At 48.5% G+C, this 285,177-nt stretch overlaps 7 protein-coding genes across 14 annotated transcripts; 2 read left to right on the top strand and 5 right to left on the bottom strand.

The window, feature by feature from the left end:
• Positions 1 to 612: 612 nt before the first annotated feature.
• On the bottom strand, positions 613 to 31,913 carry BCL7A (BAF chromatin remodeling complex subunit BCL7A). Of its 4 annotated transcripts, XM_058531360.1 has the most exons (8): positions 31,394 to 31,913; positions 30,886 to 30,981; positions 24,549 to 24,641; positions 23,931 to 24,012; positions 19,972 to 20,068; positions 14,115 to 14,282; positions 7,361 to 7,482; positions 613 to 3,505 (listed from the first exon to the last, which is right to left on the bottom strand). In XM_058531360.1, the coding sequence occupies exons 2-8, from the start codon at positions 30,975 to 30,977 to the stop codon at positions 3,434 to 3,436; spliced, it is 726 nt and encodes a 241-aa protein (XP_058387343.1). In that variant the 5' UTR covers positions 30,978 to 30,981; positions 31,394 to 31,913; the 3' UTR covers positions 613 to 3,433. The 4 variants fall into 4 exon arrangements, with proteins under 4 accessions (XP_058387343.1, XP_058387344.1, XP_058387347.1 ...); XM_058531363.1 differs by lacking the exons at positions 613 to 3,505; positions 31,394 to 31,913 and adding an exon at positions 6,119 to 7,056 and having other exon boundaries at positions 30,886 to 31,140; XM_058531361.1 differs by lacking the exons at positions 24,549 to 24,641; positions 31,394 to 31,913 and having other exon boundaries at positions 7,298 to 7,482; positions 30,886 to 31,136.
• An 11,495-nt stretch (positions 31,914 to 43,408) lies between these two features.
• On the bottom strand, positions 43,409 to 108,529 carry CFAP251 (cilia and flagella associated protein 251). The gene is made up of 21 exons (XM_058531367.1): positions 106,778 to 108,529; positions 105,455 to 105,865; positions 100,179 to 100,319; positions 98,066 to 98,175; positions 92,500 to 92,611; positions 92,162 to 92,242; positions 85,657 to 85,734; positions 84,336 to 84,386; positions 82,033 to 82,247; positions 79,864 to 80,058; positions 78,876 to 79,126; positions 78,391 to 78,542; positions 77,068 to 77,241; positions 75,766 to 75,950; positions 69,935 to 70,049; positions 69,135 to 69,298; positions 64,888 to 64,978; positions 64,536 to 64,679; positions 45,633 to 45,861; positions 44,826 to 44,927; positions 43,409 to 43,676 (listed from the first exon to the last, which is right to left on the bottom strand). The coding sequence occupies exons 1-21, from the start codon at positions 107,408 to 107,410 to the stop codon at positions 43,540 to 43,542; spliced, it is 3,771 nt and encodes a 1,256-aa protein (XP_058387350.1). The 5' UTR covers positions 107,411 to 108,529; the 3' UTR covers positions 43,409 to 43,539.
• A 1,733-nt stretch (positions 108,530 to 110,262) lies between these two features.
• On the bottom strand, positions 110,263 to 130,190 carry PSMD9 (proteasome 26S subunit, non-ATPase 9). 2 transcript variants are annotated; one of them, XM_058531366.1, is made up of 6 exons: positions 129,978 to 130,190; positions 125,783 to 125,885; positions 121,900 to 122,111; positions 119,499 to 119,600; positions 110,971 to 111,056; positions 110,263 to 110,643 (listed from the first exon to the last, which is right to left on the bottom strand). In XM_058531366.1, the coding sequence occupies exons 1-6, from the start codon at positions 130,116 to 130,118 to the stop codon at positions 110,616 to 110,618; spliced, it is 672 nt and encodes a 223-aa protein (XP_058387349.1). In that variant the 5' UTR covers positions 130,119 to 130,190; the 3' UTR covers positions 110,263 to 110,615. The 2 variants fall into 2 exon arrangements, with proteins under 2 accessions (XP_058387349.1, XP_058387348.1); XM_058531365.1 differs by having other exon boundaries at positions 110,971 to 111,059; positions 129,978 to 130,188.
• Positions 130,191 to 162,051: 31,861 nt separating this feature from the next.
• HPD (4-hydroxyphenylpyruvate dioxygenase) lies at positions 162,052 to 171,384 on the top strand. The gene is made up of 14 exons (XM_058532269.1): positions 162,052 to 162,111; positions 162,230 to 162,256; positions 162,782 to 162,844; positions 163,195 to 163,299; positions 163,917 to 163,959; positions 164,133 to 164,215; positions 165,186 to 165,275; positions 166,258 to 166,361; positions 166,753 to 166,830; positions 167,386 to 167,548; positions 167,680 to 167,751; positions 169,183 to 169,305; positions 170,853 to 170,969; positions 171,051 to 171,384. Exons 1-14 carry the CDS (start codon positions 162,109 to 162,111, stop codon positions 171,159 to 171,161), a joined length of 1,182 nt encoding a protein of 393 aa, XP_058388252.1. The 5' UTR covers positions 162,052 to 162,108; the 3' UTR covers positions 171,162 to 171,384.
• Positions 171,385 to 174,967: 3,583 nt separating this feature from the next.
• Positions 174,968 to 198,480, bottom strand: SETD1B (SET domain containing 1B, histone lysine methyltransferase). 2 transcript variants are annotated; one of them, XM_058531368.1, is made up of 17 exons: positions 198,272 to 198,480; positions 197,599 to 197,786; positions 197,297 to 197,395; positions 196,406 to 196,676; positions 194,273 to 194,385; positions 192,076 to 193,314; positions 187,534 to 188,361; positions 186,804 to 187,065; positions 186,384 to 186,724; positions 186,194 to 186,296; positions 185,156 to 185,641; positions 182,579 to 183,838; positions 181,506 to 181,672; positions 179,580 to 179,711; positions 179,377 to 179,496; positions 179,164 to 179,301; positions 174,968 to 177,607 (listed from the first exon to the last, which is right to left on the bottom strand). In XM_058531368.1, the coding sequence occupies exons 2-17, from the start codon at positions 197,770 to 197,772 to the stop codon at positions 177,434 to 177,436; spliced, it is 5,907 nt and encodes a 1,968-aa protein (XP_058387351.1). In that variant the 5' UTR covers positions 197,773 to 197,786; positions 198,272 to 198,480; the 3' UTR covers positions 174,968 to 177,433. The 2 variants fall into 2 exon arrangements, with proteins under 2 accessions (XP_058387351.1, XP_058387352.1); XM_058531369.1 differs by lacking the exon at positions 198,272 to 198,480 and adding an exon at positions 197,891 to 198,039.
• A 9,756-nt stretch (positions 198,481 to 208,236) lies between these two features.
• On the top strand, positions 208,237 to 222,208 carry RHOF (ras homolog family member F, filopodia associated). 2 transcript variants are annotated; one of them, XM_058531370.1, is made up of 5 exons: positions 208,237 to 209,227; positions 209,519 to 209,606; positions 218,426 to 218,535; positions 218,624 to 218,758; positions 220,208 to 222,208. In XM_058531370.1, the coding sequence occupies exons 1-5, from the start codon at positions 209,084 to 209,086 to the stop codon at positions 220,370 to 220,372; spliced, it is 642 nt and encodes a 213-aa protein (XP_058387353.1). In that variant the 5' UTR covers positions 208,237 to 209,083; the 3' UTR covers positions 220,373 to 222,208. The 2 variants fall into 2 exon arrangements, with proteins under 2 accessions (XP_058387353.1, XP_058387354.1); XM_058531371.1 differs by lacking the exon at positions 208,237 to 209,227 and adding an exon at positions 215,036 to 215,538 and having other exon boundaries at positions 209,523 to 209,606.
• A 743-nt stretch (positions 222,209 to 222,951) lies between these two features.
• TMEM120B (transmembrane protein 120B) lies at positions 222,952 to 262,464 on the bottom strand. Of its 2 annotated transcripts, XM_058531372.1 has the most exons (12): positions 262,334 to 262,462; positions 245,981 to 246,099; positions 243,795 to 243,911; positions 240,159 to 240,218; positions 239,403 to 239,498; positions 235,428 to 235,517; positions 227,500 to 227,565; positions 226,901 to 226,962; positions 225,377 to 225,469; positions 224,425 to 224,489; positions 223,997 to 224,065; positions 222,952 to 223,493 (listed from the first exon to the last, which is right to left on the bottom strand). In XM_058531372.1, the coding sequence occupies exons 1-12, from the start codon at positions 262,400 to 262,402 to the stop codon at positions 223,380 to 223,382; spliced, it is 1,020 nt and encodes a 339-aa protein (XP_058387355.1). In that variant the 5' UTR covers positions 262,403 to 262,462; the 3' UTR covers positions 222,952 to 223,379. The 2 variants fall into 2 exon arrangements, with proteins under 2 accessions (XP_058387355.1, XP_058387356.1); XM_058531373.1 differs by lacking the exon at positions 235,428 to 235,517 and having other exon boundaries at positions 262,334 to 262,464.
• Between the last annotated feature and the right edge of the window lie 22,713 nt (positions 262,465 to 285,177).

Here is a 285,177-nt window from a genome sequence, read left to right on the forward strand (position 1 = left end):
AAAACAATAATCCCACCCCGTTCCCCACTGTAGGCGGCTCAGCCAGGGCCGGGCTTCAGGTAGAAGTGGAGGAAGTGAGATGGCACAGAGAGAAGAGCAAGTCCACTCGGGGGAGGGAGTCTGAGCTGAGAGGGAGAGTAGTGTCTGAGTTGCTGGGAGGGGAGGGGCCCAGGGCAAGTTCTGGTCCGGCCTGACCACAAATCACTAGATGTCAAGACAGAGTTGCAATCCACCTGTGGGCTGACCCCGTAGAGTCCCTGCCACAGGCCAGAGCCACCCAAAGTTGGGGACACAGCAAACCAGTGTTCATAGCTAGGAATCCAGGCTGAGGGGCCAGATGTGGCTTTTACACTGGGGCTCTGACAGGCTATGCGACTCAGGCAAGGGACAGCCCTGCTTCTGCCTCACCGGCCCAAGGTGGGCGACAACACTGCCCGCAGCATTCAGCTGGTGCTTAATGATGGCAGCTAGCATCACCGTGGGAATCTCTGTGTGCAAGGAGCTTACGGTGTCCTGTACAAAGCCAGGGCCACACGGCTGTGCAGGAGAGGCCAGAGCCTCCCCAGCAATCAGATTTTACTCTTTGTCATAATGGTACAAAATCACATGGTGTTCATGATTTGATTTTTTTTATTTTCTGAAATGGAACCATTGTACATTGTACAAACCATATCTACTGATGGAATAAATAAGTGAAAAATTATACTGCTGTACAACACACCAAAAAAAAAAAAAAATCATAAGAGGAAAAAAAATCAGGTAACAGTGAAAAAAGGTCTTTATACCTCTAACCAGCTCCTTGGCCATAATGAACATTCCAAACCATGAAGTCGTTTGTAATGGGAGGTCACCACCCTATGAGGTGGTCAATTGCCTTCTGGCTTTTGGGTTAAGTGCCAGCACTTTGTGGAATGTGTAGCCGCAGCCTCCCCAGTGTCAAGTTTTGCGGGGAGTGAGTTTGCCCTGGGAGCACTTTCGGCCACGGGGCCTGGTGTCCATGGAAGGTGTTCACTTAGGCCCCCCACCCCTGGCTCGCCGGCTGCAAGGTCTGAGGTTCTGGGGTGGGAGGGGTGCAGGGTGGTGGGGAACAGCGGCTCCGAGGAGCGGGCTGCGGCGGGGAAGGAAGCACGTGTGGATTTCTGCAGTCTCATCACTCCGTGTGGAAGGCCTTCCCGGCCAGCACTGAGTGCAGGGCCGCTGGCGCTCTGCCTGGCGTGGCCGTGGTGGGGCCCACTTGGTCCCAACCACCGGCCCATTCCTACCTTCAGGCACTTCAGAGAAAAACTAATGACAGCCTCGGTCTCGTGGATGTTGTCTTCATCCTCGACCGTGTCGACTCCCCTTGCCTGTCCAGAGGCCACTGCAAACAGAAGGGGCGTAGGGGACCCCGGCCACTTGCTGTTCCCGTGGACGCGTGTGTGTGGTTTTCCTTTAGCTGTCTGGTTGTAACCTCTCGTTTCCCAAAAAGAAAAGGAAATAAATATCCAAATTCATCTTTCATCAACATGGAGTTTTGCTGCAAAGAAAAAAGTTACTCTAACCCTAGAGGATCTGGAGGTAAAGCCGCCTTGAGATACACTGAGAGGTAACGCAGAACACAGTTCTCCACAGAACTGACTGCCTGAGGGGCAAAATGGAAAAGGATTTTTTTTTAAGACAGAAACCTTTCGGCATCGCTAACTTCAACATTAAGATTTTCAAAGTTTTTTTTTTTTTTCCCTTATTTCAGGAGACATTTTTGCATGAGGTATTTGAAATTCAGGAACATTTTGAATTCTTCTTGAAGTGCAGGAAATAGATTGGCTCCCTTAAAAAAAATAAGAGCCTCACCCTCAGAAACTCTTAGAAAATGGAATCTGGCAGACACTTCCCATGGTGGTCAGGAGAGAGATCCACACGTCAAAGGTGGTACCTGAATATGCACCAATTAGCCAAACAAAACAAAATGAAACAAACAAAACAAAACCAACCAAGAAAACCCACAACCCTCCCCCCCACCCCACAACTCAAAGGGAGTTGGAACTCCAGTGCAGTAAAGAGAGCTCAGGAAAAAGGTTAAGGTCTGAGGAGTCCAGATAGGAATTAAGAGCAAACCAGGCCTCAGAACCAAACAATCAGGCAGTTCATACAAGGGGGCATCTCCATTTTAGTGAGAAGAAGCTGTCCCATCACAGGCGGGAGATGGGCACGGGGAGGGACTCAATTACCCCTTTCTGGAGGAGTGCAAAGCTTTCCAATTTCTTGGTGCCTTGTTTCTGGCCTTCGAGGCCCAATCATCAAGGCCCCGATCCCCTATGGGGACTGTTGGCGCATCCTGGGAATGAGACACGATCTAACTGTTGGCTCTGAGGGTCAGGAACAGGACGCCGTAGCAAGCCGATTTCAGCTGACTGCAATCTCACCTCCCTGGGGTGGGGCCGGGGGGAGCTGGGGAGGCAGAGGACAGCAGGTTACTGTGGATTTGCAATCCAAGCAACGTCCTATGAGAGAAGTTCAGCACCAGCTATTCCTGCCATCTGCTCCCAGCCTCCTCAGCCCTTTTATCGTCTTAAGGAGACAATCCTGCAGTCAGCCACAGAAGCCATTTCATGTTCGGAGGTGTGAGAGAAAGCGGTATGGTGGAGGCAGAGGGTGGAGGTGCCAGAACCATCTAAGGGCTCTGTGTGTCCGTCTGGGCCGCCGTGGGCTTGGAAACGCCAGCCTCAGATGCCCCGAGGAAGCGAGAGCATATCAAGTGGCCAGCCCTTGGGGACAGTGCCCTGACATCTGAGACTCCTCAGACCCCAGAGGCTGGTGCTGCCCCCACCCAGGGCTCAGGGTACCTGGAAATCAGGTGGCCTCGGGCTCTCCTCCTCCCTGGCCTGCTCCGCTCCGAATGAAGTCCTGGGGCAGGGAGGTTGGAGGACGGTGGCAGCAGCTGCCTGAACAAAACCAAGAGGGCACTTCACAAAGGGAGATGCAAAACAACCAGGAAAACATGCCAGAGGTCACCTCAAGGGCACAAGGCACAAAAAAAGAAAGCAGAAAGAATCGGGTGAACGGTGAAAAAGCCGTGACGAACAGCGAATTCCTGATCGGTACCACCCTCAAATAGCTTATCTCGTTAAATAGAGAAGTGGGAAAAAAAACAATACAGCAGCAACACAAATGAAATCTTGGCTTCAGAGACAGTGTGCAGACACTCCTGAGCTGTCAGCCCCGCCTTTCCAAGGACAGTCACTTCAAGACTTGAGTGTTTCACTTCACAGCAGAAAGTTCTTCAGTGTCTGAGAAGTTACGCCGTTCTAGATTTTCTTGGATTTGCACTTGGTAAACTTGAAAAGTTAGTAGTTCTGTCCGCGCCCGAGAGGAGTCACTCGGGTGAAGTTGTTCTAGAATTAAGCCTGCTGATGGATCTCCCGTGAAACGTGGATCGGAGGACTGACCTTAGCGTCTACATCTCCTCGGAGTTTTGTTGGGAAGCCTCCAGTTTCATCTTTTTAGAGGGTGGCACTCCTTCCAAATCCTGGGGGAAGACGAAGAAAAGAGAAACACAGGTTAACATGTCAGGAGAGCGGTGGAGGCCAGCTGTGAGGTAGTCAGCCCAGGAAGGAGCTGAGGGAAGGACCCTGTGGCCCAAGCGTGGGCTTCGGGAGGGTCACAGAGCCACGGGGAACCTTGAACCCAAACTCCTCCTGTGTCTACCAAGCCCCGTCACCCGGGCCCCACCTGTCCCTGCCACAGTGGCTTCCTTCTGGGTTTTCCAAGCTCCTTGTTACGCCAGGACTGTTACCACACTGCCCTCTGTGCCTCTAAGCCCTCCCTCCCTTCACCCCGCCCAGCCTGGAGCAGATGACCCCATTATCAATCTTCCAATCTGTAATTAATTGCGAGGGTAACCATTAGGGCACAAGTTTCCAGTTTTCCTCTCCAAGTTCTAAGGCCATCTCCCAAAGGCCCAAACCAACTTAGTCAACACGCAAATGCTCCTCCGGGGCTCTGCACTGGTGCCCGGTCTGGGCAGATGCTCAGCATTTGTTGAATGTACAATATGCATGTTATTCTGGGGAAAGGGTTCACAGTTGTCACCAAATTCCCAAGAAGTCCCATGACTCAAAAAAGAGGTTCAACATTCACTCAGCCACCTCTCCCTCGACCTTCCCAGCCAATCATCTCAGGTATCTCCAATCTAACCCATTACTTGAGGCCAGCTTGTGACCCTACCCCTCCTGACTGGGGCTCCCGCCTCTGTCAATGGCACCGCCACCTGCCCGGGATAAAGCTGGACGGGACCTGGAGTCCTCCCTTTCTCTTCAGCTCCCACACCCAACCTAACAGCAAGTCCATCCACTCCATCTCCGAACACCCTTGAGCCCACTCACCTCCCCCTCGGCCCACCACCCCGGCCGCACCTGAGCCTCCTCCACGGCCTCCCACACAGCCTTCAACAGAGCCCAAGCAATCTTCCCCAAAGAGAAATCATACACAGAATGCAAAACCCGCTGATGCTTTCCCACCAACTTCAGAACAAGACCCGAACTCCTTACCAGGCGAGAGGCCCCGACACCCATCCCACTCTATCGCTCCGCCCTGACTCGCTGTTCTCTTCCCCAGCCACCCCGGCCTCCCCTTCTGCTCCTCAGGCTTGCTCCTGTCTCCAGGCCTGGGCACATCTGGTTCCCTCTGCCTAGAAAACCTGCCATCCCAAACCTAACATCTCATCCTTCAAATTCCCGCTCACAGTCCATTCCTCTCCGTGGACGGGGTCCAGAAGAGTGCTCTGCTCCTGTAGGCTTCTTCACGTCACCTGTTCTGGTTCTCCTGTGGCACACGTTGTGACTTTGTAATCCACTGTGTCTGCTGTACCCTGGCTGTGTCTCTGCCTCCCCAACTCCATCATGAGCCCATGAGGGCAGGGGGGACCTCGTCTGCTGGTTCACCCTGGGTCCCTAGAATCTGGCATAGCATCTGGTACACAGTGAGTGCCCAATAAATGTTCAAGAGAGACCCCGGGCCTTGATGTCGGATGTGTATGAGTTTCTTTTTTTTTTTTTTTGAGGAAGATCAGCCCTGAGCTAACATCCATGCCAATCCTCCTCTTCTTGCTGAGGAAGACTGGCCCTGGGCTAACATCCATGCCCATCTTCCTCTACTTTATATGGGACGCTTCCACAGCATGGCCTGACAAGCAGTGCCTCGGTGCGTGCCCGGGATCTGAACCCGGGCCGCCAGCAGCGGAGCGCGCGCACTTAACCACACTTAATGCCATGGGGCCAGCCCCGTGTATGAGTTTCTTGCGGCAGATCCTGAGAGCAGGTATTGCAGGGAGGCCGGGAGAGCTGCCTCTGTCTTTCCTCTCCCCCTTTTATTCCCCCAATTACTTTATTGAGGTCAGAATGGTTTATAACATTGTATAATTTCAGGTGTACATTATTTATGTTTCTGTATAGACTGCATTGTGTTCATCACCAATATCCTCTCCCTTGTTTAATAAAGCAAGCGATACAAGCTCAATACAGATGTGACAAGAGAAAGTGGGCCGCTGCCTGCCGAGGAAGGGGGATCCTGTTAAGAAGGAGGTCCTTGGTTTGCAGAGCGCTTGGACGGGGAGAGGGTGGGGGAACAATACACGGACCTGGGAGTGGAAGCTGGAGGGAGGTGGACTCTCTGCTTAAGGGACGGATGAGGAGGGAGGGACGTGGGGATGAAGGAGAGAAGGCACATGAGCTCAGGACAGACGAGCAGGGAGAAGAGCCACAGGAAACCTCTTGATACTGGGGGTGGGGGGACCACACCTCTTTTTCTTTGTTAAACAGGAATGGCCGAACTTCAATGTCAAATTGTTTGCTTTACTGCAATGCATCCTCCCCCTCGCTCACGAATCCAGCAGCTCTGTAGACGAGCGTGTGTGTCTCTGTGTGCATGAAAATGATGAGAGGCCCGATTTCAGGTCTGGGTCCCCTGGGACAGGGAGTGGAGTGGGGGGAATGTGAGGACGAACACTTCAGATGACAAGGGGGGAGCATCAGACGCACCCAGGCTGTGAATCAAAGGTTCTGGCTGACCTTTCCTCCACTGAGTTCAGGAGGCCAGGAGACCCCAGCTGACATCTCGGTTTTACCAACTATAGACGAGGCTTTGATTTTTATTTGTAATCAAATGGGCTCATGCTCTGCCTGAGGCTCTGCGACTTGCTTTCCTCATTTCACATTGCGAGAATATTTCTTTACTCTCTGTCTGAACCTGCGTCAACCACACTCTTCAACAGCTGCATACTAGTCTGTTTTATACACAACCCCAGATTCAGTTAACCAGTCCCCTTCTCACAAACAGGCTGTGGCCAATTTCTTGCCACTGCAAACATTCTTCCTCAATACTCCCTCTGTGTCTTGGGGCATTTGGAGGAGTGTTCTGTAGGGTGAGGGGAGCTGCTGATCTCAGGGTAGACAGATGTTACAGTCTGAGAGATACTTCCATTGGGAAGGCCTGGCTCAAGGCTCCACAAAGTGGAGACCAAGTCCTGTTGTGTCCTGCCCTTTCTCTTCTTTCTGCTACTTACTGTCAGTTTCTCCCAAAAATTCTCAGCAAAGTGGAAACAGTTTTATCAGTTGAAGTTTTGATACCTTTGAGTCCCCACTCCTCTTAGATGAGCACAGGGGGCTGACGGTGAAAAACCAGAGGTGGCTGAGGCAACAATGGGGCATCTTGTGTGTCCAGCTCCACGCTAAGTGTGTTACCCACATTCTCTCATCTCATCTGCACCCGGCCCCAAGACAGTTCTGTGGTCCCATTTTGGCAGCTGGAGACACTGAGGCTCAGTGCATGCTAAGTGAAGGAGCTGGGATTTGAACCCAGGACGTTTGGTCCTATCCACTGGGTCATTTGCTTCTGCACTAATTCAGACCAGATTCTGACAAACAGTGATGACCCAGAAAGGGGTATGAGTAGGGGGAGTGTAGTCAGTTGCAAAATTCCAAAGGATGATTCACCCGGCAGTTAGGTTTCTGAAGACCTGTCTTCCCAGCTCTACGGGGAGCTGACTTTGGGTCACTGAGACCAGGCAATGCTTTTGTGGACCTGAATAAACAAAGTGATGAAGCGGAGGCTGGGATCAAGGACCCTTCCTCTTCCTACACCCTCCCCGGGTATAGGAGGGTGTAGGAGGGCTGGGCCCATGTGTCTCCTCTTCACTATAACCCCAGCACCCAGGACAGGACTCAGAAGGATGCTCATCAATCTTGCTCAATGAATACACGAAAGTGCCAATCGTCCAACAAGAAAAAAACAAAACAAAATAACAAAACGCCTTTCAACGTACCCCCGACACCCCAACGGGCTCCCGGCCGATCTGGCTGCCCCTCTGAGACCTCGATCGAGGTACCTGAGAGATTGTGGTCGTCTCTGCAGCTAGACCTGCGTCTCCAGATGGCTGCCGTTCAACTTTCTCTGAACTGTTCATCGAGTTTTCCATTGAAGACTGTGAATTTTGCTCATCAGAAGCATCTGAGGGAAAAGCAAGACGGCAGAAGCTGTTTTCAGACACATGAGATGCGCAGCCAGATGGACCAATTACTAAAAATACCTGGAACAGGGTAGTTTTGTGGCCACATGGTCTGTTAGGGCTGCAATGAGCTGGGGGGTTTGGGAAGCCTCTTGCTTATTTTTCAGTGATGTTGTTTTAAGCAACCAGGCCACACACCAGCCCTGGGGCCTCCAACCCTTTCCCTGCACACCCATTACCTGCCAAGCGCCCTGAGAGGACATCTACAGGATGCTACGGGCTTTGTGCTGCGAGCACCCAGCGCCCTCTGGTGGAAACAACGCGCTCCGACCATCATGGCTGCTGACTCCTCCCTCTTCCACTACAGAGCCTGCATTCCCCACCTGGCAAACTGCAGAGGCTAACGCCCCTCTGTAAACATTTCTCTTAATAATATGGGTATTTTTCTGATCATCAGAGCAATGACTGATCATTGCCAGAAACAGACAAAAATAAAGTTAAAATCGCCAATTATCTCACACCACCCCCAGCCACCTCCCCACTAACATTTTAGAGGATTTATTCCCATCTTTCCAGATGTTTTCCCCTTACATGGATACAATTCTCCACTCTCCCCAAATAGGGATCACACAGTATTTTAGAAGAATTTTTCATGTCTTTAAAAATTCTCTAAATACAAGAGCATACAAGATGGTTGCACAGCATTCTATCAAGGAATCACTTAGTTTATGAACCTGTTTCGCCAGGTATTTGGGCTCCTTCTTACGCCTCAGTCTCCCTGTTTCACTCGCCAAGCTCCTGGAGCAGAAGGAAGGTGCAGGCCGTAGCAGGCTGCATGAGGAGGTGCAGCTTTGGAAGAAGACAGGCAATGGCTGTACCGGGAGCTTCTTGTGGGCACAGAGCCGGCGAGCTCACAGAGAGAGCAGCAACATCCTCCCCGGGGCCCCGCTCTGCTTGCACTCAAGGCCCCAGCAACATACGTCACCCTGATTTTTAAAAAGCACACTAAAATACTCAAGAATGCCTTACTTTCTGGGGTTTCTGAGGCAGTGGAGTAACAAAGGGAAAAAAAAAAATCCAGGCTTAAGTTGTAAAGTGAGCAAGCAATATGGGGAAATGGGAAAAGTTGGCCACCCTCCAGGGCCTGAGGCACGAGGGGAGGAGAGGGCTGGGTAGCAGGGCAGGAAGGAGGTGCAGCACCCTCCTCCCAAGGAGGCTGATTTCCCAGCCCGTCCATCTCAGGTGAGCAGCCCTGCTCTCTCGTAGGCAGTGCCAGGAGACCCAACACCCGCCTGGGTCTGAACTGGGTTTTCCTGCTGCCATGCAGAGGGTCAGGGGTCCGCCCTCACCAGGGCTGGTGTCTGGGAAGACACAGGGTTTAGAGACAGATCTGAGTTCCAATCGTGCCCCTGCCTCTTGTTTCCTGTGGGACTGGGGCTCTCAGTCTCAGGTTCCCCGCCCTCCACAAAATCAAGGCTGACTATAGCCACCCTGTCAAGTCGCTGTGAAGAATAAACGAAATGACAGGAAAAGTACCCAAGCAGCAAAATAACCCAGGTGAGAGTAACTGAGGGGTTATCCGCGGCATAGAACCCACCTCCCCATAAACCTGACATCTTTCATATTTTTAGTTTTACCTTTAAAATCCATGTTAATGGCAGTTCCTCAAAAAGTCAAATACAGAATTACTGCATGACCCAGCAATTCCACTCCAAGGTAGAGACCCACAAGAACTGAAAATAGGTCCTCAAACTAATACTTGTACACAAATGTTCACAGCAGCACTCTCTGCAATGGTCAGAAGATGGAGACGGCCCAAATGCAAATGAACAGATGAATGCGTAACAAAATGTGGTACATCCAGTCAATAAAGTACTACTCAGCTAGGAAAAGGAATGAAGCACTGACCCATGCTACAACATGGATGAACTTGGACAGTACTGTGCTGAGTGAAAGAAGCCCAACACAAAAGGCCACCTATTGTATGATCCCATTTATATGAAATATCCAGAAAAGGCAAATCCACAGACACAGAAAGCAGATTGGTGGTTGCCAGGGGCTGGAGGGAGGGAATGGAGAGTGAGTGCTAAATGGTACAGGGTTTCCTTTTAGGATGATGAGAATGTTCTGGAACTAGACAGAGGTGGTAGTTGTACAATGTTGTGAATGGACTAAATGCCACTGAAGTGTCACTTTAAAATGGTTACATTTATATTAGGTGAATTTCATCTCAATTAAAAAATCCATGTTAGTGTTATAGTCTATTTCATAAGATATGTTTGCTTTAGCAAACACTTTCAACTGTTACTGTCTTTCTTCTCTCTGACCAGTTCCCCTTCTGCCTCACACTGTGGGCTCTGCAGAGTGGAGAGGGAGGTGGGGGCCCCGGGTGGAGGCTCAGAAATCACGACAGTGGCTGGTCACCCAGAGTCATGCTGACCCCTTGCCCAGCTGGAGAGCTCAGCGCAGTAGCCCGATTCTCCCAGAGCAACGGTACTGGAACTTAACCAGGGGAAACTATTTTCCTGGGGCCTAAATTTAGTCCAGGGAGTTTGGACATTACGTCATTCCTGAACTCACTCAGCAGTAAACAAGTTCAAAGCAAGGTCAACAGCTGGCGACCAACCGCCTTGTCCCAGCAGGCAGCGTGCGCCCACCTGGGCAGGCCGAGGGGGTGTGCCCACACGCCCTTCCCACAGGAGCTCGGGCAGCCCCCAGCAATAGGCAGGGGGGCCTGGCCACTGTGGGGGTCCCACCTGAGCAATGCTGGGCAACTGTGCAGACCCCGTGGCCTGGGGTGGCCAGAAGAGGACCCTGGTGTGGTTTCCACCCAGATGTGTAAAGCTTGCGGTGGTGGTGGTGGCGGTGGCAGTTACCAAAAGGGGGCAGGCATGGGAGCACTAATCCAAGACAGTTCCTGTAGCTGAGCTTTAAACGGCCCTTTAGGGCAAAGGAGACACAGACCCCAAAAGTGGGAGAAATGAGGCCATGGCCAGAAAGAAAGCAGGACGGGAAAGAAGCCAGGATGTGCCCACACCTGGTCCTGCATGACCCCTACGCCCGGTCTCCTCACACCTCCCCCTACAGGAGGGCAGAGAAGGCGGTTCCCACGCTTACCAGGCCCTTCCTGCCCGCCAGTCTCGGCCCAAGCATTTCACTTCCTTTCCCGCCTCATTCACTCCTTGCAATGACCTGACAAGAGGTGACTCTTATTTGTCTCATTTTATAAACAAGGAAACAGGAAGGTGTGCAGGAGGTGACACTGCCAGCTCAAGGCCACACAGCTAGCAAGTGTCGGCCCAGCTCCCTGTCCTGCGTCCACAGCCCCCTGGCTTCACTGCCTTCTGTCTGCAAAGCCACCTTACCAGGACGGTGCTGGGGGCCACTGTGGGGGGACGAGGGGCGATGCCCACATGCTGTACACGGTGGAAGGCTATGTCAAAGCCATTAGGATAGGGGGCGATTTTGCCCCCTCCCCCAATGTGGCACCGTCTGGAAACTTTTTGGTGTCATAGGTGGGGGTGGGGGTGTGCTACTGGCACCTCGTGAGAAGAAGCCAGGGATGCTTCTCCACGCCCAACCATGCACGGGACAGCCCCCATAGCCAAGAATCACTTGCAAATGATTCTGGTAATGCCGAGGTTGAAAGCCCCTGCTCGGGGGAAAGCCATTCTACCGACCACCTCTCTGGAGAAAACACTGCAGGGCCTACCGACTCCTTAAATGCCCGCAACCTCTGACTAAACAGTTCCACTTCCAGGGCTGTGTCCTCCAGACCCACTCACACCTGAGCAAGGATGCAAAGAGACGTGTGCGCAAGAGTCCCTGCAGCACCGGGTGTGTGAAAAAAAGACAGAAACAACCTAATGACCATCAATGCAGGGACTATTTATGTAAATTATGACACATTCATATCACTGAAAGATAAGCTGGTAAAGAGAATAAAACAAATCTGTGTCCTAACGTGGATCAATCTCCATGGTGATTAAGAGAGTGTTCTAAAAAGGGAGGGTATAGCTTCATACAGATGCTTCTAGGCGCACAGACTACCTCTGGAGGGCTGCAAAATAGACTCAGCAGTGGTCCCCACCCCGAGGATGGGGAGGACTCTTTGGGGGGCTCGCTTCAGTCTGCATCCTGATGTCTGAATTGCTCCCGTGTGTAGGGTTACCTGCGTCCCACTCCCATCTGCCCAGGGGCCTACCCGGGACCCAGACACCTTCTTCACCGGGCTCAGAAAGGGTGCCACACTGAGAATATGAGCCTCTTCCACGTGGCTGCCTCACCCCTTCCCCTGCACTTCCCCAGGCACTGCCCCTTGGACCCTTCAGCCTGGATTTCCTGTCCCCCTTCTAATCCCTGCTCATTTGTCAAGCTCAAGTCAGACAGCACCCCCTCCAGGAAGCCTTCCTGGAGGCCCCCAGGCTCCCTTTCCTTTCTGTGTCTATCACAGCACTGACCATGAACTTAAAAGCCCCTCAGGGGCCAGGTAGTGCCATGAATGAGTCACGTGGGCTGTTTAATTCAGACACAAATAAGCTTTGCAAAGAAAATCTAAAGGAATAGTCTCCGCTTCCTCAAAGAAATGTGTATTCCCCCAGTCTCTCTGCCTTTTACTTTCCCACTCTTGGTAGAGAAAGAGGTTTAAGAAACATCTTAATTTTCCTTTTAAATCTACAATAAGAAAAACAACAGTGATCACGGGGTAATACACAGCAATTGCCTTTGGCCTCAGCGTCGGGGAGGCAATAGGGAGAGGTGGGGAGTGTGGTAACTGGTGAATGCAGGTTGTCTGGCCCTCCCTGGAGGGGCAACAACGTCTCTGCTCTAGCTGATTGCTGCTCCATGGAAACGCAGGTCCAGTACTGCCAGATCTTCTTTTTCAAGAGAAGCTGGAAATCAATCTTATTTTAAGTGAAATTGCTCAATTTTTAAATTTTGACATCCAATTCCAATTAAAAATAAAAATACCACTGGGTTCCGTGGTCACACCTGCACACCACACACTGGATCTAGTCTGGCTGCACCTTCTCTATAGGCTGTAATTCTCAGTTTTGATGTTTTTCTTGCCTATGAGTTCTTGGCGGCAGGAGGCAGGACTCAGTTGTGACTGAGGCCCAGGACCAGCACAGAACCTTGCACAGGGCCAATGTGGGTAAAGTGTGTCGAAGGGAATGGAATGGGATGTGAACGAACTCCACGGCATAGGACGGCCTTTCTCCGGAGGAGACGCACGCCCTCCCCCAGCACCGAAGCCCCGACTCCAGGCCAGCTGCCTCCCTGCACAGTGTAAGCAGCACACCAGTCGGACCTCTCCCCAGAACTCCAGACTGGGCCTGCCCTGCCCTTCTGGAGGGCAGGACCTCTCCCCAGAACTCCAGACGGGGCCTGCCCTTCCTGTAACTGATGACGGCAAGGCTGTCCCTCCAGGTGCTGGGAGTCATCCATGAGTCCCCTCTCACTCAGCCCACGTACCACCCATCAACACATCACCCCGACCTTCGAGATATACCTCGATATTAGACAATCGGGAACTACTGTTCATTTTCTTAGGTGCGATGATGGTATTTGTGATTATGTAAGAGAATGTCTTTCTCATTAAAAGATGCATGCTGAAGTGTTTAGGAACGCAATGTCCTAAGGTCTACAAGTTACTTTCAAATGGCCCCAGAAAATACTTACAGACAAAGAAAGAAAAAATAACAACTGCTGAATTCGGCTGGTGGGTATATAGGAGAGTATTACACTATTCTTTCAATTTTTCTAGGGCCAAACGACCTGCATTCACCAGTTACCACACTCCCCACCACTCCCTATTGCCTTCATTTAAAGAGAATCAGGAGACCTCAAAATACACAAACATACGTACACACATGTGTCAACACACACACACGCACACACACACGTCCTCCACAATCAGACCACTTCTTACCTCCTCTTCTGCCCACCCCAATACAGCTGCCATCCTCTCCCACCTGGACGACTGCAGTAACCCCTTCACTGGTCTCCCTGCTTCTATCCTGGCCCCCCTATTATCTAGTCTCAGTCACAGCAACCAAAGTGGTCCTTCAGATCACAGCACTCAAACTCCCAATGGCTCCTGTCTCACTCAGGATAAAAGCCGGGGTCTGTGAGGTGGCCTTATGAGCCCCCAACAATAGACATCCCACCTCCTCTCTGACTTCATCTCACTTTTTGAGCCCCTCACCTGCTCTTCTCCAGCCACACTGAGTTCACCCCAGGGCCTTTGCACTGCCCATTTGCTCTGCCCACAATACTCTTCTCCCAGTTATTCACATGGCTTGCTCCCTCACCTAATCTGATCTAATGTCACCTTCTCGATGAGGCCTTCCCTGACCACCCTATTTAAAATCACAACACCCCCCGTAATTTGTAAGACTCCTCATTCCTCTTTCTTACTTTATAGTTCTCCACAGCACTGATTTTCCAAATACTAGATTGCAGGATGTTTAAACCGCCCCACCAGAACATGAGCTCCAGGCATTACCTTTCCTCTACTGTCACCTTCTGGGGGCTGGCACTTGGCAGGGCCTCCTTAAATACCTGTCAACTGTCTGAACCGAGGGCTGGATGGACAGCGGCCTCTCTGAGCCCCGCTCTGGAGGGCACGTACCTTCAGCCCCCGGGAGCTCCTTCCCGTCGGCCTGGGCCTCGTCCACCTTGGCGTCGGCGCCATCGCCGGGCACGGCCACGCTGGACTCCGGAGCAGGGCTGGAGTTGCTGCTGTTCTCCTGCTTGATGGGGGAGGCATCTGCTATGGAGCTCTGGTTGCTGTTGTCATCTGCACGGGGGAGGCAGAACCCCAGGGTGAGATCCCGCAGCTAGGGAGGAGAGGCGGGCCGGGGGCTTCAGCTTCCCCACGTCTCACTGCCTGCAGCCCCACAGGATGCTCCCCCAGGAAGGGAGACGCCCCCTCCTCCTGAGCCCCTGAGCCGGCCCACCCAGGGCCGTCCACCCGTCCTGCCAGGCAAAAGACTCTGGGAGCTGGGCCTGACCTTCCCCACTGGCTCACTGAGGAGGCCGCCAGCTGCAGACGTGGCCTAGCACATTTTAAATCTCTGGGGGACATCTGAGACCTCATTCTGGGTGAAGAAACCAGACATCCAGGGCACCTCGCTCTGAGGCTATACAAAGGCCAGAGCACGGTCCGCCAGGCGGCACTGCCAAAATGCTTCCTCTGATCTCATCAAGCCCCAAGACCAGCCGCCACTTGACACAAAATAAAGGGGAGAGAAGAACAAGCGAACTACACGAAGCGGGATGCTTCACAGGACCATCGGCCCAGGCTCCTCAACAAGTCAATACCATGAACACCAATACCACTGAAAAAACAGAAGAAGCAGGGAAGATTACTGTAGATGAAAGAAACTTAAGAGACTTAGGTACTGAACAATGTGAGAAAACTATCTGGATCCTCTTTTGAACGTGCCAGCTGCAAGAGACGTTTTGGGGACAATTGGGGAATTTGAAATAGTCTGGAGTTTAAAAGATATTAGGGAATTATTGTTAATTTTGTTAAGAGTGATAACATTTCTATATACAGTGGGTATACAGAAATGCCATTTATTAGTGACACATGCTGAAGTGTTAAGGTTCAGACTAAAATATAATGCGAGGAAATTTACCTTAAAATGCTTTGGCACAGGTTGTGTATAATTGCCAGAATTCCCCAAACTTTACACTCAAGAGCTGTGCATTTTTTTTTTTTTTTTTTTGTGAGGAAGATCAGCCCTGAGCTAACATCTGCCAATCCTCCTCTTTTTGCTGAGGAAGACTGGCCCTGGGCTAACATCCGTGCCCATCTCCCTCTACTTTATATGGGATGCCGCCACAGCATGGCTTGACAAGCAGTGCGTAGCTGCGAGCCCCAGATACGAACCGGCGAACCCTGGGCCGCCACAGCGGAGCACGCGTACTTAACCGCTTGCTAGAGCTGTGCATTTTTTAAATATGTGAATTGCATTTTGATTAAAAAACACATTTTAAAAAATAGATGAGGCAAATATGGCATCGTGTTACTAGAAACCTAGGCGGTCGGTATATGGGGTTCATTTTACTATTCTCTATATTGTTCTGTTACAAAATTTTTCATAATAAAAAGAGAAAAGGGAAGAAAGTTAATCAGGCAATGACGTTAGTGGTTGAGCTGGTGACAGAGCTGGGGGCTGCAGGGCACATACCTCCCTGCTCCGGACTCCCTTTTTTGGGTACAGAGAGATATTTTACTGCAGGTACCCACATGGTAATTTCAAAAATACTCCTACAATCTCCTGCTTTTCTGGGCCATGCTGCGCACCTGGGACCACAGCCATTTTTGTAAAAGAGATCGAGAGAGGGAGAGACACGGAGGGATAGGGAGGGAGGGAGAGGGAAGGAGAGGGAGGGAGAGAGAGAAGGAGGGAGAGGGAGGGAGAGGGAGGCAGGGAGAGGGAGGGAGGGAGAGAGAGAAGGAGAGAGAAGGAGGGAGAGGGAGGGAGAGGAAGGGAGAGGGAGGGAGGGAGAGAGAGGGAGGGAGAGGGAAGGACAGGGAGGGAGGGAGAGGGAGGGAGGGAGACGGAGGGAGAGAGAGGAGGGAGAGACAGGGATAGAGAGGGAGGGAGAGACAGGGAGAGAGAGGGAGGGAGAGACAGGGAGAGACAGGGATAGAGAGGGAGGGAGAGACAGGGAGAGAGAGGGAAGGAGAGGGAGAGACAGGGAGGGAGAGGGAGAGACAGGGAGGGAGAGGGAAGGACAGGGAGGGAGAGACAGGGAGAGAGAGGGAGGGAGAGACAGGGAGGGAGAGGGAGGGAGAGACAGGGATAGAGAGGGAGGGAGGGGGAGGGGCAGGGAGGGAGAGGGAGGGAGGGAGGGAGGGAGAGGGAGGGAGAGACAGGGAGGAAGAGGGAGGGAGAGACAGGGAGGGAGAGGGAGGGAGAGACAGGGAGGGAGAGACAGGGATAGAGAGACAGGGAGGGAGAGGGAGCGACAGGGAGGGAGAGGGAGGGACAGGGAAGGACATGAGGGAGGCAGGAACACATCAACACGTCCTGGGCATCCACTGCATGCCGGGCACCAGGCAAGAGCATTTACAGTCAACCTCGTTTAACTCTCCTAACAAGCTACCAGGTAGATGCTGTCACCACCTTCACTTTACAGAGAGGGAAGCTGGGGCCCAGGCACCTTGCTCAGGCTGGTCTGCCCCACTCTGAACCCCGAGTCTTTCTTCTACCTCACCCTGCCGAGGAAGCACCAGGCAGTCACGCAGCCCCAGCCGGGTAAAATGCGTCCTCTTTTAAGTGTACTCTGGGGCACGCGTTACACAAAAACATCCTCTCGTGAATTCTGGGACTTGAAAAAAAAAAAGCACACTCTCCTGATTTACCTTTCGAGAAAATCTAAACTTCCTTCCTATGCCAAGATACGTGTGTACATGTGCAAGCAGCACACAAGGCAGGAGGCCCGACCCCTGGGATCCAGCACGAGGTTTTGTTAATCAATGACAATAAGCACTAATGTTTAGCAAGAGAGCTGCCTGAGCCTAGCCTGGTAATGTGGTAACAGCGTGACCCGGACACTTGGGCTAACCTTTGCTGAATCTTGGAGACTAAGGCCCTGGATGCAGATGCCCTCTCCCTTCATCTCCTCCTACGGCCGTCCTCCCCCGCCGAAGCCTTCCAGACAACCCCAGCCGGGCCCACATCTTCCCCTGTGCTTTCACACTTACAGCCCCGTGGTCAGACTTGGTCTTGGCTGCACATGTACTCAAATAGAAATGATACGGAGAAGGTGAGTGTAGTTCCTGCCTTGGGGACCTGGTTTTGTCCAGTATTCTAGATTTTTCTGAAGTGTTAGTCTGGGCTAGTGGTCATACACTTGGATTCTGCCTCCAAAGGACCTCAAATGCCAGCACTGACATTTATGAACTTCCTAACTCCGGTGGTCTAGTGGTAAAGATCTGGCACTCTCACTGCTGTGGCCTGGGTTCGGGTCCCGGTCAGGGAAGCATACCCCTGTCTGTCGGTTGTCATACTGTGGTGACGGCGTGTTGCTGTGATGCTGAAAGCTATGCCACTGGTATTTCAAATACCAGCAGGGTCACCCATGGTGGACAGGTTTCAGCAGAGCTTCCAGACTAAGATATACTAGGAAGAAAGACCTGGCCACCCACTTCTGAAAAAACTGGCCATGAAAACCCTGTGAATTGCAGTGGAGCATTGTCTGATATGGCACCGGAAGGTGAGAGGATGGCACAAAAAGACTGGGCAGGGTTCCGCTATGCTGTGCACAGGGAGTTGCTGGGAGTCGGAATCAACTCAATGGCACTAAAAAAAAAACAACCAGGGCTGGCCCCATGGCTTAGCGGTTAAGCGCGCGCGCTCTGCTACTGGCAGCCAGCAGAGCCCGGGTTCGGATCCCAGGCGCGCACCGACGCACCGCTTCTCCGGCCATGCTGAGGCCGCGTCCCACATACAGCAACTAGAAGGATGTGCAGCTATGACATACAACTATCTACTGGGGCTTTGGGGGAAAAAAAGGAGGACTGGCAATAGATGTTAGCTCAGAGCCGGTCTTCCTCAGCAAAAAGAGGGGGATTAGCATGGATGTTAGCTCAGGGGTGATCTTCCTCAAAAACAACAACAACAACAACAACCAAAAAACAAAACCTCCAGGCAAGTGACTTCACCTCTCCCAACCTTAGCTTCTTTCTCCACACAATGGGGCTCGTTATGAGGGTTAAAGGATGTAAGGCACGAAATGGGTTTAGCAAGATGCTTGGCACATCGTGACAGTTTCTTAAATGTTAGCTGCTAACACGCCAAGGCTATTAAGGGATTATCTTATTTAATACCCACAATAACCTTATGAAGTAGGCATTACTATCCCCACTCAACAGATTAAAAACAAATAGACAAACCTGATGGCTACATGTTAAATAACTAGCCCAGGAGCACAGAGCTGGGGGAGATCCTAGGAGAATCAGATGAGAACCCAGGTGGGATCTTGCCCTCTGCTCTAAAAGGCTCTCAGCAATAATTCTATGATTCACCCGAAACTAAGCCAGGCCAGGGGTCTCCTCGATCTCTAGAGATGGTGGGGATGCTAACCAATGCCAGGGAGACAGGTTATGCCCCTGCTCAAATACCTATTTCTGAAAATGAAATGCATCCCAATTATGTCTGTAAGGCCAGCTGGGGGCCTTTCTTGACACATTAACCGTCAGCAGGACCCTCCTGGGCTTTTCTGAAGCCAGTTCAGGAACAAGCAGGACCCCCTGCCCTTGGAGCTGGACTGTGTTTTCCAGACCAGTCCATTTGGGCAAATGGAGAACTCTGCTGGCCTTTGTTCCCCAGAACAAGACAGCCCTGGGTCCAGAGGGTTAGGAACTAGATCAAACCAATACTCCTTGATTTACTTATTGATTTATCTAATACGACCTTGTTGGGCAAAAGGCTCGGGGTGGCCAAAAGTAAAAAGACATTAAAATTGGGATCAAGAGATGGAAAAAGGCAAGTGTTGCAAGCTCTTATGCCAGTGGGCCAGGCAGGTGACAAAACGAGGAGGTGAGCCAGGTGGGGCTAGAGAGGCCATGCCCTCCCTAAGGGACTGCGCTGGCTTCAGCAGGCCGCCGCCTCCAGGGAGCACCACACAGGGTTGCCGGATCTGATTTCTCGAAGGATGGCAGAGATGCAGATTTCCTGATTTATAAATACGAGAAACTCAATTTTTTAGAAACCAGGTTTGAATCTCTGAGATCAGAAGTCAGGCGGTGGCTTTCCTTGGAGGGGTGGGGACGACCAGGAAGGGACACCGGGGGGAATGCTGGCTACATGGGTGTGGGCAGTTGGTGAACATTTCATGGAGCCATGTACTTATGATCTGTGCCTTGCCTCTCGGATAAAAAGGTAAAAAGAGAAATAAACACCAGCATGTTAAAATAGCTACAGACTGGCTGTAGCACATCTCCAGCCTGGATTTCCTCTATGGGACACTGGTTACAACTTCTGAGATACGAGAGCAAAGGAAATCAGGCTGTCAATGTGGAAGTCAGGTCCCAGAGTGATTAACATGATGTCAAAACCCAGTTTGGAGCTTCCCAACAGCCAAAGCAAAATAGGAAATGGAAAATATAGTCATTTATATGGTACGTCAGGCCTAGAAGGGAAAAAAATAAACGTATACCCAAAAAAAACCTTCCTGGGCACACAAGGCTGACAGAACATCTTCTGTGAGGTTTGTGTTACTGAGTGAGAAGAAGGTCTTATTTTATGTTGCTGGCTTATTTTGTTTCTTGGCTTGCTGAGCTGAAAAAGAAGTTTCTTCTCCTCCGCTGAGCCTTCTCCTTGGCACAGAGGCCTCCTGGTCCTGCCCAGCCCTCCTACCCTTTGCCTGGAATGTGAACAAACCTGCTGGTGAAAGAGAAACACAACTAAGTGCTCTGCGATGGCCAGAGGCCTGGCAGAAGAGGCCCCCGGCAGCAAGGGGGAACTCACCGTGCATGTCCATCATCCCCGGGGAGGAGCTATTCTCCGGAGTGGTCACCTCCGAGCCACACTTCTCCTCTTTGCCCTTTTTCTTATTCTTGTTTTTCTGGAGGAGAAAATGGAGCAGAAACCGAGTCACCAAATCGTGTGTGTGCACATGAGCGAGAACCTGGGGAGGGGTATGAATATTTTATTCCGCCAATTCATCTCGGAGCCCCCAAGTCCCTGGAGGGCTCTCCTTAGCCTGCATTTGAACACATCCCATTAGAGGCCTCACCTGCTGCAGAATCAAAGAGCTCTGCAGAAGAGAGGATGCTGGGGCTGCACTAGGGGGCTGGGAACCTGCCTTCTTTGTGGGGCCAGCACCAGCAGGCATGCAAACACCCTGGCTGGTGGGAATTTCCTTCTCCTTTAGGGAGCACACCTAGGGGCAAGACCAGGGCCACCCCGCCCAGAGCAGGGACTGTGATGCCAGGTAAGGGGTGGAAAAGCCAGAGTTCACACATTCCCACTATCTGCAGGCCCCAGGGGCTGCACTTCTCAAAGTGCCATGAGCTGACTTCAGGCACCACCTGGGATGACTAAGTGAGGAGAGAATCTCAAGGTGAAGGGATTGAAGGGGATGCTTTCTGTGGGTGGTTCCATTTTTTACAAATGGAATAGAATCGTGTTGCAAACAACCTAACTGTGTCCATCAGTAAGAGACTTGTCAAATAAATTATGGTACGTTCATTCAAGGTAATACGATGCAACAATCACAGAGAATAAGGCAGCTCTGCATGTACGAATGTGGAATGTTCTACAAAAATATCAACATATTATAATATTTCAATATCTTCAAGATGCATTAAAGAAAGGTGCAGACCATGTGAATGGAAGGCCACCATTAATGGTAAAGAACAGGATAAACAAATGTGTATTTGCATGTGTGTCTGCGGCACCCACTCTCTGGAAGGATAAACACTGGTTGCCTCCAAGGAAAGGAGCTGGGTTGGCAGGGGGTGAGGCATGAGCAGGGATGGGAAGCAGATTTATAAAAAGATATACAGTAAAAAAAAAAGTAATATTTGAAGAATATGCAAACCTACAGAGACGGAAAGTAGATTGGTGGTATCCACGATCTTGAGGGGTAGAGGAGTGACTGCTAATGGGTATGAGTTTTCTTTTTGGGGTAATGAAAATGTTCTGGAATTATAGTGGTGACAGTTATACACTGTGAATATACTAATACTGCCGTGTACACTTTAAAAGAGTAAATTTTATGGCATGTGAATTATCTTAGTTTAAAAAACAGTTTTAAAGTAACCGTTGAGGGCAGGCCCCGTGGCTTAGTGGTTAAGTGCGCGCGCTCCGCTGCTGGCGGCCCAGGTTCGGATCCTGGGCGCGCACCGACGCACTGCTTCTCCAGCCATGCTGAGGCCGCGTCCCACATACAGCAACTAGAAGGAAGTGCAGCTATGACATACAACTATCTACTGGGGCTTTGGGGGAAAAAATAAATAAAATCATATAAAAATAAATAAATAAAGTAACTGTTGAAAGTTGAAACATGTTTTACATATTTATTTATTTATTTTTTTTTTTTTTTTTTTTTTTTTTTTTTTTTGTGAGGAGATCAGCCCTGAGCTAACATCCGCCAATCCTCCTCTTTTTTTGCTGAGGAAGACGGCCCTGGGCTAACATCTGTGCCCATCTTCCTCCACTTTATATGGGACGCCGCCACAGCATGGCTTACCAAGCAGTGCGTCGGTGCGCGCCCGGGATCCGAACCAGCGAACCCCGGGCCGCCGCAGCGGAGCGCGCGCACTTAACCGCTTGCGCCACCGGGCCGGCCCCCACATATTTATTTATTTTAATAATTTTATTTATTTATTTTTCTTCCCCAAAGCCCCAGTAGATAGTTGTATGTCACAGCTGCACATCCTTCCAGTTGCTGTATGTGGGACGCGGCCCCAGCGTGGCCGGAGAAGCAGTCTGTCGGTGCGCACCTGGGATGCGAACCCAGGCCGCCAGCAGCGGAGCACGCGCACTTAACTGCCAAGCCACGGGGCCGGCCCTGCTTTACGTATTTAAAAGAAGAAAATTTTCAAGAGTTCTGAAGGAAACAAAAATGGAGTAACCATGTCGTCACTGGGTGTTTAAAAAAAATGAAAAGCTCTCCCTCCACAATGCAGATTCCTGGCTACAACCACCAGAGATATGGATTCAGCTGTCCAGGGCGGGGCCCAGGAAGCTACATTTCTTCAAGACTCCCAGGGGATCAGATGCTCAGCCAGGCGTGGGACCCATCGCCCTACAGGGAAAGGGGGTGGGGGAGACAGCGTACTGTACATCATAGTTCAGAGATGACAGCAAATTAATATTTCGTGAGCACTGTCTGCAGAGCCGTGCCGGGCTGAGTTCTCTCTGTGTGATATGTTGCCTTTGCTCTGTTGCAGCAAAGCCCAGGAGCTGGATATTACTGCTCCACGGCACAAGGGGGAACGAAGGCCCAGCCAGTGGGGTCACCTGTCCCATATCATGGGTTAATCAAGGGTGATCTGTCCGACTCCAAATCCAGTGCTCTTTGCCCAGCCGGGAGCTGCCCTGTCCTTCCCGACAGCCCGTGTATTACGTTTTCTCCTTGATCACAATCCATTTGGCACTTCCCTGATGTCTGTTTCATGCTATTCTATAATTATCTTCCCCCAACGAGATTATAAATTCCTTGAGAGCAGGGACCACGTCTTCTCAAATGCAACCGGCGTTTATACAACACCTAATGATGTGCAAGGCACAGACATGGGCAAGAGCCAGGAGCTGCCTTCGAGGAGGCTGGCCCCGCTCCGCTCTCTCTCCGGAATGGCCGGCACCAAATGCTGTGATCGTCTGTGTCTCGGTGCCTCTGGGGAAAGCAGCCCTGGTGGCTCCATGAGCCAGGCCAGAACCGGAAGGGACGACAAATGCCCACGTTCTGTTCTCAGCCCAGCGCCGACTCACCCAGGGGGGAGCATGTGATCACAGGGTCAAGAATGGAGCCTCAGCCCTGCCTGGAGACCCCAGACAGGGAACTGAAGACAGTGGAAGGAGGCTTAGCCCTGCCTTTAAGGCCCCCTAGAAACCTACTCATCATGACCATGTCAGGACCAGAGCCATGTGGGTTAGTTTGAGCCATATTCCCGGAGGAGAGGACTGTTTGCATGAATAGAGAATGTACTCCAGGCAGGAGGAACAGGCCACGCAAAGGCCTGTAGGTGGGACCATTCTGGATTTTGGCTGGAAATGAGAGTAGCTGACCTGGGATCTTTGGGGGTAACTGGCCTCGGAGCCATGAAGCTGAAAAACCCCTGTGATGTGGGGCAGCTGCCTATCATCAATCGGCCATAAGATCAAGCACGGCCACTGGAGCTCCCTCTAGTGGTCATCGTCAAGACCCCCTCCTGGAGCTTCCCGCAGAGGCCCATGCTTCCCTGCACCAAATTCTCAGGGTGGGCTCACCAGTCCTACCAGCAGCTCCAACCACCAGAAGGCTGCTCTCTCCAAGAGCAGAGAGAGCGTGTGCTTTGGAGTGAGACAGACCTGACACTGGCTGAGTGACTCTGGGGAAATGGCTTCACCTCTCTGAGCCTGTGTCCTCACTTGTACAGAAAGGATAAAGAGATCAACTCCACAGACTCAGTGTGAGAAATAAATGAGGTACTGCCTAGCAGGTGGTCAGCGGCTCAGGAACAGTGCTACAATGAGGGCGCGTCTACCCGTCTGTGGGTACCACCACATCCGCCCCAAACCACGGTGCCCAGGGCCCCTGGCAGGGGGCGCCTTTGCACTAAGGCACGTCCCCACTGGCCTAAGCTGGGCTCTTCTGCTTCCAGTGGCCTTGGCCCCAGGGTCCCGCCATGGTGGGCGGCAGCAGACAGCCCCCTGTCCCTGTGATGGGAGGGAGCACAGACGGACAGCCCCACCCCAGGGGGCCAGCCTCACATACTCACATCATCAACCTTTGGCTCAGTCACAGGGACCCACTTGTAGATTCGCAGGGATGTGTCACCCACAGTCACCCACTTCTTCTCCCTGTGGAGGACGAGGAAGAGCCCGTTACCAGAGGGCTTCTGGGGCAGGACCCTGCTCACCCCTCGTGGGGGGCACAGGCCATACCCCCTCGCAGCAGCTGTGACACGTGGCTGCTCAGCTTGGGGTTAAGAGAACGAGCTCCGGGTCACGGAGATGAGGGTCTGAATCCCAGCTGTCGCTCACTAGCTGGGGGCCCCCAGGGCCAGTCACCTCACCAGTCTAAGCCTCAGTTTCCCCATCTGTTAGACCACATAGGGTCATCAATCTCTCCGGGCTGCCGTGAGGATCCCAAGCATGGTAAAAGCTTCCCCGTGCCTGGAAGGAACGGCTTGGTAAGACTGGAGGGAGAGAGGGGCTGCCATTAGGACGATTCCTCTGGATGAAGGGAATTGGGCCCCACATTCCTCCAGCTTTTGCCCCACAGAGCCGGTGGACTGGACCCCCCAAGCCCTTGTGGGCAGCAGAGAGCTTCAGGCCAGCGGGGCATTTCCTCCTGTGGGGGCGGGGGTCTTCACCAAGGGCACCCAGGGGCTCACCTTGCCCTCCTGGCAACGCCTCTCAGGTCGGGGGAAGGGAAGCAGGACCAGACGGCATGGTAACCACCCCGTGCTCTTCCCAGCAAACGCCACCTGGAGCAGCCAGGGAGAGCGGGAGGGCAGGGGCCTCAGCCCTGAGGGCGGTCCCCAGGCGTCGAGACCGAGGGACTGTGACAGGCAAGCACAGCCCGGCCGAGAGGATGCTCTGAGACCCTACACCTCAGTTCTGAGACAGGCGCGCATTTCAGGGTCTCAGCTCCTGATACCCACATCTGCACGGCTGCCCCCGCCCCACCCCCAGCCACACCCTAAACTCCTGGGGGACAGCATCCAGGGCCCCCCGGCTGCTAGAGGCAGGTATACGGGTGAGGAGAAATCACACCCCATGAGAAGGAAAAGGGGTGACTGGTTCTCATTAAGGATAATAATTACCACCCTCTCCTCCCCACCACTCTGCTCCGAGCCATGTTCACCCTCTCGATCACTGCTGCAGCCTCCAGACTCCAGGCCCTGAGCCCCCTCAGTCTACAAGTCAGGTCATGTCACCTCCTGCCCCTACCACTGAGAGTGACAGCCAGAGGCCACGCCCCTGAGGACACTGGGGCTCAGGGAGAACACCCCAGAAGGAAAGCTGGGATTCCAACCCAGGCAGTTCGGGCTCTGGAGGCCACTGTCCCTGCCCCAGGCTCTGCCATCTTAGAAGTGGGAGGTCATGAAGGATCTGCCCGATGAGGAAATAGGCTGAATCAAGGGACCCACAATGGGATGTCAGGGAGGGACACATATCTGGTACAGGTGGCACAGCTGCCAGCAGCCCTCAGCAACTTTAATGACAAGGGTTCCACCAGAACCGAGAATTATATGTGGCAGGAACACCTGTTTGTGAACTGCTGGGCACCTTGTCAAGCCTCCCCGCCCAGACCTCACCTTGGGTCCTCCCCTCTGTGGGTGGGTGGCCCTCACGTGCTCGTGGGACATGTGACCGCCACCCACACCCCTTCGCCACAGGGCATTCTGGGCACCCGAGCACACTCAAAACCAGCTAACCAAAACCACGGACACCCCCACTCCCCAAACTGTGCCTGCTCTGGTCCCACACCTTCACTGCTGGAGGAAGCTAGGGCCTGGCTTTTCATTATTCTACTGTGACCATTTCTAGTGCCTTCTATGCGCTAAGCACTGCACACACTTGCTCTAATCTTCCCATAACTGCGTGGCAGGAACTGTCACCTCCCTCATTTGACAGATAGAGAAACTGAGGCATGGGGAGGTGACGTCATTCTCCCCAGAGCCAGTAGTCAAACGTTCCACACCACACTGCTCTTTGGAGTAGCCTCTCCTGCACCCAGCCCTGCTCCTTTTAGCCCAGAAAGAATTCAGTAAAGGCAAGTATCTAAGTCACTGCCCACCTATCTCCTACCTCCTGGAAGCAAGATGGACCATCTACAATCCCAGTCTATCCACACCTCCGTTCGGAATAATCCGAAGGTACCTGGAAGGGACAGGGGCTTTCCAAGGCACAACCTCGGTGACAAAGCAACAATCGTAATGGCCACTGTGTGCTGAGGACTTCCTTCAGGCCAAGCGCTTTATTTGCATGCCCTCTCTCCCGAAGACTGCCAACAGGCCTATGAGAGCAGGACTATCGCCACCCCACTTTATAGTTGGGGAAATGGGAGGCCCAGAGAGGTTATACCACTAGTTCATGGTCACACAGCTAGTCAACGGCAGAACCGGGATTGGACACAGGCTCTGACCCCAGGAGCCCACCTTCTGCTATTCTGTCTTCTGTGAAAAGCTAAGGAATCACTCCACAGAGCACATTGGTAACAAGCTGGACAAAGAAGCACAAATTGCTAAATCCCACACAGATGGCCAAAGGCACTCACTGCTCACAAGGCCTCAAATGGCCTCCTCGGCCTGAGCCCCAGTAGGTCAGCAATCCAAGGTTCGACTGTGTTAAAAAAAAAAAAAAAAAAAGTAATTGAATTGCAATACACAGGACACCTCTCAGGGCAGAAAGTGTGCCAGATCTGGGCTTTGCAGGCACATGAGCCAACACAAATGTGTGAAGTTGCAGGTGTTTCCCAGAGGTTACAGGCACCGCAGGCTGTGAGCTGAACGCAGCAGTTTCTCTGCCTCCCCTTGCCCAGCTGGTGATCCCAGGGCTCAGGTCCCCAGTCCTCCCCAGAGATTAGCAACTGTTCTTCAGCTGTATTTCTAGGTGTGGACATCGAGGGACTATAAGACAGAGGGAAGAACGTTAAGAACTTGACCTCAGGAATGGACCTCGGGACTGCCGTTCGGTCGGCAGCCACCCAGGGAGAGACAAGGCCCCAGAGCTCAGGTCTGTCACTGAGCTCGCTCCAGGGAGGACGGGACGGGATTTCATAGACATGTTGCGTGAGCTCCGGGTGTCTCATCAAGCCAGCAGCTTGGCAGCACCTTGGGAAATGAGACACGGGCTCAGGGGAGCAGCTGAGAGTTCCCACTACTGCCCCCAAACCCATCACCCCAGAACACACTGCCCCCCCACCCTCAATGAGGGTATTAACCTGAACTTATTACCTATATCTGGGGCAGCAAACAAGCAGCCAACAGGCGTGTTTTGTCTGGCCTGCATGGCACTTTTAAAAATTTCAATCAATTGCCAAACTTTAAGAAAAAAGAAAAAAAGTCAGACTGTGCATAAAAATCCAGATTCCTGGATACTCTCAAAAACAAGATCTGGCCACAAGGGGCCTGCGTGCCCCGAGGAGCAATGGCTCTCTCCAGATGGGGCTCTGTGGCTCCCTCAGATCCCCCAGTTCTCACCACCTGTAGGCACTGGGCCCGGATTCACTGTGACCACCAGGCTGCACCCCAACCTTGCCATGAAGCTGCCCCTGGGCGTGCCCTGAGCCCTCCTGCCTTGCTGGCCCCTGGTAACCAGCCAGGCTTAAGTACCCCTCTCTCCCCCATCAGGGTCTCCTCGCCAAGGAGACCATCTGGGGGTGACCCACCACCCAAGGGGACCCTGCTGACTCCCTCAAAGAGGGCTCTGAATCCTTCACTTGGTATTCACTTCCCAGGGCTAGTCCTTGACCCCTTAGGAGGACTGGCTATGGCTGGCCTTATCCTAACCAGGCCCACTGGCCCTACTGTGTGCCCCTACCCCTGGAGGCACCGAGGCGAGGCCCCAGGCACAAACCTCCCTCTCCCCCAGGGACAGGTGGGAAGTCCTCGGGGAACAGGCCTCTCTCTATCTTTACAAGACACTGAGGGACCCTTCAGACCAAGGTCCAGGGGTCCCCAGCCTAAGTCTACTTCACAGCTCAAGCCTTTGCCTCCCCCCAAGGACTCCCCCTCCCCTGCTCTCTTCCACCCACCCTGGGTCTCCTCACCCTGGCCCAGTTTCCCAAAAGTGGCCGACCATTTTGTTCTTCCTTCGGCCATCTTCTGGCTGCCTCACACCCTACCAGCCTGCCTTACTGCGACACCAGACAGCAAGGAGAGGCGAGACGGCTGGCAGCTACCGATGGGGTGGCCACAGCTGGCTGCTGGCTTTTTCCAGGGGCAGGGGAAGGGTAGGGCTGGCAGGGGATTTTTAGGGGTCACTGGGGCTGAGGTGAAACACCACCCCAGGCTTACATGCTGAACGGTATGCCAGACACTTCCGTTCTCCTCTGGATAAAACACAGGATGTCAAATTAAATTTGAATTTCAGATAAACAACGAATAATCTTTTAGTATAAGTATGTCCCAAATATGGCATGGGACATACTTATACCCATCCCCCAAAAAATTTTTTTAAAGTTATTTCATTGTTTATCTGAAATTCAAATTTAACTGGGTGTCCTGTAATTTTATTTGCTAATCTGGCAACCGAGCGTCCCAGACAGTGGTGAAATGCATGGTTGGTGGCCACGCAGTTAATAAACAACCCAGAGCCTCCAGGACCGACTGGAAGACCCGTTCTAAAGGCACAGCAAAGGTGAGATTTGGCTTCTCCGGGCTGCAGAAACCCAGGAAATAAGGTGAAGTCTTTTTTGCTTACAAGGGGCAGAAAAAAAAGAAAAAAATCAGCAAAATGCAAGTTTCCACAGAGCCCACTTTACAATAAGGAGTGCATTTAATGACGCCTCCTGTGTGCAGAGATAAGTGCTCTGGGGACACAATCTTACCCCAGGAGGGGAGACAGTGCAGGACCCCCCTCGCTGCCATGGTTAGAGAAGTTACATGCTTTGCCCAAGGTCACAGGAAGGGGGTGAACTGGAAACCCAGCCATGAGATCCCAAAGCCTGAGGTCCTTAGAGGACGTGACATGTTGTTTCCCAAAACAGGAGGAGGAAGGGAGACATGCTCTCCTCCCCTCCCCACAAACACATGCTTGGCCCACAGTGGGTTCAGCAGCACTGAAGGCCTCCAGGCGGGCTGCTCTGGGGCCCAGCAGGGTGCAAAACCCCATAGCTCCATCTGCCCTCCCTGCAGAGCAGCTGGTGGGCGGGCCCTACAGGAGCAGCTGTCAGGGTGCAGGGGCCTCTGCCCGGCTGGGAACCTGGGGCAGAAGGCCCCACCATGCCTCCTGGAACAGAGAAAGGCAGCTTGTCCCCAGCCCCTTTCTCACCTACAGGCCCAGACACCAGTTCTTTCTTTGCACAGGCGCTAAGGCAGGGGACAACTCCAGCCTTCCCTCTGGGGATCCGGTAGGAGAGGGGGTTGTGGGCTTGTTTTCCTGTGTGTGTTTTGGCCTGCAGCTGTTTCTGCCATTTTTAAATGGCTTCAGTCGGGCACTGGGCGCCCTGCACGCCGGGGGAGCTCCCACAGTACCGAAGACTTGGATCTCAACTTTGGAAGGCCTCCCCTTCTCACGGTTCTGAAAATTCTTTGTCCCATTGGAGCCAAACCCAGCCCTCGGCCGGGCATCCGGCCATCTGCAGACAGCCCTTTCCATAGGAGGCCGGGGAGCACGTGGACTTTATTGATTTTCCTCTTGCCTTTTTTGTTGGGTTTGACTCAGAAAGGACAGCTAACTTGTGACACGGTTAGACCGGAGGCTCGCCCCCAGCGGTTTTTAGAGACCAAGGCGTTACTCAAAAAATGACACCCCTACCCATAAACATACCCGCCACGGGGCCGGCCCAGTTTTTAGGCTCTAAATAAAGGGTCAGGACGAGCCCGCGGGCGCTGACACCCGAGCACGTCGCGGCTGCTCCTCTCCCTCCCCGACCCTGGAGAAGCCGTGGGAAAAAAATAATAAAGTTGAAATCAGGGAACTGGGAGTTTTCAACAAGTCTGCCCCAACCTGGCGATGTGCTCGCGCCTCCGGCCTGCCTCTCGGGCCGACCCCGAGTCAGACCCGCGGAGGCCGCGCATCGTTCGCTCGTGTTAATTACAACGAGGCCACGCCGGGCAGAACCCAACGCGAGCCTGAGGAACACGCATGGCCACCCCCGAAGCCCCCTTCCCCCCGGGCCGAGAACAAAAACAACGGCTCTCTCCGCAAAACAAACACGAGCCGCGGGTTTGGGAAAGGCAGACGCGGCCCACGACCGGTTTCTGGCCAAAAATACTCGCTCGCCCGAGCCCCCGAGTCCCCGCGCGCGGTGCCCGGCTGAGCGGGGTGGAGGGTGCCCAGCGCCCGGGGCCCGCGGCCGCCGCCGGCGTTTCCTCCCCGCGCTCGCCCCCATCTTTCTTCCTCGCCGAGAGCCCTCGCTCCAGGCAGCCCAAAGCGCTAAATTTAAACGGCTCGCGCTCTGCAAACTCCGCAGACTCGAGGGCGCCGGGCCTGGGAGGCGGGGAGCGAGCGGGCGAGCCAGCGCGCAGGGAGGGAGGGAGCGAGGGAGGCCGGCGCGGGCAAGGGCGCGGGGGCCGGCGCTGCGCCGCCCGGGGCGCGCGGGGAGGAGACGGAGACGGCGGCGGCCCGCTCGGTGCCTGCACAATGGAGCTCGCGCTCTCCCCTCCGCCGCCGGCATCACGGCCCCGGCGCGCGGGAAGCCGCTTTCATGTGACTTGCACAAAACGAAATGGCTTCTGGGGCCGGCCCCGAGCCCCCCTCCCGGGAGCCGAGCGCCGCGGCGAGGACTGCCCGCCGTCCACCGCCCGGCCCCGGGCGCCCGCCGTCTCCAGGCTCCGCCGCCGCCGCGCCAGGTGGGCGACAGGCGCGAGCGCACCTGGGCAGCGGCCGCGGCCCCCGCCTGGCGCAGGTGACCGGGCTCGCGCGCCGCCCGTCCTCTCCAACTCCTGGGCCCGCGGCGGCCCGGGGCGCTGCGCCCCGCCGGTTTTTTGTATGGGGGCTCGGGGTTCGGGGCGGCCGCGGCGCCGGCGAGGGAGCGAGCGAGGAGGCGCCTCCGCTTACCATTTGCGCACTTTCTCGATAGCCGCCATGACCCTCTTGATATCATCTTTGGCCCGGCTCCTGGTCTCGGCTCGAACCGACCTGCCCGACATGGTTCTGGCGGGGAGAGAGAGGCTGGGGAGCGCGCCCGCCGGGTCCTGCTCGCGCTCCGCGGCGGCCACACTCGCGCCCGCCCGCCCGCTCACTCACTCACACACACAGACACACACACACACTCACACACACATACACACACACAAAGCCTGGTGCCGCCGCGCGCCCGGGGCCCAGTGCGCAAGCGCCGGGCGGCAGCTGCACCGAGCAGGGGGAGCAGCGCCGCCGCGGCCGCCAGCAGTGCGGCCTCCGGGCGCCGCCGCCGCCGGGCAGCCCCACGAGCCCCCTCACCCACGCGGGGAGGCGCCCGCGACCCCCCTCCCCGGGGAGGCGGCGAGGGCTCCCGGCGACCCCCGGCTCCGGGCCCGCGGAGGGGGAGGCGGGCGGGCGGGCGGACGTGCGCGCAGACACTTACTCGGAGGCCGCAGGTGCCGAGGGGTCCCCCGGGGAGGGCGGGCCCGCGGGGCGGCCGGCCGTGGAGGGGGCGCACTCCGTGGGAGCCAGCTCGCCTGCCCGTCCGCTGGCCCGGGTTTGTGGCGGCGGGTGCAATAATGCAAGTTTCCTGTGGGGCTCCTGACTTCTCCGAGTTGAAGGCGGCGACTCGGGACGCGAGGTGCTCTTGGAAAGAGTTGAGAAACACGGATCTCTGCTGGCCCGGTGCCCCCTTTAAATACGCGAGTAGGACGTCGCTTCCCTTTCCTTCGTCCTTTCGGAAAACTCGGGTCGGAGGAAAGGTGCCTGGGGTGAGGCAGACCACGAGGGACATTCGACTTTGCTTATTAAATAGTTTTCGGCGCAGGAAAGGCTCAATGATTATCAGCATTTCAACAGGGGCGCTTCTTTTCCCCCTGGAGATAAGTTGCCTTCAACATAAGTGAGGTGAGGGGCCCGCGCTGGGGTTTCCGTAAGGGAACCACCACTTAAATTTAAGCGACTCCTCTGACTTCAGTCCCAGGCTCAGACCAGAAGCTGCTACCGCACAAATGACCCAAGCAGGGAAAATGGACCGGCCCGCCTACAAGGAGGACTTCTGAGGTGGTTTCTTCCCCATCCTGCCTCAGGACAGCTCTGGGAGGAATCTACAATTACTATCAGGATAACGCAGGTGCCGCATCTCCGCATCTTCGTGTTGGTGTTCGCAGCAGCTAAACCGACTTGACCAGAACTTATTCATGCCCTAGTTTCCCCAGATGGAGGCCGGGGAAAGCCCAGTGCCTTGGAGATAAACTAGCCCAACACCAGTCATTTTACACGCGGGGAAACTGAGTCTCAGGGAAGTTCAAGGTCACAGCCATAAGCTAGGTCTCTGAATCCCACTTATTCTAGAATCAAGCAGTTTCCCCTGAGGTTTTGGGTTTGGGGAGAAGAGCTACTAGGGAAATGGAGTACCTAATGTGAAAAATGAAGATAAGAACACTTACCTCAGGGACGGCCCAGTGGCTTAGCGGTTAAGTGTGCGCGTTCCGCTGCTGGCGGCCCGGATTCGGATCCCGGGCGCGCACCGATGCACTGCTTCTCCAGCCATGCTGAGGCGGCGTCCCACATACAGCAACTAGAAGGATGTGCAACTATGACATACAACTATCTACTGGGGCTTTGGGGGAAAAAGTACATAAATACAATTATTAAAAAAAAAACACCTCAGAGGATCATTCTGAGAGTTATATGGGAAAATATGTAACAGCAGGTTGTAAAACAGAGGTCTCATACTGTTGGCCCTCTGACTATATCTGGCCAGCAGATATATGCTTAGGGCCACACAGAACTTTTTAAAATATATATTTGAATTTACAATAGGAAGGTATATCAAAAATCCAAATATCAACTGATCAATGTCTACACAATGGAATATTATTCAGCCATTAAAAAGGAATGAAGTATGGACACATGCCACAACATGGATGAACTTTGCAAACATGCTAAGTGAAAGAAACCGATCACAAAAGAACAGATATTGCATGATTCCACTTATGTGAGATATCTAGACTAGGCAAACCCATAGAGACAGAAAACAGATTGGTGGTCGCCCAGGGGCAGGGGAGAGGGAGAAGGGGAGTGACTGCTAATGCATATGGGGTTTCCTTTTGGGGTGATGAAAAAGTTCTGGAAGTAGATAATGGTGATGGTTGTACAACATGGCGAATATACTTAATGCCACTGAATTATACACTTTAAAATGGTTACAATGGTCAATTTTATGTTATGTGTATTTTGCCACAAGAAAAAGAAATCAGAATATCTAGCTTCTCTAGAAATAGAAGATCTGCAAACTGGGCCCCCAGTGCCACATGGCAACAATCAGCTGGAGGGGAGGAGCCCAGTGCCACTCAGACAGAGCTCTCCAGGTCACTGTGTGTCACTCAGTCACTTTACTCATTTGTGTTACCAGATGGCCCCTGAAGGTATTTGTGGTTTTGATCTCTGATTAAACTGTAAAACTTGCTACAAATGTTCTTTATAAATCTAGTGTGTCCCTTTTTATAGTTTCCTGTCCCCTGTAGATATTTTTAAACTTCTTTCTTTCATCAAAGCACAGTGGTTTTAAAGTCTGTGTCTGATAATTCTAGTATCTGAGGTTTTGGAGGGTCTGTCTCTGCTGGTTCTTGCTGCTGGTGTCCTATTTCCTTGTGATCTGCCTGGTTCTCTTGGACCATGCTGGACACTGTGTCTTAAAATTTATTTGTACGGATAATTGGAGACCTGGGATGAAGTTACCTTCCTGTAGAGATGCTTTACATTTGCTTCTGCCAGCTCTTGAGGGCACTGCTGGTCCAGGACCACCCACATCCAAGTTCAGGGCTTGTGGTTCCTGGGACCACCCAGGTGATGCAAATATAAGCTGCTCAATTGAGCAAGACTGGTTTGCTTATTGTACCCTGAGTTGGGGTCAGTGTTGTGGGGCAGCTGGCTGACAGGCCTGCGCTTCCCAACTCTGTGTTCAGTGACTACATGCTGACAGTCTGAAATCAGCCATGGCAGGAGTATTGACACTATGGAAATGGGCAAATGCTATCTATACATCAGGACCCTTTCCCCAACCCCACCCGGCGCCAGTTGGTAAATATTTACCAGCATACCACTGGCGGAGGCTGACGGGGTCCTAAATTATCGTGGGCAAGGTCTTGTCTCCCACCTAGTGTGGCCCCTGGACTCTGATTTCTGGGCTGTTCCCTCAAAAAAGCCATTCACACTTAAGTTTGAATATTTTAGGCTTGGCAATTATCTGCAGGATTAAAGTGGCATCCTTGCCGATTATCTTTCAGTGTTCTCTTTTTCCTTCAATTTCGGCTACTCCTTACTATCTTGTCAGCATGTAGTAGCTTTTAGGATGTTTTTAAATACTTTTTCTCGCATTTTTAGTTGCTTTCAGCTTGAGAGTTCATCTGAATAACTAATTACCAGAAACTGGAAGTCCAGCTCTCTCTGAGTGTTAGTTGTTATTCTAGACATGTTAAAAGAGTGATCCGAGGGTTACAAGAAGGCGGTTATTGAGTTACGTTTGTGTCTGAACCTCTCTGTGCCTCATCTGTAAAATGGGGATGAACACAACACCTGCCTCGCAGAGTTGTTATGAGAATTAAAGACAATATCTGTGAAGCTCTTAGAACAGTGCCTGCCACACAGTGAGTTCTAGATACTGGAAAAGATTTGTTAAGTAAAGTACCTGTGTGATCCCTTTCATCATTATGCCCCACCCTAGGGACTGAAGTGAACTGCTCCTCTTTCCTGGGTTGCTAAATTCAATCCTTAATCCACTCCTCCTGTTACAGCTCCTCCAGGGCGAAGGCTCCTTCACCACTGGCCGGGTTGGGGTGGGGGTGGGGGTGGAGGAGGTTTCCATCTCTGGAATGGAGATGCGCAATTGTGAGGAAAGCGCAGGCCCAGCTCTGGCGTTTCTCGGCAGCCTTGGTCCTCCCCCAGCAACTTGCAGCAGCAGCAGCAGCACGTTGTTTTCATAAACAGAGGTGCTTTGGTGTTTGGGGAACAGGCCATTAGCAAGGCCTCGCGAAGGGGGAAAGCTTTGAAGACAGTGCTCCAACCACAGAAAGAACTACAGCCCCTTCCTCGGGGACAGGAACAGAAAGGGTGTGCTGCGGAGGATGACACCTCCCTCCTTTCACAGAGAAGGACGCTACAATCCAATAGCCACACAGCCAGTTAGCAGACTTCTGGCCAGAACCCCGCTCTCCTGAGGGCAGTCTCTGGGCTTCCTCGCTCCACATGCATCATAATATCGATAGTTGGACATCAGCCACGGCGGGAATACTGACACTATGGAAATTGGCAAGTGCTTTCTATACATCAGGAGCCTCCTGCCCCTCCCCCACCCGGAGCTGGTTGGTAAACATTTACTAGCATCCCACTGGTGGAGCCCAATGGGGTCCCAAATTATTGTGGGGAACGCCTTCCCCACAGTGTGGGCCTTCTGATGAGTTTCAGATAGACTGGGGAGACCTTGAAAAAAAATTTTTTTGGATAAACCAAACACTGCAACCTACCTCTCTGCATACTTTTTCTTGCCTATAACCACAACTATAAAATTTGTCACCAGCTCAGATACTACTGGATTGGCAATTTTGCAAATCTGCCCATGCAGCCATTGGCTTGCCTAAAAGTTGGGCCACTTGAGGCCAGATGAAAATAAAGAGATAGTAGATATAAAGTGCTTTGAAAGACTAATGTGTTCAAAGGTGAGACAATGTAATCTAGACGCCTTTCTAACAATGAATGATGAAATGCAGAATGTCTGGTCACGACCCAGTGCCTTGGAGCAAAGTTGGAATCCATCCACACACAGGCTTGGTGGATTCTTAGGTCAGGAATCTAGACAGCTGCCAGGATGTCTTCTCTCTCACTCCCACTGTGCAGTCCTTTTGGCTGCCCAGCGTCTGAATACCCTTCCTAGTTCTGGGTGAGCCTTGGGGGTGGAGGCTGCCCCCTGACTACAGAAGCTGATGGGGGCCTGTCTCTCTCCTCACCCAAGGAGTTAGGTCTCGGGCATGGGTCCCAACCTTAGCCAGTCAGTGGATGGTCTAGCCAGTTGATTTTTTAAAATAATAGCTTTACTGAAATATAATCAACATACCATAAAATTCACCCTTTTCAAGTGGTTTTTAGTATATTCACAGAGTTGTGAAACCATCACCACAATCAATTTTAGAACATTTTTGTCATCTGAAAAAGAAAGCTTTTACCCATTAGCAGTCACTCTCCTTCTCCCCTCCTCCCAGCCCCTGGCAACCACAATTCTACGTCCTGTCTCTATGGATTTGCCTATTCTGGACATTTCACATAAATGGAATCATATGATATGTGGCCTTTTGTGTCTGCTTCTTTCACTTTGCATATTTCATATTTCACAAAGCATATTTTCATCCATGTTGTAGCATGTATAAATGTAGCATGTAGCAGGTACTTCATTCCTTTTTATGGCTGAATAATATGTTCCCTTGCATGAATTTACCATATTTTGTTTATCCGTTCATGCATTGATGGACATTGGGTTGTTTCCACTTTTTGGCTATGATGAATAATATTGCTATGAACATTAGTATACAGGTTTTTGTACAGATGTGTATTTTAATTTTTCTTGCTTATATATCTAGGAGTAGAATTGCTGGGTCATATGGTAACTCCACACTTAACACTTTGAGGAACTGCCAGACTGTTTTCCAAAGCAGCTGCCCCATTTTACAGTCCCACCAGCAGTGTGTGAGGGTTCCGACTTCTCCACACCCTTTCCAACACTTGTTATTGTCTGTCTTTTTGATTTTCGCCATCCTAGTGGAGGTGAAGAGGTATCTCATTTTGGTTTTGATTTTGACTTTGATTTCTGAGGCAGTGGAGGGGCAGTGGAGAAACGACTTACGGCAGAAGTGGCCCCTGGCGAGCCTAAGAGACGGGAGGCACCGAGCTCCCAGGGGTGGCAGTGCCGTTGGCAGCCTGGCCTTCTTGGTTCCTGCTCATTTTCAGAACTTGCTTCTCCAGTCTCTCCATTGATTCTGTAAGTTACCTGATAGTCTTCAAATAAAGCCTCTTTCCAGAAAAGCTAACCAGAGCCAATTTCTATTGCTGCGAACCAAACATCATGATGGATACCATATTTAAGCTGCCTCTTAGTCTTTATACTTATTTATACTTCCTTAATGCCTCTTCTCTTATTGCAATCCTTCACTTCTCCCCAAACTACTGTAATAATGTTGTCACTGTTGTCCCTTTCCCCAGCCAACCCCTCCTGCCCATCACCCAGTCCTATGCCTCTAAGGTGCAAATTTGATCCACTTTCCCTTCATTTTAATCAAGTTTAACCTCCTTGATTTAGCACACAAGGCCATCCATAATGTGACCACTGCCTTCTCTGGGTTGCTCTCCTGCCACTGCCCCTAGGCACTCCTCAGATTGGCTTGGAGTGCCTCATTTATGTAATTTCTCCTCCACCTTCCCTGGTCTCCTCCTCCTTCCCACCCCATCTGCTCTGGATGCCCCTATATCATATCACAGGATACTGTAATTATATTTTCTGTTTCCCTCACTACAACATAACCTTCTGAAGGGCAAGAACCACGCTTCGTGCCACATTGTATCTCAGGGTTTAGCACTCTCAGTTGACTCTGAGGTCACTATTTGTTAGAGGATTTGTAGGCCACAAGTTACTGCCATTCTGTCACTTATCCTAGAAAAGTGGAAAAGGCAGAGATGACCAACGGGACACTGCGGGAAGGGTAAGTGGCAAGCATTTGTTGAAGCTTCATTGTCTTCTGGCGATCACCAGCTACTCAGAGGAATGTATATTTAAACACAGTTGTGCACGAAGGGACAACCAGATCACTGAGAAAATCATGGTTACATTTTTTAAAATGCTGAAATCCCCGGAAACCTAAGAATGATGAAGAGATGCTGACTCAGGACTTAAGGTTTAAGGGGCTGAAACCCACTGGGAGCTTTTTCACCTTTGGCAAGTGTCATGTGATAGAACACACCAACTTCAGGGCTGGCTCCTGGGATCCTCTGAGTGACAGCCTAACCCACATCAAGACTCTTTGGAAATAAAGAAATGAGAACGGCCAGATCTTCCACTTGGAAGACTTGGCCGGCCTCCATTCCTCCTGCTGATTTCCCACATGAAAACATTCCTATTCAGACTCTTGAGGAAGAACCATACAATGGTAGTGCTGAAGGAACGCTAGAGATCCTTCTGGACCCCTGCAGACCTCGTCTTTATGGTCTGACCGCATGAACCTTTGGTGCACACTGTCCCCTCTGTCTGGAACGTTCTCCCCTTCTGTTTCAATGACTGGCTCTCAACTCCAATGTCTCAGAGAGCCTCTCCCTGACCACCTTAACTAGAACACATTCCCCTCCTGGTATGCTCTCTCACACGGCCCGGGCTTTTCCTCCATGACTCTGAGCACAATTTGCAACGACATATTTATGTGTTTGGTTAACATGAGCTCCCTCAAGACAAGGGCCGTGCCTGTCTTGTTCACCGCTGCATACCCAGCCCTAACACAGTCTAGCACGCAGTAAATATTTGCTGAACTCGTGAATGGATAAATGAACAAAGCCCATCTATGAAGAAATCAGACACGCGCAGAGGAGAAGCCGGGCGGCGGCCAGCCCCTTGCACCGGACTCTGTGCTCTGGGTTTGCCACAGCCCCACATCTCCATCTTCCTCATGCTCAGAGCCTGCTGTTGATGCGCTCTCTCCTTCAGGTCCCAGATCCCGCCCCCTGCTCCATTCCCCGGGGTGGACACACTGGCAGCGGGCTGGGGGACTCCCGCTTACAGCACACTCTTCTGTACTGTCTGAAGTGCTGTCAAGGAGCATGTACTAGTTATTGTGACTAAACTCATCCCCCTCCCAAAGAAAACAGCCCCACTTGCTTTGAAGAGTAAGATATACAAAAAATGAATACCATGTTTACATTGATGCGGTTGGTGACTTCCAATCGACAAGAGAATGTGAAGGGTGCGGGCGGAACACAATGCTTCAGCCCCTTTCTGTGGGGGCAACTTTGGTGCTGAACTGCCCTGTCATGTCGCCAGTGATTTCCAACTATCAATGAGGCAGCGGTGCCAACAGTGGATGGTGATCTTCCCGGGCCCAATGCCTCTCACCTGGGCACTGATAGATACCCACTGCCACCTAGAAAGGCAAGAGGCCTGCCTTACACATCAGCAGCTCAGGAAAACACCAGCGAAGGGGCACAGGAACCCCGCTATGAACTGTCCCCTGAGGTTGGTCCTGCACTCAGTATTGCACTGACAGCGAAGAATGTTGCATCAGCCTGGATTCTTTTTTTTTTTTTAAATATTCCTTTAAGCTAAGCTAGCAGAGGGTAGTTATGTGCTACATGAGAGGATGGCAACTTGCTGTCGATTCCCAGTGCCCTGCATCCATTTATTACAGGCAATGTTGAAGCCGGGGCCTGTAGGGGAAATGCTGGCCAAATCCCTCAAGAACATGCTCACCAACACCACCAGTGTCCAGGGAAGCTGTGGCTCAAGGACACACATCTTTAAAAAAAAGACCCTTTTTGTCTGCATTGCCTGGAAGCACAGCTGAGGGTCGTGTTCGCAGAGGACAGACAGCAAGTGAGGTGACCCAGGAGCAGCAGGCCCTGACCAGCTTCAGGAGTGTTTGCTTGAAAACTAAGAGCACAGGGCAGATCATGAAAACAATTCAGGGGTGGCTGAGTCAGAAAGGTGGTATGGATTTCATTTTTTAAAAAGTTTTAATTTTGGGGGCCGGCCCGGTGGCACAAGCGGTTAAGTGCACGCGCTCCGCTGCGGCGGCCCGGGGTTCGCTGGTTCGGATCCCGGGCGCGCACCGACGCACTGCCTGGTAACCCATGCTGTGGCGGCGTCCCATATAAAGTGGAGGAAGATGGGCACCGATGTTAGCCCAGGGCCGTCTTCCTCAGCAAAAAAAAAGAGGAGGATTGGCGGATGTTAGCTCAGGGCTGATCTCCTCACAAAAAAAAAAAAAAAAAAAAGTTTTAATTTTGAAATAATTTTAGATTTACCGGAGAACTGCAAAGGTAGAACTGAGAGTTTCCACGGACGCTTCACCCAGCTTCCCTAGTGCACACAGCTTATAGAACCATGATGCATTGATCATTGATATCATTGATCGTTGATTATCATGACACATTGATAAGAAATCAACATTGGTGCAATGCTATTAACTGAACTACAGACTTTAACTGGGTTTCACCAATTTTTCCTAACGTCCCTTTTCTGTTCCAGAAATCCAGGATCCCACTTTGCATTTAGTCATTGTGTCTCCTTAGTCTCCTCCGGTCTGTAACGGTTTCTCAGTCTTTTGCTGTTTGTCATGACCTTGACATTTTTGAAGAGTACTAGTCAGGTATTTTGTACAGATTCATTCTATTCGTAAAAATCTGTTGGAATGAGTAATCCTGGCCTGAGGTAGAGCAAACTCCAGCCTGCAGGACAAATCTGGGGGCTGTTTTTGTGTGGTCCACAAGCTAAGAATAGTTTTCACATTTTTAAATGGTTGAAAAAAATCAAAAGAAGAAGATTTCACGATATGTGGAAACTATCACGAAATCCAAATTTCAACGTCCATAAATAAATGTGATTGGAATGCAGCCACATCATTCTTTTCTGGATTGTCTGTGGCTGCTTTTGCACTCGAGCGGCCGAGCTGAGGAGTTGCGACGGAGGCCACTTGGCCGGCAGAGCCTCGATATTCATTCTCTGGCCCTTTCCAGAGAAAGTTTGCCGACCGATGTAGAGGGCCTGTGAGGACTGGCAGTCACTTTTACTCAAAAGCTAAGTCAGCTATTCAAAGCACTGACGCTCCAAGTTCATTCATTTGATCTTCCACAAATATTTTTTGAGTGCCCAGTGTCAGAACTAGCAGAGACCCCTATCTGAGCAAGTGTTACTGGTGCTAAAACTCTGGAGTTGGGAGGTTAATTCTCATCAAATGTCTTTCCGAGTCCCAGGCACAGTTTCTGCCTGTAATAATAATAGCTGCTGTCCTATTTTGAGCGCTACCTTCTGCCAGTAACCCTTTACTTGCACTGTCTCTTTTAATCCTCACAACTACCCCGGGGGTTGTTCCAGGAGGAAACTGAGGTTTAAGAGATTAGCCACACCCAAGGGCACATGGAGCCACTCAATGGCAGAAGCAGAAGTGAGCCCAGCCCAGCCCATGGCTTCCAGAGCTGGCGCTGTGCAAACAAGACGCTCACCATGCTCAGCAGGGGTCTGGGCGTCTGGAGTAGGCAGTGGGGGTTTGGGGGAGGCTTTGGTGGCTCCTGGAATACCACTGCTATTCTACATGTTCCTGAACTCTAGAGGCAACACACCAGGACGTCAAGGCCAGTAGCCAGAGGCCCCGTCTGAAATGGTATTCTTTTCTCAAAGGAACATCACAATGTGCCTTTTCTGTCCCCAAGTCTTGATGTGCAAGCCCAGCGATACTATCTTCGTTCTCGCCTTCCTCCTTTTCTGTTGTTGCTGCTCAGCCACCCACACTGCTGGAGAGTCTGAGTTCTCTGCTCACTTGGCAGGAAGGCCGCCGTCCGCCTCCTCCCCGGGATGGGGCACTGGCGCCCTGCCTCTCCACTACCTGTGTGGCCAGCAGGTGGGCCTGCCTGGGACGGGAGGCAAAGGTGATGGAAGCACCTGGAAGGTACACAGGTGCTGCTCTCTGCCTTGGGCAAACAGGTTGAGAGAGACCCAAACAAAAGCGCCTGCAGAAAGGGGTCCCGGAGGTGAGAAGGGGCCAGGCCAGGCTGGGGCTGGGGTGGGAACGCCACTGACACAGACCCTGCTGTCCTTGCTGTTTTGGCTGTCCTGGACGAATGTCATAACCAGGCTCCCCCACCCCCCGCCCCCATCGTGCCTTAAAGAGAGACGCAGGAAGCCGGCTCAGCGCAGAGGGGGCACCTCGGCCTGGGTCTGACGGTGGTTCCAGCTCACTGGTCCAGCCATAGTGGGTCTAACTGGTCGCTAGCCAGTTCTGCTCAAGACAATTATCCCAATATATGTAGTCAATAAGAACAAAATCAGAGTGTGCCAGATTTAATGAGAGAAGGCTCTGGTCGGTGTCCAGACTGCATCCTATTCTGAGGGGTTTTTTTGGAGAAAACAAGTCATTTGAGAGTTTCCTCTTCCCTAAAATGTCCCCAGGAACTTTTTAACTGGCTTGGTAATATATTTCCTGGGCCCTTAGCAGCTGCAAAATTGATTCATAAAGCTTGTTTTTCCTTTCGTGTTTTTTAAGAAGAACAAAGTGTAAACCAGGTTGCAAAGCCCTGGCGACACACTGTGACGAGCAGGCTTCTGCGGGAACTTGGCCCGCGCTGTCCATCCCCAGGTCACAGTGACACAGCCTGGTTTGAGACACACGGTTCCGTTCTGTGTTCTGGGGTGTTCCCAAGACTCACTATGCCAGATTTCCAAGTGGACGCCATGAGGTGGGAGGGCTCTGTGCACGGAGGGTGCTGCTGCCTTTCTAATTCTCTCACACAGATCTCTGCTCCTACAGAGAACATACCTTTATGGGGATCATAAACATTATCTCAAATGCTAGTTTCTCTGGGGAAGGACCTGGTTTGGGTGAGAGGGTGTGCTGGACTGAGTATGCGCGAAGAATAACATGTGGCACGTTTGCCTGAATGAGACTCCATAACCGATGACCAAACTCTAAAATTAGACCCTAACTTTCATCTGTTTACATGATGATGGTACTCCTTTTTCAAGGTCAAACACTGCTGAAAACTTAGTGATGTTCCCTAAATAGCCCCTGAGCTGGTGAACTGGCCATTTTTGCCTACTACGTGTTTTGAAGCCCAGCGGAGTGTGAGGTGGTGGATCAACCACGTAGATCTGTGTGGTGTGTGCATGGGAAGGGGGCTCACAGACTCTAGTTGGTGAGTTCTGCCCCACGGGGCTGGCCGTGTGGTTTCTGGTCCAGGTGCAGCACACACAGACTCTGGGGCTGCTTTTTGCATTCTCTCTGGCAGTTGCCACTGGGGTTAAGCATGGCCAGTGATGCTCTTCATAACGGCCGCACACAACTGCTTGGGTATTTTGCTGATAAAAAGGCACAAGCATGGCCTCTCAGGAGCCCAGAGCACCCAGCATCCCTACCCCAGCCCAACAGCAGGCTGGGTGACCCACATTAGGTCACATTAGGCCAAGGGTCCAGGTGGCACTTGAGGGGAAGGGAATAAGGCCATATATGTCACAGGGAAGGCCTGCTGCTGGCTGAGGCCCTCTCTGCCCCCAGGGACCACACCACCTCCGTGTCCTGTTCAACCCCCCAGATAGTAATGCCTGAGACCAGGGGTGAAGACAGGCCAGGGTACCCAGCCACTACTGACGTCCAGCTGCCAGTGTTTTTCTTGCCTCCACCCATTTTTCTATTTCAGAAACAGTGGAATAGCCAACTTTGTGAACTCCATAGCTTAACAGAAATTTGCTTTTAATGTCTAAATGTTCTCAAGATTAGAGTAGCGGGTGGCAGATGCGGGAAAGGCAGTGGCTCTTGGAAGAAAACCACACACCAAGTCCTGTGTGCTTCAAACATTCCTTACAACTGCCCCAACCACGGGATCTTCTCTGAAATCTTGTGAAATGGTTAAGCCAAGAATTTCAGTCGTGAATATTTCTGCAGTGATTTCGTCTGGAAGTTCTTCTTCAAAGCAGATTTCTGAACCTAGCCAAACAAGAAAAGAAAACAAATGCCTTCATAATGATTAGGTTTCTAACTCAGAAGCACTTTCCAAAAATACACGGAAACAATACTAAAGAGTGAGAGGTGCTTTGTGCTGTGGTTTGGCTTTGATTCCCTGAAAACCCCTGGGTGGAAATGGGTTAAATCGCTCTCTTATAGTCTGGAGCCCTGTTACCCAGATCTCTGCAAACTTCACTGGAAAGCCGTAACTACACAGTATCGTTGATTTTACTGTTTCAAGACACCTAGGCACACACATAAAAACGTAACAATTCAGAAAGTTACGTTCTGAGATCCCAAGTACACAAGGAACGGGGTATGAGGAGCTTGCAGCTTGGAACAGACCCATCAGATACCGGAGTCTAGAACTGTCTGAGTTTAGGAACTCTGTTTAATTTGAAATTGAGAACGGACAATGAAAGGAGAGGGAGAAGGAAGCCCGGTGAGGAATCTCTGCTCCAGACTCCAGTCTCTGTAACCGTGACGGCTGAACCACCACGGGGTCAGCGGGGCAGCGTCCTGGGCTGGTCAGGGGAGACATTCCCGCACAAGCAGGCCCAGGAGAGCTGTTTGGATTCGTTCCTCCTGAGCTTAAATTCACAACCCTAACTTCAGGTCCATTTTCCTCCCTCCAGTGGACTAAAAGAAGGAGGTGGGAACTCCTCAGGCAGGAAAGGGGAGGAACTTTCAACTTCAACAACTCGAAAGTTCGGCAGCTTGAAGTCAGGCTTGTGCAGCCTACCAAATCGCTGCCCTCTCCTTATTCAAATCTCTCTCAATAATACCTCTTCTTCTGCAACAGCTTCTGAACTGTATCCTCTGCTTGGGGCCAATATTCACCCAGCCAAGTCGGGAAGATGAAGACCGAGTCAGTAGAATAAAGGGAAAAACAAGGCCAGAAGACACCAAGGGCGGACAGAGCAGGGGAACAAAAGCTTTCATTTCTCAGACATAACCACCGCTCACTGGTCTTTTCATAACTTAGTCATGTTGGGTTCCCCACAGACTCGCTTTGCTGTGTGCACGGTATTACGGAGAGTGGCTTGCACAGTCAGGAGAAATAAATGCACTTAAGTCTGCAACAAATTGGCGAGCCACGGCTACATGCCCAGACAGAGCCGGCTATGGTACCTTTCACAGAGGAGGCCGCAGGCTCGGATTTCCAGCCCTCAGGATTCAGTCCGAACAGCGTAGCAAAGCAGTCAGACATCTCCTCTTCTGTCATGTGCTCACCTAGGCAACAGGAAGGAAACAGGTGGCCGTTCAGCTCTTGGCACTAAGCAAAACGTCAGGGCTTAGTGTCATCGTTCCGAGGTCTTAAAGAGAATTATTCCATTATTTCCTTTTCTTGAGACACAAAAACAATCTAGAGAATCCCACATTACTGTCACATACAGTTCCTTATATGATGTTAAAAATGGTACTCCAAACAGGGGAATACATTGGGGCTCATATAGAGAAATAAGACAACTTTCTGATAAAGACAGTGCTTGGCTTCATTTCAAACTCCCTGACATTAGAACCACCAGTTTGACTAAGATGAAACGATCACCCAGAGAGAAAGGCTACTTGACTTCCTCACACAAAATAATGAGGCAAACAGTAGGTAAAAATGAAAAATTTTACTTTGGTGTGGTGTTATTTCACAGACGCCTCCCAAGCCCGTGACAGCCCTGTGAGATGGATGCCTGGCACTTTTATTCCCATTTTACAAGTGAAGACACTGAATCTTGCAGTTTCAGGAAGCTGGGAAATCAATCGCATTCTTCTGGTTCCCGGGTCAGCACCCTTCCCATTACTCCACGTTTGCCGGCTGGGGCTCAGGAAGCAACATCCCTGTCGACTTAAGGATGTCAGGGGCTCTGTCTCCCCAAACTCAGGTCTCTCCAATGGGAATGGCCCCAGGGTGGTACACGATATCCCCATTTATGTATTTACCTTTCGTTAGAAGCAATTTCAGGAAATCCTCTCTTCGAATGACCTTTTCTCCTTTTGAATTGGTAAAACCCAGAATGTCAAAGCTCCGCTGGATGCCACTCATGGTGTTACCAAAAGGTGGCCTGTGATTAACGTAGACTTTGAGGAAATCTGGTAAGTTGATTTTGTCAATTAGCTTTCCGGTGTCCACATATTCACTAAATCTGATTTCATTAAACATATCTTCAATCTAGGGAAGAGGTTAAAAAAAAAAAAGGCATGGTAAGCAGAAAAGACACCTTGATATACCTTCTAAAAATTGGAGAGACACATGTTCACAGTTCGTTTAGAGCATGGCTGTTATGGGTCAATTGTATCCCCCAAGAAAGATATGTTGAAGCCCTAACCCCTAGCACCTCAGAATAGGGTCATGGCAGATGTAATTAGTTAAGATGAGGTCATACTGGAATGGGGCGGGCCTTTCATCCAATATGACTGGCGTCCCTATAAAGAGGAGAGAGATGCTCAGGGAGAAGATGGCTGTGTGATGTTGGAGGCAGAGATTGGAGTGACACAGCCTAAGCCAAGGAATGCCAAGGATGGCTGCTAACTACCACAAGCTAGAAGAGGGAAGGAAGGATTCTCCCCTACAGATTTCACAGAGAGGATGGCCCTGCTGACACCTTGATTTCGGACTTCTGTGAGAATAAATTTCTGCTGTTTTAAGCCACCCAGTTTGTGGTACTTTTTACGGCCGCTCTCATACAGTGTCCAACTGTCAAAACTGCAGCACTAGCATAAACGCTGCTTCATTTCACGACTTTTCTAGCATAAACGCTGCTTCATTTCACGACTTTTCTCGTAAGTATCACACAGTGTATCAACTACTTCCTTGCCTTCTGAAGCAGATACTAGTTTCATTTAAAAGACAGAATTCTCAAGAATTTAGAAATTAGTTTATACGAATAAGCAAATAATTCAGTGTGAAACTCAAATATAGGATCTGCGGCCCTAGTAAGTTTCCTAAGACAATGGACTGCGCCGTGATTCTTCTTTCCTGTCTTTCTTTGCCATTTTTATTCTGTGATTTTTTTTGTGATATTTTATATATACAAAAGATTATATGTAACATCTATATAACTTATGTGGTATAATTTAAAAAATGAACACCTAAGAAGCCAGCATTCACTGAAAAGATCAACAAAATTGACAAATCTTTAGCTAGACTAACCAAGAGAAAATGAGAAAAGATTCAAATTACTAAAATCAGGAATGAAGAGGGGACACCAGGACAGACCTTACAGAAATAAAAAAGAGTATGAACAACTGTGTGCCAACACATCAGATAACTTAGATGAAATGGACAAATTCCTGGAAAGATGCAAACGACCAAAACTGACTCAAGAAGAAATAGAAAATCTAAACAGACCTATGACAAGAAAAGAGATTGAATTAGTAATTTTAAAACTTCCACAAAGAAAAGCCAAGGACCAGATGGCTTCACTGGTGAATTCTACCAAATATTTAAAGAAGAATACCAATTCTCCACAAACTCTCCCAAAAACAGAAGGAAAACGAACAAGTCCCAATTCGTTCTATGAAACTGCTTCCTGATTTGGCAAGTCATTCTTTGTATATTTTCCAAATTTTCTAGAATGAGCAAAGGGTGCTGACATATCTATGGATTCAAATGTTAAAGCAGTGCCAGTTAAAGCAGGTCTCCACACAAGGCTTCTTATGTTACTGGCAAAACGTAAGGAAGAGAGAAATATAACATAAAAACAAATAAAACCACTCCTCAATGCCATCAGCCTGTCTCTGTGCAGTATTTTGTACCATGCATGTTGCAGTCGGTTGAGATTCAGAAATCTGAATTATGCCCAGCAAAGGGATAGAAATGAGTAGTTTATTTTAGTATCTACATTTTTTTTTGGTGAGGAAGATTAGCCCTCAGCTAACATCTGTGCCCATCTCCCTCTATTTTATATGTGGAACGCTGCTACAGCATGGCTTGATGAGCGGTGCGTAGGTCCGTGCCTGGGATCCAAACCTGTGAACCCCAGGCCACCAAAGCAGAGCCCGCAAACTTGAGCGCTATGCCACTGGGCCGGCCCCTAGTATCTACATTTTAAACTAATATGTCTCTCAATAAATTGTGGGGTTTGGAATTTTACAAATAGAATAAGAGCCACAGAAAAGTGGGAAATAATTTTTTTTTCCAGAACGTGAACTCTACTTTGGTCTGTAGGACTGAATCAGGAAGTGAATCTATATTTGGACACAATATTTATCAGTAGGTAACCAATTTCTCCCTGTCCACCAAATAAATGCAGAACAAAAATTGAAAGAGCATCAGTTTGAAGCAACGCCAAATATCAGCCTATTTGGGCCACCCTAGTGTCTTGGTCTGGCCCTGAGTATCAAGAAGAAAATAAAAACCTCTTGCAGTCCAAGCATAATTTCTGTGAAAGATTTGGGGCACTTTCTTTCCATTTCCCACGTATAGAAAATATGTGTATTTTTTTTTTGCAAAATTGGTATCATATATAAATATATATTTATATACACACTTTTGTATCCTGCTTTTTTCCTTTAACACTGTATCTTAGTAATCACCTAGTATTTTCAAAGAAGCCATATATTCTCAACATTTATATCCTGTAACATTCCAGGAATGGTCTTTAAATACAACATTATCAGTGACAGATACAAATGAGCTATAATTGATACTATATAACTACCTTTAAATGGTAACGTTTTCATATTGCATTTATTGAGTTTATATTATGTACAACTGCATGTTATGCACAGTTTTATGTATAAATAAAACGCTATCCAGCAGCATTTATTTACATGTTGTACTATATAATTTTAATAATATTATACGCATGCAATACTACTCACTATGAGCCAGTAAAGATTGGGGCTAAAAGTATGATCTTTGATGACAGACCTAGCTGTCTGGCTCTGCTATTTTCTGTGACCTTGGGTAACTTAACATTCCTTATCATCAGTTTCCTCATCTTGAAAAAGGGGGTAATATGGTAAAACACGCAACGAACTGTTTTGAAGCTTATTGTGACAAGGTATGTAAAGTGCTCAACAGAATGCCTAACACACAGAAAGCACTCAACAGGCAGTAACTATTCTTGTGATTATTAGATTGTCTATGCCCTTGGTAATTACAATATATATAATTATAATATAAATTATGATTGATAATTACATAAATTATAATGTAAATGATATATGTAAATGATAAATGTAATATCTAATTTAACTCAATTCAGAAATAGAAGACTAACTCAAAGACGACAAAAAGGAATCCATAAGTGCCTGGAGTTACTCACACCCAGAGTGTTCCAAGGATCTCAGCGAACACTCTCAGCACAAACCACTCCGTAGGTGACTCACCTCTTCTCTTTTCCCGTATGACTGATCAAGAATGACTGCTCAACAAGCATAGATTTGGCAGCTTCAGCATCACTGACACTTCTTTCCTGAGCCTACTTTGCATGTGTTCGCTAAAAAGGCAGGTTCTGTTACATGTCTAAACAAAGTTCATGCTTGGGAGAGGAACCTCGGAGATGGAGATGCTGAGAGCATTCCCAGTGCCCCATGGGAAGCTGACTCGGGGGCCGTGGGAGGCCCCGCTGTCCTGCCCAGAGCACGCTGGTTGTCTTCGGCGGGGCCTTTTATTGGCATCCTCACACGGGCCTGTCGTCCGCCAAGGCAACGGTTCATTTGATTCACCCAGGGAGCTTTAAACATTCTGAGGCCCAGGCCCCATTCCCGGAGATGCTGATTTAATTGCTTTGGGGTGGAGTATGAGCAGTCATATTTTTTAAAAGCTCCCCAGGGGATCTGAATGTGTGGCCAAGGTTGATAAGCATGGCTTTAAGGCAGGAGTTCTCAAACTTTGTCATGCATCAAAATGACCGGGAGGGCTTGTTAAAACACAGACTGATGTTTTTGATTCAGTGAGTCTGGGATGGGGGCTGGGAATCTGCATTTCTTACAAGTCCCCAGGTGGGGCCAATGCTGCTAGTCTGGGGGCCACATCTTTGAGAACCACTGCTCTTAGACCAGAGTGGTTCACGAAGGTGATACTCGTGCCCAAGGAATCAGCACCAGGCTTGGGACTCGCACTAGAGAGTAATGGTGGCTGGCAGCCGTGGTGCATGCACTAATTCTTTGGGCCCACATCTGTCTCCTGCATTAAGCTGCAGCAATAGCTTTCATCTCTATTTCCTCACAGCTTTGTTCAGAGCCTGACACATTGTAGGTGCCTACAGAAATGTTTACTGAATGAATGAGTGAATGAATGAATGAAACAAACAATGCAGGGACAAGTGAGGCCATGGAAGAACTTCTCTTAACACTCATAGAAGGCTTCTTTAGAAGAACCACTTACTGCCCTAGGCAATTTAGTTCAATGTACTGGTAGTTACTGAGCATTTGGCTTAGTGCTAAGTGAATGAAAGGCAAGTCACTTAATCATTACTAGAACAGCTCTGCACTCTAGGAGTTCACAGTCTGTCAGTCAGTCAGCAAACGTTTATTAAATACCTACTAAATGCCAGGCACTGGTCTGGGCTCTGCAAAGAGACACTCAAAAGACAACATACACACACGGAGAGAGTGAGAGAATACGAAGGCTCCATCACTGAGGTTCTCAGCTCCGACTGCCCGTGAGAAACACCTGGGGGCTTTTAAAGCCTATCCATGCCCCGACACCACCCTTAGGTTCAACTGGTGGGGGTGGGCCAGGTATCAGTATTTTTTAAGTGGTCTCAAAGTGATTTTAAGTGGGTGGATACCACGGCTCTAAGAGATTCAGTGTCCAAGTGCAGGAGATCAACACCAAGGGCTGCAGGAGTGCTCCACGCACGAGGTGGGCTTGGGAAGGCTTTATGGAAGAGGTGGGCCTGGAGGACAGCCACCAAGGATCCAGCCAGAAGCAGGTGAGAGGAAGGCACTGTGGGCTAGGAAACAAGTGTGAGGAGGGGGGCACAAAGGAGGGTGCCTGTGAAACTCTCCCCAGGCACCTTCTGTATTAGTCTCCCATCACCGCTGTAACAATGATGACACACTTAGTAGCTTAAAGCACACAAACTACCTTACAGTTCTCAAGGTCAGAGGTCTGAAATTGGTTTTGAGGGCCAAAATCAGGGTGTCAGTAGGGCTGTGTTCCTCCTGGGAGCTCTAGTGGGGAATCCACATCCTTCCCTCTTCCCGCTTCTAGAGGCTGCCGTCATTCCTTGGCTCGTGTCCCCTTCCATCTTCAAAGCCAGCCATCTCATCATTCTCTCTGACCTTTTCTTCCATTATCATATCTCTTCCTCTGACTCAACCCTCCTGCCTCCCTCTTATAAAGACTCTTGTGATTACATTGGGTCCACCAGATAATCCAGGAAAATCTCATCTCAAGATTCTTAATTTAATCATACTTGCAAAATCTCTTTTGTCATGTAAGGTAATGTATTCACCAATTGCAGGGATTAGGACAGAGACATCTTTGGGGACCATTATTCTGCATGCCAGCCAGCCCTGAGGGTCCAGCGGTTAAGATTCAGTGCTCTCACTGCCACAGCCCAGGTTCGTTTTCCTCTCAGGGAACCACACCACCCATCTGTCGGTTGTCGTACTGTGGTGGCTGCCTGTTAACAGTGATGCTGAAAACTATGCTACCAGTATTTCCAATACCAGCAGGATTACCCACGGCGGACAGCTTTCAGTGGAGCTTCCAGACTCAGACCGACTAGGAAGGACCTGGCCACCCACTTCCTAAAAAATTGGCCATGAAAACCCTATGATAGCAGCAGAGCACTATCTGATATAGTGACAGAAGGTGAGAGGATGGCGCAAAAAGACCCGGCAGGGTTCTGCTCTGCTGTACACAGGGGCACTAGGAGTCAGAATTGACTCAATAGCACTAACAACAAAAATTCTGCATATCACACCTTCCATTTGTGTTGAGAAGTCTTAAGAAGGAGAGCTGGAGGGTTAGGGTTTGATTAAGGCATCGAGGGCCTTGGTGCCATCTGCAGCTCAGAGAGTACAAACAGGTGGTCCCAGGTTAAATCTGCAGATGTGCTTTGTTTGGTTCATATGGTGCTTTAAATATTAGGAGATTTCACATAGAAACCTGGACTTAAAACCTCTCTTGAAAAATCAGAGAAATCTGGTGATGGTAGGCCTGCATTTCCAGAAGGTAAAAGCTGAGTAGAGCTGAAAAGAAACTGTCCCCTCAGAGAGATGTGCCCCCTCATTCTACACCATACTCTGGGTACCCTGAACTCCAAGATCCCCTCCCCCAAATAACCCAAGCCCACTTCTAGGGCCTGTGGGGGTCTCTTCCTGAAGTCGTCCTCGGAGAGTGAGCTGTGCGCCTAGTGTGCCCCCATAGGCCTGAAGGGCGGCCAAGGATGGAGCCAGGCAAGAAAACAAGCGGGCAGTCGCCGGCCTGGCTCTCGCCATGCCGCCCGGCCAAGTGCAAAACTCGGCGGAGTCCCAGAATTCCACGTTTGAACCAGCTTGTGTTAAAGTAGCACTGTCAGTTTACTCAACAGCTTGTCGCTTGATTTATAACTTTTAAACATTTAGACAGAGGACACCTGGGCCTCTGCTGGCACTGCTGCCCAGGCCCCATGACACGAGGGTGGCCTGTTCCTGGTGGGCTGAGTCCCCTCACTCAGGATTACTTGATTTCAGCCTCTGTCATTCACCCTTTGGGCTTGTGATCCGGCTGTCCGCCTCAGGATGCCATTGATGGCTACAGAATTATGTTTTATAATTAAGTTTTATAACCTCCCTGTTAGAGAGGAACATGATACATTTGAACTGAGGCCATACCTCGTTTTTATAAACAGGTTTCCGGTGTGGGTTGGTTTCTTTTGTGATAGTTTTACAGACTTGAAGACTGCAGGACTGTCCTTCCTTCTTATATCCCTCCTCCCAACACACAGCACTCTTTAGAACATCCTCAACAAACGCGGAGACAGTCTTTTGTCACAGCGCATCATCTTTGCCTCACATCTCTCCTTGTCGCCTACTCAGGCATTTGGGCACCGACTGGGGCAGGGAAGGAGGGGGCCGAGGAGCAGGTTTCACCGCTGGGCAGCTTCACCGCATGGCCACATCTGGAGACACCTCTGCTGTTTACTGCACCGCTCCGTGACTCACAACTGCCCCCTGCCCTCCTCCAGTAACTACACCTGGACAGCAGCTGCCTCTTTCTCCAGGAGTAGGACATGTATGGTCAGGTCCTGCCCACTGGACCAGTCACAGGGGAAGGCCAGTCCTTAGTGCTCGGCCACGGTGCTCTCTCCCTGCTGTCTGTGGTGAGGTGACTCAGAAACGATACCACCACCCATTCACAGGGCCCTTTATGGTGACCTTCAACACAGCCCCTCATCAGAGCCAAGGCCTCAAACACCTGCAGGGACTCTTCCCCACCAGGGTGAATGTTTTTAAAGGCTTTAAAATCTGAATGACAAGTCCTTCACCTTGTCCCAAACCCAGAACCAAGGGTTTGTTAGTTAAGTGCCCACAGCTCTCTGAAATCCTGATCCTGCCTTCTGGCTGCACCCAGAAGTATCAGATGTGTCCTGGTTCAAGTCAAGAAATAGTATGGATGATGTATGGTGACAGATAAAAACTAGACTATTGGTGGTGAACACGATGCAGTCTATACAGAAACTGATATATAATAATGTACACCTGAAATATACACAATGTTATAAGCCAATACGATCTCAATAAAATAATTAGATAAAAATATATTATTCAGACAAATCAGGGGGTAAAAAAAGAAATAGTATGGATGAAAAACAGTTTGGCAGTTCCTCAAACAGTTAAACATGGAGTTACCATTTGACACAGCAATTCTACCCCTAGGTATATATGCAAGAGAAATTAAAACACACCTCTACGCAAAAATGTGTACACAAATATTTATAGCAGTATTATTCATAATAGCCAAAATGTGGAAACAACCCAAGTGTTCATCAGTTGATGAAAGGAAAAATAAAATGTGGCATATCCATATGAATGAATAGAATATTATTCAGCTACAAAAAGGAATAAAGCACCGATTCATGCTACAACACGGATGCACCTTGAAAACAGAGAAAGAAGCCAGACACAAAAGACCACATATTGCATGATTCCATTTATATGAAATATCCAGAATAGGCAAATCCATAGAAACAGGAAGTAGATTAGTGGTTGCCAGGAGCTACAGGGAGGGGGAATGGGGAGTGACTGCTAATGTGTATGGGATTTCTTTTTACGGTGATGAACATGTTCTGGGATTAGGTAGTGGTGATGGTTGCACAACTCTGTGAATACACTAAAAGTCACTGAACTGTACACTTTAAATGGGTGAATTGTATGGTATGTGACATATCTCAATAAAGTTGTTAAAAAGAAAGAAAAATAATATGGAGGTGAAGCCATGGCAAAGGCAAGGAAGAAAGCAAATAACAGTAGTAGTTTTAAAAATATATTTTCCACTATCACCATGATCTATCCTTTTATATTCATAAAACCAGAAAAGATTAATACATTATAAAAATTCAAACAATGGAGATAAGAGAGAAGGGGAATAAAATGCCCTACAACTCCCCACCCTTCAGCAATACCCGCTGTTCAATGTCCCGCCTTTTAGAGATTCCTTCCTGGTTTGCACTAAGGCACACATGTAGAAACAGAACATGGGGTCTGGGGCCAGCCAGCTGGGGTGCAACCCCCAGCTCTGCCCTCGGCAGCTGAGAGACTGTGCAAGCTTCCTCACCTCCCTAAGCCTCCCTTTCTCCATCTGTACAATGGAGATGCTGAAAGCATCACCTTGTTGTGAGGATAAAGGACGAGGAGGGGCAGTTAGCATGGTACTTGGCAGCAGTGAGAGCTCAGGAGAGACGAGCTGTTTTGCGGTTGCTGTTGGTGGTGGTGGTGTTATAGTATTATCATCACCTCCATTCTTTTTTAGTGGCTCCGTGGCATTTCAGGACTTATTTCTTTAAATGTGTTAAGTGTGAAAAACAGAAATCGTTTGTGCCCTGATCTCTCTGCAGGGAGGCCCTGCCTGTGGGGTCTCAGGTGACCAGGAAGGCCTCCTAGAACAGTGGGCCGTTTCTCTTACCGTCAGGGTGGAAATACCTTCTGATATTTATGTTTCAGAGCAAATGCTATGTACTGAGGGCCTCTCTTCAAAGTGCAAATTTCCAAATTCCCATGGGGTCTTTATCAGAGCAGAAACTGTGCCCATGATCCTTGGCTCAAATTTCTCCTCCTCATATGGGGAGGCTGAACCACTTGGCCACGGTCCCTCCATCCCAGCTGGGACCATGGTTTAGCCACAGAGATTAGCACACAGGGCTTCGGGAGGATTTATTTGTTTATCTTTCTGGGTTTTGTTCTGAATACAAAAGCTGCACAAGCTACACGCTTGTAGTTAAGAAAAATTAAATACTACAGAAATGCATATATGAGGTCCCCCCCTCAATTTATAACCACAACCATCTTTTAGGGAGGGTGGATGCCACTAAATGGGAAGTTTCTTCATTAACAGACCCTGTGGATGGGCTTGTGTTGCAGGTTTGGGAATCAAAGCTACGAAGAGCTGTCTGGCTAGCAGACAGAGAAGAATGTGGCATTCCTGGGGTACTCCAGGAAAGAGAAGGGAGCAGAGTGCCAAGTGCTGTGTGGGGTGAAGGCCAGCAAGGAAGCCCCCTTGGGGGTATCATCAGGACTGGGAAGAAGGTCCAATAAGTAGTTTTAGGTAACCTGCTGTGAAATGCAGTTATGTGTGGCCCTTTCTAGTGATTCCCAAATTTGCAATTTGTCTTTCATGAAAGGGCTTTCTGTTTTTGTGGAAACTGAAGAGGGGGCTGAGTGTCAGGTTTAGGATGATGTGGGGTGGACAGAGCCTGCACACGCACACGTGGGAGTCCCCAGGCCAGGATGGCACAAGCCCGCAAGAGCTGCCCCAAAACTCCGACGGGTGGGGACCAGAGCCAGGTTCCAGCTGGTACCAGAGGCCCCAGCTGACATGGGGTTATGTGTAGAAAGTATAAGTTCTCCAAATTCCATCTCTCAGAAATCAATGTCATTAAGGGTTTAGAACATGTTCTTTCAGAGTTTAGCTAGGCATATACGAATTTATATATATTATTATTACAGAAATGAGACCATGCTTTACATGCTGTTTTGCATCTTGCCTTTTGTAATTTAGCAACAAATCCTACGCATTCTTCCTGAGTCAAAAAACATAGGTCAGGGCCGGCCCCGTGGCTTAGTGGTTAAGTGCACGCGCTCCGCTACTGGCGGCCCAGGTTCGGCTCCCGGCCGTGCACGGACACACCGCTTCTCCGGCCATGCTGAGGCCGCGTCCCACATACAGCAACTAGAGGGATGTGCAGCTATGGCATACAACTATCTACTGGGGCTTTGGGGGAAAAAAACTAAATAAATAAAATTATAAAAAAAAAAAAAACATAGGTCAATTTCACTTTTTAATGCCTACTAAGTACAGGTGTGCCTCATTTTATGGACCCCATCTCCTATCAATGGACATTAGGGCTGTTGTAATTTTTCACTATTATAAACTATGCTGTAGTAATTGTCCCTTCCATATGTACATCACTGTACACTTGTGTGAGTTTTTCTGTAGGATAGACTCCTAAGAGTAGATTTGCTGGCTCCAAAAATATGCACATTTAAATACTCTTAAACAATGCCAAAGCTCCTAAAATTACTAAACACTTTAGAGCCACTGTCAATTACTCTGAGATCAAATAATATCATCAGGGATTCTATTTTCCTCATTGTCTGTGAAGTCAAATATAACCAACGAGCATCATTCATTCATTCTCTCATTTGACCAACATTTGCTGAATGTTCACTATGTGGGCACTAGCCAGGCACATACTTCTCTGCCAAGATTAGCCTTACATTTATAGAACTAAGTGGTTGCACTACTGCTAATTCATGGCAAAAACCTGTCAAGATTATACAATGCTCTGCAAGCTAAATAGAAATGTAACCACCAGTGACCACGAAACACAAGTGACATGTGGGCCCCGCCCCAACATGATATTCCAAAGTCCCAGAGATAAAAATCATTTATAAAGATAGAAGACAATCAGCTATAGAAACCGTGACACCTAAATTTTGGTTCCTTCTATAACATCATAAACATTACAAATCTTTCACTTAAAAAAATGAAGATTTGTTAGAGCAGCCTACCCCAACCACACTTTGGCTGTGTTTTGCCTGACTGTAGCGCTCTGCACAAGATGGGAGGATGGGAACGGTTAGGAATTCTTTGGGGAGGGTTATAGTCTGTATAATTTGGCTTCAATTTACCACACTGAGTAGATTCAAATCCCCAAGGCAGTTAAAATGATGTAAGAAAAATACAAATAATGTATAGCCTTTGGACGGCTGGTTTGAATCTCTGTGTCTGAGTCTTGTAAGTAACCAAGTGTTAAAATACTCTATTAGCTAGGCATGCTTTTTCATACAACTTCTTGGGGGAGGGGGAACAGCTGCATCTTAATAGGAAATGTTTCATTAACCACGACAAAGCCTGGATTTAAAAGTTTCAAAGCCCTGAAAACATTTTTATTAAAATCACTATAAATCTGACATGAAAACAAGAGATCAAAAAGTTCTCTCTGTGCAGCTTCAGATATAAACGAACTCACCAACTAACAATGTTTGCACACTGATGTGGCCACATCTGGATCAGAGGCCTTCAGAAAACATCTCCAAAGAATAAATGTATTTTTTAAGTGGATTAAAAACCCTGGAGACCAAGGGATTTATGAAGACACTGAGTAGGCCACTGAAACCTCTTTTCTCAGCAGTGGGGGGAGATGGGTACAACAGCCAGTGAAAACCTTATAATGACCATTTTAATTTCTTTTTGTTTTTATGTTTGTAAATAATGCTCAATGTCACCTTATAACATTTGTCGCAGACTTAACATTTTTTTCTGTGTACCTTTTACTCATCTGATAGGTTGTTAAGCTTTATTATTTTTCGCCAGTGATAGGATAACTGAGTGGCCCTTAAGTGATTACACTTCCCTACCTCTTCAGGAAGCAGAACAAGACTGGTCCCTCCCTCTTTCTTTAGCACTTTGTATGGCAGGTGGGTGATGGTCGCAAAGGCTAAATCCCCAGAATTCCCTTATCAACAAAGCAGGACTGCAGAGAAGGACACAGGTATATGAGCCCAGGGTTTAACATCAAGAATCCTGAACGAGAAGAGTGCCATCAGTTTGATGACTTTCGGTCATTTATGTAAAGCACCTTTAACAGATGAATCAAGAAAATAAACTGATTTTAGAAAGCGTATTGTGAACAAAGAACCCTGAGATCAGAGAAACACTCATCTAAAGGCCTTTTATAATCACACAGCCAGAGATGAGGATATGATGATGGAGACAATAATATTGGATGATGTTTTTCAAACATTTAACATGTGCCACATACTGTACTAAATAGACACTCATTTAATCTTCACAATAATTCCAGGAGGTGGGTAATACTATTTTCCCCATTTTATAGATGAGGAAACTGAGACTTGGAGAGGGCCAGAAACTTGACCAAGTCTCACAGCTGGCAAGTGGTTACAGGATTCAAACCCGGAGCCACCTGACCCAGGAGCCTGTGCTCCTAGTCGCTACACGGCCCTGCCTCCCTAGCAGGACAGCTTGGATCTGCAGCCATCAGAGAGGCCCCTGAACACTCACAGGAAATGTGAGATGCATGGCCCATGATGGCATTTTGGTGACTTTCATATGAACATGAACCTCAGACACCTGCAGGCAGCAACTGAGTCTGTGTGGCATCGTGGAGGAGGGCCCTCTCCCCGGCTAGATTACTGAGGAAGGGGCACCTCAGTTCCAAGGGCCTCCCCATGAAGTGAGCGTGCCTGGGACTTGCTTCAGAATAACCCCTGGGGTGGGGAGAAAATTGGAGGGTCTGGACGTAACAGGAGTTGATCACTGTTGAACTGACTGATGGGCACACAGAGTTCATTTTTTCTACTTTTGTGTATGTTTGGAATTTTCCAAAATACAAAGTTAAAATGGGTAAAAGAAGGGCTACCCCACCAACCTCTTAAAAAGAACATACCATTTTGACAGGAAATACTGAAGTTAGAAGAAGCACTCCATTGAGTAAGTACCTACTCTGTGTGACAATGGCTGGGGCACTCAGACTGTTGTCCTTTAGTCCTCGTGACAATTCTATAAGTTTGGAGCTGTTTCCACCTTCATCTTACAGAGGAGGACACAGGAACTCAGACTATAGTTGAAACGACCTGCCAAGTGAGTGGCTAGGCATTGCACCCAGGTCAGCCAGATTCTGAGTCCCCACACTTCCCACCAACATATGCTTTCCTACCCGTCTTTGATCTGGAAGTGCTAGGCATTATGCTAGCTACCCAGAGAAGATGGGTATTAATTTAAGAAAAACGTTTGGCTAAAAAAGAGAGAGGAAGGGGCCAGCCCTGTGGCGTAGTGGTTAAGTTCAGCACACTCCATCAGCCTGGGTTCGTGGGTTCAGATCCCTGGCGCAGACCTACACCACTCAGACAAGCAAGTTTTTGACTTCAGCAACTCTATGGCCAGTTGTGCCAATCACTGAAGGAAGCAACACTAGAGGTGGACCAGGTTTAATTGGTGTGTGGGTAAGAAGAAAAGATGAGTTCAGTTTTTGATAGGTTGAGTTTGTTATTCCACTGGACAGCGAAGATATACTGAGGAACACCATGAGGAACAGAGATATGTATTTGAGAGTCATCGACATGGGAGTAGATAAGATCACCTGGGGAGGGTGTGTAGAATGAGGATGAGCTAGGTTCCTGAAGATACTACTGTTCAGGGGAGGAACAGAGAGAAGAACCTGTAGAGGAGACTGAGGAGGAGCCCCAGAAGTATAAAGAAGAACAGATATACGGGGGGGTGGGGACGACAGACAAGTGTCAGGTCATGGAGGCCAAGAAAAGGGTGTGTTTCAGGAAGTAGGGACCAAAGATCAAAACATACTATGAAAGTACAACGATTAAAATATTGTTGAACCAAGAAAATTTGAAGATCTAATTGGCTTTGTCGGCCACGCTGTGGCGGCAACCCACATACAAAATAGAAGAAGACTGGCACAGATGTCAGCTCAGGGTGAATCTTCCCCAAGCAAAAAAAGAGGAAGATTGGCAGTGGATGTTAGCTCAGGGCGAATCTTCCCCAGCAAAAAAAAAAAAAAAAAAAAAGGGAGAAGAAGACAATAATGAAGACAATATGCAGTGGAAGGGGAAACCCAGTAAGAGGTCTAAGGCAACGTTTCTAAATGAAATGAGAAAAAGATCCATACTCAATCCCGTTTGGGAATGCTATACTGCACGTCATATATCCCTCACTTTGAGATCCCTAATGTCCAGGAACATTTTAAAGCCTCTGAACAGTGGACCCATTTTTTTCCTACGCAGAATTTCATTTGGAGACCACTCCTCCTGGCTCCGAGTCCTCATGGTCAAGGTGGCTGATGTGCATCAGACTCCAGGTGGGGGAAGTGTCCAGCCCTGGCCGACTGGAGCAAGCATGCCCTGATGGCAGTGACAAGGAGGCTGGGGGCAGTGGCTGGGGCTCTGGGAAGAAGGCAGAACTCCTGCCTCTGGGGCTGTACCTGCTGACTCAGGCTGGGGACTCACTGGAGAAAGAAGGCAACACAGAGGAATGTGAGCCCAGGGAGAAGATCGCTTCCTGAAGACATAGTTTGAGGAACTAGATTAGGTTACAGAGGACATGACCTCTACCTCTGGACTTGGAATTCTGTGAACCAAAAACTGGTTGACTTAGGTTTCTGTAACTTGTAACCAAAGAAGAGTCTTGACTAATAATCCTATTTAACTTTGTTGAGTCCTCGTTCCTCGAACTTGTGGCCCTGGTAAACACCCTGCCGGGCCAGTGTTCTAAAAGCAGGGGTTCACCACCTGGCTGCACATCAGAATGACCCCGGGAGAGGGAAAAAGGCAGACTCCCAGGGTCGGTATTTGGAGATTCTAATTGGCTAGATTTGGGGCGGGGCCCAGGAATCTGATTTTTTGGTAAATGCTCCAGGTAATTCTGATACAGCTTGCCAATTTGGGAACCAATGTTCAAAGGAACACTTTTATGTGGGTTGTACAAACTTTCTTGGTAGTTGCTTCCATTTCTGGCCATGTACTTTGACAAAATGCACATTGGTCAGAAGACCTTTTGAGGAGCTTAAAAGAATCCCTGGTGTTTTTAAGAAACTCATTCAAGACTCAGCACGGGTTTATGGGCTCTGATAGCTCATTTCTCCAGATGCTATTTGGAGAATAAAAGTCACCTTCCAGTCATACCTGGAGACCACTAAAACAAGTGATTCTGGGTAGGCCACTGAAGCCAAGAGAAGTGACTGCGACCACAGCTTTTTTTTTTTTTTAATAATTTTATTTATTTATTTATTTATTTTTTTCCCCAAAGCCCCAGTAGATAGTTGTATGTCATAGCTGCACATCCTTCTAGTTGCTGTATGTGGGACGCAGCCTCAGCATGGCCGGAGAAGCGGTGCGTTGGTGCGCGCCCGGGATCCGAACCCGGGCCGCCAGCAGCAGAGCGTGCACTTAACCGCTAAGCCACGGGGCCGGCCCCACCACAGCTTATATCACTAAAATGTGCTCAGTCACCTAAAGTGAACATCAAGTCTTAGCTGGGTTTCAGAAGTTATGTATGCTTAATGGCAGGCTATAAATGCTACATTTTTGGAAAGCTGTTTGGCACAAGGTCTTAAAGTTCATATTCTTTGACCCAGTAATTCTATTTCTAGGACTCTGACCCAGGAAAATAATCAGAGAAGTATGCAAAAATCATACAGAGATCCTCATCATAGCCATGTCTCTGACGGCCAAAATAATTCAGACAACATATGTGTCCGTCAACTGGAGAATGGTTCAATTAAGTATACAGCCTATACAAAGCATGTTTTCTATATTAAACTAAAAAGCTTCTGCACAGCAAAAGAAATGATCAGCAAAACAAAAAAGCAACCTACGGAATGGGAGAAAATATTTGCAAACCCCATATCTAATATGGGATTAATATCCAAAACATATAAGGAACTCATATAACTCAACAGCAAAAAAAAAAATAACTCATTTAAAATATGGGCAAAAGACCTGAACAGACATTTTTCTAAAGAAGATATTCAAATGGCCAATGAGTACATGAAAAGGTGCTCAACATCACTAATCATCAGGGAAATGCAAATCAAAACCACAATGAGATATCACCTCACACCTATTAGAATGGCTATTATCAAAAAGATAAGAGAAAACAAGTGCTGGTGAGGATGTGGAGAAAAGGGAACACTTGTGCAGTGTTGGTGGGGATGCACAAAGAAAATGTGGGGTTTGGAATGGAATATTATTGGAATATTATTCAGCTATAAAAAGAAGGAAATCTTGCCATTTGTGACAACATAGATGAAACTAGACAACATTATGCTAAGTGAAATAAGTCACACAAAGAAAGACAAATACTGTATGATCTCACTTATATGTAGAATCTTAAAAAACCAAACTCATAGAAACTGAAAACAGATTGGTGGTTGCCAAGGGTGGGGGTGGGGAGTGGGAGAAATGGGTGAAAGTGGTAAAAGAATACAAACTTCCCATTATAAGATAAACAAGTCCTAGGGATGTAATGTACAGCATGGTGACTACAGTTAACAATACAGTACTGCGTATTTGAAAGTTGCTAACATAGTAGATTTTTCAAGTTCTCACCACAAACAAAAAAATTATAACTATGAGAGGTAATGGATATGTTAACTAACCTTATTGTGGTAACCATTTTGAAATATTTACATATATAAAATCACTACATTGTATACCTTAAACTTACACAATGTTATATGTCAATTATATCTCAATATAGCTGGGAGAAAAAAGCATATTGTCAAGGAATTTTCACCACATGCTCACAAAACAACAGTTACTGAGAATGTTGATATACATATATACATACATACAAACACACACACATATATACATATACACACATATATACACACATATATATATATATACACATACTCTGGAAAATGTTGATATATATACTGATATATACCTATACTGTATGCACCATATAATGTCAATTCTTTGTTTAAAAATATAGATATATCGGCTTAGCAGTTAAGTGCGCGTGTTCCACTACTGGCGGCCCGGGTTCGGATTCCGGGTGCGCACCGACACACCGCTTCTCCAGCCATGCTGAGGCCGCGTCCCATGTACAGCAACTAGAAGTATTTGCAACTATGACATACAACTATCTACTGGGGCTTTGGGGGTGGGGGGAAAGGAGGAGGATTGGCAATAGATGTTGGCTCAGAGCCGGTCTTCCTCAGCAAAAAGAGGAGGATTAGCACGGATGTTAGCTCAGGGCTGATCTTCCTCACACACACACACACACACACACACACAAAAATATATATATATATAGATATATCTATATCCATATATAAAACAATAGAAGGAAGTCCACCAAAATGTTAACAGTTATTATCTCTGAGTAATTTCTATTTTCTTCTTTAGAGTTCTATTTTCTAAATCAGAAAAAGTTACACAATTAAGATACATCTTTTAGAAATCATGTTTTCAGAGAATTGTTAATAAAATAGAAAATGCTTATGCTATAATATCAAGTGAAAATATAGGATAAAAACATATATTCAACATGGCACCAATTAGTTTTTAAAAATTATATATATATATCTCCACAAAATCCAGGAAGATTCTAGTAACTGTTAAGTCTGTGTAGTGAGATTATCTAAGTATTTTTCTTCATTCCACTTGTGTATCTTTTCCAAACTTTCTACAATGAGAATGTGTTAACATTTCAAGTCAGAAAGAAAACCCAGTCGATGCCATTTTAAACCACCGCATCTATGAGGAACAGTTTCCCTGGAGTGCCTCTGGCCCCTGCTCGGAGACCCGTTTTGTGAGGTCACAAGGAGTGACTACATCTTCTGAGCTCCACAGCCCAGGATGAGCACCCGCCTCCCAGAGGCACCATTCACGCAGGCCAGGTTAACAGCAGCCATACAGTAAAACAGTCATAACAGCAAGCAAGCACTGAGCTCTTCCTATGCATCTGGCGCTGTGCCAAGGACTTCACAGGCATCACCTCTGTGAATCCTATGAGGCTGGTCCTGACCCAGCGAGAGGCAGTCTGTCTAATTCCAAAACCCACCCTCTTACCAACACTAAACTTTGGTAAGGAATATGTCTTTCAGGAATATCTTTATGGTGAGTCTGTTTCTAGCCAGCCTTGGTGGTCTAGTGCTTAAGATTTGGCATTCCAACCACCACGACCCAAGTTCATTTCCGAGTCAGGGAACCACACCACCCATCTGTCGGTTTTCACACTGTGGCGTCTGCATGTTGCTGCGATGCTGAAAGCTGTGCCACTGGGATTTCAAATACCAGCAGGGTCGCCCATGGCAGACAGGTTTCAGAAGAGATTCCAGACTAAGACAGACTAGGAAGAAGGACCCAGCCACGCACTTCTGAAAAAATTGGCCATGAAAACCCTGAGAATAGCAGCGGAGCACCGTCTGAGAAAGTGCTGGAAAATGAGAGATGGCACAAAAAGATAAGGCAGGTTCCGCTCTGCTGTCTGCAGGGGCGCTAGGAGTCGGAATCTGCTCGACAGCACTAACAACAGAAGTCTGTCTCTCAGGAGTACATCTGCTATGCCCAAAACCTTCTTTCTGTTTCATTTATGTAAGAAGAATGTTAAATTTTTACTTTGACCTATAATTACTGTTCCCAGAGGTGGTTTTTACAAATAACACATCCCACTGCTGTTCTTGTTTTCCTTCTACGTACCTCTTCTTCCGATGGGTAAAAGCCAATTGCTCTCATGACAAAAGGAAGCTCCGACAAGTGAATGTGTTCCGACACCTTTCTGGTCTCCATTATATCGATACCTTGACTACGGAGCTGGGAATAGTAAAAATAGTCTTCCAGCTCCTATGTGGAAATAAAATGGAAACACAATATGCATTTTGGCTTAAGTCTGAAGCATCCATTAAGACTTCAAGGACATTTCCTAGAAAGTACATTTTGAGCTCAGTGGGGAAAGAGCTTTGGAAAAAACCAAGAGGCTTAACCCCGGGCACATTTGTTTTACAAACTTAACTAGATGTTACCAGGAAGTGTTTACTCGGAGGACAATTACCCTGTAGAATTTTCCTTCCCTGCCACCAGACACCAGACCATAGAACGGGGTCAAGTCTTCGCCCCCAAGAGAAACTGCTGCCTCCAGGGCACTAGAACAATAACAGAAACATGACTGTTAGAAAGCACTCGTGCGCAAACACGCTCAGCTGGGAGGGTGCCTGGCACTGCGGACATCTGAAGGGTGTTGTAGCACAGACGCAACTAGGGTCTCTGTAAGCTTGTTAAGAAAATTCCCTCCAAAATGAAGCTGAAGATGGAAATTTCAGTTTCAAGTGTGGAACCCGGTAGGACAGGGCACCCCCCTTAATGACGGTGGTATTCTCTCGTGGATGACGGGGCAGGTGCTTGGCAATCTGTCTGCAATCTTTGGGGAGCGTGTCTCTCCTGAGGGAGGGAGGGCAGGCAGGCTCCTGCATGCTGAAATCACAACCCTCCCCAGCAGAGGGGCTCTACCCGTCACTTTAGATCTGCACGTGACCAGAGCCAGAAGAATGGGATGTGGTACGGGGGACTGCCAACACTAATTGCTTCCATAAAAACTCCGGAGGCCACAAGGGACTCCTGCCAGTCAGATAAAAATAACCCTCTGCTCTCTAACACTGGGTCAGATTTTCCAAAAATAGCCCTTTAAATGGTAAGAAAATCTACTTTTTGTATGAGACTGACTTTGCCTCATACCAAATGCTAATAATATGAAATCATTATAATAATCCACTAACTGGATTTCTGCTAATCAGGCCATTAGCCTCTTTGTGGGATTATTAAAACACACTTCAATGTAGACCACAGCGGGGAAGTGGTTAAGTATCCAGAATCTGGAGTCAAAGGGACACGTGTGCGAGTCCCGGCTCTGTCACTTGCAAGAGCTGTGATCATGGACAAGTAACTTAACCTCCCTGGGCCTCAGTTTCCTCGTCTGTAAAATGGAAATAATTTCAGGGTCTGACTCACAGGGTTGTTGTGAGAATGAAATAAGTGAATGCACAGAAAGGATTTGACACAAAGGTGTTTATTTTCCTCCTGTGATGAATGTTTGTTGAGGTGTGGGGTTGAATCAGAAAGACCTGGATGTGAATCTCAGCCCCACCACTTACTCCATTGCTTGGGCGGGTCATTTAACCCCTCGGAGCTAGTTTCCAGATCTGTGCAATGGGGATACCAACAGTCCCTATCTCACAGGCTGGCTGTGAGGGAGAAATCAGACAACACAGGGAAGGCACTCGGTCAGGGCCTGGCGCAGAGAAGGCTCAGTCCAAGGCGGGTAGGGTTATTATTACTGTTGAACTGGGTATTGATATGCGCCTACACCTCTCTTAAAAGAGGCAGCCACAAAACTGTCCTTGGTCTTCTTGTCGGGGCCCTGCACAAGCAGGCTGCGTTAGGGTCTGTGGGAGCTGGAGTATTCTTCAGGTGGGCCTGGGGTCCAGGTGGACCTGAGGCCTGTCTCCAGCAGGCCCCAGTCTTCTCCCAGCTCTTGGCTACGATATTAGCCATTGAGGCAGGTGTTCAGCTGAGAGGGCTCCCTCTCTGTGGCCTCCAGGCCAGCCCAGGCCCAATGCTATCAGGCTCTGTGGGCAGTGAGGCCACTTTTAGCCATGTGGTTCTGGAGCAGGGCCAGGTAAAGGCCAGAAGTGACACGGAGGAGCCTGTCACCACCAGGAATGCCTGAGGGGACAGGTTTACAAGAGCTCCGGATTCTCCGGGAACAGCCCTCCAGTGGTCAGGACTATACTACATCCCCTCCTTCCTGGCCACTGTCAACTGACTCGACAGAGCCAGAGGGACAGGACTGGGGTTGTCCAACCAGAGCTGGGGAAAGAGACTCACTCTCTCTGTGGTGAGAGCTACAGTTTTTGCAATTTGGGGACTATCAGTGGCCACATTCCCATTGAGTGACAAAATCCAGTTGTGCAGAGAATGAAGCCAATAGCAGAGGCAAGCAGAGAGCAAGTGCCAAGGGCATCTGAGAGTGCACTGCCCCTGCTCTTCTGCAATGTGGTTACCCGAGATCTCGGTGACCTTCTCATAAATTCCCTTTTTGCCTAAGCTGGGTTTCTAACACTTGCAACAAAAAAAGAGGTCACTGGGGCACAAAAGGGAAGCACACTTATTGAAAACCTATTATGCGCCCAGAAATACATACAGTACTTCCAGGAAATGAGCTAAAGCTGGAGAAGAAGTGAGCACTGTAACTAGCACTAGTAAGTGCTCAGTAACTGCTCCCTAGGGGAAGAAGAGGAGGAGTAATAGTAATGGCAGAAATCATTACCCTCAAACAACTCTGAACTCAGCAATAATATTCCCATTTAACAGATGGAGAAACTGAGACTCAGAGAAGTTAAGGGACTTGCCTGAGGTCATCTAGCAAGTAGGTACAGAGGGTGGGATTCGAACCCAGGTCTTTCTGCTCTTGTCTGAGTAGGGCAGCAGGATTACAGGTGGGTGTAGACAAGGAGAAAAAAAGGGTGGCATACGAGCAAAGATGGGGAGAAGGGAGAATACGTGTGGAATGAGCTCCAGGGGAAAGAGGAAGGGATGGGGTCGCCCAGGGAAAAGTTCCATATGCTGCCACAATGGAATTTGGGCCTAGGAGTACATGGATTAAAATCATTGGAATATGTGAGGATTTATCGTCCTTATTTCACCCTACAACTCGCCATCAGTAGCTCTAGTAGGGAATTTTGTTTACTTGTTCAGGGTTTTTACATTTCTTCCCATTAGTGAAGCTACGAACATACTAAGACACCAGAAGCAGCAATGAAGTGCTAATTAGTTTATAATGATCCTTTGTCCCCACAACAGATTAAATCGAAATCTCAGAAGCCTGGACTCCGGCCAGGCACAGGAAAGCTATTGGAAAGCGAGTGCCTTTTTTTTTTTTTTTTTAATCTCTACCATTCCAGATCCCCAGCTGATGGAGAAGAGGACGAAAATAAAAAGGGAAGATTCTGTTCTCCCTCCAGGGTGTCGCTCGCCCCACCATTCCAGGCAACAGGCTAGATGTCAAGGAATCCAGGGGCTCATTCTGAGGACACGTTGGATTGGGAGGTGCTTTCAATGGGAGAGCTCACCTCCAGCTTCTAAACTCCCCAAATTCCCAAGATCTGCTCTCTCAGGTGAAGGCAGAGGTGAAGGTCAGAGTTGCAAACGCAATCTGAAACAACCATGGCTCCAAAGTGGGTTTACCTAGCTATTTTTGCTCCAATTCAGGTTCAGAGGAGAAACTTCTATGTCTGCTGTAAACGAAAGATGTGCACTCGGCAGATGGTAAGGGGTGTGCTTTCACTGGGAGCCATGAATCGAGTTTGCTCTTTAGGAAAGAAGGTGACTCTGAGCTGTTTCTACCAGCTACTCGATGTGACATTGCCAGGCAGAGGCCATCTGAGAGACGGGCTGGGAGAAGGCGGTCAGGGATGGGAACTGGCTGCCCTGCAGCAGCTCTCTGAATTTGGTTAGATAAGAGGATCGCTGGTGCTTGCCCCCTCTTCTAGTAAGAAAGATCCTGAACTCATAAGCAAATGCCTTTATAAGGAAGAAGAGAAGAACGGAAATCATTAATTTACTGAGCCCTTAGCTCTGTGCTGGGTGCTTTACATATATTAACCTACCGGATCCTTACAAAGATCCTATAAAGGTCCCTATTATTACCCCCATTTCACAGATGAGGAATCTAAAAATCAGAGACATTAAGAACCTTGCCCTAGGTCCCACAGCCAGCAGAGAGTAGGCTTCATATTCAAACCCATGTCTCTTTGACCCCAAAGTCCCTGTACTCTCTGATGCTTGACCATGGAATCCTCCAGCTGCGCCCTAGGTGGGGATTCTCTGCTCAAGGCCAGGGGTGAGAAGAGTAACCTGAAAATACATACTTCAAATAACACTCCTACTATTTCTGTAACTCACACTTCGGAGATTAGGGCTAGACCTTTCTAGCTGGTGTGGATTTGCGGACAACAGAGTGAGGAGTATTTAGGGGGCACAGGTGAACAGTGGAACCACACTGCCTCAACTGTGAACACCATCAGTCCCTGAGACGGAACAGTAACCTTCTGTCTGCACACTAATAAGAACAGATGTCATAGGGAGCAGCCTGAGGGCAAGGCCTGAGTCGTGGTCATCGCAGGCCTGGCACGGAGCCCGGTACGTGAAAAGGGTTGAACACCTGTCTGCTGCTGCTGAGTGAAAAGAAGGGGTCTGCACCTGATACCTTTCTCATGGGGCTAAGCTTCTCGCCCCATCATGTACCTTAAGTTGATTTCCCACTGCAGCACTGATCGGTCCTGTCCTCCTGCTGTGAAGGCATAGCGGCCGTCATAGGAAAGAGCCATTCCGGCTACCCCATTTGGGTGGCATATAATAGCAGATGTCTTATGTGGATTCCCATCAACCGGTAAGATCTGAAGTCCAACCTAGAAAGGAATATGTAATTGGATATTCAGACTCAGATAACTGGGCCCCAGGCTAGGCCTGGCACGTTCACATATTACCTCCAGATCTGTTTACTGGAAGGACGTGTGTCTGGAACCATTTCAGCGTGTGAGAGCGATGTTTCACAAGGCGGGGGGTTCACACACACTGACCCCTGCAGCGTGGTCCCATGGGAGAGAGAGACCAGGTTCCAGCAGGGACACAGAAAGGAAGCCTTTCTCCTGTTTTCATAGTCAGATGTCCAAGTTTTCCAGAATAATTCTGGCATCCTATGATTTTACGCTTTTCAATATAGATTATTTATTAAATGTACAACTAAGTGTAACTAATTTGTATGTCTTTATAAGATTTTTCCATGTAAATAAATCAGAAAGAAAAAATCCTTTGGTGGACCATATGTCTTCACTGAGGGTACAGAAAAGGCGTAACTCTGCTTGGAAATGCCTCCTGAGTCATTCTCACTCATTCATGGCAATTTTCAGTATCACTGTTGACCAGGATGGAAGTAGTTGGGCTTAGCTATGAAACCAAGCATGCTTGAGTCTTATAATACTTGGGACTGACTGCTGCTCAAAATACAGAGTCACCTTACAGAGGTAGACAGCAAAGGCTAATACCTTATCTCTGTTAATAAACACCAGGTAGCGTTTCTGCAGTTCCATAGTGGTTTTCACTGGGAGGATCTGCATCTGCTCAATGGGAGAACCATAAACTGGCCCAAGAAGTGTCTTTCTGCATGAGAAGAAAAGGAACTTTTTTTTAATTCCACTAATTGGAACGAAGGTTTTATCACTAGCACCTTTCATGATACCCTCTACATTTTAAATTCCGAACTTTCTGTCTTGTCACTCAGCGAAGCCCATCCGTAAGAACCTCTCACTCAACTGCTGCTAACAGCTGCCATAAATAAGGGGAAACAGCTCCAAACACAAATGCTCCAGGGAAGCTCTGTGAAGGATGCTTTGTGCAGTCGAGGCTCTGACTTTCCTCCTTGACAGCTGAGTGAAGGGAACACGATGCCTTGAGAACGTGTACATGAACAAGGGAGGAGAAAGACCCTGCGAGGAAGCGACATGCATTGGCAGGCTGCAAGAAGAGAACCCCTCCCCTCATGGAAGGCCAAGAGATTAGAATGAGATGCCGTCCGTTGTTGCAACATCTGACACACAGGTCTAGGTGCAACACACAGACTTCCAAAAAACTATCTGAATCAAACTGTAATGAACTGTATCCCCGCAATGGTCAGACTTCTTTAATTCAGACTCTATTACACTAATTAGGAATCTGATCTGAGATGAGGTTACCGTACGTTATGTTAAGCCCAGAGTTGGGTTTTCCCAGCTAGAAAAACTTGAGCTTCAGGACCCCTCACTCGCACAGGCCCTGGGAGGGGCCCTAGCCATTTTTTATTCTTAATTATATATCCTTTTTTTTTCTAAGAGGGCCTACAAAACCGAACACACTTCACACCCCACAAAACCTGCATCGGCCCCTGTGTAAGGCCGGTAGCTATTTCATTTTATTATGTCATAAGCCCCTCACTGTTTGGATGTGTTTTCTCCCTGTGTCCCCTGCACCCAGCCCGGGTCTGGCAGGGACAGTAGATACTCCATGTATGTGTGCTGAATAAATGAAGAGCAAATCCATTAAACAGCCTTACTTGAGCAAACTCTCTATGCCAGGCACTGTGTTAGGTGCTCGGGACACAGACACGAGTGAGATTTGGTTGCAGGCCCTGAGCTCACAGCCTAGCAGGGACAACAGACATGGGAGCCCTAGGAGGGGAGAGGTGTGACACAGAGACTGTGCTAAGAAAGGAGTTAGGAGTTCTCAGGAGACACCTGAGCTGAGTCTGGAATGGTGAATCGGGAAGGTAGAGAAGAATATGGAGGTAACGGAAAAAACAGGCAGTGAGAACAGGAGGATGTACAGCTATGGGATGTGGAATACTGGAATACTGTTTGAAAACTGCAGAAACAGAAAACGTAAGGGGGAAGGAGTGGGAGGAGGAGGGAGGTGAGACTGAGGAGGTGAGCAGGGGCAAGTTCTGCAGGCGCTTGATCACCAGGCTGCAGGATGCTGTAGGAGGGTGTCAGGCTGGCCTGATCCATGATCAGGTTTATATCCATGGAGAATTAGGTGAAATGTCAAAAAGACTAAAATGACCAACTGGTAGACAGTACACCAGCTAGTTATAAGTCACCATTATCTAATCATTCAAGTAGAAACGTTTAAGGACCTTCCCCAAATATCACTGAGTGGATAGAGGCAGGGTAGAGCACAGTTAAGAGCAGACTCTGGTTTGAATCCCAGATCTGATACTTAAAAATGAGGGGCAAGTTGTGGAGAAATCCGACCTTTATACACTGCTGGTGGGAATGCAAAATGGTGGGGCTACGTTGGAAAACAGTCTGGCAGTTCCTCAAACAGTTAAACATAGTTGCCATATGACCCAGCAGGTCCACTCCTAGGTCTATATCGAAGAGAAACAAAACATATGTCTACACAGAAACCTATACACGAATGTTCGTAATAGCCAAAAAGTAGAGACAACTCAAATGTCCAACAACTGATGAATGGGTAAACAAAATGTGGTCCATCCATACAAAGGAATATGATTCAGCCATAAAAAGGAAGGAAGCACTGACACCTGCTACAACCTGGATGTACCTTGAAAACATTATGCTAAGTGAAAGAAGCCAGACACAAAAAGCCACATATTATATGATTCCACTTATGTGAAATGTCCAGAATAGACAAATCTACAGAGACAGAGAGTAGACTGGTAGTTGCTAGGGGCGAGAGTAGGAGGTGGGGGAGAGAGTGAAGGGAATGGGGAGTGATTGCTAACGGGTATGGGCTTTCTTTTTGGGGTAATGAAAATGTTCTTGAATTAGGTAGTGGTGATGGTTGCACTTTGTGAATGTAGCAAAAACCACTGAAAAAGGGTAAATTTTATGGTATGTGAATTATATCTTGAATTGTAAATAAGTAGGGGCTGGCCCAGTGGTGCAGTGATTAAGTTCGCGTGCTCCACTTCAGCGGCCCAGAGTTTGCGGTTTGGATCCGGGGTGTGGACCTGCTCACTGCTCATCAGGCCATGCTGAGTCGGCATCCCACAAAGAAGAGCTACAACTCCACAACTACGATACACAACTATGTACTGGGGCTTTGGGGATAAAAAAGAAAAAAAAAAAAAAAAGAGGAAGATTGGCAACAGATGTTAGCGCAGGGCCAGTCTTCCTCAATAAATAAATAAATAAATAAATAAATAAATAAACCAAAAAAAAAAAAAAGGTCAAATTATGCAAGCTCTCTGTGCCTCAGTTTCCTCACTGGTGAAACAAGGATAACGACCGTACTTCCCCTGTAAGACTGTGGTGAGCATTAAACATGTTAACATGTATAAGGCGCTCAGAACAGTTCCTGGCACGTAGCAGGAGCGATGTAACTGTTACTCAGTATTGTTAAAATATCTAACAAGTTCATAAAATTAGTGTCTTTTTATTCTGACAGAAAAAGTATTATATATTCATTGTGAAAAATTTCAAACACTTAGACCTTCGTAAAGTAGAAAATCTACCCATAACTCAACATTGCCACACCTTTTTTCCCAAGATAATCATGGGGAATAGTTGGTGTTTTTGACTCAAGAATTTCTTTTATATATATTCTAACCCATATAATTATAATTTTATATGAAAATATGTAAGTTACATAAATATAATTTCATATGAAAATATATTCAGGCTTATTTGGCAAGTTGCTTTATCTCATATTATGTCTTGGAGATATTTCCATGTTACTATGCAGAGCGCTATCTTATCTTTTTCTTTTCTAAAAGCAGCATCGTGTTTCAGTATACTGACAAGCCATCATTTAACTAATCCCCTATTAATGGACATCTGGATTGTTTCCATTTTTAAAAATATTTTCGAGCAAGACATCCTTTTACTTATGTCTTGGCATACTATGAGTACTTCTGTGGGCTACATTCCTAGAAGTCAGAGATACGATAAAATTTAATAGAGGGTAACAAATAGCTCTCCCAAAAGGCCGTCCCGATTTACAACCCCCCAGCAGCCAGGGAGGGCGCCCGTTCCCGTGGACCCTTGCCAACACTAGACGCTATCGATCATTTTTATCTTTGCTAATCTGATTCGTGAGAAATGCTGTCTCATTTTCATGTGCATCTTTGATATACTAGTGAGCATCTGCTCATAGGCTTATTGCCCTTTTTCTGTGAACTACCTTTTCATGTTCTTTTAAATATTTTTAAGTGCATTTTTAAATGCTTTTAGATTTATCATGAAAAGGTCATTCCTTCCCAATTAAGCTGTGGTTACGAGGCTTTATTATTCCTACCACTTATGAGAGCTTTATGCAAGGGGTTTTACTTTGGGGTGATGGAAATATTTTGGAACTAGATAGAGGTGGTGGTGGCACAACATTGTGAAGGGACTAAACACCACTGTTCACTTTAAAATGGTTAGTTTTATGTTATGTGAATTTCACCTCAATAAACTATCTTTTTTAAAAGATGCTTTATGCTAATTTTTGACTGATCGTCAATGGCAGAAACTCCTAACTATGTGGCTAAGTCCCTGGTTACTAACTGTCAGCAGGAACCTCAAGTCTGGGTCGCTCCATCCCCAATCCACCTGCTCAGCAAATTCAGATTTTCTCAGGACTGGGCATATCTGTGGGAGATTCTTTGTCCAAAAAGTTTGTGTCCACTAAAGATGAAGCATGAAGATTCTGAAATCTTCCTAAAATTCCTTTTTATGTATTTCTTTTAAATGTCTCCTTCTCAGTGTTTTAATATAAAAAAAATTGTTCTGGATTTCTCTCCTGCTACATGACATGGCATTTCTCAGTCCATTTTACTTGTGCCCTTCAGGAAAGAATTGTTAAAAAAAAAAAAAAAAAGGATCCTGGGTGATCTCGGCCTTTTTGAGGACCTATCTTATCTGAGACACATTTCAAAAAAATGACCTTCCGGGGCCAGCCCGGTGGCGCAAGCGGTTAAGTGCGCACACTCTGCTGCGGCGGCCTGGGGTTCGCAGGTTCGGATCCCGGGCGCACACTGACGTACCGCTTGTCAAGCCATGCTGTGGCGGCGTCCCATATAAAGTGGAGGAAGATGGGCATGGATGATAGCCCAGGGCCGGTCTTCCTCAGCAAAAAGAGGAGGATTGACAGATGTTAGCTCAGGGCTGATCTTCTTCACAAAAAAAAAAAAAATGACCTTCCTCAAGCATGGGGCCAGCTGCCGTTGGTCAGTTTTCCAACGTCCTTCTCCCAGGTGGGGTCACCAAAGCATTCCCACTTCCTGTTTCTCCTGTCTCAGTGCCTCTGCTCCTTGCAGCCGTACCCACGAGGCAGCCAACCTGCAGGCGGAAAGAGGATGCCCTCGAAGGGCTGACTAGGTGGGATTGCAAAGCCAGGGCTGCATCAGGGCCCAGTAGTGACAAGTAGAGGACAGAGTCAGAGCTGGGTTCGGGTCAAGTCCTGCCCTGACCAGCTGTTTGACCTTGGGCAAGTTTCATCACCTCTCTGAGCCCCAGTGGGGTTGCTGAAGATGAAATGGGATGATGGGAGTGCAGGGCCCTGCTGCAGGGACGGTGCACCATAATTAGGATTTATCATGAGGAGCAAACCCTGAGACCCACAGGCCTCACAGCACAAGAGGTCAACCACACATGTGGACCTATTTCGGATGGGGGAGCTGCTGCTCTAAGATGCTAAGCTTTGGATGCCCTGGGCCTTTGACCTCTTCTCCATCTACCCTTCCCCTCTGGAATCTTCTCTTGTGTGGCCTTAAGCCACTGTGTGCTCTTGACCTCAAATGTGGATCTCGAGCCCAGCCTCCCCCATGAACTCCACTCCACCACTAAAATGCAAACTCACAATGACAGAAACATTGTTTTGTTTTTAATCCTTGCCTTCAGCACCTGGAACAGCACCTGGCTTGTACAGGAACTCAGCAAATACTTACTGACTGAACAAATGCATGCCATCAGGCGAACTTAAAAACTCCTTTAAGAACCAAGAGCAAGAAAAATCAAATAATTGGTAGTATTCAGGTGGAAATATCTGTTTTTATCCACGAGGGAGGAATAGGAGATTTTATAGAGCATCAGCGATTTTTCCAGTTCTTTCCCTGCGTCTCAGGTCCTGAGCTCTGGGTACCTTATCTCTGTGCAGTGTTGGGCTCAGAAGCGAGGGCTCTGGGTTTGAATCCTGCCTCTGGCTTTCCTAGCCACATGCCCTCGGGTGAGAATTACTTACCTTATCTGTGCCTCAGTTTCCTCCTCTGCAAAGTGAGGGAGATAGTAAAGGTAGCTATGCTGGTCCTTATGGGGGTCCTTAAGTTGGGACTTGAAATAAGCTGGGGGCTGAGAAACTGGTTTATGCACCACGTTAGTGGGAAGCTCCCGGTGCTTACCTGCACATTTTTGTGGTAGAATTAAAAAGTTTCACTTTGTAGCCACTGTTGCAAATGAGCAGGAAGAGTTCCTTGGTGAGTGGCGGGTACCAGACCATACAGGTGGGGTAGTTGCCCTGGTCAGTTCGGTGAATGTCCAGGACTTCCAGGTGGTCTTTGTAACTCTTGAGAAGATTATACTCGATCTGCAGAGGAGCCCAGATGGATACACACGAGGACTGAGCCAAATGAAATCAGCCAACAGTGCTTTTCTGGGGGGAGACAGTATCAGGCCTCCTAAAAGAATACATGCCTAGACTCTTATACCTCATAAGCTACCATTATGGAGAATTCATTATGAGCAAGATGATGAACTAAGTGCTCCAAAAACATCATGCCATTTAATACTCATGACTCCCCTGCAAAGTAGTACTATTTTGCCCACTTTACAAATGAGAAAACAGATGTTCACAGAGTTCTGTGGCTTGCCCAGGGTCACACAGCTAAGAAGTGGTAGGATGAGAATTCAAAGTTAGGTCCAACTGACTCCAAAACCTGAACTCTTACAGTTATGTTATACTGCTTCTCTTACCATTATCTTGGAACTCTTCCAGGGTAGGAATTAATTCATATCTAAATCTCAGCACCTGACAGTCATAAATTAGCAGCCTGCTGGATTTCACCCATAAGTAGGTTTTGGTGGCCAGACCAGCATGGATGGATGGATGGATGGATGCATGGATGGATGGAAGGGTGGGTGGATAGATGGATGGATGGGTGGGTGGATGGGTGGATGGATGGATGGAATAAAAGGAAGGGAAGAAAGGAAGTTAAGATGGATGGATGGATACATAGATTGATTGATTGACTTTGAATTCTTTTGGCTTGATCATGAACATCACATTTGCCAGGGTCCCTACCTTTCCCTCTTATCTCACATCCTCTATTAGTGTCACATTTAGGTAACAGCCTGGCCCCAAGCCCTGGACACAAAGAAAGCGTGAGTGAGTGTCGGCTTTCCAAATGTACACTGAGAGGTGAGGGTGGCTGAGTTCTTCGTGTTGTGGGGAACACCACCTCCCCGCCATCCAATGTGATGCTCCCCAGAAGCCTCCTCGCTCGGGAAATGAGTTCCCACGTGGCTTCACAGCCATGCTAAGGCAAAATGCCTCCTCAGAGAGGTTTATGCTACTTTGTTGTATATTTATCTTCTCCAACAAACACACAGACTGTGGGCCCAGTTCTATGCCAGACGCCAGGGATGTAGCAAGAATGAGACAAACACAGTCAGGTGACCAGGTAGACAAACCCTGAACAGCTCACCAGGACCCTATCTTTCCCGAGGCTCAGCAGTCGAGGCTCATTGATGTCCAGGTGAAGCCCGAACAGGAGACTCTGGATGCTTTTGTGATGAGAACGAAGTCTCGCCAAATATTCCCAGACCCTTTGTCCGTTTTTGACTACCACCATGTAAACGGCCACAGTAAAATTTACATCCTGGATAGAAGCAAAAGAGCAGAAGTTATTCCTTTTTAAATTTTGTAACTTAAGAATCATCATTATGTTTTTCATACTAATTTTGCTCTTAGAATATTTTATCCAAAAGAAATCTTAGTCTATCAGAGCAAGTAATAAAATAACGCCCATTTTACAGATGAAAAAATTTAGGTTAAAAGTAGGTAACTCACAAAGGTGATGAGGGAGACAGTATTTATCTGACACTACGGTCTTACTCTCCTTTCCAGCCCCCACCTCATTCTCTGCTGGAAACTGAAACCCTGACTCCTTCCGCCTTTGTTCTCTCTTCTCTTTATCCAGCTACTCAAAAGGTATGATTGAAAAAAAAAGTATGATGGCTGAGAGTGGAAGGGGTCAGAGAGTGGCTGAGACCAGCCTGAAGGGACCTGGGGCACCTGAGTCAGTGTGCGGACGGGAAGCACGAGGGACGGCTTTGGGCCTTTAAAAGTGTTGTGTACGCAGATCAGAACAGAGGCGACAAGAGAGCATTAGAAGGGACAATGGTTTAAGTGAAGACGGCTGTGTCCCCTGCCACCCAACATCAAGGCACGATGAGCACACTGCAGACCAGGAGAACTGGCAGGAAGAGGAGGTTAGAGGTCTAGGAAAATCTTCACTGAGATTAAGAGCCCTGTTCACAGAGGGAAGGAACAGAATCCGAAATACCAGTGGAAGACTTTGCTTTGAGATAAATGAGAATGTCATCTTGTCAAAATCAAAGGGAAAGATGAAAGACTGGATGCAGAGAAAGGGTTCCAAAAAACTAACAAACCAAAAATGAGCTGTCAGAGCAGCAGAATCCAAGTCTGGAAGTTCTGAGGCCCTGCTCTTGTTTTCAGGCAAAAGTCCTCCCACCTCCCTTACCCCTTTCTCTTTTTATGACAGCTTTATTGAGATATAATTCACACACCACACAATTCATCCGTTTAAAGTGTACAATTCAACGGGTTTTGGTATATTCAGAGAGTTGTGCATCCATCATCACAGTTTTAGAGTGGTACTTCATGACCCCAAAAGAAACCCCGTACCCACTAGCAGTCACTCTCCATTTGTCCCCCAGTCCCCTTTCTCTTTTGGTTTTAAATAAGGTTGCTAACCCACCAGACAGTGCTCAGTGAAAATACTTACAGCAGTTGCCATATACTGGGAGTTATGGGAGAAGCTGATATGAGTCACGCTGGTTCTGGAATATCTGAAAGGCTCTGGGATTTCGTTTTCTAAGGACATGGCATCGAGAATGTAAACTGTCCCCTCTGTGAAGCCAGCTCCAAGAAGGGCCCCTGAAATCACAAGCCAGAGAACCAGGATCAAAAAGGAGCTCGTTCCCTTAGGAAACATGGACTCCGTGCCAGGCCTTGTCCTGGGTGCCGAGGAGACAGCAATAAACAGACAGAGTCCCTAGAAGGAGAAATCAACTGAAAGGCCTGACACCCTGGGATGAGTGCTCAAAGAGTACTAAGCACAGAGGGCTGCGGACGCAGAGGAGAAGCTGTCTCTTCTAACCTGGTGGGGAGAGCGGGGTCGAAATTCCTGGAGGTGTTACAGCCAACCAGCATAGCCATTGGGTCCGTTTTCGATTTAGAACCTAAAATAGACTGATAAGATGAAAATACCTTCGGGGTTGTAGGTCAGACTTTGGACTCCAAGCCCCTTCTCAAAGACCCTGCTGAAAAGGTATTTTTTCTTTTCATAATCCCACACTTTGATCATCCCACAGAAACTCCCAATGGCGATGAGGGGTTGATACGGGTGGCAGGAGATGGCACAAATGGCATCCTTGGGCTCTACAAATAACTTCTCAAGTTTGGTCCCATCTGTCGTTAAGTGGTACACTGTTGCATCAGATGTTCCAATGATAAGATTCCTGTTTGCCAAGGAGAAACCAAACAGTATCAATGTTTGCAGGGAATGGGCACGCCAGCTATTCTCCTTCTAATTGCACATGAAATGCCTCTGTCGTCTGTAATTTAGTGACATGATTAACCCAACATCTCCAAAAATATACCACTACCACCCAGCAGCCTCCATTTGCAAGTGAAAAAGCCCACATTTCCACATGTAAATTGAGTCATTAAGTATGCAGATGGACAGTCAGTTGTACAATTAGCTAATCTGCACATGCAAATATTCATTTGTGTATGCAAATACGGAGTTTGGTGCACACATACAGATGTGCCTGCAAATACTGCAAGGGTAATTAAGCAGACTCACAGATAATTCAGTCTTGAAATGTTATGGCTATTAATTATCAAATGCCTTTAACTGCAGTGCTAGGACAAACTCAGCTTTGAGAAGGAGACTAACCTACAGCAAAGGACTCCAGACGCAACAGAGGTGAGAGCTCAGGGATAAGCCCTTTCCAGCTCCCTGTCACTAAAAATCCTTCACAGGAAAATAATGTTGCATTTTAAAAAATGATTAAATAGTGATTATAATCAGACAAGGAGATCCACCTGCAAGCCAGGGAAAGGCCTGAGCAGGAAGGCCAGTTCCCTCTTTTCTATACCCCAGGAACAAGAGGAACATTCCACTCCACATAAACCAAAAGAAGACATCAATCACTTTTAACCATTCAAACGACTAGACTCATTAACAACTTACCTCACAATAAAAAGGTCACCTTTTAAAGTGCAGTCTGGAGGATAGTTTGATTTTTTGGTAGGAGGAGTTGCCGGGGTCTTTGAAAAGGACAGAGTTCTTATGGAGCTCAAGTTGAAGTGGCTGTACCAGTTAACAATGGACAGGGTGTGATCATAGAATTTAATGTTCCCCTTAACGTCACCTGTGACAATATAGCTGCAATGGAGAATAACATCAGTTTGTTAAATAACAGTAATAACTACCATCTATTGAACACCTAATTATATATCAGGCTCTGGACTCTGGTTGTTGTAAAAATTTCACTTAATACTGCCCTATGAGGCTGATTTTACTGTTATCTCACTTTATATAGAGGAAACTAAGGCTCAGAGAAGTTAAGAAATTTGCTCGAGGCCTGGGGTTGCCAGATTTAGCAAATAAAAATTCAGGATACCCAGTTAAATTTGAATTTCAGATAAACAATGAGTAATCTTTTAGTATAAGTATGTCCCAAATATGGCATGGGACATACTTATACCTAGCAATTCCATCAGGGCCACGTGGCTAGACCGTGCAGGGATCCAGGTGTGTCTAACACAACGTCCCTGCTCTCTGCTCTCCTCTTCCCTGCCCACCAAGATCAGCCACATGCCGTGGCGGTGGGCAGTGATTTACATTCTCCGCCGCAAGACTACAGATGATAACAGGGTCTGTCTACCAGCCCTCTGAAATCACACAGGCTGGCAATGGGATATAAGCCGCTTTATAGGAAGGCGCTGCTGTTAGAGCTATCGTAAAACCCCGTCCAGTCATCACAGCCAAAGGCAGTGCCGCGTGACAAAATGGCTTTTATTTCCAGTCCTCAGATCCATCCCAAATGGGCTTGTTTTTTTTTTAAGCCTCTGACATAATTCTAATCATGAGGGGAGTAGAGGGATGAATTTCCTCTTTATATACACAAAGTGATTAAATGAGGTTTCTGATTAATAAGCAAGGCAGGTGGGCAGAGTAATTGGCTAGAACATCTTTCACTGCCCTCTGCTGGACAGAAATGGCAAAACAGGCCAAGTGTTTTCAGAGACCTTTTCCTTCAAGGACTCCCTGGTCCTGGCTGGGTTTTATTTAACATGGAGAGGAGAGGGTTTTATTTAACATGGAGAGGAGAATGGAGGCCTGGTCTTCACTGGGTCCTAACCCCCAACTAGTTAAAAGTTGATTGCATCAGCAATTGCAATTCCACTATTGTCTTTTCGCAACACGGAGTGAGGATGACAATTTGCATTTCTCTTTGTAAATCCATGCCGGGACCTCACTGTTGCCCTGTATTAAAAGAAAGGTAGAGGAAAGCAAATGGGCTTCTGGAAAGCAGATGGCACAGTGACTCCAATCATATGGGCAGGGTCCTCATCATTAGGCAATTTTCTCCACCACTTTTGGGAACTTCTCTAGCATGCTAATAATGACTGTTTTACCTAGAGCTCCCCTGTGCCAGACAGCGTGCTAAGAGTTTTACATGCCTTGTCTCACTAAATCCTCATAAAATCACTCTGAGATAGATAGTACTGTTACGCCCATTTTACAGATGGAAAAATGGAGGCTCAGCAAAGCTAAGTCCCTTGCCCAAGGTCACTCAGCAAGGAAGGGATGTATCTGGAATGTGAACCCTTTCTATCTGAGGCTGAAGCTTTTTTAATGATCATCTGTAAGCCCCTACAGCCTCTCAAAATCAAAGAGTTAGTGAACTTGATAAAGTTCTGTTGTATTTCATCTTTTCATAATGGGTAAATGTTATTTTGTAATCAGAAAGAACAATATAGCTATTCATATTATTTTCTTAAATTTAAAGTATGTAAAATTTAGGGTATAAAATAAGTCTAATTAGTGCAGAAGAAAAAAATCACTACTTTTTGTTTCACCAACACAAAGAGATTTTTTTAAAGTAATACATGCCCATGATTTAAAAAAAAAAAGTAAACCAATTAGTACAAATGAGACTAAAGAAGAAGTAAATCCACCCCCATCCTTGAACCTAGTTCTTAGTTTTTTTCCTTAGAGGCAACCAACATTCCCAGTTAATTGCGACTCTCTCCAGAAATATTCTGTGCATATACATAATATGTGTATACATCCAAAAGGGTTTTAGAATACTTTTATAATCATCCATAGCTACTTTCTAATTAAGGTAATTACCTATCAACTGTAGTAAGCACAGTGATACTCTCTCTCTGCAAATGAACCAATTTACAAGGTTTGATATAGGGTAAGTTCAAAGAGGTGGAGGCAGACGATGGTGGGCGGTAAATGTCCCAGACAACCAGCTTCCCCTCCATTGTTGCCGAGAGAATTTGTGTTAAATTCAGATGAAAGATGGACTGGCTATATTTTCCCACAAGCTTGTTGAATGTCTGCAATTCAAAAGACAGGTTATGAGTTACCATTGGTAATAAATATAAAACAAAGCATTTATCAACACAGCGTTTTATAATATTACACTGAAATATAGTAGAAAAAAGATAAAGTAAAAAAAAAAAAAATCACTAAAAAAACCTTCCCCCATGGATTGCCATGGTCCAGGCAGCTCTGAACCTCTCAAGGTTTGCTAAGAGCAAGTGAACGGTTATGTGCATACTGTCAATTACACTGTTTGCTTAAAGCAAATGAAAAAGTGGTCAATCACTGTTTATACCTGTTCAACTCTCTTATTGAGGTTTCAGAGGCTGATAAAGAAACTAATGCCTATAGTGAGCAAAAGTAGGCTCCAGCTATAAAATATCATAATTCTCCCAGTCTCCTTTTGATCATAAATTATTTTTCCATCAGTAGAAATTAAGTACTGTACATAGAAATGCCCTTAAGACTATTAAATTTGTGCTAGATAAAATAAGGCACAAGGCCATCTTTCTTAGAGAATGTCTTAGACATGAAGTATAGAAAGAACCCAGAGCAGTGAGTGAAGCCCCTCAGCGAACACTTAGCAAATAAATAAATGAAACTCAGCAATCTGTCATATGACACAGTAGTCTGCTGCCCATTCTCTAATTAGGCAGAGAAGATCCTAGGGTTTACTTCTTCTGACTTGAACACAAGAGGGTCAGTAAAGTGACAAGTGGTCAAGCAACAGCATCACGATCTTTCTAAGAGCAGCACTATTTCCATTTTTATCATTTCAAATCACAGTGGATCCTCGTTAATTGTGGATTCCGTATTTGTGAATTTAACTACTGGCTGAAGTTTATCTGTAACCCCAAATCATCCTCGTGGCACTTTCACAATCATTTGCAGATGTGTACACGTGCAGAGTGGTGAAAAATTTGATGTTCCCAGCCAAGGCCTAACAAGGCAACACTTTGCCTTCTTGTTTCAGCTCATACTAGAAACAACTGTCCTTTCCACGGTCTGTTTAGTTCCACGTTGTTTGCATTTTTTTTTTAACGTTTTTTGTTGGTAATTTTAGTATTTAAATTGGCCCCCAAACATTGTACTGAAATACTGTCTAGTGTTCCTAAGCACAAGAAGGTTGTGATGTGCCTTACAGAGAATATACCAGTATTAGATAAGTGTCATTCAGGCATGAGTTCTGATGCTGTTGGCTGTGAGTCCCATGTTAATGAATCAACATTATATATTAAATATGGTGTCTTTCAACAGAAACATACATAAAAAAAGATTATGTATCTGTCAGTTGATGAAAATGTTGTGACCATAGGCTGGCAGGCACCTATTCTTGTATTTCTCCTAGGAGCAATGATTCAGTATGCGCTAATTGTGGTCTGCAGAGATTTTATAGAACATAACTGCCACAAATAACGAGAATTGACTATATTTATTTTTTGATACTTTGATTTATGAAAAACAGAGTTTGCAGACAGAATAATCTTTCTTGTGTCCATCTGGCTTATCCTTTTTTTTTTCTCTTGGCATCCTCTCTTAAAAAATAAACTTCTATAAGTCATACCAAGAGCGAAGGAAGGAAGCAGAAAAATCACCATAATGTTCTCACTGCAGGAGACAGAACTTGAGTTCCATCTCAGATGAAACAGCTGGAGGCAAGCAGGCAAGATAAATGTTTCCTCCAATACCTGCCTCACCACCTTTCTATCGGCTCTTAAACATCTAAATATCCAGTATCATTTTCTATTACTGAAAACTCAGCAGCTTAAAAGAGACCCACTCATGTTCAACCACTATCCTCACACCACTCCAGTTAACTTTCCTTCTTCGTCACATGCACACATATATTACAAAAGCCATCACTTTTTTGAATATTTTTTCATGGTAGTAAACTTTCTTTTCCACAACATTTTATTTTTAATAACAGTTCCATTATTTCAACTGACAATTCAATATGGTAAAGGACCAAGTAAATTTTTCAAATTGTTTCCCAGTAGCTCAATATCAAGACATACAGAGAGTAGCCCAAAGTGACGAAGCTTACACATCCATATTTGTTCTCCACAAAATCAGACGCATAAAAACACAACAGGCATACTCACTTTTTCTGTTAAAAGTGGGGCACTGTGAACAAGTATATCTCCCTCTTCATACTGACAAACACAGAAAAAATAATCACTACTAAAAAAAAGACCTGGTTTCCAAAAGAAGAACTACATAATAACAAAATCAAAACAAATGCATCTAAACAGGGTGGGAGCTTTGCACCTTCTACAGGTAGGAGAACCCACTGCCTCCAGGAATATCTAAAAACATTCTGGAAGAAAAGCAAATACATAAAAAATGCCACAAATGATTGTGACTTTCAATGGTAGTTAAGGGAAATCTGAATTCTACATTTATAAGGCTTTAAAGCTATAATAAATATCTGAAGTAATGACTATCACTGAAAATCAGCGATTCAATGTGTTTTTGTTTTGCATTTCTTATTGAGGCAAAATTCATAACATAAAATTAACCATTTTAAAGTGTACAATTCAATGGCACGTTAACAATGTTGTGCAATCATCATTCTATCTAGTTCCATGCCACTTTCGTCACCCGAAAAGGAAGCCCCTTATCCATTAAGCAGTCACGCCCCATTCTCCCTCCTACAGCCCCTGAAAACCACCATTCTGCTTTCTGTCTCTATGTGTTTACCTATTCAGAACATTTCATATCAATGGAATCATACAGTATGTGGCTTTTGCATCTGGCTTCTTTCATTTAGCCTAATGTTTTCAAGATTCATCCATGTTGTAGTATATGTCAGTACTTCATTCCTTTTAATGGCTAAATAATATTTCATTGTATGGATAGACCACATTTTGTTTATCAATTCATCTGTTGATGGACATTTGGTTTGTTTCTACCTTCTGGTTACTGCAAATAATGCTGCTGTTATGAACATTTGTGTATAAGTATTTGTTTGAATGCCTGTTTTCAATTCTTTTGGGTATATATCTAGGAGTTGCTGAGTCACATAGTAATTTTATGTTTAACTTTCGATGTTTTGTTAATCTCATGATTTTGCCCTGTGTCAGAATACATATCGCTGATCTGTTTGCTAATTCCTTTCTAAAAGGGAATAAAGTTCAAGATCTTGAAAAACCCTATATTTTAGACCTGTTAACTACATTCAAATAAATATCTGCCTCATTACTTTAAAAAACTTAAATGAAATTTAAATTATCTGCTTATGATTTAATATGCTAATTTCCAATGGGACTAAAATAAATACTATAATTAAATCAAAACATTTTAATATACATTTATTGCTTCCTAAGTAGATACTATATTGTTACATTACCAAAATGTCTATACTCAAAGAATGAATATATACTTGTCCATACATTTAAAACAAATCAAAATATTTCTACTTACCCACAAATAATATATTGCCTGTGTTTTACTATTGCTCACCAATTCTTTATTATTTGTTGGATTAAAAGTAAGGTAGTTCTGAAATATAAAGTATAGAAATATATTACATTATAATAAATTTTCTGTTTCTCTCTGGTTAAGCTGAATTTTAAAATTAAATAATATTTTTTATTAAAATAAATAACTGAGTAGGAATATAAAACAGAAAAGACATGGCATTTTGTAAGCAATAGGAATATAATTTGAATACTGAGTGTTAAAATTAATGGTCTCAAATGTGATCCCTTTCTTATTTAGTCTTACTTGTTATAATTCATCACCTATAAATTAGAACAAACAAAAGTAAACCGGTATTCACCAATAACCTCTATTCTGTGTCCTTTCGGACAAAAACTGCTACATACACATTTCTAAATTTGACAGGGCCACAAGGTGACTTGGAATGAATGCAAAATATTGGAAAGAGATTCTGATTCCTGCCAAGATGGTGAATAAATAAATGGGTTGCCTGGCTCCCTTCCCAAAAATCAACCCTGCAGAAACCACAGGAGGGAGGGATACATGAATGCATGAAACGAAACAATAACAACAACAAAAAGTGAGAACTCTCTGGGAAGACTTAAGACATACGTCTTGAAATGGTATGTGTGTGGGGGAGAGTGGCTGCAGCTAAGATGAAGGGCTGCAGACAGCAACACTGAGAGAAACTGGTTAGAGAAAAGCTTTTTTAGGTTCCATTCCTGCCACTTCCACCCCATCTCCTATTCCTTGCCTCCTGCTCGCTGCTTCACTTCAGGAAGGTGAACTACTAAGGCCAATATCAGAGAATTACTATCAGAACAGCACAGAAGCCAGGTGGGGCCAAGAACTGATGAAAGCAAGTGCATGCAGGAGACCTCAGAGAGGCTGAAAATCAGCCTCAAATCACCTCAATCTCTGATTAGATCCAGGTGACCACTTTGCCAGATGCCTGTAAGAATCGAAAGTAAGTCTTCCTTGGAGGAAGTTATCCTGAGCCTCAAATTATTCCTATGCTTTTTAAAGCATAATGGGCACTCAATGACAAATAACTGGCATATGAACAAGACATATCCAAATAACTGAAAACTAAGGGGGAACAGCAATCAATAGAAAGAGACCCTGGAGATCCAGATTTTGGCATTATCACACACAGATTCGACAATAACTCTGATTAACATGTGCAAGAAAATAGAGGACAGGATGGATAATCTCAGCAGATAACTCTATGTAAAAAAAGAATCAAATGGAAATTCTAGACCTGAAAAAATGATTTTAAAAACTCAAAATGAGGTTTAAAAGAAAACTAGATATAGCCAAAGAAACGATTAGTCAATAGAAAAGGAAGATAAATTATAGGAGAAAATATCCAGACTGTAGCATAAGGAGACAAAAGAATATAAAATAAAGAGAAGAAAAAATGAAAAGGTCTAATTTAATGTAATTAGAGTCCCAGAAGGAGAGGAAAGAATGTGGCAGAAGTAATGTATAAGGAGACAATGGCTGAGAATTTTCCAAAGCTGAGGAAAAACATGACATCCTAGGTTCAAAAAACCCCAAGGGATAAGTTTTTGTTTTTGTTTTTTAAATCAACAACATACCCCAAAACACACAGACACATCATTGAACAAACTGCTGAAAACCAAGAGAATATCTTAAAAGCACCCAGAGGGGAAAAAAAAGACACAACTTTCTAAAGAAAGAACAATACGATTGATGGCTGACTTCTCAACAGAAATGATGTATGTCAGAAGGCAATGGAATAATATCATCAAGTTACTGAAAGAAGATGACTACCAACCTAGAATTCTATACTTACGGAAAATGTCCTTCAAAAATAAAGACAATTACCAAGAGAAAGGAAAGTATATATCCCTACAAAGACTTGTACATGAATGTTCACAAGCTTTATTTTCAATAGCCACAAACAGGAAACAACCCAAATGTCCATCAACAGCGAACAGATAAACAAATTGTGACATATCCATTCAACGCACTGCTATTCAGCAATAAACAAGAATAAACTATTGATACATGTAACAACATGGATGAATCTCAAAAATTAAGTTGGGTGAACAAAACCAGAGGCCTCCACAAAAACAGTCCATTTATATAAAATTCTAGAAAATTCAAACTAACAAACATTAATAAACAGGAGGGTAGATGTTGGGAGATGGAAAAAGGGATCAGATCATACCTCGGAGGCCATAATAAGGATTTCTGATTTTATTCTAAGGACAATGGAAACTCATTGAAGGATTTTAAGTAAGAGAGTGACAGAATCTGTTTTTCTTATTTTAGAAGTATCACCCTGACTGCTGTGGCAAGACTGGTAGGGGTGCAGCAGGAGTGACAGCAGAGAGATCGGCTGGAAGGACATCGCCACGCAGGGAGAGATGACTATAGTCTGGACTACGATGGTGGCAGTGGAGATGGAGAGGAGAAGAAGGATTTCAGGATATATCTTGGATGTAAATACTTCTTAAAGCCTTGGGAATGGATGAGAATACCCAAGAAGAGAGTGTAGCAAGGAGAGGAGGAAAAAGAAGGGCTCTCAGAAGGAAACCCTGAGGAACACCAACATTTAGAAGGTGTGCGAATGAAAGAGGGAGACCCCACAAAGGAGCCTCAGAAAGAATGGCCAGGGCCGGCCTCGTGGCTTAGCGGTTAAGTGCGCGCGCTCCGCTACTGGCGGCCCAATTCGGATCCCAGGCGTGCACCGATGCACCGCTTCTCCGCCCATGCTGAGGCCACGTCCCACATACAGCAACTAGAAGGATGTGCAGCTATGACATACAACTATCTACTGGGGCTTGGGGAAAAAAGGAGGAGGATTGGCAATAGATGTTAGCTCAGAGCCGGTCTTCCTCAGCAAAAAGAGGAGGATTAGCATGGATGTTAGCTCAGGGCTGATCTTCCTCACACACACACACAAAAAAAAAGAATGGCCAGTGAGACGCAGGCAAAGTGTCTCGTGAGCCCACTGTGAAGGGTGCAACTGAGGATTTAACAATGTTCATGTGATTTGGTAACACCAGTGACCATGATAAGCATAGTTTTGGTAGAGCCATGGGTGGGTAGAAGACAGATGAAAAGAACCAAAATGTCTATCAACAGTAGGATAGCTAAGTAAGTTGTGTTATACTCAAAGAGTGCAAAACTATACAGCAGTGAAAGTGAATGAATTATAGCTCAAGAATCAACATGGATCAATCTCAAAAACAACGCTGAGCAAATGAAGCAATACTAGTCTGACTCCAAATATATAAAGCTCAAAAACAGGTAAAGCGAAATAAGATAGTATTGAGGGATACATATATTGCTGGAGAAAAGTATAAAGAAAAGTAAGAGGAAGTATAGCTCAAAATTTGGGATAGTGGTTAACTTTAGGGAGCAAAGTTAGGGATGAGATTGAGGAAGGGGAACAAAGGGGGCTTCTAGGGCTTAGGGAACATTCCATTTCTTGATCAGTGGTAAGCACACAGGTACATTTTGTTTTCTTCCTTAAAATGTACACATTTTGCATATTTGCCTTATTTAACAATAAAAATACAAAGCGATCAAATATTTCTTGCAAGAAAAAAAAGTAAATGAGATGGAGAAGTAGAGAAAGCAAGTGTAGACAGCTCTTCTAAGAAGTTTTACTGTGAAGAGGAGGAAAGGGCCATAGCTGGAAGGAGATGTGGGGTCAAATGAGTTCTTGAAGGATGAGAGACACGGAAGCATGTTTATTTGCTGATGGGGATGACCACCTGGTAGAGGAAGAGCTGACAGCTGCAGGAGGGGCCTGGAGTAAGAGGGAAGGGATCAGGCCCCTCCTCTTAATTAGAGGGGTAAAGAGAAGACAGTGATGTTGCAGTAGGTTGCAGGCTTGGGAGTGAGACTAGGCTGGTGTTTGTATCTGATGGCTTCCATTTTCTCAATGAAATACGAGGGAGGCCATCAGCCGAGAGTGAGGGGAAGGCGTGGGAGGTGTGAGGAGAAGGTGTGAAACTGTTGTCTCTAGACAGCCTACTAGATCAGCCAGGCAGGGCTGAGAGCTCTCTCAAAATCTGTGACTGAATTCCAAGTAAAATGAATCAGCTCGGTGGGGTGGTTCTCCCCAGCCACATCCAGCCTGCTCAGTACAGGTACAGAGAAGGATGGTGGTGGAGTTCATCCAGAACTGGGGTGCCTCTGCAGTGCTGTCCAAAGTGCTTTCCGTGATGAGGGAGATGTTCTATAATCTGTGTTATCAAAAATGGTAGCCACTAGCCACACGTGGCTGATGAGTACTCGAAATGTGGCTAGTGAAACTGAGGAAATGAATTTGCAGTTTCATTGAATTTTAATCAATTTAAATTTAAATAGCCACATCTATTTAGCAAAGCTGATGCAAAGTCAGCACACAAAAATCAGTTTTACTTCTATAAACTAGCAACAAACAATCTGAGAAGGAAATTAAGAAAACAGCTCCACTTATAATAGCACCAAAAAAAAAAAACAGGAATAAATTTAACCAAGAAGGTAAAAGATTTGTACACTGAAAACTACAAAACACTGCTGAAGGAAATTAAAGAAGACATAAAGGGAAAGACATCCCATACTCATGGATGGGAAGACAATACTATTAAGATGACAATACTACCCAAAGTGATCTATACAGATTCAATACAATCTCTATCAAAATCCCAAAGGAATTTTTTGCAGCAATAGAAAAATCCATCCTAAATAGCCACGTATGGCTGGTGGCTACTGTATTAGGGCAGCTTTAAGAAGTAAGGATGGGGGGACCGGCCCAGTGGCGCAAAGCGGTTAAGTGTGCACGCTCCGCTGTGGCAGCCCAGGGTTCACCGGTTTGGATCCTGGGCGCGCACCGACGCACCGCTTGTTAAGCCATGCTGTGGCAGCATCCCATATAAAGTAGAGGAAGATGGGCATGGATGTTAGCTCAGGGCCAGTCTTCCTCAGCAAAAAAAAAAAAAAAAAAGAGGAGGATTGGCATTGGATGTTAGCTCAGGGCTGGACCTCCTCACAAAAAAAAAAAAAAAAAGAAAGGATGGGGCCAGCCCAGTGGCGTAGCAGTGAAGTGTGTGCGCTCCACTTCAGTGGCCCGAGAGTTCACAGGCCCAGATCCTGGGAGCGCCCCGACGCACCACTTGTCAAGCCATGCTGTGGCACCGTCCCATATAAAGTGGAGGAAGATGGGCACAGACGTTAGCCCAGGGCCAATCTTCCTCAGCAAAAAGAGGAGGATTGGCATGGATGTTAGCTCATTGCTGATCTTCCTCACAGAAAAAAAAAGTAAGGAAGTGTTTTTCGGGGAGCAGGGGGAATATTGGCAGAGGGGAGAGAAGTTGGGCATAATGCTGCATGATGACGTGCACCTTGCTGAGTCTAATCACCCAGATGCCCTGTTTGGACTCTAGTTTCCAAAAGCTGGGTAGGTACTTAACCACAGTGTCTGGCACATAGCAGGTACTCAATAAACGTCTGATGAACAAAGGATGCAAGGAGGAATGAGACAATGCAGAACAGCAGTAAACTTTCTGGGTGTCATTGGCAAGGTACCTCACGCAAACTGAGAATAATAATAACTTCCCTTGGGGCCGGCCCCGAGGCTTAGCGGTTAAGTGCGCGCGCTCCGCTGCCGGCGGCCCGGGTTCGGATCCCGGGCGCGCACCGACCAACCGCTTCTCCGGCCATGCTGAGGCCGCGTCCCACATACAGCAACTAGAAGGATGTGCAGCTATGACATACAACTATCTACTGTGGCTTTGGGAGGAAAAAATAAATAAATAAAATCTTTAAAAAAAAAATAATAACTTCCCTCTATTAAGAGCAGTTAAGTGCATGCTGCTAGAATAAGTAAGGCTGCTAGCTGGGTGACTTCAGACAAATTAGTTAATAATTAATAGTAGTATTCCACACATATTACTATATAGTAATATCTCCTCCCCAGCATGTTTGCATGGATTATGTGAGATACTGTATGTAAAGAACTTAGCAGAATCTGGCAAATAATAACTGTTCATGGGGCCGGCCCCGTGGCTTAGCGGTTAAGTGCACACGCTCCGCTGCTGGAGGCCCGGGTTCAGATCCCGGGTGCGCACCAACGCACCACTTCTCCGGCCGTGCTGAGGCCGCATCCCACATACAGCAACTAGAAGGATGTGCAGCTATGGCATACAACTATCTACTGGGGCTTTGGGGGGCAAAAAAAAGGAGGATTGGCAATAGATGTTAGCGCAGAGCCGGTCTTCCTCAGCAAAAAGAGGGGGATTAGCATGGATGTTAGCTCAGGGCTGATCTTCCTCACAAAAAAAAAAATAAATTACTGCTCAAAAAATTAGCTATTATTATCAAAAATAAAATGAGATCATGGATACGAATGTGTTTTTAAAAAGCTCTACTGCATCATAACAAAACTTTATTACAACAAAAAGTAGTTTTGACCTGGCTTCAGTATAAGTTTAGGTAGATCTTTACAGGCTCAGACTGAACTCACCTGAAAACCATACTCTTTGGGAAGATCAAGAGTACATGCTGGTGTTTCCACAGCCAAAGTCCACCTCCAGATGCAAACTTTCTGTAAGGGACAGCAGACAGAGGAGGATGAGAAAGCCGAAAGTTTCTGAAAGCTGCTGAAGTAACCTACACCTCCTATGGTAACCCTGTAACTTCGGTTAACTGAGCATAGCAGTGGGAGCTAAGCCAGAGGCAGGGAGCCCCTGACAACATGCTGTGGAGTCCAGTCATCCCCTGAGAGCATCACAGACGCTACGCAGCCTGAGCAGAGCTGCTCACGGGGACGCTCCTGACAGGCTGCCCCAAAGGGCCCTGTACCTGGATTTCAGCATCTGAGATGGTTGCCAGATACTTAGCATCACGGGTAATGGCCATGGTCCTGATGCCGTTACCTTCTGGGCAGCTGTCAAATATTGTGTGCACAGGAATACTGCAAAACAGGATGGGGAACAAGCATTTGCTGGGGTCTACCTTGCTTCTCAGAGGGACCCGCTTCAAAAACCAACTATGAATAAACAAATGTAGTCCATCCATACATGGAATATGATTCATCCATAAAGAGGAATGAAGCACTGACACCTGCCACAACATGGATGGACCTTCAAAAGATCATGCTAAGTGAAAGAAACCAGTCTCAAAAGGCCACATATTGCATGATTCCATTGATATGAAATATCCAGAACAGGTACATCCATAGAGACAGAAAGCAGATTAGTGTTTTCCAGAGGCTGGCGAGAGAGAATGGGGAGTGATTGCTAATGGAGACGGGGTTTCCTTTTGGGGTGATGGAAATGTTTTAGAACTAGATAGAGGTGGTGGTTGCACAACATTGTGAATGGACTAAATGCCACTGAATAGTACACTTTAAAATGGTTAATTTCATGTTATGTGAATTTTACCTCAATAATTAAAAAAAAAAACAACCTAACAGGGCAGCACATAAACGTGCTATTTGCTCTCCTCGTGAACTCTGTCTCTCATGTGTTACTGAGGGCTGATTCTGGGCAGGCACGAAGGAAGAAAATGTGAGAAAAGATGCCAAGGACAACATCCAAGCTTCAGGAAGACGGGCATTCTCCTCCATAATTGGCAATGTAGATGAGCACAAGTTTTCTAGACAGCAATTTAGCTGTTATCTATCAAAATTTTAATTGTGCATATCCTACGACCCAACAATTCCACTTCTTCAACATTTTCGCAGAGAAATAAAAGCAAAGGTAAACAGAGATAAATGTAAATTCACGTTCGTTGGGGCACTGCTTTAACAGCGAAAAATCTGGAAACAACACAAATATCCACTGATACAGCAATTGTGAAAAAATATTATGACATAACCATATAATGAAAAACTATGCCACTCTCAAAAAGAATCGGGTAGATTTGGGAAAGTGACCAAAATTTTGCGAAAAAAAGTAAATTGCAAAATGGTATACAAAGCATGATTCTGAGTGAGTAGGTGTGAGCGTGTATGTGTGTATTTATACGTATAGAAAGAAGTCTGGAGGAACAGACTCTAAACTAAACAATGGTGACTCTGGAGACAGGTTTGGGTGAGGGATTTCCATTTTTTTTTTTTTTTACTTATACACTGCTGTACTGTGTCACTGGCAAGTCTTGAGAACTATAAGAAGCAGACACAGCCTTGACACAGGCAGAATTTAATTAGATGATATTTAAATAACTAAGAGAGCCAAAGAAATGCAAGAAACAACGAAGCAGTGATGGAAGTAAATTGTAATGTTGGGTGGTCCCTGACTTCCACTGCAAGTCCAGAGTGGGTGGTAGGAAGACTTACCCCAGGAGCGGGGGCTATCAGCTCCCCACCTTTTGTTTCAGTGTGGAGCCCTTGTTACAACAAATACAAACAGGCTTCAGTATGTCATATCAGTGTCCCAACTGGCTGGAACCAAGTCTGCGCCCCAGCTGAAGGCCTGTCGGGTGCTCTGTCACTTGAGGAACTTCATCCCACTGAGAAGTAATCCCAAAAATTCACTTGGGAAGGCAGTCCTAAAATTGTTGGGAACGACATAATGATGTCCATAGTGGGAGAATGTGTCTCATCACTGGGGATCTTTAGAATTAAATATAGAGAAGATGGAGGCAGTTGGACCTGTACTATTAACATATTTGTGATGGGCCGGCCCCGTGGCTTGGCGGTTAAGTGCGCGTGCTCCGCTGCTGGCGGCCCGGGTTCAGATCCCAGGCGCGTACCGCCGCACCGCTTCTCTGGCCATGCTGAGGCCGCGTCCCACATACAGCAACTAGAAGGATGTGCAGCTATGACATACAACTATCTACTGGGGGAAAATAAATAAATAAATAAAAATTATAACATATTTGTGACAAGAGAATTTGTTCTTTTTTTTTAGGAATGGGTGATGATTAAGAGAATTTAACATATCAGAGTCTCTAACAGATTAGATTTGTGACTCTAATGTAGAGTCTGTAGTTGATTTAGACTTGTGATTTTAAATTCAAATCGTATTAGGTTTATAAATAATATTAGAACACTTAGGAGAACTTAAGATTTGCCATATTTATGTCTAACTTATTAGATTTACAAGAATTACTTAAGTACTGGCAAAGGATTTATTTGTTAATCAGACTACTAAAGGACTTAAAGATAAAACTGAATATATTCAATTTCTAAATCCAGCTTAAAATGTTTAAAAGGAGTTAATTATCAAATTTGTAAGTGGGGCCAAACAATAATCAAAACCTCCTTAAAGGCAATTGCAAAAATATGCTAGATTTATAAATAGAGTAAGATTTATAAGTTAAATGAAAAGCTTAAGGAAGAACTATGGTTTTAAGTTTATCACTTTAATAAAGTGAATATTAATTCTAAAACCAAATAATCTTTTCTGGGTCCCAAAGTTGTCATTTGTGATATCATAAAACTCATATTAACATGTTGTTTGAATTGTTAACCAGAGATATGCTTTACTTCGTAAATTACTTTGTAATAGAAAAAAAGAAAAAATCACTGCCAGAGTCACCCCCAGTCTAGTGGGGGAGACAGGTTTACAAACAAGAAAAAAGCAAAGAATAAACACTTTGTAAGGGAGCCAGCTCTGCCTGGGGAGGGGGAGCTGTCAGCAACAGCTTCAGAGAAGAGATACCTGAGGGACCCACACTTCCTGCCTTTGGACTTCCTGTTGCAGGAGACAGGAACTGTCCCTTGAGCATAAGTCGCATGTCCCATTACTTGCAGCTGAAAGCACGTAATGGCTACAGATGGACAGCTAGGCATGCAGATGGGGAATTTCCCTTTCTGGGGGAAGCGTTCACACAGCTACAACGCAAGGTGCGTATTCCCTGTAACACAGGCGGGGTCGGCAATAGGCAGCCTCTGAAGGTTTTTGTTTGTTTGTTTTTGTTTTTTGTGAGGAAGATCAGCCCTGAGCTAACATCCATGCCAATCCTCCTCTTTTTGCTGAGGAAGACTGGCCCTGAGCTAACATCTACTGCCAATCCTCCTCCTTTTTTTCCATTTTTCTCCCCAAAGCCCCAGTAGATAGTTGTATATCATAGTTGCACATCCTTCTAGTTGCTGTATGTGGGACGCGGCCTCAGCATAGCCAGACAAGGGGTGCATCGGTGCGCGCCCGGGATCCGAACCCGGGCCACCAGTAGCGGAGTGCGCGCACTTAACCGATAAGCCACGGGGCCGGCCACACCCTCTGAAGGGTTTTAAGCAGGGGAGCAACACAGACAGATTTTGCATTCGGGAAAAGGTCATGCTCAAAATGTTGTGCAGATAAATCAAATGATGATACATGATAATGTCCATATATGCGTATTTAAAACAACAGCAAATGTTCTGGAAGGAAACACACCAAACTGACTTCCTCTAGGAAGAGGACTAGGATTGGAGATGGTAGCCAAAGGAGACTTTAGCTTTCAATTAAAACGATGGTTTAAAAATCAACAAGATGAATGGATAAACAAAATTGGTATATCCATGCAATGGAATCTTAAACAGCTATAAAAAGGAAAGAAGTATTGATTCATGCTACAACATGGAAGAACTTTGTAAATATTGTGCTAAGCAAAAGAAACATTACGCAGACACAAGAAGCCACATATTGTATGATTCCATTGACACGAAACGTCCAGAATAGCCAAATTGACAGAGACAGAGAGATTAGAAGCTACCAGGGGCTGAGGGGAGGAGAATGGGGAGTTCATCGGTACAGAGTTTCTGTCTGGAGCAACGAAAATGTTCCGGAAATAGTGGTGATGGTTGTACAACATTGTGAATGTAATTAATGCCACTGAATTGTACATTTAAAAATGGTTCATTGTCATGGAGGCTGGGTTGAAGAGTGAAAGCGCAGGGAGAGAGATCAGTTAGGAGGCTGTTGCAACAGCCCAGGCATTAGAGGATGGACAGAGGCAGTGGGGATGGGTTCAGAAGTCAACTGGGACATAGATGCAACAGGACTTTTGGACATTTTAGCAGGAGATGCCTACAGGACATACAGGTGGAATGTCCTCCAGCAGCTTCCTCATCTACAAAAAGAGGAAACATTGAGACAGTTACTGAGATTAAGATGGTGTGGTTTCAAATCCTGGATCTGCTCCTTCCTAGCTGCAGAATAATACCAACAGCATCCTCATCCTCAGTTAAGGAATGGCCAGAGGAAGATGAGTCTGAGAAGGAACAGAGAGTAAGTAGGATGAGTACCAGGGGGACACAGTATCAGAGAAGACAAGGGAAACGAAGAGCGTCAAATGCCACTGAGAAGTCAAGTGAGATGAGGCCTAGGATTAGGTAACATGGCCCTCTCGATGTCACCAGTTACCTGGGGGAGAACAGTTCCTGTGTCCTAGATAAACATAACTATCTAGAACACTCAAGAACATTAAACATAACTTCTTCCTGATTTTCTTGTCCAACTAGACTCATCCACCCCCCACCTTACCCTACCCCTCCACACATACCCAACCAGGGCCTTACAATCTCGTCAACGAATCTAGCACTGCTCTCTGCCGCTAGGATCAGAAATTAAGAAAGAAAATTCATCTATGAGCATCTATCATAGGCCAGGTACTGTGCTCTGATCTTCTTAACAATCTTGTAAGGTAAGTGTAGTGGGTTGAATAGCGTCCCCTCAAAATTCATGTCCACCCAGAACTGCAGAATGACCTTATATGGAAATACGGTCTTTGTATCATATGTATTTAGTTAAGATGAGGTCATACTGGATTATTGTGGACCCTAACTCCAATGACCGGTATCCTTATAGAAGAGGAGACACATATGGAAAAGTGTGTCACGTGAAGATGGAAGCAGAGACTAGAATGATTAGTCTACTAGCTAGGGAACACCAAGGATGGCCAGCAACCCCCAGAAGCCAGGAGAGGAGCATGGAACAGATTGTCTCTCAGAGCCTCTAGAAGGAACCAACCCTGCAGACACTTCAATTTCAGACTTCTAGCCTCATGAACTGAGAGAATAAATTTGTTATTCTAAGCCACCCAGTTTGTGGTAATTCCTTAGGCAGCCCTAGGAAACTAAACAGTAGGTACGATTAGCCTCTTTTTTTCACAGATGGGGAAACTCACTTCACTTCTGTGGGTCTCCAAGCTGGGTTAGTGTGAGTTAGCCTCCCTCAGCCCAGTCTACTCTGGGACACTGACAAACCAAGTTTCTGGGCTTAAAGAGCCAAGAATCGTAAATGGGAAATTCACCAAGGTAATGTCAGGCCATCAGGCCTCGAGGCCTAACCAGGCAACCAGCCTTCCCTGACAACCTCACTCCTCACCTGCGTCCCATCACCGGCTTCTGCATCCCCGGACTGGCATTATCATTTTTGCTGGTCACAGTGGCAGATACGCTACAAATATTAGGCGAAAAAAGTGACGGCACCAAGCCTACCCTGTGAAGGAGTCCCATATGATTATCAGGCAGTCAGGCCCTTTGTCAGCCGTGGCGATCCACCGCCTGTCTTCGCTGATGCATAGGCAGGAGATCACATTAGGGTGGCCCTACAGAAACGGAGAGAAAATGCTCTGAAACACCAAGGATGTGGCCCAGCCTGGGCGCCAAAGGGAGACCTGAGCTCCCTTTCCAGGCGTATCTGGCTGGTCTCTCTGCTTTCACTCTTATTCTGCTACAATCCTTTTTCCACATAACAGAGGAATCTTTTGGAAACCCAAACAAGATATTATTACTCCTTAGAAATAGCCAAGAAGGGCCGGCCCCGTGGCTGAGCGGTTAAGTGCACACGCTCCGCTACTGGCAGCCCGGGTTCGCATCCTGGGCACGCACCGATGCACCACTTCTCCGGTCATGCTGAGGCCGCGTCCTACATACAGCAACTAGAAGGATGTGCAGCTATGACGTACAACTATCTACTGGGGCTTTGGGGGAAAAAAATAAATAAAATAAAAATTAAAAAAAAAAATTTTTCTAAAAAAAAAAAAATAGCGAGGAAATAGCCCGTTTCCCTCCTTCCTCGTCTCCCCTCGCTCACTCTGCACCAACACACTGGCTTCCTTTCTGGGCCTCACGAATGAAGCTGGGCACTTGGAGGTCTCTCTGTCTGGAAAGCTCCTCCCCAAACTGTCCCTGGTTGGCTCATTCTCATCCCTCAGGTCTCAGCATAAACAGCCCTTTTTTATTCCCTGCCCACTCCGTCTAAAGTAAGTCCCCTCTCATCCTATAAGAGAGTCTCATTCTCTCTTACAGCATTTTCACATTTCTTTTTGAGCAGTTGTTATAACTTGTAATTATATATTTATGTGTTCATTGGTTTAGTGTCTGTCTCTCCACTAGACTGCAAGCTCCATCAGGGGAAATGAGACCTGTTCTGTTCATGACTACAGACCCATAATCTGAAACACAGTCGTTATGATAAATGTTTGTGGAATGAATGAATGAACAGTCAAGGCCATTCCCAGCCCCCGGACTCTGGGAAGGCTGGACTCCTGCCTGGCAGGCTCCCTACTTCTCAGCCCACCTGCCCCCTCCTGCCCTCCCTGGCTCTTTGAGCTGCCTACACAACTCTGCCTTCTCCCTCTGCTGTTGCCCCTGTGGTCGGTGCTGCACATTCAACAAGCTCCAAGAGGGGTTGCTTGCTGATTGTATGTGTGTGTATTTCTGGACCTCTAGAAAGCAACTTCCTTAAGTTGCACCGCATGTCTTGGATCCCTGGCACAATGCTGAGTATTAACTGAGCTCTTGTAAAATACGTTGTGATGTTTTTGATCTAGGCATTGACTAAGGAAGATCCTTACTAAAATATACATCAATTGGAAAGGGTAACATGGAACTGCTTACCAGGTTAACTACTGGAAATGAAAGGGATCAAAAATGTCAGGAACAGAGGAAGCAGAGTGGTGTGGAGAGGGCAAGCATGCAGGATACTCGGGGAGGCGCAGAGCGGGGTGAAAATACAGAAAGGTGCTGAAGGGAGAGAGGGATAGGAGGACAAGTGACCTACTTAATACTTTCAAGTCAGGAGACCTAGATTTAAGACCTGGCTTCACCATGTACTAGTGCTGTCTTGGGCATGTCAATGAAGTTGCTCTGAGCCTCAGTTTCTTCTTCTGTAAAATGGGGATATTAACACCCACTTCTCAGCATGATTATGAGGATCAAAGCCCTTTGAAACCTGAGAAGGAGTCTGAGTGTGAATTAGGTCTGAATCCCTGCTGAATAGCTGCTCTCCGTGTTTCACCACAGTTTCGTGGAGACAACATGATCAATCCTGACCACATTTTTACAGAAATGTAAAAAATACAGATGTTTTAAATCCTTGTTACTATAAAATCAAAATCAACTGCTGTTTGTAAATTGATTCTGATTAGAATCAGAGAGACAATGAACAATAAAACATGTTTCTAAAGACGGGAATTGCTATAATTCAGAAAAGAGATAGGAAAACATGACAGTGATGGAATGGAGTCAGCCCTTGAAATAACAAACCAAATGCCATATTCAAGTCAGAGGCAGCCTCTTTTTACTTGGAGTAAGAAAAATCTCGTACCTGAAGATGGTGCTGGTCATTCTTGAAAACGTTGTAGATGACCGCAGTGTGAGCACAGGCATACAGAAGAACTCTCTGGTTTTCATCTTGAATATAGTAAACAGGAAGAGAACTATTCCATCCGAATGACCAAGTCATGGTCTAGAAGACAAAGGTAAAACCAGCAAGACGTGACAGTGTGCCGAGCCCAGAGCTGTGAGGCAAGGCACCAAGGGCACGAGTCCTTGAAGCAGAAGGATTTCACATCATCAGTCCAACAAAGAGAAATCATTTTAAGAAAGTCCTCAATAGCATACTACAATGTGGACAACCCTTGAAAACATGATGCTAAGCGAAAGGAGCCAGACACAAAGGACCACATACCGCATGATCCCATCTACATGAAATGTCCAGAATAGGCAAATCCATAGACACATAAAGCCGATTAGTGGTTGCCAGGGGCTGAGGGGAGGGGGAATGGGGAGTGACTGCTTTCTTTTTGGGGTGATGAAAATGTTGTGTAATTAGATAGTGGCAATGGTTGCACAACTATGTGAGTGTGCTAAAAACCAATGAATGGTACACTTTAAAAGGGTAAATTTTACAAGGATGTGGAGAAAATAGAACCCTTTTGCACTCTTGATAGGAATGTGAAATGGTGCAGCTGCTATGGAAAACAGTATGGAGGTTCCTAAAAAAACTGAAAATAGAATTACCATATAATCACTGCAATTGCACTTCTGGGTATATACCCAAAAGAACTGAAAGCAAGATCTCAAAGAGATATTTGTAAACCCATGTTCACAGCAGCATATTTCACAATAGCCAAAAGGTAGAAGCAACCCAAGTGTCTATCAACAGATGAATAAACAAAATGTGCACATTATTCAGCCTTCAAAAGGAAGGAGATTCTGACACATGCTACAACATCGACAAGCCTTGAGGACACTATGTAAGTGAAATACACCAGTCATAAAAAGATAAATACTGTATGATTCCACTTATATGAGGTACCTAGAGTAGTCAAATTCATACAGACAGAAAGTAGAATAGTGGTTGCCAGAGGGGCTGGGGTGGGTGAATGGGGATTTGTTGTTTAATGGTTACAGTTTCAGTTTTGCAAGATGATTTCTGGGGATTTCTTGCACAACGATGTGTAACACCACTGAACTATAAACTTAAAAATGGTTAAGATGGTAAATTTTATCTTATGTGTATTTTACCACAATTAAAAAAAAATTTTAAGAGGGTGAATTTTATGGTATGTGAATTCTCTTTCCACTAAAAAAGAAAAAAAAAGAGGCTGGCCCCATGGCATAGCAGTTAAGTGCACGTGCTCCGCTGCTGGTGGCCCAGGTTCGGATCCCGGGTGCGCACTGATGCACCACTGCTTGTCAGGCCATGCTGAGGTGGCATCCCATATAAAGTAGAGCAAGATGGGCAAGGATGTTAGCCCAGGGCCAGTCATCCTCAGCAAAAAGACGAAGACTGGCATGGATGTTAGCTCAGGGCTGATCTTCCTCACAAAAAAAAAAAAGAAAAGAAAAGAAAAGAAAAGAAAGTCTTCAACAGTAAATAGAAACAACCTCCTCCAGGAGCTAAACCTAGCTCAGTACATGAAATGTCCAGAATAGGCAAATCCATAGACACATAAAGCAGATTAGTGGTTGCCAGGGGCTGAGGGGAGGGGGAATGGGGAGTGACTGCTTTCTTTTTGGGGTGATGAAAATGTTGTGTAATTAGATAGTGGCAATGGTTGCACAACTATGTGAGTGTGCTAAAAACCAATGAATGGTACACTTTAAAAGGGTAAATTTTACAAGGACCATAGTGAGCACTTAATGTTGTGAAATTCAATTTACTTCACCAAATAAGTAGAATGGACAAATTATAATAAAGTCACTAAGTAACTTGATAAGAAAGGCAATTATTCAGCCTGGGTATTTGGTCCTTATACACCGTTTTCCCTGGAAGGATAAAGTATAAAGAGACAAAATTCCCTCGTTAAGATTAAAAATTCCATATCGCCAGGAATAAATCCAAAATTAAAATTTTATGAAATGGAAAATCATAGGTACTATAAATCTGACTAATGCTTTTAATTCAACAGTAGTTTATGTATATTTTTGTGTTCAAAATCTTTTACAAACATTAAGGATAAACAAACTGTGGTACATTCATATAGTGGAATATTATTCAGCAATAAAAAGAAATGAGCTAGCAAGCCTGGAAAATACATGGAGAAACCTTAAATGCATATTGCTAAGTGAAAGAAGCCAGCCTGAAAAGGCTACAGACTGTAGGATTCCAACTATTTGACATGCTGGAAAAGATCAAATTGGAGACAGTAAAAAGGTCAGTGGTTGCCAGGAGGTAGAGGGGCGGGAGGAATAGCGCAGCACAGGGGATTTTTAGGGCAGTGAAACCACTCTGTATGTTACTAGAATGGTGGGTACATGTCATTATACGGTTGTCAAAGCCCAGAGAATGCACACCACCGAGAGTAAACCTTAAGGTAAAAATGGACCTTAGTTAATAATAATGTATTAATATTGGCTCATCAGTTGTAACAAGTGCACCACACTAATGCAAGATATTAATAAAGGGAAATTAGGGGTGGAGGAGGCACAATGGGAACTCGCTGTACTTTCCCCTCAATTTTTCTATAAAGCTAAAACTGCTCAAAAAAATAGTCTATCTAAAAAATTAACTAAGGCCAATTAATCAAACATGGTAGAGTATTTGAAGTGATGGCTAAGTGATTAGTTACTAAAAATCAATGAATTATATTGGAGTATAGAAACGAAATCTGGTGAGTTTCCTTTCTTATCTTTGAACAATACTTAATAGGTTAAATTGAGGTAGCATATATTTCTCCCAAGACAGACACAGTGGGCAATGTGGCCAATTTCTCTCTCCCACATTCTTCATTCTCCATCCTCTCCTGTTTCCATCTGCTCATTCCCTGTAATTTATATATATTTAGGTCTTTATTGTGTGGGTGTGAGTGGTAGAATTACAGAATCATAATTGTCTCAAGTTGCAGCTTCTAGGAACACAACTTTTTAGTATTTGGCTGGTTCTTAAAAGCCAATTTCTTCAAATGAGATTGTTCTTTTGGAAACTTGCTAATCTTAAAAGGCATTTTATTCATCCTGGAAATTTATTTTGCCTTTTAACAAATTAGTTATAAAAAGAAAACATTCCTAACTAGACTCCTGTCTCCAGGTACAACAACTCTTCCAAGGGCAACATTAGGCTGACTTCACTCAGTAATAACAGAACTTCCTTACTCAAGCAGCACTCAATTAACTGAAATCACACAGAATTAATCTTTGCATTTTGCACCAGTTTTAACATTCACGGTAAATAATCATGCAAATAGCCAACTCTTACATCAGTCTTTTTCTAAAACATAGTGATCTGGAAAACAAAACTTTATTGTCAAAAACAAGATTTCACTATATTTGATCATCATAAGATTCCTTCTCATAAATGCAGGATACCTTATTTCTGGGCTGGAGATGGTACCCATGGTTATGCCCATTTACCATGAGCACTGTGAGTTATTGCAGGCCTTTGGGATAAGGAAGGGGACCCCAAAGGAAAAGGAGGACGCTGCAGGCACACAGAGGGATGGAGGAGCACGCTCACTGAAGCACATTTGGTGAGAGCAAGAAATGAGAAGCAACATAAATGGCCATCAGTTGGAACAGTTGAATTAAAAATGAGAAAGTGAATCTACATGCACTGACATAAAAAACCCTCCAAGACAAAAGTGGGAAAAACATTTTGCAGAAATGCAGAATATCTCGACGGTAAAAAAAAAAAAACTAAAACTAAATGTGCGTCGTGTATGTGTGTGGGGGCGCCCACACACATGAGCACACAGATAACATGTTTTTATGTGCACAGAAAAAGGTCTGGAAACATACACAGTTACACCAAACTGAAACAGCAGTCATGTCAGGGACATGGGACTGGGGTGGGAGTATGTGCAAGAAGAGGAATCTTTGTCTTTGTTTAATTTTCTTATAAAGAGCACCTATTAATTTTAACAAAAAGAAAAAACAATAAAGGCGAAAAGAAAGAAGGTGTACCCAAACAGCTCAACACCTCTCCAAAGGGAGATGGCCTAGGGCTTCTGCAGAGAGCCCAAGGCTACCAGGGGCCCCAAACCTGGGCAGGGGCTTTTGTCGAGTCCAGAGAGCCGGGGCCCTGACACAAAGACCACTTGCTCTCACCAGTGATGTTACCTGGTCTCTTGCTAGCTGGCTAAACAAGACAAAGGTCTTCCTGGACTCTAAAACTCAATTCCTCTTTCTTTCAGACTGAGCAATTGCAAGCTTGAACCTTTAACTCCACTGCTCAGAGTAAGCCACATCTACAGAAGGGAGGCTGTCAGTTGTCTGCCTTCCCTGCTGGGCATTTTTCCATCACCATCATCGTCATCATCATCTAGTTAACACTTGTCAAGTGCTCACTATGTGTTAGGAACTATATTAAATACTTTATATACACTCATTCACTTACAAATCTTCCAAAGGCCTGACTCTACAAGGAAAAAGAAAAAAAAAAAAAGGAGATGAATCTTAGGAAACAATTTTCAGAAAGTAGCAGATGGAGAAAGAAGGAAAAAAAAACGCTCCTCTTCCTTCTCTCGGTAAATGATAATATTTTTACTCCTCGCAGATGGAGCCTCCCCGGAACATCATGAGCAGCAGCAAAGGCAGATTCCTTTGGACTGCCTGGTGCTTTCCACAGTGGCTTTCACTTTTCCCTATCTTTCCCTTTCTGGTCCATCTTGGAATGGATAGTTTTAGGAGCAGGTAATGGTTGTAGGAGCTTGTAAGGGTACAATGCAGAAGAGGTGAGGAGACGAGGGAAAGGGGAGGAATTGGTGGGATGGAGGAGTATTACAATGAGAGAGAGAAAGGAGGGGGGGGAAGAAGAGTGGGGGAGGAAGAGGCAGACAGAGGAGAGGGGACAAGGAACAGGGAGAGGGAGAGATCGATTTGGAGTCTCCCACAAAAAACAGCACCCTACGCAGCAGACAAACTACGTCTGGAATTGCCTGCCTGCTGAGCAACCCTATTGAACCCAGATGCAGCATTCATGTCCATATTCCATCCCACACGCCCAGCCAGAGCTCTGAACTGAACTTGAAAAGACACAAGTCTATTATTAGTTTAAAAAGCATCTTTCTGGTGGTATTTTTTTTCCCATATGCATAAAATTCCCCTATTTCACAATACCCTCAAAGCACTGGGGGAAATTAAAAAGCACATTACACTTACCAAGGGATACACATTGGCACTGTCATCCTTTTGAAACAAAATGTCCTCGGTGGTGGTGGACACCAGTGAGTCCTCTGGGATCCCTTTGGGCTGGGATTCTTTTTCTTTTTCCTCATCTAAGTATGATACTCTTTTTTCTTGTCTCCTGCCTCCCTTTTCCGGCTCCAAGTCTCGCTCTTCTGGTTCCAAGTCTCCCTTTTCTTGTCCCCATTCGTCTTGGGGCATCTGGTCGGTTTTCTCCCCAAGCTTGCCTGAGGGCTGCCTTTCAGGGGAACTCATCTGTTGTTCCTCCAAACTGGTTTGATCCAAATCGAGAAATTGTAATTGTGAGCTCGGGACTCTTGAAAGCTCATTTGTTTCCAAACGCTCTGATTGTAACGAATGCTTTGACTCACTACCACTATGGGTTTTCTTAAAAAAGAAATAAAAAGAGATTGTGATTCTAAATACAGTCCGTGCTGCTACATTCTCTCATTTATCTTCCTTTTCTATTCCTAATCAGCCAGTCTTAGTATTAGCCTCACGGTGGAATTGCGAAGTGTTATAAGAAGGAGGCTGGGGGCCGGCCCCGTGGCTTAGTGGTTGAGTGCGTGCGCTCCGCTACTGGCGGCCTGGGTTCGGATCCCGGGCGCGCACCAACACACCGCTTCTCCGGCCATGCTGAGGCCGCGTCCCACATACAGCAACTAGAAGGATGTGCAGCTATGACATGCAACTATCTACTGGGGCTTTGAGGGAAAAATAAATAAATAAATAAATAAAAAGAGAAAAAAGCAAAAGAAGGAGGCTGGGACATTTTGTACTTAACATGAATCATGGGCGTGCTGGGTTAATTTTTGGCCTACTGGCAGACCCACAACAGCAAAATCATTCTTCTAAGTGGCACTGGTGGTCTCCAAAAGACTGTCACAAAGTCACTTCTCCCTGGACCAGAGCTGAGTTCTCCTACAGGGAGAGTTGGTGGGAAGCCTACATTAGTGTTATCACACTGACTCTAAGACAAGCACTCTCCAGCTATCCCCCACCAGCCCTTTAAGTCAGCTCTGGCACACACCTCCTCCAGGAAGCTTTCCCTGCCCATCTTACAAGCTGGGTTAAGGTGTCCTTTTTTTTTTCCTATGCATCTCTCAATTACTGCACTTAGCATACTGTTTTATAATGTTCTGTCATCAATCTGCCTCCGTACACACCCTAGAGCTCCTTAAGAGAATGGATTGTGTCTTGTTTGGTTTTGTATCCCCATAGCCTGGTATATAGTAAGCATCCAATTAATGGTTCTGAATGAATGAATGAAGAGATGAATGAACTACAATTACTACTTACTGGGAAAGCTCCTGACATGATCAACTGGGAATCAGTCAAGGCGAGTCTCTCCAAACTGATCATGGACTTGGTGATTTCTTGGGGCTTCACTGTGGTTTCTTCCTCTACTCCCGCAGCCACCTCCCCCTGTGTTGCTCCAGCCTCCTCCTCCTCCCCCTCCCCTTCTTCCTTCTCTTCTTCCTCCTCTTTCTCCACCACTTTTCTCTCCTCCTCCCTCTCTTCCTCCTCTTCTTTCTCCTCCTCCTCCCCTCCTTCCTCCTCCACTCCTTCCTCCTCCCGTTCCTCCATTCCTTCCTCCTCCTCCTCCTCCCCTTCCTCCTCTTCCACTCCTTCCTCCTCCCCTTCCTCCATTCCTTCCTCCTCCTCCTCCTCCCCTTCCTCCTCCTCCCCTTCCTCCACCTCCCCTCCTCCCTCCTCCCCTTCCTCCTCCTCCTCCTCCTGAGACTCTCTCCGTGCTAATGTGTCATCTTCTTTTGATTCCTGTTGCATATTTTCTACTTCTTTATAATTTGGATTTTCTTCCTCTTCTTCTTCCATGTCTGTTTCTCCATCTTCTTCTGTTTCTTCTAGGGGGTTTTCCTCTGCATCTGACATTCTTCTCTGTGGAGTTTCCTCTAGAGAAATTTTGACCATAATAATCAGTAGGGCCCTCTGTTTCCCATTATGATTTCCTGGTGCACTAATCTAGCAATGAAATGTGCAATATCAGCTCTGGTTCCTTTCCACGGGAATAAAAAGAATGTCATATTCCTGGGAAAACTGTCCCAAATCTTAAAAATGTTTATCACAGGGCCTCTCATCTTTCTAGGAATAACTTTAGAAACCTCTAACTCATTTTAAATGTATTCATATTCCCACAGGCAGCAAAACGATAACCCAGGCATTTGCTACAATTCTAATAATGTGAATAAGGGAAGAGGCAGTGCAGCTTAGTGGTTAAAAGCATGGGCTTTGCTGTCAGCCTCTCCTAGCATTCAATCCCAGTTCCACCACGAACTTGCTCTGTGACCTTGGGCAAGTCACTTACCCCTCAGAGTCTAAAGTTGCTCACAGGCAAAATAAAAACGATAACCTTAAATTCCCAGGTTGTTGTGAAGATTAGATGAGATGACCCATGTAAAATGCTCAACACAGTTGCAGCACAGAGGGCTTGAGAAATGGTAGCAATTGTTTAAAATGTTTAAACGCCTTCTAACATATTTTCTCATTTATTCCTTACAACAAACGTGAGAGTTTGAGGCTTTGAGAATTGAAGTGACTTATTCGAGATCACACAGCTAGTAAGAAGCAGACCTCTCGGAGGCTCAGTTCCTGCATCTGAAAAATGACTGCTATGATTTCAAGCCTAAGGCCTTAGCACAGAGCCTCTTCCGACCACCAGACCGTGCCAGTGAATCTTGATGCGGGCCCTTAGCGGGGGGGCCGCAGGCGTGCGCGTCTGTGGGGGGCACAAAGCCCGGGCGCAGCCCCTCCTCCAGCTCAGGTCTCCCTGGGGCCGCCCCAGGCCCGCCAGGGGGGAAGAGCGTCCCTGCGAGGCGCCAGGCCCCGCCATGCCGGGCCCCCACCCCTGACTCACAGAGCGCGCCCACCCCAGGCCTCAAAAGCAGGGTCGTCCCGCCGCCCAGACCCCTTGGCCACCTCCGGACATCCAGCGACCGCCGCTTTCTCTTCCACGGGCTCCCTAGTTACGGTTGCCACCCAAGCCCCATCCCCAAGGTAACGGCCGCCGCCGCGGGCGACGGGCCGTAAAGCGAGAGGGGTGCACGGTGGTCACGTGCCCAGAGCGCGGGTGAGAGCGGGAGAGGCGCGCCCCCTGCCGGTCCCGAGGGCGAAGCGCCGCCCAACTCGAGCTGCGAAATTGGCTTTCCTGTCTCACCTTCCTCTCTCTTCTCCCCAACTCTTTCCCATGGTGCCATACCCTGAGAAGCTGCGGCGGCCAATACCAGCGATTTTGACTTTCTGAAGGTTTGACAAGATTAAGTGAAGAAGTATGAACTGTTTGATAAAATTCTCTTTGCCAAAAGCAAACTATATTCCCCGGTCTCATAGATGCTGCACACATGTCTTCCCCACCTTCTCAGGGGGGCACTACATGTTGTGTAGAGAATTTTAGCTGGGATTAAATATTATATAGGTTACATTATCTTGCTGTTCTTATCACAAAACGTTTCTGCAAAACCAATTTGGTTAAATCTTTTAGGATCATTCTACTTCCAAGTGATTATCTGCTAGAAGCTCACAGAAGACGGCACACATGGACATTCTGAGGTTCCCTAAGGGAGACCTGCAGGAAACCAGTCAAAGGCGCTGATGCAGAAGACTCTTTGCTGCCATCATTTGAGGAGAATGTGAATGATTCTCCCTACCCCCTACCCCCGTGCCCCAATGCTGGTTGATTGATATGCATACATCTCAAAAAAAAAAGAAATGGGGGGGGATAAACTGGATGGGACAAGCTGTGTTTATTATAGTCTAGGGCTTATAAAAATAGATTGGAAAACACTTGGAATTAGTACACGCAATTCAAACAGCAAACATTGGAGAACACAGTATGTCTGTGGCTACAAGGGGGGAACACACGGATGTAGGGCTGGAGTACAGGTTTAGGGAAAGACGCTCAACAGGAAGGCTTTCCCATTGAACATGAGAACCCATGGCTGGAAGCACACCCCAATGCTGACTCCCATCAGGAAAGCTGCTATCTGTATCCAACCCAAGCAACTCCAGTCCCAAGGAACACAGGCACGCCCCAGCAGAATGAGCCCGACCTTCTCGGAAACAAAACGTGGTCTGCAAGAACTGTGGAAACAAACACTGCGATATGGTGCAGAGAGGGAGAGCATTAAGACACAGACACAGAGTCACTAGGAATCGCTGAAACTCATTTTGCCATGTTAAAGAGAAAATAAAAGGAAGGAAGAAGGAATCAGCCTTCTCAAGAGGTCCATCTGCACACACTGCTTGTTCCCATCAGCCGTGTCAAGCACACTTTAGCAGTTTACAAAATACTGCTGACCTGAAGGCATGGCCAGGAGGTTCAATTATAAAAAGTCAAATTAGAAGCTAATTTGCAGGCTTTTTTACTCCAGAAGTGAAGGGAGTGTGCTGCCCTCTAGTGGGTGGGTTATGGAAGAGGAAGCTGACACGGCACTGGGCTACCTAGGGAACCGAATGGCTTTCCCTATTCCTAAAGAGACCAATTGTGGCCTTGGCAGTTCCACTGCTGAGGATGCCCAGAACTATTTCACAATTTCTGTATCCAGTGCAGCAATGCCACACTGCAAATGCATACGGTGCAGGCTGAGTGTATGGAAACCCCATTCACTACAGGATGACGTTCCTGAGATGTTGTTGGTCAAATCTTGACTTCAGCACAATTGTTGGATTGTTTTGCCCAACTTTCTATGAGGATATTCTAACTCCCACCTGAGCTTTGATTGAAAGGTTCATAAGAAATTCAGTTGGGGTGATAACATGGTCATATCAGCACTTTAAAACTGTGTTTATTTGGGAAAAAAAAATTCCTAAAAGAATAAAGTCATATCAGCACCTGCCAGAATACCTCCAGCCCATGTGCCCGCATTTAGGCCCGAGGATTCCCATTTAGGGCTATGGTCTAATTTGCAAAAGATGTTAAGCGACAATCAAGTTTTTAACAATGCCTTAATCCCGAGAGATTACATTGGGAGGCCACAGGGTGTCCACCACCTAGAAGTTCAGGCTTCCACCCTCTTCCAGATCCTTAAGCTTCAGGGAGAGAAGGGAAGGAGGAAATCCCCACCAGACCCAAGTCTGGGGCAAGGGAAGATGCTTTTCGGTTACTGTTCCCCAGGGACAGTCATCTTTGCAAAGGAATAATGTTGCAGCTGGAAGAAAAAAAGGAATGGAATGGCGTAAGTGTGGTGGCTCCTTTCAGGAAGATCAGAGCTTTTCACCTACATTCTTTAATTCTTTTAAAGCAAATGCCCAGTTAACGAAAGAACCAGAGAGGTCAGGGCTCCACCCTCCTCGATCCCTGCAACCTCACTCCTGCCACAACCTGCCACAAGTACTTATCATGAGTTTCTATGGGCCATGTGGGGATTCCCATCATTTCCCAGTGATCCCCTCCTCCTCCTTCCCATGTTCCCCACAGCTTTATGACTAACAAACGCTCAATCACCACTGCAGTGTGAATGAAACAGATACTTTACCCAAGCAGCCCTTTTCCTGCCCAGCGTGTGGGGACAAGTCTAAGTTGGTGTTTCTCTCCTCTGCGCATCACTGTCACATTCAGGGGCTTCTGAAAGGAAAATAAGCTCATTTTATCTTCAATCTCCTTAGTACTCAAAGAGACTCAGGCTAAAGTGCTGAGCTACTGATTTTGCCCATCTGATTGGTAAAGATGCCTTTTTTTTTTTTTTTTTGGTGAGGAAGATCAGCCCTGAGCTAACATCCACGCCAGTCCTCCTCTTTTTGCTGAGGAAGACTGGCCCTGAGCTAACATCCATGCTGTTCTTCCTCAACTTTATGTGGGACGCCACCATAGCATGGCCTGATAAGCGGTGCATCAGTGCGCGCCCGGGATCCTAATCTGGGCCGCAACAGCGGAGCGCGAGCACTTAACCGCTACGCCACAGGGCTGGGCCCGTAAAGATGCTTATTTTAAGCATAATCCTGCAGTTGGTGAGAGTGTGGGGGACGTGGCACTCTTGCGGCAGCCGCTGGGGCTGCAAATGGGCACCCTATGTGGAGAAACACATCTCCCCCCACCCCAAGAAAAAAAATCTTTAAAAGGTGCATACAAGATACATTTTGCACAAGTACAAGATGATATACAAACAAAGTGTTCATTCTAGGACTGTTTATAAATTCAAAAACTGAAAAGACCTGAAATATCCCTCAATAAGGTATTGTTCAAATATAGTAATAGTGAATGGAGCAGTTTTAGTAAAAATAAAACAAAACCAGCAAAGTATGAATCTATTCAAATATATGTTCTTAAAGGACATATGTGTTGCTTGGTGCCTACAAAGTTTTCTGGAAGATATACAAAACATCTGTTAACGGTGGTTACTCCCAGGGAGGAGCACTAGTAGTGTGGAGTAAGAGAAGACGACGTTAACTTTTATATCTTTCTGTACTATTAATTTTTTTTACCATGTGTAAGTATTACTTTAATAGAAAAAATTAAAGTCGGCAGAATACATACCAAAGAAAATTAGAAATTAAAACAAGATGCATCAAAGTTTCAAACTTTGTGCATCAAAGGACACCATCAACAGAGTGAAAAAGCAACCCACAAAATGGGGGCAAATATTTGTAAATCATGTATCTGATAAGGGATTAATATCCAGAATATATAAAGAACTCCTACAACTCAACAACAACAAAAAAACCTGATTAAAAAATAAGCAAAGAACTTGAATAGACATTTCTCCAAAAAAGATATACAAATGGCCAATAAGCACATGAAAAGATGCTCCACACATCACTAATCATTAGAGAAATGCAAATCAAAACTACAATGAGATGTCACATCACACCCATTAGGATGGCTACTATCAAAAAACAAAAAGTAACAAGAGTTGGTGAGGATGTGGAGAATTTGTAACCCATGTGCACTGCTGGTGGCAATGTAAATGGTGCAGCTGCTATGGAAACAGTATGGCTATTCCTCGAAAAACTGAAAATAGAATTACCATATACACCTGCAATTAAACATCTCGGCGTATACTCGAAGAATTGAAAGCAGGGACTCAAACAGATACTTGCACACCCATGTTCATAGCGGCATTATTCCCAATAGCCAAAAGGTGGAAGCAACCCAAGTGGCCATCGATGGATTTATGGATAAACAAAACGTGGTGTATACATACAATGGAATATTATTCAGCCTTAAAAAGTAACGAAATTCTGACACAGGTAACAAATGGATGGACCGTGAAGACGTTATGGTAAGCGAAACACACCAGTCACAAAAACACATTGTATGATTCCACCGATAGAGGGTATCTAGAACAGTCAAATTCATAGAAACAGAAAGTCGATTATTGGTTGCCAGAGGCTTAAGGGAGATGGGAATGGGTAGTTAGTGTTTAGTGGGTAAAGAGTTTCAGTTTAGGAAGATGAAAAGTTTTGGAAAAGGATGGTGAGGATGGTTACAGATCAATGTGAATGTACTGAATGCCACAGAATTGTACACTTAAAAATGGTTAAAATGGTCGATTTTACGTTATGTCTATTTTACCACAATTTAAAAAAATTATAGCAGATCTATCAATGTAATCTCTGAATCTGAAAAAATAAAAACATAAAGAAAAAATTTAAAAGACGCCATTTTTCACCTAAATTGTCAAATAAGACTGACAATAACACAGTTGGGGAGGGGTCAAGAAATAAGCCCTCACATACACCACTTGAGAGAATGTGAACTAATGTAAGCCTTTGGGAGGACACTTTGATGACATCTATCAAATCTGTCAATGTGCAATGCCTTTGACCTAGTAATTCCACTTCTAGAAATCCCTCTGATAGAAACCATCACACAAGACAAAATACTCACTACACCATTGTTTGTGATGGCCAAACACTGGAAACAGCCTAGATGTCCAGCTGGTTAAATAAAAGATGGCAAACCAAGCATGGACATGGTGAAGACAGATGTGTCCTAACATGGAAATCTCTTCAAAGGGGGGAGAAATCTAGAACGGTAGAGTAGGTCTTGTTTGTCTTCTTTTTCAAAAAGCAATCACTACAGACATATACATCCACACTGAGAAAATGTATGAGGGACACAATGATGTGCTTCCAGTTCTGGAAATGACACCTCCAGGCAATCTAGAAACCCAGGTGTCATCCTTGACACGGTCTGTCATATTAAAGCGTGTCTATTTTATGTTCTAAAAGTCTCTCTGACTTGCCCATTCCTCAAAGCCACCATCATCTCTCAACTAGGCTGCTAACACTCTGTCAGGCCTCCCATTAGTTCTCTACCTAGCATCCGGAGAGACCTTTCAAGACACAAAGCTGCTTACATCTGTTACTCTCCAGCTTGGAAGTGTGCATGGCTCCCTACTGCTCCTCAGGAAAAAAGAACAAAATCCTCGCTGGGGACCACAAGGCCTGTGCGGGCTGGCCCCTGCTGACCTCTGGCCTTGCCTCCTCCCCTCTCCCCACTCTTCCTTGCTCTGGGCTCCCACCAGCCTTCTCTGCTCCTCCCATCTCAGGGCCTCGAGCCTGCTAGAAGGCTGCGCCCCTGCCAGTCTGCCTCCCTTGATAAACTTTTATACACTTACGGGTTGTGTCCTCAGGAACATTCTCCTTCAACCCCAAACTAAATCAGGACCCCATTATTTGCTCTCCTAGCTTCCTTGACTTTTCCTTCAGAACACTCATCAGAGTGTATAATTACATATCTCTGATTATTTGATTGTCTCCCCCACCAAGGTGCCCCCAAGGCAAGGACCTTCTGTTTATCTGTTTTGCTCCCCACTATAGTGCCAGCATCTAGCCCCACACTCAAACAGAGCAGGGAGGGTACTAAGTTAGGGAGAGACCCAGGACTTCTATTCTTACTTTAAATACATTTGCACTGTATGATTTTTTTTACACTAAATATGCATTATTTGCATTACTGAGATATAATTCACATACAATAAAATTCACCATTTTAAAGTATACAATTCAATGGGTTTTAGTACATTCAAAGATTTTTACAACAATCACCACTAATTCCAGAACATTTTCATCACCCAAATGGAAACTCCGTATCTATCAGTAGTCACTCCCCATTCCCTCCTCCCCCTAGGACCCAGCACCCACCAATCTACTTTCTATCTCTGTGGATTTGCCTATTCTGGACATCTCGTATAAATGGAATTCTAAAATATGTGGCCCTTTGTGTCTGACTTCTTTCACTCAGCACAAATCCTTTCAAGGTTTATCCATGTTACAGCATATCAGTACACCATTCCTTTTTATGGCTGAATAAAATATGCATTATTGTTATAATAAAGACAGTTTTTTAAAATTTAAGTTTTTTTCCTTTGAAAATATGTGCATTTGATCCAGAAATTCACCTTTAGAAAGTTATCTAAAAAAACAGATTTATCTATGAGTGTTACTCTTCAGGTTTCCATAAAATTGGAAACTACCTAAATGTCTAACAAAAGAACGCTGTGGGGATTTTTTTAATTCACAGAACAACAGAAACCTGGATCCTTAATTCTCAAGCTGGGCTCTGGTTCCAGAAGGACCCAGGGCCCTGAGGGGTGAGTCCTCCCACCCCCTCCAGCCCATCCCCAGAAGCTCAGCTTTTATCTGTTTGATATATGGGAATTCTCCATGAAATTTCATTTGAAGAAAAGGTTCTGTTGCTAAAAAATGCTGAACGACTATTTTTGTGAAGAAGGATTTATAGACCTATAAAGAGCCTACAAATATATTTAACTAGAAAAGGCAGATTAAAAACCAGTAGCTATTATCAGTAATCACCAAAAACTGGAAACAACCTAAATGTTCCTCCCTGGCAAATGGATAAAGCATCTGGGGTTGATCTACCCAGTGGAGCACTACTCAGCAATAAAAAAGAATGAACTACGGTACACGGAAGAATCACAGATATATGATGTGAAAGAAGTGAAAGAAGCCAGACTTAAAAGGCTATGTACTGGGCGGTTCCATTGGTACGACATTCTGGAAAAGGTAAAACTATAGGGATGGAGCACAGATCAGTGGCTGTCTGGGGTGGGGGTGGGGGTAGGGGTTAACCACAAAAGGATATGAGGCCATTTTGGGGGGATGATGGACCTGCTCTGCATTTTCATTACAGGGGCAGTTACCTGACTATTTACATTTGTCAAGATCCACAGTACTGTACACTGAAAAGGGTGAATTTCGCTGTGGGTAAATTACACCTTAATAAAAACAACCAGTAGCTATGTAGTATGCTGGTGTCTGAACAGACGGTCCCTGGAAGGACACACGAGTGGAAAGCGGCTGCCTCTGGAGGAGAGGAAATGGACTTGAAGGAGAGGAAGACTTCATCATATGTTCTCTGGTTCTGGCTTTACTGTGTGTATGTATTACCTCTCCCAGGAAAAAAAACACATATTTACAAAACAAACCACTAACAATGAGCCCAGACAACTAAAAGGTTAACAGTATGTACATCGAGGTACACAGAGACATGAGTAAACCATAACATGCTAGAAAGCTGGGGGGAAAAGCGTGAAAATAGAGAGACTTCGGGTAAACAGAACAGAATGAAGCTCCATCTGCACCAGCTCTCGAAACCTCACAAAAAGGATGTCAGGACAGTAAAGTGATAACAAAGGTACGATACCTAAGGACAAATAAATAGAATGGGAGAGGAGACTGCAAAGATGAGCAACGGCAACAAAACGAAAAGCTTAAAGAAACTGGAGCAAGCAGAGAAAACAGAAACCCTGTGTGGTGGTTTTAGAATATGTGCCTAAATTCTGTGACACCCCTTCATTCAAGAGGTATAGCCTAATTCCCCACCCTGTGAGTGTGGGCTGGACTTAGTGAGTCGCTTCTAACGCACAGAACAAAGTGGAAGTGACAGTATGTGTCTTCAGAGACTGGGTCAAAGAAGGCATTGCTGCCTCCTCTCCATTCTCTCTTGGACGGCTCAGTCTGGGGAAGGCCAGCCGCCATGTTGGGAGGGCACTCAAGCGGCACTACAGAGAGGCCCACGTGACGAGGAGCTGAAGCCTCCTGCCAACACACATGTGACTGAGGCATCTCGGAAGCAGATCTTGTAACCTTTGTCAAGCCCTTGGATGACTGCAGCCCCTGCCAACATCCCGAGTGCAACGGCATAAGAGACCCTAAGTCAGAACCACCTGGCCTGGAGGCCTGACCCTCAGAAACTTTGAGAGATAATAAATGTTTGTTGTTTTAAGCTGCTACGTTTTGGGGTATTTTACTCACCAACAGACAACTAATACACTCTTTATGGCAAGAGGTTAAAGAGAAGCTGAGAAAGAACAAGTGGATTTGTTCCAGGGAACCCCAGAAAGGCTCAGAACAAACAGACCAATGGAAGAGAATCCAGAATTCCACATATAAGAATTATACAACAGAGGGGGCAATATAAACGAGTGGGTACAGTGTTAACTTCACCAAATGGTATTGGGACAACCACTATCCAATTGGGGAAAAAAAATGTTTGGTGCCCTACCTCATACCATTCACAAAAATTAATTCCAGATGAGGTATATACTCAAGAGAAATGAAAACAAATGTCCACACAAAAACTTGCATATAAATGTTCATAGAAGTAGTATTCATAATAGCCAAAACATGTAAATAACCCAAATATTCATGAACAGATGAATGGATAAATAAAATGTGGCATATCCATACGCAGGGATATTATTTGGCCATAATAAAGGAATGAAGCACTGACACATGCTACAACATGGATGGACCTTGAAAACATTACGCTAAGTGACAGACGTCACAAAATATCACATATTTATGATCCCATTTACATGAAATGTCCAGAATAAGCAATTCCATAGAGACAGAAAGTAAGTTAGTGGTTGCCAAGGGTTGGTGGATATGGTGGAAATGGGGAGTGACTGCTAATGGGTACACGGTTTCTTTTTGAGGTGATGAAAATGTCTAAAATGGCCTGTGGTGGTGGATGCACAAGTCTATGCATATGCTAAAAATCACTGAATTATGTATGCACTTTAAATGGGTGAACTGCACGTTATGTGAATTATACCTCAATAAAACTGTTATTAAAAATAATAAAAGATAAATTCCTGGGGCCAGCCCAGTGGTGGTTAACTTTGCAAGCTCCGCTTCAGCAGCCTGGGGTTCACAGGTTCGGATCCTGGGTGCAGACCTATGCACCGCTCATCAAGCCATGCTGCGGCAGCATCCCACATACAAAATAGAGGATGATGGGCACAGATATTAGCTCAGGGCCAATCTTCCTCAGCAAAAAGAGGAAGATTGGCAATGATGTTAGCTTAGGGCCAATCTTCCTCACCAAAAAACAAAAAAAAGAAAGAAAGAAAGAAAAAAGAAGATAAATTCCAGATGGATTAAAGAAAAACTAAAAACAAAACAATAAAGCACTAGAAGAACTTCTTTAAGGAGACACAAAATAGAAAAGCCATAAGGCAAGAAACTGATGAATTTGACAAAATCTAAATTTTAAACCTCCACACAAGTACAGACTTGATGACGCCTCAGTGCAGAAACGAAGGCCTGGCTTCTAGCAGGAACACGGGCACGGGCCAACTGTTTTTTGGCCTGATGCCTGTCTTCTGATGAGTTACACATGGATGAGCAGCGCGGCCAAGCAGGAGTTGAGGGGACGTAAGACAAACCAAGAATTGATGGTTAAACTGAAGATTTCATTTGGGAACCAAAACTTTAGTAAATAATTTCTCTGGACTTTGAGCCCCATATTGCTCCTGCAAAGTATGGATTTTTGCCAAAAAAACACCTTTTGTTGGGGTTATATTACTGAGAAATGAGCTGAGATGATTAGGTGGAAATGTTATTTAATGACGTACTATGCCAGAAGCTGGAAGACTGCAGCCAATTTTGAATTCCAACTCTTATATTTTTAAGGACTGAAATTATCAAAATGCACAAGAATCAAGTTTTCATATACTACTGGCTGAATAGTACTACACTGCTGTGCATTGCACCATATTTCTTTATTTAAATTCTCCGTATGGTTTTGGCAGTGAAAAACCCTGTAACATTAATAAATTCAATAAAATGGATATCTAAGTGAATTTTTAAAAAACTTTCAAGTAATCAAAGTCACTACAAACAAAGTTAAAAGACAAGGAGCTAACTAGGAGAAACATATGCAACATGTAAACAGGCAAAGGTTTACTATCCAGAATATATAAAGAATTCCTACAAATCAATTTTTTAAAAGGACAAATAACCCAATAGAAAAAAATGGGAAAAAATATTAACAGACAACTCAGAGAAATGAAACTATGAACATCAATGAACATACAAAAAAAGATACTCAACCTCACTGGTAATCAAAAAAATAGAAATAAAAACAAAATGCCATTTTAGCAAAAATATGGGAAGATCAATAATACAGAGTACCACTAATGAAATGATATACTCACATACTGTTGGTTAGGGTATAAATTAGTAAAACTTTTTCAAATTACCTATTAAAATTTTAAGTGTACATACACTGAGAGCATGTAATTCTACCTTCTGGTATCTACCCCAAGGAGGGCCCACACGTGGGCACAGTTGTGAACAAGTCCACATGACTGTTCATACTGGCATAAAACTGGAAATAACCAAAATGTCTACTGATAAGGTGGTGGATGGACAAACTGCAGTCCATTCACGCACTGGAGTACTATGCAGCAGTGAAAAAGAGCGAGGTGTGTGCCAAAATGAAAAGATCTTGAAGAAACACTGTTAAATGAAAACAGGGGCAGGAAGTAGGAGCGGGTATTTTAAATAGGGTAGCTGGAAAGGCCTCCTTGAGAAGGTGTCGTTTGTACAAGATGAGGGGGCTAAGGAAGGACGATGAGGGAAAAAAGGAAGGAAAAGCATTCTAGGCAGAGGGAACAGCAAGCGCAAAGGCCCTGAGTGGGGACTGTGTCTGAGTAAGAGCACTCTGAAGGCAGCAGTCAAAGGCTCCAGCAATGTTTCCTGGCCCCAGTAATTGTAGGGGTACTGGCCAGACACCACATAACCTTCAACTCACCCCCTCACTGTGCTGCACCACACTGCCAATGTTCTGTAGTGACTGGAAGTTTTGGGTGTTTACAGAGCCAAACTCCACAATCTCATCATCCACTTGCAGACCCTGAAGAGAGAAAAGAAAATGGAAAACCAGGCTAGAGGTTCAATGTGCTTCTGGTGTTGTTTTTTTTTTTTAATACTTTTTTTTTTTTTTGCTGAGGAAGCTGTGCCCTGAGCTAACATCTGTGCCAATGTTCCTCTTTTTTTTTGCTTGAGGAAGATTCGCCCTGAGCTAACATCTGTTGCCAATATTCCTTTTTTTTTTTTGCTTGAGGAAGATTCGCCCTGAGCTAACATTGTGCGAATCTTCCTATATTTTGTATGTGGGTCGCCACCACAGCATGGCTGACAACTGGTGTAGGTCCATGTCCGGGATCCAAGCCCAGGATCCAAACCTGCAAACCCAGGCTGCCGAAGCGGAGCACGTGGAACTTTAACCACTACGCCACGGGGCCGTCCCCTGCTTCTGGTGTTCTTTACCCTTCCATACCCAATTTAATGTCAAGGCCAAGAGTTTGTTTTCTACAGGGGAGACTGGCAGGCACAAAGCAAAGGGGTCAGGATTTAGATAACTCATGCAGGAAGGGGCGGTGGATAATTGGGCCCCCTCCTCCTGGGGGTTCCTTCTAGGGCAGACCTTCTAGCGCAGAAGGTGGGCAAGTCTGCCCAATGTCTGATAAAAGCAGGTGGTCGTGGAGGCCTTGAGGAACGTGGGGAAAAGCCAAATGCCGCTCTTGGGGGTCCTGACCCAGGTTCAGGGGCAAGAAGAGGCATGCCAGTCTGGGCCTATTTTGTTCAGGGGTCAGAATTTAGACAAGTTTGCCTTAGAAGCCCCCAAACAAGCAGCCATAGGCATAAGGCTGACCCAGGACAAGTGTGATCTTTTCGTTCTAAGAACACAGATCATGATTCATTCATTCCTTCAACAAACACTGGTCATGGGCCAACTACAGAGCTGTGCTAGACGGTGTGGATACAGTGGTGAATACAACGGAGCTTATGTGTAACTTACAGCCTTGTGATCATTACCGACAACTGGCAGAACCTGGATTCAGGACCCAGTTCCATAGCTTAGGAGCCATGTATCCTACCTTCAGGTCTTTGAGGCTTTTCCTCATGGGTGAAATGAGGTTAAGATTAGTACCTACCCCAGAAGGTGGCAGTGGGATTAAATACTAAATACATGTCCACATAAAAACTTGTACATGATGTTCAGACTAGCATTATTCATAACAGCCAAAAAATAGAAACCAGATGTCCACTGACTGATGACGGAATAAACAAAATGTGGTACATCCATACAATGGAATACTACTCAGCCATAAAAAGGAATGGACTAGAGATACGTGCTCCAACATGGACATACCTTGAAAACACGGTGGTAAGTGGAAGAAGCCAGTCATAAAGGACCCCATATTGTATTATTCCATTTATATGAAATGTCCAAAATAGGCAAATTCATAGAGACAAAAAGCAGACTGGTGGTTGCAAGGTGCTGGGGGAAATGGGGGGGGTCAGGGGTAACAGCTAAGCCATATAGGGTTTCCTTTTAGGATAATTAAAAGATTCTACAATTGATTGTGGTGATGAATGCACAGCTCTGTGCATACACTAAAAGCCATGGAATTATACACTTTAAAAGGGTAAATTTTGGGGCTGGCCCAGTGGCGTACTGGTTAAGTTTGTGCACTCCGCTTCGGTGGCCCGGGATTTGCAGGTTCAGATCCTGGGCACAGATCGACACATCACTTGTCAAGCCATGCTGTGGCAGCATCCCATATAAAGTAGAGGAAGATGGGCATGGATGTTAGCCCAGGGCCAGTCTTCCTCAGCAAAAAGAGGGGGATTGGCAATGAATGTTAGCTCAGGGCTGATCTTCCTCACAAAAAAAAAAGGGTAAATTTTATGGTATGTGAGTTATATCTCAATAAAGCTGTTTAAAACTTTTTAAAACACAACAGGGAAGATACAAAACACATCCAGCAGGACACCTGGTGCAAAGCAGGGGTTCAGCAAGTGGCAGCTACTGTTGTCACTCTCATGTCTATTATTCAGAGCCCAGCTAAACGAGCCCCAACAAGTAATCCTCTTCTCCTCTCTAGGGACATTTATCACCTTCTACCACGTGTCCCAGGTCTCTCCCCAACCAGTGTAGAGGGCAGTGGGGGTTGATTCCTCTCCAGAGCCCTGGCCCCAGCACAGGGCTGGGCCCCCTGCAGGCTTCCATCAGTGTCTGAGGAATGAGTAAGTGAAATCAAGCTGCAGCATGGAGACAGAGACAGTCTGTCTTTCCACAGTCCCCTTCACCTACCCCTGCCCCAAATCCCCAGAGTGCGCATTTAGGTGGCCAGGCCCTGGCTTACTGCGATGCTGGCAGGGGAGCCGGGGCCGATGCTGTTCACTTTGGCAAAGGCCCGAAGGGGGCTGGGGCCCTCGCTTTGGCCCAGGCCACTGTTCACGGCCTCTTCTTGGGCCTCGGCCATGTCCCGGGCCTGCTTTTCCTTGTCGCGAGCGTGCAGCTGATGCAGGGCCTCCTCCACCTGCTTCATCACCGCCTTGTGATCATTCTGCAAGCCTGGGAAAAGAACACCGTATCAGGGGCCAAGGAAGAGAGCGGAGGACACAAGACTCCCATATTCCTTCACGCATATTTAATGAGCACTTATTACATTCCAGACATTGGGCTAGAGGCCGAGGACTAATCTGTGAACAAGACAGAAGAGCCACCCTCATGAAGCTGACTAGCAAGGAAAGCAGCTACGGAACAAGCAGGCCCAATAACATCTGACGACTGCAATGAAGGCCTGCCCAGCCAGGGGACCTGACCTCGCAAGTATAGGGGATCAGGGAAGGCTTCCCAAAGGCAGCACGGTTTCAGCTGAGACCTGAAAGGTGAGCAGAAATAAGGAATCGTCCAGCTGAATCCACAGCCACAAAGTCAAACGCACACAAGGAGCAAGCATGGCGGCCCTGCTAATCTGTGAGGTGGTCTGGGTGTGAGGAGGGTGTCGCTTTTCTCTTCACGCCTCCAGGAGAAAAAATGCTGCCCGAGTCTACTAATACATTGTGGGGGATGTTCAGTCTGGGAGAGGTAACAGGGAGAAAAGCTGGAAATTAGGAGTTCAGTGATGAAATCCTCTGATTTTTTCAGTACTGATGGCTAATTCAGAATGTTGTGAACCACTGTGCCAGTCAAATAAGTCACTTCTGCAGGCCAGTCCAGCATAGTGGTTGGCATTTTGATACTTCTTTTTTAACCTAAAAACCACTTCTGTACTGCTCTGGATTCCGCACCTTATTCAAACCAGGTCACTAACATACAACTCCCTTGGAGGAATAAGCAGACTTTCAGAGACCTGAGCAGACCAGCACTGCCAGCCAGTCCGCGTCTAGCATCTGCAGGTCACAGACTTTCAGACTTTCCAGGTGCCTTCGGCTGTGGGACTGTGGGCATGCTTGGCCATCTGGCTTGGCTCCTCTGCCGTGTGACTTCACAGCAAAGGTGAGGCCCTCAGGCATTATGGCATCCAGTACTCAACCCACAGGCACAGACGAGAAAAGAACCCAGATTTGAATCCCTGGAGACATACACCTGGGCAGGAAGACTCAAAATGACGTCAATGTATAATACAGGGTCACTCTCTGACTAGGCTCCCCACGGATCCCCAGAACCCTCCTCAACGCCTGACACCCAGGAAGTTCTTCACCTACAGCTGCTGGGTAAGGAAACAAATGACTTTTTTTTTACAATATATTGCATTTCTAATCAGAATTCAAAAAAATTTTTTTCCTGGACAAAACATTTCTGAAGCATATTTCAAAAAACAAACTTGCAGTTGTAACAAATGCACCATACTAACATAAGGTGTTACTAATAGGGGAAACTGGGTACAGAGTATGTGGGCCCTCCCATGTCAGTTTCCCAATTTTTCTTTAAATCTAAAACTGTTCTAAAAAATAAAGTCTGTTTTTTGTTTTTTTTTTTTTGTGAGGAAGATCAGCCCTGAGCTAACATCCATGCTAATCTTCCTCTTTCCTTGCTGAGGAAGACCGGCTCTGAGCTAACATCCACTGCCAATCCTCCTCCTTTTTTTCCCCAAAGCCCCAGTAGATAGTTGTATGTCATAGTTGCACATCCTTCTAGTTGCTGTATGTGGGACGTGGCCTCAGCATGGCCGGAGAAGTGGTGCGTCAGTGCGTGCCCAGGATCCGAACCCGGGCCGCCAGTAGCTGAGTGCGTGCACTTAACCGCTAAGCCATGGGGCCGGCCCCAAATAAAGTCTGTTTTTAAAAATAAAATAAACTTGTGAGAACAGTTTTTCAAAAGAACACCGATAAGAAGGAATTGCTCAACCAGATTCTTAAGTACATTAAAGTCATTAAGACAGTGTGATATTAGCACCCAAGGGATAGATTAACAGAACAGGGCAAAAAGCCCAGAAAGAGACATCAGCATGTCTACGTATTTAATATGTAATACTGCTAGCATTTTAAGTTAATGGAGGAAGAATATACTATTTAATAAATGGTATTTAGAAATAAGTTAGTGCCCTCCCTCACAGCACGGGCTTGAGCTTCTCAAATTTCCCCCAGAATTCTGCTAACTGGGGAAGCAAGTGGGCTGCATCCCTGGGGAGTCTAAGGGTTTAGCCAAAAGCCCCAAATTTCCCTCCAGTCTGATCATCTTAACGTGGTTTTTCCCTACTCTCTATCTCCTTATTTTAATATGAAAATGACATGCTTCTTTTCCCAAAATCTTCAAGGAAAAATGATGCTCTAAGAAATTCTAGGATCATACTGTGGCTCTGAGGAACCTCTGGCATCTTATTCTGTATCCCACCCGAGGGTTACTTGTACCTCCATTGAGAAACACGGCCTTATACCAGAACACGCTGCAGATGGACTCAAGATTCAAATAGGTAAAACAGAAGTCATTCAGTGTAAAATGTGGATGATAAATTCCCTTCTAATATGACTTTGTGGTAGAGACTGCTGGTAGCCCACCTGTGTCAGGGTGAATAATGGCCCCCAAAGATGTTTACGTCCTAATACCCAGAATCTGTGAATATGTGACTTTACATGGGAAAAGGGACTTTGTAGATGTGATTTAGTTAAGGACCCTGAGATGGGGAGATTAGCCTGGATTATCCAGGTGGTGGGCCCGATGTAATCACGAGGGTCTTTATAAGAGGGAGGCAGGAAAGAAAGAGGTATGATGACAGAATCGAGGTCGCAGAGATGTGATTGTTGGCTTTGAAGATGGAAGGGGCCATGAGCCAAGGAATGTGGGCAGCCTCTAGAAGCTGGAAGAGACAAGGAAATGGGTTCTTCCCTAGAGCCTGCAGAAGGAACACAGCCCTGCTGACACCTTGATTTTAGCCCAGTGAGACCCACTCAGATGTCTCACCTCCAGAACTGTAAAGTAATAAATCTGTGATTTTTTAAGCCACTAAGTCCGTGGTGATTTGTTACAGAAGAAACAGAAAACTAATACACTACACAACCTCTACTCTCTCTCTGTTCCTTGATAATTAATACATACATACATATATACACACATAAACAAATAAGAGATTTTAGTTAGGATAGTGACACGCCCATCGTGGAGGACATTCCCAAAGTTTCCTGCATGCGGAGGGGCCTACGAGGGGAAAGGAGAAATTGATGCAGGGGGTGGGGGTGGGACTTGCAGTACAGATCCTTAAAACGAGGGGTGCTAGGTGACATAAGACCTTTTGTCCTTCCTGTCTTCTTCTTTCCTTTTCTTCCTGCCTGGCACATGGACATGGGGACCCTGAAGATGGACGACATGTCCTAAGGTTGGCAGAGCCTGGGTCTCTGATGACCCGCCCTGATTGCCGCCCTCAAATGTCCTTACTCAAGGACTAAACTCTTTCATGTTTGAGTTTGCAGAGTCAGGTCACTATCACTAAAGCTAAACATATTTCCTAACACATAATTGACTTGATTAGGATTTAAGCAATATTTGATTTGGATTTCTGTCATTATTGCAATAAAGTTTCCACAGTGAAATAAAGTTCTTAAAAACAAAATGAAACCATAAATATAGAACCCTAGAGTCTAACCCATTCCCTTAGTCACCGTCCCTCGATGGGGACAATGAGACAATCCCGTCAAGGCAGCAGAGAGGGAGGCAGATAATATGGAATATTGGTGCTCTCATCTGTGTGCCTTTAGTATCCCCCGCTTCAAGGTTCGGGAACATGCCCCGCGAGGGTCACTCACAGATGATGTTGTGCCTTGCAGTTCGGACTTGGTACAGGTCCACGTCTGACCGGGGGTAGCCCTCGCAGTCCACCAGTGGCTCATTCATCCCAATGCCTTTTTGCTGGAGGGAAGAAAAGTGGTTAAAAAAAATTTCACAGGTGTGAAGTCCTCATACCTCTCTCCCCAGACTCCTTTCCTTCACAGTCCTAACAAAGGTAATAAAAGCTGCCATACATTCATCACTCAGCACAGACCAGGTACTTCACCCACATCTTCTCACAACCACCCTCTGAGGTGGGCACTATTTTTTAAATTAGTTTTTAATAGCACAAGTAATACATCAATCATTCTCCTCTTCTCAAGTTAGAACAGTGCGGACAAGACTGAAGACTCCTTTGACCGTCAACCCCAGGGCGAGTCTCTTCCTCGACTCCTCCAGGCCCTCCTTCCCACGACCAGCCGGCACCGGCGGTGGCCTTGGAAGCTGCGTGGGAGTGACAGCCCCAAAGAGCACCCAGCTGCGGCAGGACTTTGGATCTTCTGAAAATAAAGAGAGATCTCAAAGCGCTATCAGAAAGGCTTCTCCTCCCTGGCAGGGAGGAAACTGATACCACCAGGCGCCTCCAGGGAGAGGAGTTGGGTGGCTGGGGGACAGGGGAGGGAGACAGACTTTCCATTTTATATCCTCTGTAGACTTTGAATTTTGACCATGGGAATGTAGTCCCTATGCAAAACAGCACATTTGTTTCAACATTTTGAAGTCTTTTCCTACATAAGTCGGAGCATGGTGCACAAAAGCAATGAAACACGTCACACGATGTAGGGCAGGGATTCTGCAGTCAGTTAGACGTGGATCTGAATCAATTCTGCCACATACACTCTGGGTGCCTCTGATTAAGACCTTCACCTCTCTAAGCCTCAACTTCCTCACTTATAAAATGGGAATAATGGCATTCACCTCCCTTCCCACCTGTTTCGAGAACTAATGAGTTGACCCAGCTAGAGTGCTTAGCACAGTGCCAGGCACATTCATAGTGGGGTGAAGAATGGCCCGCAAAAGCTATGTCCAAGTCCTAACCCCCAGAACATGTGAATGTGACCTTATTTGAAAAAAGGATCTTTACAGATGTAATTAAGTTAAGGATCTCAAGATGAGATCATTCTGGATTTAGGGTGGGTCCTAAATCCAATGATGAGTATCCTTATAAAAGAAAGGAGTGGCAGATTTGGGACACAGAGACACAGAGAGAAGAAGGCCATGTGAAGACAGAGGCAGAGTCTGGAGTTATACAGCTACAAGCCAAGGATGGCCGGCAGCCACCAGAAACTAGGAGCAAGGCAGGGAAGAGACTGTCCTTCAGAGCCTCCAGAAGGAACCAATCCTGCCAACACCTTGATTTTGGACTTCTCACCTCCACAACTGTGAGAGAATAAATTTCTGTTGTTTTAAGTCACCCAGTTTGCAGCAATTTGTTATGGAGCCCTAGAAATTAATACACATAGAAAGTAATAAATGATGGCTGTAATTATAAGTCAGCACAGAGACAAGGTGCCCAGTGTACATAGGTACTGGGAGGAGAGAGTCCATTCACTTCTCTCCCTTTTTCTCTGGAAGCGTCTGCGTTATACCTACTGTTTTCTGTTGGGGGAAAGGGGTCCCATATACTCTCTTAACCCAGAACTCTCTGCATACACTGCATAAATATGCCAGGGGCTAAACACCTGGATCTGCCCCCTGCCTTCCCACAACGACTAAGAATTAACTGGCCTTTTCGAATCAATACCACATAAGACACTGCTTTCCAAAGTTGGGACCCACACTGGTGGCTCACACACCAGGCATTAAATAACACTGAATCTAAAATATTTCCTCCAGAGCTGGCCCCGTGGTGTAATGGTTAAGTGTGCGCACCCCGCTGCTGGCGGCCTGGGTTCGGATCCCGGGCGCGCACCGATGCACTGCTTGTCAAGCCATGCTGTGGTGGCATCCCATATAAAGTAGAGAAGGATGGGCACAGATGTTAGCCCAGGGCCAGTCTTCCTCAGCAAAAAGAGGAGGATTGGCATGGATGTTAGCTCAGGGCTGATCTTCCTCACAAAAAAAATAAATAAAATAAAATATTTCTTCCCTTTCCAATTATCTTCAATCCTTCAATAACCAAGGAGAAAGTCTCCATTTGGTGCTGGTCTTTATATCAACTCCAGATCACTTGCTATCTCTGGATTCTCCCATTTTGTTTTTAACAGATTTATCGAGATATAATTCACATACCATACAATCCATCCATTCAAAGTGTACAATTTAATGGTTTTTAGAATATTCACAGAGTTGTACAACCACCACCACAATGAATTTTAGAACATTTTCATCACCCTCCAAAAAGAAACCCGGGACCTATTAGCAGTCACTCCCATTCCCCACCCCCTCAGCCCCTAGCAACCACTAATCTACTTTCAGTTTATGGATTTGCCTGTTCTGGGCATTTTATATAAATGGAATCATAAAATATATGGTGTTTTGTGATGAACTTCTTTCACTTAGTATCATGTTTTCAAGGTTCAGGCACATTGTAGCACGTGTCAGTGCTTCATTCCTTTTCATTGAATAACATCCCACTGTATGGATATCTCATTTTATTTATCTGTTCATCAGTTGATGGATATTTGAATGGATCACTTTGATATGCATTTTTACCTTATATTTAAGGGAAGAGATGCTCGTTTTTTCATACACTGTAGAATAAAATTTCCTTTTAAAACAAATTTATTTAGGTAAAAAAGTAGGTCAACTTAAAGAAAAATATCAAGGGAATAACAGTAAAGGAGGTATATGGAGACAGCATCCTGACGTGGTAGAAAACAACTCAAAGTTTGATAAACTGCTGGCATAACGCTTGAAAGGACAGGTTCTGGATTCAACAGGCCTGAGATCTGAATTCCACTTTGTGACTTTGAGCAATTGACTTTTTTCTGAGCTTCAGGGTAACATACCAATTTCACAGGGTAGTTGTGAGGATGTCATGATATCACACATGTAAACCAGCACCCTTCAGGCACATAGTCAGTACCTAGGAAAATGGTACCCTGGCCTCTATATGATACTCACCTTACTCTCATCACCTAAAATGCATTCCATCCCCCCTACATAGAATGTACTTAATTTACTTTTCCTCTGCAAATTGATTTGTGGGTTTTTTTTTTAAAGATTTTATTTATTTATTTATTTTTCCCCCCAAAGCCCCAGTAGATAGTTGTATGTCATAGCTACACATCCTTCCAGTTGCTGTATGCAGGACGCAGCCTCAGCACGGCCGGAGAAGCGGTGCGTCAGTGCACGCCTTGATCCAGGCCGGGCTGCCAGCAGCAGAGCGCGCACACGTAACCGCTAAGCCACGGGGTCGCCCCGATTTGTGGTTTTTACACTAGGTAACTTAAGAAAAACTATATCAGTTTTGGAGCCAGACAGACCTGGGAACTAGCCTGACCACTGCCACTTCCCAGCTACAGTGCCCTAGGCAAGAGTTTGTGCCACTGTGGGCCTCAGTTTGCTCCCTATACAAGAATGAGCCATACTGGTCACTCAAAGCTCAGTCCTTAGACCAGTAGCATCAGCATCCCTGGGAATTTGCTAGAAATGCAGCATCTGCTCCCGGACGCCCCGCCCTCCAATCAGTCTAACAAGAGCCCCAGGTGATTCGCATACACATTAAAGTTAAAGAAGCTCTGGTGTAAAGTGGTTAGCAAAGCACAAGACATCTGATAAATGTTCCACAAGGACTGACGATGGTGGTGATTATCATCCTGCCACTGCAAACTTAGCTCTGTGATTTGAGGCAGGTTGAAGGGATGCCTATTTCCCCACCCCTAAAACGAGGGAAATATCAGAACTCATCTCCTAGGGTCGCTGTGAGGATTAAATGAGCTAACTAATGTAAAGCACTTAAAACAGCGCCAGCACACAGTAAGCGCTCCGTAAGCGCTTGCTATAATATCAACTCGAATTGTTCTTAATTATTAATGTTATTTGCCTCACTGCCGGCTGCCGACAGAGGCCGCAGTTGCGGCGCCTCGGGCCTCCCAGAGAGGGGGAGATCCAGAGCTGCGAGCTCAAGCCGAGGCCGCCCGGGCCTCCCAGTCCTCCCGGGTCCGGGGCCCCGGTCAGGAGGCCTCGGGGCGCCCCCGCGCCAGCCCGGAGCCCCGAGCCCACACTCACGCTCTCCAGCACGTCATAATTGGCCTTGATCTGCGCCTCGATCTCCTCCTTGCGCCGTATTAGCTCCTGGATGTCGCTGACCGTCGCCCCGCCGGCCTGCGGGGAGACTCCGCTCTGCCCAGCTGCCTTCTCCGACATCATGGACCGCGGCCCAGGATCCCGGACACCCGGGTTCCCGGCTGCGGACGCCCGAGGAGACTGTGGCTACGGCTCCGCCCGCGGGCCAAAACACCGCAGCCATCCGCGCGCGCGAGGAGAAGCGAGGGGCGTGGTTTGGTCGGTGGGGCGGGGTCACCGGAAGCCACGCCCTGCTGGAACACGTGGTCTTGTGGTGACTCCAAGGAGGGCAGTATGTGGAGAAATGGATTCCTAGTCCCTACCAAGCGCTGGAGCCGACCAGGGCAGGATGATCTCTCCCTAGCTGACTTATAGTCTTAACTCATTCATTAAACTAAAATTTATTGAGCGCCTACTGTATGTATGTGCGAGAGCACTGTGTGGAGCTCCAATTCAGCTCTTCACATCTACACAGCCCAGTGAGGGTTTACAAAACACATTCAGATTCCTTATCCTCGATTTTACAAACCCTACAAGCTTGGGTTGGAATCTGAGCTCTTGCCACTTACTGCAATGTAGTCACCTTAGGTAAATTACTTCACTTCTCTGAGCATCAGTTTCCTTGTCTGTAAATTGGTTCGATATTGATAGCAATCATAGAGCCAACATTTTGCCAAAAAATATTTATTGAATGCCTCCTAGGTGCTGCAGGGGTAGAGACTCAGTGCCTGCCACGTATTAAGGTCTCCATAAGTTTTGGTAAAAATAGTACTTATGATAACAGTAATAGTAATACTAACAATTTTTTGGAAACTTACAATGTGCCAGACACTGTTCTAAGTGCCTTACAGTATTAATTCCACAACTTCATGAAACCAGGATTATTGTTACCCCCATATGACAGCTGAGAAAACCATCTCAGTAACCAACTTGCCCAACTAGCAAAATAAGCGGCCCGGGTTTCAAGCCGGCTTAATGAAACGATGAAACTTAACATCCTAACATGTGTCGCCTAATATTTTGCTCTGAAAAGGATACACCGTCACCCACTAGTATTCAAACATGTTTGCCCTGACTCCAATCATGGACAACAAACAGACAAATCCAAATTGAGGGACATTCTTCAAAACAGCTGGCCTGAACTCTTCATAAAGGTCAGTGTTGTGAAATACACACACACACACACACACACACACACACACACGGAAGCTAGGCAATCACCTAGATTAAAGAACCCTAAAGAGGTGCAACAATTAAATGCAGTGTGCGCTCCTTGATTGGATCCTTGTCCCCTGCCCCCAAAAAAGCTATAAAGGACATTTTTGGGACAGTTGGGGAAATTTGAATATGGATCATATAGTATCAATGTTACATTTCCTGATTTTGATACTTACATAAGAGAAAAAGCACCCGGTAGTATTTAGGGGCAAGAGAGTCAACTTACTTTCAAATAATTCATAAAAAAATATGAATATATATTTGTAGACAAGAGAAGGATAAGGTAAATGTGGCAAAGTGTAAATAATTGGTGACTATGGGTGAAATGTGAACATTCTTTGTACTATCTTTGCAACTTTTCTGTAAGTTTGAAATTATTTCAAAATAAAAAGTTACGAAAATAATCTTTATAAGGAAAACATAAAATCGATTACATTAGGCTTCATATGTTTTATTCAATCATCTCTTTTAAATAAACTAACATTTCTAACGTTGTCCCAAAAAAAGGAAAAGAAAAAAGAGAGACATAATAACTAAAGGCAATGCACAATCCTTGATTGGATATTAGATGTTTTTTTAATAAAAAGCAGCAGCTTTGGGCCAGCCCTGTGGCCTAGTGGTTAGGTTTGGGGTGCTCCACTTTAGATCCCTGGGGCATGGACCTACACCACTCGTCTGTCAGTGGCCATGCTGTGGCAGTGGCTCACATACAAAAAGAGAAAGATTGGCAGTGGTTGTTACGGCGAATTTTCCTCAGCAACAACAACAAAAAAGCAACAGCTTTAAAAGACATTGTTAGGACAACTGGTGAAATTTGAATATGAACTTTATATTAGATTATAGTGTATTGATGTTAAATTTCATCAGTAAGATAATGGTATTGTGATTATATTAGAGAATCTCCTTATTCAAAGGAGATGAATGCTGAAGTATTTAGAGGTGTAGTGTCATGATTTCTGCAACGAATTTGCAGGTGGTTCAGGAAAAAAGCTACACACACACGTATATAAAGGGAGACCGGGGTGAGTGAGCAGGGAGGGAGGGAGAGAGAGAGAGAGGTAAAATGTAACAATAGGTAAATGTCGGTGAAGGGTGTATTGATGTTCATGGAAACTATCTTGCAACTCTTCGGAGGTTTGAAATTTTTCCAAATAAAAAGGGAGGGTAGAAGATTCTCACTTAGGCAATCTGAAAGCAGAGCTATTGTTTAAGTCACTATATTATGTTGTTATTGTCAATATTGTCAATTATTATAATAAACCTAGATCCTCTCCCTTCTACTGCCTTCATAGCTCTCAAAGCCATCCATCACCTCCTCCTCTACTCTCATCCCACCACTCCAATCTTTTTCCAGACCACAGGGCCTCTGAATTTGTCTCAGCTTGTAGGTTGCCCCTTTCATCCATTCTCCACTCAGCCTCCTGAATAACCTACCCAAAGAGTAACATTGTCACTCTGCTGCTTAAAAGCTTTCAATGGCTTTCCAGTGCCCTTCTCTTATTTTTCAAGACCCTTCTGATCCCTGCTTGCCTTTTGACTCTGCCCACATCCCCCCCACCAACACACACACACACACACACACACACACACACACACACACAGTTTATGTTCCAGCCACACTGAACTTCTAGCAGTTTCTGGAACATTTATTGCTCAATCTCTCTTTGCACTGGGTCTTAGCACCAGCTCATCCCTTCTCTAGAATGCCATCTCAGGCCAGGCTGGATTCAGCGCCTCCAAGATCCAACTCAAACATTACCTCGTCTGGGAAACATTCTCCCACTCACTCCAAAGCTGGTCTGTTTACTGCACTTTCCGCCTGGTATCGTAAATGCATGTTGACCTGTGTGTCCCACACACTGAGTACTAAGAGGATGTGGACTGAGGCTTGTTTATCTTGAAATGTTTGACTGAGTGTTTAATAGAGGCTAAGAGAACAATCTTTGCTCCCTCCCCATTCTGGTTGTTCTGGTTCATCTTACCTGCAGTGGCCACAGACAGCCAACAAAGCCTTTGTTTTAGAAAACTGCCAAGATCTAGGAGAACTTAAATTGTTTTGCCTCTTCCAAACATCCGGATCTTGCTCCTTTTCATTTCAGAACGAGAGGGAGGCCAAGAGATACAGAACTAGAAACTAGAGCTGGGAAGCTAGAGCTGCCCCAGCAAGACCTGGGTGGTGGTAAGTCATACTGCCTGCCTTCAGGACTCAGCAAACTTTCCATATTCACCCTCCACTCTGGCCAAGGACCCAGGCAAACTGGCAAGTCAATTATCCTCAGTTCCTGCATCTATAAACCAAGGAGCTCGACTCCAAGGTCCAAAATGATGGCAGGTTTGTGTGAGTTGGCTCACTAAGAGTTTTTAAGAATTTTAAATTAGTTGCTGAATCAGTTCAGGACCCCATCACGAAACACCTGGCACACTCAGAAGGATATTTAAGGGGCATTTAATGAAAGGGCTATTTACACAGTCACAGGCAAGCTTAAGGGAGAAAATAAGAGACGATAAAAGTGTCTGGGACTGGCGACCATGGGGGTCGGATACCACCCCCAGACCTGAAGGGCATGGGGAGGGAGTGGTTTCAGAACCTAGGGAGGGTATAGCCACCCAGCAGGAGTGTAGCCTTGAGTAGAGGAACACAGCTGCTGCTGAAAAAACATCTGGCAGAGAGGGGGCTGGGGAGTAAATACCTCTCCCTTCTCCCCTCTCATCACCTGCTGGAGCCTCTGGCTGGCTGAGAGCAAAGGGCCTGGGGCACGGAGTAGGGCAGGGAGGGAAGAGATTTTGGAAGGGCAAATAGAAGATCCAGCACGGTTGCCAATATTTAAATAGAGAAAGCAGACGCAGAGACCCACAAAGTACATGATCCTGATTTTATACAACCAAGTCAACTGCACCGTATAGGTGTCTATAACATGCTTGTATATGATGGCATGAGAACAGAGAAAGGTGAGGGATTACACATGTGAGATTGTTAATATTTAGTACCTGGGCAGAGTGTGGGGCAGGGAAGAAAACAATTGAAAAAATAGGATATTTATTAATTAATAAATTATGAATTCAGAGTAATTTAACAAAGAAAATAATTGTTAAAAAGCATGAAACTGTATATTCGAGTGAGATAGATCATTGTAGATGCTGTTTCTAATGGGAAGATTTTGTTTGGTTCTAGGGGTTGGTTAAAGTAATTATAATACAGCCATTCAATGAAACACAAACACATTTGATGAACGTAGGTGTTTATTACCATAAAAAGTGTTTGCAAAACATATGTAAAAAATTATGATATAGAAAAGTATCATATCTATATATGTTTATACATTTTAGAAGGTAGTCTGGGTGGATATGACCAAATCATCTATGGTGGTTGTCAACAGATGAAGGATTATGGGTGGATTTGTTTTCTGTATTTTCTTTTTCCTTTTCTTTTTCACTTTTACTTTTCTGTATTTTCTCTTTTTTTCCCCTAAATTAATTTGTATTAATTCTCTTATAAAGAATAAAATAAAACATATATCTGAGCTGGTTAAGCAGGTGTGTTCAGTTTGTGAAAATTCAGAGAATTGTATACTTTTTGCACTTTTCCATGTATATTAATCTTCAATAAAAATATATTTCCCAATATCAAAAATGCACAAAATCATAAAGAAAATTTTAGAACCAATACAGTTTTTTTTCATTGAGATGAGATTCACGTAACATAAAATTAACCATTTTAAACTGAAGGATTCAGTGGCATGTAGTACATTCACAATGTTGCGAACCACCACGTCTATCTAGTTCCAATACATTTTCATCACCCCAAAGGAAACCCTGTATCCATTAGGCACTCACTCCTCATTCCTCCCTCCTCTCAGCCTCTGGCACCAACCAATCTGCGTTCTGTCTCTGTGGATTTACCTATTCTGGATATTTCACATAAACGGAACTGAAATCAATCCAATTTTTAATCAATGGATTTCACATAAAAATTCAAATTCCCAGCTTATTTTTAATAAAATCTGGCCAAACTAGGCCCACATCTCCACAGGCAACAACTGGCTGAAGCTGAGACATCACTGCCCTTTTTGACAAAGCATGAGTATACAACCCCACAATCCCACCCAGCTCTTCTCTCTTCTGTGTGACTCTCCCGGCTCCTGGGCATTTGGGATTCAAGTCCCTGGACTAATGAGTTCTCCAACCCTTTTTATCTGTAAAAATCCTGAGAGTCTCCAGAGGCAGTGAAACACACCAGAAAAAATCAGAGACTTGGACTGGGAATAAGGGAGAATGAATCTCAACTTCACCACTTACTAGTATGAAACACTTAGCTTCTCTGAGCCTCAGTTTCCTAAACTGTAAAATGAGCATAATAATAATACCTACCTCACAGGGTTGTTATGTTAAATGCAAAGCATTGGACACACAGTCACTCCCATCCTTGTAGATAGCAGAGACTCATAACAGCTCTCCCTAATACTCAGAAATGGGAAAAGGAGGCTCCGAGAGGTTAAACAATGTCTTGAAGGCAACTCAGCAAGTTGGAAGCCAAAGCTCCCCTATTACCCTGTGAAGAATGAAAGTCAGTGTTCTCAACTGAAGGGTAGGAGATGTTCAAAAGCTTGGGGACTTTAGATGGTGAGGACACAGGTTCAGTCTGGAAGGGATCAATAGTTGACCTTGAGTAACTTCACCCTCAGCTTATGAAAGTGCTGGAGCCACTGATGTGATGGCAGTTTGGTCTGAGAGGAAAGAGAAAACCGCTTTGATGTGCCCACGGCCTCAATGCCACAGCAGCTGCTCAGCCTCCTTGGTCACTGTTCCCCTCTGTCCAATCATGAGAGCCTCCCATCCCCTTCAACCTCAGGCAACCAGAGCTGTGGAGCAGCTCCTAGCAGCTCAGAACATCCCATTGTTGAATCTTCAGGAGGTTTGTGAACTGGTTTATTTTTTTAAACACCAGTATTATTTAAAATTAAATTATTCTAAAAATAAAATTAAAAAGCAGCAAAAAATTAAATAATATAACCTCAACTAAATAAACTGTGTTAAAAACAAAGATAATGAATGCTCAAATCTCATCACTTCTTAATTATTTTACTACATTTTAGTATTACCCATGCTTTTGTCTCATATCTGTGTGATATGTTACTGCATATGCCATTCTCAACTCCAAGTTCAGTGACCTCATGTTGGTAGCCTGAAGTTGGCCATTCAGAGCATACTGTGGTATTCACCAGGTGCTACAAGTCAAGGCTCAATTTATTGTTTTATTGATTGTCTAGGGCAGGGAAGGACCAACTATGGGCTCCGGGTCCAAATCTGGACAACTGTCTCTTTTTCCTCACCTCCTGTTTTTATAAATAAAGTTTTATTGACACACAGCTACACCAATTCATTTATATAATGCCTTTGGCTGCTTTCACTCCACAACAGCAGAGTTGAATAGTTGAAGCAGAGGCCATATGGCCTTCAAAGCCTGAAATATTTACTATCTAGCTCTTTACAGAAAATGCTTGCCAGGACCTGTTCTAGACTTTAAAAAGTGATAAAGTTCGGATCACAGGCTTCACATACATGTTCCCCCAAAGGATGCTAAGCTCCTTGAAACCCTGAAAGAAGGAATTGGTTTTATGTTTCAACGGCAGCAAACATAGTGTTATAAATGTGGTCCGGATCCAAGTTCTGGCTCAGCATTTTCTAACCACAGTGGACAAGTTATTTGGGCAAGTCTTCATCTTCCTGAGTCTCAGTTTCCTCATCTGTAAAATGGGGGAAATAGTAGTAAGTTGAGAGGATAAAATAGGCACAGTGCTTGGGAGTGGCCCACCAAGGAGGGAGAGGCGGGTATGCTGTCTACCCTACGGACAGGTAGTAAGGGAGTTGTCACAGGATGGTTCTCCAGAAGCAGAGGCTGAGATGGAGCTTGGGGTGCAGGGTGTTTTTAGGGATCTACATCAGCGAAAGGAAGGGGGGAGCCAGATTGGGAAGAAGGAGCAGTCAATGGTAGACGCCCAACAAGGCCTTGGCCAACCCTGCCAGGAGCTCTGGAGACAGACTGCTGGTCAGAGTTGTCCCCCATTGGGCTGAAATGGCCGGACCTTTCTATCCCTGCCATGCTCAGTCCCCAAACGTGGGCTGCCCTGGGAGGAGGGGGCCTTGGTCAAAGTCTCTGCAGCTGCGGCGGGTCCTGTTGGAGCTGACAGCCAGCCACTCTCCCTGCACCCCGGCAGCAAGTCCCTCCTTGAAGGGAGGTGGAGCGGCATGTCTCTGTGCCTACCACAGGGGTGCACTGTCCACAGAGAATTTAAAAATGATAATAAAAACTGCTCAAAGTCTGTTGACTTTATTTTATCATTTTGTGCCAGCAAATCTAAACAACATCAACGCCAGCTGCTGAACAGTCAACTCCCACTGCCCCCCACCCAGTGCCTGATGTTGAATTAGTGCTCACAGATAATGCTGTTGTCGTCGCTATTATTATTATCATTCTCCTTGTGTCAGTCAGGAGTAGTGGCTGTAAATGCCAGAAACCCAACTCCAAGTAGCTTACGCAAAAGATGGAAAATTTTGGCTCACCTAGAAACATGCCTGGAACAGGTTGCTCAGATATCAGGAATCTGCCTGTCTTCTCTCATCCCTGCTTTCTCTGTGCTGTCTTCAGACAGGCATGTTTTCCTCCACAGAGTGAGACATGGCCACCACAGCACCATTCAATCAACTCAGCAAACCTAGAGCTCAGAGAGAGGCTCTTTCTCAAGCAAAAGTCCCAGGGCAAACCCACATTAGCCATCTCTGGTCAGGCACCCATCCCTGAACCAATCACGGGGATTCTCATTGGCCAGTCCATGCTCACTGTCCATGCATTGGCTCACATGCCCCAAACGACATGGACAGAGAAGGGGAAGGAAAAGTGAGATGCTGTACCAACAGAGTAGGAATGGATGCTGGTGAGGCAGCAACAGAGAACAGCCAGGACGCTCCTCAGTGCTTCCAGTGCCAAGCACACCAGACATCCTTCAGACCACATCAGATCCAGTGCACCCACCGCTTGCGCATTTGGGACACTGAAACTCAGAGAGGGGCTGGGAGTGGCCCAAGATCACACAGTCTCCAGAGCTCAGGGATCCTGTATCCCATGCCATCAACTCTCTGGCCCCTCCAGGCCATCACTGATGCCTGGTGATACAGCTGCCTGTCACCCCAAAGCTCAGGCATGTGGGCTCTGTGCCCCAAGAGATAAAGACCAGCCACACCCAGCTGGCCTTGGCCAGCTACACTAGCCTTGATAACAGCCAGACACCCGGGCCAGCCCTCATCCCCTCTGGTCCCAACTGCTGTCTCAGCCCTTGCTTGGGAGGGCTGGGGGGCCTAGTGGGATATAGGGAAGTTCTATCCATGGGCTTGTGCCTCTGAATCTTCATTAGTTCTGTCTGTTTGAGGGTCTATAGTTGTAGATTCTAGGAAACAGAGCACAGGGCTATTTGGCCATTTTTAGGTCCAATTTTAAAATGTAACTAAAGCCTCTTGGTTTACTTATGTCCTCCAAATATAATAAATAATCACAAACAGGTCACTGGGCTGCTCCAGTCCAAGCACAGCCACCATGGACAGCTGAGTTTCCTGCTCAGCTCTCTTCCCCTCACTGACCTTGAGCAGAGGAGGTTTTAAAGTCCTGATGATGTTGCAATTCTGCTATAAAACCATCAATAGCTCCCCATTGCCTCAAAGGCAAAGCTCAAACCCCCTTACCTGGCATTTGAGACCCTTCCACATTCCTTATAATACTAAACGTAATCAGTAACCATTAATTGAGTCTACCACCTGCCAGCCATCAAGCAAAGCACTCTGAATACATTATATCAGATGATCCTCACAACAACCCTATGAGGGAGGTACTATTATAATTCCCATTTTACAGGTGAGGAAACTGAGAGAGGTGAAGTGACTTGACCAAGGTTGCTCAGCTAGTCAGTGATGGAGCCAGGAGCACCCACCTCTGCCTACACAAGGGCTGTGCTCCTCTCTAGCCTGTCTGCAGAGCCCCCTTGCATGCCTGCTGTGCTCCCACCTCCCTCCTTTGCTCACCGTGGACCCCCTGCCAAGCCTGCCCTTTGCTCGGCCACAGGCCAAATGAGGAGGAACCTTCTCCAGGAGCCTGGTTTTCTCCCGCTGCTTGAAAATAGGCTCGAAGCTCATTCCCAAAGCATTTTCCCAAATATCTGAGTAGTGATAGCATGGCTGGAATTGCGTAGCATATAGACTTTGAGAGAGTCAGGCCTGGGTTTGATTCTCAGTTCCGTCACTTTTTAGCTGTGTGACCAAACGCCTTTCTGAGCCTCCATTTTCTAATCTGTAAAATGGGGATGATGATAGCACCTACCTCACCGGTGAGTAAAGGGCATAGCATCTTCTGTGCTTAGCATGGTGCCTGGCACATAAAACAAAGTGACCATAAAATGAGAGTATTTGTTATTATTATTATTATTGTTATCGTTATTATTTAGAAAAAGTACTCTGCCTCCAGAGGTGACAACTTGGAGACAGATCACACTCTTTCAGCTGAAGATCTTTTAGGTTAAACCCAAAGCACAAATGACAAAATAAAAAACAGATAAACTGGACTTCATCAAAATTAAAAACTTTTGTGCTGCACATGATACCATCAAGAAAGTGAAAAGACAACCCACAGAATGGGAAATACTTGTAAATCATATATCTGGGAAGGGATTTGATTCCAGAATATATAAGGAACATTTACAACTCAATAATAAAAATGCAAATAATACAATTTAAAAATAGGCAAAGAATATGAATAGATTTTTCTCTCCCTAGAAGATATGCAAATCGACAATAAGCACATGAAAATCAACATCATTAGCCATCAGGGAAATGCAAATCAAAACCACAATGAGATATCACTTCAATAAGAGATGGGATAACTAGAATAAAAATGATAGACAGTGACAACTGTTAGCAAGGATGTGGAGAAATTGGAACACTTGTGCATTGCTGGTGGGAATGTAAAATGGTGCAGCTGCTCTGGGAAACAGTTTGGCAGTTCCTCACAATGTTAAATATAGAGTTACCATATGACCCAGCAATTCCACTCCGAGGTATACACCCAGGAGAAATGAGAATGTATGCCCACACAAAACTTGTACACAAACGTTCACAGCAGCATTACTCACAATAGTCAAAAAGTGGAGGGGCCGGCCCCGTGGCCTAGTGGTTAAGTTCGGTGCACTCCGCTTCAGCGGCCCAGGTTCAGTTCCCAGGCGTGGACCCACACTACTTGCCAGCAGCCGTGCTGTGGCGGTGACCCACGTACAAAATAGAGGAAGATGGGCACAGATGTTAGCTCAGGGCCAATCTTCCTCAAGCAAAAAAAAGAAAAGTGGAAAACAACCCACTAACTGATGATAATGGATAAATAAAATGTAATATATACATACAATGGTTAGGTTTTCTGAATTCAGTGGCCTTTGTCCCCTGGTGCCTGGAAGGACCTTTCCTGGGTGTCGTGTCCCACATCGGAGGACAAGTGCACAGACTGGAAACCTATCGAGGTCACAACTGAGTAGCAAGGAGGACTAGGAGGGCGAACTTTCTGGCATTTCCCATATAAAGTCTGTATCTTTGAATAGTGGATACAGCAAAAGCCTATTGAAACTGAAAGAATTAACCAAGCGCATTGGGAAGACCCAGTGCAGGAATAAACATGAAGCAATAGTTGATGAACTCTTTGCAAAAATAGCAAAACTTTACAGATGTATTAAAACAGTATTGTTATCTCAAAAGAACCACTTGGGAAGCAAATGTGTTATCCAATAATACAGCCTATAAGGCTGCAAATTTAGAGACCGTGAATTTGGATAAGAACCCAGAGTCAGTTAATAGTCCAGATGAAAGAAAGATTTCTGTGAATTCTGAGCCTTCCAATCCTTCAGAAGAAGCAAGTGGAAAGATTAATTTGTCACAGGACCATGATGAGGCTATTTCCAAAAGGCCATGATCAAAAGAAGCAGTTTCCCCCTTTTGCGAGGGATTGGGAAAGGCACATGAGTATTGTCTGTCCAAGGAAGAGAGGGAGAAAATAAAGTAAGAAGCAACCTGAGAAACGGTATACAGGCCTGGTCCTGACGTCCTGGGAAACCTGTCTCACCAGATGTCACTGGTTTCTTCAATTCTGGGAAATCTTTACTTTCAGGTCACCAGATGGTGTGCAGGTCCAGTCAGGGTTTGGCGCTTTATTTAGCTGTGTCACATGAATCCAAGGGTCTATTCCCCAGAGTTTGGCAGCACAAAGGTTGGTTAGGAGTACCTGAGAGGAGTCTTTCCAATGAGGTTGAAGACAGTCTTTCCGGAGGCATCTTTTCCGGTAGACAAAATCTCCAGGTTGCAAGGTGTGATGCTTAAGGTCTTCGTCTCTCGGGAGCATGCTGTGAAAAAATTACTCCACCAAAGCATGATTATTTTTAACAGAAGCAATTAGGCCTTTAAGCTATTGAAGAATATCTCCTTTTATTAGCTGTGGATCAAAAGAGACAGGAGCCAGGTGCATGGATGTCCTGCAACTATCTCAAAGGGTGAGAGTTTATGCATTCCAAAGGGGTGGATCTGAGATTTAGAAGTACCACTGGCAATGTTTTTGGCCAAGGTATTTGGAGGATCTCTACAAATTTTGCTAATTGAGTCCTAATAGTGCCATTAGTGCGTTCGATTAACCTTGAGGATTGAGGATGGTGAGCACAGGGAAAGTGTTATAAAACTGGCCAAACAGCACAGACTTGTCGAAGTATCTGACCGGTAAAACGCATCCCTCAGTAACTATAAAGTCTAAGAGGAGTTCCCTAGGTAGGGATAACCTTTTCTAACAGAACTTTAGCCACAGAAGAAGGAGTGGCCTATCTACAAGGGAAAGTTTTGGTCCAGTGAGAAAATATACAAACCATGACTAAAACATATTAATATCCACGAGATGGGGGAAACTGTATGAAATTCATTTGTCAAACCTTGAATGGTTCATTGGGCAGTTCAAAGTGTCTGGGAGGAGTATGAACAGGTTTCTCTGGATTGTATTTTGGGCAGGTGGGACAAGTGAGGTAGGCATTTTTGCAGCCTTATTAATATTTCCCCACTAATTTTGGTTCATAAATGCTACCATTTGTCAGTAGACCAATGGTTTAATGCATGGGCAGTGGTAAGTAGTGGGAATTTAAAAATTTCTGGTAAGAGAGGATTGTTGTTTGGCCCAATTTTTTGCCAACGAAGATTTGCCCTGAGTTAACATCTGTGCCAATCTTCTTCTATTTTGTATGTGGGTCACCGCCACAGCATGGCTGCAGACGAATGGTATAGGTCCACACCCAGGAACCGAATCCAGGCTGCCAAAGCGGAGTGCGCTGAACTTAACCACCAGGCCACGGGGCTGGCCTCCCAGAATTCTCTTTTTGTATCGAGCCCATAGTTACTAGATTTCCAATATTGCTTTTCCTTTTCTGGGGCCAATTGTTGGGCATCATTAGTTAATTTTTCCAAATTATCATGCGAGGAAACATCCTTTTGGACCATGACAGCAGCGTGGCTACTGGTTTCCTTGAGAGCAGCATTTTTGGTGGAAATATCAGCCAGGTGGTTTCCTTCAGCCTTCAAGGAGTTGAATTTGGAATGCCCAGGGATCTTAATAATAGCCAAGGTGGCTGGCAAGAGTACAGCATCTAATAGATTTTGGACGTGAGAGCCATTTTTAACCTTTCCCCATTAACAGTAAGGAAACCTTGTTGTTTCCACAGCATCTCAAAGTCATGGGCTACACCAAAGGCATATGGACCATTGGTAAAGGTGTTTGTGGTTTTGCCCTTGACTAAAGCACAAGGCCCAGTAAAAGCATATAATTCAGGCTGTTGGGCAGAAGTAGCCAAAGGTAAAGGTGTTGCCTCAACGACTTCAAGAGGAGCTGTAACAGCACACCCAGCACGATATTTACCATTGTCATCTTTTAAATAGGAACCATCAGTAAACCACGTAACATCTGCACTGGTTAAAGAAATGTTTTGTAAATTATTACAGGGAGTCAAGAGGTGATCTGTCTGCAACAAGCAGTTGTTGGGGGTTTCATCAGTGAAGGAGGGGAGAAGAATAGCTGGGTTGAGCTCATTACAAAGAGAAAGAGTTACGTGAGGAGCGGTTAGCAAAAGGATTTCATAGGAGGTGAGATGACTGATGGAAAGGGGTTGAGTGTGATGGGAATTTAGAAGGGCTTCTACTTCGTGGGGCACAAAGATGGTTAAAGGAGATCCCAGGATTATTCCTTTGGTGGCCTTGATCAAAAGGGCAGTGGCAGGAATGGCCCTAAGACAAGGGGGATGTCCTTGTGCCACAGGGTCCAATTGTTGGCTATAATACCCTACGGGTCCGACGATGGCCCCATGTTTTTGAGTGAGTACTCCAAGGGCATTCCCTTCCTTCTCACATACAAAAGGAAAAAGGCGAGCTGATAACTAGGATGTCCACAGGCAGGGGCTTTATCAGGCTTCTCTTCAAGGCCCCAAAGCTATGTCCTCTTGATCCCCTCAAAGAATAGGGTCAGGTTTGTTGTTTTTTAGTAAAACATACAGGGGCTAGGCCATAAGAGAGAAATTTGGAATCCAGTTTCAACAGTAGCCAACTAGCCTGAGAAAACCTCGTAATCAGTGCTTCGTTTTAGGTTTGGGGAAGTCCAGGATGCTATGAAGCTTACCTGGATCCAAACATAGTCCTTGTTGTGAGATCAGGTGCCCTAATGTTGAACCTGAGTTTGAGCAAACTGCAATTTTTCTTTGGAGACTTTATGTCCCTTTAAGGCTAAATGTTTCAACAGATGGATTCTGTCTTCCTGTGAAGAGGTTTGAGATGGGGAGAAGAGAAGCAAATCATCTATGTATTGTAACAAAATAGAGCCTGCAGAAAACTATATCAACTAAATCATCCCTTAAGCTTTGTGAAGAGTAAGACGGACTTTCTGTGAAACCCTGGGGCATTACCGTCCAGGAGTGCTGCCATTTTTTCCAAGTGAAGGCAAAAAGATATTAGCTAGCCTCAGCAAGTGGAATACTAAAAAATGCACTGCAATTACAGTGAAAATTTTACTTTCAGCGGGAATGGATGTCAGTAGCATAAGGGGGTTAGGAACAACAGGGTGCCGAGCGATGACAATGTTATTTACTGCTCAGAGGTCCTGGATAAAACTCCATCCCCGGCCATTGGGTTTTCTTATAATATTGGGGTATTTCAGGGACCAGTACAGGGGATAATGAGGCCCTGAACCTTGTAATCTTCTATTATGGGCTTGATGCCTTGAAGGGCTTCTTTATTTATAGGGTGTTGATTTACTCTGGAGAGAGGTTTTGAGGGATCTATTTGAATCCTAATGGGAGGTGCACTGTAGATTCTGTCAATATCAGCTGAAGATTTTGCCCATAAAGAGGATGGTAGCTGATCCAATAGAGACAGATGATCAGTATCCCCAGACTCAGCTATAGTACCGTCAGAGACAGAGCAAATAAAAGAAGTTGAAGCGTCATTTAATTCACCTGATTGGATATTTTGATTGCTACTGTCAAATTCTAGAATTATTTTCCCCTTTTGGGAGAAAGAAATTCCAGCATGATACTTTTCTTAGAAATCTCGGCCTAAAAAATGAATTGGGGCAGAGCAACTAAGGAGAAAAGGGTGTGTGTCTCTCAAAGGGCCTAAACAAAAGGGAAAAGTTTCAGAGACAGGAACCTGTGGAGGTTTATTAGAGACGCCACTATCTGAACCGTTTTAGTACTCCAAGGCTGGGACTGCTCTAGAGCAGTGAGGTTGACCATCGAGAGTGTAGCTCTGTCGATAAGGACAGAGAGAAATTCATCCCCAATCTGAAGAGCGGTTTCTCTGAGCCGATTACGGGGGAGGATTGAGAAGAGCCTCTGTAGTTCCTTGGAGCCCCATCTGATAGGTGCAGAGGAAGAAGGAGCCAGGAGAGATTCAGAGAAGGGAAGTTCAGCAAGATATTTAGAATGGGGAAATTGAGGGGCTGACCCATGGCTTAGCAGCTAAGTGCGCGCACTCCGCTACTGGCGGCCCGGGTTCAGATCCCGGGCGCGCACCCACGCACCACTTCTCCGGCCATGCTGAGGCCACGTCCCACATATAGCAAGTGGAAGGATGTGCAACTATGACATACAACTATCTACTGGGGCTTTGGGGAAAAAAAGGAGGAGGACTGGCAATAGACGTTAGCTCAGAGCCTGTCTTCCTCAGCAAAAAAAAAAAAAAAAAGAGGAGGATTAGCATGGATGTTAGCTCAGGGCTGATCTTCCTCACACACAAAAAAAAGGATGGGGAAATTGAGAACATAGAGGAGGTGGAGGGGGTGCAGAAGGGAAGGAGGAAGATGGCACGGAAGCAGGCCTAAGCATAAGGTGGCTGCCATGAGTCAGGAGACAAAGAAAATGGGGAAAGGGAAAGAGAGGCCTTGGAAGGCATTTTGTCTTTCTTTAATTGTTGGTTTTCCTCAGTTAACTTAGAAATCGTATTTTGCAAAGAACCAATTTTAGACTCCTGAAAACGTTTGGAAGTCTTAAAACACCAATCAAAATAGGTGTCCCATTCAGTTGTGACAACTTGAGAGCCATGGCTATCTAATTCAGTTTTGCAAAAAGTAAGTTTGGGGAGATCGAAATGTCCTTTGGTGATCTAAATTACTGTTGGTTAACTCAGTCCATTTAGTTAGAAACGATGCATGAGGGTGGACTGCAATTTTTTTTTTTTTTTTGTGAGGAGGACTAGCCCTGAGCTAACATTTGACGCCAATCCTCCCCTTTTTTTTTTTTTCTTGAGGAAGATTGGCCCTGGGCTAACATCCGTGCCCATCCTCCTCCCCTTTATATGGGACACCGCCACAGCATGGCTTGACAAGCGGTGCATTGGTGCGTGCCCAGGATCCGAACCTGTGAACCCTAGGCCACCGCAGCAGAGTGTGCACACTTAACCGCTGCGCCACCGGGCCGGCCCCTGGACCTCAATTTTTCATATAAAACTGGCCAGGGGTCCCTGAAGAGGGAGTGCCCTCAAAGCATTTAGATAAATAGGATCCCATTTCTCAGAGGTTTTTCTCCAGAGCAAAAGAAAAATTCCTCAACAGCCTGCAGGCCAAATAACAGCACAGTTCCAATAGGAACAGCCCATTTCTAAAGGAGTCAGGCCAAAGTCTAATTGAGTCCTCACAAAACAGACAAAACTTTTAAAACAGAAAGGACGAAGCCTTTATAAAACCAAAAAAACAGATCCCGAATAAAGCTTGAAGAGCTCAAAACACAAAAAGAGAGCAGAGCTCGAATCCAGGAGAAAACTGACCTTCAAACTCCAGGGTCAGCTTGACGGGCTCTGTGGATATCAGCACCTGTTTTTGCTCACCAGCCTCCAAGTGTCAGGTCTTCTCTGGATCCCACTTCTCTGACACCAAATGATGTCATCCTAAAAAAAATAAAACAGCCAGTTATTTATACCAGTGTCAATGCAAATATCCAATAGACATTCTATAGATAAGAAAGATAAGGTGAGTTTTACTCGAGCTGAGCTGAGGACTAGCCCAGGAATGCAGTCTGCACAAAGGAAGAAAGCGTTCTGGAGAAGCATGATTTTCAGTAGTTTTATCCCTTTTTAGAACAAAGAACATACATCAAACATGTCAAGGATACATATTCCTCAAAGTTTCAAAGAGATACCTAGTTACAGATTAGCAGGTCAACATGACCCTGATGTTTGGGAAAGGAAACTTATCTTCAAAGGAGTACTGATACGGCGGGTAGGAAAGGTAGTATGCATCCCTATCTTCAAAGAGTATATTCTTCACTTTGGGATAGTGTTTAATGCTTTCTTTACTTTAATGATTAAAGATGTACAATGTATGTTTGACAGGCCTTAAGTCAGGTTTCTTTAGTGCATATACATTTCAGGGCGAATCAGGTTTACAATAGAGTAGCTTCCCCGTATACCTCAATACGTGAAAATTTCTTATCAGCTGCAAAATGGGTTTATTCAAGAATAGCAGAGGATTGCAATTCGGGACAAGCAAGTTATAGCAAAAGCCATAGGTAACTTCAGCAAGCAAAGAAGAGGAACGTTATTCTATAGAGAAAAAGGAGGAAGTTAGGAGGGGTTGTTTTGAACAAAGGTCCATTGGTGGAAAGAGAGAGTTCAGGGTGGTGACAGTTTCTCATTGGCTGAGTTGCTGGGGTGGTTGATTTCTTGTTGGGGATGCAATGTATATCTTTTCTTGTTGGGGTCCGTAATCGACAATTCTTCCTATAATTGACGAGTGGTAATGCTAGAACAGCTCCCACTTCTGGCCCCCCAACTCCATTTTAAATGAGGTTTCCTTTATTCAGTTTCATACCCTCAAAAAGCCGCATTTACAAATTTGTAAATCATGATGTGAGTCATGTAAATATTATTTGCTGCAGAACCAGGAAGGACAATTAGACACAGAGAGAAGGAAATAAACTCTTCGGTCACTAAGCCTGGGGTGCTCTCAAAAGCAGAACATTCCAAATGGCATGACTGAACTATTTAAACTCCATCCAGTGGCTGAGAATCGTTGGCACGTTTTACACTGTGGAAAATTCAAATAAACTGTAAGAACAAAAATGAAAAACATCCCTAAACAGTAGTTTTTTACACATATGGTAACTTTTCATACACACTGTTCTGTACCTTGCCTTGTGTGTGTGTGTGTGTGTGAGGAAGATGAGCCCTGAGCTAACATCTGATGCCAATCCTCCTCTTTTTTCTGAGAAAGCTTGGCCCTGGGCTAACATCCATGCCCATCTTCCTCTACTTTATATGGGATGCTGCCACAGCATGGCTGGACAAGCAGTGCCTCAGTGCACGCCCAGGATCCGAACCGGCAAACCCCGAGCCGCCGCAGAAGCGTGCACACCTAACTGCTTGCGCCACCGGCCCGCCCCTTGCCTTTTTTTTTTTAAACTTAACAATGTATCTTGCTCTTTCCCCACCTCTACGTAGAAAATTTCTTCATTCTTTTTAATAGTTAATGTTTCCTTGTATTTAACCAATCTCCTATTGATGGATATTTAGGTTGTTTATAATATTTTCTACCATAAATCGTGGTAGATGAACCATTGCAAATGAACAGCCTTATAAATGAGGATGGGAATTCACGTGGCTATTACTTATAGCAGGAATTCTTAACCTTTTCTTTTTTGGAGCCATGGACACATTTGGAAGTCTTGTGAAGCCTCTGCCTGGTACAATGTACCAAAATTACAGAGTCCCAGAGGCAAGCCGGTACTCACCATAAAGTACATTGTACAGTTTAGGCATGGTGAGACGTTCTTATCAGAGAATGCTGGGAACTCTCCAGAAATCCACATTTCCAGATGGTAGGCAACCTTGTAAGCAGGCCTTTCTCAGAACTGCTAGGTTAACTCTTTTCTGCACAATCCCTTTGCCCTTGGCCAAGGCATCTTTACAGCAAAATTATGATCAATAGGACACACGGCGCAGGGTGAAACCAATGTGTAACGTTGAACTCAATTATGCTCTTCAGAGATGCTGGACTCAGCCAGGTAAAACGAATCCCATGCATCATAAAGGTTTATCTTAGAAAGGGAGGTGGATTCCGCTTCAAGTTTTTGTATGAGCCTTTCTTTACCTGAGCAGAGGCATCTATTCAGGAACAGCACAACTGTGGCCAGTAAGTTGAAGCTGCTCTGAATGCCTTCCAGGGCAGAGGCAACGAATATCATGATAGTGAGGGGACTCACACAAGATGTACAATCCCAGAGGGCGCACGTGGTCCCCTCAGAAACACAGAGTTTACAACATTAAGGCATCCCAGGCAGGGCATGCATTAATCTGAAAGTTTCAAAGTATCAGGGTCCCCATATGGCCCCCCATCATGTGACCTCCCATCTTAGGGTTCTCACTTCAGTCCAAATAGTTCTGTAGAGTCTTTGTTTTCAGAAAGACTGCTTGAGGCAGTCCAGACCATTTTGCTTATCCATGACTCGGGTGGATCCCTGGAGGTGTTCTTCATGGAGACTGCAGGAGCTGAGCCACCCGCTGCTCTCAGGTGAGATACTTGGCTCGGCATCCGAATTCAAAGCTCACAGCTGCTTGGGAAGGCAGCAAGGGGACTTTCCCTTCAGGAAGAGAGGGAAGCTTCCAGAACAGTTCTGGAAACCCAAGATCAGTAACGCTCTCTCCTCCCCTCCCCTGAGCCTCTCAGGTCCTGGGTTTTGTTTTTCTCTGTTGTTAAGAAACCAGTGTGTCCCATTCAGTAATTAAAACTTTACTCTTTTTGGGCCGGCCCTGTGGCTTAGCGGTTGAGTGCACGCGCTCCGCTACTAGTGGCCCGGGTTCGGATCCCGGGCGCGCACCGACGCACCGCTTCTCCGGCCATGCTGAGGCCATGTCCCACATACAGCAACTAGAAGGATGTGCAGCTATGACATACAACTATCTACCGGGGCTTTGGGGGAAAAAAGGAGGAGGATTGGCAATAGATGTTATCTCAGAGCCAGTCTTCCTGAGCAAAAAGAGGAGGATTAGCATGGGTATTAGCTCAGGGCTGATCTTCCTCAAAAAAAAAAAAAAAACTGACAGAGAGAAGTTAAGATGGCGGCGTAAGCAGAATCTGAACTCACCTCCTCCCGTGGACACAGCCAATTTACAACTACTCGTGGAAAAATTACCCCTGAGAGAGAACTGAAAACTGGACAAGAGGAACTCCTGCAACAACGGACAATCCTAAGTGAGGTGGAAGAGGCAGAAACAACCTTCTGGAGAGAAAAAATGCCGCCTTCACAAGCCGCAGAACCTCACGGCCGCTTGGGAGCAGCCCACAGGTACGCAGCCTCCCTGGAGGAGCGGGACCCTGAGCCAGGGAGCGCCCCCGCTGTGGGCATTTTGTGGACCCAGCACAGTCGAGACGAGTGGCAGAATATCTGACTTTGCCTGCTACTAAAACATTGGGGAGTACCCCCAGAAAAGCTGGCTCACAAAGAAATTAAAACCGGCTCTTAAAGGGCCCATGCGCAAACACACCCATTTCAGAAAGCAACCTAAAATCACCAGAAAGAAAGGTGCACAGTGCTTTGGTGAAAAGAAACTCACCTGATAGGCCCTGAGTGCATCTCGGTGAGAGATGAGACCTCTCCAGGGACGGGAACATTGCAGCGGCCATTGTTGTGGCCTGGTGTGGGTGTGCTGACACAGATGCCATTGGAGTTCACCCTGTGGCCTGCTAGCCCAGGTCTGCCCCACCCACTAGAGCACCGATTTAATCCAGCTCAGCCAGGGCAGGCAGCCCACCCTAGAGACTGGCCCCACCCAACAACAAGTCCTCAGGCAACTTGTGGGCCTGCATAGATTGGTGATTGGATTCTCTGCAGCCTGGCAACTGAGCCCACTTCAGTGGGGCAGGGCGTGCACAAGGAGCAGGTGGAGAGTGTGGGGTGGTGGAGGAGTGTGTGGGGCTCCAGCCCTGGAGAGACTGGGTCTACTTCAGGAGGTCGGGGCACGCACATGGGGCAGGACTGTGTTGACTGTGTGTGTGGACCTGTGGGCGGCAGGGCTTGTCAGCTGCAGAAGACTTGTGATTCTCAAAGACCAACATAGGGGGTTTGCCCCACCTTCCAAAGCCTGAAACAATTGGGTGCTCCCATGCCTGAGGCCAGCCCCACCCCCGGCTGCAATCCTCAGAGAGCTGACAAGAGACCTAAAGGCTGGAGGCTTATAGCAATTGTAAGCCCCTGAGCCTAACAACCTGCCACACTGGGGGCCTACTCACTTAAAAGAAATACTGCAACACAAATGTGGTATTAGAACTTGCAGCCAACTGTGCTGGGGCTCCCCACACCTGATAAAGAGACTGAAGGGCCTACAACAACTACAAACAGCTGAGCATTACAACAGCTGACCAGGAGCATAACTCAGCCTCCCTGGGTGCATACAGGGAGAGCAAACAGGCCGCAACAGAAGGACACACGTAGCCCACATAGGGGTCACCCCTGGAACATTGAGAACTGAGGGAAGCACACTGCAGGCCTCCTAAGACATCACTTATATAAGGTCACCTATCCAAGAGCAGGAGACATAGCTGACCTACCTAATACATAGACACAAGCACAGGGACAGAGGCAAAATGAGGAGGCAAAGGAATACATTCCAAGTAAGAGAACAGGACAAAACCCCAGAAAAGGAACTAAGCAAAACAGAAATGAGCAACCTACCCGACAGAGAGTTCAAACTAAGAGTGTTAAGGATGCTCACTGATCTGGGGAGAAGAAGAGATGAACTCAGTGAGAATGTCAACAAAGAAATGGAAGATATAAAAAAGAACCAATCAGAAATGAAGAATACAATACTGGAAATGAAAAATTCACTAGAGGGACTCAAAAGCAGAGTAGAGGATACAGAAGAACAGATCTGCGAGCTGGAAGAAAGACTAGAAGAAATTACCCAAGCTGAACAGGTAAAAGAGAAAAGAATTAAAAGGAGTGAGGACAGTCTAAGGGACCTCTGGGACAACATCAAGCGCACTAACATTCGTGTTATAGGTGTCCCAGAAGGAGAAGAGTGAGACAAAGGGGCAGAGAATCTATTTCAAGAAATAATAGATGAAAACTTCCCTAACCTAAGGAAGGAAACAGACATCCAGGTACAGGAAGCACAGAGAGCCCCAAACAAGATAAACCCAAAGAGGCCCACACCAAGATATATCATATTCAAAATGTCCAGAATTAAAGAGAGAATCCTAAAAGCCGCAAGAGAAAGACAAGTTACCTACAAAGGAAACCCCATAAGGCTATCAGCTGACTTCTCAGCAGAAACCTTACAGGCTAGAAGAGAGTGGCACGATATATTTAAAGTGCTAAAAGGAAAAAACTTACAGCCAAGAATACTCTACCCAGCAAGGTTATCATTCAAAATGGAAGGAGAGATCAAAAATTTCCCAGACAAGCAAAAATTAAAGGAGTTTGTCACCAAGAAACCAGTGCTACAAGAAATGTTAAAGGGACTGATTTAAGGGGAAAAGAGAAGACCACAAATAGGAAAAATTATCTATTTCCATGATAAGAGGGTAATGGATACAAATGCATAAAAAAGAGGTTAGATATGATATCAAAAACACGAGGGAGGAGGGGACTTAAAGAGTAGAGCTTTCAGACAGAGGTCAAACTAAAGAGACCATCAATTCTGTATAGAAGGAGAAAGGAACAGAGAAGGACTACTAAAACACTGAGGAAAAAAAAGTTAAAAAATGGCAGTAAGTACATACTTATCAATAGCTACTTTAAACATCAATGGACTAAATGCTCCAGTTAAAAGGCATAGGGTGGCTGATTGGATAAAACAACAAGACCCATATATATGCTGCATACAAGAGACACACTTCAGACCCAAAGACACTCACAAACTGAAAGTGAAGGGATGGAAAAAGATACTCCACGCAAATGGCAATGAAAAGAAAGCTGGAGTAGCAGTACTCATATCAGACAAAATAGACTTTAAAACAAAAACTGTAAAAAGAGACAAAGAAGGGCATTACATAATGATCAAGGGAACAATCCAACAAGAGGATATAAAACTTGTAAAGATCTATGCACCCAATGTAGGTGCACCTAAATATATAAAGCAATTATTAACAGACATAAAAAAAGAAATAGACAGTAACACAATAATAATAGGGGACTTTAACACTCCACTTACACCAATGGATAGATCATCCAAACAGAAGATCAATAAGGAAACATTGGCCTTAAATGACACACTAGAACAGATGGACCTAGTAGATATATACAGAGCATTCCATCCAAAAACCAAAGAATACACGTTCTTTTCAAATGCACATGGAACATTCTCCAGGATTGATCACATATTAGGGCACAAAACAAGTCTACATAAATTTAAGAAGATTGAAATAATACCAAGCATCTTTTCCGACCACAACGGTATGAAACTGGAAATCAACTATAGGAAGAAAATCAGAAAAGCCACAAATATGTGGAGATTAAACAAAATGCTACTGAACAACAACTGGGTCAACGAAGAAATCAAAGAAGAAATCAAAAAATACCTGGAGACAAATGAAAATGAAAATACGACATGCCAGAATTTATGGGATACAGCAAAAGCGGTTCTAAGAGGGAAGTTTATAGCAATACAGGCCTATCTCAACAAACAAGAAAAATCTCAAATAAACAATCTAACAATGCACCTAAAGGAACTGGAAAAAGAAGAACAAACAAAGCCCAAAATCAGTAGAAGAAGGGAAATAATAAAAATCAGAGCAGAAATAAATGAAATAGAGACTAAAAAAACAATAGAAAAAAATTAACAAAACCAAAAGCTGGTTCTTTGAAAAGATAAACCAAATTGACAAACTTTTAGCTAGACTCACCAAGAAAAAAAGAGAGAAGGCAGAAATAAGTAAAATCAGAAATGAAAGGGGAGAAATTACAACAGACACCTCAGAAATACAGAAGATTATAAGAGAATACTATGAAAAGCTATATGCCAACCAATTCGACAATCTGGAAGAAATGGATAAATTCTTAGAATCATACAACCTTCCAAAACTGGATCAAGAAGAAGTAGAGAATTTGAATAGACCAATCACCAGTAAGGAGATCGAAACAGTAATCAAAAACCTCCCCAAAAATAAAAGTCCAGAACCAGATGGCTTCCCTGGTAAATTCTACCAAACATTCAAAGAAGACTTAATACCTATCCTTCTCAAACTCTTCCAAAAAATTGAGGAGGGGGGGAAGCTCCCTAACTCATTCTACGAAACCGACATTACCCTGATACCAAAACCAGACAAGGACAACACAAAAAAAGAAAATTACAGGCCAATATCACTGATGAACATCGATGCAAAAATCCTCAACACAATACTAGCAAATTGCATACAACAATACATTAAAAAGATTATAACCATGATCAGGTGGGATTTATTCCAGGTATGCAGGGATGGTTTAACATTCACAAATCAATCAACGTGATACACCACATTAATAAAATGAAGAATAAAAATCACATGATCATCTCAATAGATGCAGAGAAGGCATTTGACAAGATACAGCAACCATTTATGATAAAAACTCTGAATAAAATGGGTATAGAAGGAAAGTACCTCAACATAATAAAGGCCATATATGACAAACCCACAGCTAATATCATCCTCAATGGTGAAAAACTGAAACCTATCCCTCTAAGAACAGGAGCCAGACAAGGATGCCCACTGTCACCACTCCTATTTAACATAGTATTGGAAGTCCTAGCCAGAGCAATCAGGCAAGAAAAAAAAATAAAAGGGATCCAAATTGGAAAGGAAGAAGTGAAACTCTCACTATTTGCAGATGACATGATTTTATATATAGAAAACCCTAAAGAATCCACCAGAAAACTTTTAGAAGTAATAAACGAATATGGTAAAGTTGCAGGATACAAAATCAACATACAAAAATCAGTTGCATTTCTATACAGTAACAACGAAGTAGCAGAAAGAGAAATTAAGAATACAATCCCACTTACAATTGCAACAAAAAGAATAAAATACCTAGGAATAAACGTAACCAAGGAGGTGAAAGATCTGTACACTGAAAACTATAAAACATTGCTGAAAGAAACTGAAGACGACACAAAGAAATGGAAAGATATTCCGTGCTCTTGGATTGGAAGAATTAATATAGTTAAGATGTCCATACTTCCTAAAGCAATCTATAGATGCAATGCAATCCCTATCAAAGTTCCAACAACATTTTTCACAGAAATAGAACAAATAATCCTAAAATTTATATGGAACAACGAAAGACCCCGAATAGCTAAAGGAATCCTGAGAAAAAAGAACAAAGCTGGAGGTATCACACTCCCTGGTTTCAAAATATGCTACAAAGCTATAGTCACCAAAACAGCATGGTACTGGCACAAAAACAGACACACGGATCAATGGAATAGAATCGAAAGCCCAGAAATAAACCCACACATCTATGGACAGCTAATCTTTGACAAAGGAGCCAAGAACATACAATGGAGAAAAGAAAGTCTCTTCAACAAATGGTGTTGGGAAAACTGGACAGGCACATGCAAAAAAATGAAAGTAGACCCTTACCTTACACCATACGCAAAAATTAACTCAAAATGGATTAAAGACTTGAATGTAAGACCTGAAACTATGAAACTTCTAGAAGAAAACATAGGCAGTACTCTCTTCGACATCGGTCTTAGCAACATATTTTCAAGCACCATGTCTGACCGGGCAAGAGAAACAATAGAAAAAATAAACAAATGGGACTACATCACCTAAAAAGCTTCTGCACAGCAAAGGAAACCATCAACAAAATGAAAAGACAACCAGTTGTTAAACTGGGAGAAGATATTTGCAAACCATACATCTGATAAGGGTTTAATCTCCAAAATATATAAAGAACTCATGCATCTCAACAACAAAAAAACTACCAACCCAATTAAAAAATGGGCAAAAGACCTGAACAGACATTTCTCCAAAGAAGATATAGATGGCCAACAGACACATGAAAAGATGTTCAAAATCATTAACTCTCAGGGAAATGCAAATCAAAACTACAATGAGATATCACCTCACGCCCGTCAGAATGGCTATAATTAACAAGACAGGAAACAACATGTGTTGGAGAGGATGTGGAGAGAAGGGAACTCTCATACACTGCTGGTGGGAGTGCAAACTGGTGCAGCCACTATGGAAAACAGTATGGAGATTCCTCAAAAAATCAAGGATAGAACTACCATATGATCCAGCTATTCCACTGCTGGGTATTTATCCAAAGAACTTGAAAACACCAATGCGTAAAGATACATGCACCCCTGTGTTCATTGCAGCGTTATTCACAATAGCCAAGACTTGGAAGCAACCTAAGTGCCCACCAAGGGACGAATGGATAAAGAAGCTGTGGTATATATACACAATGGAATACTACTCAGCCATAAGAAACGATGAAATCCAGCCATTTGTGACAACATGGATGGACATTGAGGGTATTATGCAAAGTGAAATAAGTCAGAGGGAGAAGGTCAAATACCATATGATTTCCTTCATTAAGTAGTAGATAATAACAACAATAAACAAACACATAGAGACAGAGATTGGATTGGTGGTTACCAGAGGGGAAGGGGGGAGGGAGGAGGGCAAAAGGGAAAATTTGGCACATGTGTGCGGTGATGGGTTGTAATTAGTATTTGGGTGGTGAACATGACGTAATCTATGCAGAAATAGAAGTATAATGATGCACACCTGAAATCTATGCAATGTTATAAACCAATGTTACTGCAATAAACAAAAATTTAAAAAGAAAAAAAAAAACAAAGATTAGGGTGTGGACATCTTTGGGAGTGGGCATTATTTGAGCTATTACATTACTATATTTTTCTTTACATTTTGAATTTGTACCATATATATGTATTATCTATTTGAATAAATAACTAAAATTAAAAAAAAACTGACAGCACTGCATTTAAAAGAAAACTTTACTCTTTTTCAATCATCTCCTACCCTCCCCCAGACCTTTGTCTGGAAGGGGTCGTACACAAGAGGGACAAAAGCATTTTCACAGAAAAACACGTTTATGCAACTGATCCAGAAAGACTCATGAGATTCAGAAAGTGGTTAGCGTGAAATCCTGCATTTTCAAAAATGTTCAGAATGGGTTTATGTAATTCCCCTCCCCTTTCATCCTGATCATTGATCTAGTGAGCAGCCTAGAAAAGATAATGTCTTTCAGGGGGAAAATTGCATTGAACAGCCTAACTTACTAAGATGAGCGTTGCTGGAGAAAGTGAGGGAGGTAGAGGCAGCCTATCAGTCCATTGATGGAAACTGCAACTCATCACCAAGTCGAATACAACGATCAATAGCAGTGAGACAGGCCCCATCTGTCAGGAGTGGATGGGAGGGTCACAGTCCCTGTGCCGGGCCCTCACCCAACTTGCTGCTCTGGGCAGGACTCACAGTTAGGAATGCAGTCAGTCTGCACCAGAATTGGAGAGCTGATCAGCAGCTGGTTTAAACGGTCCTATCATCATGGATATTTCTAAGCACCCAGACGGTCCAGTAGCATTTACGATGTTTTCACGGCATGTGGTCCCACAGAGAGGTGTCCCAAATCTGCCACAGTCCTAGATCGCAGCCCTGTTCATTGAGTGGAGCGATTTCACCCAAGTTTAGCTCGTGCAAAGGCTGAGACCGCTCGTAGAAGACAGCGGCAGATTTCGCTTCGAGTCCGGTCCGGGCAATTGGGATTTGTGAATTCAGGATTCCAAAAAAGTCAGCGACAAAAAAAGGTAACTGTGTGAGGTGACGGATATGTTCATTAGCTTGATTGTAGTCAACAGTTCATAATGTATACATATATCAAAACATCACCTTGTACACCTTAAATATAGACCATTTTTGTCAGTTATTCCTCAATAAAGCCAGGAAACAAAGAGCCAGCAGCTTTTCCTGTGCCGCAGCAAAGCTGAGATGCTGCAGCCAAGCCAGCCAGCTGTGTCCCAAGTTCAAGAGACGATCAAGAGACGATCAAGGCTTTCCTAAGGCCTTTTTGTCGTGTTAGTCTTAGAGTCCAAGTTGACCCCCTCAAAAATATGCACATCAGCTGGAAAATCATCTCTAAAGGCTGGATATGTGATTTCACAGGAGCTCATTAGCAACTACAAACTGCTTTTTCAAACGTCAAAAGTGTATCTCCATCTGGAGATGGCCTCTCTTTTAAATGCTGTCTCCCTTTTGTTTCCAGAAGGGTCCAATAGGCAAAAATCATCAGTTACCAAGACTTGTTCTGTTTTCAATACTCAAAGAATTCAAATTCCAAGGTGCCCACGTGGCAAATGCAAGAAAGTTGTGTTCCAATGACACTTTTTTCTGCAGCTTGCCCTGATGTGATGATTTCTCTAGCACTTATGAAATTACAAGCATATAATATTTTACATCAATTTTCATCATACATTCAGATGTAATAACTATAAAATACAAAACCATTAAAAAAAATTCCTCCCCCTTTATTTTCATTGCACGTTGCCTTAAACTCCTAGAAGTAAATTCAGCTTTTGGGGGTGGGGGGGGCTGCTGCAGCATCCCCTCATTATCCCCCCTCTGGTTTATCTACAGCTTCGCGCCAGCCCTAGGAACTAATTTAAAACATTTTTCCTCCCACTTGAAAGAGAGAATAATGCAAACTTTCAACACTTTAAGTCCACCCAAAGTTCACCTTTGGGGATGTTTGGGCCCTTTCTCCTCCCACCTTGAGAGAACAAAAACCAAAGGTATCACCCACGTTGGGCTTTCCCCGTTGTTTTAGCCAGAGCAGCCAAGAGAGGCCAAGACACCCAGCTAGTCGTGGCTTCTGGGGTCCATGTCTCCGTGTTAAACCCCAGAGGTAATTCTGACCTCTCACAAGAGATTCAGCCCCTGCTCATGCTGCCGTCTCACACACGGGCAGCTCCACAGCCACCCAGGCATCTAAGGCTTGTCACCCATTCCAGGAGGCCATGCAGACTGCCCCATGGCCCCTGGGCAGGTACCGAGTGCTCGGAGGACTCACTGGGCCCAGCATATAGTCATTCTTACGGCTCAGATGTATTACAACAAAAGGAGACAGCAAAATCAGCCCAGGGAAATGGTGCATAAGTGAAGTCCAAAGGGAACCAGGTGCAAGCTGCCCAGAGTCTTCTCCCAGTGGGGTCACACGGGATGTACTACATTCCTCCGGCGAGGGATTGTGAAACGCTGTCTACCAGGGAAGCTTGCCTGAGCCTAAGACTCCAGGGTTTTTATTGTAGGTACCTGCCGCATAGCATGTACCCAAATCGCAGACTCCCAGGTGTTCAGCATAAACCACATTGCTTGTACAAATAGTTTAGGCCCAGTGAGCCACTCTCGTCATTTCTGGGAATGGCAGGAAACTTCCTGAAATTCAAGTTCCTCAGTGCCAACCAAGGCTCAAGCCTGCAGTGTTTACTGTTGTCTGCACACCAAGGGACAGTGGAGGATGTCCTATGAGCCCATCTGAATAGTGAGCTCCGTGAGCAAGGCCTCTGAAACCTAGCTTGTAGCTCAAGTGGGGCAGAAAGTAACAAGTCAGCAACAAAGAGCAGAGACAGCCATACCCAGCCATTGCTAACCTGTTATCCAACTGGGCCCAGCCTGAGACTGAGCATCTGGGAGGGGACACGGGGGCTCCAGAGACTGGACCCTGCAGGTTCCCCCTCCCCAGTCTCTGCCTGCAGTTGGGAGAGCTACCTAGGAGTGTATCCAGACTGTGACTGAGACCCAGAGTGTTTCTGGAAGCAAAGTCCAGAGGGTAGAAGGGACAGAGCCACCAGCCCTGCCCAGCTGAGCCAGACACCGGCCCTCAGCACCCCGAGGCTGCTGACGACATGCTTTCTTGATTCAGTAAACATTGACTTTGTGCCTAGGACACAAGCCAGGCCAGGCTCTGGGAGCGAAGATTTGAGTTGGCCACTGCAAGCAAGAGGCAAGATGTTCCTCCTCACCTAGGGGGGTGGGAGGGCTGCACTGAGCCCTTCTCCCCTGGTGGAACTTCCTGGCCTGTGAGGTCCACTCTGGGACTGCCTCCACTCTGGTTTTCTCAGTTGGAAACCTAGACCCAAGGAGCTGGGGTGGGCAAGGCACCCCAGAAGGGGCAGAATAAGGAGGTGGGACCACCTCGCTTGCCTCCAGATTTGCCCTGAAAACAGAGAAAAGAAGGGAGAAAGTGTCTGGACTGGTGGAATGAGATCCAACTTCAGAAGCAAATAGGTCAGAGTTTGGATCTCTGTTCTTACCAGCTCTGCGACCTCTCAGACATATGTTCGCCAATCTGGGCCTCAGTTTCCCCACCAGTCCAGTGGGAATATCAATATCTCCTATTTGTGTATAAGGCAATGCAGCAGTAAAAGGTGTGGGCTCTATAGTCAGAATAACTTGGTTCACGTTCTTGTCCTACTCTGCCACTCGCTAACTACATGGCCTAGAAAAGGTCTCCAACCATCCAGGGCCCCACTCCCTGCATTGCTGGCTAAAGCTGACAGGCAGGGCTTAACTTAGCCTCAGACCTGGGGCTGGAGAGTTCTGAGAGGGCTTCTTGGAGAAGGTGGAAACTTGAGAGAGGCCCAGGGGGCCTGGCACGCTGAGGAAGGTAGGGGAGGGGTCCTTCCTGGTAGAGCCTGGCTCTGCTCCCTGGTGGGGAGGGAGAGACATGGGAGGGAGGAAGGAAGGAAAGAGGGAAGTAGTCTCAGGCACTTTCTTGCTGTTTGTCAGTTTTTCTCATCTGAAAAATGGGAATGTTGGACCGAATGCTCTTTGAGGTCATTACTAGCCATGATGATCTGTTTTTCTGTATTTAAAAAAAAAAAAAAAAAGGCTGGGGCTGGCCCCGTGGCATAGTGCTTAAGTTCAGCTCACTCTGCTTGGGTGGCCTGGGTTCACGGGTTCGGATCCCGGATGCGGATCCACACCACTTGTCAGCCACGCTGCAGTGGCAACCCACACACACAACAGAGGGAGACTGGCACAGATGCTAGCTTAGGGTGACTCTTCCTCAAGCAAAAAATGAGGAAGATTGGCAACAGTTGTTAGCTTGGAGTGAATTTCCTCAGCAGAAAAAAAAAAGAAAAAAAAGCCTGATGCAAGACATTTGGGGAGCCAAAATGCGAGAGGGTAGGGGGTACCCGTAGCACAGTCATGGGCTAAGACTGTCAGCATCAGAGGCTGGAAAAAGAGTTTCCAGGCAATGAGGCTGGTTGATAAAGTCAGTTCCCTGGGAAGGGGGCAAGATGGCTCAGCAATGAAGTTCCTGAGGACTGGAGTGAAGCTAGAGGCAGGGGGCTGTCCAGGAGCCCTCAGGTAAATGCCATGGCTGACCAGCAGTCACCACTCCATCTTCCAGGAAAGTGAGACCTGAGGACTCAGGTGTGAGGATGCTGGGGAGAGCCCTGGCCTTCCTCTTCCCAGAACCATCGGCTCCACCTTCCCACCACTCTGGAGATACTGAGAAGCTGAGGCAGGGCCATAACCTCTTTCCTGATACTCAGGCTGTGACAACGTCAAGGCCCCCTATTCTCCATCAGCCCCCCAAAACCCCAAAGAAACATAAGTAATCATAGCTAACATTAACAGAGATCTCACTGTGTCTAAGGCTCTATTTCAAAGACTTATGCTTAATCTGATTTAATCACCATCCCACTATTATTGCTTCCATTTTACGGATGGGGAGATTGAGGTTCAAATGGGTTCCGTGACTTTCCCCACTCACATAGTATGTAGCAGATCCAGGACTCAAACTCCCACGCCCATGCCTCTCACCACTATGGAATACAAACCTTTTATCTAAATATAAACCACACACTTGCTATGCAAACAGGGCTTCAAGACTAGTCCCTAATCTCCCTACAAATTCTCCCTAAATAAGAATTCCGGAGCCACCACTGCACTCAGGCTGCCCTTGGCTTCTGAGTTTTGAATTCTGGAGGGCAGAGATCGCAGTCTCAGCCGGGGATACTGGAAAGAGCGTGCCCTTGGCTTCTTGCCCTGGCCCTGCCCCCCAATGGCTAGTGGCCTTGGGGGAGTCACTCCCCACTCTGGGCCTGACAGCATCGCCCTGTCCAATGAGGCCGTGGCTGGATTAGAGGCCCCCAGGCCTGGGACCGTCCAGGGTTGGGATCAGCTCCCACTCCCAGGAAGGCCAAGGGGCCAGGGGCGGGACCTGCTCGGTGTTAAATATTTGTGTCCAGCACTCTGCCAGCCTCTTGTCCCAATCTTCCAGTAGGAGTCTGACCAAGATCAACCATGGTAAGTGCCTGCCTGGAGCCATGGCAGCCTTCCTCCAGTGGTACCATCTGCAGTGAGACTTCCAGAAATACCTTGTGTCCGAGCTTCCAAGTCTTACTGTCCTTTTCTTTCTCCTTAGACGACTTACAGCAACAAAGGAGAAAAGGTGAGCAGGAGGGGAAATGTGGGGTCTGGGTCTGGAAGGGGGTCAGAGTCCTGAGAGACTGGGATGCCAGCAAAGAGCAGGAGAGGAATAACTACAATGGACATGTGATGTCCATGATATGCACACTCAAGTTCATCTCTGGCCCCCCCAGAAGGAGCTGGACTCAACCTTGCCTGCCTAAGAAAAACTTTGACCTCTTCTTAAATTCCTACTAATCTCTTAAGCCTGTCTGGAAGATCTTTCTAAGGTCTAATTTAAATCTTTGTTGCTGTAGCATAATGCTGTTTCCCTCTGTGAAACCTGGGCACGCCTCCTGAGGGAGCTCCCCAATCCTGAACCCCCAGGAGCTCAATTTCTACATGAGAAACCTCTTTTGAGGTTTGGCAAGGCTGTGGGGGGTTTGGTGTCTCCCTGGTTCTGGGATTGAGCCTGTGACAAGGGAGGCGGCTAGGGGACACCTCCCCAGCTGCACTTTTCTAGACCCACTTCTAGGGACTCAGCCTCACCCCTTCTCTCCTTCTGCAGCCTGAGAGAGGCCGATTCCTCCACTTCCACTCCGTGACCTTCTGGGTTGGCAACGCCAAGCAGGTAGAAAGTGGTGCGAGGTCTTGGAGTGGACAGAGGGCAGGCAGGAGAACCTCCTGGACAGGGCAGCCCTCCAGCCGGGTCTGTGATTGGCCCCTGGGAGGGGAGGATCAGGGCCAGTATCAGAAAGGACAGACACTCTTTGGATCCTGTGTACACAATCAGGGCCGCGGACCCCAGCAGGAAACTTACCCGAGGTCAGAATGGGCCAGCAAGCAGCCTTTCTTCCCAGGAAGAACTCTGCACCTGGAGCAACAGGGCAAACAGGCTGAGGGGTCTAGAGGCTCTCAGCTGGGGACCCCCAAGGCTGGCCCTTCAACCCTTGTGAATCTGGTTGCAACTCTGTGATTCAGGCTGCATCATTCTACTGCAATAAGATGGGCTTCGAACCACTAGCCTACAAGGGCCTGGAGACCGGTTCCCGGGAGGTGGTCAGCCACGTGATCAAGCAAGAGAAGGTGAGTCCCTGCCCCAGGACTCCCACTCACCCAGGAGGCCAGCCTCTCTCCCCCTGCTGGTCTCTGAGCTTCCTGAGGGCCCTGGCACCTCTGGGTGAAGTAGACCGGAAGGCCCCTTTCTCCAGGCAGGCCCAATCCTCTTCCAGGATGCCTGGCGTGGCTAGGGGAGCACGGGCTGGCCCCTCCACCCGGCACCTTTGTACAACACGCAATAGGGACCTTCTTAGTTTTGTCTCCTTCTTGGCCTGGCCCGGTGCTGGCCTCACAGACATTCAGGAAAAGCTGGCAGAGGCCTCGACGTCAGAGCTGGAAGTCTGAGCAGTGCCCTGGTCCATGGGACTCCCAGGGCTCTCCCCCATGGGGACGCCTGACCCAGCAGCTTGTCTCAGGACTCCAGGCGGGTCTGGCACGCGAGAAGCCCCCATCCCTCAGGACCAGGGTGGGAAGCTAAGGCAGAGAAGGGACTGGAACCCAGGGACAAGGAGTCCTGCCTGGCTGGGAGGGGTAATCTGGTCCTAACGCCCCTCCAGGGGTATCTCACTGGTGGGCAGGGAGGAGAGGATGGAGGCGCACTCATCTGAGCCACCAGCTCACCTCCTTTCTTCTCTATTTCTCAGATTATATTTGTCTTCTCCTCCGCCCTCAACCCCTGGAACAAAGGTGAGGGGGCCCCGGGGGGTTTGGGGTGGCAGGAGGTGGAGACATGGTACTGTCGGTGGGGTTGGGGTTCAGAGAGGGGGCCTCAGCTGAGAAGGAGATGGAGCCCAGAAGGCTGAGAGCACAGGTGAGGGGGCCATGACTCCAGTGCCACCCACCTCCCCTGCTGGCCACAGAGATGGGCGATCACCTGGTGAAACATGGCGACGGAGTGAAGGATATCGCCTTTGAGGTGGAAGATTGTGACTACATCGTGCAGGTGAGACCGCACCTGGTCTGGCACAGAGATGAAGCAATAAGGCTTGGCCTGCCCTCTGTCTGCTGTTGGGACCCCTATAAGTCAGGGCTGGAGGGACACTGCCATGTCACAGTGATGAGCCCAGACACTGATGTGACACACACCTGAGTTCCAGGGTGCCCTGCCCCTTACTCACTGTGAGTTCCTCTCTCTGAGCCTGTTTCCACATCTGCAAAATGGGGATAACCACAGCACCTATCGCGCTGAGTTGTGACCAAGAGGAAATGAGATCATAATTACCATTTCTTGAGCACGACTCTGAACCCAACACTGTACTCAAGAGGCAGTTTAGAGGTTCAGAGCGCAGATTCCAGAGGCAGACCGCCTGGGTCTGAATCTTATTAGCTGTGTGACACTGGGCAAGTGACTTAACTTCTCTGTGCCTCACTTTCCTCACCTGTAAAATGGAGCTGATAATAGTGCCTTTCGTATACTGTTGCCATGAGGATTAAAGAGCTTAACACCTACAACAGGGCCTGACATGTGATAACAATAGACATGTAGTAAGTAAGGTTTTTCTAAATAAATGCATGAATCATGCGTGTGAGGCACTTGGCAGAGGGTCTGACACACAGTAGGTACTCAATAAATGCAGCTTGTATTCTTCTTATCCAACCACCCTTTTTACAGATGAGGAAACTGAGGACTGGAGAGGGGGAAGGACCACAGAGTGAGTTAGCAAGGCAGGACAGACCCCTGCTCCCACCTGGTTTGTCTCCCATAGCCCTAACTCTGGGCCTGGGCCTCAGTTTCCCTATCTGCCAAATGGGCATGAAGCACAGGTATTGGGGTGACAACTGAAGGAGCTGGGGTTCCTGCCTGGGGCAGGGAAAACTGGAGGAGGCTGCCGCGGGACCATGCAGAGGCGACCCAGCAGGAGCTCCGGGAGGGTCCAGCGCTGACAGCCTCCCCTACCCCATCTCCTCTGCAGAAAGCCCGGGAACAGGGTGCCAAAATCGTGCGGGAGCCCTGGGTTGAGCAAGATAAGTTTGGGAAGGTGAAGCTTGCTGTGCTGCAAACGGTAAGTTAACTTGGGTGCCCCACCCCTCCTGTTGTCAGCACCCACTGAGATGCCCAGATTCCCCCTCTCGGCAGCCCCCAACTCCATTATGTCACCCCACCCTCGTGCCTCAAAGCACAGACAGTCTCCCTCAAGTCTGACCACCTGTAAGTCTTGGCCAGTGTGCAGAGGCTGGTGAGAGCTACCGGTCACCCCTGGGGCTTCCTTTCCTCCCCAGCAGGGGTGACAGCACAGGGTGTAAGGTGCAGGCAGGGGCTCTGAAGAAAGGGGAAGGGTGGGGTCTGGGGAAGCCCCATCCCGCACTAGCTGTGTGACTCTGGGCAAATCTCTTCACGTCTCTGCGACTCCGTTTAAATGAGCAGGGACTGGAGCTGGACCCTAACCCACACTCCTTAACCTTTCTGTGCCTCAGTGTCTTCAGCTCTAACCTAGGGCTGTTGCGAGGATCACGTGAGACCATTCGCGTACAGCCCTTAGAACAACAGGGCCCGGCATATCGTAGACACACAGCAAAGGTTACCAGGTCTGTCTGGCCTCTGTTACTGTCATCCACAGAGAGTCATAGGCCCTACCTCCTCAAGATTAAACATAACTTAAAGACTGTTAAGATGACTGAAAGAGCCCTTTGGTATAATTGATGCAATGCCCTCATCCATCCTTCATTTAGTCCACACATTTTTACTGAGCACCTACTATGAGCCAGGCACTGCCCTGGGTGCTGGGGACACCATGACGAGCAAAGCAGCATCCCTGTCCTCACAGAGCGTCCGGTCCCGTGGGGCAGACAGACTGTCAAAGAAATTCCCAAACAAATGACAGATTGCAGTTCATTTCAGAAAGGGGGGTAACTTGCCCCAGATCACACACCGAGTTAGGGCCCCACCTGGGTTGGAACCCAGGGCTGTGCCGGCGCCGTGATGCACGGCCTGGCCTCAGCGGGGATGGGAGCACAGGGGCCGAGCCAGGCTGTTTCCGCCCACAGTACGGGGACACGACACACACCCTGGTGGAGAAGATGAACTACACCGGCCGGTTCTTGCCTGGATTCGAGGCCCCAATATTCAGGGACCCTGTGCTCTCCAAGCTGTGAGTGCCTCTCTCCTCGATGCAGACGGGCTTCTCTAAGGGGGCAGAGCATTGGGCGCCTGCCTGGGAGCTCCTGAGGGTCCCCAAGCGTGGCTTGAAGAGGCGGCATAGAGGCTAAGAGCATAGGCTCTAGAATCAGGCTGCCTGGGTTCAAATCCCAGCTCTGTCACATAGTAGCTATTTAACCTCAGCAAGTTACTTTATTCCTCTATGCCTCAGTTTCTTCATCTGTAAAAAGGGGCTAGTAATTGTGTGTGAGGTGACAAAAATAGAGTGCCCGTAGTAAGTGCTACATACGTGTGAGCTATTATTGTTGTTGAGGGGCCAGTGGGCCGGGGGTGGGGGGTTCAGGGTGTAGCCTTGTCCTCACCCCCACCCATCCCTCTCCCAGGCCCAACTGCAGTCTTGAGATAATCGATCACATCGTGGGAAACCAGCCTGATCAGGAGATGGAGTCGGCCTCTGAATGGTGAGTCCCCGGCCTAAGCCCTTCCCACAAAGGTGACAGGCCCTCACAGTGGACAGGCCCACGCCCCACTTCTTGTTGGGAAATAAAGAGCAAGGTGGAGGGAAGTTAGCCTGAGGTCACCAATTCATCTGCTCCCTGTAAAGCTGTCACCATGGAGACCAGAGGATGTAAGGCCCAAAGTGATCCACAGGTCCTCCCTCTGAGGAACCTGAGAGAATCGGCACGGGGGCTCTCAAAGTCCAGGAAGCTTGGAGGAAGACTGTCACCGCCCAAACAGCACCCTTGTGCAAATCAGATGCAGAGACCCTTCTCGAAGCCCTCCCATCCTGGAGTGCTAGCAGGCTGCCATACTACGGATCTTGTTACTAGACACTTTACTTCCACCTGCAGGAAAATTGTCACAATAAAGGTACAAATCTGCGACACATATGATGTGAATGGTGGTTCCTTTATGGCGCCTGCTCAGGGAACAAATTCTAGAAGGTGGAAATAGGGGCGGGGAGCCAGTCCTCAGCTCGCACTCAGAGCCGACGTGTCCCTCCGGCCACCCTGCAGGTACCTGAGGAACCTGCAGTTCCACCGTTTCTGGTCCGTGGATGACACGCAGGTGCACACAGAATACAGCTCTCTGCGTTCCATCGTGGTGGCCAATTACGAGGAGTCCATCAAAATGCCCATTAATGAGCCAGCACCGGGCAGGAAGAAGTCCCAGATCCAGGTGGGGCCTGCCCTGGGCCCTGGGGGCCTGGTTGGGAAAAAGAGAGCAGGAAGAGGTTTGAGGGCTCTCGTGGGGGCAGGGTGTGGGGGATGGGGGCCAATGACAGTAGTTTCCTTGTTTCCCTCCTGCAGGAATATGTGGACTATAACGGGGGCGCTGGGGTCCAGCACATCGCTCTCAAGACCCAAGACATCATCTCGGCGGTTAGAAACCCATTCCTGGCCCTAACTCACCTCCCACTCGGCTCCAGAGGCAATCTCTGCAAAGTAGAGGGGGCTGGGGGTTTGCGGTCCTGGGCCCCTTTCACCGGCCCAGAGGGCTGACAGGGCTCCCCTACTGGTGCCTGCCACTTGGGTGCAGGCACATTCCCTCCCTGGAGAGCTTGGTCTCTGCAGAACACACTTGGCTTTAGACGTAGCAGGTGCCAGAGTAACAGGAAGCCTGAATTCTAGTCCCGGTTCTGCAAGTGACTGACTATCTGTGTGTCCCTGGGGGAGTCACCCCCCCTCTCTGGGCTTCAGTTGCCTCACCTTGAAAATGAGGCTACTAGGCTACAAGATCCATTAGGTCCTTTGAGCCAAACTAAATGTCCTGAGTCTGTGGACCCAGCCCGTGGGGAGGAGGCTGGGGCTACCTGTTCCTTATGGGACAGAGTATGGCAGAGTGGACAATAGCCTGGACTGTCCCATTCAATCCTGGCCCAACCAAGAATTCACTGCGTGACCTCGGCAACTTCATTCATTCATTCATTCATTCGCTCAGTAGATGATTAATGAGCACCCGTTATGTGCCAGGCACTGTTTTAGGTACTTGGGATACATCAGGCAATAGTGTCTGCCCTTACAGAGGCAGAAAATGAAATAAGGAAAACACGTGTTAGATGATAGTGCGTGCTCTGGAGGAAAATAAAGCAGGCCAACGGGAGAGGGAGGGTGAAGGACACGGTGTTTTTAAGCAGGGCGGTCACAAATGGCCTCACTGAGAGGGAGACTTGAGAATGCAGAGTTGAAAGAGGAGAAGGATGTGGAAATCTGGGAAAAGTGCTCCAGGCAGAAGGGACCAGCAGGGCAGAGGAAGGTTGAAGGAACAGCAGGAAGGTCAGTGTGGCTGGGGCAGAATGAGCAAGCAGAGCAGGGTAGGAGACGAGGTCAGAAGCCAGGAGTGGGGCAGACGGTGGGAGCTATCATGAGAGCTTTGAATGTGACTCTGAGGTGGGACACCACGGTGGGGTAAGCAGAGGGATGACATTATTTGACTTGTATTTTAATAAAATCACTTTGGCTGCTATGTTGAAAATAGATCTTTAATCTCTCAGTGCCTCAGTTTCCCCAGCTATGAAATGGGGATGATAATTGTCCAGGTGTCTCAAAAGATGCCTACATGGACGTAATGAGGTAACACATTGAAAGTGCTGGGGACAGGCAGAGTGAGCGTTCCATACATGGTAGCAACGCCTGTTCTTCCTAGGGGGGCCCACAAGGCCTAGGGGAGGAAGGGCATGAGGTCACACTGCATCCTGGCCATTGCAGGGAGCTAGGATAGGGACCCTGCCTCCTCCTGGCCCAGCACCTCCACCTGGCTGGGGGTGCTGAGCGTGGAGGAAGGAGGCTAACCCTGACCCTGCTCTAAGACAGATTCGCCACTTGAGAGAGAGAGGCGTGGAGTTCTTGGCTGTTCCGTCCACATACTACAGACAACTGCGGGAGAATCTCAAGTCAGCCAAGATCCGGGTGAAGGAGAGCCTCGATGTCCTGGAGGTGAGGCTAGTGCAGGATGCTCGGTCAGCTGGGGAGAACGAGCCCCGAGCTCCATCTCGCCTCACAAATATTGTCTAAGCCTGTACCCTCCATCAGGCTCCAGGACACAGAGGGAAAACCAGACCATGTCCCTGCCATCATGGGACATGCATTCTAGTGGCGAGACAGACGACAAACAAGTCACACAAACACCATCAGAGACAGAGATGGTGCTGTGCAGAAAGTTGAAACAGGCTATGACAGAGGGACCTACAGTTACTTTACAGGAGGTGATCAGGGAGGACCTCTCTGAGGAAGTGACATTTCAGTGGAATCTAGATGATGAGAGGGAGTTGGCGGTGTGAAGGGCTGGGGAAAGAGTGGTCCTGGTAGAGGGAACAGCAAGTGCAAAGGTCCTGAGGCCGGAGTAAGCTCCGAGTGTCTGAGGAACAGAAAGCCTCGAGAGGATGAAAGGAAGTGTTTGAGGAGTGACCTTGCTCATAGACTTAGGCAGGGGCCGATTCCTCTTGTACGCTATTTAGGAGTTTGGATTTTGTTCTTCTGTGACCAGAAACCACTGGAGGGTTTTGGGGTTTTGTTTTTAACAGCTTTATTGATATATAAGTCACATAACACATAAGTCACTCTTTTCAAGTGTGCAATTCAGCACACTGAATTTTAGCCATTCACTGTGTTGCACAACCATCATCAAAATCAATTTTAGAACATTTTCATCACTCTAAAAAGAACCTTCACACTCCATAGCCATCACCTCCCCATCCCTCCATTCCTCCTCCCCCAACCCCAGCCCTAGGCAACCATTTATCTATCTTCTGTCTCTACAGATTTGCCTTTACTGAACATGTCATACGAACGGAGTCATACAATATAGGGTCTTTCGTGTCTGGCTTCTTTCACTCGGCATACACATGTCACAGTGTAGCATGTGTCAGTACTGCATTCCTTTCTATGGCAGAACGGCAGAATACCCATTGCATGGGTAAATCACATTTTGCTTACCCATTCATCAGCTGATGGACATTTGGGTTGTTTCCGCTTTTTGGCTATTGTGAATAATGCTGCTATGATCGTTCATGTACAAGTTTTTGTGTGAACACATGTTTTTAATTTTCTTGGGTCTACACCTAGGAGTGGAATTGCTCTAACTCACCTTTTGAGGAACTGCCAGTTTTCCACCGCAGCTGTACCATTTTACTTTCCCATCAGCAACATATGAGGGTTCCGATTTCCACTGGAGGGTTTTAAACATGGGATCTGACTTTTCAAAGATCCTACTGATGTCTGTGGAGGGGGATGGATTGTAAGGAGGCGAGGAGGGAGACCTGTGTAGAGGCCCCTGGCGTGGTCCAGGCCAGCCTTGATGGTGGCCTACACAGGGACTGTGGCACGAGGTGGTAACGGGACAATTTGGGGATCTATTTGGAGGTGTCTGGAACTGCTGGAGAAAGGGCCTTTCCCGGCTTTGGGGGTGCAGGAGCCTCTATGGACTTTCTAAGGATCCCACTATGCCAGCCGCCCCATAACCCAGCCCCGTGTCTCCCACCCAGGAGCTGAAAATCTTGGTGGACTATGACGAGAAGGGCTACCTCCTGCAGATCTTCACCAAGCCCATGCAGGACCGGCCCACGCTCTTCCTGGAAGTCATCCAGCGCCACAACCACCAGGTATCGCCTGTCCCCAGCAAGCCCGAGGGCATGCAGGGTAGCACGGTTGGCTTTCTGGTCACTTCCTCTCTCCCGCTCCAGGGTTTTGGAGCCGGCAACTTCAACTCACTGTTCAAGGCTTTCGAAGAGGAGCAGGACCTGCGGGGCAACCTCACCGACATGGACACCAACGAGGTGGTGCCCGGCAAGTAGGCCCCGCCGGTCCCGCCTGCCCCGCCCGCCGGCGCAGGGTGGGCCACGCCCCCTAGTCTTGGAACAGGCCCACCCCACAGGCCCCGAACCGCAAGCCCTCCTTAGTGGCCATTCCCTTTAGACTCCGCCCACCAGCCGGCTCCGGGACCTCCCCCAAGGCTCCGCCCACCTCCTGACCACGCCCCCTCCCTGCTCCCGCCCTCCGGAATAAAGCCGACCTGGGTCCCGCGCGGTGGTCTGGTGTTTGCGCCGGGCTGGAGCGGTGACGCCCTTTGGCCGCCAGGGGGAGCTCAGGGCGGCAGCGCTGCAGGAGGCGTCCGCGTTAGGGGTTCGGAGGCCAGAAGGCGCCGGGTGCAAGCGCTTTGCTAAAGACGGCGCCGGTTGGGGGGAATTCTGGAACCAAGGGGTGCAGAGGGCTTACCACTCATAGAGTGGTAAAGGCTATTAGGAAAATAAAGCAGGTGATGAGATTGTGTGGAGATGAAGCTGGGAGGGGGACTAATTTCCATCGAGGGACGGCCTCTCTGGGGAGGTGACATTTGGGAGCCACGCACCGGAAAATCTGGGGAAAGAGCATCCTAGGAAGAGGAAACAGCAAGAGTAAAGGCCGTAGGGTGGGATCGTGCTTGATAGCGTCCTGTCTGATGGCTTTATGATCTCTGAAGATAAACTGTCCCCAACTTTGCTGCCCTGAGCCCAAACTTCTGGGCATAGGAGGGGGGAGGGTGTTAGCCAAGGGACTTCGGGGCAGCATCCTTGCTCAGCAACCACAGGACATGGTTCCTGGTCTGAGAGGGAGAGCAGGTAGGAGGGATCTGAGCCCCTCAGCTTCTGCCCTCTGCCTTCAGCGTGGGAGTCACCCCTCCCCCCACTCCCATGCAGCTCCACTCCCCTCAGCCTTGCTCCCAGTGAGGACTCCCTTTGGAAAGAGGCTAGTTCATACTCAAGTGTGAGTGACCCTTGCAAAGAAATGACACAGTTGGGAGAGGAGCTACTGGTCCTAAAACTCTTACAAGGAAATTTTTCTTCAAAACCAGAGAAGAGAAGGTGGGGACAAATTGGGTCTCTTTCCTTCTGCTTCTGATGCTGGACAGCCCTCCCTGAGGATGAGTCAACTCAGAATAGGAGCAGGTGGATCTCAGTATAAGAAGAAAATCTGAGTTAGTATAACGGGGAATTGGGGGATTTTTTTCAGGTTAGAGAAGTCAGGACTTCTGGGATCATGCACTTCAGAAATGAAAAGAACAGCAGTGAGAAGCCAGAGGAACAATGGCAGGCCCCCGTGCTGCTAGTTAAAAATACCCTCCCTCTATTTTCCCATGGCTTATGCAAAGAAGGGAAATTCTGTACCCCAAGAGGTTGCAAACTGGTGGCTGATGGGCCAAATCTGGCTCACAGATGTATTTTATTTTGTTTGCCTGGTTTTAAACAAATTTGAGTCAACATTTCAGAAGGCTGAAATATTTCACATACGAATTCTAGGATTCTGGTTCTTCTTGGAACACCCGGGCATTCTAGGCTTGCTTTCCTACCCAGCAACAATCAGCTGGTGCCAGGCCATGGGTGCTTCTTTAGATGGGGCATGAGCAGAGCAGATTTGCATCATCTGAGCACAAACTAGGGAGCCGGATTGCCTGGGTTCACACCCCAGATCAGCCGCTTGCCAGCTGTGTGAACTTGGGCAAGCGACCTCTCAGTACCTCGGTTTTCCTCATCTGTTAAATGGGGATGATAACAATACCCACCTCCTAGTGCTGCTGTGAGTTTAATATCAAAGATGTTTAAAACAGTGGCTGGCATCGTGTCAGTGCTGTGTGTGCTCTTGTTATTTCTGGCAAGGGGCCTAGGGGAGGGGCTCTTGCCCAAGTCTACCTGGCATCTCCCACCCCACCCTAGTCTGCCCTGTGCATGCAGATGTCTGGAGTTGGAGCCCCCACAGCAGAACCAGTGAAGGAAGGACTTATCCTGTGGGACTGAGGAGGGGCAGAGGGAGAGGTGGATGGATTTGAAGAATATGGGAAAAGGAGAACCATCGACTTGGTAGCTGAGGGAAAAGGAGAAGGCCAGGATTTCCAGGTGTCGAGCTCAGGTAACCTGTGGCAGCCGTGGTGGGTGGAGGTGAGGAGTAGGAGTGCCACTGACAGAGGTGGAAAATACGGCAGGAGGAGCAGGTTTGAGAGGGAAGTCAAAGGAAACTCAAACTTGGATGTGTTTTCCTCGTGTGCCTTGGCCTGGACGCCCTGGGTTGTCCTCGTGCTGCCCTGCAAGGCCCTACAGCATCTGCCTCCCTCATTCCCCCACTTGGTACCTCTCGGACCTCATTTCCTTTACTTTCCCCTTCCCTCACTCAGCTGCAGCCACGCAGGCCCCCTTGGTGGTCCTCACATACACCAGGTGGGCTCCTGCCTCAGGACCTTTGCACACATTGCTCCTTCTGCCTGGAATACCCTTCCCCCAGCTGTTCACAGGGCAGACTCCCTTATCTCCTTTGAGTTTTGTTCACATGTCAGTTAAGTGCACTTTCCTGACCACACTCTTTAAAATTTCACTCCCCTCCCAACTGACACCCTCTTCTCGTAGCTATTTTTCTCCTTACTATAGCATTTGTTCATGTTTGACTCACCCACAAGAACACAATTACTATGAAGACAGGGAGTGTCTTTTCTCTGTTCCTATATCCCCAGTGTCTAGAGGAGTATCTGGCACATAGTGGTGCTCAATAAATATTGGTTGAATGAATGAATGAATGGCCAGCAGCTGCCTCTATCTTCTTTCCTGGCCCTGCCTGACCCTCAGCTCATTTTCTGTTCCCACAAATCCACCTTCCGTGGTGTTCACCTGTTCAGACGTACAATTCTGAAAACCAGCCCAGCACTAGCGGATATCTACCCTGCCTTCATTTCTTTGCTCACAAGTGAGACTGCAAAGAACATTCTTGTCCATATTGTTGCCTGCTTGTGGCTGTTACGCTCAATTCCTGATAGTGGAATATTTCGGCCGAGTCTATGTGCATTTTAAGGCCTGATTGTGGACAGCTAATGTTTCTTCCTCAAGGTTGCAGCTGTTTATGCTCCCACTAATGGTGCATGAGTGCCCCCCGCCACGTGCTCACCAACACTGGGTATTTTCCAATTTCTGATATTTGCCACTTGACAGGGGAAGCGGCATTGCGGTATAATTTGCATTTCTCTAGTAAGAAGTGAGGCGCGGCATTTTTTCGGTCATGCTGCTTCTTGCTGAGGTTTTGTGTCTCTCCTTCTCTGGGATGAGTAGACATCGTCTAACAAACTCTCTGTGGCCCCCCAGTTACCCCGCCACTGGCTCAGGCAGTCGAGACCTACCAGGGCACGGGACCTCTGGAATACCACAAACACCACCCACGTTGAATTCTTCCCAACTCGTGACTATTTTGTCATCCCCCTCCCCCCTCAACTGCAGACCAGAGCGATGTCTCCTTGAGTGGTAAACATTTTTGAGGTGCCACCTTTCCAAGCTCAAGTGAAAGCAACAGGATACTCATTTCCTTAACTGCAGACCATTAGCATCGTTAGATACCTAAGGTTTTAAAAGTTCTGGAAGGAAAATTTAAAAGCTGTGAAAGGTCTAGTCTGACTACAACTTGGCCCAGTTCATGGAATCCACCTACAGGCTCAGAGTTTAAGAACTGCTGGTCTGAGTGGACCACACCTTACCTAGCTCCTTGCACCCCCTGAGCTCAGCCAGCCTCCCCTCCATGTGAGCAGGGTGGGCCCCCAACAGACAGAAAGATGGAGGAGAGGGAGAGAGAGGAGAGCAAGAGAGATGGCGTATCTGTAAGAAAAGTCAGTATATTTATGGTTTGCTTTATAAAAGTTACTATAATACAATGGTACATAGTATTGAATTCACAAAAATATGAACAAATATTTACAGCAAGACACACCCACAACGGAAACACTTCTCTTCAAAACAAGTTACATACGGATGACAGAGTCTATATGCACAAACATACCTAAAACTTATGGGTTCTCTTCTTTGTGGGAGGAGGGGGGCAGTGGGGAGGGACAAGGGAAAAAAAAGCAGAAACCCCCAACTCTTCAAAAGCAAAGATTTGTTCAATGAAAATGAAGGCATTGAAAGAAAAATGAGTCAACGCATCTCTGGATACGGCAAACCATCTCAGGGGTGGGGCGGGGGTTCCTGGGAACAGGGAGGGCCCAGCCCCTCGCTGGGTCGGCAAGGTGAGGCCAGGGTCAGGGGTGAGGCTGGCCCCCGGCCCCTGGTGTCCTCACACCCCCCACTTCTTTTATGGAGGGAGGGGAGAATGCAGGCGGCCCCTGGGGGGCTGCACCAGTAACTTAAATCAGCCATCTCTACAAACTGCACATTTCCTCATGTGAAAAATAAATATTTCCTCGGTTGCACAATTAGGCAGAAAACCGCAAACGGAAGAGAAGGTCGCCGATGTGCCCAGGTCCCCCTGTGTCTTCAGGCCACCAGTTTCGACCACCTTGAAACGGTGGGCACAGTCTCAAACAGAGAGGGCATGGGGTGGAGAAAAAAAAAAAAACACAACAAAACCACCAACGACAAAAAAAGAGAAAAATAACAATTCTTTGTACAGAATTTACATGATAACAAGCTTGACACAAGCTGAGATACCAGAGGCTCCGGGCCTGCGTCCGCGGGGGGTGCGGCCCCACCGAGAGCTCTCCCGTCTTGGTGAGGATGACTCCTGGTCACAACAGTCACTTTCCATAAATTATTTACATGCTTGCTCTGCTTTCTGGGGTGCAGGGGACTTGCCTGTGTGTGTTTGTGTTTGTTTGTGTGTGTGTGTGTGTGTGTGTGTGTGTGTGTGGTGTTCTGGAAGTACAAAGAAATGAGCAAAAAAGTCTTCCCACATGTTTCTACAAGAAACAATGTTCCCGAGAAAAAGTCCTTTATGGCAGCCTATATACAGAAGTTGGTTCTGAACTTCAAAAACCTATTTTTTCCCTTCGTTTTGATTTTATACACGCATAAGAAAAAAAAATTCATGGAAATAAACCCTGAAGAGGATGATGGGAAGCGGGTAAAAAGGATTAAAAAAACAAAACAAAACCTGTCAGACCTTGTTAGATCTGAGTTTTGAAATCTTTTCCAAGATTTTCCTTTCTCTGGGAGAAATAATCTTCTCACTCTGAAAATAAATATGCTCTTGACTTCTTGGGGTGAGGGGGCTGCTGGCAGGGTGAGTTGGGGAGGGGGCTGGGGGCGAGCAGGTGAAGCTTATAAACAGAAAAATGCCACACACATCCGATCAGACACCCGTAGTGGCGGGTCTGGGGGCCCCGCCGGCCCTGGGAGGCCATCCTCTGTCCGGTGAAGGTGAGGGCAGGAGAGAGGAGACTTAACCCTTCCCAGCGCCCCTCGCCCGCACTGGGGCCTCCGGGAGGCTCCCTCCTTGCTGGCATTCGAATGAGAAAGTAAACATTGAACCCAAGATTTTGGGGGTGGCGGGGTGTAGGGTGGCAGGGAGAGCCCAGAGGGGACATTCCTGCCTGGGACCAGCTTGGCTCCACCAAGGTCTGCTTGGGGAAATGGCGCCCCCAGGCTGCTGGGGAAGGAACAGATGGGGGTCAGGGAAGTGGGGGTCCTCTCCTCACTGAGTCAGTCTGCCAGCAGAGAGGGGGGCCTTGCGTAGTGTTCTGAGATCAAAGCCGCCGGGCCCGACCCCCCTCCTCTCTGCAGCACCGGGCCCAGTGACCTGGCCAGGGGTTCCGGAACGTGGGCCCACACACCATCAAACTGAGGCCTCCGCAGCGCAGCTGGGGGTCCCCACTCTCTGACTCTGCCTTCACATTTCAACGGTTAAAATATCTTTTCTTATGACAAGGAAAAAAATAAAGAGAAGACAAGACAATGTAGCAGCATTCACGGGAAGAGGCTGATGAAAAAGACAGGTGAGAGAAGAGACAGAGACAGACAGACAGACAGACAGAGGTGGAGAAAGGGGGGAGACACAGAGACAGAGAGACATTTATGCTGGAGCTAAACAAAAATGCTGAAAGGAGCATTTTTAAAAAACGAGAGAGACACGTGCTGAGAGACAGAGAAGCCCTTTCCCCCTGAGGGGCTGGAGCTGCGGGGGTCCTGGGGGTAGTGTTGGGGGCGCCAGGCCCTGACACGGCCGCTGGGGAGAGGGACAGCACCTGAAATGGGGGTGGGAGGTGGGGCCAGGCCCCGGGGCCGTGGGGGCCACGCTCGGGAGCCCCGGGGCGGCGCTGACATCCTTCTGCGGGGCGCCGGGCCTAGTTGAGGGTCCCTCGGCAGTTCTCGGAGCCGCACAGGCAGGGGATCTTGACGTCCTCTATGGGGAACTTGTAGTCGTAGGTGATCTCCTCGTTGACGCTGATGTGCTGCTTCGAGTAGATCACGATCTTCTTTTGGGACTCCACCGTGATCACCTTGGCGTAGCAGTTGGGCTGTGGGTGAGGCGGGAGGGGAGGGTGAGCGCACAACCCACCCGGGCCCCCCCAGGCCCTCCACCACTGCGGCCCCCAACACCCAGCCGAGCCCCAAGCTCAAGGCCTGACTGACTGCATGACCCCCAGCCCGCGGGCCCCCTGCTCTGGGCCTCAGCTTCCCCATCGGGCACAAGGACCTCCTGCCTCTGATATTAAGTAAGAATGATGACAATGGTACTAATCCTGAAGTACTTCCTAGACCTTGATTTCCGTTTATACTGCAAGTGACTCCCAAGCTTATATTTCTAGCCCAGGCCTCTTCCAAGCTCTGGAGATGGTCAGGCCCCCATCACCATTCGCCTGGACTACAGCCGCTCCCACTGGCTCTCTGTCCTCTGAAAAAATCTATTCCTGACCCAGAGTCAGGGAAATCTTTCCAAAGGGACAGCAGATCCTGTCAGTCTCTGGCTCAAAACCTTCCAGTGGCCTGCCTTGGCTTTTAGAGAAACTTCTCAGCTCTGCCTATAGGGCTGAGTGACCTGGCCACCCCAACCCTGCCAACCTCAGCCTCTCACTGTGCCCTCTTGACCCCCACTCCATCCCCACTGCCCCCCTTGCTGTCCCTCAAACAGGTGTCTTGCTCCCTGCCCCAGGACCTTTGAACAGAACGCTTGCCCCACTCACTGCTTCACCTGGGTGATTCCCTCTCATCCCTCAGATCTCACAGCACAGTCCCTATTGGCCCGGGGAATAATCGAGTCACAATCGTGCGAGCTGGCACGTACTGAGCACCTGCTGTGTCAGCGCACTCAAAGGGCCCGCACTCAGCGACGCCCCTGGTCCTCCCAACAGCCTACAAGGAGGACTGTTATCATCTCTGTTTTACAGATTAGTAAACTGAGGCACCAAGACACGAAGTAACAAGCCTATGGTCACTCACTAAGAAGTGATGCAAGACTCGAACACAGAGTCAGGGGTCTTCGCCCTGGAAGTAGCCTGCCTCCTGTTTGAAGCTCCTTATGTTTGTCTTTGGTGCGAGAATCACCTTGTTATCAATGCCCACCAGGCCCCCAAGCCCTGCACTGTCCACTACTGTCACTACTAGCCATGTGTGACTATTTACATTTAAATTAATTAAAATTAAAAACCCAGTTCCTCAGTTGCCCTGGCCACATCTCAAGTGCTCAGCCCCACACGTGGCTAGAACAGCACAGACTTTCCCCCAGTGCAGAAAGATCTACTGAACAGCACTGCCATGGGATGTAAGCTCTCTGACGGCTGAGCCCAGCCAACCGAGGCATAGAAAAGCCCAGCGCAGAGAAGGAGCTCCGTAATTATTAACTGAGCGGACCACTTGTTGAGTACCTTGAGTCTCGTGATGCCCATTTTACAGATGAGGAAACTGAAGCTCAGAGGAGAAAGGCTCCTTGTACAAGGCCTCACACCCCCACCCTCCCTCCCTATCGCCCTCGCTCGCCCCCGAGCTTGGGAAGGAGCTGCACTCGTTCCCGTGCCAGGGGCTCCTGGGTCCTCCGGGCACCGTGGCAGGGGCAGTGGCAGCCCCTTGTACTCACGTTGCAGCTGTGGTTAATGAAGCGCGCAAAGTTGCCACACTTGGTGGCGTCGATAATGGTGTCGTGGTCCACCCGGAACATGTAGCTGCTGCCGATGCCCTCGTCCTCATAACGTTTCTCCCGCATGTCCGCGATCACCTGGCCGGGACGAGTGCTCAGTCTGGGCTGGGCCGCCCGTCCCCGCCCCGCTGCCCGGCCCAGTGCAGCGCCTACCTGGCGGATGTTCTGGCCCACGTACTCGATGACCATCTCGTCAGCCGCGATGGGCTCCATGGCGAACAGGCCCCAGTCGTGAATGTGGCTCTTGCAGAATTTGAGCTTCTTCTTCCGGAACTGGGGGAGGAAGAAGATGGGGGTGAGAGCCCTGTCTCGGGTCCCACGGCCACCCCGGCCACCCCAGTGGGGCCTGGCCTCACCTTGAGCTGGTTGAACTTGAGCAGGTCACTGTCACAGCTGCCAGTGAAGGAGGACAGCAGGCGGCGCTGCTCCGAACGCCGCTCCGAGCCCGCCCGAGTGGAGGCGTGAGGCTGCGCCGGGATGCTCATGCCCTGCCGGCGATGGCGGGGGACACATCAGAGGAGGGGCGCGTTGCCAGAGGGAGCTGGCCCCACTGACTACGGTACCCAGGTCCCCATCATGTCCTTGGCATCTAACTCTGGGTCCCTGTTGCCCCACTTCCCAGCTTCCTTGCTCTGGGCGTATTTGTGCCTCTCCTGTCCCTAACTATCACCTCTCCTCTAGCTGGGTCCTTCTGTCAGAATCGGAACATGCTCAAGTTCCTCCAGTCTTGATGATAACGATACAGCTTTCCCTTCACTCTTGCTGTCTTTTCCCATCTCAGCTGGAAAATCTGGAAGCATCCCCGCTTCTCAGACAAAAGATGGTGGGTATCTATCTACCTTGACCCCCTGTGGCTCTTACCATGGCCCCTCTGACTTCCCCAAACATTCGAAATATTGGCTCCCTCCTGGACATCCGAGCATCCCTTCCTTCTCTTGGCCTCCCTCATCCTCTGCCCCAGCCATGAACAGGGAGGAGCCTCCCTCCTCCCCAGATGCTCTCCCTGGGTGGGCTCATCCCTGCCCTTTGATCAACGTTTCCATCCCGATGATGCCTAAATTTAGGTCCCTGGACCGGAAGTCCCCCCCGCAAGTTCTATACTGTACCCATATATCTAACTGTCTGCCCAACCTCACTACCTGGATGTTCCACAGACCCCCAAACTCAAGCTGTCCCACAGTGAAGGTGCCATCTTCCTTCCCACCTCAGTGCTTGTCCAGCTATCCAGTCCCCCAGGCCAGACCTGGTGGTGTCCCCCCATTCCCCTTTGTCTCCTATACCCAATCCAGCCCTCAGTCCTGTCCATTCGACTTCCTCATATTCTAATATTTCTGATATTCTTTTAAATGCATCCATTTTTGTCCTCGTGGCCAACCAAGTCCAACCTAGCCGCACGTCTGGACTGGAAACTGTAGCAACTGTATCAGAGTCTCCCCTCTGGACCCCTGCAGTCAACTGTCTACACAGCAGCCAGTGTGAGCTTCGAAAACCACAGCCTGAACCACATCACCATCACCCCCTCTCTCAAAACACCCCTGTGGCTTGCCGTCATACACAGAATGCAAACCACAGCCTCTGGGGCCCTGATGACCTCTTCTCTCTCTCTCTGGCTGCAACTAGCCTTTCCTTTTCACACCACTGAGCTCCTCCCCGCCTCAGGGCCTTTGCACATGTTGTGCTATGTGTGACCTACTGGACTTAGTGAGCCCCTGTCCTGTTTTAACTTTTTATTGAAGTCTTTTTCTACTTCTCTGTTGTCTCTCCCAGTTATCCACATGGCTTGTTTCTTTACTTCATTCAGGTCTGGCTCAGATGTCCCCTTCTCTGACCCCTTCTGACTTGCCAACCCCTAACCTCCTCTCCTATGTTCTTCATAGCATTCTCTCTACCTGGAATTCTATGTTTATTTGTTCGCTTGATTATTTCCAAGCCCCCACTAAAATGTAAGTTCCGTGAAGAAAGGATTATTGCTTTGTTCACTGCTGCAGCCCCAGAACAGGCCTGGAACACAGCAGGTGCTCAATAGATACTTGCTGAATGTAAAAAGGGATGAATGAACCTTCTGGAATCGCTACTCAACTCCGCTCACATCCCTGATTAAAACCCTTCAGAGGCTCCCCACTGCCCACCCCTCACCCCTGAGCACCCAGGTGAGTGACACCCTCCGTGTGCCAGCCCCTCTGGCTCCACAGTCCCTCGGGGTGCCTGGCACCCCCTCCAGGAGACCCCCGCCCACGGCCCCGCCAGGGGCGCTGCGCTGTCCGGGCGCCTGACGGCAGTACCTGGGTGTCGGCGGGGGGCTCCTCGGTGCTGGCGCGGCTGCTGTTGAGGTATCTGAGCTTGTCCTTCTTGTCGATGGTGTAGAAGCCCTCGCTGCGGGCACAGCCGGTCACGTGCTCACGGATGCCGTCGTCCCGTTTCTTTTTCTTAGCTGAAGAGAGGCTGGTGGGTGGGTGTGGGTCAAGGGCCACATGGACACTCTGGGAGAGCCCCTCCGGTCCTTCTGGAGACCCACTTCATGGGGCCCAGCCCCTCCACCCCGAGACCAGTCTCCAGGAGGCTAAGGATGCCCGGCCCCACCGCCCACAACTACGCCACCTCCATGCAGCTGGCCACTGGCCGACTCCACTGATGGTCAGAACTCTATCAGGGGCACCCAGCTGCAAGGCCCTAGGTGTGTTTCTTATCCACTTTCTGCCTCAGTTTCCTCACGTGCAAGTTGGGGTAATAATGGTGCCTCTGAATGATTACATCTGCTCAGGCCGCTTTAGCAGAGTTCCTGACACAGAGCAAGTGCTCAGTAAATTAGTTTGGTACAACATGGATAACGACAGCTCCAACCTCACAGGCTTGCGGTAACAACTATCAGGGTAGCATCATGGCTAAGAGCCCAGATCCTGGAGCGATTTGCGTGAGTTCAAATCTCAGCTCTGCTACTTCATAGCTGTGTGACTTTAGACAGGTCATTGAACCTCTCTGAGCCTCATTTTCTTCATATGTAAAATGGGAATAATAATAGCCCCTATCTCACTGGGCTGTTGGGAAGATTAAATTAGGTGATCGGGGGTCCAGGAAGCGTGAGCCCTCAGCCAGCCTCTGCTGCTGCTATTGTACAGTCACATTGCTACATGTGGCCCTGAGACCTGCTAATTCTGGGGGTGAGACGGGCCTGGCACAGAGGGTGTGTTTAAAGTGCCAGTGATGATTTAGTTTGGAGCCTGGCACAGTGCCGGCCCACAGACACCACTCCATAGGTGATGGTGACGCACGCGCCTGTGGGAGACGGGGCCTAGAGAGGTGGGTGAGGGTGCCTGCGTCCCAGGAGGTGTGGCCCCCGCCCCGCCTGGCAGGATATAGGGATGGTAGACCCAGAGCGTGTCATTCAGCCAGTCCATGCCGTTGTCCTGCTGCAGCAGCCGCTCGTAGGTGACACACAGGAAGCGGATGTCCTCCTCGTCGATGCCGCCGTTCCAGATATCATACAGGATGGTCATTTCCTCAAACTCCGAGCGGGGCCGGAAGAGGGGTTGTGGTGGCGAGAGCTCAGGCGAGGCCGAGGCCACCAGGTCCTCGTGCCGCTTCTTAGGCGGCCGGCGCCAGGGTCCCCGCATCTTGGCCAGGTCCATGAACTCCTCGGTGACCTCATCGCGCCCGCGGGGACCCAGAGGGATGGCCTCGGAGGGCCACTGGTTCTCTAGCTCCTTAAAGGGCAGCTTGGTGGGCTCAACGGGTGGTGGAGGTGGCGGTGGGGGAGGCTGGGGGGGCAGGGGAGGTGGGGGGGCCGGGATCCCTGCGTTCCGGAAGTCCAGGGTCACGGCCCGGGGGTCATGGGCGCCGGGGAAGACAGGGGTCTGTGGCTGGCCTGGCAGGAGCAGAAGGTCCCTGCCGAGGGCGGCCCCTCCTGGCGGCCGGACCAAGGGCCCGTCCAAGGAGAGCACAGCCGGCGGGGATCGCCGGGGCCGGCCCGGCTTCCTCTTGATGGGGGGCGGGCAGGGGGCTAGCGGGGCGGGCAGCAAGGGTGGCAGCTGGGCAGGGGCCCGAGTCTGAGCCCGCAGGACAGGGACCGGCAATGCCAGGGGCAGGGGCAGGGGCAAGGGCAGAGGGAGCGGCAGGCCCGTCTCCAGGAGCACCGGGGAGGCCAGGGGGCCAGACCGCTCATCGCGCCGGCCAGCTGGGAGGGGGCAGACGGGCAGGAGTATGGGCCCGCCGGGCTCGGGGAAGGTGGGCGTGAAGCTGAAGTCCCGGCCAGGTGTCCTTGGGATGCCCCCGCTGCTCAGGCTGGGGGACTGGGATGGGTAGGAGAAGGGGCTGCCTGGCACCTGAGGGGAGCTCAGTGACAGGCCACTGCTGCCCCCCGACAGCGGGGGCTCCCCGCTCGGCGTGGCCGGCACCGTCTCTGTGCTCTGCGACTTGGCCAGGCTGCCACAGAGGCCTGGGGTACGCGGGGGCTGGTCCTCCAGGGGAGGCTCCAGGGGGACAGGAGCATGTGAGGGGTCCGGGGTCTTGGGCTCCGGTGGTGGGCTGGGCGGCCGGGGTGGTCGAGGGGGCGGCAGTGGCGGCTGCAGAGGTAAGGAGAGCAGCGCAGGGGGCTCGGGCTCCGCTTCCAGCTCATCCTCTGCAGAGAGGGGGGTGAAAACCAGACTGTTATTACTGGATTCAAACATTGCTCAGCACTCAATTTATGCTGCCCTACTGTGCACTTGACACCTGACCGACTCATAGCCCTCTGAGTCCCCCAAGGTTTTGTGAATATGGGGACTGTCCCCCTCCAGCTAAACCACTCAAGGACTGCTCAGCACCCAGCCCATTGTCAGGCACACAGTAGGTGCTTGTTAAATGCTGGTGGAGTAAATCAAAGACGCAGGAGATGCGGTTGCTAGCCTTTGACACTGGGTCTTCAGAGAGGGAGTTCCCATGAACAGGAAACGTCCAAGAAAATAGGCTCTGTCATCGAATAAACTTCAACAAGTCTCTTTCCTGCAGGACTTGTCAGAGCCTTTAAGGTTCTGCATTTAAGGTTCTGCCTCCTCCTAGCATTCATCTCCATCGTCATATAACACATTTTCTAACTTATCTGCTGTCATCTGTCACCCTGCCTTAGAACATAAGCTCCGTGAGGGCAGATGTTTGTCTGTTTCGTCCACTGTTGTATTGTCAGTGCCTAGAAGAGTACTGGGGACACACTAGAGGCATAATAAATACTTGTGACAATATTGAAAGACCTGTGGTTTTGTAGCCAAATAACACAGAATTAAAGAAAATATAACAGGTTTCTCTCCTGAAGGTCTTATGAGAGGTTCGAACTAAGCACATGTGGCTACGTAAGTTTAAATTAATTAAAATTAAATAGCATTACAAAGTCAGCTCCACAGTGAAGCTGAATTCCAAGTGCTCAGAGCGACATTGTGTGTAGTGGCTACAGTATTGGACAGGGCAGAGAGAGAACATTTCCATCACCGTAGAAAGTTCTCTTGGACGATGCTGTTAGAGCTCTTCACGTGCTCTGTTCAGCTCCATCGAAATGGTGGAGGGTACAGTGTCCGCAGCCCCTCTCCCGTGGCCCAGCTCCCCACCTGCCCGTCACTAACACGACCATGCTCACTCCCCCCCCCCCCCCCCCCCGCTTTACTGGGAGCATCTCATGGGACTGATGGTCCAAAGACTACACCATGGGGAAATACTGGCACTGAGGAATGGTAACAGCAGCAGGAACTATCACATGTGCCAGGTTCAGTGCGGGCACAATATGCCATCTCACCCTATCCTCCATATGGCCTCATAAGGGAGGCACTGTCCACTGATCCCATTTTACAGATGAGGAAACTGAGGCTTGGGAAGGTTAGGTGATTTACCCAGAGGAGCCTGGGCTCATTCTGATGGTGAAGACATCCCGCCTCCCTCTCCACTGCCCTCCATGGGCCACAGGTGTTACCTGGAGCGGGCTCTGGGGAGGGCAGGGGCCGGCTCTCCCTCTCTCCAGCAGGGGGCTCTGGAGATGGCAGCCTGGCCCCTTCCTGGTTCAGGCTCGGCTCCTCAGGGGGCTCCTTGCAGCTCACAGGCTCCTCCACACCCACAGGCAAGGAGGGCTCCTCTAGCATGGGGGTCTGCTCCTGGGGGGCTTCGTCCTCAGCCTCGATGTCCACCTCCTCCTCCATGCCCAAGGACTCCATTGCAGGCGCCCCCGTGGTCATGTCCTCCTCAAAGTCCTCGTCGGGAGCAGCGGGAGCCACGCTCTCCTCTGCAGCTTCCTCTCCCTCCTCCTCCTCTTCCTCTTCCTCCTCCTCCTCTGCTGCCAACTCTTCTTCATCTTCCAAGGATGAGGTCGAGGACTCAGAGCTTGATTCAAACTCAGAAGACTCAGAACTCTCACTGGAGGACCCGGCTCCAGCCTTGGAGGTGGAGATGCTCACCGTCTCCTCTGGGAGGGGACACAGGCAGAAGCCCTCCCATTATCTGCTGTGCCCCAACCAGATGCTTTACCACCGGTCTCCAGCTGGTGGCACCCGGGCTGAACATGGCCCTCGGACATGTGGGGGGATGTGTGCGTGTGTGTTACCTACTCATCACTTTTTAAAATTGAGCTGAAATCCACAGAACATTAAACTAACCATTTTAAAGTAAACAGTTCAATGGTATTTAGTACATTCACAATGTGCACAACCACCAACTCTATCTGGCTCCAAAACACTTTCATCAGCTCAAGAAGAAACCCATCCCCTTTAGCTATCACCCCTCTACCCTCATCCCTTGCCCCAAGCAAGCACTAATCTGCTTCTTGTCTCTATGGATTGACCTGTTCTGGACATTCCAGATAAGTGGAATTATACAGTACGTCACATGTGTGTTTCAATGAGTTCACATTTCAAAGGCAAGAAATGTTGCCCAAAAAGTATTGCTAACTATTGCTCAGGCTCTGCCCTCTGCAGAGGGACCCTGGGCCGGGCCAGGTGCCACAGCCTGCCCCACTCACCTCCGCCCGAGTCCCCTTCTTCCTTCTCACTCGCCTCCGACAGGGCTGTGTCTTCATCGTTCTCAGACTCATCCCGGTCATCGCTGTCTTCATCGTCATCATCCTGGGGAGAGGGATGGGGAGGATGGGTGAAGGGCCTGGGCCCCCCTCGCCTGGCCCAGCACCCAGGCCTCCCCAACCCAAATGGTACCTTATCTGACGTGGATGAGGTTGAGGAGGAGGAGATCTGGCTCCTGGGGCCTTCCTCCTCCTCCTCCTCCTCCTCCTCCTCCCCGTCCTCTTCCTCCTCGGTGCTTTCCCGTTCCTCTTTGTCAGAGGCCGAGGATGAGGGTGAGGTGGTCGAGGATCCCGAGGATGAGGATGCCGATGAAGATGAGGACACTGACAGTGACTCCTTCTCGTCCTCCTCCCCGCCACTGTCCAGCTCCAGTGGTCGGGCCGGCCGCCGCCGCACGCCCACGCCCTTGGGGTCTCGCTTGGCGAGCTCGCAGGGGGCGTCTGCCATGTCCCGGTCCCGCTCACGCTCAGACTCTGTGGGAGGGAGGCTGTCAAGCTGGGCTGGGTGGACGTGGAAGGAGAAGAGACGAAGGACGAGGGTGGGGACACAAACCTTCATCTTCCTCATCCACGGAGGTGGAGGGCCGCAGCCGCTTCTGGTCGCCAGATGAGGCTGTGTCTGGGGGCTCCTTCCTCTTGACCTTGAAGGAGGGCAGCCGGATGGCCCCGCGCAGCCCGATGCCCAGGCCCAGGCCCTCGTAGCCCAAGCCCTCGCCCTTGCTCCACGACTCCAGCAGGCACGAGGCGATGCGGTCCTTGGGCTTTGGCCTGTCCTCATCCTTGTGCTCGCCGGACTTCACGGGCGTCAGAGAGGCCTGGGGCGGAGAGAGGAGGGGAAAGTCACTCTGGTTACAGCGCTGCCAGCGACCCCACGGGGTGGCTCTCCCTGAGCAGCCTGCCTTCCTCCAAAAGTGACAGCCACACGAACTGGCACTGCCTTTCCGTGTACCTGGCCACACTCTGTGCCCACCCCTCAGGATGCTCGCAGTGCTCCACTCTGCCTCACTGCCCCTCAGTTTCCTCACCCGCAAAGCAGGCCGCTACAGCCACCTGCATCAGAACAGTGGCTTTTGCACTTTGGAGATTGGAATCCAAAAGAAACATTGTAACTACATCTGTATCATTGAAACACAAGTTTCACAAAATAATATTCATGCTATCCTATTTTGGGGGTGTGGGTGGCAGTGTTTCCAGTAACGCGTCTTGGGAGAAGAGGGGGTACCCGGCTGGGTTCCTGCCTCACACCCACTGGCCGCCCCAGGGTGCCCGCGTCCACCACCCACCTTGGCCATCCGCTCCTTCTTATCCCACCACTCATCGAAGGCCCGGAAGGCCACCACCTCCACCATCTTGCGGTTCAGGTCACGCTTCATGATGGCCTTGAGCTCTTTGAGCACCACCAGCAGGACGCCATCCACAGTGGCCTTGTGTGGGTCCTCCTGGCGTGGCACGTAGCCTGGTGGCGGCACTGATGGGTCAAACTTGGGCAGGGGTGGCCAGGGCTGCCCGCGGCCGGGGCCAGTGTTGCTCAGGGAGAAGGGTCCCCGGTAAGGCGGCAGGTTGACAAACTGCAGCCCAGCCGAGGCGGCGGCGGCGGCGGCAGCCATGAAGGGGGGGTAGGGGCAGGTGCCCTGGGCCGTCATCAGACGGCTCAGCATCTGTGTTTGCATCTGGAAGGACATGGGCATGCCGCCCCACTGGCCACCCAGCACGTGGCTCATGTCCACCTGCATCACAGGAAACAGCGCCGGTGGGAAAGGCGGCAGGGGCGGCAGGATGGGCGGGGGTGGGACACCAGGTGGTGGCGCTGGCAAGGGTGGCGGGGGCACTGTCACGGCTGGGTGGGCCGGGGGTGGTGGGGGCGGCGGCGGGGGCAGAGGTGGGGGCATGGGGAAGCCAGGCTGTGGTGGGGGCGGCGGCGGGGGCGGAGGCAGTGGCGGGAAGCCAGGGGGTGGGGGCAGCGGCAGGGTCGGGGCCAGCACAGAGGGCGCTGCCACAGCCCCCGCCCCTGGGGTCACCACCATGGGCTTGGGGCAGTCAGCGCTGGTGATGGGGGCCGAGGGCATCTCATCGTCTGAGATCTCCATGTCCTCACCCGAGGACTGCTGGCCCTGCGGGGAGAGCAAGGAGAGAGCGGTGAGGGGGAGCCTGGGAGGCCAAGCCGGCTCCCAGAGCCCCCTTCTGAACACCAGAAAGTTGGAGAAGCTTTCTGCAAGACTAGTGAGCAACATGGGTTCTGCAGTTCTGATCCTGGTCCCCTCCTTTCCTGGTCATGTGACCTTGGACAAGTCATTTAACCTCTCTAAGCCTCAGTTTCCCCATTTGCATAATGGGCATCATACTACCTGCCTCATGGGGTAATCATGAGGGTTCATTCATTCATTCATTCATTCAACAAACAACTACTCAGCATCTGCTGTGTGCCAGGCACACTGTTCCAGGTGCTGGAGACACAGTGGTGAACACGACAGTGTTCACAGTGGTGAAATTCTTGCTCTCTTGGAGCTAAACTTCTAGAGGGAAGAAGCGACGGACAACCAGGACGAAGATGTGAAATATACAGTCCGTCATGGAGAAAAAGAAAGCTGGGAAGGGGGATGGGCCATGAAGGAGGAAATAGATTCTGTCTCAATTTGAGAGATTCTGTTTAGTTTGTATTCAGAGAAGATAATACTAATAGTTAAGACATCGATAGCGCTTCCTGTGCACCAGGCACCTTTCTAAGCATTTTACACATATTAACTCAGTTAATCCTCAGAACAACTCTACAAAGTAGGTCTGCTATCTCCATTTTTACTGATGAGGAAACTGGAACAGAGAGCTTAAGAAACTTGCCCAAGGCCACACAGCCAATAAAAGATGGAGCCAGGATTTGAACCGGAAGTGGCTCCCCAGCCTGTGCTCCCAGCCAGCCCGCTGTCCTCACTGTGGCAGAGGGGCCCGAGGGAGAAGGTGACATTGGAGCGGGGGTGGGGGGGTCCCTAGTCCTGTAACTGCACATTTAGTGGGTCCAGTGTGGGGCTGCGTGCTGGGGGCACACCACGTCTCATTTCTTATCTGCGCCGTACCCTCACAAGGTGGGGCTCCACTCCAATCCCTTTTGACAGGTGAGGAAGCACTCAGAGAGCGGGAAGTCACTGGCCTCAGAGGCACAGCCAGTCAGAAATGGGGCTGGGACTCCAGCGCAGGATGCCTGCCCGGTGAGGGTAAGGGGGCTGTTGTCCAAATCCAGAGAAGTGGTACCAGATGACCCCGGCCCTGAAATTGGCAAGGGCCCCTCTGCATTGTGACCTGGGGCTTTGGGGAGCTGGATGCACAGGCCTGGAACTGGAGGGAGGCACTGGGGTCCACATGGTGGAGGCGGAGCGAGGAGGCAGAGCAGGGTGGGGAGAGGACAGGCCACCCCCAGGCTCTTCTGTCAGGACAAGAGGCAACGAGGTAGCTCAGGCCCCGCCCAGGAGGAATACGGCTCATGATCGGAGACTTTGTAGGTTGCAAGAGACAGGGAGAGCGGTTAAAGGCTGAGGGGGCGGGGTCTGTGCAGGCTGCAAGGTCAGAGGTCACACCTACAAGTGAGGGAGGCCTCCAAGGGAAACGGAGGGGCGGGGAGAAGAGGAATGTAGAACCTCCGGCGGCGGCGGCGGCAGGAAGCTCTGGATTTTGCTAGGGCCCCTCTACACACACCGCTCTCTCCCCTTCTCAGGGTTCCCACGCCCAGGCTAGGGCGGGACTGGCCGGCTCAGCCTGAACTCCAAGAGATGAGTCCTGGACGCGCAGCGCGCAGAGGGTTAAGCCAGCGCCGCGGCCAGCCAATCACAAGGAGACCGGTGCTCCAGCCCTCGGCCTGCCCCTCCCTCCGCGCCTCGGCCGGTGCGAGCCGGCGGGAACCGGGAACCGGGGGCGCTGAGCCTGGAGCTCCCCGTACGGCCCCTCACTTAAGCCGAGACAGTGTAGGCAGGTGCTCTCACCGTCCCATTTCACAGACGGCGAAACTGAGACTCAGAGAGGGAAAGTGCCTTTCCCAAGGCCACCTAGCCAGTGACAGAGCGGGGCTCGAGGCTCAAGGACAGGAGCCTGAACTTTTCAACACCAGCGAAGAATGAGACTCTCTCCCTCCACCCTCCAAGCGTGGCCCCTGCGCGGCTCTCCCGCCTCTTCAGCCGGGGCTGGGACTCCCTCCCGGCTCAGTCCCCAGGAGCACGGGTGCTGCTCTCCGGCCGCCAGCAGGGGGCTCCCGAGGGCCAGCCTGGAGGTTACCAGTACTCCCTTGCTTCCCTGGGCTAATGTCCTGGGGCATCCCCGACCCCAGCTCCCTGGGCCTCACTCTCCCCTTCCCTACAGTGACACGGTGGGAGAGCCCATTCCCTCCAGCTACTCTGGGCTTCCCAACCCTGGAGCAGCCAGTCAGCATGGTAGACATCCCCTAACCCCAGGCAGCAGACAGGGAGGAAAGAAGGGAGGATGGCAGGGCCGGCAGCCCCCCACCTCTGCACACCTGTCAAGTCCCCCTGCCTGGACCCCTTGGCGCCAGAAACTACTTCCCTAGAACCGCCTGGAGGCCCCTTGGAGCCTCAGCCACCTGCGGTCCCCTACGGGGCAGGCCAGGTTCCTTTCTGTTCCTCCCTGAGGCAGCCAAACCGGCCTAATCAAAGGGCCACGGAAGGGGGGACCCTCCTCCCACCGCCCACAGGACACAGAGCTCTGTCCAAGCCCCTGGCTGCTCATGCCCGCCGGGCCCACAGGTTCCCACTCAGGTCTCCAGGAGGGCCAGGGCAGGTGCCTGGACCAGGAGGGGGGAGGAGCAGAGCCAACAAAGATGACCTAATCCCCCCACCACCACACCCCCGGAGGAATGTGGCATGCAGCACCCCCAATCCAACCCTGAGGCTGGAGGTTTGGGCAGTGAGACCCCAGATGAGGATCTTTGGGTTTGCCGGCTTCTGGCTGTGGCCCGCCCCCCGGGCTAGCCCTTAACTCCTTCACTCCTGGAGCTAGTGGGAGAGGGAGAAGGAAAACTTCAACGCCCTCCCTGCCTGCCATGGTTTCCCATCTCTTCAGGGAGCACCAGTTTCTAAGAGACAGTGCTCCAGAGCTCCCATCTGGCCTAGCTCAGCAGAGCACTCTGGCTAATCCTTCTCCTGAAATCTGCCTGAGCATCAGGACCAGCCTTGATCATCCGCAAGCCACCCAACAGAGGAGGCCCAGAACCATCTCTGCAGCCCATACTCTCCAGGGTCTCAGCAAATGCCTACCGAAGAAGCTCAAGTCAGAATTTATCCCTAGGAAAAGCTGTGACTTCCCATACCTAACAAGGAGGGCAACAGAACTAGGTCATGTTTCCCTTTTCTCCATAGCGGCTAGGGAGCTCAAAGCCAAATCAGCTGCTCAAACACAGCCCCTGGTGCTTTTTGCATCCTCTCTTTATTTTATTTTTTTTGTGAGGAAGATCAGCCCTGAGCTAACATCCATGCCAATCCTCTTTTTTTTTGCTGAGGAAGACTGGTCCTGGGCTAACATGTGTCCCCATCTTCCTCCACTTTTTTTTTATATGGGACGCCGCCACAGCATCGCCTGACAAGCAGTGCGTCGGTGCGCGCCTGGGATCCGAACCCTGGCTGCCAGCAGTGGAGCGCGCACTTAACCGCTACGCCACGGGGCCGGCCCGCACCCTCTTTTTATTTTTGATCTGTTATTTTGGCTGCCCTAGCCCTGCTGCTTCTGTGTCTTAGCTAGTTATCCTAAGGGGATCACGTTTCAAAAAGGGAAAGAGGGAGATACAAGACAGACAAAACCCATCCCAGACAGATGGACAGACATGGCGGTACCTCATCCATCTTCTCTGAGGTTGGGGTCCTGTCTCCAGCCAGGTCCAAGGCCACCTCGGTTGTCTGGCCCAGAAGACCAGTCGGGTCTGGGGGGCCTGGCTCAGGTGGGGGCCGGAGTCCCAGGCCCAGGTCAAGCTCATCGTCCTCATCGGAGTCGGGCAGTGGTGTGGGGCTGATATCCTCCAGGCCGGTGCTGGAGGGGCGTGAGGAGGGTGGTGTGGGGCCTCGAAAGCCCAGCTGGGAGTTAGTGCCAAAGGGGGCCAGCGGGGAGAGCTGGGAGGAGGAGGAGGAGATCGGGCTGCCCTCCATCTGCAGCTCTGTGTCCGAGTCCTGCTCCCGAAGGAAGGGCAGCTTAGTGCGCTGCTCCTTCAGCAGCATCTCGATGCGGGAGTCCAGGCTGTCGTGGGGCTTCTCCGGCCCTGCAGGTGACGACTCCAGCGTAGGCGTGCCAGGACTGTCGCAGGGCTCAGGGCTCCAGCCGAAGGTCGGCCGGCCGCCCAGCTCCATGCTGTTGGCATCGGGGGGCGGTGGGCCGGGCGGTGTGCCTGGCTTCTCCTTGGTCAGGGGCTCAGCGGGCGGCAGGGGTGGGGGCGCAGGTGCTCTCCGGAACTCCCCGCCGTCACGGGCCCCGAAGGTGGTTGTGGCAGTGGGCTCCTCGGGGGGTGGGGGGAAAGGGGGCATGGGGGTCTGATACGGAGAGAAAGCCGACTTGAACGGGACTCCAGGAGCAGAGCTTGCTTGAGCAGGCGGTGGAGTGTGGGCAAAGGTGACTGAATCCTGTGGTTGGGCCTTGAATGGAGGGCCACTGCTGCCGCCACTGCTGCTGACTGTCCCGAATGGGAGGTCCACAGAGCCCCTGAAGGCAGCTGTGGCCCCTGCCACTGTGGTGACTGCAGAAGAGTTGTGGACATAATGATGCTCGTGGCGGCGGTTGTAAGCATCCGTGAACTTGCTCTCATGGCGCCGGGCCTTGAAGGTCGCTGTGGGGTCCTGGCTGAAGAGGTAGGAGGGTGTGGGCTGGCGGCTAGAGTAGCTGGAGTCCTGCGAGAATGGGGTACCCAGGCGCGGTGTGAGCGGTGTGCCCTGTCCATAGGAGTTGGGCGTGTCCAGGCGGCAGCTGGAGTAAGCAGTGTCCTGGGAGAAGGGTGTCCCACCACTATTGGGGGTCACAGAGGATGAGCCAGAGCCACAGCCTGCGGACAGGCCACCATCCTTGAGGCGCTTCAGGGCATCTGACAGCTATAGAGAGAGAGAGAGAGGTGTGAGACCATTGGGAGAAAAACATGCAGTGGAATGGGGCTGTTTTCCCTTCTCACTCTGGCTGCTGGGGACCTCACAGCCAAATTCATTACTCTAGAACTGCAGTATAGTGAAGGGAAGTTGGAGGGGAGATTAAAAAGGAGTGTTTGGATGGTCCTAACTTTTCTCTAATCTTGGGGTAGACAGTTATCCTCAGAGAACCTTGAGGGTTTTTCCTAATCCGTGAAGCAGAGAAAAGATAAGACCTTGACATCTTGGTTTGAACTGGGATTTCCTTCCTGCCTCAGGCTGTCAGAAATCAAAAACTTTCCAGGTAGAGATAGCTGCCTATTGTCTTACGAATGAGGGGGTAGCCAAGGACCTTGTCCCTCCAAGCCTCCTGATGTTTTAGGATTTAAATAGTGTGACATGGTAAAAGTGCCTAATAAGTAACCCAGCTGACCAGCAAGTAAGCAAAGACTCTTCATTCTGGAATAACTACTCCTGAGGGAGGGAGGCGGGGTTGACGCTGGGAAAGGAGGTGGGATGAAGATCTCCCCATGAGAGGTTGGTCTAGGTGAGTGTCCTGGGAGGCAGTGGTTGGGGAAAGAATCAGTCTTGCTCTGGAAGGAGAGACCTGAGCTCTGCTTTCTGGGGACAGGGATAGAGGGACAAGACACCAGACACTAGGACTCTGGACACAGTAATGTTTCAGCATCAATGTGCAAAGCAGGCCCCAGGTGGACTCTGGGTCTTGTGGGAATTCCAGCCAGTGCAGGGGGCGGGCTGGGGGCCATGCTGGAGGAGAGCTTGGGCAAACTGGGCTTGTAGACCATACTGGAATCTGTGGTGGGTGTGGCCGGGCTCCTTTCCCTCCTAGGCCCTGGTGTCCAAAGCTGGAAATGGTGGGGGGGGGGTGGGGGGAGGGCGGGGGAAGGACTGACAGCCATAAACCCACCTGCAAGGTCTCATTCACAATGGGAGAGACAGCGTCCAGCTCGCCCACCGGGAGGGTCTGGGGTGTGTATCGGCCCGTGACCAGCAGTTCGTAGAACCGCATGCGGGTTTCCCCTGTGGAAAGGGAAGGAGGGAGGACTCGGTGAGGCTCCAGAACGGGGCGGCCCCCACAGGTTGGCATCCCTGTGGGTCCCTGAGACCCCAAGCCTGGGGAAACTGTGTGACCCTGACCAGCTCCCCATCTCTTTGCACCTTACTCAGGAGTCTCATCTGTTCAACAAAGCTGCTCGACTATATGATTTGTCTGATCCCGAGATTCAGAATTTAATGCCTCGTGGGGCTGGGACTCCCCCAAATACAGAAAGGCCACCTCCAACACAAAGCCCCTTCCTGTCACCTGGGCCGTGGCACCCAAAAAAAGAGTCAGGTCTTCCCTGTCCCCTCGCCTTCCCACTTAATAGCCAGGGCCCTGTAGCAAGTGGAGAGGAGACTGGTGACACAGAGGTGACAGCTTGTTGTTAACTCTCCAGAGCCAGGGGACCAGCAGAGTTTGTAAAACACTCTCTAGCACCACGTTCCTGTGAACTCCATGTGCCTCCTCCTCTGACCAGGATCCCCGGCTCTGCCGGTCCCACGGAGCCCTGTCTGGTAGCCCTCCTCCCCCCAGCAGAGAGAGGCCTCTGCAGACCAGGGGGCCCCAGATTATCGATATTTATAGAGCCCTCTGAGGCAGCTGCTTACATATGCAAAGGAGACGCATTCCTTGAGCTACTCTTTACACTTTACCGGTCTCTTTCTTGAAATACAAACTTAGTTGGCAGCCTCTGAGGGCTCCCCTGTTTTTTTTGCAGAAATGAAATTTTGGTGAGAGCTGACAGCAGCCACCCAAGGGATATGTAGATTTGAAAGGGTCCATACTCCCCCCAACAGAGATTGAGAAGCTAGAGAAGGGGGGTCAGGGGGCTGTGGCTTGGGCAGGAACCTGGATTGTACCCTGAAGGAGACTCAGAATTAGCGACGGGCTTGGCAAGAGTTTGTGGGATAACCTTGCCAGCCCAGGACCAGCTTCCTTCCACAACCCCCAGAAAGGTCTTAAGAGACTCAGTCAACATGTACTCATTATTAAAGACAAAAAAAGAAAGGTTTAGATTTTCCTGTCTGGGGTTTGGTGTGCCCTGGGTGCCCCTAAACCCCATGCTCACAAAACCCCTGGAAGCCACCCACCTAAGCCCTCCCAGGGGACCCCCAGGAGCTTTGGACCCAACAGTGTCTGCCCAGTCACAGGGCTGGCTGGTCCTCAGAGCACCTGGCACCTTCTTCTCTATCAGTGGGAACTTCCCTAGAGAAGCCACAGGCAAACTTTGGGGGATGCCCTAGAGTTCTTCAAGCCCCTCCAGCCAGCGTCCAGGAGGAGCCTCCCAGGACCCTGAGGGTGGGAGGTATGGCCTCCCCAGCCCAGCTCTCCCCGATTCTCCCGGCAGCCACTCAGAGTGAGTACAGAGTGAGATTCCGGTGCATGGGAGGTGGTGCTGTCTCTTTAAGAGAGAGGAGGGAAGACACAGTGTCAACCCTTGAGCACCCAGAGCAGCCCTCCCCACTCTATGGAACATGATCAATGAAACCACACTCTGGGCCCAGATTGGTTCCCACTTCCAAGGGGAAAGGGACCCTGGATCCTTAGAGGACTCTCTTTTTAGTCCAGGGACCTACTCTTTATGTATTTAACGGCATCCTGGTGGCTCTCCCTCAGCCCCCCACAAATAAACAAACACTGCCTCCTCCCCTAACACAGTTAGCAACACTGGGGACTGTCTCAACCCAGGCCACCAGGGCTGGGAGAGGGGCCCACGGGGGTGTCAGCAGTGGGGAAGCCTCCGGGTGGTCCCTGGGGGTGCAGTGGCCAAGGACTGGCACATTTGGTAAATTATAGCTTGTCTCCTAGCAACAGACAACACATTTAGCTCCACGTGACTCTACCCTCAGGAGGGGGAAAAATACAATTGGTAGGGGGCCCCCAAGGAAGAGTCAGGGGGTCCCCAACACTGCAGGAGGGGCTTTGGGAGGGAAAAGGGTCACATGGACAGGTCCCGGGGCTCCTCGGCAGTGGGCAGTCCGCAGCCGGCCTCCAACTCACCTTTGGTGTCCAGCTCCACGTGGATGATATTGCCCATGACGGAAGTGCTGTGCAGGTGCTGAACCGCCTCCTTGGCTCCCCTGACCGTGGCAAAGACCACCTTGGCAATGCCCAAGTGCTTCTTGGTCTTGGGGTTGTACAAAATCTCCACCTCCTCCACCTCCCCATACTTCTTGCACATGTCCCTCAGGAAGTTTTCGCGGATGTTATCATTCAGCTTGGCAAATGTCACCTGCTTCGGAGGCACCGGGCCCACATAGAACTCATCGATCTGGCAGGGGACGAGGGGGAAGGGAGTTTGCAGAACATTGAAACCGAAGGGAAAACACGACATTCCCCACTCGCCTGCCCGTTGAAAACAATGAAGGGGAAAAAATAAAAAAATTTTTGGGGGAAAAAAAAAATGCAGGCGGGCGGGCCCGGGAAGCGGAGGATTAAATCGTTTGGAACGTGGAAGTCCTCTGGGTTCGAAAGGAAAGGGGAAAAAGAAACAGTTTCTCTTTCCCCACCCCCCATTCTGGCCTCCTCTCCCTGCTGCCGGGTCAGGGGCGATCCCTGGGGCTAGGAAGCTGTCCCCCTAAAGCCACAAGGCTGGGAAGGGGGGCGGGTCCCGGGGCTGAGTCCCCGGGCTGGCAGGAGGCAGGTGGGGACCCGGAGCCCCCAGCTGGGCGGACAGCACACTGTATCAGCGCCCTGCTTAGTTTCACCGAGTGTTTACAGCAGCCCAGAGGGGACACCCTCTCGCAGCCGTCCCCCCCGGCCCCGCCAAAACTTCCCGGCCCGGACGGCGGGAACTCAGAATCCGGCTGGGCTCGGCCAGGACTGGCGTTATTTTCGAACTCGCGGCGCGGGGAGGGGGGGGCGAGCGCGGGTCAGGGGGAGGGGTCCTGCCTTGAATTTGGGCACCGACAGCTCCAGCTCCTTGTTTTTGGTCCAGATCCCGACGACCCGGGGATCTTCGACGATGTCCACCGGGCGGTTGCTGGACATCTGCGGGGAGGAACGGGGGGCGGAATGGGAGGGCTGGTCCCGCTCCCGGGGCCGGGGCAGACCCCCCTTCTCCAGGCACTTGTCAAACTCCGGCTGACAGTTGGCCCGGCGGTCGGGAGGGGGCCCCGGGCTGCTCGGACCCCGCTCCCGGGCCGGGCCGGGTGGGTGGGTGGGGGCGGCGGGGCGGCGCGCCGGCTACTCACCGCCAGGCTGAAATGCTGCCCATCGTAGCGGTACAGTTTATGATGCCCCTTCTTCAGAGCCGGGTCAATCATCAACTTGTAACTTCTCCAATGGTGGTTCCTCCTCTCGCCCGAAGGGCCGGGCTGCGGCGGGGGCTGCTGGTGGTGGTGGTGGGGGGGGTGACTGTTCTCCATGCCGTTAACCCAACCTGAAATCGAGCAAGTTGTTGTCGTCTCCGCCGCGGCGGCGGCGGCCGCTCTACACACACGCGAGAGAATCAAATCGTCCAGCCCCCACCCCCTCCCACCTTACCAGCGCGCCCCAAAAGGAGCTGTCTCGCTGGCTCCCCCCAAAATAAGAATGGAGCGAGAGAATAACCCTTCCGGGAGAATTAGGCGCCCGCCCGCTCGGCCACCGTCTCGGGGCGGCAGCGAGGGGCTCCCGGGGGCCCCCGGTGCGGGCTGGCGGCGCCCGGGGCGCCCGGAGGACGCGGGCTCCGGCCCATGGTGCCCGCCCGGCCGCCCGGCCGCCCGGCGTGGCGCTCGCTCGCTCGCTCGGCCCGGCTCGGGCGCGGGGCTCGCGGCAGGCCTGGCGCCGCCCGCCCGCCCGCCCGCGCGCTCGGCCGGGGCCGGGGCTGGGGGCTCGGGCTGCCCGGCTGCCGGCCGCGGCCTCTCCCCCCTGGGCCGCGCTTACATCCCCGCCGGGCGCCGGCCTCCCTGCGCCGCCAGCCAGTACATGGTGTCCCCCGCGGGAGCCGAGGCCGGGGCGGCCGGACGGGGGGCCGGGACGGGGGGGCGCCGCCGCCGCGGCTGCCGGGCCCGGAGCTGCTGCCGCCGCCGCTGCTGCTGCTGCTGCTGCTGCCCGGGAGGCGGCTGGCGGCGGAGGCTCGGCTCCCAGTAGCCGCACATCCCACAATACACCGCTAAGGAGCCCGACCCGAGCGCTCACCCTCCTCCTCTTCCTCCTCCTCCTCCTCCTCTTCCTCCTCCCCTCTCCTTCCTCGCCGCTTCCCCAGGCACTCTCCCGGCGGCGGCAGCTGCGCCGCCAAAGCCCCGGGCCCCAGCGGCCCCCCACCCCTCACTCGCGCGCTCCCACACTGCCTCCCCCCTCCCCGGGGGAAGGCCTTTTAATTTATTTATTCTGCTGGGACTTAGGTGGGGGGCTTGGCTGGCGGGGGAGGGGGTCTCCCCAGGCTCTACCTCCCGCGGCTGGGGCTACCCTCCGAGCCGCGGCCGCCGCGGCGTGCACCTCGGGCCTCCAAAACTGTTTCCAAACTGCCGAGACCGGAGGTGGGCGCGCGGGGGCTCCGGGGGAAGGGCCGGGTTTTGGGGTGTGTATATGTGTGGGATTGTGTCTTTGGACGCTGGGAGCCGTGGGGAGAGGCAAGACGACTCAAGACGAGTTGCAATCGAGGTATCTCAGCGCCGGCTTCCTCTTCTGCCCCGCGACCCCCTCCCCCCTGGAGCTGAGCTGGGGAGGGGAAACCAGGATTTTAACCAAATTAGCATTCACATTCCTGGGAGGATGCAGCCCTCGCCTGGACCTGGGTGATAGAAGCTTCTTTCTGTTTTTATTTTTGGAGAGGAGCGCCCTGTAATTGTCTTGAACACATGCTTCTGTCTCCCCCCCCTCCTTCTTCCTCCAGCCACCAGCGGAGGAGAGAGTCCCCCTTTTTTGCATTTATCTTTTCCTTCCCCTTTCTTTATTAAAGGTCCGGGAGTGGCGGCGGCCAATCAGCGCGCGGCTTCCATTTTGTGAGTTCAACTCCGAGGCTCCCGGGCTTCGCGAGGACGCATTTGCAGCCCCCTCTGCCTCTCCTCTCGGGCGGCCGAGGCGAAGGAGCCGCCTCGCCGGGGCTTCGTGGTGGTGTATTTCATATTGGGGCTCTTTTCGGGGTTTGTAATTTGGCCGTGGGTAGGTAATTGGCTGGAGCAGGGCGGCAGGGCGCGGCAGCCAATCAGCGCGCGGCTTCTATAGGGCTTGAGTTATTAGACGCTGGTCTCAAAACATCCTTCATCAGACACCAAGGAGAGGCCAACAGATGAGGGGAGCCATTTTTCTGCAATGGAATTAAATGGCCAAGTGGGTTTTTCCTTTGTTGCAAATGGGGAATGTTTTTCCTTTGACTCCACCATCCAGTTCAGGACGCCTCAGTGTTCTGTTTAACATTTGTCAACAGGCTAAAGGACTCACAATTGGAAGAATGAAGAAGACTTTTTAAAAAGATCTGGATTTTTCCTTATGACTTGGAATCCATCTTTGTCTTGTATAACTAGGTCATAGCACACCATTAATGTCAGCAGTTAACAATTTTGAATTCCAAAAAACCTAAGTAAATGACATATTTAATTTTTTTTCCTCTTTTTTTCTTGGGTGGGTGGGGGGAGCTTGGAGCTGTCTTAATCTGTATTCTCTTGACTGAACAATAAATTTTTAAATATATATAGTTTCCTCTATTAAACACTTAAACCTGGCCATCTTATTAACTCCTTCTGCTCTCTTTTTAACAAGGTAATGTTTTAAATGTATAGTTTTAGGACTAGCGAAATGGCAGCAACAAAAAAATTGTAAGCAATTGTTACTTTTAAGTTTCTAAAAACCTTTTACATTGTAAGTACCCAATCCATTCTGTCCTTACGCAGTGCAGTTTTCATGTTAATGTTGCTGAGATGTCCTTAATTTTCTGAACCTTCATCTGCATGTATGTCTTTGTCGCTCTTGTCTAATATAAGCCAGTTAAAATGCTTTTAGACGATTTTGCTTTTATAAAGCTAAGGTTTTTTAGCTTTAAGCTTTTGAAAATGTTTACAGCCATAAATGCTAGTCAGCTTTCTTCCCAGTAACATGTACACTTTCTTTGAAAATCGATCTATTTGAAGAAAAACAGCTCTGTTTTTGTCGTCTTGGTAGGGGAGTGGGTGAGGGAAAGGAAGACCTTCTCTTTGTGTAAAGAGACTAAAGCCGTCACAGGAAACTAGATTAAAACTGGAAAACAAGTCCTAGCTGGTTCGAGCCAAACACCAACGTTAACGCGGGTATTTTCTATGGTGGTTGGGATGGCCGGTGCGTCTTATGCCTTTTGTTTGATTTGACTGTGTATTTTCGCCTTTTGTCTCTTAATGACGGTCACACCATTGCTATATCCAGAGCAGTAAACAGTCCTGCGAAGCCGCCTTTTGCCAACCCAACCCTGGAAAGTTTGCAGAAGTGGAAGGAGCAGAAAATGCCATGAGAGTGTAACTTACAAAAAGGTAACAGCAACAAAAAAAGACACCACCATTCCCTCAAATATTCCCAACTAAACAATCCCCCCAAAAGATATTCAAAACCTCCGCCCCGCTTGATCTTCCAGACTCCATGGCACCGGGCTGAGCGGGTGAGTAAAAAAAAAAAAATGCCTTTTGCCCCTTCGAGGAAATCTTTTTTCGAGCAGGCCAAGGGCTGCAAATGTTTGGGAGCTGAGGAGAGAAGGAGGTTTCTGGAGCTTTATGTTTGGCAGCCGGATCGGGGAGGGGTAGGGGGACAAGGTGGGCTCTTCAAACCCTTTTGCCCCTTCTGCCCCGGAGGCGAGAGGAGGGCCTCCCCAGCGACCTCGGGCGTCCACGGGGTCGCCTGCGCTCGTCCCCCTCGCTTTTCTAGGTCTGAGCCTTGGTGTGGAGAAGAAATTAAAGTGCTTTGCAAAGGAGGGGCTCAAAAGACAGGGAAACCCACTCCCCCCCAGCCCAGGGCCTCGTTCCCTTTTGATTGGGGGGGGTCTCGCCCTCCGAAGCCGGCTTTCCGGGGCTCCGGGGCGCGCCTGCACTTCCTAAGCAAAAAGGACAAAGGCCGGCGTCCATGTTGGCACCATGACGCAGCATCTCTCGCGCCTGCAGCCCGCGCGCTGCCTGTGCTCCCGGCCGCGCTCGCTCCTCCCTGCCCAACTCGAGTTTTATTTTCAGGTTCAGAGCGGAGCCGCGGCCGGGGCCGGGCCGGGGCTGGCGGGCGGGCCGGCCAGGCTGCGGTGGCTAATGGCGGCCGCTCTCTTCCTGCCTCCCTCTTTCCCCGGTGGGCGTTGAGAGCCCGGCGCAGGTGGCGGCCCCTCGGCCGGGCCGGGCCCCGAGAGCCCGCAGCGCATAGCGCCCCGGGCCGGGGGGTGGTCGCGGAGGCCGTGTCGGGGGCCGCGGGCCCGGGGGCGTCGCGCGCCGCAGCTCCCGCGCTCACCTCCGCCCGGCGAGGCGGCCAGACGGGCGCCATTTCGCGCGCCGCCCGCGGCTCGGGCGGTGGCGGCCGCCGCGCGCCAGGCGGGAGGAGGGAGGAGGCGGCGGGCCGGGGGGAGGGGAGGCCGCCGCCTGCGAGGACGCCCCTGGCCCCGAGGCCTCGACGGCGGGCGCGGGCTCCGCCGCTGCCTCGGACCCCGCGCCCGACTCGGGGCCCCACGCGGGCACGAGGCCTCGCGCCCAAGCCGGGCGGCGGGGGCCCTTCCTCCTCCCGCGCGCGAGCCAGTAGCAGAGGGCCACGGGGCCGGGGAGGGCCTCGAGGCCGCCCCCTGACCCCGACCCGCTCCTCCGGAGGCCGCGGAAGCCTCCCCCGCGCCCCGGCCCTGCCCCCGGGCCGTCCTCGCTGCCCACCCGGGCCTGGGCGCCCATGTCTGGCTCCCAGGCGTCCTTGGATAGCCGAGCCCGAGGGGCGGAGAGCCCCTTTGTCCCCACTTTGGGTGTGAGGCCCTCAAGGAGGCCGCCGACGCCCCGATTTGGCCGCCCGCGGCACGCCCTCCACCCCGAGGCTCTAGAGCTGTGGTGGGGGTTGGGGCCTGGGAAGGCTGAGCGGGCCTTCCCCGGGATCCCCCGAGGCGGAGGGCTCTGGGGTAAACCCTCACATCTCCGGCCCTTCCTGGGGGAGGGGATGCGGACTGGGCGGGCCTTTGGAAATGCAGATGAGTCGCCTCCTGCTGCTTGTCGCCCGGGTTGAACCCTGGTGACTCAGCCACCCCCCCTCCTATCCCTTCCAGAGTGAGGGCCGCCTTGGGAGCTGGGAAGGGGGGACGGCATTTGTAAGGCTCCCCTTCCCTCAAAGACATCCTCTCCGGTTTGTGTTCCTCAACTCCCTAACAGACCTTCCGACTTTCCCCCTAGGCTCTTGTCCGGAGAAGGGGCAACCGACCTGGTGCCCCCAGAGTGGACAGTCCTCCTTTGGACAGCCGGAGCAGGCCTAGTATGACTCGGACAATCCTCCCACTAAGGTAGGTGTGAGCCCTTTCCCAGGCTGCGAGGGAGATTTGGGGGGCGTTGGCCTGGAGCCCAGGGAGGGCGGGCACCCCAAACCCGCTAGGCTGGTTCGGCAGCCCCTCCCCCACACAGATGTGTGGGACCGTGTGTGTGAAATCGGCTGCCTGCTGGGCCTGCTCGGTCCATCCATCCCCGCCTGTCAGCTTCTGTTGTCAGGAGTTTGGGGCGTGCAATTCTCGGCCGTATTTAGCAGCATAGGAGAGGCTGCACTTGCAAGTATTTCCCAGTTGTGTGTTTGCTGGTGGGGGGAGGGCTCTGAAAGCCTCTTACTTCTGAAAGGCCCAGGCGGCTGCCAGGAAGTCTGGCCCTCCCTTCCGGCCCCCAGTGGGGACGTGTAGGGTGACTGTATGAGCCGGCCTCTAGTGTCAGGCTGCTAGGGAGGTAAACAGAAGGACCTGAGAACTGGGTCACCTTCCTCTGAGGAGGTTTCTTGATTCGTCTCCCCCTTCTGGGAATTCCCATGATTCCCTCCCCAGCCCCCACCCCAAAAGAGCCCTCTTTCTAGAATCGGACGAATCCGGGTTTGAAACCTGGCTAGCCATTCACCTGCTGTGACTTTGCATAAGCTGCTCAGTCTCTCTTTCCCCATCTGCACAAATGGGGCTCCGTCACTGAGTCCCGAACTTGAGTGTGCATCCGAATCATGGGGGCAGGAGGAGGGTGGTAATTGGAACTGATTTTGGGCCCGCTCCTCGAGTTTCTGATTCAGTCGGTGGGGCCTGAGAACTTGTATTTCTAACAGCATCAGCTCACCTGGGAACACATTTTGAGAACCTTTGGGCTTGGTAACATCTGGGGTGTCGCGAGGAAGATGTAAGCTCACGCACTTGGAGCCCCCAGCTCAGTGCTTGGCACAGAGTTGTTAGCTTGGTGACGACGGCAACTCTCTCCCGTTTCTAACACAAGCTGACTGCGCACAGTTCCATCCTCTTTTGTCTCCAGGAAGCTCCACAGCTGGAGACGCTATGGCCCTTGATCTCAGGCCCCTCCCCCATGTGATCTCTAGTTTGAGATTACTTTGATGAACCATTTGGGTCCAGGTGCTGCTGATCCACAGGGCCCTCCTGATTTGGGCCGCAGCTTGGCTTCCGTGTGGGATCAGCCCTGCCCACTATTACCCCACCCCTCAGTGTGAGGGCTAAACTGACGTTTGGGGGAACCTGTAGAGCTTGACCCAGGCGTCTTGGTGCTTAATCAAGGGAGGCTCTAAGTCAGGTGGCCGTGGGCTTGAATCTCGCCGTGCTGGTGAACCTTGGGCAAGTCTCCCAAGTGAAATGATAATGATGGATGCTGCAAAGGGTGGAGGGAGGATTAAGTGCGATTAAGGGGGCCGGCCTCACATTCAGGCTTCACACTAGTTGGCTTCCATTCCAGTGTGGCTGCAGGGAGTGGGGGCTGGGCTGTCTTGGGCTCCTCCCCCACCGGCCCGCCCCCAGCACGTGGCAAAGCCTCAGGGCAAAGGGAACACTGGCTTTTGGCAGGCGGGGAGCCAGCACAGTTTTTCCTCCTGTGTAGTTTGAGTTGGGATGGTGGCCTGTCCCCAGCTCCACAGGCTTTTCCATGATGGCCCGTGATTCGGGATCCCCCACCTACCCAGAGAGTAGAAGTGACTCGCCCAAGGTCACAAGGCCACCAGCAGCAGCCAGGACAGGGTTCCAGGTGTCTTGACTTCCAGCCCAGCGCCTGTGTCCGTGGCACCCCCTCACCCCAGCTGTCTGGGTTATTTTGGGCTCCTTCCCATGACAGCTGTCTGCTGGCATCACTGCCTGGGAGCTGGGAAAGCTGTCTGGTTGAAAGTAACCAGCATGCTGCTCTGGGCTTCTCCTGGCCGTCATGCCTTGCCCCAGTGAGGGTCTCCAATCCCAGATAAGCTGGCTTTGGTCCATCTTGTCCTTTGCTGGGGGGAAGGGGGTGCACCCTACCGCACCTGGCACTAGACTCCTTTCCCCCTACACTTTGTAAAAGTGGATGAGACTCACATTATTATTAACAGCTCATAAACCTCTTCCCTCCTTCCACACTCACCCCAAACCTGAGGTTTAAATTCAGCTCTGCCACTGATGAGCTCATTCGGCCCCCTTGATCCTCACATGACCGTTCTGCCGCCTGAGGGTGTCCTGCGTCCCTTTGAATAGAGTCCTTGGGGCTTCCCAGGGTGGGGGTCTTTACCTCCCATGGGCAAGGGATGGTGAAATAATTGATTTCAACCTTCCCCTCCTAGCATTGGCCTGGAGGGCTACAGCCAGTTCCTCCACTCCCACCCTCGGACCAGTTAGGGAGCAATTAGGTGCTAAACTGTGGTCTGGGTGTGATTCTTGGAAGGGAGAGGTGTCCCCATGACCTGGAAGGATTATAGTCCCTCCCCACTTCCATTTCTCTTTCACCCCCCCTTTCTGATTTCTGTGACCACCCCCCTTCCCAGTATCACCTCCTGGGGGCAGGGAGGGGCTCTGTCCTCAGGCTGTTGTCCTTCTGGCAGGCCAAGAGGGTGGCTCCGCCCACCAGTCACCCAGGGAGCATGGGGCGGGGCTGCTCCTGGGGCCCAGCTGGTGGGGCCTGCCTAGAGGGCCACGCCAGCAGAAGGGCAGCCCAAGGCAGGGAGGTGGCTGGACCTGCCTTACTACTGGACGCCAGGGTCCCGCCTCTTCCGGCCCCTCCACCAAGAGCCCCAGCGTGGAATACGACCTTTTGGACCCTCTGGGCGAGATGGGAGGCCTCTGCCTGGACTGTGGAGGCCATCCCAGAGGCCACCTTGGTCCAGTACTGTCTCCAACTGGCTAGTGACCTCAGCACGTCCCCGCCCCTTTGGGAACAGTGGTCTCCCCATGTGAGCTAGGAGGGGGAAGTTGGCCCCAATAATCTTTTGTTTCTGGGTCTGGCTTTGTGAGGGGGGTGCTTTTCATACCCCAGCGGTGACCTCTCCCCCGACCAAGTGCTGAAGCCTGGAGAGAGTCCTCGGGCGAGGGCAGATGGCCTTGACTTCCCAGGCCACCCTCGGCCACCTCCATCTCTGGGACCTCAGAGAATAGCTTAATCTGTGAAGGCTCCGTTTCTTTTGTCTTGTCTGGGGTGGATGACCTCTCAGGGTGTCCTGAGACACCAGGGAAGTGGAAGCCATAAGAATTGTCATTAACTTCCCCATCCTAACCTATGCTGGCCGGACTTTGCCCTGACAAGACAGAAGTGATCTGGCCCCTACTCTCCTGGGCTCAGTTGACACAGGCACCCCGTGCATGCCACCTGGCCTGCTCCCCTAAGCGTCTGTGTCCCAACAGCTCTGTGGCAAGAACCAGTTTAAAGAATCTTTCTTGCCCTCCTACGTCTCTCCAGGAATTCCTCGTGAACAGAAGACTGACGGTCCTCAGAACATCTCACAGGTAAGGGAGCAGGGCTCCCTGTGTGTGTGGGTGTGCCGGGCTCCTCAGCTGGCCTGCTCTGGCCCAGCCGCCTCTGAGGAAGCTCCAAGCAGCTGGCCTGGCTCCTGAGTATTTTTAGCTGCATATCCAGCCCCTACACCACCACTGGAGCTGGGTCCAAATCAAACACACTCCAGGCCGGGCGGGGCTGGGGTTCTGCCAGCCTTGGCCAGGCACGGGTGGGTGGGTGGGCCGGCGGGCTGGGGCTAGCGTCAGCTGTTCTGCTTAGACCCAGGCAGAGCTGGGAAGACTCACTTTTCCTCTTCCTTCCTCCCCTCAGTTTTGTGTAAGTTATTTGCTCTGTCACGAGTTGACATCGTAGTCCTATTTCTCCAGTGAGTGGAAACTGAGATCTGAGGATTTTGAGGAAAGTCAGGAGCCCTCCCATGGGCTTGTGCAGTTAACCCTGTTTTGGGTGCCACAGTTTGCTCAGAGTGGGGTGACCCTCCTAAGTGAATTCTTCCAGGCCTCTGCCAGATGAAGCAGCCTCTCTCCCACTCCTACTCTCCCAGTCCCTCCCTGAGCTTCAGGGTCAGGGCTGAGGCAGCCAGAGGGGAGAGGCCTGAGGCTGACTGCAAAGGTAAGTTGTCCTCCCCTCACTCAAAACCCTCTTCCATCCTCCCTTTGCCTGAATGACGGTCACCCTGCCCTGGCCTCCTCCCGTGATCCTGGGGAACCTCACTTCTGATATGTCTCTGGACCTGGTCCCCTCCTCTCTTGCCAAGCTCAGGCTGCTTCTATGGCAAGATGGCCCCAGCCCCATGCCTGCCTCACCAGCCAGCCAGTCACAGCTCCTCTCTGGTCACCAGAGAGAGCTTGAGGTCCTGGCTTTGGCTGGGCTCCTCCTGTTCAGGAGCCTTCTGTCCAGCACCCTGCGTGAGCCTGGCAGCCAGGCCTTCCATGATCTAACCCTGGTTACCTTGACAACCATGTCTGGCCTCCCTCCTCAACCCCACTCCCACTGCCGAACCTGATGGGGTTTTCCAGCCACTGTGCATTGCCCTGGCTGGGTACCCATCCTACTTCCACCGGCCTGCCCTCCCAGCACTGCCAAGGATAGTTCATGTACCACCCAGAGCTCAACCTTCCCTGAACCCTACAGGGCTCTGCTCTCTGAATTCTTCACATCTCCCAAACTCCTTTAGACTGCTTCCCCCAAGGCTGAGCTCCTCTCAGGCAGGAACACATTTGCCTCTCAATAAACGTGTTACAAAAAGGAATGAATGAGTTGCTGTAAATTTGTCTAGGGGTGCTTCACCCAGCAGATGCCCTCCCGTGACAGGATGGGGCCTCCACCCAACAACCTGGAGCTGGGCCCTAGTCCTCTTCCCAGCTCTGGGCTCTTTTGGGGCTTCCACGGGCAGTTGCTGCTGCCCTCTGGTGGTCAGACCCTGCCTTGTATCCACTGAAAATCGACCTGGCATTTGTGGAACTGCCAGGTTGGCAACTTCCTCCCTCAAGTAAAGTTTACCTGATCTTTGCTGAGAACTTGAAAATTGGGAATCTTCGGAGGGGGGTGGGGGCAAGAGGATCCTGAGTCCTGCCACCCCTCAGGAAACCACCAGAGGCCTCACCCCAGCTGGGAGGACCCTGCTCTCACTTGGCCGTGCCCCAGTGACTGCCTGTTGTGCACCGGCTCCAGGGTTTCCTCCACCCCTCCTGACCCCTGTCCTGGCTTGTGCAAAGGAGCCCAGGGTCGCGGGAGGGAAGGGATGGAGGGCCAGGGGTGATCTCAATTTGCCCTCCTGATGGTGCCTGTGCTGAGTACTCAGTAAATAGCTGTTTTGATCACGGGGGTGGGAGGGTTAGGGAGAATCCTTGGGATGAAGGGTGTGGCTGCTGGCCACATCGGGAGGACACAAATTTCTGGGTGGGGGTGGGGGCTATGAGTCTCAAGCGGATGGAGGGGGCCCCAGCTGATCTCAACCAGATCCACCCTGGCCTTCCCCGTCCCTTCCTCGACAGTGTCTTGCTCGGTTCACGCTTCTGGCTCCTGCTAGAAAGAGGCTCCCGCCAGCGTGGTTTGGGGCCAACCCTCGAAAGGTTATTGTTCCGAAGCCGCTCACCTCTTCCCCAAGCTGCCCGCGCCGAGGCGATCGCCCGGCAGAGGGCGCTAGACGTCCACCTTGCGCCCCCAGGGAGGTGGGGGCTAGGTAAGCGGAACCGCTATTCCCCACCCTCAACCCGCAGCCACCTAGGCGCCCGAAGGGCCAGACCGGGTGGGCAGACACGACCCCCGTGCCAGCGTCTTCCCTGACACCACCAACCTACCTCCTGTGGGGGAACAGGTCAGAGGCGGGCTTGCCCCAGGCCACGCAGCTGAGGCGGGGCAAAACGGGGGGCTTTTCCCAGAGCTTGAGACCGAGGCTCCTCGAACCCGGGTGCTGGAGGGACAGTCCGCCAATCAAAGAGTCCCTGTCTGATGGGGGAGGCCGAGCCCGCCAATCAGAGGGACCCTGCCAGAAGGCGGAGCCTGCCAATCAGGGGTGCCGGGCGAGGAGCAGCAGAAACGTTTGGATCTTGCCGGTGGGGGGCGCGCCGTGACGCGCGCGGGAGGGGGTAGGAGCTGCGCTTGCTGTTGAGCACCCCGTTTCTCAGGTGCCTCAGTTTCTCCGGGAATGAGAGGTGAACGCCCCGGGTCGGGGTTCTAGCAGGAAGGAAACTGAGGCTGGGAGGTCGGCCCGGGTGGCTGCCTGGCGGAGGCGGCGCCGGCCCAGAAGGGGCGGGGCTTCTTCTAGCCCCGCCCCTGGGGCCGCCCCCACCCCGATCCCTCAGCCCCAGCGCTCCGCCGGGCGCGCCACTGCCAGTGCTGCCGGCTCCGGGCTATGGACGCCCCCGGGGCCCCGACCCCGACCGCCGCCCCGGGCCCGGGTCCGGGCAGGAGGGAGCTGAAGATCGTGATCGTGGGCGACGGCGGCTGCGGCAAGACCTCGCTGCTCATGGTGTACAGCCAGGGCTCCTTCCCCGAGGTGAGGCCCGCCGGGGGGCTGGAGGCGGGTAGGCTGGGTGGGGGGGACGGGCTTGGGGCCACCAGGGACGAGGGACGGCCCTCAGCCTGCGGCCCGAGCCCGGACCCTGGGTCCCCAGCGTCCTGGGCGTGGAGAGGCGGCTGCCACCCCGGGGCGCCCCCTCGGGAATTCCAGAGTCCAGCGGGGTGTGGGGGGGCTGAGCCGGATGCGGTGAAGGTGGAGGGGGGCGTCCAGCCGGACACTGGTCCTCGCGCCACCCCTTAAGAACCAACCCGACCCCTTCTCCGACAGCACTACGCGCCATCCGTGTTCGAAAAGTACACGGCCAGAGTGACCGTGGGCAGCAAGGAGGTGACCCTGAACCTCTACGACACCGCCGGTGAGTGCGCCTGCGCGCCGAGGGTCCTGGGTCCGCCCGAAGGGTTTCCCCCGCAGGGGCATCCCGCCGGACATCCCCCCGCCCGCCAGCCTTTGCGGGGCCCTGACATCCCATCACTGCTGGAGGCCGCGGAGGGGCGCTGGCTGGGGGCCGGTTGACCACTGCCTGGAGGCCGAGAAGGCTGCAGTCGTTCCATCTGTAAAAGGAGGGTATTTGGAGGAGGGAGCGCATGGACCACCCTCCTAGCGTGATGTGCTGAGGGCCCACGGCTTCGTTCCTCTCCTGTAGTTCTAGAAAACCAGGGGCTTTACTTCTGCTTCCCATGGTTCCAGGATTTCGTGCGTTGCTTGCTGTGGTCTCTTAAGATTCTGTGGGCTGCAGATTTGAGTCCCCTGGTGCTAGGATTCTGTGGGCTGCATTCCTGGTTCCTACGCTTCTAGAATACTCTGGGCTACAGATCAGAGCTTGTGACTCCAAGATTCTGTGGCCAACATCCTGAGGCTCCAGGGTCCTGTGGACCTAAGCTCTGAGTCCCATGCCTCGGGTTCCACGGGCTACAGTGTGTGATTCTAGAATTCTGTGGTCTACAGTTTTGAGCCTGTGGTTCTAGAATTCTGTGGCTACAGTTCTGTGTCTTCTTGATTCCCTGGGAAGAAACCAGGCACTGAGGACAGAATAGAGCTCTAGGGAACGGAGGTCCAAAATCAGGTCCTCTCTGCCGCCTGCAGCTCTGAAAGCAAGTGGACTTATGCTCATTAACTGCATCAGTGATCACGGTCCCTGTCGCTGGGGCATGGGTGGAGATGCACTGCCACCGGGGGGATTTGGGTAACACCTGGGGGGGGATGCCCTCAGGGAGCTTCCATCCTGCCTTGGCTCCCCTCTGAGCTGATCAGTATTGGGGGGCAAAGGTCAAGATCCCCAGCTGGGGCCTCACCCAGCCTCTGTGATTCAGTGTTTAGTGACCTGTGTGGAACCATGTCACGAGGTTCCCTTGCCAGCCAAGCCTTGTATATATGAGGTGAAGTCTGCGACTGGCCTTGGATGGAGCCAAAACCCAGACCCGCCCCCCCACCAAGGCTACCACCAGCATCTCTCCTTCCATCCTGGAGCGGATCAGAAAAGGGTCTGTCCCAGCCCCAGACCCTTCCTCTATTCCTGACTTCGGCAGGTTTTGCTGTATAGATGTGTCCCCTCCTGCGGTGGCCTCTGAGGACCTGCCTTTTGTTGGATGAGGGCCCTGCAGGGCTGCCCCCAGAACAGGGCCATGCCTCCAGCCCCGTGAACTGGGAAAGCCAAAGGCTTCTGAGGAGTTCCCAAGGGCGTGGCCACAAAAGCAGTAAAAATTGTGGTATGCCTGGGACACTTTTAGTTTCATATGTTTCCAGTCCGGGAGCCAGGGAGGGGCAGGATCATTAGCCCCACTTTGTGGGTGAAGGGCTGATGGGCAGGGAGAGCCAGAGGAGCGTTTTCACTTTCTCCTCCTTCCTCTGACCTCAGGGCCTCTACTATCAGATCCCTGGAGTTTACTGTTCGTGGCAGCCTCCTCCATCAGACCCAGGGCAGGAACCACTTCTGGTCTTTCTGGCCTCGCCCAGAGAAAGATGCTCAAAGAACATGGCAGGGTAGATTGTCGCGTGGAGGTTCCAGAAAGCTTCTACTTGGTTTAAGGAAGGATTTGTGCTAAGAGCTGCTGTGGGAGGGATGGAGGGAGCCCCATCCCTAGAGTCATCAGAAGCACGTGACCACCCAAGACAATGATGATCCCGTCCACGACTTCCTGCCACATGCTTTGGAGTCAGACCTGGGCTTTGATGCTGGGTCCCCTGGCTGGGTGTCATTGGGGACGTCTGGGCCTCAGTTTCCTCATCTGTAATCAGGGCTACAATAGTTGTGAGGATTAAATCAGATCTATGCGACATGCAGCACTTAGCACAGGGGTTTGGCTCTCCGGAAGGGCTCACTAAGAGTTGTCATTATGATTTTCACCTCCCCCCCGCCCCCCGCCCCGCCAGCCATTCAGCCCCAGGCCTGAGCCTGAGCCTGAGCCTCTCGTGGATCCGTGGTAGCAGAGCTCGTGCTGGCCCCCACCCCTGCTCTCCCAGCAGGACTCTTCCAAGTGGCAGAAAAGCAGAGCTGGGCTTTGAACCTCTCAGTGGAGTCCCAGGGGAGTAGACTGGCCTCCCCCACCCCCCCCAGTCAGCAGGACAGCCCAAGGAGGAAGACACAGGGCTGCTCCGTCCTCAAGGGTGTCCCACTGTGACCCAGGAAGCCCCGTCATCGGGGGGAGCGTGAAGGAGAGACTAGGTCATTCCTCTTACATACGCCAGTGCCCAGCACGGTGCTTGTCCTAGAGCGAGGCTTATAGAATGAAGAATAAATCTGGATGCAGAGACGCCCCTGGAGAAGGTCCTGTGTGATAAAGGCGATGAGATCTGTCTCCACCTGTGGGGTGGACGGATATCAGGAGAATGTGGCAGAAAAGGATGGCCAGGTGACCAACTAGAGAAAGATAGAGACTAAGGGGGTGAGGGGAGTGGCCGACCTGGAGACGAGTCTTGTAAAGGTTGTTGCAGAAGGTTCTAGAACCTGATGGGCTAGACTCCGTGGTGGGGGAGGAGGGGTGGGCAGGGCATCATCTTTCCAACCAACCTGTGATAACCAGAGCTCTGGGACAAGGGTGGCCCCTGGGAGGCTGAATTTCTTCACACCCAGGGCCTCCACCACAGGGGTCCACGTGGGAGGCCAGTCTGGCTGCTCGTCTCCATCCCGCGGAAGCAGTTACAGACACTGCGGTGTTGGGAGGGTGGGAGGAGGCTGACAGAGCTCGTGGTGCTCAAAGGTGAAGGGGTTGGGGCTGTGAGCACCCATTGCCCTAGCAGCCTCGCCCGCCGGGCCTGACACCCTCAGAAGGCAGGAAGCTGTGGTGAGGTCTGAAGTTTCCTGGACAGGGGGGAGGTGGGGGCGAGGTGGGACGTTAAGACACCACCCAGAGACAGAGCTGTCTGGGCCTTGGGGTGGGGCCCAGGGGTGGGGCATCACAGGATGGGGTAGGGGTTGCCCAGGGAGATGGGGAGCTATGGTCCCTTTCCCAGCTTAAGATGGAAACAACAGGAAAAGTGGGGGCGCAAAGCAGTTGCTAAGACAAGGAATCAGGGGCCAGAGGGGTGTCTAGGGGCCAGGAGCACTGGAGGCCTGGGGAGCCGGAGCTGCAGGTGGGTCAGAACGCGCTCTCCGCTCCAGGCCGGGGCTGCCCCTGCCCCAGCCCCTCCTTCCTCGGGGGAAGGAAATGCAGGTGGGTGGACCCCAGTAGTGCTAGTAAAAGTGGGTTCCTCTTCCAGCAGCTTCTCCTTCTCACGCTGCCGGCACCCCTCCCCTGACCCACGCCCTGGCCGAAGCTGGGAACCGTCTGCCCTATGTATGTCCTCCAGCAGATTTGGGGACCACTGTGGGCCACACCCTCTCTCCTCAACCCAACACTGGGCCTTAGAGACCCCTCGCCCCAGAAGGATGACTGCCACGGCGAAGCTCCTCCCCACAAAGGAAATACCCTGGCGGGAGGCGAGAGCCTCACTTCCTCCCACCCGACAGCACCCCCAACCTCAAGGAGATGAGTAGCTTCAAGGGAAGAAGACCTGTCCTGGCCAGAAACAAATGCCTTCGCACGTAACTCTGGGGCTTTCTTAACCTCTCAAGCCCATCTGCAGAGGCCAGAAGGGGACTCCTGTGTGCCTGTGGGCAGGTGGCTCAGCTCCTTTAAGCCTTGGCATCGCTGTGGGTAAATCGGGAGGTATCTCCTGATGGCGGGGACGCCCCCAAAGCTTGTGGGTCCAAAGATCCGGGGTTAGAACCCCCGCCAGGCCCCTGTCATTTGGAAGTTTCTCTTTCAGTCATAACCACAGGAGTCGTCCCTCACCTTTGTTCAGCGTTGCTCAGCCTACAAGTCCTTTACTTTCAGTATCAGGGCAGGGTTATCACCCCCTTTTCCATATACGGAAACTGAGGACCAGAGAGGGAAAGGACCAAGGTCATGGAACGTGAGTCCAAGTGGAGCCTGGCTCTCCTGACTCATACGGGACAGGTATCTAGGACACTCCCCTCCCAGGGAAACATGAGGTCAACAGCACCCGGAAGTCCATCATCTGCGGGCCTGGTCCCCAAGTGGAGGCCCACACTAAATCCTGGAGAAAGCTGAGCCAGGAACATTCAAGCCAGGAAGGCAACCTGGAGGAGGAGCTGGGATGGAGCTGGACCTAGCCTCTCCCAGAGTCCCTCTGTCTTGAGATGCCTGTGTTGGCAGCCTTTTCCTCACTTGGTCAGGTCTGATGCTTGTAGGGTGAGGACAGCTCCCTACCCTCTGGGGTGGACTGAGAGAGAGGCAGCCCAGTAGTCCTACCTATGGTCTTCTGTCATTTACAAAGCTTCCCCTTAGCTGTGTGACCTTGATCAAGTCACTTCACCTCTCTGTGCTTCAGTTTCTGCATCAATAAGATGGCAATAACAGTAGTCCTACCTTGTAGAGTTGTAGTGAGGAATGAATTAATGCAGGGAAAGGGCTTCGAATGGGGCCTGACGTATGATGAGTGAGCATTCTTCCATAAATATTGTCGATATTAACCATTTTTATTATTATTGTCATCAAAGCTCACTTGCTTCTCACATATCCATTTCACAGATGAGGAAACTGAGGTTCAGAAGTTAACTCCCAATTGGGAAGGCTGGGGAAGGCTTCCTGGGAGAAGTGGTGCTTTCAGAGTGGCCTGGCAGGCAGCCGACCTTGGAGGTGGGGACTGAGTTGGCACTCCAGCTCACAGGGAGCCTGTCTGTGACCTTGAAAAAGGCCTCTTCGGCCACGTGGGCTCTTAACAGGAAGAACTTTCCCCGCCCAGCTTCCCTCCCGGGTAGCTCCTTGAATTAAAACAGGGGATGGAAGTGAGGTGCTCTTCAAAGGCTGAAAGCCATACAGATGATTGTCCCACCTTCTCCACCCACTCATTGGTCTGTTCACTCACCAGACTTCACTGAGCCTGCCCGTGTCCCAGGGGATACACTGTGTCCCGAGGACAGAGACGCCCATGTCCTCGGGGCACGCGTGCTCATGGGGGAGACAGAAGAAAACTCAGAAAGGTATCGTGAGATCAGGTAGTGTATGTGCTATGAAGAATAAAGCCTCGGTCAGTCGTGGGACAGACGGCGAAGGAGACCGTTGTTTCAGAGCAATCAGGAAAGTTCTCTTGGAGGAGGTGACATTTCTGCAGAGACCTGAAGGAAGGAGGGAGCCAGCTGTGCTGCTACATGGGGAGGAGCCTTCTAGAAGAGGGAACAGCAAGGGCAGAGGCACTGAGGGAGAGCAGGGTTGGTCTGACTTCCTCCTGCAACCCGCTGCAGCCCGACTTCTGCTCTTGTCACCTCTGCTGAAATCCTCACAGGCTGTCATTGCTAAACCCAGCGGCACAACTCAGCCGTCATCTCTGCTGCATCTCACAAAAGCTCAACAACTTCAACAACCAGCCAGTATTGACCCGACGCCTCCCGGGTGCCAGGAATTATTTCTAAGGACAGACATGGTCCCTGCCCTCAGGGTGCTTACAGGCCTCGGGCAGTAAACAGGTCCATGGATGAGTACAGACTGTGGACAAATGGGGGGTGGACTGCACGGGTTGAGGGAAGGCCTCTCTGAGGAATCAGCTGGGCAAGATGAGGGAAGACATCGGAGCACAGCAGGCCCATTTGACAACTGCTCGTCTACTCCTGCTGTATTTCTAAAAGGGAATGAGAACGTATGCTAGAATTATGATCCACATCATTGCATCGAAGAAGCCTGGAACCTATTTTTGCACAAAACAAAGCAGAATAGAGCATTGCTGTGTCGACTTGGAATTTAATGAACTGGGGTTGAGTCCTGGCTCAGTCACTGATTCAGTGACCTCAGGTGGGTCCCCTCACTTCTCTGAAATTCACTTTCTTCATATGTAAATGGGAGTATTCATAAGTTCCCTGACTGGCATGTCAGGTGGTAGTTGTAAGGATTTCTTTTTTTTTTTTTTTTTTTGGTGAGGAAGAGTTGCTCTGAGCTAACATCTGTTGCCAGTCTTCCTCTATTTTGTATGTGAGTCACCGCCACTGCATGGCCATTGACAAGTGGTGTAGGTCCGTGCACAGGAACCAAACCTGGGCCGCCAAAGTGGAGTGCACCGAACTTAACCACAAGGCCACCGGGGCTGGCCCAGGATTTCTTTTTTTGTGTGTGTGAGGAAGGTCAGCCCTGAGCTAACATCCATGCCAATCCTCCTCTTTTTGCTGAGGAAGACTGGCCCTGGGCTAACATCTGTGCCCATCTTCCTCCACTTTATGCGGGATGCCACCACAGCATGGCCTGACAAGTGGTGCCTCGGTGCACACCCGGGATCCGAACCCGGGCCGCCAGCAGCAGAGAGCGCTCACCTAACCGCTACGCCACAGGACCAGCCCCTGGCCCAGGATTTCTTAATCATTTATAGGCAAAAGTACTCTAAAAAGTATATCAATGATAAGGTGGTATTATTATTAAGTAGAAATAGAAGGCAGTTATCCTGAAAAAGGCAATAATGTAGATGGTCAGTCTGAATATTTAAAAATAAAATGCTAGGAAGAAAATGGAAAAAAAAAAAATGAGAGAAAAGCATTCCAGGTGTAGGGAACAGCACGTACAAACGCTCTGAGGCACAAGAGCTTGGTGGGTTTGAGAAACAGGGAGGAGGCCACCTTGGCTGGACTGCAGTGAGTGAGGGGGCATGGAGAGAGGGAGATGAGGTCACGGTCAGTGGGTGCCAGGTCATGTGGACCACCAGGAGATGTTTGGATTTTACACAAAGGGCAATAGGGAGCCACTGAAAGTGTCTGAGTGGAAGGGAGAGGGGCAGGATTTTACTTGTGTTTTAAGATCCATCCAGCTGCTGGGTGGAGAATGCATTTATCAAGGGGCAGCAGGAGACCAGGGAGGAGGTGGCATGGGAGACCAATGGTGGCTTGGACAAGGATGGTGCCATGCTGTCCAATAGAACTGTCTACAGTGATGGAAATGTTCTGCACTTGTGCTGCCCATTATGGTAGCCACTAGCTGCACGTAGCAGCTAATCACTTGAAATGTAGCTAGTGCAACGGAGAGGCTGAATTTTTAATGTTAATTAAGCAGCTATATGGGGCTAGCAGCCACCCTCTTGGACAGCACAGGTCTAGAAAGACATGGACAAAGGTTAGGAGAGGAGACAGTTTGGTGTATGTGGATGTATGTGGAAAGGGGAGGAGATGGGCTGGAAGAGCATGCTGGGCCTGTTTCCTACCACCTTACAAGGGTTTCTCCAGCTTTGTGGCAATGAGGGCAGGAGGATCAGAGTCCCGTGGGCCCCAACCACCCCTCACCCTTTCTCCAGCGTTGGGGGGACTCTGGGTGTACAACCGCATGGGCAGTCCTCCTGGCCCAGCCATCGTCGTAACTGTGGCTCCTGTTCACTGCACACCCTTGGGGGAAGGGAGAGGGTGGCTGTGCCTTCATCAGTGGGGAGCCAGGAGCAGGACGTGGCCTGGCTGCTCTCAGAGGAGAGGCCACTTGTCACGAGAGGGAGCGGAGGGCAGGCTGGCACCACCCGGGCACCCACAGGCTAGAGGGAGGGGCGAGGGAGGGGGATTCCTGGGCCTCTGTGTTCCGTGTTCCGTGGAAGGAAGTCACCACACCTTTCTGCAGAGGTGGCTGGGGGGTCACCAATGAGCCTGAAAGGCTCTCAGTTCTCACTGTGGTCGTCTCTCAGAAATACCAAACATGATGACTAAGTGCAGCGTGCAGTCCTGGGGCTGCTTCTGGACCAGGACAAAAAGACTACAGCACGTTATTGGTGACATCTGAACACGGCCCGTGGGTTGGCTTAGAGTAGTACCAGCGTTGGCTTCTCGAGTTAGATACCGCTGCCGTGGGAGCTGAGAACGTCCTTGTTCTTAGGAAACGCGCACGACCGATTCCAGGGTAAAGAAGCCGAGTGCCTGCAGTTCCCTCACGTGGTTCGGAAACGTTTATACATAGATAAAGCCGGGGGGCCAATGTAAACACTTGGTGAATCCCAGTAAGGGAGTTCTTTGCACTCTTTTTTGCATTTTTTCTGTAAGTTTGAAATGGTCAGTATAAAAAACTACTAAAAAATTTTTTCCAAAACCAAACCCACTGTTGCTGAAGCCCAGCCTTGGGTTCTGATTCAGCTGGTGCTGCGGAGGGGCCGAGCATCAGGAGCGTTCAGTTCTGCCCACGTGAGCCTGATGGGCAGCGGGTGGATCTGGGCAGGAGCATGCCGGTCTTCTCCAGCCATCCCCTGACCCTCCTCCTGGTGTTTGCCAGAATGGCAGGAGGAATTCAGCCAGAGGCCACACACCTCTCAGCCTGGGGGGGCATCCTCCCCGGTTAACTGCAGTGTCCTGGGTCCACCCAGCCCCACTGGTCTACTCGGGAGGGAAGGGATTTGGCTTCAAAGCCTGCACTTTCAACCTGAGCACCAGGGCAGGCGGCGGCGGGGGTGTAATCATCATCGGCATAATTGCTAGCAGTTTTTCCAGCACTTACCCTGTCATCAGGCCCAGTTCTGAGCACTACATGGGTTTTATCTTGTGTAATCTTTGCTACCATCCAGGACTGTGGGCTGCTACCTCTGTTTTATAGATGAAGAACCTGGGGCCTAGAGACACGGAGTCACTTGCCCAGAAGACCCCAACCCCTCACTTATCTGAGCCGATAGGGGACTCGGGTGGACAAGGAAGTGGTGCCTCCCTGACCCCCACCTGCTCTCTGGTTTCAGGGCAGGAAGATTATGACCGGCTTCGGCCCCTGTCCTACCAGAACACGCACCTCGTGCTCATCTGCTATGACGTCATGAACCCCACCAGCTATGACAACGTCCTCATCAAGGTGAGGCCCGTCTCCCAGCCAACCTGCCCCCAGGGCTGGGGGCCACAGATGCGGCCCCATCCCTGATGCCCGCCCTCTCCCTCCACAGTGGTACCCTGAGGTCACCCACTTCTGCCGTGGGACCCCCATGGTACTCATCGGCTGCAAGACAGACCTAAGGAAGGACAAGGAGCAGCTGCGGAAGCTCCGGGCGGCCCAGCTGGAGCCCATCACCTACACGCAGGTCGGCCAGGGGCCCCCCCCTTTCCCTCTCCCACCCCATCTCACTGCCAGGAGCCCCGGTCCCTGGGCACAGCCATGGCTGAAAAGCCTCCCAGGTCTTTAGCCTCTGCAACTGGGGTACCTTAGTGGCTTCTCGGGGAGCTGAAGCACACAGGAGTCTAAGAATAATTTGTAGATATTATTATTGATAGCCCACTTATCTGAGCACTTTACTTACCTCATTCAGTCCTTATAACCCTAAGGCAGGGACTGTTAGCGTCCCCCATTTTACAGGGGAGAAATTGAGACCCAGAGAGGTTAAGTAGCTTGCCCAGGGTCACACAGCTAACCTGAAGTGGAGCCAGGATCCCGTCCCAGTCACTCTGGCTCCAGAGTCTGGGCCCTTAACCACCATCCTGTCCCATCTTCCTGAGGGGACTGGAGGGACAGGCCCTTGTCCAAAGCAAGCTTCCCCTACCTATGAGAGTCATAGGCAAAACGAAACCCCACGGCTTTCTGGGTGAGGCATGGGAGAATCAAAGGAACACCAAGGATGGGCCGGCCCCGTGGCTTAGCGGTTAAGTGCGCGCGCTCTGCTGCTGGCGGCCCGGGTCCGGATCCCGGGCGCGCACAGACGCACTGCTTCTCCAGCCATGCTGAGGCCGTGTCCCACATACAGCAACTAGAAGGATGTGCAACTATGACATACAACTATCTACTGGGGCTTTGGGGGAAAAATAAATAAATAAAATTACAAAGGAACACAAAATCAAGGAAATCAAGGAAAACTTGATTAGGAAAACTAATCAAGTTTACTAAAAAGAAGCATTAATAAAAGTAAATTTGTTTTAGAAATAAAGATATTTTTTACTTTTTTGTGTGTGTTTGTGAGGAAGATCAGCCCAGTGCCCACTTTCCTCTACTTTATATGGGACGCCGCCACAGCATGGCCTGACAAGCCGTGCGTCGGTGCGCGCCCGGGATCCCAACCCTGGCCGCCAGCAGCAGAGCGCGTGCACTTAACCACTACGCCACGGGGCCGGCCCCATGATATTTTTTACTCTAATGGCAAGCTCATTGCCTAAGTTGTGCTTTAGAGAAGAGAAGGGAGAGGCCTGCAGGAAGCCCTCCTTGTCTTGAGGCCTTCAGGTCCTCTCAGAGGCCTGGCAGACACAACGAACCACCCCCCGTTCCCGGAATTTTCTGCCTGAGGTTGGGGAGCGGGCAGGGGGAGGCCAGGATGGGGCTTCTCCAGCAGTTGCAGCCCGTGGGCCACACCAAACAGGCCCTATGTCCCATCCACACACACTGGTGGGGGCTGCCCCTGGGGTGGAGAGAGGGGCCCTACACCAAGGCCTCCGCCTCTGGAGAGCCACCAACGCCAGCCCCACACCCCCAAACCCACAAGGGGGTGTCAGGAGGCACCCCATGCTCCAAGCCCCTCATCTAATGCTGGCCCCTCCCCACCCAGGGTCAGAGCGCCTGCGAACAGATCCAAGCTGCCCTCTACCTGGAATGTTCTGCCAAGTTTCGGGAGAACGTGGAGGATGTCTTCCGAGAGGCCGCCAAGGTTGCCCTTAGTGCTCTGAAGAAAGCACAGCGGCAGAAAAAACAACGGATATGCCTGCTGCTCTGACCCCTGGGGGGCACACGGCCCTCACGACAGGACTGACAGGGCCTGGCTCCCCAGGCAGTCTGTCCAGGCAGGATCCCCAGACCCAACTCTTGAAAGGCACTTGGAGTTGGGCATCTCCAGGGCCTGGGGCTAGACTCGTAGAACATTCTGGAACTCTCTCCTTTCCCAACTAGACCATGAACTCACCTCCGGGCTCACTGGAGCTGTGGCCTGCGTGGTGGTGGGTGAGGGTGCTGGACTCAGTCCTTCTGTACTCTGGAACCGGCACTTGTCCCCGAGACCCAGGAGTGCCCTCTTCACAACCTCCCCTCAGCCATGTGTGTCCCCCCTCTTTGGACAGCCAATAGGTCCTCAAAGCCTATGCTTGAAATGAAAAACTACTGCTATGTGGATAAATGTGGACTTGGCACCATTCCACGTGCCCCCCCCAAGCCTGCAGCTCCCATGTCACCCGCCTCCCTGGGCTCCTGAGATAGGCCCAGCTGCATCCTCCAGCTTCTTGCTTCCTTCCCCCAGGAACTCAGGGGCCACAATGGGACCGGGGCCTATCAGGGGAGCACGGCAACAGCCCCCAGCCACCCTCCCTCCCCCCCCCATACAGAGGACTTCAGTCTCGGCCTTCAGCTTGGCCGCCATCTTTCCAGAGCTGGTTGCACATGCCCAAGGAGAAGAAAGTCTCTCAAAAAGCAAAAGGTATACCCTGGACCACCCACCCGAACTCCCCTCACCTGCAACCTCCCACTGCCGGAAACTCAAGATGAAAACTGACAACAGCCCTGAGTGATCTTGGGCAAGGCAGTTATCTCTCTAGAGTATTTCCTTATCTGCAGGACGGCACTGGCTCATTCTAAAAGTCATCAAGCTCCCCTCTGCCCCTCACAGCCTCCACTTTTGCCAAGATGTGGAGTTCTGGAACTGAGACCATCCTGGCCTCCTGCAAGAAAGGACTTTCAACCCCCAGCTGCAGGTTCACTGAACCTCCTTTTCGCAAGTCTGGAGTCGGGGGGTCCAGGAGTTTTTAAACAAGTGCCCCAGGTGGTTCTAATGCTCCAGAGACTGAGAGCTGCTTGGTTCGAGCCCAGGAGTCAGCGTTACCTAAGATGGGATAATGGCTTCAGGTGGCTCCTGCCTCAGCCCCCCCTTGCCCAGTGCTGTGGGCCACGCTAAGCCTGAGCCTCTCTGAAATCAAGTGGTAGGAAAAGAGACTGCTGAAGTCCACCCCACCCCACCTAGGTTCCCCAAGGTCCTGCCGTGCCCTGGGGAGTCAATAGAGCATTCACAAGGACCTCTTGTTCTAGCAGAATCCAAGGCCTTGTGGACAAATGATGGTCTAGGACAGAGGTCTGCAAACTACAGTCTGTGGGCCAAATTTGGCCGCTGCCTGTTTTTGTAAATAAAGTTTTATTGGAACACAGCCACGGCCATTCATTTATGCATTGGCTGCTTTGCCCTACGACTGCAGACTAGAGTAGTTGTGACAGAGACCATCTGGCCCTCAAAGCCTAAAATATTTACCATCTGGGCCTTTACAGGAAAAGTTTGCCGACACCTAGTCTAGGGCAAACCCAAGTGCCTAACAGGCCTGATGGAAGGCCCAAAGGGTGAAGGAGGACAGGGATAAAAGGGAGTAGTGGGGCCTGCGGCACACTAGAAAACAAGCACCCCACCCTAGGCAGGCAGCTCAGCCCAGCCAGGTGCTGCCCCGTGGGAATATTGCCAGATCTTTCCATTCTTCTTGGCAAAGCAGAAATCTGGATTTTTATGTGGAATCTTACTGGGGGAGGAGGGGAAATTTCATGTTTTAAAAATGTAACTAATTAAAAAAATTTAAACCCCTTTGAGAGGGAAAGCTTGACTGTGGACACCAGCTGTGAACTGTGGTTGAAGGGGATTTGTAGGGAAGTAGCTGAGGCCCATATGTGGGGAGAAAGGGCAGAAAATTCAACCCAACTTGTTGGTTTCTTCACCATCCCCACGAATCCAGAATCTAACACAAGGTGACCAGCAGACCTACCCCGGCCTCTGAGTGCCTCCTGGAAGTGAGCCTGCTCAGACTTTCCCCACATTCCAGAACCTCTGAGGTGAAGGGAGGTGGAGGATGGGTGACCTCCATGATGGCTTAAGTCCCAGCCAGCGCTGAGGGTCTTGGTCCCCCTCCCTGAGTACTCACTGCAAGAATTCAGGAAGGTGGGCTGAGGGGTGGGGATCTGGAAGCCCCCAAGAGTGCACCCCAACTTTCAGTGTCAAAAATGCCTTCAAACCATTCGAGCGATGCAGAGACTGGAGCACCCTCTGGTGGTGACCCTCAGAAAATCCTCCCACCTCAAGCCCACCCCTCCCGCTGCTCAGGGGCCAAGCCCCCAGCCCTCAGGGAGGCAGACACGCTTTCCACTGGTGCTCAGCAGGCAGGAGACTTCAGAAGCACAAAGAGCATGAGGCAGAGACTGGTTCTTGGAGAACTTAAATACCGCCCCCACGGGGAGTGGGGGCTGGGAGGAGGGGAGCTTACAGCAGAAGCAGTGCGCCTGGCGGGGGGGGGGGGGGGGGGGGGGGGGAGAGGCTCCACAGGAGGCTGAGAGGTTTCCGCCCCACCCCCCACCCCCGCCTGGGCTTCAGTAAGGAGCAGGTCAGCATCAACCCCACCCAGCGAGGCACATCCAACCCCCAACTCAAATGATGGGAGTGGGGACAGAGGGGCTCCCTGAGGTTAGACCCCCCACTCCAGGAAGACTGACCCAGTCTAGGGAGGTGGGGAGGACTGGTATTAAATATCATAAATAGGGAGGCTGTGGGGCTAATACTGCGCAGACAGGCTGGGGTCACATTCCTCTTGTCCGGCCGGGGACCATGGCCTCGGCCCTGCTCCCAGCGATGCTGCTGGCCCCTGAGGTTGCTGCTGCCAGTGGCCACCGGCACTGTGGGGGAGGAAATCAGCAGCGAGGTGCCGACTGGGATCCCCCTGCAGTCTCAAAGTCCGGGGGCTCAAGGCGCACACGAGTCCCGTGGCTCACGGCTTCTTTGCCTTGTTTCTGTTCTTCTGGAGTTTGGCGTGCACGACTTTGAGTGTGGTCAGAAAATTGCCGAGGAAGAGGACAAGGAACGTGAGTGCCAACACGAACACCTGGGGGGGCGGTACAGAGAAGGGTAGTGCCAGAGGCCGGGAAGGTGGGGCAGAGAAGAGAGCAAAGGAAGAGGCTGTGCCAGCCTCCCATCAGCTACCCCTGCTGAATGCAGAACCCCCTTGGCACCAGCTACTCGCAAACTGCAGGGTTTGCCCGCAGACGGCAGAGATCTGGGCCAACCGGGTGAGGGGTGAGAGTCCTGAGGATCCTGAGGGTCAGGCAAGGTCCTAGGGGGCTCCTCCCTCAGCCCCCAGTAGCGTTCGGTGGGGTGAACCTCCTTGGGACTCTCAGACCACTGAGGGGGTCCCTGGCCTCCCGAATTCCCTCCCAGGGAGACCCTGGCAGCAGGGGCCCCACAGAGGGGGTAGAGGGAGGGGCTGAGGAAAGAATTCTCCCCAAACCGGCCCAGCCTTCCCCAGGACCCCCACCACACACACACACACACACACACACACACACACACACACGTGCACGCACGTGCGCTCACACCCCCCCCCCATACCTGCCATTCTTTGCATTCCTCGTGGCTGGAGAGCTCAAACAACGTGACGGCATTGTAGAGCTGCCAGAACTGCAGAGAGGGGAGAAAGGCACTGCTCACCCGACTCAATTCCCCCGGAGACCCCCGTGGGAAAGCCCAGGGAGATAGACCAGGCCCCCCAACTTCTGGTATCAACTGCCCTGAGATACTGACAACCCCCCAAAATGAAACTGGGGCAGGTCTGAGGGCCTGGGGTTGGGCATGCTGGTGCTGAGGGCCAGGTCTGGCTTCAGCCTCTGGCATCCCTAGACCCAGGGGCCGGCCTAGCCCCAAGACCCTGTGGGGCCCAGCTCAGCGACGGCTGGAGAATGACGGACAGGCATGAAGACCTTCTGTTCCCGGGGGTCAGCCCAGAGCAGGGGATACCCACAAACTCCAGGGGAACTCACGTGGCCACAGAACAGGAAAGGCAGGAGGAAGGTGAGGCCCCGCCACATCCAGGACTGGAATCCTTCTGTGGAGAGGAGGGAGGGAGGGAGCAAAGGGCTCATGTGAGGGGGTTTGGCTGCCCCTACAGTCTCACCAAGTGCCCACTGCCCAGCCATGCCAGTCATCCTGAGATTAGTCAGGCACAAACACAGCTGGGGCAGGGGGACAGCCCTCACCTCTGATGGGACGAGTGCTCACTATGAAAATAACCCAGAGAGCATGCAGAACACCTGTCACGAGGCCCAACTGCTCTCACACCTCAAGTCACCATGAACTTTTACAGAACGCTGATTTCCAGGCACTATGTTTTTTAATATAATTTACACAGGCTTTTGCATTTCATAATGCATTTTTGCATTCATCATTTCAATCGACCCTTGATAAAATAGGGCCTACTTTGCAGAGTAATTCGATGGAAATGACCATCTCAAGAAAAAGCAGAGTTTTATTAAAAAGAGTTTCCTCAGAAAGTTTAGACGGGGGTCTCCGAGCTTTTCTGATTGGGCATCCACCCCTATGAGTTAAAAAAGTTCAGCGTACATTCCCAAAATGTAAATATGTATGTGTTTATACACATTTATATGTAGACATATTATACATAAATTATGTGCAACATCACTAACCTAACGTTATGTATATTATAAAACACAGGCAAAAATGGACATTTAAAAAGGATAAGATAGAATCAGCATCGAGGGCCTGGCACACAGCTGGCCTCACGTTTGTCAGCTGAAACAGAATCCACGATGAATTATGAAAAGCAACTCAGGCACAGGCCAGCAGCCCTGGGCTTTGTGTGTGGTAGGTCTTACACTCTTACTGGCAGGTGCTCCCAGTGGGGAGTATGGGGCGAGGTCTAGGGGAGCTGGGAGGGGCCGGGGCTCCCCAACCCCCGCCCCCGGGGCTACTTACCCACCGTGAGGTCCAGGTGATTCCTCTCCCCCAGGGCCCGTAGCCGGTAGAGGCAGCCCCTCTGATAATAATATTGCAGGAACTGGACACAGCCTGCAGGGGGAGCACAGCGCCCAGCTCAGGGCCTGGAGGACTGGGCAACACCTCCACCGCAGGCTGTGGGTCTTCACTTCCCAAAGGGCAGGGGGCGCCCTGGATACAACTCTCTCCCACCCTCAACACAGACACAGACAGACACAGACACACACACACACTTCGGTCTGAACCCTTTTTATCCTTTATCCAGAATACAAAGAGAGCTCAGGTTATCCGAGGACCTAACTAAGCCCCAACTAGACTAGAAACTTCTGGAGCTTTCCCAGGCATGCAGTAGGCACTCAATAGATGCTTGCTGGAATGGCAGCACCATGCTGGGAGCTGTGTGCAATGCCAAGACACACAAGAGACAGCTCCATAAAATGGGGTACTTTAGTCACTAAAAATGAGGAAGTAGATTCTGTGTAGTGATGTGGAAAAATACCCATGATAAGTTGTTAAAAGAAAAAAAACCTAGGCTATAAAAAAAGCTATATGTGCAGAGAGATCCCATATTTGTAGACTATACATAATGCAGTATACATGTATTTATGAATAAAAATGTTTGAAAGGACATAGATCTATTAAGAGTGATCACCCCAGGGCCAGCCCGGTGGCACAAGCAGTTAAGTGGGCGCGCTCCTGCGCGGCGGCCCTGGGTTCGCCGGTTCGGATCCCGGGCGTGCACCAACGCACTGCTTGTCAGGCCATGCTGTGGCGGCATCCCATACAAAGTAGAGGAAGATGGGCACAGGTGTTAGCTCAGGGCCAGTCTTCCTCAGAAAAAGAAAAGAGGAGGATTGGCATCAGATGTTAGCTCAGGGCTGATCTTCCTCACACACAAAAAAAGAGTGATCACCCCTAACGGTGGGATTAGACATAATTTTCATTCTCAGCTTTATATATTTGTATTTGTTTGGAAGCAGGGTTTTATTTAAAAGTTAAATTGTATTTTTTGAACAAGCAATGTGCACACGGTATAAAAGTCAAAGGGAACAAATGTATTTGGTAACAAGTAAAGCTCTCCCTCCCTGTCCTCAGGCACCCAGGCTCCCCCTTCCCAGAGGTGACCCCTGGGACCAGTTCATTGTATATAAATCCAGAGCTATTCTTAAATGAGAAAAAGAACGTGTATTTCCATTTTGAGGAAAACAAAGCTAGTGCCCCTAACACCACTCAGTTCCGGAAGGCTGCAATTGTTTGGGTTCTGGGGAGGGAAAAGGAGGTAACAGGAGCTCCAGGGGGTGGGGGCAGGTCAGGCCTTCCCTCTCCCAGGGTTGGGGGCTGGGGGGTCAGATGGAGATGATCTGGCGGAATAGCTCTTTTCTGGATTTCTGGACTCCCCTGCCCCAGGCTGGCCAGGGATCTCCCCCGGTCTCGTCTCCCTTCCATGCAAGACACACCCCTCACGAGGGGCTACTCCCCTGAATCCCGGCAAGTGACACTCACTTTGAAAAATGGAAAACGCTAAGAACTGACTGCGAAACTTCTGATAAATTAGTCCGTTTGGCCTGCAGAGAAGCGGGGAGAGGCAAAGGTGAGGCACGCTTGAAATCAGACATTAATCCCAGCCCATCTCTGTTCCAACCAAGAGAGAAGAAAAGGTTTTAGAATGAAGCCGAGGTCCCTGATTTCTGCCCTTCTTTATCACCAGTGTCCCTGGGCTGGATCAGTCATTTCCATCATTGCTTTAAGTACATTCCTGAACCAGGGGAGCCCATGGAGTCACTCTGAAGCCCAAGTTCCCACCCATTCCCCGCTCCCTCCATCTTAGCCTCCTCTGATGCTCCAGCCTCATCTGTCCTGCCTTGCTCCCTGTCACCGCTGCCCCAGCCAGCAGGCAGACAGGACGTTCCCTGGAAAACTCCCCAGATAGTTTGGGGGGTTCCCCACAGCCCAGTTGTAAGCTCACACTTTCCTCCTTGGCCCGAAAGGCCCCCTGATCTGGGCCCCCTCGCCCACCACCAGTCCCCATTCACCAGCCCTCACCCTCCGGCTCCCGGGGGAGGGCGAGCAGAGACCCTCAGGACACAGCAGGAGACACTCACCAGGTCAGCATCACTCCAGACAGGAACGTGGACACGTAGTGGTGAGACACCCACCAGCCTTTAATTCTCAGAGAGAACAGGAGATGGAAAAGGAGCTCAAGAGGGGAGAGAAACGCAGGCGTCTCCCGTTCCCCAGCCTACGTGGGCAAGGGCTGCTCTGTGGCTTGGAAACGGTCATGAAATAGACCCAAGCCGTGACTCTGGCCCTCTCTGTCCTATCGAGATGCAGAATTATATGGAAACCACTCACAGATTAGCCACGAGACCCACAGAAGCACTTGGGCCTTCAGTGGCTTCCTGCTACCCTCAGAACACATGCCTAGGCTCCCCACGACTCCCAGCCCTGCCTCCCTGTCCTCTCCTCCTTGAACCCCCCAAGCCCACGGCTACCTCAGGGCCTGTTACGGGCTGACTTGTGTCCCCCTAAAACTCCTATGTTGAAGCCCTAACTCCCAGTACCCCAGAATGTGACTGTCTTTGGAGATGGGGCCTTTAAAGAGGTGATTAAGGTTAAATCAGGTCATAAGGATGGGCCCTAATCTACTAGGACTGGTGTCCTCCTTAGAGGAAGAGACACGGGGAGTGCACAGGCTCACAGAGAAAAGGCCACGTGAAGACACAGTGGCCGTCTGCAAGCCAAGGAGAGGCCTCAGGAGAAACCAACCCTGCTGGCACCTTGATCTTGGCCTTCTAGTCTCCAGAACTGTGAGAAAATGAATTTCTGTTGTTTAAGCCCCCAGTCTGTGGTATCTTGTCATGGCAGCCCAGGCAGATTCACAGGGCCTTTCCATTTGCGGTTCTCTCTGCTCCAATACCTTGGCCTGCCTGGCTCCTGGTCCGAATTCAAGTTTTGGACAAACTGTCCTCCAAGATGCCTTCCCCGACCACCTTATCTAAAGCAGCCAGCCCCACTCTGGATCACATTACCCTGTTTCATTTTTTTCATGGTGCTTACCGCTATCTGAAATTATTCATTATTTTTTTCTTGTTTGTTTTCTGAACCCCCTTCCCAACTCAAATGTAGACTCTAGAAGAGCAGGGATCTTGTCTGTGCTGTTCATTGATGTATCTGTGACACCCGGCAGTGTCAGAGGAGGTGCTCATAAATGCGTTGAATAAACACAGAACACACGCACACATTTCCACACAGCTGTAGCTACCTATGTTACCCCACACAGATACAGTGAAATGACAGGCCGCACAGGCAGCATCTCACACCGTCTCAGACGCAGCTTCTCCCTGGGAGCCCTACGCCCTCAGCACATCTGCACTTGTGGTCTACAGCACGTCCTCACCCAGCCCTGGACTTGATCCATCCAGCCCAGAAGCTGTGGGGATCCTGTTGTCAGAACCCAGAGCTCCCCCAGCTCCCAGCTCTCACTCCACAGCAGGAGAGGAAGCATGGTGGTCACATCCTCCTCTGTGTCAGGGGCAGCCTAGGATGAAGATGGACTCTCGAACTTTTCCCCTTCAAAGTCCCTGAGTCTGTCTCTGGCCTCTGCTGCCCTTTCCCGGCCCCTCTCCGGGAGCTCAGTTATCTGAACACAACGTGGCAGTGATTTGCTTTGGCAAATGCAGCCTGGGAGCAGCCGAGCTCCGTCCTCCCAAGGACTGGGCAGTAGGTATTGGAAGGCCTGCAGGATCCACGTGGGGGTAGTAATCAACCTTTGCCCTCCAGGCCTCTCTCGGGAGAGGACTGGCGCGAGGGCCAAATGGGGAGATGGGGTCCAAGGTGCTGCCGCTCACAAAAAGGAGGAACCCGAGGATCTGCTGGTTCGGGGGATGAGCGCAGGATTACACTTGCTTTTTAACTAAAATCGTCCTGCAACTTGCTTTCATGTCTTGATTCCCAGGCCAGTACCTACAGACCTGTCACTGGCTTCTTAAAAGCCACGTGACATTTCAGGATGTGGCTCTGCCATAGTCTACTTGGCTGTTCCCCAACTGTCCCTGTCATCCTTGATGCTGCCATGACATCCTTGTGGATGTCCCCTAGGGCAATGACACTGTCCCTCTGTGGTGGCTACCAAGAAGCAGGCTGGCCAGGTCAGAGGATGTGTGCATTGTTACTTGTCAAATTACCCTCCAACACCGCTAGCCACCTTAGACCCCCATCAGCAGTAGGGGGGAATACCTGGTTCCCCAAACCCTCACCAACACCTGACACAAAATTTTAAAATTTCTTCCCATCTTAATAGGTGAAAATTGGTGTGTCGTTGAGGTTTTAATTTGTATTATCCTAATAAGCGATTTTGAGCAGTCTTAAAACCTTCCAATCAGAACACAGACATCATAAGAGCAGAGACTGGACCTTACTGATCTCTTCTTCTCTTTGCAGCCCTACAACAGTTCTAGATACAACTTTGGTGTGCAGGCAACGGCTTGTGGGCACCTCAGGGGTCATGGTGAGGGACAAGGCTTTAGGCGGCTCTTGATTCCTAGTACTAACAGCACCTGGTAAACAGCAGGCACTCAACGAATGTTGAAATGAATGAAGTGATGTCCCAGAGGTGCAGCTGGTAAGGGTAGCAGCTGGTCTGATGCCACCAGCACAGAGGTGACAGATTGTTGCAGGTGCCACATGAGTTCACAAGACAAGATCTCCATCCCCTTCTTTGTCCCAATCTCTTCCTCCCCAAGTCCCTGTCTTGCCTGTCAGACTCTACGAAGAGTCCTGGCTCTAATTTTCTGACAGAAAAGGCAGTTGGCCCCATCCTCAAACTTTCAGCTTGAACCCAAGAAGCCTCTCTGGGACTTCCTAGTTCTCTGCAAAGCCACATGCAAGCCCCACGCTCCCATGTCCTGCTCCACAAAGCTCCCCGGAGAAATGCCCTCTCCCTGTGTGGCAGCAGCCGGAGCCAGACACAGGCTCAGGGCAACAAGCTTGGCTGGGCAGCAGCTTTTACTTTCACTGCTTGCCGTGCCCAGAGCCCATCTCTAACAGATGCCACCAATAAACACAGCTCAGCAGCACCGGGAGAGCTAGAAATTGCTTCTTCCCCAGCGCAGCATCCACCAGCCCCGTTGTCCATCTGCACACCCCAGGGCTCTGGACCGGTTTTGTGCATATGTGTATTTATATAACAGTTTTATTGTAATGTAATTCAGATACCATACCATTCACCATTTAAAGTATATGAGTCAGTGGTTTTTAGTACATTCACAGAGTTTGTGCAACCATGACCACAATCAGTTTTAGGACATTTTTATCACCCCAAAAAGAAAACCGCACCAATTAGCAGTCACTCTGGGGCTGTTTTGCCACAGAGATGAAGCTTGCAGGGGCTTGTGAGCTTTCTAAATGAGCAGACAGTGGATGCCCCAGGAACAGCAGTGCACACATGGCCAGAATGTAGGGACAGCATGTCCTGGTATCTGGGGACGTGCCCGGGGAGACCATGGCCCTCCCTTCAGGACACCTTAGCCACATTTGCAGTGTGTCCACAAGATACATGCACCAGCTACTCTTCAATCCCAGGCTATTTCTGGCTTTGAGCTTCGGGTCATCTGGGCAGTTGGGGGAACGGCTTCCACGAGGCTCCCTCCCTTGCCTGCCACTCCTACACCTCTGTATCCCGGGAAAGGCCACTATAAAAGCTGGTTAGAGCCAGGAAGCCATGGGCTGGCTCGCCAGAAAAGCCAACAGGATCTCTGATTCATTATTCTTTCTGGCCCAGAACTAACTGTGGGAGACATCTGCTGTTTTGCCTGTCAATCACTCCCATTCTGGTTCCCAGCCTCAGTTTTCTTGTGGGGACCCGCCTCACCCCACACTCAGTCTAGGTAGTCGGGGTGGAGTTGAGGAATATAATTGGCCACGTGACACAGAGGCAGCCAATCAGAGCTCTGCATCCCCAGACACAGTGATTGGCTCAGGCATGAGCATGTGACCCGAGCCTAGCCTATCAGAAGTCCCTCTCAAGATTGCCCCTTGCTTTGTAGAGGAAAGGGGATTTTTCCTCTGAGATTGCTGATTAGGTAGGATGCTGGACAGGGCTGCTGGGACCCAGTGCAAGGGACAACAGAATAGGGAGAGGGAGCAGGGCTGTTAACATTGAGCCCTTTTCACCTCCCTGAACTATTTATATGCTCCCCCTTCATGTTTACTCCTATCAGGCAGTTTTCCCTTATTTGCAAAATTGGCAAGGGAAGCTGATTTGCTTATTGCACTGAGCTAATGAGCTACATCTCACATGGGAGGTATCAGACACAAGCCGAAGGTGGGGGAGTCCCTCCATACCTCCACCTCTCTAGGCCTGCTTCCTCGAACCACATCTCTAATTCAGGTCTCAGGTGCAACAGGGAACAGGAGGGAAGAGACTCACTCAGACCACAACTGGGCAGCAAGCCTCCAGGAAGCCCTTAGAGCTCAGCTCCAGCTGTGTTTAGAATGCTGGTACCGCCCCAGGGACCTTCCCTCATTGCCAAGCTTGGGTTCCATTCATTTCTACAAAGACGATGGAGTATTTACTGGATACCAACGCTGGGCTCCTGACCTGGCCCCTGGGATGCTTCAAAGATGAGAAAGGTAGTGTTCATCCCAATCCGGACCCCTCCCTCCTCCTCCTCCTCCTCACGTGCTCTCTTGGAATGGTTTCTTAGCTATTCCCTGTAAGGGCCAAGTGTGAGGGGAAACCTCAAAGGCATTTCCCCTGCCCACCTCCAGGAAAAATCAGCTCTGAGAAGGAGCTGGGGGAGGATGGAGGCTAAATATCCAACAGATATTGAGGATGAGTCACAAATTTTAGTCACTCAGATTCAGCCCACCTGCCATGCCCCTCTCCCTCCTAAATTGGCCACAACTCCAGTAGTCATTCCAGAAGATGAGGCACCTGTACGAGCTGACCCTCACCCATTCCAGCCTCCCCACCACCACCACATCTGAACCCCTGCCCCAGGCCAAAGTGGGGAGACAGGCCTGGAAGAACGGTGCCATTACAACTCGAGATTCCTGAACCATATTTGCCACGAATGGGTCTTTTAAAAAAGACTCTATGAGTGCTCCCAAAAGGCACAGGGTGTGGGCTATCTTGGAGTCTCTAGCTCAGTGTCTGGCACCTAGGAAATGCTCAAAATAAATGTGTGATGAATGCCGGGGGTGGAGGGGTAGAGCGGCCCCCCCACACAAAGCTTTGCATTACAAGCTCAGAGACAATCCTTCCTGCTGTCCTGTCAGAGTGTGAGCTCCAAGGAGGCCCCAGAACAGCCCTTGCTAAAGTGTTAGGCAAACAGGGCTTAGCTTTGGAACCCCACTTCTTTCCCCTTTGTCCCCCTCCCCATTTTCCTGGTGTGCTCCACACTTGCAGGGACCTCCACTCAGTCCTGCTCCCTTCTCTCTGGTAACCCCTGCATCCACAGCTTGTCATAGCAGAAAAAGAGCTGACCAGAGTAACTCTCACTAAAGTGTTAGTGACTGTTAGAGACGCAGCATGCCCCTGAACACTCTTAATATGAGTCCATGAGAAGGGTGAAACTGCAAGACTGACAGCCCATGGGTACAGGAAGAGAATTAGTGACAAGGAAGCCTTGCCAATCGCCCTGGCCCCATTTCCCCGCTATATACTACCCTGGCTCCCCTCCAACCACACCCAAAAGCAGAAAGATACTATTCACTAAAATTAAGGAAAACTATTTTATAAGATTTTCTACTTCAGTGTTTCCCAAAGCATAGGGCGCGTACCACCAAGTTTTAGATGATACTGAAGCATAACACTAGACGATACTGAATCGTGGTGAGAAGTCATCTTCTCAGTTCTCTTTCCATCTCCTGATTAAGTTAAGGAGAGAGTCTCAGTCAGATGCTAGTACCTCTTTAACGCCTCTCAAGATCTGCTAATCTCCCTTTTACACACACATACAGAGAAGAGAGATAGCAGGCCTCAGGCACAGAGCCTTCAGGAAGCAAGAATCATTGACTTCAATAAATTACACAATGAAAACAAAAAGATATTTTTACACAACTTCCTCTTTCCTGCAATTGATGCTGGTTTTCCATGTATGGTGGTGAAATAGAGTTTCCTTTTAAAATAAATTAAGATGGGCCAGCCCCGTGGCTTAGCAGTTGGATGCGCGCACTCCGCTGCTGGCGGCCCGGGTTCGGATCCCGGGCGTGCACTGACGCACCGCTTCTCCGGCCATGCTGAGGCCGCGTCCCACATACAGCAACTAGAAGGATGTGCAACTATGACATACAACTATCTACTGGGGCTTTGGGGAAGAAGGGGAGGAGGATTGGCAATAGATGTTAGCTCAAAGCCGGTTTTCCTCAGCAAAAAGAGGAGGATTGGCATGGATGTTAGCTCAGGGCTGATCTTCCTCAAAAAAAAATAAATAAATAAAATAAATTAAGATTTATTTAAATAAAAAAAAGAAAAAGGAGAGAGTTGGTTTAAAATGTGAGAAAATTATCATCTAGGTGATACATGGACATGGTGAAAAAGGCATGGATAGGACAAAAGTGAGTGCAGTTTGAGAAACACTGATCTTTTCTAAAGGGCTACATGCTACAGGGCTGCGTACCTAAGAACCGCTGCTCCCCTGCTCCTTACCTCTCAGCTCTATGTTCAGGGTAAGGCCCGGCAGGGCAAGGATCTGCCATAAGAGACCACTGGGCAGAAAAGTGAGAAGGTGGCAAATTATTTGGGGGTTTGGCAGATGCCCCCAATCTTAAATACCCAGTTCCTGGCCATTCCTTACCAACCCTCAGGAGGGAGGAAGCGGGGAGGGGTTGGGAAGTCGTTACTTTTTGTTTCAGGAAAGAATAGGGGCAGGAATTGCATGCAGAGGTTCAAATGGCCACCCCACAAAGGAATCAGACCTTCAGAAAGTGGGTCCTCCAGGAGGCAAGTCGTGGATCTCAACTGGGTCCTGAGATTCTCAGCTCAGAGACAGGTGGGGCAGAAAAGAAACTGAGAGAAAATAGTGGGGCTCCTTGCACTTGGAGGCCTTCAGAGATGGGGGAATGAGGGGAGCCCCAATCGTGTCTAGATTCACTCAGCAACACTGGGACACAATCACTCCCCCAGGGGACTCTGAAACAGCCCAAAGAAGGGACGTGACTTGCCCAGGGTCACAGAGCTGCTGAGTGACAGCACTGGGGCTAGAACTCAGGAATCTTCTCTCCCAGCCTGCCCTCCTTCTCCCCAGCACCAACTCTGTGACAGGGCAGGTTTGGCCCAAGACCCGCATCACCTGTCCACCCTCCTCGCCATCTCCCTGTGGGGCACTATTCACTCTTGTCACCAGAATCCATTCATCTTTCCAGTGACAGTATCCCGGTTTGCCTCTGGGGAACCACTCCCCTCCTGACACTGAGCTTCTAAGCTTCTAATCACAGTGTAGGGATGGGCACAGGGCTCAGGCCCTATCAATCACAGCTGTGCCTTCTCTGGCCATGGTGATTGGTTCAGAGATGGGCACAGGATCCAGTGAGTGCCAGTGGGACCCAGTGAGACTCTTGGAACAGAGAAATGTGCCCTATTTTGCTGGGAATGCTAGAAATAAAGACGTGAGCCTCAAGCTGCTTGGGTGTGCCTACATGGAGCCTGAGAATAAAGACTACACAGTAGAAGGCAGAGGTGAGAGATGGAGAGAAACCGGGTCCTGATGACAATGTCTGAGCACCTGGATTAAGCCTCACCTGAAGTCAGTCCCAGTGGACCTGGTCCTTGATAGGAGAAAATAAATGTCCTGTTATGTTAAGTCCATTTGAGTTAGGGTTCCTTGTAAGCAAGAGACTGACCATAGCAAGTGACGCTGCAGCAGAAGCAGACACGCTTTTCCTCCTCCCTGGGTCTGAGTGGTCACGGACCCCCTCCCAAGGAGAAAGAGAATGCAGGCTGAGGGTGACAGTCCTCACTTGCCTCCCTTCCATGACAGATTTCCCTTTGGCTTCCCCTACGTCCCCCCAAAGCCGGACCCCCAATTACCTTGAGCCGTTGCTGATGAGAATACTCTCCCGAATGGTCAAGGTGCAGTAATACCACACCAGCAGGAAGTTAAAGATTTCATCCGTCACCCTGGTGGGGAGAAACAGCCCCGGGGAGGGGAGCGGGCATGAGAACCAGGGACGGCTGTCCCACACTCACCACGACAGAGCAGCAAACCAGGACGAGGGCTGCCCACAGCAGGCGGGCCTCTGGAAACCCCTACTGACCCCTGGGAAGGCAGAGGGAGCTTGGCCTCCACCTAGCATGCCTGTCCCCCTCCTCACCTTTCTACAGGAATCCTACGTGCCCTTAAGGCTCTAGCTGAAGATTCCTATCCTTCTCGGATCACTCAGCCGACAACTGCCTGTCTCCCTTCTAAATTCTTACTGTCTGATGTGAAATTTCTGGTGGGATGGTGACAGAAGAACTTTAAACAGGAAACCTAATATTCTATTTTAAACTGCCTGCGGTGTCAAGATGTAAATTCCTTCTGTCCCCTTAAACCATCTGCAAACTTTGTTGCATGTACAAAAAAATTCTTGACAGCCTGAATTGTCCGTAAGATGAACTTAAAACTCCCAGCCTCCTCTACAGTGACTGCAGCCCGGAGCTGGGCAGAGCAGGCCTTCAAGGCGGACAGAACTGGGCGGCTGGAGTCGTGCTGTGCCCTGGTCAGAGTGGAGAGCCGGCAGACACGCTGTGTGTGACCTTGTCAGAGACCTGCCTGGCCTCAGCTTTGCTGTCTGTAAAATGGGAAGGCTGACCCCCTACATGAGCATTCCTGGATGAAGGATCCTGGGAGAGAGAGCATGCGACAGACAGCCCCTCAGAGGGCTCCCCCACCACCAACTCTCTGACTGATGAGGCCTCGACGAAGGCTCTATCTTCCACCCCAACGGGAAGCGCCTCTGCACCTCCCAGTGTCAGACAGATCCACCCAGCACGGGACAAGAAATGACTGCACGGGGTGATGTCCGTCTGCATGGTGGAGGGAGAACACTCCCCTTCTCCATTTCCATCCCTGAACTGGGAGATCCTTCTCCCCAACTCTAACGGCCCTGGGAGGCAAATGGGAGGATGCAACTTCAACAATAATAAAAGAGGCTGGGAGGTATCTTTTAAGCTGTGTGGTCACAGATGACAGACTCTCAGTCCCGAGCCCCGCTGAACCATCGCCCGCAGAGGCAGTCTTGGGAGGATCAGGAACAGACCCTGAAACACAGGGCCTGAGCTCAAACTCCGGCTGCGGGAGCACGGACAAGTTAGGGATTCTCCCATGCCCTCACTTCCCCATCTGTAAATGGGAAGAGGAACAGCACCTCCTGCCCAGGCCGCTGTGAGCCTCAGCTGAACTGAACACGTGAAGTGCTCAGAACAGCGCCTGGAGCACAGGAAGAGCTGTATGTGTTCCCTCATAATTTGGAAGCACCACAGAGGGTCCAAAGTCTGAGAAATGAGTCTCAAATGCCCAACTCTGAGGAAATCAAAGGCCCACTTGACCTGACCAGGAAACAGGGGGTGAGGGGACAGCCTCCCCAGTGCAGAGTCACTTAGATGCTGACTTCTGAGCTCATCACCAGACAGGAGACAGGCCCAGTAGCCAGTCATGGTTACCAGGATATTTTTCACTGTCTCTTCCTACATCTTATCAGTAAAGAGAGGAATAAAAATAGTTTTATGGCCCCAGCACCTCAGGGACATGCTTGAGGTGCTCGCCTCAACCTGCTTGGCCAAAGTGTATGAGTTTCCTGTTGCTGCTGTAACAAATGACCACAAACTTAGAGGCTGAAAGCAACACATTTATTCTCTTACAGTTCTGGAGGTCCAAAGTCTGAAATGGGTCAGCAGGGCTACATTCCTTCTGGAGGCTCTAGGGGAGAATCCATTTCCTTGCCTTTTCCAGCTTCTAGAGGTCACCTGCATTCCTTGTCTTGTGGCCCCACATCACTCTGACCTCTGCTTCTGTCATCACATTTCCTTCTCTGACTCTGACCCTCCTACCTCCCTCTTACAAGGACCCTTGTGATAACACTGGACCTACCAGATAATCCAGGATAATCTCCCATCTCAAGATCCTTAACTTAATCTATCTGCAAAGACCTTTTGCCATGTAAGGTCACATATTTTCAGGTTCTGGGGATTAGAAAGTGCCCATCTTTGGGGACCATTATTCAGCCTGCCACACTAGGCCAGCACTAATCATTGGGAACTTGCAACGCTGCAGGCATTTTACATGGACAATCTTTCTGGATCCTTGAACAATCCTATAGGACTGGTTCGTATAGAAAGTGTATTTACAATCAGGTCCGTCTGCATGACTTCCAACAGCCAGAACCTGCAACTCCTGGCACACCTGGGGGCTTTCTCAGGCCCCCAGAGCTCACTCTTGCTGGTGTGAGAGGCAGATCAGGAAGGTGAGGGAATTAAAACCCTCTGGGAGCAGTCCTCAGCTCCTGACTGACAGCACTTGGAGGATAAATACCTCGGCTCCCTCACCCCTCAGGTGGCATACCTGAGGCATGTTCTACACTGTCCCCCAGTTCTCCAGGAGCACTGAACTCCAGGTGCCCACTAGAATTGTGAGAAAATATATTTCTGTTGTTTTAAGCCACCCAGTTTGTGGTACTTTGTTAAGACAGTCCCAGGAAATGAACACAGAAAGGGATGGGAAGAAATGGGAATTTTCCCTCAGTGAGCCTTAGAACTTGACAACACACCACAGGTGTGCCCTTTGAGGGCCCCAGAGCTCCCAGCACAAGGGACTCTGGTTGCACATCAATAACTTCTTACCGGCTTCCAGAAGAGCATGTAAGCAGGCATTACTGACGTGTGCAGCCTCTGCCCTCTGGGGACACGGGCCAGGCCCGAGGCAGCAGGCAGGCATGGGCCCAGGGCCTAAAAGAGCCTTTGTTTGGACATTCAAGTGGCCAGACCAGCAAGTGGACTCCCAGCCAAGCATCTGCCAGGAAATAAACCCCCTGATATGTGGCCCAAATGTCCGAGTCATACTTGGCCGCTTCCCCTCGGGCCAGAAAACCCAGGACCTGAAGGAGAAACGAAACCCTCTGGGGCAGTGCAGCTTCAGCCCAGCGGCCTCAGCCTCTCCAAGTGGCACGGCCTCGTCCCACTCAAACAGCAGCACAACCACCGGGTGCCAGGCGCTGGGCAGAGCCCTCCACATCCAGCATCAATGCACCGAGTCGTCACAACAACCCTGTGAGGCAGGCACTGAAGTCACCTCGTTTTACAGATGGGGAGACTGGGGTTCCCAGAGGGAACCTGCCCACGCTAACAGCCTTCAACCCCAGCAGCCTGTGATCTTTCTTTCCTTCCTTCTTTTCTTCTTTCCCTCTTTCCCTTTCTCTTTGTAATTGAGATATAATTCACATATCATAAAATTCACCCTGTTAAGGTATACAGTTCAGTAGTTTTTAGTATATTCAGAGTTATGCATCCATCACCACTATCTAATTCTGGAACATTCTCATCGTTCCAATGGAAACCCCACACCCATTAGCAGTTACTCCTCATTTCCCCCTCCCCCCAGCCCCTGGCAACCACTAATCTATTTTATGTCTCTATGGATTTGCCAATTCTGGACATTTCGTATAAATGGAATACGTGGCCTTTTGTGACTAATTTCTTTCACTTCGCATAATGTTTTCAAGGTTCATCCATGTTGTAGCAGGTGTCAGTGCTTCACTCCTTTCTATGGCTGAATCATATTCCACTGTATGGGTATGCCACTGGGCTCTTTCTTAACTACTATGTTACAAGGCTTCTCCAGCAGCTGTTTCGTAGATATTTGCTGGACGGACGTAGGGTGGACAGGACTGCTATTTCTCATGAGAAATGGCCCTTCTCTACCTACAGCTTGTCACACCAAACACTGCAGACACAGGAGAGACGCAGAATCCCGCTCTCATGGCCTCCTCCCCGCTGCATGACCACACACATGGCCGCACCCCCCATTACCTGTAGTGAAGGACAAATCGACACGCCACAGCCCCCAGGAGCAGGATGATGGTCAGGTAGAGCTTGAACTTCTCATATTCATCCTTGTAGGCAAATCTGCAGTGACAGACATCCCCCCATAACTATTACTATAGTTATAGTAATATAACTATATCCCATTTGGGGGCAGGACCCTCAGCCCCATCAGATCCTTGACCTACCACCACCCACACCTCACAAGGACCTGCCAATCCCACTGAAGGAGAGACCTGGCCTTGAATTAATGGTGATGATCAATTAGGGAAAGAGGGCCAATGTGTAAAGCTTCCCACAACCCTGGACTCCTGGTTTAGGGCTCCGGGCCTGTGATGGCAATGGGCAGGGGGTAGAGACAGTGTCTCCTTCCCCAACCAGCTACTGCAGCAGAAACGCCACAGCTCCATTGCCCCTGAAACTGACAGATTTCGAGTGGACAGGACTGCCTGCTTCCAAGGAGAAATGTGTGTGATAAGGTGTGGAATGGAGCAGGGGCCACTTCTCATGAGAAATTGGCAGTCCTGTCTACCCAGCGTACTGACTCTGTAAATGAAGGAAGGAAACCTCCCCCAGGGGGTCTACCCACTGCAGGGGAGACTGTCAGAAAGACGAAGAGCCAGAGCCCCAACAGTGAATGATTTTTTCTGTATGCAACAATGCCAGCTCGGTCTTGTCTCTCCTGAGTTGAAAGAGCCAAATGACTGGATTCCGTAAAGCCAGGTCGGGGTCTGGGACACTTACTTGGCCTGGTTGCTGAGAAGCGTCACATTCACATTGCCAAGGACCAGATTTAAGTAGAGCCTGGAAGGAAAGACCTGTGAGGGCCACCGTGTTCCTTAACAGCTGCAGGAATGGGCCCCAACCAAAAATATTCAAACTTAATAAGCACACACTGAACACAGGATGTTAGAAAATAGGGTGCTAAACTCAGTGGTAAAATTCTCACATCCAGTGAGAATAATGAGTAACTAGAGAACGTGACAACTATGACACATGACAGTCATGACTAACCCATTTCCCCCCATTTTAGCTGGCTTAGAGACCATACTTCCCAGCCTCCCTTGCAGCTAATGTGAGCATGTGACTAAGTTCCGGCCAACGAGGCGAAGGCAAATGTTCAATCTCCAGGTCAATTTAAAAAGAGCTCTTTTTAAAATTGAGGCATAAGGCATAACCTTCATTAAGTAAACAGATCGTAAGTACACGACAAGGTATATTTTTACATATTTACACATCCATGTAGCCAACACCCAGATCAAAGAATAAAACACTTCCAGCCCCAGGAGGCTGCATCGTGCCCCCTCTCAGTCAGTACCCCCTACCAAGGGTCACCACTGTTGTGTTTTCTATCACTATGGATTAGTTCTGCCTACTTTCAAACTTCAGAGAATGTGCACAGTGTGTTGTATTTTATGCCTGGCTTCTTCCCCTCAATATTATGTCTGTGAGATTCACCCACGTCATCTGTGCCTCAGTAGTTCCTGCCTTTCGTTGCATATATTATTGCTTTGAGTGAATATACCACAACTTATTTATTCATTCTACTATTGATGGATACTGGGCTTGCTTTCAGTTTTTGGGTATTATGAATAAAGCTGCTGTGAACATTCTTTTTTTTAACCAAGATATAATTCACATACCATTAACATCACCCTTTTAAAGTATACAATTTAATGGTTTCTAGTATATTCACAGTGTTGTGCAACCATCACCATTACCTAATTCTAGAACATTTTTATCACTACAAAAGGAAAGCCTGTACCCATCAGCAGTCACTCCCCATTTCTCCCTCCCCTCTGGCAACCACTAGTCTACTTTCTGTCTCTATGGATTTGCCTATTCCGGACATTTCACATAAATACACTCATGTAATATGTGCCCTTCTGTGTCTGGCTTCCTTGCTGTGAACATTCTTATACATGTCTTTTTGGAGGACAGAAGCACTCATTTCCATTGGGTAGATGGCCAGGAGTGGAATTTATGGGTCACAGGGTATGTATATGTTGGCTTCACCAGGAAATGGTAAACACTTTTTGTAAAAAGGGACCTACTTGCCCTCCACTGCCTGACTCTTGCCCCCTTCCGGAGAACGTGATGGTGTGAACCAGCCTTGGCCATGCAAATGAGGACAACTCCCTAATGGGTGGTGAAGCAGTAAGCTGGAAGGACCCTGAGTCCCTAGAGGATCTTATGAGCCCACCACTCTTGGCCCACTCACATCTGGACTGTTACATGTGAGAGAGAGAGAAACTTCTCATTCGTTTGAGCCATTGTATCATTGGGCTTCTTTTACAACAGCCTGTACTCTAACACACTAATAAAGGTACAGATAAAGGGTTATGAGATCTCAGGGTTAATTCCACAGAGGGAGAGGGTTTGGAAAGGCTTCACTGAGGTGGTAACATTTGAACTGGGCTTTGAAGGATGAGTAGAAGTTTGAGAGGAGAAAAGGGAACCGAAGAGCCTTCTTTGTGGCTGTGAGTAGATTCTAGGGGCATTTTCAGTCAGGTGTAACTGGAGCAGAGGTGTGAAAAGGACATTTTTCTTGCCTAGTATACAGTTCCTACTTCCTGAAAGGGCAGTACAACTTCCCTTCACAAGATCTCTTTTCCCCCTAAGCTCTAGCGGAAGGCACATGACCCACATTCAGCCAATCAAAGCAGTGCATTCTCCTGACCACATTAATAATGGTCATGTGACACAATCTAGGCCAATGAGAATCAGTCCTGGGACTTTTCCGAGAACCACTAAGGAATAAAGAGGCTTTCTCTACTGGAATTGCTAAGCAGGTAGGATGGAAACCCAGAGCTGCTGGGGCCAGCTTGTAGAGAAAGCCCACCCAAGAATAAAACTCATACATTGGAAAAGAGTAAAAAGAAAACTAAATGAGAAACGAATCCTAACTATTATTTGAGCAACAGGATCCAGCCTACCTAAAGCTACACCTGTACTTTTCCATTACATGAGCCAATGAGTCCCCTATTTTTTCTTTCTTTTTTTTTTTTTTGTGAGGAAGATCAGCCCTGAGCTAACATCTATGCCAATCCTCCTCTTTTTGCTGAGGAAGACTGGCCTTGAGCTAACATCTGTGCCCATCTTTCTCCACTTCATGTGGGATGCCGCCACAGCATGGCCTGACAAACGATGCGTCGGTGTGCGCCCGGGATCCGAACCTGGGCTGCCAGCAGCGGAGCGCGTGCACTTAACCGCTACACCACGGGGCCGGCCTCCCCTATTTTTTCTTAAGCAACTTGGAGTTGGGTTTTCTGTCATCTGCAAGATGCACAGAGGACTGGGGAGGGAGGGGCTGGGAAAGTAGACTCGAGCCACATTGTAAAGAGGGCCATGCTGTTTATTCTGTAGAAAATCATCACCACCCAACTCATGGAGTTTTAACCAAACACAGCAAAAAAGGAGAAGCCAAGAGGAATGGCTTAAAATGTAACAGGGCTGGGGTAGCAGTTAAGTGCGCACATTCTGCTTCGGTGGCCCAGGTTTCACAGGTTTGGATCGCAGGCGCAGACCTACGCTTCGTTTGTTGAGCCATGCTGTGGCGGCATCCCATATAAAGTAGAGGAAGATGGGCAGCGATGTTAGGCCAGGGCCAATCTTCCTCAGCAAAAAGAGGAGGACTGGCATCGGATGTTAGCTCAGGGCTGATCTTCCTCACAAAAAAGGAACAGGGCTAGTGTTACATGGGAGGAGGCTCTGGCTCGGTGCTAGGCTGAACCAGGAAAGAGGGTCAGAGTGAAGTGATGGGATGTGCTTAGCAGCCCCCGTCAGGTCATGAGACCACACTGGATCTCTCTCTGGAAGAGAGTGGCAGTGACGTCTCCTGAGAGAGGAGATGGGACTTCTCTGAAGGGGGAAGATGGAAAGAACACAGGCTCTGGAGTCAGAATGTCTAGTGTTCACATCTTGGCTTGGCCAAACCTGGACTGAGCCACCTTTGCAAGATACTTCCTAATGTCTCTGAACCTTGCAGAATGGGGATACCTGGATCCAACCCTGGTTGTTGAGGATAAAATGACTGATGTCAAGAGAGCTCCCAGCACAATGCTGGGCATACAACGGGCCCTCAATAAATAGTTTGTTCCCTTGGGAGAGAACCCCTTTCCACTGGACCCCAGCTGGCACCAAGCATGTGGCAGGTGCTGGGAACCAGATCTTTCAGCTGGTTCCTTGAAAAAGCCCTCCCAGGAATGTCACTACCACACAGCAGGGACTGAGGTCCCCTCCTGGGTTCACAGGGACCGGTGAGGAAGCTTCCTTCTCTTTCCTGTCCTTGCTTCCCCCACTTTCCCCTCAACCTCAAGCCCCAACAGGGAGGTGGGAGTTAGTAAGGTCAGCAGGGAGGGGTAAGTTCCCAGCTCCTACCCGTTCTTCTTGGGCAGGTAGGCCTCCATGTCAAAGAAGATGTTCTGCCGCTCCTTGATGTTGGCGCCCATCTGCTGAACGAGCTCTGCCTCCTCCCGACTGGCATGGCGCTTATACCTGTGGTCAGAGGTGTGGGCGTAGGAGAAGCAGGGGTGTTACTCAGACTGGAGGAAGAATCTGGAAGCTCTTGGCACTGCCCTCCCATCTTCCCGTCTCAATTCTTCTCACAACCTCGATTCTCCATCTGTACTCTCTGGCTTTGATGCTGGCTCCCTGCTAGCCTTGTGACCTTGGGAATGTCCTTTAACCTCTCTGCCTTATGTTCCACACCTGAAAAACAGGGCTAACATCAGGCCTACTTCACTGACAACACTGTTGTGAGGAGTAAGTGAGTAACTGTAACACATTTAGAATGATACTTGACACACAGCATGAGCTCAATGGATATCTACTGGCAATACTACTCGTCTCACTATTCTAAAGGAATAACCTGAAGATTACTAAGGGGGCAGACAGGAGGGTGCTTTGAAAGTATAAGCAGTCAAACTGATCGAGGTCTGATTGTTATTCCTTGGTGATACTTAACTCTCAAAACTAGAAAAACAAGTCAGCAGACACACTCTCAGAAGAGTAGGTGTCCTCATGGGTCAACCTTCTAACCCAGTGGTTCTCAAGTGGGAACACTTGGCAATGTCTGGGAAAATTTTGGTTGTCATGACAGGGGTGGAGGGTTCTACTGGCATCTAGTGGGTAGAGGCCAAGGATGCTGCTAAACATCCCACAATGAACAGGGCAGACCCCTGCAACAAAGAATTATCAGTAGTTCCAAGGTTGAAAAACCCAAGACAGATAAAAGACTCTTGAGTCTTGCCATTAGTAAGATGTGTTTTTCCAAGAAGGGTGGCAATGTCATTACATGGAACCACCCACACTCTACCCCACAACTAATGGGCTTCCATTTACAAAATGGTCAGCCGAGGTTAGGGGTATAATCAGTAACCTTCCCAAAAACTGACCACAAGAGAAGGGAAGAACTGACCAGGAGTCACACACTCTGGAATGGAGGCCCAGCTAAGTGGTCTGGGACAAGCCACTCAGAGCCTTAGTCTCCCTGCCTCCCCAGAGGGTCACAGCATCCACTGAACCCCTTCACCTACAGGGGATGAAGGCACTTCCCAAATCATGAAGACATGAGGATCGGGAAGTGAACATGTGATCCGGGCCTCAGGAACTGAACTAAGTCATGAGCTCAAGTACGTCCCCACCAAGGATGCCAGACTTCTTACCCCTACACCAGAGACCCTGGTGGGGTGAGCTCCCACACCCATGACAAGGATATTTACTGTTTACCTGTCCAGCACGACTTTTTTGTTTTTTTGGTGAGGAAGATCAGTCCTGAGCTAACATCCATGCCAATCCTTCTCTTTTTGCTGAGGAAGACTGGCTCTGAGCTAACATCTATTGCCCATCCTCCCCCCCCTTTTTTTTTTCCCCCAAAGCCCCAGTAGATAGTTGTACGTCATAGTTGCACAGCCTTCTAGTTGCTGTATGTGGGACTCGGCCTCAGCATGGCCGGAGAAGCGGTGCGTCGGTGCGTGCCCGGGATCCGAACCCGGGCTGCCAGTAGCAGAGTGCGCGCACTTAACCGCTAAGCCATGGGGCCGGCCCTAGCACGACTTCTTATAATACTTTCCTCTGGGGAACTACCTCTCATCCTCTTCCCCACCTCCATATGGTTCAACTAGGACTGTCCCATCCCCCAGGTCCAGAAACTAAGCATATGACCTAGTCTTGCCTAGAGTCTCAGTGATTGGTTCAAAGATGGACACGTGACCAATTCCAGCCAATGAGGATCACACCCAGAACTCCTGACAAGTTCTCATTCTGCTGGGGTGGCCAAGCCAGTAGGAAGTAAGGCTAAAGGATATAAGCCTTGCACTGCTGGTGGCCATGTCATTGACCATGAGTGGATGGTCAGCCTGAGAGTGAAGCCAATCTAGAGGAAGGCAGAATTTAGAGGACAAAACCAGATTCCTAAAAACACTCTTTGACCCCTGGACCCAGTGATACCTGAAGCCACTTCTGGTTTTTTTCCATTAAAATTCCCATTCTCTGCTCAAGCCAGTTTTGAGTTGGGTTTCTGACCCTTAAAGTCAGGGGAGCCTTTGAGTTGCAGCCCCGCCTACCTCTGAAGTGTGTGCTTCAAGTCCTTCAGTCGCGTCTTCTGCTTGTTGATGGAGGTGCTACAGGAAGTCTGGAGCGCGGTCAGCTCCTCCAGCTTCTGCCTGTAGATCCTGTGAGCTTCCTGAGGGATGGAGAGTCCAGGCAGGGTGTATGGGAGAATGTGAACAGGTCATTTTTCATAGTTTGCTTGTGTCAGGGGACGTGACTACAGAGGTCACAAGTGGACAGCTAAGACAATATAACTACAACTATCAAAGACGTGGCTTAGAAAATTGAGACTGGAATTGGGAAAGGCAGCACAGCACAGCATTTGTGTAATAAGAAACTGCTGTTTTTTTCCTGCCCAGGTTCCATCCTTCTTGATGGTAACAGCAACCAAATATGCCTTTGAGGGGCCACCTCTTGTCAATTCTTAGTCCAGATGGTTTGAGTAGAGCTAACAGTCCCCACACCAAGAGTGGTCATGTGATCCAGGCCTAACTAATCAGAATCCTCCAATTCCCTATTTATTGATTGGTTTGGACATGGACACACGGCTCAAATTGGGCCAATAAGAGTCAGTTCTGGGAAGTCCGCTGGAAGTATTGGTTTCGGGATGCCTTTTTTCTCCTGGGTTTGCTAATCTAGTAGAAGGTACACCCTGGGGCTGCTGAGTGAGGAGAGCCTGCCTAAGAATGAAGCCAAACAGGAAAACAGAATTGAGACATGGTAAGAGACAGAATTCTCACAGCATCATTTCAGCCCTTGGACCTGACCAAGTCTGAATGTAATGCTATCCAATACTCTTGGCTATATGAATTAATAAATTCCTTCTCACTTAGGCCAGTTTGAGTTGGGTTTCTGATCATGGCAATGAAGAGAATTCTTGTTAAGTCAATTAAGAAAAGGACATACCTCTTCCCTTAAAGCCAACCCTCCCCACCCCAGACACAGTCACTCCAATGAACTCAGTATCTCATTCCTGGAATTAACCATTCTGGGCCACAAGGCCAGGAGAAATACAAGAGACTTCACCCCAATGCTGGGACAATGGAACACAGTAACTTCTCGACATTGCAGCCATAGCTTACCACCCCCCAAATAACGCCATAGGCAGGAAAACAACTCCTTCCTTCTAGCATTCTGATCATCTAAGACAAATACCAACAATTTGGAGAAAGAATATGGGGGATGGAAACTATGAAATTAAAAACAATAATCTAATGAACATATTGAAAGTGGCTGTTTCCTTGGCTGGTGGAGAAATGTATTTAGCAGAAGGAGAGAAAAAGAGGATGGTCAGAAACAGTGAGGCCAGAGCCTGAAGCCTCATGCCTGCCAAGCGGGGTCCCTAGATATGAAGGCTAAGGCAGAAAATAAGGAAGAAGTGAAGGCAATGCAGTGAATAGATAATTAGAAGCAACAGTGAGGAATACTGTGAGCAAGTCTCCCTTGGCCCCCAGATGAGAGGGCTCAGTCCCCCGGATCCATGCAGTATCGTCACTCTCTCCTTCCTGGGCCCCTAGAGAGGAAATTGTGTCTCTTTTTTATTTAATTTTTTGTTTTTAAATAACTTCAAACTTGCAGAAGCCTTGTAAGAAGAGTACAAAAAACTCCCCTATACCCTTCGCCCAGATTCACCAATTGTTAGCATTATGCCATATTTGCTTTATCTCCCGTTTGTGTGTGTGTGTCTGTGTGTGTGTGTGTCTGTGTGTGTGTTCTTTTTCTACATCAGGCATCAGTAAACTACAGACCGCAGGCTAGATCTGGCCGCCTGATTTTGTATGGGCAATAAGCTAGAAACAGTTTTTGCATGGTTGAAAAAAATCAAAAGAATATTTCATGACATGTGAAAAGTATATGAAAATGAAATTTCAGTATCCATAAATAAACTTCACTGGAGCACAGCCACGCCCTTTCATTTACATACTGTCTGAGGCTGCTCTGGCACTAGACAGCAGAGTGAGCAGTTATGACAGAGACCATACGGCCCGCACAGCCTAGAATCCTCACTACTTGGCCTTTTTGCCAAAAAAGTTTGCCTACTCCTGTTCTAAACCATTTGGGAGTTAGTTGCAGACAACATGCTTCTTTACTCCTAAATACTTCAGTGTGTGTTTCCTAAGAACAATGACATTCTCTTATATATCCACAGTACACTATCAAATACAGAACATGTAACCTCGATACAATACAGGATTATGACCTCAAATGCCATCCAGATGCAAATTTTGCTGACTGTCCCTTTACGGCAGTTTCCCCCCAGATCCTGGACGCAATTCAGTCTCCTGCCCTGTAATACTGCTCCTCTTTAGTCTCCTTTAGTCTAGAACAGCTGCTCAACTTTTCTTTGTCTTTCATGACATCAACATTTTTAAAGAGTTCAGTCCAGTTGTTTTGGAGAATGTCCCTCCACCTGGGTTTATCTGATATTTCTTTGGGACTGGATTCTGGTTATGCATTTGGGGCAGAAATGCCACTGAAGTGACACTGTGTCTTTCTCGGCATCTCCCATCAGGACGGACACGGTGTCCATGATGTTAACTTTGATTGTTTAGAAAAGGCGGTGTCTACCCACTTTCTCCGTTGTACAGTGACGGGCTTTCTGTTTTTAATTAATAAATAATCTGTGGAAAGAGAGGCTGTGTTTTAATCTTTCGAATTCTTCAGTGCCAAAACAGCCCTCTATGTTCAACTAATATCTGCTGGTGATAAAGGAAACCCTCCAGAACTGGATGGAGAGATAGGGGCAGAGAGACCCTGACTAGACTACACAGCCTTCGAGAAGGTAGGGCCTTGGGACCAAGAGTCTCGGCAATGACAGCTGAGGCTCCTGGAGGATAAAGGGCCAGGCTGCCTCCTGGCGCTCTTTGGTGTTGGGTCCTACGACAGAAAGACAGGACCAAGAATGCAGCATTGGCAGCCAGATGCTCACCAGGCCCTCTTCAGTTTGCATTAATATTTAATTTCACAACTAAAATGTGAAGACATTATCCTCGTTAAAAATTAAAACAGGGCCGGCCCCGTGGCTTAGCGGTTAAGCACGGGCGCTCTGCTACCGGCGGCCCGGGTTCGGATCCTGGGCGCGCACTGATGCACCGCTTCTCCAGCCATGCTGAGGCCACATGCCACATACAGCAACTAGAAGAATGTGCAACTATGACATACAACTATCTACTGAGGCTGTGGGGAAATAAAGGAGGAGGATTGGCAATAGATGTTAGCTCAGAGCCGGTCTTCCTCAGCAAAAAGAGGAGGATTAGCACGGATGTTAGCTCAGGGCTGATCTTCCTCACAAAAATAAATAAATAAATAAAAATAAAACAATACAGCTATGGCTAGAGTCAGCTTTGAATATACCCTTACCCTATATTCCCCCTTCCCCAGAAGTAACCACCATTACCAGTTTCTTCTAGACCTTTTTCTATGTATTCTTCCAGACTGTATTTCATGTATCTATGTATAGTCATGCACCACATATCAACACTTCAGTCAATGACGAACCACATACACAACAGTGGTCCCAAAAGATTAGTACATATAGCTTAGGTGGTAGTAGGCTATACCATCTAGGTTTGTGTAAGCACACTCTATGATGTTCGCACAGTGATGAAATCACCTAACGACGCATTTCTCTGAATGTATCTCCACTGTTAAGCAACGCATGATTGTATATGTCTATTCTACAAAGACCTATTTCTATGTATACACACACAAATATATATGAAAAATACACACTGTTGCAAAAACTAATTGTTCCTAATACTTATTCTCCTCTTCCTTTTAGTAAGAGGACCCACTGAGTTGTAGCTGGGCACATGGCTGCCCAGCTATAGATGACATTTCCCACCCTCCCTTGCAGCTAAGTGTAGTGGCATGACTAAGAGTTAGTCAATGGGACGCAAGCAGAAGTGACGTGTGTAAGTTCTGAACCACAGTTTTATAAGGAACTGCTTGCCCTCCACTCTCTTTCCTTGGCTGGGATATGGCAACAACGGGTCCAGTTGTCTTGAAACCAGAGGTGACATGATGCAAATGGAAAAGCCCACTGTCCCTTCCCCAGCCAAACCAACTTGGATATTGAGTGACCTCATGTGACAGAGCTTCTCACCTGTGATGGTTTTAAAACATGATCATCCATCCTGTAGCACTCCTCACATAGAGAGGCAGGGGTCTCTGTTCCCTCCCCTTAAATATAGGTAGTTTTGACGAATAAAATACGGCAGAAGTGACTACAATTTCTGAGAAAAAGTGTGGAAGGCCATGTACCTTCTCCCTTACTTGCGGGAACATTCGCTCTTGGAACAAAAAGTTCAACTACCCTGAGGCCACTGTGCTGTGTGGAAACCCTAACCACAAAGAGAAGTCACATGTAGGCACTCCGATCAACAGTCCCAACTAAGACAAACCTTGTCATTCCAGCTCAGGCACCAAAGGGGTAAAGAAACCTCCAGATGATTCTAGCCCCCAGCCATGTGAGTTACTCCCAGCCATTCAAGTCTTCCCAGCTAAGGCCTCTAACAGCATAGGGCACAGTCAAGCCATCCAGACTATGCCGTGCCTAAACTGCTGACTCACAGAATCCATGAGCAAAATGAGATTATTGTTGTTTTATGCAGCAAGAGATGACTGGAACACCACTCACCCTGGACCACAACTCCTTCTGGACTGTTATGTGAGAAAGAAAAAAGCTACTTCATTTAAGCCTTTTTATTTGGGGATCTCTTTGTTATAACAGCATAGCTTATACCCTAAAGCACATACTTTTAATTTTTAAAAATATATTAATAGTATCAGAGTATACATATGATTCCACAACTTTCTTTTCTCACTCAACAATATGTCTTGAAGATCTACCTACCTAAGAATATAGAGATATACTTCATTCTTTGTAGCGCTGTGCAGTATTTCATGCTCTGGACATAATACAGTTTATTTGCCATTTCCCTATTGCTGGTTGTTGAGGTTGTTTCCAGTCTCCGACTATAATGAACAATGCAACATTGAATAACATCCTTGCACTGCCTCCCTGGGCACATACGCAATTATTTTTCTGGGGAAGAGCAGTGGAATTGCTGGGTCAGAGGGTACAGGCTTGTTTTTAGTTTTTTTTTTGTTTGTTTGTTTTGTTTATTGCAGTAACATTGGTTTATAACATTTGTTTTTAGTTTTAATAGATCTTGGCAAACGGCCCACAAAGTGGCTGCACCAATTTACACTCCCACCCCAGCATATGACAGTTGTCCACATCTCACCAACACTCAACGCTATCGACATTTACTTTTTTACAGGCACTTTTCTAATACTCCACTGGCGATATTTTCTGCTCAATCCTAAGGCATCAGAGTGGTAGGGATGGGAAGTCCCTGGGCCTTCCCGTAATTCTGTCCCCTCAGATATGGAGTCATTCCTGCTCCCCCACAGTTCTCTCTCTGTCTCTGCCGCAGGCCAGAGACACTTCCCAGAGGAGACCCGATACCGGAGACTACACATTTGGTCCACGTCTGTCCTCGGGTCCAGGCTCAGGATTTGCCAGCCAAGATGAGGACAACGCAGGATGGGGGGAGTCAGAAACAAGGCCCTTACTGTGACATGCTCTCCACCCCCAGGGCATTCCTCGCCCACGCTCAGTCTCTGCTGATTCCACCTTGTGCCAGTCCCACAGGCAACAGAAAGGGTTATCAATTCATTTCTTGGATACTTACTTTTTTCCAGATACTTGTCTCTCTCTCTCTCTCTCTTTTTTTTTTTTGGTGAGGAAGATCAGCCCTGAGCTAACATCCGTGCTAATCCTCCTCTTTTTGCTGAGGAAGACCGGCTCTGAGCTAACATCTATTGCCAATCCTCCTCCTTTTTTATTTTCCCCCCCCAAAGCCCCAGTAGATAGTTGTATGTCATAGTTGCACATCCTTCTAGTTGCTGTTATGTGGGACGCGGCCTCAGCATGGCCAGAGAAGTGGTGCATCAGTGCGCGCCAGGGATCCGAACCCAGGCCGCCAGTAGCGGAGCGCGCGCACGTTAACGGCTAAGCCACAGGGCCGCCCTCTCTCTCTTTTTTAATTGGAGTAAAATATATATAACATAAAATTTACCATTTTAAATTTTTTAATTTTTCTATTTGTAATAAAACACACATAAAATTTACCATCTCAACTGTTTTTAAGTGTACAGTTCAGTGGCATTAAATATATTCACATTGTTGTGTAACCATCACCATCACCCATCTCCAGAACTGAAACACCGAACCTATCAAACAATAACCCCATTTCCTCTTCCCTCCAGGCCCTGGCAACCACCATTCTCCTTTCTGTCTCTATGAATTTGACTACTCTCATATTTGACCTCATGTAAGTGGAATCACACAGTATTTGTTTTTTTGTGACTTGCATATTTATCACATAACATAATGTCTTCAAGATTCATCCATGTTGTAGCATGTATCAGAATTTCCTTCTTTTATTTTAAGGCTGAATAATATTCCATTGTGCATACATACCACATTTTGCTTGTCCATTCATCTGTCGACAGACATTTGGGCTGCTTCCATCTTTTGGCTGTTGTGAATAATGATGCTATGAACATGAGTGTACAAATATGTGTTTGAGTCCCTGCTTTCAATTATTTTGGGTATATATCCAGAAGTGAGATTGCTGGATCATATAGTAATTCCATGTTTAATTTTTCTGAGGAAGCGCCATACCATATTCCACAGCGGCTGCACCATTTTATAACAGCTGACTCCTGCTGCACCGTCCATGGGGTAGTCCGGCAACTGGAGGGGATACAATTCCTGTCTTCCCTCATAGTCCCTGGCTACCCTCTGCTCAAGAGGGTGTCTCCAGCAGACACTCAATTGGACCTGTGCTTTGAGATGATGTTTCCAGGAGCAAATGAGCCACATTGAGGCAATCCAATCCTGCCTTTTATCCAATCAACCCTGGCCCTGTGGCCTCAAATGGAACTAGTCACCAGATGGAGGCCTTCTATTGTCTTTGCCAGCTAGGCAGCTATTCCCCTTCTGGTTGACGTCCCCATAGTTTCTTTGGAGACCCATCCCTCCCCCACACTCAGTCTTTGAGATCTAGCTGGGGGTAGGGTTGACCCTACTGGGTTCCAGGGCATATGACCGAGGCCTGGCTAATCAGAACATCAGCCTCCTGACCCAGCGGGTTGATTCAGGGACGGGCACTCAGAACCAACAAAACTCAACTGCGGGGCTTGTTTCAGAACTGCTGAAAAAGAGAAACTCTTTTTCCACTAGTTTTACAGGTAGCAGGATGTGAGCCCAGTGCTAATGGGGCTCTCTTGCCTAAGAATGAACCCAGAGGAAATTAGGGCAGAAAAACAGATGAAGGCTGAGCCACGATGACTGCATTTGAGCCCCTGGATTGGCTTACACCTGAAGCAGTACATGTTTGACTTCCCAATTACATAAGCAAACAAATTCCATCTTGTTATGATTGGCTTTGCCAATTTGGGTTGAGTGTCTTCACTTCAGAGGCAAGTGTCAGAATCTAGATTAATACGCCAAAGAACAGAGCTTTCCTTCTGGGCAAAGTTAACCACACCAGATAAGAAAAGAAGCCACAAATCTTGGACTCATTATTACCAAGCTCTTGCCCAGGGCACTGTCATCTTAAAGATGCCAGAACCAAAGACTTGGAGCCTGGTTGAAAGAATCCTTCATCAAGCCAGTTACTAAATAGTCACCCAAAAATGTAGATCTCTGAACCACCATATTGGGTGTTTTTCTTCCAAACTAAGAATCTAAACCATTATTATTATTATTATTTTCTTCGTGTGGTTTTTTTTGTTGTTTTGTTTTTGGTGAGGAAGATTAGCCCTGAGCCAATCCTCCTCTTTTTGCTGAAGAAGACTGGCCTTGGGCTAACATCCGTGCCCATCTTGCTCTACTTTACATGTGGGACGCCTGCCACAGCATAGCTTGATAAGTGGTGCATAGGTCTGTGCCCGGGATCTGAACCTGAGAACTCTGGGCCGCTGAAGTAGAGCTCACAAACTTAACCACTACACCACCGGGCCAGCCCCCTAAACCATTATTTTTTAACAATTTTATTGAGGTACAATTTACATCCTATAAAATTCACTCCTTTTGGGGGCCGGCCCCGTGGCTTAGCGGTTAAGTGCGCGCGCTCCGCTGCTGGCGGCCCGGGTTCGGATCCCGTGCGCACACTGACTCACCGCTTCTCTGGCCATGCTGAGGCCGCGTCCCACATACAGCAACTAGAAGGCTGTGCAACTATGACGTACAACTATCTACTGGGGCTTTGAGGGAAAAAAAATAAAATAAATAAAAATAAATAAAAAAATTCACTCCTTTTAAGTGTACAATTCTGTGGTTCTTATATATTTACCAAGTTGTGAAACTATTACCACATCCAGTTTTAGAACATTCCATCACCCAATAAGATCCCTGGTGTCTATTTGCACTCACTCCCCACTCTCTCCTCCCCCCAGCTCCTGGCAACCACTAATCTACCTTCTGTCCCTACAGATTTGTCTTTTCTGGATATTTCATATAAATGGAATCATACAATATGTGGTATTTGCATCTGGCTTCTTTCACTTAGCATGATATTTTTGAGGTTCATTTATGTTGTAGCATGAATACATATGTTGTAGCATAAATTTTTTTATTGCCATTCAGGAATAAAAACTTGGTATAAATATATCACATTTTGTTTATCCATTCACCAGTTGTTGCACATTTGGGTTATTTCCACTTTTTGGCTGTTATGAATAATGCTGCCGTGAACATCCATGTAGAAGTCTTTGAATAGACATATATTTTCATCTCTCTTGGGTAGATACGTAGGACTAGCACTGTCAGGTTGTATGGTAAATGTATGTTTAACTTTTAAAAAAAACGCCAAACTGCCAAACCACTATCTTTATTCGTAAACTTGGCCGCGGCGGATTGGAACATGGGGATACTCACCAAAAACTGAGAGGCGGCTCTCCACACACAGCCCAGGGAGTACCAGCTTACTAAATGTGATTGACTCCCACATCAAGTTGCTCCCTCTAAAAATAACCCAGGCCACTGGGGGCACCAAAGCAGATGTGCCGCTGTGGAAGAAAGTACTCTGTCCCGCAGCACAAAGCCAGCCCCAACCCCCCCATCTAGTGCAAGACCAATGAAAGAAAAGAAACACACTTGATAGAATATCTGAAGACAGAGCTTTAGGGGAAAAAAGAGGCTAATTATAAGGCAAATACTGCCAGTAAAGAATCAAATGTTAACTCTATAAATGTAATCAAAATCTCCAAGAGATAAAAAAACAAGTATAGTACACTACTCGATTCTGCAGTAAATGATATTTGCGTGGTCATAATCTTGTAAATGACTGACAGTGAGCCTATTGTTTCTTTATAAGCCTTTTGGTACTGCTGGATTATTTTTTGGTCTCCTGCTCATTTTATTACGAAAATTTCAGGCATAGAAAAAGACAGAAAATCATATAACAGAAAATAAACATAACATTAACACTCATATCCTCACCCTCAGTGAAAGAAATAATAGTGTACACAGAGTTGAAAGCCCCTATGTATTCTTTCTAGGTGGTATTCCCTTCCTCTGTCCCCAAAGAGGGGAACCCTGATGCTGGTTATTTCTGCCCCTACTCCCACGCCAGACTGATTCTGTCTTTCTCTGTGTCCTGGGAGGCTGACCCCTACGGGCTCCACCTCCTGGGTTCCCTTGCTTTGCCTCCTACTGGGGTTTAGCCAATGGAATGCAAGGACAGAAGACTGGAGGGCAGCAGGAGAGAGGCAGGAGTATTTGTTCTTCCTGCCTTCTCCCTGCTTTGCTGTAGCCCTTAACCACAACAGCGCCTTGGCAGCTACCCTACCCCAGCAACAAGCTTTGGCCAAGCTCTGGTGACTTTCCCACTTCCTCTGCTCCTTTAGGATTAGGACTGGTCCCAGCTCTAGGGGCCTCACCCTTAAACTGCCACACCTCTGTAAATAGCTCCTTCCTTAAACTCCCTGGCAGAGTCATTTGCCTCTTGCCAGGGCCCTGCCCAAATCTCCACTGTACTGAATGTGGCCCACATCACTCCCTTGCAATGTCCTTCTATTTGTACTTCATAGATATGTATCAGTAAGCAATACATAGTGTTGTTTTGAATGTTTTTAACTTATACGTCATACTGTACACACCCCTCTGCAACTTTTCAATGTTGCTTTTCTGTTTAAAAGATTTATCCATGTCGATACACGTAGCTCTAGTTTATTCATTCTGCTCTTCATACCCCATTCCACGGATGTTCAGTGGAATTATCCATTCTGATGGACATTTAGGTTTCCGGTTTTTAGCTGTTATAAAAAGTGTTATGAGAATTCTTCTACATATCTCCTATTTGAATTTTTAACTGTGTCAATATGTATTACTTATAAAAATGTAGAATGGATTAAAAAAAACAGAAGCACTAACACTAGTTCTGTGAACTGGGAGGCCCACAGCTTCTTTCCTACATATCTGATTACCATCCTTTATGCCATGTATAGAAGACACAAACAAGCAAGTTTCTGTTGAAGGATTCGGAGACCTACTGCCTCTCCTGTCCTCTGAGGCCCCAAGCTCTGCCCCAGTGGGAAGATAAGATTAATGACTCCAGGTCCCAGCATGGCTGTGAAACATCTGGAGATGCCTCCTTAACACAACTTAGCTGAGTCATAAGATCCAGAACTGGGGAGTCACAACTCCTGAGTCAACATTTATTCCAAGAATTGCCAACAGTGGAATCTCGTGGTAGTTTCAGACAGGGCTCTGGCCCATGAACATTGCAAGTTGGTGGCCAACCCAGTAGACTGCAACAGAGCCATGGCCATCACCAAAAGGTGGTGCCTTATAGCTGTGCCTCTCTCTGGTGGTAAGTTTTCAAGAGATTATGTTTATATAGTTCTCTTTCCAAGGAATCAACTTCAAATAAAGATTTCTGGATGCTGAGTATACTTAATTAAGACTCATCACCATGGAAACACTACCAAAGATGGAAAGTTGACTTCATCTAAACTGTATCAATTCTCCATTGGAAAAGACTCAGAGTCATGTGCCAGGATTGATTAGTGATGTCTGTTATAGGAGCAGTAAGTAGGGGTATCAGTATGTGTGTCAGGCATTGAGGAGGGAGGAAAACATAATGGTTAAGTGGTTAGGCTCTAGAGCCACACTGTCTGACTGCATATCCAGAGTCTGCCACTTCTCAGCTGAGTTATATAATCTCTTTGTACCTCAGTTTACTCAGCTGTAAAAGGGCTAGGAGACGAGGTATATGTAACAGGCCATGTACTAGTTTCTTTAAATCAGCTTTATTGAGGTATAATTTTCACATCAATTCACCAATTTTCAGGTGTATAATTCAGTGAATTCTGGCGAATATATACAGTCGCGTAACCACCACCACAATCAGGACATAAACCAAAGTTTCCCAAACTTTGTTGGTTCACCATGCCCTTAGCATCTCAGTAAACTTTGCAAGGGGTCCTTAGGTCAAATAATTGAAAAGTATTTATGTCCTAACAACTTAGTAGCCTCTGGAGAAAAAGAATACACAGAAATTGACAAAAATATTTTTATTTCATTCTGAAACAACCAAAATTATTTACTAATGGCATGTGCGTGCCTGTTGGGCTCTGCACAAATTCTCAAGCCTTGGAATCAGATTGGACACTGCCATTCTCCTTTCTCGTTCCATACTGATTTCCACATAGTACTTGACTTTAATCAGAGACCACTAAAAACCCACCTTCGCAAAGATATCACATCACCAAAAAAGAATGTGAACTACCCCAGGTTAGTAACCTAAGCGACGTGTGACAGGTGTCATTGTGTTTCCCTCGAAAATGTAAATTATCCCATAGTGCCCGTGTGAGCTTGCTGCAGCTCCTTGGGGCTACCTTGACACAGTTTGAGAACTACAGATATAGACAGTTTCTTTCTTTTTTTTTTTTTTTTTTGGTGAGGAAGATCAGCTCTGAGCTAACATCCATGCTGATCCTCCTCTTTTTGCTGAGGAAGACCGGCCCTGGGCTAACATCTGTGCCCATCTTCCTCCATTTTATGTGGAACGCCGTCACAGCGTGGCCTGACAAGCGGTGCATAGGTGCGTGCCCGGAATCCGAACCCGGGCCGCCGGCAGCAGAGCGCGCACTTAACTGCTATGCCACGGGGCCGGCCCCTAAACAGTTTCTATTACCCCCAAAAAGATGCCTGTTCAGCATCCCTCTCTGGTTTTTTTACTATCAGTATTTTGATTTTCCTTCATGGGACCACCCCTCCCCCACTCTTATTTCATGTGGTTTAAGTGGCACTGATCCCAGTCCTGGGATCTAGGGGGTAGACATGTAACCAAGGCCCAGCCAATCAGTGGCAAGTAACTGGATAAGTAAGGGAAAATCACATGACCCAAGTCAGGCCAATGAGAGTCAGCCCTGGGACTCCTGCTGGAATCACAGGGAAAAAGATGCTCTGTTTCTGCCAGGTTTACTAAGCTAGTAGATGTCAGCCTGGGGCTGCCAGTGGTCATCTTTGCCACAACATGGGAGAGAGTGCCTGAGAATGAAGCTGACACAGAGGAGACAGAGAGACACACAGAGACATCACTGGAGCCCCTGGATCCAGCCTTGCCTGAAGTCATTTGCCTCTGGACTTCCCAATACATGAACCAATAAACCCCTTTTTTAGCTCAAAGCCAGTCAAACTGGGTTTCTGTCACTTGCAACTAAGAATTCTGACTAATGCATTGTGTTAAAGCACCATACAAATGAAATAAGACCCCGCAAATTCAAAAGTTCTCTTCTAGAGCTAAGGGTCTCAGGATACTTTTGGAGTCCACTGTGTTAGGAACCCAAAAAGTATCTGACCTATACAGCAGGCCTGGGTTTAAATTCTGGCTCCATGACTTTCAAGTTACTTAACATCTCTTGGCCTCGTTCTCCTCATCTATGAAGCACGGATGTCATTTAGATTAAATGGGACATTCCATGTATCAGTTAGCTCTTATTGTTGTTGTTATTACTGTCAGCCTTTGTTTCATAGATAAAGAAACTCAAGCTCAGAGAGGTGGTTTGCTTAAGGTCAGATACTAGACAGTGGCAGAGATGGGGCCTGCACCCAGGAATTCCGACCCCCTGTCCAGGGTTGTTCCACACAACTCGCTTCTAAAGAAAGAGGCCCATAATGCAACGTAAGATAGAAGAAAAACAAAAGCCCACAAAAGACGACCCCAGAGCACAGACTTGCCTGGAGTAGTGGTTAAGAACACAGACTCTGGTGTTCAACAATGTGGGTTTGAATCCTGACTCCAAGCACTTACAAGCCATGTGGCTTTGGATAATTGACTTTGCCCTCTGTAAACTGGGGATAAAAGGATCTATTTCATAGGGTTTTAATGAAATAATAATATGGTCTTGCTTCCTGTCTGCCCCTCAATGTCTATTCTATACACAGTAACCAGAGGGCGGGATGCCAGTTTCTTTGGTAGTAAAGGCCTAAATCTTTACAATGGCCTACCAGGCCCCAGCGTTTCCATGAGGTCAGGTTTAGGGAAAGGCCACTTGGGGCCACCTCCTTCCCGAGTGAGGAGGGACAAGGTCAGGCTTCCAGTGATGCAAGGCAGGAAACGCGCATTAAGTCACCTGCCACCATAACTGTAAGTGACCTTCTGTGGTCACACCACAGGCCACAAGGCCAAACACGCACTGGTCTCAGACTGACGCTCAATTCACCAGCAAGACCGAAACCTCAACCAGCCAAAAACAAAGTCCCATAGTGACTCAACCTTGCCCCTGAGTCCAGTGAGGCCCTGGCAAATGCAAATCACAGTCAAAAGAAAACAGATCCTTTTCTCTAGAAAGTCCCAGAGATTATGACTTTTTGGAGGTGGGGAGAAATTCCAAAGACCTTTCAAATCCTCTAGTCGGAGAATTAAGTTTCTTCTTTCTTCCCTTCATTTGAAAAAGGGAAGGAGAGGTAAAACACAGAGATTATATATTACCCCAAGAAAGACAGAATCAGAGAGATAGAAACTTAAAACCCAAAATCCTAGATTCTGAGGCAGATGTAGGAAAATTAAGACAGACCGAGATTTTCTGGTGGAAAAAAAAATCATTCCTGTTGTTAACCTTTCTAGTTCCAATCTGCCCACCCCGCCTCCCTGTTGTGACCTCCTGGTTCCCAAAGAAATGTCTCATGTCTGAAAGTCTGTCCAACACATGCACAATGACAACGTACACCCTACTTATTATATGCATATTTCCAGAGTTCATTTCAGGAGTTCAGAGCTCTCATTTATTATGGGGGCTCAGGGGGTGAGAAGAGACAGAGGGGCCCTCGACACAATGATACACCTCTGAACTAACATTTAGAGAACTAAGTTTCTAGCCCCAACTTGACACTAAAGAGCTGTGTGAGCCCAGTTCAGTCAATTAGCATGCCCAAGCTTCCGTCTACGAATTGAAGACTATGAATTGTGCTCTAGTCTATGACCTTGACCCCAGGGGAGGTCTGTGTCCTTCCATCCGCCACTGGCCTCTGACCTAGCAGCTGCCCATGAAAGCCTGAGGCCAGAGGGTCCATTTTCCCCAAAGTAGGATCCAGTCCATTCCAGTTCCCCCACTGCTGAAGAACTGAGCAGGGGACATCAGTTTCCACCCGGTCAGCCCTTCTACAACCCTTGCTGTGCACCAAGGGATGAAATCCAGGATTAATTCCCAATTCCTCTCTGTCCCTCACACACGTGAGCCCCAGAGACACCAAGTAAAAAGACAACAAATCCAAGATCTCCTTCGCAACCTCTACTGCCAAGACTAGCTATCTAATTGCTATTAATTGCATAGCTCTGAAGTGTTAAGATTCCTCCTCCTCCTCCTAGTCTAAACCAGGGCAAGGGAAAGGAATTATGAACAACAAAAGCTCCACACGGCAAAACTCGTCTCCCACTCTTCACCCTAATACCCCTCCATGGCTCCGCAGCTGGACATGACCTGAGAGCCCAGGAGGACAAAGCGTTAAGAAGTGGCTGAGTCTTCTCAACGGGAGTGGAGCCAGAAGGGTCCCCTGGGAACTGGGTGGGACCCAAGCCCTAGACCTGAAAAAGAGGGCACCAACCCACACACGCTGGACAGGCGAAGAAAGGCATACTCTTCTGGTTACCTTACCCGCTGCTTATGCCCAAAACAGCACCACCTTCCTGCTCTGTCTCTCCAGCCCCTCTCTCTATTCATCAGGACCTGCTGCCTCATGTCTAGAAAGACCCATTGCAGACACCCGTGGCAATCTCCTCTCCCCTCCTCTGGGCATTGTAAGAGGCCAAGCAACTGCAGACAAGAGCCACATGGACAGGAAAAATGTCATTGCTCCAACTGAGGATAGAAGGGGGGGCGGTGTGTGTGCTGTGATTTCAGGCAAACAGAGCCCAACTCCAGAGTCTGGTAGCTCGAGAGGGAACAGCCTCATCTCCAAAAATGATCCAGGGGTGCCTGCTGGCCAACCCCAAGGTTTCGTGAGGCGTCTCTAGTCACCAGAGCAGGTAGTTGAGGCCTCTGTGAGCCTCCCATCAGGAACAACTCCTCCTGCCAGGACCTCCCGGAGGCAATGCCATTCTCTCAAAGGGCCTGTCTTACACCCGCCCTCACCCCACCCTGTGTAAGGCTCTGGCCCAGAAGGGTGAAGGGCTGGGAGCAGCTTCTAGCGCTGAGGGAGGCAACCCAGCTGTCAGAACTGACAGATGCCATCCACAGTGCCAAACTCAGCCTGCAGCAGCGCCAGAGAGGCGGGCACAGACACCAGAGCCCCAAAGACGGAGAACAGGGGTCCCTAATCCCTAAGCAAAGCCTAGGGGTTCAAGGTGAACGGCTCCCAAGCACATCTTCCAGAATGGAGCTGCAGAGGAGAGGGATCTCCCACCAGAGGAGAGGGGAAGTTGAGCAGCCAAAAGCCGGTGGGCGGGGGTGGGGTCAGGGGAGACTCCTGCGAAGCTGGGGGCTGGGCTGTTCTCCTTGAGTCCCAGCACATACCTGACCCCTGAGGCCTCCCCCACATGGGCACGCCAGGCACTTCCCCTCAGAGGCCCCAGACCAACTTTCTGCAGCGAAGGAGGCGCGCGCGGCAACGAGCCAGTGCGCGGGCCGGGGAAAGGGGGGATGCCGCCGGGCGCCCCAAGTGGATGTAGAACTGAAGTGCTGGGAGATGGGAGGGGGCTGGCCCACGCGGACCCCCAACCCCCAGGGCCTGGCCAGGGGCACTCCCTGCGCCCTGATGGTCCCCACTGCCCGGGCTGGGAGAGCAGGAAGGGGAAGGCACTGCACCGCAGGTAGCCGAGTCGCGGGACCAGGTGGCCCGGCCCTACCTGCAGTTCCTGAAATTCTCCCTCCAGCTCGTGCCACTCGCGCTCGCAACGCTCCAGCTGGCCGGACATGGTGCAGCGGGGCGAGGCGGCGGCGGCTGCTCCCGCAGCGTGCCGCGGCCGGCCACCAGCGCCCCACTCCCGCGCGCGCCCCGGCCGCCTTCCGAGACACCAGCTGTTCCTGCGCAGCGGGAGCCACGCGCGCACCTGACGTCACCACCCCCGCCCCGGCGCCGGCTCCGCCCCCTGGCCTCTAGGCTGGCCCCCGCGCATGCGCACGCACCTCCCCCGGCTCCGCCCCCGCGCGCCGAGCTCGGGCTAGGGGGCTGCTGTAGCTTTGCAGGTCTTGGCAGAGTCGGTTGCTGCCCTTTGGGGAGTCCCTCTGCTCCTCCAGAACCTCTCTCTTCTAGTTGGGCCTGGGGAACGTGTCCGCAAGCTGTATTTGCAGAGTATATTTTACTTATATTGTGTTTGTTTGGGGTGTCTCGGGTCTGGAGGGAGAAAGGAGATCTGGGGGAGGTAAAAGCTCACCACGCCTTGGCACTGCCTGACCTGAGCCAAAGCCAACGGCCTGAAATGCTAGAACTGACATTGACCATCCAGCAAGGTCGCCGGGCAGGGCGGGGAAGCGCGCGAGGGCCCTGTCATCTTTCATTGTCGTTATTATTCACTGCAGCTAGTACATCCTAGATTCCTGCCCTCTAAGACTCTGGGTGACTCTCTTGACAGCTGTTTCTGTCGCTCAAAAGACACAAATGTCTCAAAGCTAATTGAATCCAAATTCCCTCCCCTCCCTGCATGGTCCCACAAGATCTACTCCTGCCTAGCTTTCCAGTCATATCTCCTGTCTCACCTCGCTGGATCTGTACTCTCCAGCCAGTTTTTTTCTCTTCCTGCTCTTGCATGGAACATTCTTCCCTCTAAATCTTAATATGGTTGCCTTTTTCTTGTCATTCAAGCCTCAGTTCAAAAGACACCTGGATTAGTTTCCTAGGGCTGCCCTAACTGCGAACTGGGTTAAGTTCTGGGTGGCTTAAACAATAGAAATGTATTCTCTCACAGTTCTGGAGGCTAGAAGTGCGAAATCAAGGTGTCAGCAAGGCCATGCTCCCTTTGAGACTGGGTAGACTCTTGCTTGCTCCTTGGTAGCTTGTGGTGGTGGCTGTCAGTCCTCAGCATTCCTTGGCTTGCAGCGTCATCCCTCCAATCTGGGCCTCTGTTGTTAAGCAGTCTTCTTCTTGTGTGGCACCTCTTATAAGGTTACCAGTGTTGTTGGCTTGAGGGCTAACCCTACTCTGGCATGACCTCATCTCAATTAATTACATCTGCAAAGACCCTATTTCCAAATAAGGTCACATTCTGAGGTAGTGGGTGTTAGAACTTCAACATATCTTTCTGGGGGACACGATTCCACCTATAACAACACCTCCGAAAAAAGATTTTTTCTGAACGCCCACAGGTTCATGCCTCCTCCCAGTCACTTATATATCACCTGTTTTATTTCCTTAATACAAGTTATCCTTGTATGAAAGTGTTTGTCTCTGTGTTGGTTGTATGTTTCCCTTTGTGGTATATAATCTCCATAAGATCTCAGGGATCTTGTCTCTGTCTTGGTCATCATTGGATTTCCAGAGCTTGGCACATAGTAGGCCCTCAGTAAATATTTGTTGAATGAATGAACATTAAAGGTCATCTACTGCAGGGCCGGCCCTGTGGCTTGGTGGTTAAGTGTGCGCGCTGCGATGCTGGTGGCCCGGGTTCGGATCCCGGGTGCGCATCGAGGCACCACTTCTCTGTTCATCCTGAGGCTGAGTCCCACATACAGCAACTAGAAGGATGTGCAGCTACGACATACAACTATCCACTGGGGCTTTGGGGGGAAAAAATAAAATAAATAAAATCTTTAAAAAAAAAAAAAAGATCATCTACTGCAGAGGGTCTCAACTTTTGGGGTTCGTAGACCCCCCTTTAGAACTCTGAATAGGGAATAGGCACATAAGCACAGACAGAAATATTTGCAGGTCTTGGTTGAGGCCTGAAGAAGAGCATGACTTACTCAAGATTCCCGGCTAATTAATGACCGGTTTTGAATTATGATTCTCGTTTCTCTGGGGGTTAGGACTTCACCGTATCTTTTTGGGAGACACAATTCAACCCATAACAACACCTCTCAAAAAAGCTGAAGCAAGGCTTGTTCGCAGGCCAGTTATTGTTGATTGGAAGTCAGAGGTTGTGGATTTTCCTTTGTGAATTGGTTTCCTTCCTCCTCCTCCTCCTACTCTTCCTCCCCAACCCCCACTTCTTCTTTTGTATTTTAGTATTCCTAAAAATATTCTTGAGCTTTATATTGGATGCAGTTAAGTTGCTTGGAAACAATTTGATCTTTTTATGACTCTTGCTTTAACGTTTACCTGGGACTCAAACAGTGCTCAGTCTGGAGCCCATTTTTCCCCACTCCTGAGGCCAGACCAATGCCTCATGAATCATGAGGCCTTCCAGTCTGGTTGGCCGGAGCAGGCACTGTTCCTGGGCCTGTGTGAGTGCCATCCACTCCTACCTGTAATCATTTCAGATGGTTCTTTCCCTCGTCGCAGATAGTTGTCCTTGTATCCTGTGGTGACCAGTGCTCAGCTGACTCCTGGAGGGGACTCTGTGGAGACCTCTGGAATTCTCTGTGTGCAGCTGTCTCCTCTCTAGAACTCTAACCTCCTTGGTCCCCCTGGACTCTCAGCTCTGTCTTCTCAACTCAGGGCATCTGCCAGGCCCCATCTGGGGTCCCCTTCCCTGCGCCATGGCCTAGAAACTCTCTCAAGACAATAAGCTAGGGCAATCGTAGGACTAACCCCATTTGTTTCCTGTCTTTCAGGGATCACTATCCTCCATTGACTGATGTCCAGTGTCTTGAGTGAAAAACATCATTTCATATATATTTTCTGCAGTTTTTGATTATTTCAGGTGAGAAGATAAATCTGGCCTATATTACTGCATCTTGGCCAGAAGCAGAAGTCAGCATAATGCATTTGAGATTCGAATGGTGATTGTGTGTATTGCTAGTTCATTCCTTTTTTTTTTCTGAGTGTATTTCATTGCATGGAGGGATCAGTTTGCTTATCCATTCTTTATGCATTCACCAGTTGAGGGACTTTTGGGTTATTTCCAGTTTGGGTCAATTATGAATAAAGGCGCTATAAACATTTACGTAAAAGTTTTTAAATTAAGAAAAAGAAGACGATTTAACATAAAAATCCAGACTTTTACTTTCTCTTGAAAAATGGAAAGATCTGGTCACACTAGGCTCACATTCCTGCATGGCGATGGGCTGGAACAGAGTAACAGATATCCTCTTCACAGGGAGCTTGCCGGTTGCCACAGTCCTCACCATGCTCAGTTGTGTCGCCCCAGCCTACCTCACGTACTTATGTAACGTGTGGTCCCTAGAGACATTCAAATTTGAGACTCCCAATATGAAGTGTCATGGAGATTGCAAAAACAGGTAAACCACTCAAGGGGTGGTAAAACAGAAAACGGTTTATTTAATTGGGGTTAGTAGGATCCAAAAGAAAACACAGAGCTTCGCAAGCAGAGGGTTTGCGAAGAAGATGCCCCTTCACCTCTGCTTGTAGTTGCTCAATCCAAGTGAGTCCATCTGCCCCAGGCTGCCCAGGGTCAGAAGAGGCTGGCCCTGCCCCCAGGGAGATCTGGGCAGGTGCACCTTATCTGCAGGCTGGCCAGCAGTCAGGTTGCAAATCTAAGGGATTGTTCGCTCTGTGGGATCAGGACCCCATGTGCGTTATTCACAAGCCCTTCTGTGGGTGGCATGGGCTGGCCATCCCCATCGGTGTAGCCGCTCAGGTGCCAGAAATGTCGGTTCTTACCTGGCTGCCCCCCTGTCCTATTTCCTGCCCAAAGCACTTTAAGACTCACTCGTCAGCTCCCTGGGACTGGATCTGGCTTGTCTTAGGGACTTTGATCATGATGGGTGAGAAAGCGTGTTGCAAGGTTGTCCCCTCCACTCCCTGTTCACACCACCAGGGGAAAATCTCCCTTATTTGTTCTCTTTCAGGACCCCTACTTAGGGAACTGCCAGTCTGAGAATTTGCTCGACCAGCTGGGGAGAGTCATAAAAGTAGCAAACACATAGCACTTACTATGTGCCTGGCGCTCTTCTATATGCTTTATGTATACATATTAATGCATTAAGTCCTCACAACGACCTTATGAGGAAGGACCTTGATGATCCCTGTTGGACAGGTGAGGACTCTAAGGCATGGTTTCTCCAACTTTTAATGTGCTCATGAACCACTTCCTGGAGAGCTTCTTAAACTGCAGATTCGGATTCTCTAGGTGCTAGGAAGGGCCTGAGATCCTGTAATTCTACAAGCTCCCAGCAAATGCTACTCATCCAAGAACCACACTTTAAATAGCAAGAGTCCAAGGCACAGAGAGATGGAGGAACTTACCCAAGATCATCCAGCTGTTGGCAGCTGTGTTACTTGCACATTGCAGGATGCCAAGAGCCGATTCTAAAAAAAGAGCACCTGTCCAAGGAGAAGTGAAAATTCCAGGGACTTTTCCTTCGTCTGCTTCCCACAAATGCCCTTGCTCAAAATAGTCCCAAAGAGTGTAACAAGCAATTTGGGCAAAGATGTTTATAGCAGCACTTTTCAGATCAGCTACACGCTGGAAACGTCCCAAATGCCCCACAACAGGGAAACAGTTAAGTAAGCTATAGTCTGTCTATTTCATGTGATACTACGTGATTGTTAAAAATGATCATTATGGGGCCGGCTCCATGGCTTAGCGGTTAAGTGCGCACACTCTGCTACTGGCGAACCGGGTTCGGATCCCGGGCGCGCACCGACTCACCGCTTCTCCGGCCATGCTGAGGCCACGTCCCACATACAGCAACTAGAAGGATGTGCAACTATGACATACAACTATCTACTGGGGATTTGGGGAAAAAAAGGAGGAGGATTGGCAATAGATGTTAGCTCAGTGCCAGTCTTCCTCAGCAAAAACAGGAGGATTGGCATGGATGTTAGCTCAGGGCTGACCTTCCTCATACACACACACACACACACACACACACACACACACACAAAAGATCATTATGGGGGCCAGCCCCGTGGTGTGGCGATTAGGTGTACGAGCTCTGCTGCTGGCGGCCTGGGTTCGGATTCCAGGTGCACACCGAGGCACCGCTTGTCAGGCCATGCTGTGGTGGTGTCCCATATAAAGTGGAGGAAGATGGGCACGGGTTTTAGCCCAGGGCCAGTCTTCCTCAGCAAAAAGAGGAGGATTGGCAACAAATGTTAGTTCAGGGCTGACCTTCCTCACACACACAAAAAATGATCATTATGGGAACTAAATGGATGCCTGTAAACAGGTATATTACATCATGTTAAGTAAAAAAGTAGAGCCCACAATAGTGTGTATATACTGATTAAAGTTATACAATCATTCATGAACCCTGAAAAAGATTGGGTGAATTTAGTATAACAGAAATACTCTAACACGTAAATTGATGAAATTTTTTCCCTAAAATATTGTCCAGGTGTTTGATAGAAATTTTAAACCCCTGTCTTTCTGTTCACAAGTTTATATTGTAAACAGCAAGTAGTATGTATTAAATTTCATTTGTTTAATGTTTACTCTTCAGGTATCAAAATGTCTTTATTCAGTTATTTGCATTACTGGACTTACTTGGGACTGAATGTCCTGGCTGGATGGGGCTGTGTGATATTTGGCCCAAACAGACCTGAGTTCGGATCTCAGCTCTGCCACCTGCCAGCTGTGTGACTCTCAGGACCTAATTCACCTTCTCTGTAAATCGGGGGTTGCTCTCATAGGATTGTCGTGAGGATTAAATGCGATATTGTAGATAAAGTGCTTGACACTATGTAAAACAGAAAGCACCAACTTTATACATTTGGGTCTTAAAAAAATAAGCATTTTATTTGGGGATGCTTTTAGATTTACAAACAGAGCTGCAAGGTTAGTACGGAGAGTTCCCATATATTCTTCACCCGGCTTCCCCTAATGTTGACAATTTACATAGCCATGACACCTTTATCAAAACTAAGAAATTAACATAGGTATATTGCTATAAACTAAACTCCAGACTTTGTTCAGATTTTACCAGTTTCTCCATTGATGTCCTTTTTCTGTTCCAGGATTCAACCGGACATTGCATTTAGGCGTCATGTCTCCATGGTCTTCTCAGCCTGTGATCGTAACTCAGTCTTTCCTTGTTTGTCATGACCTTGACACTTTTGCAGAGTAATATACGTACTTTTATTCTTATTTATTTATTTATTTATTGGTAAGGAAGATTGGCCCTGAGCTAACATCCATTGCCAATCTTCCTTTTGCTGAGGAAGATTAGCCCTGAGCTAACATCTGTGCCAATCTTCCTCTGTTTTGTATGTGGGATGCCACCACAGCATGGCTTGACGAACGGTGTGTAAGTCCATGCCTGGGATCCGAACCTGTGAACCCCGGGCTGCAGAAGCAGAGCACGTGAACTTAACCACTATACCAATGGGCCGGCCCCTAATATATGTATTTTTAATGGTAGCTTTATTGAGATATTGTGATGGTTAATTTTTTTTTCCCCCAAAGCCCCAATAGATAGTTGTACGTCATAGTTGCACATGCTTCTAGTTTCTGTATGTGGGACTCGGCCTCAGCATGGCCGGAGAAGCGGTGCGTCGGTGTGCGCCCAGGATCCGAACCCGGGCCGCCAGCAGCGGAGCGTGCACACTTAACCGCTAAGCCACGGGGCCAGCCCTGTGATGGTTAATTTTATGTGTCAACTTGACAGGGCTATGCAACGCCCAGGTAGCTGGTTAAACATTATTCTGGGTGTGTCTGAGAGTGTGTTTCCGGAAGAGATTAATTGAAGTGGTAGACTGAGTACAGCAGATTGTCTTCCCCAATGAGAGGGGGCCTCATCCAATCAGTTGAGGGTCTGAACAGAACAAAAAGGTGGAGGAAGGGAGGATTCTGTCTGTCTCTGTCTGTCTGTCTGTCTCTCTCTCTGCCTGACTGCTTAAGCTGGGACATCGGTCTTCTCCTGCTCTCAGGCTGGGATTGACAGCATCAGCACTCCTGGTCTTCAGGCGTTTGGACTTGGACCAGAACTTACACCATCAGTTCTCTTGATTCTCAGGCCTTCAGACTAAGACTGGAACTACACATTTTATATATCCATTCATCATTTGATGGAAATTTGGGTTGGCTCTTCTTTTTGGCCATTATTAATAATGCTGCTACTATGAACATTCGTGTACAAGTCTTTGTGTGGACATATGTTTTCTATTCTCTTGGCATTATACTTAAGAATGGAATGCTGGGTCAGACGGTAACTCTGTGTTCAACATTTTGAGGAACTGCCAAACTGTTTTCCAAAGTGGCTGCAATCATTTTACACCCTCACCAGCAATATATGAGAATTCCAATTTCTTGACATCCTCACCAACTCTTGTTATTGTCTGAGTTTCTCATTTCAGCCATCCTTAGGTTTTGTGTGAAGTGTATGTCATCATGGTTTTGATTTTGGAGTTTCCTGATGGCTAAGAGTGTGGAGCGTCTTTCACGTGCTTGGTGGCCATTTGTGTATCTTCTTTGGGGGAAATGCCTATTTAAAGCTTTGCTCACTTTTAAATTTTTAAATTTATTATTGTTGAGTTGCAAGGATTCTTCATATATTCTGGATACAAATGCCTTATCACACACATGATTTGCAAATATTTTTCCCCATTCCGTGAGTTGATTATATTTTTTACTTATTCGACAATTTCAAACTTAAAGAACAGTCGCAAGCACAGTACAAAGGACTTTTTTCAGACCTATTTGACAGTAAATTGCTGATCCGATGCCCCGTCACTCCTGAATACTTTAGCGGGCATTTCCTACAATCAGGAACATTCTTCTAATCAGCCAAAGTACAATCGTCAAAATCAAGAAACTAGGACTGATACATTACTGCTCTCTAATCCTGAGACCCCATTCAAATTTTCCACTTGTGCCAATAGTGTCCTTTATAGGAAAAAGATCCAGTCCAGGATCATCCACTGCATTTAGTTGTCGTGTCGGCTTAGTCTCCTTTCCTGTGGGGCGGCTCCTCAATCTCTCTTCATCTTCCTTGTCTTGGTATTTCTGAAGAGGATAGGATGGTTATTTTGTAGAATTGTCCTCAATTAGCATTTGCCTTATAGGTCCTCGTGATTCTATCCAGGTTAGGTATCTTTGTGAGGACTACCACGGAGGTGATGCTGTGTTCTTCTCATTGCAGCTTGTCAGGTGGTACAGAATTGCAACTTGTCCCACTACTGACGATATTCACTCCGCTTGGTTAAAGTAGTGTTTTTCTCGGCTTCTCCAGTGCAAAGTTACTCTTATTCTGTGTGTAATTTGTCAATATTTTATGGGAGGCACTCTATGTAAATATTCTGTTCTTCATCAAACATTCCATTTATTTATATCAGCATGAACTCGTTTCCATATTTTAGTCGATGAGTTATGCTCCATTGCTATAACTATTTATTTTGATGCTCGGGTTATCACAGACTGAGATCTGCTTTTAGCTGATTTCTGTGTCCTTTTGATAGGTCCCCATCATTCTTTGAGCATTTCCTTACTTTCTGGCATAAAAAGAGGTTCCGAACACGTCTTACACTTGCCCTCCTCCAACTCTGGAATCAGCCACTTCTCCAAGTATTCCTGATTCCTTTTGGTGGGAATGGTATTTTGAAACCAGGTTCTGGGGACTAGATGTGTGTGTTCATCACTGTAGAATGTCACTACTGTCGGCTTTCTCACGAGACAGATCTAGGGACTATATTTATGTATGTATGTAAATATTTGTACACATTTACACCTTTATTTATAACTCTCCTTATAAATATTGAAAACTATGACTCCACACCAATATCCAGTTCCAATCCACAGGGTTCATTCTAGTTTTCTTCCTTTTCCATATTCACAATTCCCTTTTCCAACAGTGAAAAACCTGGCTCCCATTATCCGTAGTATATTTACTTGACGGATCATTCCTCCTCACGTGTAACCAATCTCCCATTGCCACCACCATCTTCTCCCCAGTCCTAATGCCAACCTCAGCCCAAATAAATATATCTTGATGAAAGGGAAGATGAGCATGTTGATCCCTTTTTTGGCTTGGTGTCCAGATTAAATGTCTTTTTTAAAAAATGATGAAAATTTCCCCAACCTCCAATGGCCATTATCAACCAACTATGAGTGGAAGAAAGTGCTTGATAAAGGTTTAGAGATGAACACTTCCTAATTCGTCTCAAAAGCCGTGTAAGAATGTTTAAGGAATGTATTTACTACTAGACCCCTTTGCTGCCCTCATTTGTTGCAGACACAAGAAGCCCTATATCCTGGCTTCCAGCCAACCCTATTATTTTGAAGGCCTTCTGTCAAACAACAAGGAGAAAATATCGAGTGTCTTTGTATGTTTTTCTCTTTGTTTGATGTATTTAAAGAATTAGGTCTGACAGTTCCACAGTGAAGCCATATTTACTGGGTTCTTTTGTATGATGGCAGATATTGCAGGAAGACTGTAAGTAGCTGGAAATTCACCAAAATGTTTTCCCTTGGCCAGGTGAAGTGTTGGCTGCTTTTTATGTTTTTGTTTTGGTTTGATTTTTAGGCTGCAAGATTAAATCTTGTTTCATTGTGCCACCTTCTGGTAACTTCTCAGAATTTCTGTTTCTTCCAACAAAAGGCGAAGGTGTGTTCAACAAAGATTTATTAACAAATACTCTTTCTCCCACCTGAAAAACTACCATTCGCAAAGCTTGGGTGATAGAAATATTTCAACGCCCTTCATCGTTAATAAAACAAAACATTTGATTTCCAAGTTTTCAACAATGAGAATATATTGTCACTTTTTATTGTGACATATAACATATATACAGAAAAGTACATAAAATTTATTTGTGTAGTTTAAATAATATTTATAAAGAGAATCTGTGTAATTAAGACCCAGGTCGAGAATAAGATTGCCATCACGCTAGATAACCCCATGTCTCTCTTCCCTGATCATAACATTCTCTCTCCCTCCCCACTAAGGTAACCACTATCCTGATTTTTGGGATAATCATTTGAGCATGTACCACTTTCTTTTTTTGGTGAGGAAGATCGGCGCTGAGCTAACATCTGTTGCCAATCCTCCTCTTTTTGCTTTGAGGAAGATTGGCCCTGAGCTATCATCTGTGCCAATCTTCCTCTATTTATTTTTTTGTATGTGGATTGCCGCCACAGCATGGCTCAATGAGTGGGGTAGGTCCACACCCAGGATCCAGGTCCTCAAACCTGGGGCAGCTGAAGCAGAGCATGCTAAACTGAACCACTATGCCACTGGGCTGGCCTCCATAGCATGTACTACTTTTATAGCCAGAAAACAACTAAAGTATTAATTTAAAAAATAATAATGTAGGGGCTGGCCCGGTGGTGCAGCAGTTAAATTCCTGTGTTCCACTTTGGCGGCCTGGGGTTTGCCGGTTCAGATCCTGGGCACAGACCTACCTACTCACCACTCATCAAGCCATGCTGAGGTGGTGTCTCATATAGAAGAGCTACAACTCTACAACTATGATACACAACTATGTACTGGGACTTTGGGGAGAAAAAAGAAAAAAAATGTAAAAATTTTGGTGTAGCTATTTAATCTGGAAACTTACATGGTTATTCCTGCATTTAACAAATGTATATTGAGTTCAAAATCATCAGTCATTAGGAAATACAAATCAAATTGTGATGAAATACCACTTCATACCCACTAGGATGGTTAAAGTTAAAAGGACAGATGATAACAAATGTTGGCAAAGATACGGACAAATTAAAACCCTCATATATTACTGGTGAGACTGTAAAATGGTGCAGCCACTTTGAGAAACAGTCTGACGGTTTCTCCAAAAGTTAAACATAGAGTTACCATCTGAGCCAGCAGTTCTATTCCTAGGTGTAGCACCAAGAGAAAAGAAAACATATGTCCACACAAAAACTTGTACACGAATGTTCACTCTAGCATTATTTATAGTAGCCAAAAAGTGGAAACAACCCAAATGTCCTTCAACTGGTGAATGGATAAACACATTGTGATATACCATACAATGCAATATTATCCAGCCATAAAATGGAATGATGTGCTGATCCATGCTACCACATGGAAGAACCTTGAAAACATTATGCTAAGTTAAAGAAGTCAATCACAAAAGACCACGTACTGTATGATTCCATTTATATGAAATGTTCAGAATAGGCAAATCCATAGAGACAGAAGTAGATTAGTGGTTGCCAGGGAATGAGGATGAGGAGGAAAGGACAGTGACTGCTAATGGGTACGAAGTTTCTTTCTGGGGTGATGAAAATGTTCTGGAATGAGATAGTGGTGATGGTTGTACAGCTCTGTGAATATACTAAAAACTACTGAATTGTACACTTTAAAGAGTGAATTTTATGGTAGATGACATATCTTAATAAAGTTGTTATAAATATTATATCTTTTTGAGTGCGTACTATTTGCCAAGCACCATGCTAGGCACTAGAATTACATTAATGAGCAAAGCTAGAGAGGGCTCCTGTTCATACACAGTATATGTAGTGTTAAATATTGTGTCACACAAAAGATATTGAGAGATCTTCAAAGGGAAGGCAATATCTAATTAATAACACAAGACTTCCCGATTATTTCTGCCTAGTAGAATTTTGTTATGATAAAACAAAGCTCCAAATCTCATCTCTCAGTTGAAGGAATTAGGGGCTGTTCTCTGCCCCCCTGCACCCCACCATAAGGGTAACTAACAAGGGAAAAGAGGCATTGAATATAGAATGGAAAAGATGAAAGCATCACATTACACATATGCTTAATTTTTTCTGGTTTTTATTTTGGGAAATTTCAAAAGAAAGAAGGAAGGAAGGAAAGAAAATTTTTATTTGTGAATTATGCATACTGGAAAGTGCAAACAAACGTTAAGTACAGTTTAAGAAAGAATTATGAGGTGAACACCTATGTAACTACCACCCAGAACAAGGAGTAGAACGTCGCCAGCCCCCAGAAGCCTTGCACGGGCTGACTCCCAATTCCTACCCACTTTTCTCCCCCAGAGGTCACCACAATGCTAATTTTTATGGTAATTTGTTTTCCTTGTAGTTTTACCACCTATCTTTGCATCCATACATAACATAGATTTGTTTTTCCTTGTTTGGAACTTTCATAAGTGAAATTATACTTACTCTGTTTGTTGGTTTGTTTTGATGCCTGTCTTCTTGTGCTCGCTATTGTTGTTAAGACTCAGCCATGCTGCTGTGACTATAGTTCCTTTGTTTTCACTGCTAGGACATTCTGTTGTGTGAATAGCACACAGGTGATTTACCTGGGCTGTCATCGATTAACATTCGGGTCGTTTCCTGTTTGGGATTTGAAGACCAATGCCACAAGGGCAACAGGCCTTCATGTATATTATCCTGGTATATAACCAGGAGTTAATTGCCGGAGGCAAGCTTACGCTTATCTTCAGCTCTACCAGATCACACCAAACTGTCTTCCAAAGTGATTCACTCTCTCTAAAAGAGTTCAATTCTTCCGCATTTTCAAATTACCTTTGAAAAGTGTATTTTATATGGTTGGTGGTTTAAAAAAAATTCTGAGCGGGTTTTCATAAAAGCTGTTATTGGGCTATTTGAAATGGGGAGATAAGTGCCACTTGCCAGAAAAAGCATGTTAAAGAATTTACCAACTGCTCAGCACCTCTCAACTCTGCACTCTGTTTGACAACAGTGCAAACATCACCATTTATACATTTTCCACACACCTGCAATGTGAATAGTTGTTAACTATTTAGAATGTGCTTTCAAAACAGTATTTCTTTAATCCTCATAACAATCCTGAGAGGTAAATGTTATTATTGCATGTTTTAGAAATGAGGAGACTGAGATTCAGGGAGTCACAGCTATCCAGATTATCCAGTAAATCACAGTGCAGGGGCTTGTAGCTCAGGTTATTTCTTTGTGTCACACGGTAGCTAGGCACCTGAGATAGTATCTTGTTGTACAGAAAATTTTGTTGTGAAAGATTCGTTGTAACCAGATCAACAGAGCACTGTACACTCCACAAGCAGAGTGTATTTCCTATTTCTTTATTTGGGATTTGGTCATGAAACTTGTTTTGGCCAACACTATCAAAGATTTTAAAGCACTTAATACACTGCTGGTGGGAATGCAAACTGGTGCAGCCACTATGGAAAACAACATGGAGATTTTTCAAAAAATTAAAAATAGAAATACCATACAATCCAACTATCCCGCTACTGAGTATTTATCCAAAGAACTTGAAATCAACAATTCAAAGAGACTTATGCACCCCTGTGTTCATTGCAGCATTATTCACAATAGCCGAGACGTGGAAGCAATCCAAGTGTCCATCAACTGATGAATGGATAAAGAAGATGTGGTATATATATACAATGGAATACTACTTAGCCATAAAAAAGACAAAATCATCCCATTTGCAACAACATGGATGGACCTTGAGGGTATTATGTTAAGCGAAATAAGCCAGACAGAAAGACAAACACCATATGATTTCACTTATATGTGGAAGGTAAACAAATACGTGGACAAAGAGAACAGATTAGTGGTTACCAGAGGGGAAGGGGGTTGGGGGTGGGCATAAGGGGTAAAGGGGCACATATATATGGTGACTGACAAATAATAATTTACAACTGAAATTTCACAATGTTATAAACTATTATGACCTCAATAAAACAAAAAAATAAATAAAAGGAACTGCTTTTAAAAAAAAGCACTTAAATGAATAGATTTGCTTGCTTGCCCTTCTGCCATTGCAATGAGGAAAATATTCCTGATCACCCATTGATCCCAGATGGAGAATGGAGACACTTGGTACAGAGCTGCCCTAGCCAAGGCCAGCCTAGACCAGCCAGCCCACAACTGAGTGAGCTAAAGGAATGTTTATTGTTGTCTGCCCCTCAGAATAGGTTGCTGTTTGTTTTACTACAAAAACTGATACAATTTGGGATATGGGACTACATTTGTCATACAGAACCCTTCTTTATGTTGTTATTTTTTTATTGAGGTAACACTGGTTTATAACATTGTATAAATTTCAGCTGTATATCATTATATTTCAATTTCTGTGTAGACTACATCATGTTCACCACCCAAAGACTAATTATCATCCCAGAACCCTTCTTTGGAATGGTACCTAGCATTATGAGATTTTCATATTAATGATTTATCTTTAGGGCCTGCTATGGTCTGAATGTTTGTGTCCTCTCAAAATTTGCATGTTGGAATCCTAACACCCAATGTGATGGTGTTAGGAGGTGGGAACTTTGGGAGGTGATTAGGTCAGGAGGGTCCAGCCCTCATGAAGGGGATTAGTGCTCTTATAAAAGAGACCCCACAGAGATCCCTAGCCCCTTCCACCACGTGAGGATACGACAAGTATGCAACCTGGAAGAGGGCCCGCATCCGACCATGCTGGTACCCTGACCTCAAAACTCCAGCCTCCAGAACTATGAGAAATAAATTTGTTGTGTATAAACCACCCAGGCTTTGGTACTTGTTATAGCCACCTGAGCAAACTAAGACTGAGCCTAACACTTTAAGCAAAGAATGAGATCCATATTATTTGCAACAAAATCTCAATTTCATTCGACATTTTAGAGTGCAATTACTGCTGCCAGATATATGTATGTGTCTGCCACAGAAAATGTTTGGCCTGAAAAGCCAAAAAATATTTACTATCTTTACAGAAAAGGTTTACCCATTTATAATTCACCTCTGGGCTGTGGGGAAGGGGGGTCACTTTCCCTGGACAAAAGGGAAGCTAATACGTTTGGAGATCTGCCATCAAGAAAGAAAGGGGAGGGTGTTGAATTTCAGTAGCAACCAATAGTGTCCACCACAGGGGACCATAGACACCCACTCTACCGGCCCCTATTATCATGGCCCAGAACATGTCTGAGACACAGGACAAAGTAGGTATCAAATACAGAGATTATATCAAGGGAGAAAATGAAGTAAGCTGGGGGAAGGGCCAGTTTTTCAACCATTCACCAGACTTAAGAGGTTGGACAAAGTTATTATCCCTATACCTCTGTTGCCATCTTTTGAAGAACCAGAGACAATAAAATTATCCTTTATTCATCCATCCATTTATTCAACAAGTATTTACTAAGGATGTATTGGGAATTGTATTCATTTTCTAAGGCTGCCATAACAAAGTACCAAAAACTGGGTAGCTTAAACAATAGAAACTCATTGTCTCACAGTTCCAGAGGCTAGAAATCTGAAATCAAGGTAATAGCAGGTGTGGTTCCTTCTGGAGGCTCTGAGGGAGAATCTGTTCCATGCCTCTCTTGTAGCTTCTGGTGGTTTGCCAGCAATCTTTGGCATTCCTTGGCTTGTGGCAGCATCACTCCAATCTCGCTTGGCATTCTCCTGCTTCTCTATCTCTGTGCCCACATTTTCCCTTTACATAAGGAAATCAGTCACATTGGATCAGGACCCACCCTAACGACCTCATCTTAATTTGATCATCTGCAAAGACTCTATTTCCAAAGAAGGTCACATTCACAGGTACTGGGGGTTAGGATTTCAACCTCGTTTGGAGGAATACAATTCAACCTATAACAGGAACATGTTTTGAGTCTTACAAGGCCACTGCATACCTAAACTCAGCCTTAAAGGAGTAGGATGAAGCCAAGGAAGGAAAAGAAGAAGAAAAGAAGGAAAAATAGAAGAAAGGAAGAGAGAGGAAGACAAGAAACAGTAGGACTAGGGAAGACAAGGAAAAAAACAAAGATAGAGAAAAGTCAGAGGAGGCAGGCAGCACCAGCCACCTAATTTCTGGGCCCCAGTGCAAAATAAAAATATGGGATACCTTGTTTAAAAATTATTAGGAGGGGCCGGCCCCGTGGCTTAGCGGTTAAGTGCGCGCGCTCCGCTGCTGGCGGCCCGGGTTCGGATCCCGGGCGCGCACCGACGCTACCGCTTCTCCGACCATGCTGAGGCTGCGTCCCACACACAGCAACTAGAGAGATGTGCAGCTATGACATGCAACTATCTACTGGGGCTTTGGGGGGAAAAATAAATAAATAAGTAAAATTATAAAAAAAAAAAAATTATTAGGAGGGCCCGCCCAGTGGCGTAGTGGTTCAGTTGACACATTCTGCATCAGTGGCCTGGGGTTCGCTGGTTTGCGTCCTGGGCGCGGACCTACTCACTGGTCATCAAGCCATGCTGAGGTGGCGTCCCGTGTAGAAGAGCTACAACTCTACAACTATGATACACAACTATGTACTGGGGCTTTGGGGAGAAAAAAGAAAAAAGAGGAAGATTGGTGACAGATGTTACCTCAGGGCCAATCTTCCTCAAAAGAAAGAAAGAATCTGGGAGACATCAGGGTGGTTCCATCAAGTAGATAATTGTTTTAAAAAAAAGGTAATAAAAAAAGTTATTAGGAATTTCAAAATGGTGACAGCAGAGCATTAAGCCAAGCTCAAGGCCCATCTGAGCACAAAGCCCTGTGTGACTCCCCTGTGGGGAAGATTGTGCTAACTGCGTATTTTAAGTCCATTGTAGGTTTCCTTGTTTGCTTTTTCATTGTTTTTCTATGTTCTTTGTGAGGTGCCTATGAAGCAGTTCATTCTTTTTACAACAGGTTTATTCTTTTTGTGTGTGTGAGGAAGATCAGCCCTGAGCTAACATCCACACCAATCCTCCTCTTTTTTTTTGCTGAGGAAGACTGGCCCTGAGCTAACATCCGTGCCCATCCTCCTCCGCTTTCTGTGGTACGCCACCACAGCATGGCTCGACAAGTAGTGTGTCGGTGCACGCCCAGGATCCGAACCAGGGCCACCAGCAGCAATGCACGAGCACTTAACCACTACACCATGGGCCGGCCCCCAACAGGTTCATTCTTGACTTAGGACCATTCTAAGATCCTATCTCTCAAAGACAAAATAGTTTAGGGAGATAGTGGCTACCTTTCTCCCTAGCCCCATAGAATGTCTGAGCAACTTCCTCAGGATACTTGAGAATCACCTTTCCTTTTCTTTCCATTGTTCGGATCCTTGATTAAGATTCATAACTCTTGGCTCGGAGGTTTTACTGGGCACTAGCTTGAGACTGTCTTAGTTTTCCCAACTTCTCCTTTACCCAAGTCACTGTGATCTAAAAGCCACCTTCTGCCCCAGCCCCTGCCATCAAAGCAAGTTCAAGAAAACACAATGGTTCTGGCCAATGGATTTGGACCCAAACTTCCTTAGCTTGGCATCTAGATCTCCTCACTCCCAGTCTACCCCACTATATTGTAGGACACCATCTCCCAGTTATTTGATGGCATCCTTTCATTTTAGTCAAGACAGCCTCCTTGTCATTCCTGCCTCCAAGACCTTGCCAGGCTATTCCTACACCTGAACCCCATGGTCCTTCCTCTCTGAGTGTGAATTTTTCAAGGGTAGGGGCTGAATTACATTCATCTTTGAATCTCCAGTATCCAGCACAGTGAACATATATAAAACAATACAATTACCACAAATATTTATGGAATTAAGTTGAAGAACTGACACGAGGTGCTTCCAAAACACTTATGAACTTATGACACAAAATCACACTTGATTGTAGACAGACTTGTTTCTTTCCTGGTTCTCATTTAACGTATCTTCCTAAGGATTTCCTGACTAGGACATACTTTCATGCTTGCGACAACCTGTCCTCTATTTTGATTTTTCATCATACTTGTTTTCAACCTGGGCACATAGGAGGCAATCAAATGTTTCTTTATTGAGTCTTGAAGTCTTCCAGAAATGCAAAAATTCATGAGGAAAAAGAAAACTTAGGGAAAAATCTTCCCTCTCTCTAAAACCTTTAACACACATGTAAACAATAATCTTGTAAAACCTTTTTAAAATCGAAAAGTAAGTTCTCTGTGATCACATTCTGTTCTTTAAATTTCTAGGTTTAGTAATTTTTCGGCAGGGCATTTGGGATAGTTCCCAAACTCGGATTCCTATTGAGTTACATACGTCGTTGCCGCGCTTTCTCCCTCCGCCCTTTCCGCCTTGGAACACGATTCCCCCCACTTCCGGCAGACACGTCCAGAGCGCAGGCGCAACTCCAGGAGCCATTCATCAACCTCCCGGTCCGAGGCGGATGTATGCGCATGTGCAAAAGGGGGCGGGCTGGTTAATTGCGCGGGAGAATGCAGGCCCGCCGAACTCACGCGACTATCTCCGCCCACCTAAATAGGCGGGCGGAGCCGAGAGCCTCCTCACGGTTCAGGCAGCGCACGCGCACTGAGTGCGGGAACGTGGCGGAGGAACGAGGGCGAGCCTTTACGCATGCTCATTTAAATAAGTGTGGAAGCTTTTCACGTCAGTTTTGTAACCCGCCTCCTTTCGCTGCTAAGCAGCCTCTGACTTTTAAAGGGCCAGAGCCCTTTTCCAGCAAATTTCTTTTTAAAAATTAAGCGTTTATTGAGAGCCTACTATGTGCCAGGCCCAACTTACATTGTCTCCTGTGTGCATTTTCCAGTTTTTCCTTTTGTAATAATTGTACTTTTTTTTTTGGTGAGGAAGATTGGCCCTGAGCTAACATCTGTGCCAGTTTTCCTCTATTTTGTATGTGGGACGCTGCCACAGCATGGCTTGACCTGCGGTGTGTAGGTCCACGCCTGGGATCCGAACCTGTGAACCCCAGGCTGCTGAAGCAGATCACTCAAAGTTAACCACTATACCACTGGGCCGGGCCCGACATTTGTAATAATTGTAATAAATTATGTTAAAATGTATAGTTTTGTGTAAATTTCTTTCCTCGCCCCATTTGTACCAGTCCCTTGGAGGCAGTTCTCTGAAATGGGAGGCAATGTGGTGTCCTCTGGCCAGGTCTTCCCAGGTCAAGAGGTCTGAGGTTGAATCCTGGCTCAACCACTTCCTTTGCTCTTTTACTCTGGATATCTTAACTTCTGTGAACCAAAGGGTTTGCTGATTTTTAAAATGAGGATAAGGATACCTACCTCCCTCATAGGATTGTGAAAAGTACACTTTTTTAAGTATGTAAAGTACCAAGTTCTATGTCTCATGCCAGCTATCTATTAAATAGTTGTCATTAAGTGGAATTATTCAGTCAGAAAATAGTTTTATAGTTTCTGTACCATAGTTCCAGATGGCTCTTCAGAAAGATTTACCTAATTGCCAGGATGGCTAGCAGTATGTAATGGTGCTCCTTTCCCCACAGTGTTGCCAATATCACAGTCCATAATTTTTACACATTTTTCCTAGTCTAGACAGTATGTAATGGTATGGCAGGGTTATTTTAACTTTCATTTCTTTAATTGCTAGTGAGGCTGTGCATTTTTCCTTGGGATGATTTATTAACTGTATTCCTTTGCCTAACAACTATTTTCAAACACTGTAATTTCCACTGGCTTATCCTTGCAGACATTATGCTAGGTTCTGACAGAACATTTTGCTGACCAATTGAAAAAAAGGAAAAAAAAAGAGGATTGAGGGGGAGAGAGAGAAGTCAAAGGAAACTTTCCAAGGAAGAGACAGAAGCTAGAAGTCAGAGCTCATGCCCGAAAGCAGCACTGTCTAGCAGAACTTTCTCTGATCAAGGAAATGTTCTGTATCTGTGCAGTCCCATATGGTAGCCAGCTGCCATATGTGCCTACTGAATACTTGGAATGTGGCTAGTGCTACTGAGGAATTGAATTTTTATTTTTATTTACCTTAAATTTAAATATAAATAGTCACCTCACTGATGGCATAACCCTAGAGATTAGGAAAGAAGGAGAGAAAGGAGGGGAAAAGAGGGACCCTAGAGAGTCACTCAGAAGTGACCTCACATATATGAAGGGACTCAAATTTAGACTTTTGGCATTTTTCCTGAGAGAGTCCCAGAGACTGTCGGTCTTGACAAGAAGTGTGTTTAGTTTGCAAAAATCTATCAAGCTATACATTGATATTTCCACATTTCTATATATATTCTGCACTACAATAAAATTTGAAACATTTACCACACTTTGCGTTACTTTCTTTAGTCATTTCTCTGACATTTAATTTAGCTGAAGTCTCAAAAGTGGCCTGTGACTCGCTCTGGACATTTCAGAGCCCCTAGAGGGCGCTCATCCTTCATCGGAGACTTTCAAAAGCTTTATTGAGAGAATTCTCACACCAAACAATTCATCCATTTATAGTATACAATTCAATAGTTTTTAGTCTGTTCACAGAGCTGTGCAACCATCACCACAGTCAGTTTTAGATTATTTTCCTTACTGCAAAAAGAAACTCTCTGCCCTTTAACTATCACCTTCCTATCTACCCCTCCCACTTCCCCAGACAACCACTAATCTATTTTCTGTCTCTATAGATTTGGCTTTTCTGGACATTTCCTTTCTTTTCTTTTCTTTTGGTGAGGAAGATTGGCCCTGAGCTAACATCTGTTGCTAATCTTCCTCTTTTTCTTTTTTTTCTCCCCAAAGCCCCAGTACATAGTCGTGTATCATAGTTGCAGAGTTGTAGCTCTTCCATATGGGACACCGCCTCAGCATGGCTTGATGAGCAGTGAGTAGGTCTGCGCCCAGGATAGGACCAGCGAACCCGGGCCGCTGAAGCAGAATGCACGAACTTAACTGATACGCCACCAGGCCAGCCCAAATCAACATTTATAATAGGGAACCTTGGCAATAAATTTGATGCCCATCAACAGGAAACTGGTGAAGGAAAAACTATTTGGGTGTTAAAATGGTGTTCTTGAATGTTTCAACATGGGAAAATGCTCTGCCATTCTCTGGGTTGGTTTTTGTACAAACCAGTTTTGTAAAAAGAAAAAAAGGTATATATAACATTTATACGATTTGTTAAGAAAGTGCTCCCAGGAGAAACTGGTTAATAGACCGGATAAGTAGGATAGGGAAGAAGCCAAGTGAGTGCAGCCTGATCCCATGGGGAACTCTAGAGCAAAAATTACACTTCACAAATATTCTATGAATCCACTTATGTGAGGTACCCAGAATAGGCAATTCCATAGAGACAGAAAGTAGAATAGAGGTTACCAGGGGCTGGGGAAGAGGGAATGGTCATTGTTTAATGGGTTCAGAATTGCAGTTTCAGATGATGAAAAAGTTGTGGAAATGAATAGTGGTGATAGTTGCATAATATTGTGAATGTGTAACAGCTAGATCTTAAGTCAGCATGAGGGGGCCCGGCCTCGTGGTGCAGCGGTTAAGTGCATACACTTTGCTTCCTCTGCCGCACGGGGTTCGCAGGTTCCGATCCCAGGGGCGGACCAACGCACCGCTTGTCAAGCCATGCTGTGGCAGCGTCCCACATAAAGTAGAGGAAGATGGGCACAGATGTTAGCCCAGGGCCAATCTTCCTCAGCAAAAAGAGGAGGATTGGCATCTGATGTTAGCTCAGGGCCGATCTTCCTCACACACACACAAAAAATTGGCATGAGGGAAGCCATCTTAGGGAACGGAAGCAATGTTGTGACTATGATTCTGACTCACTAGTCTCTGTAAATACATTCTAGCCTGCACGTAACATAGATGATTAAGCACCTCTTGCTTTTGCAAAATACATGATCTGCTAGTATTATGACTCTTGCTATGATAAGATGATAACTTTGTTTTCTGAGTTCCCCAGAAACATGAGGACCTCCAGAAAGAAAAACTCTGTGTTGGTACCCATCCTGAATGACAGAAGAAAGAGATAATTTGGCGCCTTGAAGTTCGTCACACCGAATGGTCGATGTCCCTAAACCCCCTCCTTCCCTGCCCATTTCGCCTATATAACTGCCGGTTCTGCCAGGTAGTTCAACAAAGAGAATTTCATAGGGGGGGAATTAGTTACAAAGGTGTTGGATGCACATAAAGAGTGCTAGGAGAAAAGAAGACAGTCTCCATATGAGCAACTGAGGAAGTCACTACCCTACCTGGGACAGGAGGGACAAAGGCAGCAGGTGGTGACACAGCCCAGGGGCCAGACCAGATGCACTCTCCGCCAGAGATACCACCCACCTGCGGCAGAGAGAAAGGGGAAGAAATACCCCAGCTTCTGCCTTCCTCCTGCCCGCCACTGTCTCCTGCCCACATCTCCTATTGGCTGAATGCAGCCAGAAACGAACTGACCAGAGGCCTGAGAAATGCAGCCCCCACCAAACAGAACAGAGCAGAGGAAGGGCAAAGAACTAATCTGAGGACAAAACGGCCATGACCACACATACCGTTCTTCTGTTCAACAGGGACGTACTAAGTGTATGTTATGTGCCAGGACTGTGCTAGATATTGGGGCTACAGCCTGGAATAAATGGCACAGAGAGACAGCACAGTTTGGGGTAAGACAGAAGTGCTTCTGCACAGCTGGAGGAAGCCTCCACTCCAGGAAGGCTGCCTCTAGCCCATATTGTGTCTTTGTGCAAATCAGAAAAAGTCCCTCCAGGAGGACACAGCCCCTTGGGCACACAGCTTGGCCAGCAGCTGGGGCAAGCTGCATACTCCTGGGCAGGGTACTATTTCCACAAAGGGACCTGGAGATTTGGCTTCCTCTCTAGAAGGAATCCTTAACCTGAGGACCAAGGATTCCTGGAGCAGGGGTCCCTGAAAGCATATTCATTCATTCATTTGACAAACATTTATAGAGCAACATCTAGGGGTCAGGCATTTCTTCTAGGTCCTAGGGAGACAGCAGTGAAAAAAACACAAAAACTGCTCTGACTTCAAATATGGCAACATGCTGATAATTGTCAAATATAGGCAGAGGTTGTAACAGGTGTTCATTGTACTATTA

The sequence above is a fragment of the Diceros bicornis genome, chromosome 35 (assembly GCF_020826845.1).
Source record: "Diceros bicornis minor isolate mBicDic1 chromosome 35, mDicBic1.mat.cur, whole genome shotgun sequence".
NCBI classification, from domain to species: domain Eukaryota; kingdom Metazoa; phylum Chordata; class Mammalia; order Perissodactyla; family Rhinocerotidae; genus Diceros; species Diceros bicornis.

What these genes read in the sequence shown, in the direction of transcription:
- BCL7A (XM_058531360.1), bottom strand. Translation starts at nt 30,977, where the DNA reads ATGTCGGGCAGGTCGGTTCGAGCCGAGACCAGGAGCCGGGCCAAAGAT. An exon ending in CTGAGCCAAAGGTTGATGAT is followed by an intron (nt 20,069 to 23,930) that starts GTGAGTATGTGA and finishes TTTCTCCTCCAG; the next exon opens with AAAAACAAGAATAAGAAAAA. An exon ending in GGAGCTCCCGGGGGCTGAAG is followed by an intron (nt 7,483 to 14,114) that starts GTACGTGCCCTC and finishes CTTTTCCCTCAG; the next exon opens with ATGCTTCTGATGAGCAAAAT.
- CFAP251 (XM_058531367.1), bottom strand. Translation starts at nt 107,410, where the DNA reads ATGGTCAAAATTTCTCTAGAGGAAACTCCACAGAGAAGAATGTCAGAT. An exon ending in CCCCACTTTTAACAGAAAAA is followed by an intron (nt 82,248 to 84,335) that starts GTGAGTATGCCT and finishes TTTGAATTGCAG; the next exon opens with ACATTCAACAAGCTTGTGGG. An exon ending in GAAATTGCTTCTAACGAAAG is followed by an intron (nt 44,928 to 45,632) that starts GTAAATACATAA and finishes CCTGTTGCCTAG; the next exon opens with GTGAGCACATGACAGAAGAG.
- PSMD9 (XM_058531365.1), bottom strand. Translation starts at nt 130,118, where the DNA reads ATGATGTCGGAGAAGGCAGCTGGGCAGAGCGGAGTCTCCCCGCAGGCC. An exon ending in ATTATGACGTGCTGGAGAGC is followed by an intron (nt 125,886 to 129,977) that starts GTGAGTGTGGGC and finishes TCTTCCCTCCAG; the next exon opens with CAAAAAGGCATTGGGATGAA. An exon ending in TGCAAGGCACAACATCATCT is followed by an intron (nt 122,112 to 125,782) that starts GTGAGTGACCCT and finishes TTCTTTTCCCAG; the next exon opens with GCTTGCAGAATGATCACAAG.
- HPD (XM_058532269.1), top strand. An exon ending in GGGTTGGCAACGCCAAGCAG is followed by an intron (nt 162,845 to 163,194) that starts GTAGAAAGTGGT and finishes TCTGTGATTCAG; the next exon opens with GCTGCATCATTCTACTGCAA. An exon ending in TCCAGCGCCACAACCACCAG is followed by an intron (nt 170,970 to 171,050) that starts GTATCGCCTGTC and finishes CTCCCGCTCCAG; the next exon opens with GGTTTTGGAGCCGGCAACTT.
- SETD1B (XM_058531368.1), bottom strand. Translation starts at nt 197,772, where the DNA reads ATGGAGAACAGTCACCCCCCCCACCACCACCACCAGCAGCCCCCGCCG. An exon ending in CCTCATCCACGTCAGATAAG is followed by an intron (nt 186,297 to 186,383) that starts GTACCATTTGGG and finishes CCCTCTCCCCAG; the next exon opens with GATGATGACGATGAAGACAG. An exon ending in TCAAGTTCAACCAGCTCAAG is followed by an intron (nt 179,497 to 179,579) that starts GTGAGGCCAGGC and finishes TTCCTCCCCCAG; the next exon opens with TTCCGGAAGAAGAAGCTCAA.
- RHOF (XM_058531370.1), top strand. Translation starts at nt 209,084, where the DNA reads ATGGACGCCCCCGGGGCCCCGACCCCGACCGCCGCCCCGGGCCCGGGT. An exon ending in ATGACAACGTCCTCATCAAG is followed by an intron (nt 218,536 to 218,623) that starts GTGAGGCCCGTC and finishes CTCCCTCCACAG; the next exon opens with TGGTACCCTGAGGTCACCCA. An exon ending in AGCCCATCACCTACACGCAG is followed by an intron (nt 218,759 to 220,207) that starts GTCGGCCAGGGG and finishes CTCCCCACCCAG; the next exon opens with GGTCAGAGCGCCTGCGAACA.
- TMEM120B (XM_058531372.1), bottom strand. Translation starts at nt 262,402, where the DNA reads ATGTCCGGCCAGCTGGAGCGTTGCGAGCGCGAGTGGCACGAGCTGGAG. An exon ending in TACCTGCCCAAGAAGAACGG is followed by an intron (nt 240,219 to 243,794) that starts GTAGGAGCTGGG and finishes CTTTCCTTCCAG; the next exon opens with GCTCTACTTAAATCTGGTCC. An exon ending in AGCGTTTTCCATTTTTCAAA is followed by an intron (nt 225,470 to 226,900) that starts GTGAGTGTCACT and finishes CTCCCCCTGCAG; the next exon opens with GCTGTGTCCAGTTCCTGCAA.